This window comes from Ictidomys tridecemlineatus, chromosome X (assembly GCF_052094955.1).
Source record: "Ictidomys tridecemlineatus isolate mIctTri1 chromosome X, mIctTri1.hap1, whole genome shotgun sequence".
NCBI classification, from domain to species: Eukaryota; Metazoa; Chordata; class Mammalia; order Rodentia; family Sciuridae; genus Ictidomys; species Ictidomys tridecemlineatus.
In genome coordinates, this window is record NC_135493.1 from 116,318,193 (window position 1) to 116,606,550 (window position 288,358).

The 288,358-nt window shown below is 37.7% G+C and overlaps 5 protein-coding genes and 1 non-coding gene across 17 annotated transcripts; 5 read left to right on the forward strand and 1 right to left on the reverse strand.

Moving 5' to 3' along the window:
- The first annotated feature begins 3,111 nt into the window (after positions 1 to 3,111).
- On the forward strand, positions 3,112 to 108,375 carry Pir (pirin). 2 transcript variants are annotated; one of them, XM_005315992.5, is made up of 10 exons: positions 3,112 to 3,316; positions 4,979 to 5,106; positions 14,250 to 14,342; positions 36,116 to 36,199; positions 39,433 to 39,639; positions 63,528 to 63,612; positions 80,980 to 81,024; positions 89,068 to 89,150; positions 102,845 to 102,911; positions 108,059 to 108,375. In XM_005315992.5, exons 2-10 carry the CDS (start codon positions 5,011 to 5,013, stop codon positions 108,172 to 108,174), a joined length of 876 nt encoding a protein of 291 aa, XP_005316049.3. In that variant the 5' UTR covers positions 3,112 to 3,316; positions 4,979 to 5,010; the 3' UTR covers positions 108,175 to 108,375. The 2 variants fall into 2 exon arrangements, with proteins under 2 accessions (XP_005316049.3, XP_005316048.2); XM_005315991.5 differs by having other exon boundaries at positions 3,297 to 3,436.
- A 110-nt stretch (positions 108,376 to 108,485) lies between these two features.
- Vegfd (vascular endothelial growth factor D) lies at positions 108,486 to 141,494 on the forward strand. Its single transcript, XM_005315990.4, has 7 exons — positions 108,486 to 109,329; positions 125,113 to 125,323; positions 129,504 to 129,694; positions 132,679 to 132,827; positions 134,530 to 134,630; positions 139,852 to 140,047; positions 140,858 to 141,494. The coding sequence occupies exons 1-7, from the start codon at positions 109,240 to 109,242 to the stop codon at positions 140,982 to 140,984; spliced, it is 1,065 nt and encodes a 354-aa protein (XP_005316047.1). The 5' UTR covers positions 108,486 to 109,239; the 3' UTR covers positions 140,985 to 141,494.
- A 6,476-nt stretch (positions 141,495 to 147,970) lies between these two features.
- On the reverse strand, positions 147,971 to 148,075 carry LOC120891287 (U6 spliceosomal RNA). Its single transcript, XR_005735666.1, has one exon. It is a non-coding gene; the product is annotated as a U6 spliceosomal RNA (small nuclear RNA).
- An 8,291-nt stretch (positions 148,076 to 156,366) lies between these two features.
- Positions 156,367 to 172,422, forward strand: Piga (phosphatidylinositol glycan anchor biosynthesis class A). Of its 7 annotated transcripts, XR_013431918.1 has the most exons (8): positions 156,367 to 156,488; positions 160,093 to 160,866; positions 165,223 to 165,355; positions 166,303 to 166,435; positions 166,602 to 166,808; positions 167,738 to 167,871; positions 169,563 to 169,746; positions 170,095 to 170,232. XR_013431918.1 is itself a non-coding variant. In XM_021722831.3 (7 exons), exons 2-6 carry the CDS (start codon positions 160,149 to 160,151, stop codon positions 167,843 to 167,845), a joined length of 1,299 nt encoding a protein of 432 aa, XP_021578506.1. In that variant the 5' UTR covers positions 156,367 to 156,488; positions 160,093 to 160,148; the 3' UTR covers positions 167,846 to 167,871; positions 170,095 to 170,231. The 7 variants fall into 7 exon arrangements, 5 of the variants coding, with proteins under 5 accessions (XP_021578506.1, XP_040145319.1, XP_005316046.1 ...); XR_013431919.1 differs by lacking the exon at positions 167,738 to 167,871; XM_021722831.3 differs by lacking the exon at positions 169,563 to 169,746 and having other exon boundaries at positions 170,095 to 170,231.
- A 2,438-nt stretch (positions 172,423 to 174,860) lies between these two features.
- Positions 174,861 to 201,879, forward strand: Asb11 (ankyrin repeat and SOCS box containing 11). 3 transcript variants are annotated; one of them, XM_078035110.1, is made up of 8 exons: positions 180,579 to 180,655; positions 183,905 to 183,920; positions 185,155 to 185,234; positions 189,171 to 189,278; positions 192,103 to 192,253; positions 195,588 to 195,722; positions 197,002 to 197,193; positions 199,951 to 201,879. In XM_078035110.1, the coding sequence occupies exons 1-8, from the start codon at positions 180,599 to 180,601 to the stop codon at positions 200,073 to 200,075; spliced, it is 864 nt and encodes a 287-aa protein (XP_077891236.1). In that variant the 5' UTR covers positions 180,579 to 180,598; the 3' UTR covers positions 200,076 to 201,879. The 3 variants fall into 3 exon arrangements, with proteins under 3 accessions (XP_005316043.1, XP_077891235.1, XP_077891236.1); XM_005315986.5 differs by lacking the exons at positions 180,579 to 180,655; positions 183,905 to 183,920 and adding an exon at positions 174,861 to 175,057; XM_078035109.1 differs by lacking the exons at positions 180,579 to 180,655; positions 183,905 to 183,920 and adding an exon at positions 176,001 to 176,196.
- Positions 201,880 to 211,018: 9,139 nt separating this feature from the next.
- On the forward strand, positions 211,019 to 242,069 carry Asb9 (ankyrin repeat and SOCS box containing 9). Of its 3 annotated transcripts, none has more exons than XM_040289215.2 (7): positions 211,019 to 211,278; positions 220,654 to 220,733; positions 229,371 to 229,478; positions 231,247 to 231,397; positions 232,910 to 233,044; positions 234,774 to 235,033; positions 241,858 to 242,069. In XM_040289215.2, exons 1-6 carry the CDS (start codon positions 211,185 to 211,187, stop codon positions 234,995 to 234,997), a joined length of 792 nt encoding a protein of 263 aa, XP_040145149.1. In that variant the 5' UTR covers positions 211,019 to 211,184; the 3' UTR covers positions 234,998 to 235,033; positions 241,858 to 242,069. The 3 variants fall into 3 exon arrangements, with proteins under 3 accessions (XP_040145149.1, XP_040145148.1, XP_005316042.1); XM_040289214.2 differs by having other exon boundaries at positions 234,774 to 235,029; XM_005315985.5 differs by having other exon boundaries at positions 211,021 to 211,278; positions 234,774 to 234,965.
- The last annotated feature ends 46,289 nt before the right edge of the window (positions 242,070 to 288,358 follow it).

Consider the following 288,358-nt stretch of genomic DNA (forward strand, 5'->3'; position numbering starts at 1 on the left):
CCTTCAGATAGAGTGCATTAAGGCCAGTTCAAAGATATCACAGAACTTTCTATTGAAGGTTTTAAGCAATTTTGATTACCTACAATTTTTTAAAAAATGAGGTAACTTTTATTTTTCAAAGCTTTATTTTATTTACTTATTTTTATGTGGTGCTGAGGATCGAACCCAGGGCTTCCCATGTGCCAGGCAAGTGCTCTACCACTGAGCCACAACCCCAGCCTCATTTACCTATGATTTAAGAGAATGTGTTAGCTAGGCTGGAAGAGTGGGTGGTTGTTGGAGAAGATGGATTGTGGTAGTCAAAATGAGAAGGACTGGATGTGTTGAAAGATCTTAGGAATCAGAATCTCTAGGTTTTCAAAGTGAAAGAGTGAGAGGGGGGACCTGGCATTCCAGGAATCCAAGAATTGGTTGAAGTTGTGTTATGCTCAAATTCGGGACCCCCAAAAGACCACCAGAGACCAAGATCGATGTAAGCAGCAAAGAGGTGTTTATTGCAAGCTAGCTCAGTCCTCTGCGCGCACACACAGCAACTGGTGACACTGAGAGGCCCCGAGCCCAGGGTTTGCAGCAGTTTTATACACTCTTTGGAGAAGGCAGGGACCCCCACATACATCATAGCATCTCTTAGCAAATCATCACACACCTCGGGAAAATCAAATAACAACTCTAAAACATGATTAGCACATTCACTGGTGGGAACAAGTTGGGTAGGGGTGATTGGTCAGTACAAAAGGGGTATTCATTTGAACTGATTGGTTTGAGCCAAAAGGGGTGTACATGCTGAACTACATGGTTTCCCAACATGTTATCAACCACCATAAACTACTGGGAGGGTCATCTGGCATCCCAGGTGTTTCCCTGTCTCACGCTGATTGGTGGCTGCTAGGGGGCTGCTATGGATCCCCACCTAGCCTGACTGAGTCAGGGACACCTGGTGCAGCAGATCTCTCCTGTTATTTGTAGATAAACAACTTAGCAGGGTGGGAATGTGCCTAGGAGTGCTCTGTGGGTCTTTCCAAGGACAAAGGCCATGTCCCTTCCTTGGACAGGCTTTGCTCTGAGGTAGAGGCTGGTTTTTTTCAGTTGAGCTTTTGAGTAGGGAATGCAGAGCATTTATAAGGGCTACAAAGTGCAGTCAGACAGAGTGCTCATGCTTATATTTCACTTGAAGACTGTTATGGTTTGCATGTGAGGTGTTCCCAAAAATCTCAAGAAGGTTCAGAGGAGAAATGACTGGGTTGTTAGTCTTAACCTGATGGCGTGGCTTTGCAGTATATATTTTGTATCCGGGGAGCAGAGTCTTGTTCCTGCTTTCTTTCTTTCTTTTTTTTTTTAAGTGTTTTTTTAAAATACCTTTATTTTATTTACTTATTTTTATGTGGTGCTGAGGATCAAACCCAGAGCCTCACACATGCCAGGCGAGCACTCTACCACTGAGCCACAGCCCCAGCCCCTCTTTCTGCTTTCTGATCATCATGTGAGCTGCTTCCCTCCACCACACCCTTCTGCCATGATGTTCTTCACCTTGAGCCCCAAGGAATGGAGCCAGCCTTTTATGGAGTAAGATCTCTGAAACTGAGTGCCCTCAAATAAACTTTGCCTCTACTAATGTTCTGGTTGGGTCTTTTTAGTCACAGCAGTGAAAAAGCTGACTTAAAACAGAGACAGTTGCAAAAGTAATATAATGGTGATAAGAAACAATACATTATTCCATCATGCTTTTAATGGTCATATGTATTATCTCATTTAGACTTGCATCACACAAATAAGGTAGAGAAGGTGGTTTTGAGCTCCACTGATATGTAAAGAGCCCAGGGAAAAGTCTTTGTTCCTCTATTAACCTGTTCTTAAGAGCAGGAGCCTGCAAATAAGGCCTGCAGCCAAAATTATCTATTTTGTGCAGTCTGAGAACTAAGACTGTGTTTTTGGGGGGGGGGTGTGCGGGAGATTGAACTCAGTGGCACTCAACAACTGAGTCACATCCTCAACCCTTTCTTTGTATGTTATTTAGAGACAGGGTCTCACTGAGTTGCTTAGCCCAGATCGCTATTGCTGAGGCTGGCTTTGAACTCCCATCCTCCTGCCTCAGCCTCCCAAGCTGCTGGGATTACAGGCGTGTACTACTGTACCCAGGTAGCTAAGAATGATTTTTACATTTTAAGTGGTTGGAATAAAAATAAAAAGGAGAATAATATTTTGTGACGAGTGAAACTTATATGAACTCAAAATGAAATGAATCATCTGAATTCAAATTTCAGTATCTATGATGAAAGCTTTATTGAAATATAGGCACACCCATTCATTTAAGTATTATGTATGACTGCTTTCTTGCTATAAAGGCAAACTGGAGCACTCTCCAGGGAAATACTCTGTGTTCTGCAAAGTAAAAAAATATTTACTATCTGGTCCTTTACAGACACAGTTTGCGGGCCTTTTGTTGTTGTTGTTGTTGTTTTTGTTAAAGGAACCTTTCTTTTCTTTCTCAAAACCAGGCAAGAAGCCTTTTGGTGTTTAGAGTACAGGAAAGGCAGCCAGGCCTGTACCTCTGATTAATAGTCCTAGCAATTAACTAGATTGCCTGGCTAACTGTAGGCCACTCCTCATCTCCAGGGGAAACTCTGCAAAGCCTGTTCATTGTATTCCAACAACATGGAAGCTCTTAACCAATTGTCCCAGCTGGAACCCTCCTTCTCTTTAGGTAAGAAGAGAGATGTCTTTCTTGGTTCTTGGCTCCTCCCCTACCCCCAGTTCTAACTGGCAAACAGCAGGAAACTTACATAACAAGCAATTTTATGGTGCCTAGGACATGACAGGCTCTTTTAGTTCTCAGTATAACCCCATGAGGCTGGTACTATTATCATCAGCATCCTCATTTCACCGAAGAGGAATCTGAGGCACTGAGAAACTGAGCCACCTGCCTGAGATGACACTAAAGGATGCCTCCAGGTGGTGCAGGTAGCAGTCGAATCTGTGCAGCCAAGCTCTGCGGGTTGAGTGACAACTAGTCTGTGGTTAAAGACAGGTTTCCCGCGAAGGCAAATTGGGAGCCTTTGTTCTGATCAGAGCACCTGCTGGGCCCGCACACCCCTCCCGGGACCTGGCGCGCCCCCAAGCTGCCGGGGCGCGCATCTCTTCCATGCGGTGCCGGAGCGGCTGCAGAGACCAAAGGGCAACAGAACTGGCCCCAGGGAGGCGAAGGGCGGAGCAACAGGATCTGTGCCGAGGGTGAATAAAGGGAGTGGCGGTCAGGGCCCCCGCAGACCCAGAGACTCCCGCCTCCCAGAGGCTGCCTTGGGCGAAGCGCTGAGTCACGGTAAGGAGCCTGTGGCCTCAGAGCCAGCCCGCGGTGCGCTCGGTGCGGTTCCCTTGTCCCCCACCGCACGGAGGCTCCAGGGGCCGCCGCGCCTTGCTCCTTGGCCGCTGCGATCGCTGTGTGAGTGCCTGGGGCTCCCCCAGAGGTGGGCTGGGTGGAGCATGTTGCAGATCGGTTGGCAAGATACCACCTTCCCAACCCTCTTCAGACTCCTAAAATGACTAAAGATGCTGCAATCAATAGTACTGAGATTTTGTCACAGTGCTAGTTGGCTTTTCTTTCCTCAAAGCACTGAAGCCTGTTAAATACCTCATCAGTTGTTCACAGGCATAGAATTTAATTGTGGGAGTCTGGAAGGACCCAGAATAGTCTAGCTGAGGGTAAACAAAGTTTCTAGTTGCTCTCTTATAGATGTTGACAGGTCTGTACAGCTCTGAGTATTAAACTCCTTTCTCTGCCTTGCATTCTGTCGCCCAATAAATATTTACTAATTATCCACTGGGGGAGGAATCATTTTGGGATGGGCCTTGAGTCACTGAAAGGTATTGCTGGGTAGAGCCCCCCTGAGTAATAGCAGCTAACATTCTCCTGGCACTAACCACACCCCTTTGATATGGGCACTTATTACTCCCACATTATGGATGCGGAAAACTGAAGCACAGAGTCCCAAATCAAAGGTGAAGGTAGGATGCAAACCTGGGCTTTCTGGCTCCAGAATCTGCTTCTCGCTCAAGCATTTTTTTGAATTTCAGTAGGACACTTTGAAGGAATTAGTTCTATTTTACTTGAAGAAGAGATTTAGAGAACCGAAGGTACTATTTGCAAATACTTGAAGCGGAAGTGAAGTTAATTATATCTGTTCTGTGATAGTCCATTGGTTAGAATTTACACCCCTCAAAGAGGAAACACTCTTCAATAATAAATGCGGAGTGTAGGTCCTCCTGAGTATGGAGTGCACCCTCAAGGGCAGTTCATCCATGAGTTGCCTGAGCTTTAGAAAGCTCAAAAATTTCTTGCCTAGAAAGTTGGCCTTGCACTTTAGGGATAGTTGTATTTTTTAATTCAATGACCCTTGAAGATCCCTTTCATTGCTAAGATCTTCAGAATCATGGACCTCTTGGTTTTGTGTTTCCTATCTTGCCACACAAATCCTCCTCTATCTGACTCCCTACTTCATGGGTGGTACTAGGGACTGTGTGGGGAGGTCAAGAGAGTGCAGTGTCATAAGGCAGATGTAGTACAAGATAACTAGATTACATGAAATAATGAGCAGGGTACTGGGCACCTAGAAAGTACTATCATTATAGTTATTTTAACTCACCTAATCCACACCCTGTAGTCATTCAATAAATTGTAGCTGTTGCTGGGCGTGGTGGCACACGCCTCTAATCCCAGCAACTCAGTGAGGCCCTAAGCAATTTAGTGAGACCCTGTCTCAAAATAAAAAAATAAAAAGGGCTGGGGATATGGCGCAGTGGTAAGGCACCCCTGGGTTCAATCCCTGGCAATCAATCAATCAATCAATCAATCAGTCAATTTATAGCTGTTACCCTTTGGGCAAGTCCTAATTTTAATATCCTTTATGTTGTAGTTCTTGGATATTTTCTTCTGTATAACTTCTTTTTTGTTTTCCCTCCTATTGCCTTTTATCCTCTATGGCAGAGCATCAGAACACTCTCCTTTTGGATTTCTACATGGGGTCTTCCAAGAAGGTTACCATCTCAGTGCTCAGCCGGGAGCAGTCAGAAGGGGTTGGAGCACGGGTTCGCAGAAGCATCGGCAGACCCGAGGTATGTTGGTTGGGTGGCTGCTCCTGTTTTCTTTTCAGAAGGAACTAGTGGGATGTTGAGGATGATTTGGGAAGAGAGGGCCAAGATGGGCATGAGCTTCCCTGTGTGGTGCCATAGATACAAACTCTAAGCTTCATGATTGAGGCCACATGTAGACCATCCCTATCCTAAAGGGAATTTCTAGAATGTGAATACAGAAGTCCAGGGCAACAAGTATAGTTGAGCTTCAGGAAGTGTGTCTGCTTCTGTCTGCACATCCATGTCCTACCTTGGGCTGACCTGCTCTCTGATTTAGCATGTGCATCACTGAACATATAGCTCCTCAGTTTATATGCTCACAATTCAAAGTATTTGGGAGTAATTTTGGGTCTCAATTCTAAATTCCCAGGAGACAGAATTGATTAGCCTAGCATGGGTCAGGTGTCTATTCCTGGTCAATCCCAAAGTGTCAGGGATTTGGATTCACAGAGAGACTGACTGCTAAGACTCAACTCTGTAGACTTCTGGTGAGGGGCCCATAGATGGGGACTCAGTAAAGGTGAGATAGATATTTTCAACATTAGAGAATCTTTTCACTTGAATTATATTAGGAACTTGAGATTTAAAGGGGAATAAATTCTTAGTATCTATTATTTGTCAATTCCAAAAAATAAATAAGAGGTATCAAATAGTAGTCATCGCCCTGGGAACATACCAGATTCCAAAATTATTTTTGAATAAGAGGAAATGCATAAGAGAAATGGATTCCATTTTGAGAAGTAAGGCTGAGTTGTCAATCCTCTTAAACTCTATTCAGATTGTACCTTTTTTTTTGTTTTATTTATTTATTTTGGTACCGGGGATTGAACTCAGGGGCACTCAATCACTGAGCCACATCCCCAGCCATATTTTGTATTTTATTTAGTGACAGGGTCTCAGTGAATTGCTTAGAGCCTCACTGTTGCCAAGGCTGGCTGTGACGCGCGATCCTCTTGCCTCAGCCTCCCGATCCACTGGGATTATAGGCGTGTACCACTGTGCCTGGCCAGTACCTTGTTTTAAAAATATTTTTTAGTTGTCAATGGACCTTTATTTTATTTTTTTATATGCAGTGCTGAGAATGGAACCCAGTGCCTCACATTTGCTAGGCCAGTGCTCTACCACTGAGCTACAACCCCAGCCCCTCAGATACTATCTTGCTACTTTGTGGCTAAACCTAAGTTTTATGCCACTCATTACATAAGACTTACTGTCTGCACCTTTAAACAAAAAGTATCTTTGAAAATTGCTTACAGGGTTTTTAAAACCTGGCTTTCCTCAGTGAATGTGGCTCTGCATTGTTGGTAGATTGGATATTTTTTAAAAAGTAGTTATTTATTTTTTTGAATTGACAAATAAAAATTGCATATACTATCCCAGCACCTCAGGAGGCCGAGGCAGAAGGATCGTGAGTTCAAAGCCAGCCTCAGCAACTTAGTCAGGCCCTAAGCAAATTAACAAGGCCCTGTTTGTAAATAAAACATTAAAAAGGGCTGGACATGTGGCTCAGTGCTTAAGCACAATCCCTAGTACCAAAAAAAAAAAAAAAATTACATATACTTATGGTGTACAACATGATACTTTCATCTATGCTGTTTTAGTCAGCTTTTTCTCTGGTGTGACTAAAAGACTTGACCAGAACAACTTTAGAGGAGGAAAAGTTTATTTGAGGGCTCATTGTTTCAAAGGTAGCTAATACTTTAATGAGTCCAATCGTCCATAGATGGCTGGCTCCATTCCTCCGGGCCTGAGGTGAGGTCGGAACATCATGGTGGAAGAGTGTGGCAGAGGGAAGTAGCTCACATGATGATCAGAAAACAGAGAGAAACTTCACTTTCCAGATACAAAATATACACCTAAAGCCACGCCCCCAGTGCCCACCTTCTCCAGCCACACCCTGCCTGCCTTCAGTTACCACTGGTTTAATCCCATCAGGGGATTAATTCACTGATTGGTTAAGGCTCTCATAATCCAATTATTTCTCCTGTAAGCCTCCTTGCCTTGACTCACACATGAGCTTTTGGGAGACACCTCACATCTAAACCACAACATATGTGTACATTGTGAAATGGCTAAATGAAGCTAATTAACATATGTATTACTTCACATCATATTTTTTTTTCTTTTAGTGGTGAGAATGCCGAAAATCCGTGGTCTAAGCAACTTCCAAGGTTACAATACATTGTCATTAATTGTAGTCCCCATGTTGTGAATTGGATCTATTCAACTTGTTCCCTAATTGAAATTTTGTGACCTTTGACTAACATTTCTCCAGCATCCCCACCTCCACCCCTGGTAGCCACTGTTCTCTGATTCTACTTGTTTAGACCCACATATAAGTGAGATCCCACAGTATTTATCCTTGTGTGCTGTCTTTATTTCACTGAGCATGAACATTGCTGACTGGCCATTGAAGTAGGGGGTGAATTGTCAACCTAACTCTGCAGCAAACCTGCCAGGTTTCCCTGGCTGTTCCCTTGCTATTTCTCTTTACAGGGTTAACTTCTTGTTTACCCACAAATATCTCTCAAGGCCCAGCAAATATTGTTTGCTAAGGGTACATGCAGACTGGTTTATACTGAGCTAAATGCGTAGGGGCAGATGAAGGTGGTGTCATATTCTACTATGCTCCATCAACAACAGAACAATTGGAAAGATTTCTCAAACGCTACAGACACCTCTCAGTTAACTGTTATTGTATGTCAAGGGTAGCTAATACAAGGGTAGGTAAGACTCCAACCATCAAGAACACATTTGCTGAGGATTTTCTGAAAAAGAAATTTTGATCTGTTTGGTGGTCTGGTGAAACCTATAATTTCCTTTGCAAAACAATGTTTTTAGATATATAAAATAGCTGGGTGCTATGGTGCATACCCATAATGCCAACCACATGGAAGACTGAGGCAGGAGAATTGCAATTTCAAAGTCAGCCTCAGCAACTTAGGGTCTCGCTAAGTTGGTTAGGGCTTTACTGGCTCTAAATTTAAAAATATTAAAAAAAGAGCTGGGTGTGGTAGTGCACACTTATAATTCCTGCAGTTTTGGAGGCTGAGACAGGAGGATTGCAAGTTCAAAGCCAGCCTCAGCAAAAGCAAGGTGCTAAGCAACTCAGCGAGACTCTGTCTCTAAATAGGGCTGGGGATGTGGCTCAGTGGTTGAGTATCCCTGAGTTCAATCCCTGGTACCCACCCACCACCCCACAAAAAAACAAAACAAAACAAAAAAATTAAAAAGGGCTGGGGATGTGGTTCAGTGGTTAAGTACCCTGGATTCAATCCCTGGTACCAAAATAAATAAATAAATACGTAAAATAAACCACAGAGGATTATCAAGAAAAAATTTTATACTACAATATGGTTAAAATTTTCGAGAACCACTGGTGCAGTGCTATACACCTGTAGTGCCAGCACTCCTTGGGCCGAGACAGGAGCTTTGCAAGTTTGAAAGCAGCCTCGATAACTTAGTGAGACCCTTATCAACTGAGGGAGACTGGTTTTGGAGAATGCTGTTACACACAGCTGAACCTAATCCTAAATGATATAAAGCCAATAATACCTGAAGTGGCAGGGTACAATCAAGTCATTCTAGGTTAGCCTGAATCAAGACAAGATGGTAGGGCTGGGGTTGTGCCTCAGTGGTAGAGCACTTGCCTTAAATGTGAGGTACTGGGTTTGATTCTCAGCACCACATATAAATAAAAAATAAAGGTCCATCAACAACTAAAATGAATGAATAGATGAAATTTAAAAAAAGACAAGATGGCAGCAGAAAAGGGAGACCCTCCTCACTAAGTTATTCATGACCCTATTTTTGACCATTTAGGTTCTTGCTGTGTTTTTGTTTGTTTGTTTTTTGGTACTGGGGATTGAGCCCAGAGGCACTTAATGACTGAGCCACATCCCCAGTCCTTTTTTATTTAGAGAGAGGGTCTCACTGAGTTGCTTAGGGCCCTGCTAAGTTGTTGAGGCTGGCTTTGAACTCATGATCCTCCTGCCTCAGCCTCCAGAGCTGCAGAGATCACAGGCGTGTGCCGCTGTCCTGAATGTTGCCATGTTTTCTCAGCACTATGCACTACCATCTTGTCAGAAAGGTAGATCCCTAGTCTCATCAGCAGAGAATAAAGCCATTTGTCTAATGTCAAGGAAGTTACTTTTCAAATTCTCTGCACCAAGGTTTATATCTCTGAAGAAAATCTCATAAACATTGGACCTCAGTGCTATTTTTTTGTACAAGGGATTGAACTCGGGGAGCACTCAACCACTGAGCCACATCTCCAGATCTATTTTATATTTTATTTAGAGACAGGGTCTCACTGAGTTGTTTAGCACCTCACTGTTGCTGAGGCTGGCTTTGAACTCATGATCTTCCTGCCTCAGCCTCCTGAGCTGCTTTACAGGTGTGGGCCACTGCGCCTGGCTCATATGCATGTTTTTAGTATCCACAATGATTGACTCATGAGCAATCTTATTTTGTGTATATCCTCCTCCATTTCTCCCCTTAAAGCATTTTGAAGGGAACCCTAGCCATCTTTTCATTTATATATATTTCAGCCTGTGTCTATAAAAGAGAAAAATTGAAAATATATGTATGAATACAATCCCATTATCACATTTATAACTTAAAATAATTACTTAATATCATCAAATAGCCCTGCCAAATCTTGGTCTTCATGGATTTAGCCCCTGTAGCTGATGCTCACCATTATCAAGATACTGAGTTAAGGTAGAGGGTGTAAGAGTCACAGCTCAAGATAGTTCAAGGCTTTATCTAGATTTCCATCTGGGATATGTGCTTGTGGTCTCCTGAAATCTCAGGCCACAGTCTAGATGCTGAGTAAGCCTAGGAGGTTAAGTCTCTGAGCTGCTAGAGGGCCTCCCTTTTTTGCTGCCATCTTGTCTTGATGTAGGGTAACGTAGAATCACTTGATTGTACCCTGCTACCGCAGGTATTATTGGCTTTATATCATTTAGGATTAGGTTCAGCTATGTGTAACAGCATTCTCCAAAACTAGTGGATAACAGAAGTGTTTGTATTTCTCTTTTGTAAAGCCCCAAAATAGGCAGTCAGGGGGTTAAAGGCCTCACTGTTACTCATTGTATCTTAGGTCATAATTCTTGTTTATTCCTTATGGTCCAAGACAACTATTAGGGCTATGTTAGTCATCTTTGCATTGCAGTGATCAAAATACCTGACAAGACAACTTAGAGGAGGAAACATTTAGACTCATGGTTTCAGAGGTTCAGTTCATGGTTGGCCAACTCCATTGCTTTGGGCCTGAGATGAGGCAACATCATGGCGGAAGGGCATAGCGGAGGAGTGCTGCTCTGTTTCTGGCAGCCAAGAAACAGAGGAGAAGAATCCAGGAAGCAGAGAGAGGGGTAAGGGGCCATAGGGAAGATGAATCCTTCCAGGTATGTTTCCAGTGAGCCACCTCCTCCAGTCATGCCACACCTGCCTACAGTTACCACACAGTTAGTTCATTCAAACTAGGATGGATGCTTTAGGTTACAGTTCTCATAATCTAATCATTTTGCCTCTGAATATTCCTGCATTAACATAGGAGCTGGGGGGCGGGTGGGGGGGGGCATACCTTATATCCAAGCAACAACAAGGGCATCAACAACCATTTACACTCAGCCACACAAAGGAGGAAGAGGGGAAAGGAAAAAGAACACACCTCAGCTGTCCATCCCCCTTTTATAAGGAATTTTCCTAAAGGCTCCACTCTGTAATTTCTACATTGTGGCCAGTTTCAATCATATGACTACACCTAGCTACAGAAAACTAGGGAATCTAACACAAGTACTACTCAGGATTTTTGTGGGGTACCTTCCTTGTATATAGAAGTATTCTAAATTCAGTGAAGCATCATAACAAAAGCACAGCCCTAGCATCATAACAAAAGCACAGCATGTGTCCTATCCCCAGGGAACTGCCATTCCTAGTTGGTACTTCCAGTGCTTCCTGACTTAAACAAATACCAGGCTGCTGGAGTTTTATTATGGAAGTGCTGTGGGCCAAGGGGTGGTGACCACAGATTTTGATTGAGTTTCTCAGGAGATCAAAAGAAATAACTTGGAAGCTACAGCTTGAATTTGGCAGTTAAAGGATTTGGAAGTGTGTACAGGAAAGGAAAAATTTTAAAGAACATCAGTTTAATATGTAGAGAAAGAAAGATGTGATTGAGTTGGGGTCTTAGTTAAAACATGTTAGAAAATCAGTTTTTGGGGCTGGGGATGTGGCTCAAGCGGTAGCGCGCTCGCCTGGCATGTGTGCCGCCCGGGTTCGATCCTCATCACCACATACCAACAAAGATGTTGTGTCTGCCGAGAACTAAAAAAAAATAAATATTAAAAAAATTCTCTCTCTCTCTCTCCTTCCTCTCTCACTCTCCTTCCTCTCTCACTCTAAAAAAAAATTATCTCTCTCTCTCCTCTCACTTTCTCTTTAAAAAAAAATCAGTTTTCATATAAACTGATCTTATATACAGATAACACATATTTATTTAACACCTTGTGGAATCTATGCTCAATGTTTAGAAAATATTAGGAACTTTGATAAGGACTAATTTTTTCTTTTTAAAAATATCTTAAAAAAATAAAAATATCTTTATTTTGTTTATTTATTTATTTTTTGTTTATTTTTATGTGTTGCTAAGGATCGAACCCAGTGCCTCACATGTGCAAGGCAAGTGCTCTACCACTGAGCCACAACCCCAGCCCCAAGTACTAATTCTTGACCCTGCAAATAACACTTTAGTATAACAGTTTAACACAAGATACTCATACTTATTGGAGAAAGATAGTCTCTAACACTATCTTTCACCTTTTGGCCACTAAAACTGGTTGTTACAGAGCTGGGACCTTCTGGGAAATTGAGGCATGCAGAGACAATTCCCCCCCCCCCCCCCGCCTCCTTTCAAACCCCAGTTCTTGGGATCAAGTCAGAAAGATTTCCGACATGTCACTCAGAGTAACAGGCATGAATTGATTGAAGGTATAGAAAAAGGTAAAGGAGATACTCTCAAGGGAGAGAGAGGGTCCTATGAGAGATACAAGGGACAGTTTGCCTCTCCTGCACTCCAGTTTTATTGGGGATCCCAGAGAAGTTTCCAGAGACACCTACCCATGTTCACCTCTTGACTTTTGACTGACAGCAGGGTGACATCAGACAGGCATCAGACATCTACATCCCCACTGCCATGACCACTCTAGTTATATTGGGCCCTGCTGACTGGTTCTAATTGGATTCTTAACCATTCTTTTATGGTTAAGATTTTATGGTTAGGAGGAAGTATCCTTATCTCCCTGAGTTTCAGGATCTGGTCACCAAAGTCTCCTGGGTTCCTCCCATCAACTTTCTCTTGGGTCTGCATTTCTCCTGCAGTTAACAGGTAGTTTGCTGAGAAATGTGACATATCGGTCCAATCATGCCCTGCAGGGCTGCAGGTAAATCACTTCTTGAAAAAGAAAGCATGTGGGGTCAGCACAGTGGGCCCATCTTATAGAATTATTCTCTTGTGTTCCCACCATCCTCATCTGTCTGTCCCCTATCAAGGTCATCTCTCTGACTCGCTTCAACCAACCCCCTGACTTCTGTAATCTCTTCCTGGTCATGGCTTTCTTCCTGTGTGTGTTCCTACATTATGGATTGGTGACCAGTATGACAAATAGTTTTGATATGGTTGAAATTGTCCCCAAATTGATATGTTGAGACCCTAATCTCGAAGGTGATATTATTAGCAGGTGGAGGCCCTCGAGAGGTAGGTCTTGGGGCTGGGACACTCACAAATGGAATTAATACCATAGAGTCAGCTGGCCCCTTCTCCAGTATGTGAGGACACAGCTAGAAGTTGCCATCTATGAACCAGGGGGTGGATCCTCACCAGACTCTGAATTTGCTGGTGACTTAATCTTAAATCTTGGATTTCTTAGCCTCCAGAACAATAAGAAATATATAATAAAATATATATATATATAGTCATTTATAAGCCACTCAGTTTATGATATATTGTTACAGCACCTCAAAAAGAATAAGAAAATTGGCATCAAGAGTGGGGTCATTCTTCCATTGTTTTGGACAATATATCCTAGCTTCTGTTTAAAATGGCTCCTTATCAAGTGGTGATTTGGCCACATCCTTGGTTTTTCTCCCACACATTTCTTTACAATGAGAAAGCTTTATTCCAAGTAGGCTGAGGATTTTCCAAATCTTTTAAGCTCTGCTTCCCTTTTAATTAGCAATTCTATATTTATTTATTTATACTGAGAATTAGATCCAGGGGTGCTTAACCACAGAGCCACACCTCTAGCCCCCTTTTTTTTTATTTTGAGACAAGATTTTGGCAAGTTACTTAGGGCATCACTAAGTTGCTGATGCTGGCCTCAAATTTGCAATCCTCCTGCCTCAGCCTCCAGAGCTGCTGGGATTATAGGCCTGTGCCACCATGCCCAGTTTAATGATTAACTCCTACATGTACTTTAAGACTTCCTTTATTCTACCTCATTCTCACATGTGTAAAATTGTCTTTCCTTAGAGCATTTACAATCACATTGTAATACTTGGTTCTGTAGTCTGTTCCATTATGAATCTGTTTAGGACACAGATAATCTTATTTGTACTTCACTATTTATATCTCAAGTGATTATGAAATGTTTGTTCACTTTTAGTAAAACATCAACTCTCTAACACAATCAGAAAAAAAAATTCCCTATTGTTTCAGGAATAAGGAGTTCTAAGGAGTTCTTTAAAAAAAAAAAAAAATTGTTTTTGGTACCAGGGATCGAACTCAAGGGCACTCAACCACTGAGCCACATCCCCAGCCCTATTTTGTATTTTATTTAGAGACAGGGCCTCATTGAGTTGCTTAGCACCTTGCCATTGCTGAGGCTGGCCTTGAACTCTAGGTCCTCCTGTCTGAGGCTCCCGAGCCACTGAGATTATAGGTGCGTACCACTGTACAGGCAGAAATAAGGAATTCTTTCTGAAAGCAATTTTCATCACAAGAAGTTGCTTTCTGGCTATGTAGTTTTTGATGAGTTTTGCTAAATCTGTTCATGAATGCAGTCTCTGGTATCATGGCTGAAAAAGCACATCTAATCTGATGAATTATATTTTGATTTCAGTTAAAAAATCTGGATCCGTTTTTACTTTTTGATGAATTTAAAGGAGGTAGACCTGGTGGGTTTCCTGATCATCCACATCGAGGTTTTGAAACAGTAAGTATGACAATTTGCCTGTGAAAGTGTGTCTTTTAAAACTCACTTCTAATTGAAAATTCAATTTTGGAATAATGGATAATAGACTAAAATTCATTTTATAAGTTTCTGGCTATGCACTGTCTTACCATAGAACTGTAATATCAATTTTACATGAGGTGTACTCAAGTTTAAGTATTTACTATTAATATTCTTTGGATTTGTACCACTGGAGGCATTTCATTTGAGCAGTTAATAAGCAAAAATTGGCTTCTTAAAGTACTTTTATAATTAAAAAATTTATTGGAGATGAAAAAACTATTTAAGATATGATTAGTTTTATATATATATATATATATATATATATATATATATATATATATATATATATATATATATACACCACTTGAGCCACATCCCCAGCCCTGCTCTTTATTCTTAACAAACAATCCAGGGCTTGTTAAAGGTTTCATATATTCGCAAAGCCAATTAGTGGATAAGTAAATATTTACTGAAGGCTGGTGACATGCAAGTGTTGGAATAGGGTGATCTTTTGTATTTCCGTGTGTTTGTTGTGTGTTGGGGACTGTTGGTACAAGGCAGAAGGAGTGAGGCTAAAGAAGAATGGGGCATGATCCTTACTCATATCCATATGTGGTCTAGTTAAGGATATGAAAGCTGGCTAGAGAGTTAGCCACCATAGTGTAGAAGTTAAACGAACCCAGAAACTTCTAGAAACAGGATCAGGGTAGTTGGGATCTGTCTTCCTTTAGCAATTTGCCATCTAGTTCATCTCTGCTAATATATCGGGAGCACTGTGCTTTAGATAATAGCAATTTCGGGAGCCACGTGTCTCATGTTCTCTATATCTATGTTGGATTCCAACACTTTTCCCAGAACATGTCTCTGCATACCTCCCTCTAGTTTCCATCTTACTAATCCCTTAAAAAATTTTTCAAACGTCATAATGTCCATCAAGTTTTCCAGACAATCCCAAGAGGATGCACTTTCTCCTTTGATCTGCATAGCGTTATATTTTTTACTAGTCTCACATACATTATACATTAAGGGTGGTCTTGATCATTTTCTGTCTGTCTTGTGTTAGAGTTGGGACTTACCAAAACCTCCCCTCACCACATCCAAGAAAACTGTAAATTGCTTCAGTAACTACTGGCTAAAATTAATTAGATAATAAAGATGACTTTTGTTGAAGACAACAAGTATATTTAATAAAACGAATGGGGAAACATATTACTTTCATTTCCATTATGGAAAGTGCCTTCTAAGGGGACTGTTTTATATATTGGAAGGCATTCAACTTTAAAAACTCAACTGTCAAATATCCATGTTTGGTGCTTTCTTTTTAAAAATTTTCCTTAAATCTGTAAATTAGTAATCACAGGTGATGCTCATTATTTGTGGATTGCATATGCATGAATTCACCTACTTGGAAAATTCACTGGTAACCCCAAATCAATACTTGTGGGGCTTTTGTGGTAATTCATGGACATGTATGGAGTGGTGCAACATTGGGGTTGCCCAGTGTTCATGTTCCCACCTAAGGTTGAATAAGGTGATGCTCGGCTTTCTTGTTTCAGTTCTCATAATGTAAGCAAGTGTCCTTTTCATGGTCTTAGTGTCACATTTCTTATATTTTCATGCTTCTTCTTGGTAATTTCACTGTTAAAGTGGCTCCCAAGCATAGTTCCACAGTGCTGTCTAGAACCCCTACGCACAAGAATACAGTTAATGTAGGGCTGGGGTTGTAGCTCAGTGGTAGAGTGCTTGCCTCTTATGCGTGAGGCCCTGGGATTCCATCCTCAGCAACACATAAAAATAAACAAATAAAAATAAACATATTGTGTTCATTAACTAAAAATAAATAAAGAAAGAATACCGTTAATGTGTCTTTTCTCATGGAGAACAGTGTATCTTACATAAACTGTGTTCATGTATGAATTGTAGCACTGTTGGCTGAGAGTTCAATGTCAATTAATTGACAATATATATTACATAATGTGTCTTTACACAGAAACACATAAAACAGAGTCAGCTATTGACAGGTTGACAAAAGTACTATGGAGGCTTGAAGGAATCCAATCCTGTATTTCCTGTAGGAACGGTGGTTCAGCATTCACTAATCCAGTGATCATGGTAACTTTATAAAACATAACTGCCTTGAATCATGAGAAATGACTGTGTTGGTTTTCCCCACGAGGGTTGGTAAGCCAGGGACGCAACTGTCTATTCATATGGACTTTAAAAAGTCTACAATTTAAAGCCAAGTTCACCTGTAGTCTCTCATTACCTTTTCTTCGGAGGTTTATCTAACTTATACAGGCTTATACATTTTGAAAATGCTGGCTAATATAAAGAACAAAATTAGGATTTGCTGTTATGTTATCTTAGTGTACAAAAATATTGTTATTTTTGATCTATTTTTCTCCAGTACTTTTTTCTGTTATCTTGCTATATATGTTTTGCATTTTTTTTACCTAACATTATACTGTTAGCATTTTTCTAATATTCTTCAAAAACCTAATTTTTATTGGTCTCATTAAGTATCTGTCATGATGATTGTACCAATTGACATTATCATAGTGAAGTATGAAAGCAACTGCTTTCCTTCAACATCACCAACATAATGCATTTACTTGACTTTTTAAATCTTTGCCCTTTTTCTTTCTTTTTTTTTTTTTTTTGACTGGGAATTAAACTGAGGGACGGGTGCTTTATCATTGAGCCATATCTCCAGTCCTTTTATTAATTTTTTTTTTTTTTGAGACGGGTCTCACTAAGTTGCTTAAGGCCTTGCCGAGTTGCTGAGGCTGGACTGAAACTTGTGATGTTCCTGCCTCAGCCTCCTCAGTTGCAAGGATTACAGATGTGTGCCATGGATCCCAGCTAAATCTTTGCTATTTAGACAAGTGAAAAACAATGCCTCATCATAGTTTTAATTGACATTTCTTTTATTTGAGCAAGGTTGACTTTCTTTTCATTTTAAAACATTCATTTATCATAGAGATTTAGATCTCTGGCCTATATTTTTTCTGTTGTGCTGTATTATTAATAGTGTGTAAACCATAAGTATCTCCTTTTCAGGCTAAACTAAACTTTGGCAGGACTTGCCAAGGTTTATTTATTTATTTTTTTGGCAGGGGTGGTGGTGGGGTATACTGGGGATTGAACTCAGGGGCACTCAATCACTGAGCCACATCCCCAGCCCTATTTTGCATATTTATTTATTTATTTATTTAGTTAGTTTTCGGCGGACACAACATCTTTGTATGTGGTGCTGAGGATCGAACCTGGGCTGCACGCATGCCAGGCGACCACGCTACCACTTGAGTCACATCCCCAGCCCCTTGCATTTTATTTAGAGACAAGGTCTTTCTGAGTTGCTTTAGCGCCTCACCACTGCAAAGGTTGGCTTTAAACTTGTGATCCTCCTGCCTCAGCCTCCTGAGCTGCCTGGATTACAGGCATGCACTACCACACCCAGCTCAAGGTTTATCCTTATTGGTATTATTTTTATTATTTTACATAAGTTCCTTATATATTAAGGAAGCAAGATCCTCTTAGTGATAGGAGGTGAAATAGTGTTAAGAAAGATTAGATTGTTTTGCATGTCTCCAAACAAAGCATAGATACTAGTTAACTAATAGAAGAACTTTCTAAGATGAGTGTGGCGGTGCATGCTTATAATCCCAGTGACTCAGGAGGCTAAGGCAGAAGGATGGCAAGTTCAAAGTCAGTCTCAGCAACTTAGCAAGAGCCTGTCCCAAAATAAAAATAAAAAGGTCTGGGGATGTGGCTCAGTGGTTAAGTGCCCCTGCATTCAATTCCCAGGACCAAAAGATTTTAAAGAGGCCTGAGCAGTAAGGGGTGGAATAATTTTGCAGTTATCCAATTTTTAGTCTCTCCTGATATGATAATTTGTTTAGGGCAGCTATAAATGGTCACAAGCACAGGATGATCTAAAAAATAACGCCCTGCCCAAGTTTAGTTTAGTTCAAAAAAGAGGTACTTAGCTAGGCATGCTGGTGCATGCCTGTGATCCCAGTAGCTCAGGAGGATTGTGAGTTCAAAGCCAGCCTCAGCCATGGTGAGTTCCTAAGCAACTCAGTGAGACCCTGTCTCTAAATAAAACACAAAATAGGCTGGAGTTGTGGCTCAGTGGTCAAGTGCCCTTGAGTTCAATCCCCAGTACCCGCACGCCCCCGCCCCCCCCCCCAAAAAAAAAGGCGTACTCACAGCACACACCTACCCTGAGAAGAAACATATTTTGTGTCTTTCAAAACCACCCTTAGGGGCTGGGGATGTGGCTCAAGCAGTAGCGCGCTCGCCTGGCATGCGTGTGACCCGGGTTCGATCCTCAGCACCACATACCAACAAAGATGTTGTGTCTGCCAAGAACTAAACAAATAAAATAAATAAATATTAAAAAAAAAAAAAAAAAAAAAAACAAACCACCCTTAAATTATGGTCTTAAATCTTCCCAGGTTTTATCACTGAAAAGTCTCATGTCCCTGGGAACCCCTCAGGCCTGGATGAACTGAGATGGTTAGTGGTTACTCCTGCGTCATTTTAGGATGGTCTCATTCATTATGTTCTTAGTTAGGCTAAAAAGTATTTTAAAAAAAGTTTTTCACTACAAGCCTCAGCAAGTCCTTTGATTTTCTTCATGAGAACAAAACCACCCTGTTTCCAAGGGTGTGCCTATCAGAAAAGCCACACTCAGAATAACTGGTTGGTAGGCAGCAGCATTTGCAGGCAGTTCCTGAACAATATCCTAGAGAGGAAGGGAAAGGCCCTAGTGATTCACACCTAAAACTTATGACCAAATTCCAGCGTCCTATCTCCCACACAGCCTGTTTCTTCTAGCTTGCTATGTGCCATTTTCAAAAGCAAACCATATCATCCAGGCTGAATTAAGGCTGGAAAAAGAGAGAGAGAGAGAGAGAGAGAGAGAGAGAGAGAGAGAGAGAGAGAGAGAGAGAGAGCGCTTGATGGGAAGAAAAAAAGCTTCTGGAAAAATTGGGAAATGATACTTTCCTAATATCATAGAGACTATTGTTTCATGAGTATCTTATGTCATATTTATTTATTAAAAATTTGTTCTAATTAGTTATGCATGATAGTAGTTATGTCATATTTAACACTCAGATATTGCTAGCCCAAACTGGATTCAGCTACTGTGAATTTTCTTTTGTTATCATATTACCTACAAATGAATAATTTTCTTCCTCCTTTCTAATATCTATGACTCTTATTAGTAATGGTTCAAAGTTCTCAGAACCATAAGAAATTGTGATTGGAGGACTCAGGACTTGTCCTAAAGTTGTGGGTATAGTGAGGCATATGGATTTTAGAATATATGTTGGTTTTGGAAAGAAGCTAAGAGTTGATAGGAGGGACATCTCCACCCATAATGACATCCCTGGGCATCACCATACTAAGAATGTCAACCAAAACCTCTAAGTAAATGGCTGGATCTAAAATAGCTATGTAAAAATCAACCACTTTTCTACATAAAAGCAATAAACAGATGTAATTCAGGGAAAACATTCTCTTCCTAATGCAAATAAGAACCTCATATAATTCCAGAGAAAGAAGTTATTTCCCATTAACACAGTAATCCTACTTCTATGAATCTAATAATTTCCTGGAAAACAGCCCAGAGTAAGAACAAAGGCTTATTATACATGTTTACCCCAGTACATTTTTTTTAAAGAAAAGAACAAAGTTATTCAGAGTAATAGGGTGATAATTACATATGTGGAAATTATATGTGAGGAAATTATTATGTGTCTGGAAAATGAAATATTAAGCTGCATTATTTATAAAGATAATGTTGTAAACTGTTTAAATATTTATCAATCACAGACTGTTTACATTGAGATTTTTCAACCTCAGCAACTATTGACATTTTGGATGGATGATTCTTTGCTGTAGCAGGGGTGGAGGGGAGAAGTTCTGTGTGTTGTAGGATGTTTAATGGTGTCCCTGGCCTTTACCCACTAGATGCCAATAGCATCTACCCCCAATTACTGCAATAAAAATGTTCCCAAATCTTGTCAACTGTCTGCTGGGTGGGAGGAAGTAGGGTCAAAATCACCTGTGGTTGAGAACCAGTAGTTTAAATCTTAGTGTCTATGTAATAGCTCACTACCCAGTCCTTAAGAAGAATAACACAGTTTGGTAGGTATTAGTACAGAACAAACCCCATGATATTTGGAAAGTGACAGAAGCAAGGTATAGAAATTATAGCACAGCGAAGGATTTATATAAAAGCAAAAGGTATACCTTTACTGTTTAATGGTTTATTATCAGGATTATTGTTAGGAGGACGGATTATTTTAATGCATGGTTACTTCCATAGACTATATGGAATCAAAGAAAATAACATTACAAAACACATGTTACAGTACCAAAAGAAGTGGTGCTTAGAAAGAAAATGAAGAAATCATTACAGCTACAACAAATTCTTGGGCATACCTAGATTATCTCTGAATGGGTACTTAAGAAATTGGTGACATTGTTTCCAGGGAACATTTCTGGATGACAAGGGAGAAGGGGTGGGAAGTTTGTTAACTTTCACTCCTTTTTTTTTTTTTTTTTTTTTTTTTGATACTGGGGATTAAACCCAAGAGCTCTTAACCACTGAGCTACATCCCAGCTTTTTAGACAGGGTCTTGCTAAATGGCTTAGGGCCTCAGCTAAGTTTCTGTGGCTGGCTTTGAACTTGTGATTCTTCTGCCTCAGCCTCCTGAGTGGTATGCCACTGCACCTGGCAGAAGCTATCACTTCTAACAGAGGATCTGGGAGGTTTCAGGGGGAATGTGGACATTTATATTAAGACCTTCAGGAATAAGTAAGATTTGACTGGATAGTGCAAGTTAAGTGTGGAGGTCCTGGTTTAGAGGATATAATAGAAACAGTAAGTAGCCTCGTCACGCTTAAAAACTGAACAGCCCAGCATGGTGGCTCACATCTGTAATCCCAGCGGCTCAGGAGATTGAGGCAGGAGGATTGCAGTTTCAAAGCCAGCCTCCACAATTTAGCAAGGCCCTAAGCTACTCAGTGAAATCCTGTCTCAAAATAAAATGGCTGGGGAATGTGGCTCAGTGGTTAAGTGCCACTTGAGTTTACTCCCTGGTATAACCAAACCAAACCAAACCCTGTATGTACAAGGGCAGGATGGGGCTGGGGGATATGATGGCATCTAAAGCTATAGATTGGGTAGGAGAAGGTCTTTAAGGCCAAGCTTGATCTCTAGTTGGGAGTGAATGGCTGATATTATACATTCTGAAACTGTCAGGTTGAAATAATTTTGTTAAAATAGAGCCATGTCTAGCCTAAAAGTTCAGCTTTTTTGGAGAATATTATTTATTTCGGTGTTTCTCAACTGGATTATTTTGCCCACCCAGGTCATTTGGCAATTTATATAGTCATTTCTGGTTGTCACAACTGATATGACACTGCCATCTAGCGGATAGTGGCCAGAGATGCTGCTAAATATCCTATGGTGCACAGGGCAGGTCCCACAACAAAGAATTAAAACCTGGTTTATGTCAACAGGCATAAACCACGTAGAGGAAGGGAGAACTTTAACTGAAATATTTTTTGAAAATAATCCAAAAAAAGTCCAAATTTTCCCATCCATCTCACCCAAACTACATTATAATTACAAGCAGAAACCATCCATTCATCCGAGAATACTTTCCTAAAATTCTTAAGTAGAAAAGTTGGTGTGTGTGCTTGTGTGTAAAAAGACTCTAAACTAGTTATTAAAAGATTATTTTATGTTGGGCGTGGAGGTACACTCCTGTAATGTCTCAGAAAGCTGAGATAGGAAGATCGCGAGATCAAAGCCAGCCTCAGCAAAAGTGAGGCACTGAGCAACTCAGTGAGACCCTGTCTCTAAATAAAATGCAAAATAGGGCTAGGGATGGGTCTTAGTGGTTGAGTGCATCTAAGTTAAAGCCCTAATACCAAAAATAGTAATAATAAAATAAAATAAAATAAAAGGACTGGGGATGTGGGTCAGTGGTTAATTGCCCCTGGTACCAAAAAAAAAAAAAAAAGAAAAGAATTGTTGTCCCCTCGTTTTACAAATGAGACACTCCCCAAGCTGAAATAATTGAATAAATTGTGTTAAAGCAGAACTATCTTTAGCCTAAAGAAATGGTGATTTGTCAAGTTCACTTGCAGAGCAGGATTGGACAGGCCCATGTGATCCCAGGCCCACACTTGTCCACTCTTCCATACTACCACTCCCTTCCAGAACAAGGTTGCCTTTCTGTACATGTGATGTTCTTTCAATACACTCACTTGTTCCAATGAGTAAAAGGTTTTATTACTATTAGAAATGAGATTGCATGAGTAGCATAGACCACAGAACTATTAAACATTCCATACTTCTTCCAAACTTATTTACTATGGGACCTGATGTTTTCTGAGATTAGGGATCCAGATTTTCCTACCTGAGAGTGCAAAGTAATGCTGTTTATCTGAACTTCTAGTTTAATGAAAAAATGAATTGTTATACCTGGATATAGAAGGATTTTCTAAAGTCACAAGGAGACCCTTCATGATCTAATCACATAATAGTTAACAAATTCATACTTTTATTACAAACTAAAAATTCTTTTTCTTCTTCTGTACACTTCTGGCCCCATCTTACCCTGGGTTTTCCTCAATATATCAATCTTTTAAGGCCCATCTGGAAAGATGCTTTTCCTGTGAATGATTCCCCAATTCTTCCAGATTGTTTTTTACCAGAATTAATCCTTCTGTGTATCCACTGGAACTGCTCCTATTCCTCTTTATCTTTTCTTTTTAAAAATTTTTTTTAGTTGTAGATGGATACAATATCTTTATTTTTATTTATTTATTTTTATGTGGTGCTGAGGATCGAACCCAAGGCCTCACACATGTGAGGCAAGCGCTCTGCCACTGAGCTACAGTAACCCCAGCCCTCCTCTTTATCTTTTCTACACTTGTTTGTATATTTTAATAGCTTATCCCCTACTGGAATGGTAGCTCCCTAAGGGTAGAGAAGTAATGGTCACTGTGTTCCTTCTTGATGATTCCTAACTTCCTGTTTGTGATTTTTATTATATTTCCCCCTGTGCAGGCCAAAATGCAAAACAGAAAAATGATTAAGAAAATAGTAGGGATAAATTTATTTTATTTAAAATAATGCCAAGGGTGGTGATACACACCTGTAATCCCTGCTACTCAGGAGACTGAGGCAGAAGGATCACATGCTCAAGGCCAACCTGGACAAACATAGCCAGACCCTATCTCAAAATAAAAAATAAAGAGGGCTGGGGATGTGACTCATTGCTTAAATGCCCTTGGGTTTAATCCCTGATACCAAAAATAAATTATTTAAAATTTTGGAAAGATTCTTTTTAATGTAGATATTGCTATTATTTCTTTTTTGATTGTTTACATGGACTTTCTTTTATAAAATGATGGCCATATAGTCTTCATGTCTCTTCAAAATTATTGAGCTCATGAAAAGCAAGGAAAGAGTGAGAAAGTGCACAGGTGGAAGAAACTGAAGAGACACGATGACATGGATCCTGGAGCAGATAAAAGACATTAGTGGAAAAATTGGTGAAATCCATATATGTATATACTTTACTTAATAGTGACATATCTAATCAATGGGTACAAACTTACACTTAGGGGAAAAATTTCTGGTAAAAATTGCTTACAGCCTCCCTAAGTTACTGAGGCTGGATTTGAACCTGTGATCCTACTGCCTCAGCCTCCTGAGCCACTGGAATTACAGGTGTGTGCCACCACGCCGCCCAGCTATAATAACATTTTAAATTAAATATTAAAACCAAAGGGAAATTGACACAAGTCTCTCAAACCTGTACCTATGTAAGAGATCTACAAGCCCCAACCTGCCTAGGACTCTGTGCTGGAGTAGTTTTCGGGCACTTCATTCGCAGGTCTCCCTGGACGATTTTTGATCAGAGTTTGAGCTGATCAGAATAACTTCCCTCTAAACTACAACATAGCTGGTGCTTTGGTGATAAGATGGCAGCCTGCTATACTGACACTCAGTTCTTAAGCTCAGGTGCCATGCATGTGCTAGAAGGCATATTTACTTATCCTGGTTTGGTGAGGCGTGATTGTGGAAGTGAGCACACATCATTTGGGTCAGCAGAGGGCGCTCTTAAGCAACAGTCGTAGTAACTACCTACTTTCTCCACTGGGTGTGGACAGAAGACTGTTGCATGGGGGAGATTTTGTGTAAACGTAGAAGTTGGCAAATCATTCCTTTGAGGACCCTTAAATATAACGTGGAAGGTAAAACAATGCAGGTAAAGCACCTTTATTACATTTTATAGAATATAGGTGGTACCAGTTAGGAAGCTGGGCTACTGATTACATAGACAGGCAGCAGTAGTTTGTCCAAAGAGATTCCTCAACAGTTTGAACTTGTTCTGGATTCAAAGAGGAAGAGGCATCCTATCCCTGTGATTCTAGAAGTAGATGCTGCAATTCAGCTTGCCTGAATACTTAGGTTTGTGAATATGATTAATGTGCATGTCTAGAAATTTTAATCAGAATAAAAGGAAAATGAGTAGGTTTGTGAGACTTTTGAGAATGTGAACAACAGAAAAATATGAGGAAAATAGCCAGATTTCTCTCTCTCTCTCTCTCTCTCTCTCTCTCTCTCTCTCTCTCTTTGTAGTTAGATATTATCGAGTAGAACTCCTCAATATCCATACCAATGAAGGACTCTATATGAACACTTCAAATCAGGATACTTCGGCTCTGGGTCCCTTGGCTAAGCTCTTCTTTTCACTTAGGAATCATGAAACCTATTATCAGCTTTGCATACTGAGGCATTAGATCCTTTCTCTGAGCTGGCCAGTTCACCTGAAGCCACTGACATTGGTAATGTCCTGTTGTTACCTGTGTGAAACCCCTACAATCTGGCTGCTATTGCAACACCTGCCAGATCTGTCAGAGGAACCACTGTGTTTGCAACACTACGTTGCATGGCATCAGCATTTGTGAGGCAACTGGGGAGGGTGAAAATAGTTTTATTTTCAGAGACAGAAAATGTTGATTTAGGTCCTTGCTCTGCTCTTAGGAACCACACACAATTGTACTTGGCCACAATGTTTTCATCAGCAATGTGTAGATGATGATATGTACCCAGCGTCAGATGCTTTGTAAAGGCTGAAATTCTATGCAAAGGCAAGATGTCATTCGTTCATTCATTCATTCAGCGAATCTTCAGTGTCAGCTGTATGCTGGGTTTTGTTGAAGATGAGTTTAAAAAAAGTCCTTGCCCTCAGGGATTTTATGTTCTCTTAGGGAAGATGGATAATAAATGAATAACCAAATAATTTTATAATATAGTGTTATGTAGTAAAAAATCTGGAAGAAACAGATCGGGGTATGAGATAAAGATTAGATTGAAATGAAACTGTAAAATTAATATGTGATATTAATTATAATAATAATAAAGACTAGATTGATAAATTAGATGCAATGGGCTGGTCGAGGCAGGTTTACTTAGGCAGTGACATTGAGCCTGAATGAAGTGAGGAAGTGAACCATGAGAACGTTGGGGGAAATATATATCAGAAAGCATGAGGGTCTGAGGGAGGACCCACAAATGGGATCTCTGCCCAAGGAGGTGTAACAGATGGGCTAACTCTAGAACTTACTGAGCAGGTACTTTGCACACATGACCTCATAGCTTCCTTCCAAGGTCCTTTTTTTTTTTTTTTTTGGTACTGGGAATTGAACTCAGGGGCACTTGACCACAGAGCCACATCCCCAGCCCTATTTTGCATTTTATTTAGAGACAGGGTCTCATTGAGTTGCTTAGTGCCTCACCATTGCTGAGGCTGGCTTTGAACTTGCAATCCTCCTGCCTCAGCCTCCAGAGCTGCTGAGATTATAGGCATGCGCTAGCACACCCAGCCCAATGTTCATTTTTACATGCATAAATTGAGCCTCCAAGAAATTAAAGGACTTCACCCCACATCTCGCACCTGGTAAATAGCAAACCTGAGATTCCAACCAGGGCACCCAAACTTGACTGATTTCTGGAGACAGAGCCATGTCAACAATGGGAAGTGGAAGCAGGAGTCCCTGAAGCATCTGGGCCTCTTCAGGGTGTGACACAGAAATGTCATGAAGGGACCTAGTAGAATTTAAAGTAGTTGGGTTTGCCTGTGGGCTAAACACCTGAACTGTGTTGGTCATTTTCTTCCTTTTTAATTAAAACTACTTTTTGTTTCTTGTGAAGGTACATATGTGGGGTTTTGGATTAGATGAATCAATTTATTGGGATGATATTTTTAGGTTTTTGAGTGATTGCTCAAGTTGGCAAATCATTGTTAATCATTGTTAAATTATTTGTGTAAACTAGCTTGTGTTCTTCATTGTATGGATTCAGACATCATATTTCTATCCCTGACACTAGTTAGCAGAGTCTATTATGCAGGCTGCTCCTTGGTGGCATTTCTCATCAGCCATATATGACCTCAACTTGTGTTTTTGTTTTGTTTTACTCAGCTACAAAGAGTCGGGGGGAAAAGCTACCACTTAAGGGCAAATGTAAAAAAAGAAAAATATAATTTCCCCTATAATATAAACTTTTTACTTTAAAGAAAAAGTCTTGCATCTTATTGTAAAACAGAGCACCCACACTCTTCCTTCTAGGTTCCATTTGGAAAGAAACAACAAACTATATTTTCTTTTGGGTTGTAATTCTTCAGAATTAATTTATAGTTCCTTGAGGGACACCTTTCCTAAATTACATATGGCAAGTGACACTTTTCTGTCATCACTGTTATGGGTTTGTTTCTTTCTCCCTCCATACACAAACACAAAGAAATAAGAACTGACAAGGAAGCAAAAATATTTAGTAAAGATCCATGGAAAGGACTAGAAGGAGGAAAGGAGGAAGACAGACCAAGAAGCACATCAACTGCTTTAAGAAAACACCTGGTTCAGATTACAAACTTCTTACTTAATTAGACACACACAACCCTTGACTTTAAACATAACACTCAGAATTCGTCAGCCACCCACGGCAATTCTCCAGGTGTTTGTGATTATGTAATGCCCTCAAAAATCATCTGGATTGTGTCAACTCTCAGAAGTACTGCTTGACTTTTTGTAAAAAGAAATCCTCTACGGACATTAATTTATATGTAAGGTCTCAGGGTAACATTTATAGCACTTAGCCAAAAATAAAAGATTATAATAAAAGGTCAGGGTTTCCTTGGTTTCTGAGAGTTTTTTTTTTTTTTTTTTGCTTTAAGTAGTAAAAGGTAGGCATTATGTGTTCAGTAATTCTTCATTGACCAGACTTCTAATTCAGATTTTATAGTCTTTGGGGTGGGAGAAACGATGTTTACTTTATTAATAATCAGGGAGAAAGAGAAGGTCCACTTTGCAAACATGAAGGAAAAGGGAGATGAGTGTCTTTGCAGTCTTTGAGAACAGGGTTGAAGTTACTCTTTAAAATCAAATTTGAAAATTAAAAAAAAAAAAAACTCTCCTCTCTTGGTGTCCACTTAAATTTTCATCTTTAAATGAGTCACAACACAATTTATTTTTTTGAAGTTCCTTGGCATATTTTCTGATGATTAGCAAGTTGAAAGTCCTTAGGTTTGGATAACTGAAAATTTGGGGATGGAAAAGAATATGATTGGAAAGGGACTATTTGAGAACCCAAAGAGGAGCTTCAGTCCCAACACAATGGGAATGGCTTTTCTTATCCAATTATTTAAATTGAAAGTGTATATGTAGGGCTGGGGTTGTGTATGAAAGTGTATGTGTATATGTAGGGCTGGGGTTGTGTATGAAAGTGTATATGTAGGGCTGCGGTTGCCATTCTAGACTCACTTCTTAGAGTTTAGCTGATTGTTTGAAAATTGGAAGGTTTTTGCTCCTATTCTGACATGAATGTCCTCTATAAAAATCACAGGTCTTTTCTACCCTAGTAGCACATGTTAAAGTCTGAGCTATATGGCCTTACATGTAATAGGGAGTTATTCTTCTTATTCTTCATATTTATTCTTATGTCTCCTTGCTTTCCTGTTCATCTCTGGTTCACCTAAGCAGGGAACAGATATTTACCAGCATCTACATGCATAGAAAGAAGCAGACCACTTATTCTCATCCCGCTGATTAGAGGCAGCATCTTTATTTTTTTCTAAAATAAAAAGCTATTTCCATTAGAAAAGTAAATTAATCATTGCCAAAATTCAAACTATCAGAAAAATGGAAGATTTTCTTTCCATTTTTATTTATTTTCAATAATATATACCTGCAATTCCGTCACTGCTGTTCACATTTGGGTATGTGTCTATCTGAGCACCTTCATGTACACTAACTGGATAAAATTTTACTGATTGAACCCATTTAAAAACACTTGTATTTGACTCCTTTATAAATGGAGTTGCTGTTCTTTGACCTGTTTTTTTGATTAAATAATCATTGATTTTTTCTGTGTCAATAGAGATCTATACCACTTTTTATCAGTTGCATAGTATTCTCTTATATGGCTATATTATAATTAATTATAATTATATTATAATTAATCCATTACCTAGATTGTTTCTGTCTTTTTTTCTATTGTAATAAATATTGCAAAGGATAGATTTGTGCTGGCATTTTGTATTTCTTTTGTTTCATTAGATTCTAATCTTGAAAGTATATTATTTACATTTAATTCATCCACTGGAATATGGTTTTCTATTTGGTGGGGGTTTTCTCATATGATCACTCAGTAATTCCAATACTGATTATTGGAAAATACTTGTCTGACCCTCTGATTTAAGATTGCTGTTATCAAATATTAATTTCACATACAAATAACTCTTTTGTTCCTGTGTCAATGTTGTACTGTCACTGTTACCATAGTAAGTCTCTAGGTATGATGAGTTTTATAGTTAAAAACCTATAACCTCTAATTTCTGAAGCCATCTGCCTATCACCTGCTAGAGTAAAGGTTCTGCCTAGGCTGTTCTGAACACAGTGAACCTTAACAGCATTGTTTTGCACGATGAAACATGGAGAGTCCTCTGTTAGCCAGCCTGGATTTGTAGTATAGTAAGTGCTTTATAAATATTTGGTTCTAAGAACTGGTACCGAACACGGTTAGCTCAAGAAGAGGAGGGTTTACTCTCAGGCTACAAGATAAAACTTCAACAGCACCACAATACAGGTCTTTTATTGCCTTGGTTTGGGATATGAAGAGGCATAATGAATAATAAGCTGGTTCCCAGCCTGAGTTGTCAACCAGTTGAGAAGATTAAAAAAAAAAAAAAAAGAAAGAAAGAAACAAGGCAGACAAAAATGTACCTTCATTTCTGATAAGGCTGATATTGGAGAAGGTGGCTTACATCTGCAGGCAGGTCATGCTCCTGAAAACTAGGCAGACATACTCAGATCTCACTAACAGTGTTGGACCCCTGCAGATCACTTTTATGAGGGCTGGTCCCCTCACAGAGGCCAAGAGCCAAAGAGGACTCTTATTTTCTGGGCGTGGGGGTGTGGCACTGAGATCTAAGAGGAAGGGGAAAGAAAGCAGTTCAGGTCTGCAAGCTCAGTTTCTTCTTTCAAGTCTACCCGACTGTGAAGGGGAGGGTGAGGTACTACAAGAGGCAAAGTGTGGCCTGCGAGGTGGCGCACATGTGTCATTCCAGTGGCTTGGGAGGCTGAGGCAGGAAGATCCTGAGTTCAAAGCCAGCTTCAGAAAAAAACGAGGCCCTAAGCAACTCAGTGAGACCCTGTCTCTAAATAAAATACAAAATAGGGCTGGGGATGTGGCTCAGTGGTCGAGTGTCCCTGAGTTCAATCCCTGGTCCCCTCCCCCCTCAAAAAAGTGAGAAAACAAAAAGAAACAAAAATCAACTCACCTATTTGGAGAAGTTTTTTAAAAACCCACAAAAACCAAAACCAAAACAAAACAAAACAAATGAACAAACAAACAAAAACCAAGAAAGAGCTACACTGCCCAGGACTAGGAATAAAAATCAAAGTTAAGCCAGGCACGGTGGCACACGCCTGTGATCCCAGTGGCTCAGGAGGGCTGAGGCAGGAGGATCATGAGTTCAAAGCCAGCCTTAGCAAAAATTGAGCTGCTAAGCAACTCAGTGAGATCCTGTCTCTAAATAAAATACAAAATAGGGCTGGGGATGTGGCTCAGTGGTCCAGTGCCCCTGAGGTCAATCCCTGGTAGCCCTCTCCAAAAGAAAAGAGGCAAAGTGTATTAACATTAATGAAATTTCCTTCGTGTGGAAGGATGCATCAAAAAAGGGAGCACAGGTTCTCCCTAAGCCTTTGTGGAAGGTCCTGCCCTGGTTTAATCAGCTGTGACTGATGGAGCATTACTCACATGGAATGGGTGAGAATATGGCAGTGGGAGGCTAAAGTTATGGATCAATCCAGAATAGTGCTATTATTGGTTTTATTTCTAGGAACTTTCTCATCTCCCTGTTGCCATTCCCATTTGTTGGATGAGTCTTTTTTTTTTTTTCCTCACTTCTTAACTTTCACACATGCCTGGAATACACTTCCTGCCCATCACCACCACCATCTTTGTTTTTTTTTTCCTGGTATAATCCTATATCCTCACCTCCTCTGAGGAGCTTTACCTTGCACACAAGTGTGAGTAAAATACCCACCTGTCCTTATCAGCACCCTGTTCTAACTTGGCAGGATGCAAGTTCTCTGTTTTACTTCCTGCCTGATATTTGTCTTTCCCATGAGAATAGAAGCTTCATGAAGACAATTAACATATCTGTCTTATCTACTCTTTTTGTTTTTAATCTCCCAACATAATATATGGAACTTATAAAGGAATAGTGTAGATGAATTCATCTTCTTAATATTTTTAAATGATTATCATAGGTTTTATACCTTTGAATTGATGATCTTATGATTATTTCCCCCAACACAAATTTATAGGAAAAATGATTTTAAAAACCCATTGCCACTTATGACTTATAAAATAACTTTTTGAATTTTCATGTTAAATGGCTACTTAGGTCTACTTTTTATACTTTGTTATAAAGCAAAGACATACTACAAAAGCAATCTAGCCTGAATATATTTGAGAAGTTCTTATGTAGAGGAGAAAATAATTATGTTTGTGTAAAACAGAAGTATCTGATGTATATGTTAAGAACTTCATAACTAGTTTTTCTTCACTTTTTTTTAAAGAGAGAGAGAGAGAGAGAGAGAGAGAGAGAGAGAGAGAGAGAGAGATTTTTTTTAATATTTATTTTTTAGTTTTTGGCGGACACAACATCTTTGTTTGTATGTGGTGCTGAGGATCGAACCCAGGCCGCACGCATGCCAGGCGAGTGCGCTACCGCTTGAGCCACATCCCCAGCCCTTTACTTTTTTTTTTTTTAATTGATGGAACTTTATTTTATTCATTTATTTGTATGTGGTGCTGAGGATCAAACCCAGTGCCTTACACATGCTAAGCAAGCACTCTACCACTGAGCCACAACTCCAGCACCCCCCTCCTTTTTTTTTTTTTGAGTTATTTCAGATAAGAGGCCTAACAGTGTTGGCCTATTTTTTATTAGGTACTGGGGATTGAACCCAGTGGCACTTAATCACTAAGCCACATCCCCACCCCTTTTTATTTGTTTATTTATGTATGAGATAGGGTCTTGCTGTTATGGTTTAGTTTTTGTTTTGTTTTGGTTTTGTGGTGCTGGGGATTGAACCCAGGGCCTTCTGCATGCGAGGCAAGGACTCTACCAACTGAGCTATATCCCCAGCCCGCTGTTATGGTTTACATGTGAAGTGTCCCCCAAAAGTCCATGTGTGACACAATACAAGAGAGTTCAGAGGAGAAATGAATGATTGGGTTGTAAGAGCCTTTACCCAGTCAGTGAATTAATCCCTGATGGTATTAACTGAGTAATAACTGGAGGCAGGTAAGGTGCTGCTGGAGGAGGTGATTCACTGGGTCATGGCTATGGGGTATATATTTTGTGTTTGGAGAGTAGATACTTTCTCCCTTGCTTCCTGATCATCACCTAGAGCTGCTTCCATCTGCCGTGATGTCTACCTCACCTCAACATGATGTCCACCTCATGGAGCCTGCTGTCTATGGACTAAGACCTCTGAAACCATGAGCCCCTGAATAAACCTTTTCTCCTCTACATTTGTTCTGGTTGGGTCTTTCACAGCAGCAAAAAAAGCTGACTAAAACACTCACTGAGTTACTTAGGGCCTTGCTAAATTCCTGAGGCTGGATTTGAATTTGTGATCCATCCTTCTGCCTCAGCCTCCAGAGCCACTGAAATTACACGCATAGGCCACTATGCCCAGACATAACTAGTTTTTTTTTCCAATATATATATTTTTAGTTGTAGATGGACACAATATCTTTATTTTATTTATTTATTTTTATGTGATGCTGAGGATTGAACCCAGTGCCTCATGCCTGCAAGGCAAGCGCTCTACCGCTAAGCTACAACCCCAGCCCCATAACTAGTTTTTCTTACCTCTTCGGCATAGTTTTTTTTTTTTCCCCTTCTTCTTTAAATAATAGTTTCACTTGGTTTTTTTTAGTTGAGATTTAGGGAATTGGTAACAGTTGCAAGTTCAAGAAATTGGTAAGAAGCATAATTCATTCTTTTTAAATACTGACTTAAACTGCTATATTTGGTTGAAAATTAAGTCTGGATACATAACAATAGATGTTGGGATTTTAATCACAATTTGCTTTTTCTGGTTCATTCATTTAATGATGGTTGATAAAGTTTTGAAGTGAAATTTCTGGTATTAAAAAAGATAATGATATTAGGAAAACATTGGGATAACTAACGTATGAAAAAGTCATCCAATAATGTAAATGTTAGAAGTTGTTACCCTTAAGCCTGAGGTAAGGCGCCCTGAGTGGTTTGCAGATAAACAGCATTTTTTTCATGTTCTTTTCAGGACTATCTAGGCTGATTGGCAATTCCTGTAGGAGTAACAGATGAATTTCACAAATGTTTACAAATTGAGCAAAACGGTTGTGAAATCTAAATAGAATGTACAAAGAGATCCTTCTATCTTGACACACATGACATTTTAAGTCTTACATGCTAAATTGTGCATTTCAACAATATTACCACATCCCTTAGGTAATTAAAAATTCTAAGTATTTGGTTTCTCTTTAATTCTTGTTTTCTAGGGTAATCGTAATAGCCTTAAAAATGAGAATTTTAGAACTGCTTGATTTTTTTCTTATAAAAATTATTTTTTTCACATATTTATTGGCTCATTATAGATGTACATAATGGTGAGATGTTGTTATGTAATTTGTACATGCACATGATATAGCAGTATAATTTGGCCAATAACACTCCCCAGTACTTTCTCCCTTGATTTTTTTTTCCTTTTAGTAAAATAATGATAGGAGGGAGGCTCAACTTTCTTCTGCTTTTCAGAGTTTTCCACCCATACAAAATGCTCATCATTGTTGACTGTTGATTTTCAAATTCATTTTTCTAGATCATATTGTCAAATAGAAATTTCTGTAAAGATGGAAATATTTGCCAGGCATGGTGGTGCACGCTTGTAATCCCATCAGCTTGGGAGGCTGAGACAGGAGGATCATGAGTTCAAAGCCAGCCTCAGCAACAGTGAGGCCCTAAACAACTCAGTGAGACCCTGTCTCTAAACAAAATACAAAATAGGGCTAGGGATGTGGCTTAATGGTCTAGTGCCCCTGAGTTCAATCCCCGGTACCAAAAAAAAAAAAAAAAAAAAAAAAGAGAGATGGAAATATTCTGTAATATTCCCCCCATTCATTATGGTAGCCATTAGCCACTTGGGGCTATTGAGCACTTAAAATGTGGCTGGTGCATCTGAGGAGCTGAATTAAAATTTCATTTGATTTTAATTAATTTAAACTTCAGCAGCCCCACATAGCTAGTGCCTATTCTGTTGGATAGCACAGAATTTCCATTTTTAGATTCAATATGGACATAAATACAGAAAAGTGGACTTTATGTGAATTTATTTGACATATTTCATAAGAATTTATTGAGTACCTAGTAAATTTGTGTGCCTGGTGTGAGAAATGTATCCTTTGGACTCTCTGAATTGGCTTTTAGGGGAAGGTATGGAGATCTGAGATGCATCATCCCACAAACCTGTGAACAAGGCCTTAGTAGCTGGGACCTTACTGTTTCAACAGGAGTTGCCCTCTTTCACCCTGAGCTACAGGGCCATCATCTACCTGCTGAGGGAGTGAGCCCAGTAACTGGCTGTGAGCTCTGGCATGCCAGGGCTGTTGCATCTGAAATGCCGTCAAAGACTTTGCATGGGTGGATAGTGTGACCCTGTCATTGAGACTCCCTCAGCTTGCTTTACTTTCTTAATTATTCCCAACATTTTTTTTTTTGAGTACTAGAGATTGAACTCAGGAGCACTCAACCACTGAGCCACATCCCCAACCCTATTTTGTATTTTATTTAGAGACAGAGTCTTGCTGAGTTGCTTAGCACCTTGCCTTTGCTAAGGCTGGCTTTGAATTTGTGATCCTCCTGCCTCAGCCTCCCAAACCACTAGGATTACTGAGTGCACCACTGAGCCCAGAACTCTTGACATTTTCCTCAACAAATTTTTGGTGGAAAAATCAAACAACTCTTCCCTGACACTTGATACTTTTGTCTTCCCCCCTCCCAGTTTTATTGAGATACAGAAGACAAGTTAAAAAATGTACAATGTGATGTTTTGATATATGTATTCAATATGGAATGATTATCACCTTACATAGTTACTGTGTATGTGTGTATATGCTGAAGATCTACTACCTTATCAAATTTTACATATACAGTGCATTATTAAGACCTCTAATTACATGCTGTGCAGTGGGTGTCCAGAAATTTTTGATCTTATAACTGCAAGTTTATACCCTTTGACTACATTTCTGTATTTTTCCTGTATCCCTGGTAACCACCCATCTACTTTCTGTTTCTATAAATGAGATCATGCAATATTTGTCTTTCTGAGTCTAGCTTATTTCACTTAACATAATGTCCTCTGGCTTCATCTATACTGTTGGAAATGACAGGATATCCTACTTCTTTAAGACTTTGAATAATATTCTACTGTATCAGAATTTCTTTATCTACTCATCCATTTGCAGACATTTAGATTGTGTCCAGACCTTGGCTGAAGAGTGTTGCAGTGAACATGGGAGAGCAGATATCTCTTCAATAATTTTATTTACTTTTTGAATATATACCTAGAAATGAGATTGCTGGATCCTGTGATAGTTCTGTTTTTTAAATTTATTCAGGAATGCCTATACTGTTTTCCATTGTGGCTCTACCAATTTACATTCTAACTAGGAATATATAAGGGTTCTCTTTACGCCAGATTGGTTTCTCAGCAACCCCTTCTCAAAGCTTTACGAAATGGTTCAGGCAGTGATCATCTTCATCAACACTCATTATATTCTGGCCATTTAATAATAGCCATCCTGATAGGTGTGAAGTCATAGGGCATTATGGTTTTGATTTGCATTTCTCTGATAATTAGTGATGCTAAACATTTTCACTTATACCTGTTGGTCATTTTATGTCTTCTTCGAAAAAATATGTATTCAGTTTCTTTGTCCGTTTTCTCCCCCCATGGGAAAGCAACTTGAAATAGGAGAAAATAGTTTGCAAACCATGATAAGGAACTCATACAAGCCAATAGCAAGAAACCACATATAATTGAATTTTAAATTGGGCAGAGGATCTACTTTTTCTTCTGTTTGTTTTTTAAAGGTATCTTATCTTCTGGAAGGGGGAAGCATGGCTCATGAAGACTTCTGTGGACATGTTGGTAAAATGAACCCAGGAGATCTGCAGGTATAGCTAAGGGGAAGGGATTGCTGATGGTTGAATAGTCTTTGGGTGTGTCCTTGATCTTGCTCATTTCTAGTACATTCATGCTTTCTGTCCTCTCTCTCTACTATTTCTGACCTCTCCCTTTTTTGGGGGGGAAGGGGGCTACCAAAGATTGAACTCAGGGGCATTCAACCACTGAGCCACATCCCCAGCCTTATTTTATATTTTATTTAGAGACAGGGTCTTGCTGAGCTGCTTAGCTCCTCACTTTTGCTGAGACTGACTTTAAGTTCGAAATCCTCCTGCCTCAGCCTCCCAAGCTGCTGGTATTACAGGTGTATCCCACTGGGCCTGGCTTGATCTCTCCCTTTTTGTGGATCCTTCCACTTAGCCTGGAAACCTGCACAGGTGTATTTGACCCCCTCAGACACTTTCTGGTTCCCAACTATCTTTTTTTTTTTTTTCCACATTTTTCAAAAGAATAATCAAGAGCAACTATCTCAGCTTCTTTTTCCTCCATTTTCCCCCTTCTGCTTACTGAATCAGATTGGTTTCTCAGCAGCCCCTTCTCAAAGCTTCACGAAATGGTTCAGGCAGTGATCATTTGTGATGTTCCAATTGCCAAATTCAGTCCTCATCTTTCTAGATCTCTCTGCAGCATCAGAGATGATTTACTACTTATCTTCTAACTCAATTGCAGGATTAGGTGTTGTCATTTAAGACAGTAACCCAAACTCCTGCCCCATCCCAATCTTACCTGAGATATATGATAATTAAAAATCCCCAAGAAGTGCTTTTAGATCATCTTTGTCAGTTCTAGAAATCTGAACACTGTATCAGATACTCTCTGGGATCATTTATATATTTGTGGGATGATAAATGCACATATGTGAATTATGGTATTTCAAAGAATACAAAATTTAAAGACAGAAAAGCAAAAAGGACAAAAAGTCATGGTGAAAATCAATAGTAACTTCTCACTGGAGCAGAACATAAAATAGAGCCCGTCTGGAAAGGTAGACACAATGAGTGGGTGTGTCCAGATTATGGGAAGCGGGGACTGCTGGCAGTGACATCATCAGGCTGTTGGCCGACACTTCTATCATTATAACTTCACGTTTGGTTAGGATGGTGGTTGCATCGTATTTTTCAGTTTATTTAGCATTTTCACATGAAGGATCTCATTGAAGTAAGTACTATCTTTATTTCATTTTAAAAATGAGAGAATAAGGATTTCAAGATGTTAAAAAAATAAAAAGATGCCCATGGCTGCAGAGCTAGCAAATAGTGAGGAAAGAGAACCTTTTTCTCCCCTTGTAAATCCAATGGGTGGGCCATTTTAAGAAAAGTATTACTAACCTAGGTTATGTGAAAAGGTTAACAAAGCATTGAAACTATGGAGAGATGAACTGTTGATGGAGCAGGAAAATGCTTTAAATTGGGAGGATGTCTTTGAGGAACACCAATAGCTATTGTCAGACAAAAAAATTTTGGATCTCAGATTTAATCAGCCTTGTTAAATGGACGATAGAGAGAAATCTATTTAAACTTAATGAAGGAAAGAAATCTCTACCATATGACTGGTTTTCTTGGTCCTTGAACTAATAATGCTGATTCTTGCCTCAAAGCCTTTATCATATGCTACTGCTACCTTTTGGAGCCCTCTTTCTCTCCCCCTTCCCTTAGTCAATCCTTACTCTGCCTAAAAGTTTCACCTTCCAGTAAGCTATTTTGAACTGCACCACCACATCATATGCTCTCATAGAACCTTGGCACAGTGCTGAGTGCAATTGTGAAGTCAAGAGTGATTTTATGCAATGATTTATTTAAGGATTTTTTTCTTCCCTTAAGGGCTGGATGGAGGATGATATTGCCTCATAGCTTCTTGGCCCACCTCTGAGTTCAGGTGGTGACAGTTCTTAGGTGTGTACACAGCACAGCATCTCCAGTGCTGCTACTCTTCTGGAGGGCTTTCTCCAGCCCATATACCAGCAGCCTTGATGTGCGAAGAATATGGAGGGATGCAAATGGAAATCAAAATGTCCTAGATTGGGCTGGGGTTGTGGCTCTGTGGTAGAGAGCTTGCTTTGCGAGGCTCTAGGTTCGATTATCAGCACCGCATATAAATAAATAAAGGTCCATTGAAAACTAAAAAAGAAAAAAATTTTTAAAATGTCCTAGATTCCCTTCTCCTCCATGCAGTAATTCTAAAGTGTTTACTCCCCAGTGATATTGAGTCCCAGGTGTCCAGATACCCTGCTCACTAATACCCCTCTGTGGCTTTCTGCCCTGTCTATCACCTGCACTTGTGCTTTTGCATCACTTTCCAAATAAAGTATCTGAAGATAGGCCCTTGTTTCAGGTTCTTCTGTGGCATAACCCAAGCTAAGACAAGCAGGAAATGTACCCCTAAGGCTGGGCTCCATCCCTTTACTCCCAAGTTCCAAGGTTAGTTTCTGGAGCTGGCCCCTAATATGTTTTTTTTTTTTTTTTTTTTTTTTAGTTGTAGATGGACATAATACCTCTATTTTTTTTTATATGGTACTGAGGAATCAAATCCAGTGCCTCACACATGCTAGGCAAGCATTCCACTGCTAAACCACAATCCGAGCACATATTGGTCATGCAGTCACATATATACACACAGACCAAAAAAAAAAAACAAAAAAACAAGGTAACACCACATGTGTATTTAGACCCACACATATATCTTCCAGGTGCTGGGCATACTGGTTGCTGATGGCTTACTGCTCCAACCCTCCTTTCCCAAAGTTGGCCACGTTGCCCCAACTTGGGACATTCCTAAAGGTTTTTCTCTACTCCAGAGTTCCCTCTCAGATTGGTTCAGCCCTGTATTGTAACTGCATGGCTGGTTGGCTTCTCCCCCCGCCCAATACTGCTTTCTTCATTTAAGTTGTATCTCCCAAGAGCGCTCCCCAATATATTATCTGCCTGCAACTCTCCATCTTGGAGCTCAACCTAACACTCAGGGATATCCTGGAGAGGATTCTTCCATGTGCAGGAATTCCATTTCGGATGCTTCGATTTCAAATGAAGCAGCATGGCAAGCATTTGGAAAATTGGAAAGGGCTCTAGCAATTTTCATTGATGTTTGTTATTTCTCATATTGCCCAAGGACTGTGAGAGCAGCATCTGTCAGATACATCACTTAGAGATGATGTTGTAATTGTCCCACAGGCAGATGTGTTAGGGGCTGGGCTACCTTATCTTTCCTGTTGGTTTGATGTTTGCAGTGGATGACTGCCGGCCGGGGCATTCTGCATGCTGAGATGCCTTGCTCTGAGGAGCCAGCCCATGGTCTGCAACTGTGGGTTAATTTGAGAAGCTCAGAGAAGATGGTGGAGCCACAGTACCAGGAATTGAAAAGTGAAGAGATCCCCAAGCCCAGTAAGGATGGTGTGACAATTGCTGTCATTTCTGGAGAAGCCCTGGGAATAAAGGTAAGCCATATTGTTATTGTATGTCTGTGAAATATGAGGCATGAGATAACATAGGGCTGGCCCCATTGTTGGCTTTCACTAGGTTTATTATAGTTTGTGTCTCACGGGATGATCTTGCTTCAGAGGTATCAGAATTAAGTACAACCTAAGGGAACCCCAAATTTTTTTTGCTGTGTGCAAACTCATACAGTTAAGAACATTACAAGGGTACATATCCATGTAAGAAGTCAAAAAGCGATTTTCAAGGTATGTTTTAATATGTATGCAGATTTATCCTAATCCCTTTCACTTGTAGTATCTATTTAATGCTTTGAATTAAAGCGCATTGGCGCTACAAGATTGCTGCCCTTAAGAAACAAACAAGAGAACAAAGAACAGGACCCACTCTGCTCCATAAAGATTTATGTAGATTATTTATGACCAACTTAGTAAGTAAGGGAAGCACACTACTGCAGTATACAGAGGTGGTTTTGAAGAGTTAATTTGACCCTTTATTTAACCCATACACAACATGCCCTGTGTATAGCTGAGACATTATACTGTTTAGGTTTAGGGCCCCACCTTTTGTCACATCGAATCAATTGATGGTAAACATTATGAACATGTTTATGGGAGGAAAGAAGTGTGGCAAACATTGTGCTCTTACACACTGGAACCGCTTGCTGGGGAGGCTGATTCCTCACACCAGCCAATAGGAGGTAACGGTGAGCTGGGTAGCATGCAGACTCCTGGGCAAGTGATTTTAAGGAAAGTGCTCCTGGGAGTAGTAAAAGGAAGCAGGACAAAGTTGGGGGAGGAAGTCAAGCAAGGGTACCATCTCAGGCAAAGTCCTAAAGAGGGAGGCTTTAACCTGATCCTGATAGGGATGGTGGAAGATGGGTCTGATTCAGTGTTATCCTTACCCGCCCCAGGCAAGGAAGCTAGGCATTCATTCCCCCACATCCACTTGTCATTGGTTATGACCATTAACTTTGGGGCTAGAGGGGATCCCAGAAATGATCAAAAGTGATCTGAGGGGATCTGTGAAGGGTCTGGTACCTGGCCACGAGAACATGAAGATCTTGGGAACTACTTTGTCATTCTTCCAGCGGACCACCAGCACTTAAAACTATTTTAAATACTCAGTTATTAGTATTTTAATTTTAACTTTTTATGTGTACCAATGAGGATAATGCCTTGGCAGTGGCTGCTAACTTATCACTTAATAGGGTGTATTACATGGTTAACAGACTGGTTATGATTATAGGTTGGGATTTACCAGTTTTTCTTTCTTCTGTATTATAACCATTTTTAACCTATCCCATGTCTAGATGCATGTATTAGTTTGCTTTTTGTTTCCAGTGTACACAGAAGTAATTGAAGAAAAAAAAATTCCAAGTTCTCTCTGTTAAGCATAGATGACTTTTCTCCACCCGCTGGAAGGCTTATTGCTTACTTTGCCTCAGTTGGAAATGACCTTTCTTTGTGTTTCTCTTTTGCCCAGCATTGAACAGTGCCCTTTTCCGCTATTTGTGAAGACTTTCCTCTCTTTCAGTCTGCAGAGGAGAGTTAGCATCCTGTGAGGCCTTCCTGGAGTTAGGCCCAAGGACATCACTGGGCATAGTGTCAGGCAGAAAGGTCTAAGGGGGGCTTTATTAATGCAGTTGTGAAACTGTTCCCTCTGTCCCGTGTGATTTTTTCATTGTGTTTCTGGGACTCTAGGACTCTAGGGAAATAACTTTCAAGGAGTGGATGGTGGAAGGCAGGTAGCTCCCCCTCCCCTTCAGCCAAAGCACAAGACTGTCCGGTTGCGTGTATTGGAATTATCTGTAAGATTTCATTTAGAAAAAGATTTGAGCTGTCTGCAGCTAAAAAGAGAACTTGGACCAGTGATTTAACAGATAAGCAAAGCCAGCAATATCATGAATCCTTAGAGTTTACAAATGTTTTTCATTTATAGAAAACACAAGGCAATTTTAAGGTTGAAGCTGGTTCCAATTATAGGCAGGACATTTTAAAGCATTTTCAAGCAGGAGACCATGTGGTGTTACAATTGCAACCAGGAATTAGAGACCAGAGGTAATGTTTTAACTTTGTGTGTGTGTGTGTGTGTGTGTGTGTGTGTGTGTGTGTGTGTGTGTGTGGTGCTGGGGATTGAACCCAGGGCCTTGTGCATGGGAGGCAAGCACTCTACCAACTAAGCTATATCCCCAGTCCCATTTCTTAACTTATTCAAATAATGTTTTGGTAGCTGCTAGCCTCTATTGTTTCTTTTTTCTCAAGTAAAATCTCCAAAGTGAATTATATTCTCTTTGATTTGAGAGCATTTTAATGTTAAGAGCCTCTTTGAACCATGAGTAGCATTAATTTTTGATTTCTAGAAGCAGCACAGGTCACTACTTACCTGTGTGGACTCTAGAGATGGTGAGTTAGAATACCTACCATGAACCAGCTGTGCAGTCTTGAGCAAGCCACTTAATTTCTCTGTGTCTCACTTTTCTCATCCATAAAATAGGGTTTCTGTGAGGATTAAGTGACCTTTTATACAATAAGCTCTCAGAATAGTGCTGAACACATTTTAAGCACCACGTAAGTAGTAGGTGTTATTATTCTGGTAACCTTTGTTAACCCAGGCAGGAACTGGGCTGAAATTTATATTTGCCATCTATACTAACAGGATTTGCTGCAATTTGGGAAAGACAATTAACCTGCTTTGAAGAAAGGACACCAGTGTGAGTCACTGAGGGGTATTGGTCATTTCTCTGAGGGTCTGATAAGAGACATAATTTTGTACATTTGAAGCCTTAATGTCTGCTCACCAAGGAATAACTCCATGTTAAAAGGTCTAGATCTACTATAAAAACACACTGAATATTTTTTTGCACCAGGAAGATAATTTCAAGTTAAATTACAAGGTGAGACAGAGACTATACCTTACAAGAGAGTGCTGCATGTGTAGCATATAGAATCAATAATAACTACCCTTCCTGCAACTAAAATATCTTGAAAATAGATGACATAGACTTAATTATCATTGCAGTACTTCTCTGACTTTAATATTTATATGGATTGCCTGGAAATCTTGATAAAATGCAGATTCTGATATAGCAGGTCTGCAGTGGGGGCCTGAGATGCTATCTTTTTTTTTTTTTTGTACCAGGAATTGAACCCAGTGGTGCTTAACCACTGAAACACACCCCCAGCCCTTTTTATATTTTATTTAGAGACAGGGTCTCACTGAACTGCTTAGTGCCTTGCAGTTGCTAAGGCTGGCTTTGAACTCATGATCCTCCTGCCTCAACCTCCCGAGTCTCTGGGATATAGGCATGCACCACCATGCCTGGCTGTGATTCTGTATTTCTAACAGGCTCCTAGGTGGTGCTAATCCTGTGGGCTGCTAACTACCATTTGTATTATGTATAAGAGGCACAGCATCCAGGATAGGAGTTCACCCATCTTGAGGAAGTTTGACTAGGCTCCTATGGATGCTGTTAAATGGTCTGGTTCTGTGACTTTTGGCAAATCATATTTAATCTTTCTGGACTTCAAGTTCCTGCATCCACAGAAAAGGTGAGGAGCTTTTGTGTAAGATGCCATAACCTTAACTCACAACAAAACTGTCTTTTTGATATTTGCAAGGCAGGATGTATCTTTGTTTCTCAGATTGTATGTGTCTAAGCATTGATTTGGCTTTGGAAAGGCACAGCCAGTTTTGAGCAAGATTCTGCCAGGACAGCCCAGTCTAACGTGAAGGCTGAGAGGGGAGAAAAGATAAAAATAGGATAGTTTGAATAGTTTCTGTCACTTCTGGAAGGTCACAATCACATGTTTATTTCATGAGAATATGCAGTTCTCCAAACCCCATTCCATTCTTATCAGCCAGCCAATCAGCTATATTCCTTGCCAGCTCTCTGTGGAACACAATTCTTTTCCCAACAAATGCCTCTGACTTGCCTCCTGCTGCTCTAAATTCCATTAGTTATGTCAGAAGCAAGCCTCCAGGAGGCCTCAGCCCCACCCACCAGGGTCAGAGAAAGGCAATCTGGGAGCCAGATGGCTTGGGTTCAAGGCCAGCTCTGCCACTGACTTGCTTTGAAGAACTCATTTAAGCTTTCTGAGCCTCAGTTTTCTAATCTGTTAAATGGAGAGGACTATAGTGACTTAGTTCAAAGGGCTTTTGGGAGGATTATATTAATAAATACATGTAAAATAGTTAGAATAAATATTCTGTGTTTGGCACAGAGTAAATTCTGTGTAAGTGGGTGCTATTTTTACTTCCTTTCCAAAGTGCTAGGACATGTTTATGTGGTCTATAAAGAATCTTCTTTCTGTTGGCAGACTGTGTCTTCATGAATTGTATGTAACTAAATTTTTAAAAATTCAATGTTTAAAGGATTTTGCTAAACATCTCATGGAATTTTCTCCAATCCTTCTTTTTTTGGTACTGGGGATTGAACTCAGGGACATTCAACCACTGAGCCACATCCCCAGCCCTATTTTGTATTTTATTTAGAGACAGGGTCTCACTGAGTTGTTTAGGGCCTCACTGTTGCTGAGGCTGGCTCTGAACTTGAGATTCTCCTGCCTCAGCCTCCGGAGCTGCTGGGATTACAGGCGTGCACCACCTCATCTGGCACTCAGATCATTTTGAATTCTACCTATTTCTCTATTTCAGGGCATTTTCAATGAAGCCTCATCCATTTTCTGTCTACTTGAGCTTGTTTCTGTTCCCTTGGTGAAATCTGTCCTTTCCTTCCCAAGCTTGGGAGGACATTTTTGCAAAGTAGCATTAAAAAAAAATGATTACATCTTCAAAACAGGTAGCACAGGCACATGCCCCCCCACTTTTGCCTTTAAAGTACTCCAACAAGTTCATAGGTCTAGCTTGAAAACTACGACAGATATTTTCCTAATGGTAGAGGTTGAGTGAGACTGTGGGTTTGTGACAGAAGGCACTTGAGAGAATGGGCTCCAGCTGTCTCAGAGAGCAAGCAAACGGAAAACTATGCTAACTCAGAAAGGAACCCTCCCTTCCAGTGGCCTGGGCTTTTTGATACTTTATTTTATGTATAAATCAGAATACTTTGTGATTGAATAGCAGATCTGTGAGCATAGATCTGTAGATCTCTAATAAAACTTCCCTTTGGGGTCCAGGTGGGGGTACATGGATAAACTCTCTGTATGTCTTTCCATTTTTTAATTTTGAAAAAACAGAGATGAAAAATTGTGGTATATATGTGTATTAAGAATTGTAATGCAGGAAAAAAAACAAAGTACATGTATAAAGACATGAATTGGCATGAACATACTTTATATACAAAGATGAAAAATTGTGCTCTATATGTGTAATAAGAATTGTAATATGTCAAGAGCTTTGTAATGTTGTGAACAACCAATAAAAAAAAAAGAATTGTAATGCATTCTGCTGTTGTGTATTTAAAAAAATAAAATCAATTAAATAAAAAATGGGAATATTTATATATTTAAAACATCAAACAGAAAAGGAAAAAAATCCCAAATGGATAGCATGCCTTTATTTTATTTGTTTATTTTTATGTAGTGCTGAGGATTGAACCCAGTGTACTAGGCAAGTGCTCTGCCACTGAGCCACAAGAACCGGCCTAAAACCCTAATTCTTAAAATCAGAAACAAATGAAAAATCTACAGTTAGTGTAAAAATTTCAGCAATATAATCACACAGAGAAAACATTTATTTTCAGGGCTCTTAAACATAGTTCTCTGGCTGTACATTTTTGGTGGATTAGGTTCTAAATACTCAAAGAATGGCACAAAATTTTTAAACTTCACTGTGTGGTTTTATTGTTGGTGTTGGTATTATAATTTGGTAACAGTTTTATGTATGTTACGAGATAAAACAAATTAATAAATTTGTTAGTGTTTTTAGGAATCAAGGTTTTTCAGCCTAAGAAAACAGATACAATAGAATACAATAGACACTAGTATGGCTGTATGTATAATCATGGCTGTAAAACCAATGTGATACTGTAATCTGTACATGTGGAAAAATAAGAATTCATACCCCATTTGAATCAAATGCATGATATGTCAAGATCATTGTAATGTTTTGAGCAACTAATAAAAAAATCAAAAAGAAAAAAGAAAACAAATACAAAGCAGCACTGTGGTGCACACCTATAATCCCAGCAGCTCCGAAGTCTGAGGCAGGAGGATCTCAAGTTCAAAGCCAGCCTCAGCAACTTAACAAGGCCTTAAGCAACTCAACAAGACTCTGTTTCTAAATAAAATACAAAATAAAGAAGGGAAATTGGCTCAGTGTTTAAGTGCCCCCAAGTTTAATCCCCTGTACTACCAAAAAGAGAAAGAAAGAAAACCAACAAAAGAGTTAATAATGTAATAGTCAATGCTAAACATTAAGTCGACACATAAAAATGAATGTCCATTTATCTCTTTGAGGCAGTGTTTGTAGATCTAATATGATTCGATCACTTCGGGAATCCAAGATGCAATTTTATGTTTCTTTCTGATAATTTCATTTTCCATTGGCTTTTATTTGCAGTGATTTTTCTTAGGTCCATTTGAATTACATACTACAAGAAATGCTAAAAAATAAAGTTCCACCTAAACAATTCACAATCACCATAATGAATTCTGGCAGAATTTCCCTTTTGAGACTTTAAATAAGTATATTGTAATGACCAGATGGGGAGGACAAAGGAAAGGAACTATGAATGTGAGGCAGAGAGATTCCTAGTCTCCCTTCAGCTTAGAGGAAGGAGCGAAATAGCATTTGAGAGAAAGAATATTGCAAAGTACTATGGGAAAATGGAGTTGAGGGTTTCATCATTTTTATCTGCTTGCTGGTGCTCATCAAGTTCCAACCCAGCTGCCCAGCTCATCAGCATGTTGACTTCCCTCTAGATCCACACCAGTATCCTATGTTCATTCATAACTGATGACATTTTTGGACTGGCACTTCTCATTTTGTATACTTCTCCCATTTCTCTGGGATCTCTGTTCATTCAGTCATTAAGCACCCACTTAATGCACGTTGGAAACATGATATGAATAAGATACAACCACAGTCCTCAAAAAAGCTCATAGCTGAGGGTGGGGAGAGAAGCAAGCAAGCATCAGAACTATAATATGACATGGGAAACCCTAAAGTAAGAGTATGTAAAAATTCCATTATAGTCCAGAGGAGGGAGAATTCAATCTACTTGTATGGATGGAGGGAGGGAAAGAAAGAAAATAGAAAGGGCAGAGATTGTTTGATAATGGTTTATATGTTCCTGCATCCCTCTCTTTGAAGATTTTAAATAGCAGGGCTTGAGGTTCAGGTAGTCCTATCTCATCTCAAATTTCTTGGAACAGTTTATTGTATGGTTCCTATCCAAAACAGGCCAGGTGGCCCGAGCATATGATCAGCATCATTCCACAGACAAGGGCAAAACTTGGCTTTGATTCAACATTGAGAATGGGCACAATTAGGTTGTTAGTCTTGCTTAGTAAATAAGAGAATACCAAAGAAATGCACCCAGCAACTTCAAAGAACTTGTGCTGTGGTAGGCAGCCATAGTTGGCACTTCATTTGCAGTTAGGAATGTTCAAATAAACAATGGTCAAGATCTGCTCAAATCAGCTGTACAAAAGGTTGCTCTTGCCCAGGGCAGCCCACTCACCCCAGAAATACCATTCTTGGTGTGCACAAAGGGTGCCAGATGTTCTTATTCCTTCAAGATGTCCCTGTTGACCCAGTCACCTAGGAAGTACATTCCAATGGTGTCAACAAGCCCTCTTCTGCCAGTAAATGAAGAATGGATAGGTACATTTTTAATCCAGAAGTTACATTCTGTTCTATTTATACATCCTTGGCCTTAGTGATCAGGATTATAAATTTGCTGGGAAAATTACACCTTAGTGTAATTCATAATGAAAACTATAAAAAAACCAAGATGTCACCTTCAAAAAAAGGTGAGTGGACATTTTAGCATATTGTTGTAATCACTCTTTTGGCTGGCAAGGCTTGCCTTTTAGGATATAATAAGTCTTTCCTCAGGAGCACATCATATTTTTTCTAACCATAGCAAAAAATATAGGATAGTGTCAAAGAACTTTCTGTAGATGAACTTTCTGTAGATGACTCTAGAATATTGTATTAAAAAGTTGAGATTGATGTATTTTAAAAACTGGTATCAGCATATATATAAAGCTCTGTTGTTAATAATTATAAACATAAGACTTTATTTTGACCAAAGGAAAAATCCTTGGGAGCATGTAGCTTTTGAATTGTTTGACCAAACTTACACTGCATATGATAAGCAAATTTAGTGTCAGATATAATTCTGATTACTTGAAGCATTGAAAGTTTATGGTATATAAATTATACCTTAATAAATCTATTTTTATATTTCAGATGTTGCTGGACCTTTATTTTATTCATTTATTTATATGCAGTGCTGAGAATCGAACCCAGGGCCTCACACATGCTAAGCAAGTGCTCTACCACTGAGCCACAACTCCAGCCCCAATTAGTCTATTTTTTAAAAAGAATTCTACAGAACAGGTATAGGCACTCCAGGATAGCTAAATATTTCAAAGTTTCAACTCAAGTGGGCTCAAAATCATTGAAGTAACTACTCTGTTAAAAGAGAAGCATGGTGTGATCTGAAAATCACAGGGAATCCTTTTTATCATCCATTACAGATCCAGGGATTGTTTTTTATTTGCTTGGTTTAGTAAAAGGAGATGAGTAAACTGAAAGAACCTACCATTACTAGAAGGACTTCCATATCAGCCATGGGGAGATTGGAAGGATTTCCTGGAGCGCATCCTGGGAAGTTATGACATTAGTTCAGTTGAGTTCAGCACACATGTACTGAGGGCCAATAGTAGGCAAGACCTGTGAAGGTATGGGGAAAAATGTTGGAAAAATTCAAGGAGCTGGAAGGTCACAATTAAAAAGACAGACACATCAACTGGTAACATGAGTATATTATGGTGAGCCCCCAGAATAGTAATTGTGGTGGGTTAATGGGAAGATAGAGTAGAAGGATCAGCCCTATATGAAGATTAAAGAAATGCTCTAAGAAGGCCTTCAAAATAAATGTTTATTCTTTTTTTTAATTGATTTTATTTTTTAAATACATGACAGGGGGATGCATTACAATTCTTATTACACATATAGAGCACAATTTTTCATATCTTTGTATATAAAGTATGTTCACGCCAATTCATGTCTTCATATATGTACTTTGTTTTTTTTTGCATTAAAATTCTTACTATACATATATACAGCATGATTTTTCATATCTATGTATATAAAGTATGTTGACAGTCTCATGTTACTATCAGAGTCTTTTACTGTGGAGAATATAGTTGTTATATTTGGCTTAGAACATGAATACATCAATGTCCAACTTGGCCTTGCTAATTGAGAAATAATAATAATTTGACTCTTTTTCTGGAAATGTTAAAAACCTCCTTGTTCTCTTTGCTTTCATATAATCATTTTTAACAACATGGAAGGAAACCATCATATTCATAGTTCTTTCCTGGACCAACTATAAATACCAATTAGAGACATTTATTTATTCATTTGAATTTTTTAATTCTTTTTGGTTATACATGATAGTAGAATGTATTTTGATATATCATACATACATGGAAAATAACTTCCCATTCTTGTGGTTGGACATGATGTGGAGTTACACTGGTCATGTGTTCATATATGGACATAGGAAAGTTATGTCCAGTTCATTCTACTGTCTTTCTCATTCCCATCCCCCTTCCTTCCCTTCATTCCCTTTGACTTATCCAATGAACTTCTTTTCTCCCCTCCTTATTGTATTTTAGCATCCACGTATCAGAGAGAACATTTGGCCTTTGTTTTTTTGGGGTCTGGCTAATTTTAACACAATAGTCTCCATTTTCATCCATTTATTGGCAAATGCCATAATTTTATTCTTACTTATGGTTGAGTAATATTCTAGTTGGAGATATTTAAATGCTTCCTTTTAAAGGAAGTGATTTTGAAGTTCAAACCAAGGATCATCTTTCCTACCCCCTTCAAACACTTGCCTTGGGTTAGTTTTTGTTGTATCTCTAGGTTCTAAAAGTAATTCTGGCTTTGTCATCCCATCTTCTTCTGTTATTTGTTTGTTTGCTTGTTTGTTTGTTTTGGTGGTGCTGGGGATTGAACCCAGGGCCTTGCACATGCTAGGCAAGTACTCTATCAACTGAGCTATATCCCTAGCTCTTCTGTTATTCTGTAATTACAAATAAGTGGTCCACAAGAGAGGGAGAGCTGAACTATTAAAAGGAGTAAGAAAAACAACCCAGCAACTTTTCTACTCCAACTTGATTCCGTTAGCATTGATTTTTGTTCGTTTCTCCTTTTTCTCCACCAGTTTTCTTGTACACTGCCCGCCCTTCCCTCCCCTGCCACACACACACCAGTTACTGTTTCTGCCAGTTGAGTCCTGACCAGATTCTATTTCCAAGCAGCCTCCACTTTGGCTGTGGCAGCTCTCCTTGTCAGATGTCCATAGTCACCTACGTCTTTGTCTGCCTTGGGAGACTTTGAGTGTCTCTGACTAACTACTGAGACTTGGCTGAGATACTGATTTGAGGCCATCTGTTACTTATCAGTCCAACAGAAGTTTTGAGCAAGAGTTCCTGGTGACTGTCATGAAATGTTTTCTTAGGTTTTAACTGATACTCTGTCAGCCAGATGCACTGAAGCAGACCAGGACATTGTAGAGGGCCTAGAATTTGGTAAAAGTCAATTGTGGGGAATTGAGGTTGAGGAGACAACCAAAATTTGCTATTCCTTTCTACCCCTCTCAAATTCAGAATGGTCTAAGAGGTAGACTGAGAAGGTGGCCAGATAGGGAAGCAAGTATCATCTCTATTACCAATTGAATCTGGGTAAGAGCACATAACTTGTATCTGAGACCTTTTGGGTTTTCTAATACCGGCCCCCCCATGTCCAGGAAGAGCTATAGGGTCATAGGCATCTTCAGAGGCATGCTTATTATCTCGTGGCCAAAAAACAGAGAAAGAGACATTAAAAAGCCTGGAAGGATTGGGTCTGAACTGAGCTGAGCATGCTCAATTCCTTGAATTACCCTCACCAACCCCATCTTACCTCCTTCTTCCCTGGCTCTCTACCCCCAGGGATTACTGAGGAAGGCAGAGAGCATCTAGCAGTGTTTCCTCATCAGGACATTAGGGAGGGGTCTGGAGGCTCCCCCTAACATCCCCCTAGTGTTATGTTTTATTAATATATTAGATTTGACACTTTGTGGTGACTGTCCCCTCAGGGAGGGAGATGAGAAGTTTGTCAGTGTGGCCCTCCTCCCACCAAAATTAACTTCTGCTCTCTAGACTTGGTTGTACCCCAGAAGGATCTGAAATGAATACAGAGTATTTTCATTATATTTACAGCAAGGGACATTGTATTCTAGCCTGCACATTCACTTCCTATTCTATTTTTTTTTTTTTTGCTAAATTATTTGTAACCATGTTGAGTGGTATATGAGAAGCTCGAGTAGCAGCATAAAAATTACGTCAATAGTAAAATATCCCAAGCTTGAAGGCAAACTTCTCCTATCATCTAAGATGAAATAAAGTTCAGATCAAAAATTCCTTGTCTTTATAAATCAAGTCAAAAGAAATTAACTTAAAATTTATCTTCTAAATAAAGTACCAAAGCATCTTTACCCAATTTTAATCCTCCTTTGCTTGAGTAGAACAAGGATTTTCTAAGCAGCGTAGCAAGGGTTGCATCCCCGGGACTAGATATGTCTCCAATAATTCTGCCAAACTTGAATTCATTCCACCTCAATTCGCATTTATCTCACTTAAAAAAATAGTCCCAACAGGTAACAGAAGACACATTTATTACAATATCAGCCCTGATTCCATGAAATTTCGTTGCACAAGCAACATCCAAGCTCTAGAGGTTGGTTACTCTAGAAACTTGGTTACTGACAAGTGCTGGCAAGGTTGGGAAGAAATGGCAACATCATGATTGGCAGGCAGTTGTGATTATATTCTTTGTAGTGAGCAGGCTGGCGTTACTCAATAAAATTAACTGCATATAAGGCATGTCCTGCAAAATTCCTTCCTGGAAATTTGTTTCACCAAAACTTCACCAAGCAGACATATGACAGTAGTCATCCTAGTATCATAGGTGGTAGAAAGTGGTCAGCCATGATATACAGGTTCATCAGTTAGGGAATGGATAAGTAAAATATAGAGATTCTATGAGGTAGAATACTGTGTAGCTGCCAGAAGCAAAGCCTATGTTTACTTAGACTTATATTATTAGCTTTCAGAAAATAATATGGAATAAAATCAGAGCAAGGAAGCAATTTACCACATCTTGTGGCTTAATTCTTCATTGAAGTCTTGATGAGGAGGAAGTAATCCAGAGCCTCAGTGGGACAGTCAGGTTCAACCCAGGCCCTGGATCTGCTGTAGCAGGGAGGTGGAAGTAATTAAGGCTGTATCCAAACTTGGCAGTCAGCCAGGAGGGGCTAAGGCAGTGGATCTCAGCAATGGTAGCCGCAGTGGCACCCAGGCATCTCCATCTCAGGAGCTAGTGAGGCTAAGAGACTCTGAGGAGGCATATAAAAAGGGTCAATCAGATTCTTTCGAACAACTTAATAAAATAAGGAATGGAAACAGGTGAGATTAGCAACTTGCCCAGGGTTACATATGTAGTAAGTGACAAATCTGGGATTCTAACTAGATGGACTGACTCCAGAGTTTGCACTTCTAACCACAAGCTCACCCAGGTCCTTACACGTTAAGCACAACCTGGTATAAATCAGATTTTGTGTTAAGAGCAGGCTTCAGCTATGGCAACATTAGAGATAGAGTCTGAGAGACATATGTGAAGGGCTCAGAGGGAAATCTTGACCATCATCTATAATTTTGCTAAGGAGCTTACCACTTCCTACTTACCCAGGAATTCATGAACAAGCCCGCTCCTGAATTGGGAATAGATACTGACTCCTGTAGATCCCCAGCGGTTTAGCAGATTTGATCAGCTCTGCAGTTTCTCTGAGACGTTGTTGAATAACTGGAAACTTCCTCTCATTTTTGTATATACAAGAAGCCATATTTGATACTTTGCGAATCTATTTGAATACTTTATTTTAGACAGATTGGTGGAGTAAGTTTGAGGTTTTGGTGGTTAATCAAAGAAGAGTCAGGGTCATAAGAGGCAATAACACAAAATTAGTTTAGGCAGTGCTTGGACAAGGTTGCATGAGAGGGTCATGTCCCTCACAGCTGAAGAGTTTCCAGAAACAGTGGGAAGGAAAATAGGGCAAGAGATATCCTGAGGGAGAGGGGAAAGTCAGAGAGGGGAACTTATGTGTCATGGTAATGTTACTCAACAGCAAAGTGGGGTCTCTAACAGCAAGGTGAGGTGTCTTTGGACCAGAGAACTCCAAAGGATAGCAGCAGTTTGGGGTACTTTTTAGATGTAAAGTTTGTCTTATTTTTGGCTAGCAGAATTTGGGTGTAGTTTGGCTAGCAGATGTCAGGTAGAGATGTCAGGGTTAGAAATATGAAGGTTCTAGATGGTTAAAATTGTTTATTCAGAATATATTTAAAGCTATTTGAGAATTTGAATTTGGTATCGGTGGGCTTTGGGTTAATGGCCTTAGCCTGCTGTGGAGAAGTAAGCAATATGGGGGCCATTTTTACCCAATATACATGGAACCATCTCTGCTCCATGTATATAATAGTTGGTTAGGAAACTTTCCATTCGTTCAGCTTCTCCATTGCTGTAATGGGGTACTAGAACCTAAACAAAGTTCTTAGGAAGCAAGAGTCTAGAATTCTGATAGAGTGAGATGCATCTCCAAGCCAACCAATACCTCCTCTTCCATTTCATTTGGGCTCCTCCATTTGAATCAGAATGTCAGGCAGCAACAACACACTTGAGATAAATGACAAAGCTGCAGTCCAACCAGGCAAAAAGTTTTCCCCAGTGTCACATAGTTCATTTCAGAAGGGGACTAGACCTAAAGACAGGTTTCCTGAATTTTGCCCCATTTTATTGGCACATTGCCCTTTCCTTATCACACCATTCAGCCCTTCTGCTTAAATTTGCTGGCCATGTTTCTCTCCAGTTTGGAAATGCTTTATCTCATTTTTGTGGAAGGAAGCTTCAAAATGAACATCCTTTTCTCTTTCTACATCAAAAGGGGACCCTTAGACACATGTCTGTTCAAGCACAGATCCTGCCTGTTTCTGCAAATAGTCACTTAGGAGAAGTCTTGTACTATAGTAAATTCCCCCTTTATCATTAAATTAAAGGATCCTATCCATACAAAGGTATCAGTTCCCAGAGTTCTATGTAATTTTGTCTTTGCCCAAAAATTTTGTCATGTTACACCTTGATGCATTTTCTTGCAAGAACTCTTAAAAAATTCTTAGCAAACACCAAATGTGGCTAATAGAGATTTAAAATATTGCAAAGCCCTATGAAGAATATTCTAGCATCAGTTAATAGGTTTGCTGACTCAGACTTGGAACATATTACCTATGGATTGGAGCTAAGGGATAGGAAGGCTCCTTGCTAGCACATTTAGGGGCCATTTGTGATTTTATTGTACTGTTACCTTTATGGGGTTATAGGTAGATGGACCTTTTTGCTTTCTCTGGTTTTAATTTTCCAAAAAATTAGAACATCTGTATCTTTGGGCAAGGATGCTGACTCAAAGAGTGAAAAAATAAAATCACAGTCCAGTTTCATAATTAACATGTCTTTAGCTTAATTTCCTATCAGCATCTTTGTTCTCTTCCCCTTTAGTCACTCTCTTCTCTCTGCCCTTCCCATAAATAAAAGATGAGAGGAGAAGGATTGGAGTGTTATAAGGGCTGCTTGAGTAAATGATACTATGGAGACTAGACTGAGGATAATTTGGCGATGTTCAAAATTCTTGGTCAGCTGGACAGCTTGATGCTCAAGACTGTCCACAGTCCTTCACGGTTGATAGAGGTTCAAAATGTTTTCTGGTCCTCTTCTCTAACTCCCACCCTGCACAGAGGCTTGGCATTTTGCCCAAGAGTTCCTTGTCTTCTCTTTATGTAACACTTCATGTATATGTCAAAATACCATTACGGGTTTTAATTCTTCCCACAGTACCTTTGGCACTGAGGATGGAAACTAATCTCTCCCACTTCTTATCAGAATTGTTTAAAATAATCAAGAATTCAGAAATAAGAGTGCTTGGGATTGAGGACAGAAAACATCATTTTGTTGAAGAGCATTAGCTTATTCTAAACAAGAAGAGTTGGAAGTTTGCTTTAAATTAGGTGGTAAATCTACTTTATGTTTCCCTGAGCCTTAAAATCTTCAAGAAAAAGGGAAGGGATAGTTTTGCAGGCAGGGGCTGTGGGATCTGGTACTGAATTTCTTGAGTATGTATGGTGGTGGAGAGAATAGGTCTGTGCTGAAATATTTTGTTCCCAGGACAAAGCCCAACAGACCATGAGGGTGAAAAGTTGATAGAAAGAAAACTGAGGAGACTAGGAGGCCATGGGAGAGGTGCTAGATGTTAACACGAACTCCTCTTATAGTAGATATGCTTCTATTAATTGGTCATCTCCATTGAGGCTCTTTGTAACTGGCAGAAAATAACCTACCTGAAATAAACCCAAGTGTATGTGCAAACATAATAGTGATAAAGAAGATTATAGATTCTCAATCAATATCTTCCAAATGAGAGAATTCATAAATGAATGAAAAGTTAAATAGGTTAATGAGCAGATAGTTTTTTTATTGGTGCATATAAGTTATACAGAATAGTGGATTTCATTGTATCATTTTGTATATGTATGTAACAGATAGTTTATTAAGAGGGAAGTATAGCTGGGTGCAGTGGCCGGAGGCTGAGGCAGGAGGATCTCGAGTTCAAAGCCAGCCTCAGCAACAGCGAGGTGCTAAGCAACTCAGTGAGACCCTGTCTCTAACTAAAATACAAAATAGAACTGGAGGTGTGGCTCAGTGGTTGAGTGCCCCTGAGTTCAATTCCCAGTACCAAAAAATAACAGGGGGAAGTATAAGCAACATAATTAATATACGTGAGGTCTGTAGAACAGTGCTTGGTACATGTTAAGTCCTCAATATATTTAGCTATTGTTATTCTTATACTAAGAATACTATTTTTTAAATCAAGAGTAACAATATCATCTAAACTAATAGTTAATTTAAAGAGTAAGGAAATACCAATTTTGTGTTTTTTAAATTGAGATTAAAAATAAGCAGACCAACATTTTGACAACATGAGTACTTTTTTACAGGTAGTTGCCAAGTGACTTGACCAAAAACAATTAGGGAGAAAGTCACTTAGCATAAGAAATGATCAAAATAATAATTTGCTAAAAAAACAATTACTTCTAGATACACATTGTTGCAATATTGTTATTTGTACTATGGAGATGGTACCTGTAACATTTTTTTCAGGTTAAGTTACTTTTCTTTTTTTCCATTTTTAAAAGATTTTCAGATTTTTTCCTTTTCCTCTTTTTCCCCTTCTTTTCTGCAATTAGTTCTTCCCTTCTCTGTTTTTTGACAAGGAAAAACATCTAAATGCGCAATAATAGGGAATTTATTGGAATGTGTTAATCTTCTAACAATGGGGGGAAAAGAAACCCAAACCAACAGAAGGAATTGAAAACTGCCCTGTGGTATAGCAAAATTTCCAAGACTAGAAAAAGGAGTGGCTAGCTTTAGACATTTTCAATAAAATTCTGTTTAAACAGATGATTGTGTTGACCAATTTGCTTTGGGCTACATTGTCTAGACCTTTAGACTCATAATTTTTCCATAAAGGGAAAAATCAGAAATGCGGTCAGAGATTTACATGCAATAATGTTGGTCCCAAGTTAGCAATGACACACACACTCAAAACCCGTAAAACATAATGCCCATCATTAGAAGGATGGCTCAGCTGGAGGGTAAAGATCTAGGAACAGGTAGAAACACTGTTTCTTTCTTCATATTGGGGTTTGGAACTCCTTAGTATAATTACTTAATTTGTTTAGCAAATGCTCTTAGACTGAGAATTTGAGTGCATTTCTTGAAAAGTCACTAAATTATAGTTTGTGAAATAGATCCCCCAAAGAAATGTGAAAGCATTTATTACAGCTCTGACATGGGCATTAAGTTGTTTCCACTTGTTTCTAGGAAGGACAGCCTGGTGACAGAAGCAGTAGCACTCAGGAATAAATGGGCAGCAGTTATCTTGTGAAGGGAGCAGCGGCAGAATTCAAGATATTCCCTTTGCCACGCTCACATATAGCAATGTAGCATACTCTTTTTCTTGGGAAGATGTTTTAAAGCCACATGGCTTCCATATGGAAGCAATTTCATCTCCTAATTAAGATCACATTTGTGAATAAAAGCAGAGGAAGGAAGCCAGCTTGACAAGGGTATCATACTAAAAGCCCGGGTAACTGGGAAGTCTTTGAAGGACGTAAAATGAAGGTAGTTTGAGTTTGGAAGGAAATGATTTTATAGACCTAGTTTTGTCTTGGTTGTTTTGTGGTTGTTATTGGAATGGTGTCTGAGACTCATTAAGGGTTTGGTTCTGACATATTTATAGAGAAAGAGACACAAGGCTCTCCTGCATTTGGTAGCACCCCTGTTGCTGTAGGTTAGGAAAATTCACCCTTAACCTCTTATGAAGAGTTACATTACTTCTGTTCTAGAAGCTTTCTTGTATGTTATTTGAACCATGTGATTATAAGTCATTAGGCTCTTCAAATATAGACTAAACTCTTTAAAGGAAAGTTTCTTAAATACTTTCTTTTTAAAAAATATTTATTTTTTAGTTATAGGTGGACACAATATCTTTATTTTATTTTTATGTGGTGCTGAGGATCGAACCTAGTGCCTCACGCATGGTAGGCAAGCACTCTATCTGAGCCACAACCTCAGCCCTCCTAAATACTTTCAACCAAGAATTATGAAATGGGAAGAAAGAAGAAGGAAGAATAGTTTGGGATTTTAGTACCTGTGCAAGCATTATTAATCAGAACAAAAACAGAGAAAAGGAGAAAGTAAACAATTTCACTGATGGAATTTAAGTGCATTAGTTCTGTCCATGCTGAAACAGATTTGTAGAGGAATGTTCTATTTTAGTTTGCCATGGCCCAATTTGTTTCAATCCTATGGAAATAGATAATTGATAGCTAAGTTTCAACAAAAAATCAATGATTTATTTAAATTCCCATTCCACTTTGAGGGTGTATTAATAGTTTAATACTATACATAAAAATAAACAGAATACAGGAAAGAATGTACCAAATTTTGATATTTCTTTATGCTTGGAAATCAGCAGTGTATGTAATAGAAAAACTAAATCCAGGTTTTTCAAAGTGTATTGGAGGCTGTCATTTTTATCTTTGAGTTAAGTGAACATAATTTACAGTGCTATTTCAACAGAGTTATGATAGAAGATCAAAAATTTAAAAAATTGACCTGCTTTTCAAAAAATGTGTATATTTGTATATATGTGTGCATCTACTCACATACTCATGGGAACAGCTTTCAACTGAGTTTTATCTTATTATAAATTAAGTAGAATAATATACATTTAGTTTAGAGGGGTTGGGACAGTCATTTACTCAAGACATGTGATATTGAAATCCTCAGTGATCCAAATTTCAATACAAAAGAATACTAGAATCAGAATTCTATTTTAGGATATAGATGTAGTGAAAAATACCTCTAAAATCAATTTAAAAATTCCTTTTAGCCTTTTTCACACTCTGAGGCAATAGAATATATTTCTGGCTTTATAATATCTCTCATTGCTGGGTGTAGTGTGCAAGCCTATAATCCCAGTGACTCAGGAGGCTGGGGAAAGAGGATTGCAAATTCGAGACCAGACTCGGCAATTTAGCCAGGCCCTAAGCAACTTAGGGAGACCTTGTCTCAAAAATTGTAAGAAGGGCTGGGGATGTGGCTCAGTGGGAAAGTTCCCTAGTGCTAAACAACAACAAACAAACAAACAAAGTTCTTGATTTTCATTTAAAATTTTCAAATGGATGCATAAAATGAAAACAGGATGCTCTATGTGTGCATGGTTGGGTGTGTGTGTCTGCATTTATTTGTGTAGTCTTAGGTAGATTACTAGTTTTGAGATAATGTGGCTTTGTTTGAGAAGCTAAAGGCAGGAATAAAAGAAGAAAAATAGCCAGCCCAGGAGGGCAAGATTTATGGCTAAAGCTGAGGGCAAAACAGAGGGAGTTAACCAGTGGCCCCCCACTAGCTCCCCACTGTCCTAGTTGTCCTCCCTCACCCCAGCTCACTTCTCAGTAACTCCAGTCTGAGAAATTAAAAGAGAATTTTTACAAATTAAAGTATGAAGGAAAAACATTAATTTTCTGACCCAGAACTTCAAACCCAGAAGTAGACTTAAACATCAGCAAGTGTCCCTACAAAGTTTTCAGATGAATGAACTAAACTTTGTTAGTCAGCAGGGGAAGCAATATCAGAGACTGCTGATATCAGTTCAAGGTTATTTTTTTCCATATTCTGAGAGAATACTAGTAAATAATCAGCCAAGAACCTCTCTGTGATTAATCTCTTTGCTGTAGGCAAAGACATGCATCTGCCATTGGGGCAGAGATTGATAAAGATGCTTAAACCAAACAGGCATCCTTTGTTTGAAAGTTAATATTGCCCAAGTTGAAGAGTCATTTGATATTATGTAAAGTTTACCCTGGATCTTTTTAGAGGTAACTTTAGACGTCTTCACCAGGAAGAAAAAAAAAAAAAAAAACAACCACCAGTCTCTTTCCAGATGGTACCATGCACACCTAATCACCTAATGATCCTAGATCCTGTGTCCCTTGTGAGCTGCCCTTGTTTTATGTATGCTTCAAGCTCTTCAGATTGATTGTGAATCTTTGGCCCTGGGTTGCACTTGATGTCACAGATCTTTCTGGTTTCATTTATGTATGCACAGGGGAATTTGCCTTGCCAGTCTTTGAAGCTGTACCAGTGCAGTGTGACCTTGTAAGCCATGTAAAACCCCATTAGACCATTTTATTTATTTTATTTTTATTAGTTCATTTTAGTTAGAGATAGCATTTGGATTCATTTTAACATAATTACACAACCATGGAGTAGAATTTGCTACCAGACCATTTTAAAGCTCAAAGCCTTGATAGGTGACATAAGAAAGGAAAAAGGTCTACTGATAATCAACATTACTTATTTAATTTATAATTCTAATTTAATGTACAGACCATACTAAATTCACTTGTCCTGAAAGGTGGCATTTTGCTACATATAAAGATATTGATGAATATCCTAGATATACTGTCAAAAATATATTACTATACATGGGATTTTCCATTGTGAAACATCATTTGATAAATATTTATTGAATCTGGGTGCAGTGGTGCACATCTGTAATCCCAGGAGCTCAGGAGGCTGAGGAAGAAGGATCACTAGTTCAAAGCCAACCTCAGCAACTTAGTGAGTTCTATACAACTTAGTGGGACCCTATTTCAAAATAAAAAAAATAAATAAAAAAGGGGCTAAGGATGTGGCTCAGTGGTTAAGCACCCCTGGGTTCAATCCCTAGTACCAAATAAATAAAAAATAAATATTTGTTGAATATCTACTATGTGACAGATAAATTGCCCCTGAGAATTCAGTGATAAAGGCATGAATGTCCTTGTTCTCATGGAACTTATCTAATTATTCTCTGCAAAATTATGTCCTTATCAATGGTGGTAAATAATTCTGGGTTCTATATTCTCTTTTTGTGTATGTATAAATGCTTTTTTTTTTTTGTACCAGAGATTGAACCCAAGGGCACTGAACCACTGAGCACATCCACATCCCATTTGGTATTTTATTTAGAGACAGGGTCTCACTGAGTTGCTTAGAGACTCTCTAAATTGCTGAGGCTGGCTTTGAACTCCTGATCCTCCTGACTCAGCCTCTGGAGCCACTGGATTACAGGCATGCACCTCTGGGTCCAGCTATAAATATATATTTTTTTCTTTTTTGGGATTGAATTGAGGATTGAACCCAGGGGTGCTTAACTGATACCGCTAGTTAGAGTCCTGCTTCCTTACATGTTGAAGTTTGAACATTAGAGAAGCACGCCGAGGCAAGCATATGAAGCAGGGTTTATTTAGAAAGGGGTAACATAGACTTCTCCCTCGAGGGAGAAGAGGGCCATAGTTGGTATCCTGGTATCCCAAGAGGTGAGGTGTTCTGCCCTTTTTATATGTCCTAGGCTTCCTGTGTTCTCCTGCCCTCTTCCCCTTATCTCTCTCCTTCCTGTGCAGGTGACTAGGCCCAGGAATGCTCAGTGGGGTGGCCAAAAGGTGGGAAACAGGTGGGCTGAAGGGGGAAGGGCAGGATGGAGCAGCCCAGGACACATTAATTAACAACCTTATAGCTCCCTGTAGGGAGGGACAATTCCTGGGACAGGTTACCTTAGCAACAGGTTGGAGCAGGGGCAGGTTCTTGATAAGGGTGGGGTAGGACTCTGAAGTAATTAACATTTCAATCCCTCAGGGGACAGTCTCCAACTTCCCTGACTCACTCAAAATTGTCCTCCTTGACCCAACCTGACTCGATTTACTTATCTAGGCTGACTGCCTATCTAATTCTGGCTTCATAACCACTGAGCCACATCCCCAGCCCTTTTTTATATTTTATTTAGAGACAGGGTCTGGCTGAGTTGTTTACTGCCTGGCTGAGTTGCTTAATGCCTCCCTGAGTTGCTGAGGCTGGCTTTGAACTCACAATCCTCCTGTCTCAGCCTCCCAAGCTGCTGGGATTACAGGTGTGCCCCAACGTGCCTGGCTATAAATGCATTTAAAAATTTTTTTTTTTTGGTTGTAGTTGGACACAATATCTTTATTTATTTATTTATTTATTTTTATATGGTGCTGAGAATCAAACCCAGTGCCTCATGCATGAGAGGCAAGCATTCTACCACTGAGCTACAACCCCAGCCCTATAAATGCATTTTAAAGTAAGTTTTTTTTATTAAAATATAAACACAGAAAAGTACACACATCAAGTGTACATCTCAGAGAATTTTCTTCACCAAGTGACCGCACCAATGAAACTAGCAGCCAGATCAAAAAGCAGAATGTTTCCAGTGGCCCCCAAACCCCGTTTTTTAAACTCTATCCAGTTACTATCTTTCCTAAGGTAGATGCTTTTCTGACTTCTGACACCATAGGTTAATTCCATCTTGTTCTGAACCTTACAGGAATGAAATCACATGCTGCTTGCTTCATTTGCTCAATATTTTGCTTGTGAGATTGCTCTGATTTATTCCATGTAGTTAGGTTTATTATCCTCCCGGCTGTATAGTATTTCACCGTATAAGTGCATTACAATTCATTTATCCATTCTGCTGTTACAGACATATGAGATATTTTCAGTTTGTATCTATTATCCACAGTGCTGCTATTAAAATCCTTGTACATGTCTTTAGGTGAATATTTAAATTGGGTATACACCTGTGAGTTGGATTGTTCAAAGGTTATGCATATATTCATCCCAACTATATACCGCTAAGCAGTTTTCCAAAGTGTTTGTACCAAATTATACTGCATTAGCAGTGTATGAACATTCCAGTTACTCCACATCCTTGACAAGCTAACTCATTTTTGTGTGAATTTCTTTTTAATTTATTTTTAGTTTTAGGTGGACACAATATCTTTATTTTTTTAATGTGGTGCTGAGGATCGAACTCAGTGCCTTATGCATGCTAGGTGAGCACTCTATCACTGAGCCACAACCCCAGCCCCTAATTTTTGTATGACTTTTTAAGTTACAAAAAAAAAAAAGAAAAGAAAAGAAAGATAAACTAGAGCCACTAGGGCTTTGTGATAAGTAATGAGACATCATAAAGTTTATAGCAAAAGTGCTAATCCCCTTATATTTTGGTCTGCACCAATGATTCTGTATGGCATTATATTGAATCACAAACTCTACTTAACTGTTGATGGAATCAAAGACACCATTTACGATGAAAAATTCTCCAAAACTTTGCCTTTCTTATATTTGGAGTTGGTGCTTTTACAAGCCAGCAGTAGCAGACTAACTTTTTGGGCAAAAGAGCCAAATGAGAAAAAATAATATATATAAGCCACTTTTTCGAATTTCAAAGTGGAAATGGCTTTATGGAGTCCTGGGGAAGAACCATACATTTGGATGTGAGATAAATTACTATATCAAGTGGAAGATTAAAAATGAGAAATGTGGAGTAACTTTTTAGCCAGTAAAATATTAACACTGGGGATCAGGCATAGTGGCACACGCCTGTAATCCCAACACTTGAGAGGCTGAGGTGGGAGGATTACAAGTTTGAGGCCAGCCTCACCAACTTAATGAGGTCCTAAGCAACTTAGCAAGGCCCTCTCTCAAAATAAAAAATAAAAAGGGCTGGGGATGTGGCTTATGGCTCAGTGGTTAAGCATCCCTGGGTTCAATCTCCAGTATAAAAAAAGTTTTATATATATGCATGTGTGTGTGTGTGTGTGTGTGTGTGTGTGTGTGTGTGTGTGTGTAATATGAAAATACACACGTACATACACATTGGGCCATATTTGGGAAGTGGCTGTAGGGAGACATCTGTTATTCTTTTCAATTAGCTTGTAAAGCTAGGAGGGCTAACTTCTAGACCAAGACCCTTAAGAGGAGCTATATTAGCAGCCCACCCTGCCTTAATAGCACCTCCCTAGGAGGAACCATAAATGTAATAAATCTGAGCCTGGACCTATTACAGAAGGGCCTCTTATTCTGCTGGGGTGTGGCTCAGTGGTAGAGTACTTGTCTAGTATGTATGAGTCCCTGGGTTCCATACCCAGTGACCTTATTCTTAGAAAAATGCTGATGGTTTCCTTTCTCTTTTCAGTCCAAGGTTTACACTCGCACACCAACCTTATATTTGGACTTCAAATTGGACCAAGGAGCAAAGCATTCCCAACCTATTCCTGAAGGTATGATGGGTTCTGAGGTTTAGTAATCTTGTCAAGGAAAAAAGAAAGAAAGAAAGAAAGAAAGAAAGAAAACAAGGGTCTACTTTCTCTGGAATGCTGTTCTTTATAAACTTCAGCACAAAATCCTATGAAATTTATTGATGTTTAATGATGTTTAAATTAGCAAATGTTGGGACCTTTCAAGTTAAGAAAAGCAGGAAGAATTTATAGAATGTTGGGGCCTGACCTTCTGGGTCATACCTCTCAATTTACAAGTGTAGACACCAAGGCACATTTGAAACTTGGTCAAGGCCGTGTCAAGACTTAATGGATGAGGTAGGGCAAGTAAATTACCCATATTTCCTGACTTCTGGCCCCTATTAACTCACAATATTTCTGGAGGCAAATTCTGAACTTTGTTACTTAAGAACAAATGCATACTTGATTGCAACGCAGGTTTTGCTTGATATAGGTATGGCTACGGAAGGCTAACCTTTGAGATGACATTTAAATCCAAAGAATCATTAGAACACTCTCAAGTATTTAAGGTCAATTTTATTTTTAAAAATGGCTAAGGCTGGGAGTGTAGTTCCATGGCAGAGTACTTGCCTAGCACGTGCAAGGCCCTGAGTTCCATCCCCAAAACTGCAAAAACAAAGAAAAGCAAAAGGTTACACTCAAGGTCATTGTTCATCAGATTTAAATGCACACTATACATGAGTTTTATGATAGTAAGTGTAAGAGCTTATGTGCTTTAACTGTTGTGTATAATATTTTTTGCTTCTACTTTTTTAAAAAAATCTATTTATTTTTTTATTTATATATGACAGTGGAATGCATTAAAATTCTTATTATACATATAGAACACAATTTTTTAAAAGAGAGAGAATTTTTTAATATTTATTATTTTTAGTGGCCACAACATCTTTATTTTATTTGTATGTGGTGCTGAAGATCAAACCCAGCGCCCTGCTCATGTCAGGCGAGTGTGTTACCACTTGAGCCACATCCCCAGCCCCTAGAGCACAATTTTTCATATCTCTGGTTGTATACAAAGTATATTCACACCAATTCGTGTCTTCGTACCTGTACTTTGGATAATAATGACCATCACATCCCACCATCATTAATAATTCCATGCCCCCTCTCTTCCCCTCCAGCCCCTCTGCCCTATCTAGAGTTCATCTATTCCTCTCCTCCCATGTTCCCAACTTTTTTGTTGTTGTTGTTGCTGAGGATTGAACCCAGGGTCTTGTGTATTCGAGGCAAGCACTCTACCAACTGGGCTATATCCCCAGTCCTTGTTTTTACTTTTTTTTTTTTTTTTAAGAGAGGAGAGAGAAAAGAGAGAGAGAGTTTTTTAATATTTATTTTTTAGTTCTTGGCAGACACAACATCTTTGTTTGTATGTGGTGCTGAGGATCGAACCCGGGCCACACGCATGCCAGGCGAGCACGCTACTGCTTGAGCCACATCCCCAGCCCTTTTGTTTTTACTTTTGATATTCGCTTCCCTTCATCCTTTTTGTCCTTTATCCACCTGTAGCACTGCCCTTTCTCTCTGTATAGCCCAGATATATCCTGGAATGAAATCTTGCTATATTTATCACCACACTTATTTTCTACATTAACATATGTGTGCATGCAGATATACACATATATAGGATTATTTTGTCATTGCTTTACTAAAATGAAGTCACATTATACTTTTTTGCATCTTTTTTTTTTTTTTTTGACTGAACAATACCTTGTGGAAATCTTTCCTAATTTACTCATATGGATCCTTTTAGCAGTGATGTTCTACATTGTGGGCTTACGATGATGCATTTAGCTATTTCTTATCAGTGGGTATTCACTTTATTCCTAGCATCTGACTACTGCAAACTAGTCTGCAGTAAACACCCTTTTACATTTGTCTTCCCATATGGGGATTTATTTTAATGGGACAGGTTTCCAGGGATAGTCACAGGTTTGTACATGTTTAATTTTAAAAAACATTGTCAGATCACAGTAAAAAATGGCAGCTTTACTTTCTTTTTTTTGGGGGGGGGGGAGGCACCACGGATTGAACTCAGGGGCACTCACTCAACCACTGAGCCACATCCTCAACCTTATTTTGTATTTTATTTTGAGACAGGATCTTACTAAGTTGCTTAGTGCCTGGCTAACTTGCTGAGGCTGGCTTTGAACTTGTGATCCTCTTGCCTCAACCTCTCAAGCTGCTCGGATTACAGGTGTGCACCACCACACCTGGCCCAGCAGCTCTACTTTCTATCAGCAGTATTACAGTTTCTCAATGACCCCATCAGCAGAAGGTATATAGTTCATGTTCATTTTGGCTCTGCTCTTAGCTGTCACCCCTGTATTGCCTCATGAGAGAATGGGTGTATGCCCATTTGCAAGTCTGTGTTGGTATTTTCTTGTCATTATGAATTTTAAACCTAAGATTTGTTTACAAACACATTTTTAGAGGGATTGAAGCAAGAAAACTAAGACATTACTTCTAGTTAGTGAGTTCCATCTTTTTCAGTCTCTCTCCCTCTCTCTTATTTCTCATGTGTGCTCACTGTTTCTCTCTCTCTCTCTCTCTCTCTCTCTCTCTCTCTCATATGCACCCACACATCCATGCTTCCATTGAATTAGGTGACAAATTCAACGTTTGAGACTTTACTATCTAGTACTATCTAGTACTTTACTATCTAGTACTTGTCTAATTAATTCAAGTATTATAAAGTATTTATTTGCAAATTTGATGATCTCAGCTGCCTGAAGTCAGACACACTGGATATAACCTTATGCTGTACAAATTTTATTATGATGTCATTCAACTCAAGGTTACCCTTTGTCTTTTATTTATTTACTTATTTTTTTAGCACTTTTTCAGGTCAAATTCCACCACAAACTCCAAGGACTGTCTAATTTATTTTATTTGGATGCTTTGTTGCATCAAATATTCCTTGAACTGTGAAGAGCATTGGCTGGATCCTTGACATGTTTTGTTTATAATATTTTGATGATTTTTGTTACTCATGGTAAAGGGATTTGACATGGATATCTGGGTTATGTTTGGCTTTTGGCATACACTTTGGAGTCTGATTTAATGTCAACTTGGTTGTATCATTACCAGATTAACTGGATAGAAATAGAAGTACATACTGCTACCATCCCATCCCTGATACCAACAAAATGCCTATGTCCCAAGGGAAACCCTGTTAAGGGAGCCCAGAACCATTTTTCATGAATCAGGATAGGGTTTATCTGAATTCCTTCCCATAAATAGTATTAGAATTGATTTTTACCATTGCTTATTTCTTTTGGGCTAGGCACAGTTCTGTTGGGTTGTGCTAATCTCACAGAAACAGATGTTTTATACAGTGATGATTTGGAAGACAGTTGATATCAGAAATTGAGCTGGACTGTGCATCACTTACAAAGAATCTAATTTGTCGAGTCTCTGACAGTACCAGATTCCTTTCATATTGGCCACACGTTTTTCATATTAGTTCTTGGCTAAAATAAGAATAAGTATGGTTCTTTCATAGTGACTTTTACCATCTCTTGCAAGGCAATCTGATTTTTCTTGAATAAACTGATACACAGATAATATTATCAGTCATCATACATTATGAAGGACATAAATCTGTGTTTCTAGGAAAAGTATCAATCTTTTCCAAGAAATTTATGCCTTCTGGTCCTCATGTCCCCTTTGTCTTCTGACTGACTACATCAAAGTGTGGCCCTCAGTAGCCACTCTGTTTATTTTCTCCATCTTCCTTCATAACATCTCTGCTTCTGGGTACTTAAAAGCATGATATGGAATGTTAAAAATGGAGACATGTTGTAGTATGGAAAAAGTTGGATTTTGTGAATCTTTTGTTTCCCTTTTACCATATAACTTTTATTGTGGGTACCAGGAATTAAACCCAGGGTCACTTAACCACTGAGCCACATCCCCAGCCCCTTTTTATATTTTAGTTAGAGACAGGGTCTGGTTGAGTTGCTAAGGGCCTTGCTAAGTTGCTGAGGCTGGCTTTGAACTCTCAATTCTCCTGCCTTAGCCTCCTGAGCCACTGGGATTCCAGGCACCACCATGCCTGACCCACCTTATAACTTTTCTTTTGAATATTTGTAGGTAAATAAATAATTTATTTAGAGTACGTATAGTCAATTCCTTTGTGGTAGGCAGATTAATGCCCCCCACACACACCAGATATTTATATCCTAGTCCCCAGAACCTATGAATATGTTATGTGGCAAAAGGGACTCTGCAGATATGACTCAATGAAGATTCTGGAGATGGAGAGTGTTATATTTTGGATTACTGTCTCTCAAAGCCTATGTTCGTTGAAGGTTTGGTCCCTAGTCGGTAGCACTATCGGGAGGTAGTAGAAACTTTAGGAGCTTGGGTGTAATGGGAGCAAATTAGGTCACTGTGCATGTGTCCTAGAATGAGATATTGGGACCCTGGGTCCTCTTATCCTTCTCTTTTTTCACTTCCTGGTTGCCATGAGGTGAGCAGCCTTAAGGCTCTGCTGTGTACTCCTGCCATGATATTTTGCCTTGCCACAGGCCTGAAAGCAAAATGGTCAACTGAGCATGGACTGAAGTCATGAGCCAAAATCAATTTTCCTCTTTTAAAGTCAATTATCTCAGGTATTTTGTGGCAGTAATGGAAAGCTGACTAATACAGAGAGATTAAAGTGGATAAGTTTAGGTAGGTACAGTGTCATCATAAGAGTCCGTATACATGAAAAATGAAGACAGAGAAGTCATAGAGAAGCAGGGAGGACAATAGAAGCTGTGATGTGATTGTGATTTATTGAAGCAGCAATAGGAAACTAACGTAACCTCCTAAATATTGTCAATATATTTTTGATTCTGTGTTTACCTTTAAAGGGAGAGAGAAAGGAAAGGAGCCATATTTTAATTTTTTTTTTTTTTTTAGAGAGAGAGAGAGAGAGAGAGAGAGAGTGTGAGAGTGAGAGAGGATTTTAATATTTATTTTTTAGTTTTCGGCGGACACAACATCTTTGTTTGTATGTGGTGCTAAGGATTGAACCCGGGCTGCACGCATGCCAGACGAGTACGCTACCTCTTGAGCCACATCCCCAGCCCGCTATATTTTAATCTGATTTAAAAAGTAGATTTTAGGGCTGGGGATATAGCTCAATTGGTAGAGTGCTTGCCCTGCATGCACAAGGCCCTGGGTTCAATCCCCAGCAACACAAAAATAAATGAATAAATAAAGTAGATTTTAATGCTCTCCATCAATAACTACTTGGTAAGTCACATTAAGCTATATTTAAATAAATCTTATTGTATTAGTTAACTATATGCTATATAACAAAATCACCCCAAAACTTGGTGCCTTAAGGCAACATGTATTATATCACAGTGTCTCACAACTTGGCTGTGTTCTCTGGCCCAGAGACTATTACAAGGCTGCAATAAAGGTATCAGCCAAGACTGAAGTTATGAGCCTCACCTGGAAGGATGCACTTCCAAACTCATAAGTATGAGTTTGGAAGTGCATCCTTCCAGGTAATAATACTTATGTGATTGTTGGCAGCAGTCGGTTTCTAGAGGATGTTTGGCTAGAGTCTGTTCTCTGTTCCTTGCCACATGGCCTCTCCATAGGACAGCTGTTATGGTTTAGATTTTCAATGTCCCACTTTTACCTTTTTTCAGTGATGCTGGGGATTGAACCCAGGGCCTTGTGCATGTGAGGCAAGCACTCTACCAACTGGGCTATATCCCCAGCCCCTTGAATGCCCCTTTAAAAGCTCATGTGTTGAAAGCATGATCCCCAAAGTAGCAAGGTTCAGAGGTAGGACTTTTAGGCCATGATTGGATCATGAGGACTCTGACCTCATCAAATGGATTAATCCACTCATAGCTGTATGGACTACTAAGATGTAGGACCTCACTGGAGGAAGAAGGTCACTAGGGACATAATCTGGAAGAGTTTTATCTTCTCCCCAGCCCCGCCCCCCTCCCCATCTGCCATGAGCTGAGTGGCTTTCTTTCACCATGCTGTTTCTGCCTTGGAGCCAGCTAATCTCAAAAGTGACATCCTATCACTTTTGCTATATTCTATTGATTAGAAGCAAGTCACTAGGTGCAGTCCACACTCAGTGGGTGACACAGGGTAATATTAGGAGGCAGAAATCATGGTGTCATAGTCAACTGCAACATTTATGATCTTGGTTAAAAGTATAATGCATTTTCCCATAAGGTCAATGACTCAAAAATGAGTAGTGATTTTGTTTTGTTTTGTTTTGTTTTTGTTTTTTTTCTGTGCTGGTAACTGAACCTAGGGCTTCATGCATGCTAGGTAAGCATTCTACCACTAATCCATACCCCAACCCCCTTTTGATTTTTTAAAACATGATTTGAATGAGTCTGAAGAAATACATGGCAAGTTTTCCTCAGAGTTCCTGCCTAAATGTCTTTTCATAGTTATTCTTTACTGTTAAGGAAAATAACATGAATGATTCATGTGACTTTTTAGATTTTGGGGTATTTCCATAGAGACAGTGAAAGCTGATTTTATTCACCACTCCAAATACATGATTTAAGTCATGGATAGTTTTCTGCAAAGCTTTCTACTTAGAATATTCATCAGTTTCCCTCATACTTAAATATACGCATAATATTTATGGATGTAAATCAATAAGACTTCAGAGCAGTGATGAATGGGAATCAGAAGCTGAAATGTAAAATTATCCATCAAGAAGTTTTATATCATTTTTCTTTGGGTAGGTTGTTCATGCTTTTTCATATTGATTTCCAGGAGCTCTTTATATATGCATAATACTAATTATTATCAGTTATTTGTATTGAAAATATGTTCTCCCTTTTGCCTTTTCACTCTTCTATACTATTATATCTTCTATATTTTAATAAATAAGAAGTCTTTAAGTGTATGGATCTATTCCTTAATGATTAGTGCTTTCTATGGCTTTGGCATTCAATACCTAACTCAAGATTATGAAAGTGTTCACTAACAAAAGGCTTTGTTATTTTGCCTTTCATATAGATGTATTTACTCACCTGGAAATAATTTTCTTTTTAAAATTATTTTTAATTGACAGATAAAATTGTATGTATTTATCATACACAACTTGATTTTTGAAGTATATCTTTATTTATATATATTGTAGAATAACTAAATCTAGCTAATTAACATACATTATGTAGTTATCATTTTGTTAAGAACAGTTAACACTTTTCAAGAATACATTATTATTAAATATAATGAATGTAATGTGAAAGTATATCTTTTTTTTTTTTTTTGGTACCAAGGATTGAACTCAGGGGCAGTTGACCACTGAGCCACATCCCCAGCCCTATTTTTAGAGACAGGGTCTCACTGAGTTGTTTACCACTTCGCTTTTGCTGAGGCTGGATTTGAACTCATGATCCTCCTGCCTCAGCTTCCTGAGCCTCTGGGATTACAGGCATGTGCCACTGTGCCCAGCTGAAAGTAGATCTTTTAAACCTTTTAATACTAACTGAAATTTGTATGCTTTGGTGGAATTGGTTTTCATGTATGGTGAGATACAATTGCATTTTTTAAAATATAATTTTGATATAGAGGAGAAAGTGGCAAAAAACCAGAGATGAGTAATATCATGAACTAATCATCATAGCTAACATTTATTAAGTACCTCCTGTTTGCCAGAAACTGTTCTGAGAACTTTACCCATATTATCATCTGCAATCCTCACAATCCCATGAGATAAGGAATGGGATGGTTTCAGTTTTCAGATGAGGAAACTGAGGTACAAGGAGATTAAGTAATTTACTCAAGATCAATTAGCTAGTGAGTGTTAAGTATGAGATTCTAACCCACATGGTCTGACTTTTCACTATGATTCTTAACTGCCATCTTGTCCTGCACACACACACAAAAATATTATTGGATCTTTAGTGATTAGTACTCTATTAGTAGTGCCTTGGGCATATTGGTAAATAATCCCAAGATTTTTCACATAGGTTAAAAAATGAGTATTCTTGAAAATTTTTTTTAGAAATTTCAGTGAGTAAATAATTTTCACCAATTTAAAAATTCTATTGTTTTCCCAATATGTCATCTTTAGAAGCAAACAGTTTAAATGGATAATCAGTGTAAAATAAGAAACTATTCTAAGAATTTAAACATATTTCAAGTTTTATAGAGGTGTGTTTTTTCATATTTTGCACATACTATTTAAAAATCCTTTTCCCTTAAAAAATAGTCAACTATCTAAATATATCCTAAGATAATCTTAGGGGGTATTTATAACATTTCCACCTAATTTCCAGTTTCTATTGTTTTCTGAGCCTTTATTTAATCCTCAAAATTCTGTATATTTTAGAACTTAATATTCTATAAACTTTGCTTTAACCTTAATTTAAGTGCTTAAAATCATTTCTATTTTATAGCTTGTTATGTAATTTTGTGATTATGTCTACAAATTTGAATTATTTTCTAGGCAATTGGAAAACCAATAGGAAATACTGTATAGTTGAGGAGACAAATTCTTTTGAAATAAAACCAAGAAATAGTAGGAACATATATTACTTTAAATAAAAATTATATTAAATGTCTTCTTAGTTACGAAAAAAAAAATGTCAATGTTTCTATGTAGGGTTTAATCTTTAAAGAGCAATATATGCTCCCAGGGGATTCTAATATATTTTCTTCTTGCTATTTTATTGGCAAGAAAATAGTCTGCAGAGTTTATCCTGTAGTGGGCTAGGCTCCATTCAGGGCATGCAGAAGGTTGTCTTCTGAGAACACTGTGCAGAGCTTATATTGTTAACACGTTTTTCATTCAAAGTGTTAAATTTTATTTATTTCCCAGTTTTTCTATTAGCCTTTGAGCAATGAATATTCATTATTATAAATGTGAACCAAACTGTTACATTTTTTTTTCTAAAATAGAGGATCTTTACAGATGACTCTTGATGTTATATGCCCAAGGTTTAGAAGCAAAGCCTGTAAAATAATCAATGATTATTCTGTAATGCATGAAATATATCTATTTTCTTTCTTTTTGGTACTGAGGATTGAGCCAGGGACACTTTACCATTGACCACTGAGCTACATCTCCAGCCTTTTTTTTTTTTCTTTTTAATTTGAAACAGGGTCTTGCTGTTGGCTATGAACTTGAGATCCCCCTGCCTTAGCCTCCCAAGTTGTTGGCATTACAGGTGTATGTCACTGTGCCTGGCTCTACATGTACTATATTCTGAGTATATTTTATTCTGGAAAGCCAATTGTCTCAAGTGTAATGTTTTCTTTGGATGGAATTCCTGCAAATTCATGTAATAACCTCTTTCCTAGATTGCAGAGCCACAAGGTTGAGATCTCTGTGTGTCACCTTTCTTGCTATTTATGGATAGTTATAAGATGGGGGTTAAATGACTATTTCAGGCAGACTTGTCGATCTTATACTTGCTGTATGACCAGAAATCCTGACTTATGTCACCAATTCTAGACTGCAGTGTTCAATGGGACACAGACAGCATCTTAAATGCCATAGGGAGCTTGATGAGGACGTTTTGGAAAACAGTTCCAAAATGTAGAGCTCTTAATTCTGTTTTTGGGAAACAGGACCCTGCCAAACATTGCTCAGTGTCTTGTGCAATCTGCTGCTTGGCTTGGTGTTGACAGGGATGCAGTGGGGAACGTGTGGTCATCTCTGTAGCTGTGATCCTTCTCTGTCCTGGGTCATAGCCTCATCAGATGTGTATAACCTCCTTTTCTGCAAGAATTTGGAGCAAAGTAGAAAGTAAAGGAATGGGCAGGAAAGGGAAGTGACATTTTAAAAAGTACCTCTTAAGTGTCAGGCGTGGTATAGAGAACGAAGAAAGCATATAACACACGTCTGCATGTGAAAATTTATATATTTGTATAGAGATGCACCCAGGGCCATTTAATTATCATAATAGCCCTGTGTTGTACCTATTTTTTTTTCCCTTATTTTATAAACCAGGAGACAGGTTTGAAGAAGTTTAGAGTCTGGTCCTAGGTTTCCCCATGAATGTTGTGTGGATTTTTAAACCTGCACTTTCTGACTGTGATCATGTGTTCATTTTTGTTGTTTTCTAGTTACATGGTTGGTTGGTTTTCTCTTGCTCCACAAAGCTCCCTTTGTGGAACTGCTGCCCTGCTCTCCTTTCACCCCTCCCCAGGAAAGGTATGCTGGGTTAGAATTAAATATGGAGGCAAAATAATCAGAGGCTCCATGCTAATGGAGAAGAGGAGCAAGACCAAATTGAGAAGAATCTGCCAGCTTTAGATGTTTGGGCTTGTATTTACTGGGAGAACAGGAAGTCATTGAAGGTTTTGGGAGTTAGGGGTTGGTGTTTTCGGTTTTTTGATGGTTCTGGGGATTGAACCCAGGGGCCCTCTACATCCCCAGCCCTTTTCAAAAAAATTTTACTTTTTTAAAAATTAGTTTTTTTTTTTTTTTTGGTAGTAGGGATTAAATCCCGGGACATTTTACTACTGAGCTATATCTTCAACCCTTTTTGTTTTTTGAGACAGGGTCTCTCTAAGTTGCCCAGACTGGCTCTCAGCTTGTGATCCTCCTATCTGAGCCTCCTGAGTCACTGGGATTACAGGCCTGCACCATCACACCTGGCTGCACTTGAAGCATTTTAATTGGGGCTTCTAGAAAGTTCCAATTTGCTATGTGTAGAAAACAAATTGGGGCCAGTTAGGGGACATTTCTTTTACCTGTATAGTTTAGTCTTAAAAGAAAAGGAGTGGAGAATGTAGTTCAGTGGTACAGTGCTTGTATGAGGCCCCAAGTTCAATCTCCAGTACATGCATACACACACACACACACACACACACACACACACACACACACGCATGTACATATATACACACACATACACACAAAGTGAAATAAATATGTTCATTATTTCATACTTTGTATGCTTCCATATATTTTTTTAAAAAGGCAAAGTATTGAAAATAAATGAAAATTCTTCTCTAAGAGGGGAAGGGGATTAGCAAACAATCTGGTCTAATGATGAGGGATCAGCAAACAAACCTGAACTGAGGGACTTTCTACAAAATAACTGGTCTGTACTTTTAATGACACATTACAAACACACACACACACACACACACACACACACACACACACACACACAACAAACAAACAAACAAACAAAAAACCTGAAGGTCTATTTCAGATGGAAGAAGGTTAGATGTGATCACTAACCAGACCCTGTTACCCTGAGTGGATCCTTTCGTAGAAATTTGTTTTTCTTATCTCCATAAAAGATATTATTCTGAAAATTACAACAATTTGAATATGTAGATAATGGTAATGTATCAATGTTAATTGCATAATTTTTTATAAGAGCACTTTACTTGGGCTTGGGGTTGTATGTAGCTCAGTGGTAGAGTGCTTGTTTAGCACACGTGAGGCACTGGGTTCCATCCTCAGCATCACATAAAAAATAAATAAATAAATAAAATGAAGGTGTTTTTAAAAAGATCCAGGTGTGGTGGCGCATGCCTCTAATTCCAGCAGCTCCGGAGCCTGAGGCAGGAAGATTGTGAGTTCAAAGCCAGCCTCAGCAAAAGCAAGGTGGCTAAGCAATTCAGTGAGACCCTGTGTCTAAATAAAATACAAAATAGGGCTGGGGATGTGGCTCAGTGGTTGAGTGTCCCTGAGTTCAATCCCTGGGTACCCCCACTTCCCAAAAAAGAGGGGAAGGGGATTAACAAACAGTCTGGTCTAATGATGAGGGAAATGATGTAGGAAAATATCCTTATTTTTAGAGAATACATATTGAAAATTATTTCAGGGTAAGAGGCATCATGTATTATTTAGAAGTATTTTGGGAAAAATGACATCTATACCAAGAAAAATGATAAAGTATGATAACATGTTGGCTTTTGGGGATCTGGGTAAATGGTATACAGTAATTCTCTGTATTATTTTTGCAGCTTTTCTGTATGTATAAATAAAAATTTAAAAATAATTTGGTGAAATGAGGAGAGGACCAAACATCTCTGCCTCCTGTCCCAGGAAGTCAGGCATTAAGTCCATGGTGAGGTATTTGCCTGTGGAAACTTAATGCAAGGACTTCTGGGGCAGATTTTCAGGAACCACGGCTGTTTTGAGGTCTGGCAACCAGTGTGACCCAGAACTGGATTCTCTTCTTGGCTCCTTTACCCTCTCCTCTCCTCCCAAGAGCTGACTTCTATTATGGATTTGGTGTGTCACCAGACCATGTTTTTCTACTTTTTATCTAGATACATGTATCTGTAAATTCACTGGAATAATGAACTCTTAAAACTGAGAAGGGCCCTGCCCGGTTGGTGCATGCCTGTAATCCCAGTGGCTCCTATAATCCCAGTGGCTCGGGAGATGAGGCAGGAAGATGGCAAGTTCAAAGCCAGCCTCAGCAATTTAGCAAGACCCTGTCTCAAAATAAAAATAAAAAGAGTTGTAATGTGGCTCAGGGGTTAAGCACCCCTGGGTTCAAGCCCAGATTAAAAACAAAAAAAGACTGAGGAAGAGGGAAATGATCTAGAATAAGCCAAGGAATGTAATTAAAAAAAAAAAAAAAAAACTCTCACTAGGGATGTTTGCAAGAATTAGGAACCACCCTGGAAATGAGAACAGATGCTACAGAAAATGATTTACATAATTAAAAGAAACATTGTACATTTTTTATGTTTGGCTAAAGGAGGTCTGATTTATATGTGTTGCTGACTTAACTGTCCTAGGGGGCCAGAAAAATATGACCTCTATCCCAACTCATTTTATTTGTTATTGCCTAAGGGAAGGGAAGCGCTTCCCAGCTGCAGAGAGACGGTAGCTTGGCAACCATATTTGTAAAAGAAAGGAAAATGTAGGGGTGTGACCCTGACAACAAAATTGTGAGGTGGCATCAATTCCTGGTGCATGACATAAAAGTGGGAAGAGGGTACCTGAAAAAAAATCTCAGAGGACTACCCTTTGCTGATGCAATACTGCTCTTAGTAGAGAGTTAATTTTTTTTTTTTTTTTTTTTTTTGTGGTGCTGGGGATTGAACCCAGGGCCTTGTGTATGAAAGACAAGCACTCTACCAACTGAGCTAAATCCCCAGCTCATAGAGAGGTAATTCTAAGGAAACAAGGTTGTTTTTAAATATGTAGTGTGCATTCACATACTTGGGCATTTGTTTTCTTTTATGCTAGCCTTAAGAAAACAAACAGTGGAAATTAAACAAAGTTTAATAAAAACAAGTGCATGTGGTCACCCATGCCCAAAAGAAGATAAAAAGGAAATTGCCCACTCTTGCAATTCTGTTACTTCTAACATTGTGCATTCCAGCCAGCAACTTCATGAACTGTATTATAACTGGCAAAAGAAGACTCTATATCCTACTAGACTATTTTTATAAGGAGGAATAAAAATAGATAAATGCATTTAATAAATTGACTCAGCCATTCCTTGAAGCAAATGTTTGGTACTTCTGGGTTATGTGAAAAAATTTTATTTAAAGAAATCTGACCTCGGCAATTATGTTTGGACTAGCTTTCTGCTTAGAGGGTAAGAGGGAAACAAAGGAGGAATGAAATTAGAAAGAGTAAAATGATCCTACCTGGATCCCTACTGGCTAGATTTGGCCACTTGCTCTCATAAAATAAAGATGGAAAAAGGAAAAGTGAATTTTGTGCATTTTTCCAAAAAGAGATTTTTAAATTGTAGATGTTCACAATACCTTTATGTTGTTTATTTAGTTTTTTTATGTGGTACTGGGGATCGAACTCAGTGCCTTAAGCGTGATAGGCAAGCCCTTTACCACTGATCTACAACCCCAACCCCCAAATTTTGTACATTTTGATGAAACTGGGGAAAAGCAGCTAGATTGCTTCTCCTGGCTGCCCCACAGAAGCCTTTACCATTTATAAAAACAAAAGCCAGGTGATATACATATGTAGATTTGCTTGGCTAACAGAGGGGACAAAATGGGAACAAAAGGCAGGAAATATCCATATTCAGTTTAATTAGCTTGTACTACACAGGCTGGGGCAGGGATAGTCTCTATTCCCAGATTCTCTGTCAGGCCAGGAAGTTGAGGGAAGCCCCGAAAAACCAGCCTCTACCTCAGAGCAAAGCCTGTCCAAGGAAGGGGCATCACCTTTGTCCTTGGAAAGACCCACAGAGCACTCCTAGGCACATTCCCACCCTGCTAAATTGTTATTCTACAAATAACAGGAGAGATCTGCTGCACCAGGTGTCCCTGACTCAGTCAGGCTAGGTGGGGAACCATAGCAGCCCCCTAGCAGCCACCAATCAGCATGAGACAGGGAAATACCTGGGATGCCAGATGACCCTCCCAGTAGTTTATGGTGTTGGGAAACCAAGTAGTTCAGCAGGAACACTCCTCTTGGCTTAAACCAATCAGTTCAAATGAATCCCCCTCTTGTACTGACCAATCACCCAACTTGTTCCCGCCAGTGAATGTGCTAATCCTGTTTTAGAGTTGTTATTTGATTTTCCTGCAGTGTGTGATGATTTGCTAAGAGATGCTATGATGTATGTGGGGGTCCCTGCCTTCTCCAAAGAATGTATAAAACGGCTGCAAACCCTGGGCTCGGGGCCTCTCAGCGTCACCAGTTGCTGTGTGCGAGGAGGACTGAGCTAGCTCGCAATAAACACCTCTTTGCTGCTTACATCCATCTTGGTCGCTGGTGGTCTTTTGGGGGTCCCGAATTCCAGCATAACGGCCCCTTAGCTTCCACTTGAGTTTAGAGGGGAGCTCCCAAGTTCAGTCCTTTTCAAAATGAGTTTTTATTTGGTATTGAAACACACAGAACTTGCTCTTGCTGAAAGTGGTGATCTTTTCAAAGCTGACTTTGAATAACACCTATTGCCTAAGAATTTGACTCTGGAGCAGCAAGTGTTGTAGCCTAGTCTTTTCCTCTTAGAGCCAGAATCAGAGCCGCCAGGTAGCAGGTTGAGCAATTAACATCTTTGAGGTCCTGTCAAGTGTGGAAAGAGTTTTTTAATACCTTGAAACTTGAAGAGGGGATTGGTTATGTAGATTTTGACATGTCCTTACAGTGCAATGCTATACAGCCTTTCCTAAGGATGAATTATTGCTCTGTGTTTTGACAAGGAAAGGAATTCAAAACAGAATATTTTGGTCTAGTGCATACCTGTGATCCCAGCAGTTCAGGAGGCTGAGGCAGGAGGGATCTCAAGTTCAAAGTCAGCCTCAGCAATTTAGGGAGGCACTGAACAACTCAGTGAGAACCTGTTTCTAGATAAAATATTTTAAAAGGGCTGGGGATGTGGCTCAGTGATTAAGCATCCCTGGGTTTAATGCCTGGCACCCCTGCCCCCCACCCCTCAAAACAAATAACCCAGAACTTTTTGTTCTAATTTTTAAGTCATTATCAGACAGTGCATAAAAGGAAACAAACCTTTAAGTACAAATACCAAATTGCTAACAATATTTATGACAGTGTAGGCATGATGATGTAGAAAGATTTCCAGTTTAGATGGTCCATGACTTCATATTCTTAAAATAATGTATTACTTTTTTTATAATCTAAAAAAGTAAAGTCATTTGCATTTTGAAAAGAAAATCTCAAGAATTTCCAGTGGTGTTTTTTTTTTTTTTTTTTTTTTAAACAAAGCAAACAGAGAAGAAAGGGGTTTTGTTGTACAGTATAATGATAAATCAGGATTAATAGGAATGGGAAGCTCGGCATCCATTAGCAGGCAGATCGGAGTGCGCTACAAAGTCTAGCAAGGGCTTTCAGCATCTGCCTCGGACCTCTCTCCCCAGAGCTGTGCAACTTGAGCACCGCTGGCCGCTGGCGGGGCCTTGTTCATTATTTCTGCCAATTGTGTTTGGCCAACCTTCAGATTTTCTCAAGACTCCATTGTGTTCAATGTTATCAGTTCTGGCATTTCTTTTGGGCACTCTTGTGTGCTTGAACCCACCAACCATCACAACCATGTCCTTAGAGTGTATTTTATCCTCCTTACTCCTTCTGTGCCTGCTTTTGTCACTGTGTCCTTGACTCCTGGGCCCTTCCTTCCCACCATGAACTCTGCCCTATATTTCATTTCCAGATTGTCTTTTCTGCTGAAGGCACAAGGAATGACATTCTCACTTCTTTTTGAGTTTGCCATTTCTAAGTTCACATCTCTCCGAGCAAACACAGCATCTCTCTGAGCCATGGGTACAGTACATAAATATTCATGAAAATCAAGTGCTGGGGCCAAGAGTGCAAAAGTTAGGTTGTGGCTGGATCTGAGCTTTTGGCCCTTCAGGTCATGGTAGGAATCTGATAGATACTATGTATCCTTTTTCCAGAAAAATGCACACTTTTGAAAAATTGTATGGACAATTCCAGGGATTTCACAAGCCATCTGAAGCCCATTAGTCCCCCAGAGATTTTTGTATCCTTACATCCTTGCAACTGATGCATGTTATACTTTAGAATAGATAAGAAAAAATGAGTCCACTGAAAACTAGAATTCAACTAAGTAATAAAAAATAAACAGGACTGGGGTTGTGGCTCAGTGGTAGAGTGCTTGCCTAGCATGTGTGAGGCCCTGGGTTCAACCCTCAGCACCACATAAAAATAAATAAATAAAATGAAGATATTGTGCCCAACTACAACTAAAAACTAAAATATTAAAAAAAAATCTTTATAGCATTATTCACACTTCAGGCTACCTGGGGACATAGCAAACCGAAGATAAAAGACAAATTGGAGTCTTGCAGTTAATAGAACTAGAAGGAACAACTTGTTTGTTAATATGACTTTTGGCATATAGATATACAGCCATATGAATTGTGCATTTTCTACTTTGGGTGGCTCTGAAACATTGGGAGTGAAGTCATTTAGGTTTAGAAGCACGTATGTGTGCACACATGTGTATAAGAAAGTGCACATATGTGAGTATTTTAAGCAGCTCACAGAACTAGAATCTCAAATACAAAATTACATATAAGAGGATGTGAGGGGAAAACAAAACAAAACAAGGGAGAGAAATGAATTACAGTAGATGGGGTAGAGAGAGAAGATGGGAGGGGAGGGGAGGGGAGGGGGGATAGTAGAGGATAGGAAAGGCAGCAGAATACAACGGACACGAGTATGGCAATATGTAAATCAATGGAAGTGTAACCGATGTGATTCTGCAATCTGTATACGGGGTAAAAATGGGAGTTCATAACCCACTTGAATCAAATGTATGAAATATGATATGTCAAGAGCTTTGTAATGTTTTGAACAACCAATAAAAATAAATAAATAAAAAATAAAAAAAAAGAAAAGAAAGGATTTCATCTTCAGATTTTTCATTTGTCTTTCCTTTTGACGTTATGGACACTAACATTTTAATGTTGCTGGTCCTTTTCCAGGGTGGACAAGTTTCATTTATACCATATCTGGAGATGTGTATATTGGTAAGTTATAAGTATATCATTTTGGCTTCAACTACAACTTAATTTAAACTACTAAAGGGATAAATGGTAGATTGAAACTATTTTGTATAATCAAATACACCAGCCCTCTCTACATTCCCAGCATAGGTACAGTCACAGCAGGGTGCTCACAGTTCCAGAATGTTCAATGAGGGAGAATATGAATACCATTTGTGACATAGCCATTTTCTGTGGTCTCTGTGCAGACAAGAGGTCCAGGCATGATAATGTGTGTTATCATCTCACTAAGAAGAGGTTGGCAACCTCCATACTATAAGGAGATGCAGCTGTAATACACTCCCCTAGGAGCAGGAATCTATCTCCTCTGAGGTGAAAGAAGGTGAATTAGCAGTCTCAGGTGCCTCTGAAGTATCTCAAAGTGAGTTTTCTCCTATTCTAAGGGTTGTGAATTGTATAGCTTGTTGAGTCTTTTTAAAAGGGGACATTTGAGAACTAATTAACTCTCATTTTTTACCTGAGGAATGTGAAATCTAAAGGAAGTTATTTAACTTGCCAAGGATACATTGGTAGACCTGGGACCAGAACCAAGGCAGGAAATGGTTGTAGCAGATGCTGTCAGTGCAGAACCCATAGCCCTGGGGCTGTATATCCTCAGTACCTACTGATCAACTTCCAGTGGCCAGTATCTATGCCACTTTCTCTCAAACCCTGAAAGGCTGCTCTGCCCCAGACAGGCAGGTTGAAAGTGCTGGAGAATGAATACTCTGAAAGTTACCTGGGTCCTCAGGTAGAATAATCCAGAAGCCTTTGTGAGAGAACTTTTCCTAAAGTTTCCTGGTGGGAGTGTTCCCCATGACTCGCCCTTCATTGTCTGCCTAACCCTTCATTCCTGTCTAACCCTTCTGGACTGTTGTTCCCTGGAATCAAATAAACTTATTGCACCAGAATATTCATCTCTAGCTGTGCTTTTGGGAATATCCCAAAGAGAATCAAGTTCTCATTTTCTGCTTCTCATCCCTATGAACAATGATGGTTGGGGAGGATCCCAAGGTGCAGGCCAAGAATCCCCATTTCTGAGACCCTCTTGGGTCGGATCCTCTCCACTTGCCTCCTGCAGGTGCCCATATAATGAACTTCCAGGGGCCCTAACATGGCCACCTCTTTGGGCAATACACTGTAGCTCCAGGATAGCTGGCTCGCTAACATCATCTGCTCAGAGCTACAAGGCTACACCCAAAGCTAGTTTAAAGCATTCTTTTTTTTCTTGGTCCCAGGGATTGAACCCAGTAGTGCTTAACCCTAAGCCACATTCCCAGCCCTTTTTTATTTTTATTTTATTTTTTTAATTTTGAGACTCCATCTTGCTAAGTTGCTTAGGGCCTTGCTAAGTTGCTGAGGCTGGGAATGTGAACTCATGATCCTCCTGCCTCAGCCTTCCTTTGTTTGGTACTAGAGATTGAACTCAGAAGTACTCGACCTCTGAGCCACGTCCCCAGCCCTATTTTGTATTTTGTTTACAGACCAGGTCTCACTGAGTTGTTTAGCACCTTGCCTTTGCTGAGGCTGGCTTTGAACTTGGGATCTTTCTGCCTCAGCCTTCTGAGCTGCTGGGATTACAAGTGTGTGCCACCATGCTTGGCTAAGCCGTGCTTTATATTTTCCAAAAAGAGTGCTCAATTATCTACAAGTTTTCTTCTGGAAATAACAGTATTTTGAACTTATTCCTAATATGGTGTAGGTGGACTTGATTCCTCTTTCACTGAATAGCAGTTCAATTAAGGGTCACAAGCAAAATTCATTTATTTTAGCATTCAAGAAAGTATGAAAATAATCTAGTATTGTATATAAATCCCTGTGCACATACATTAAGCTATATAAACCACCTGGAAGAGATGAAATTCATTTATTTTTATAATCTTCTGAATATCCTGATAATTCCATAATACTTTGTAAAAATGTAAAAAAAATAAAATGGAAGTGGTATCCCTGATTTATGATTTCAAGACCAACAAAATAATCTGCATAAATGGAACGTAATAAAGAAAGCACATGAATTCTAAGGTGGATTCCAGAAATATTTATGTGGAATAAGAAAAAGCAGGAGAAAGCAAACTTTCTATAAAGGGCCAGACAACAAATATTTTCATCTCTGTGAGCCATAAAATAGTCTCATTTGTGACTACTCAGCCCTGCCAGGAGGCACAAAATCAGCCATAGGCAATAACACATACAAATATATACAATAAAATTTTATGTAAAATTTGTGTATTTTTCATATGTCATCAAATACAATTTTTAAATTTCTTCCAACCATTTAAAAAAGTAAAGACCTTTCCTAGCTTATTGGCTCTACAATTGATTTGAGTTTTAATGTCATTGTGAAGGATAAAGGGGAGAAAAATTAACAAGTAATCTTCAAAATCTATTTTAATCCATTGTTATAGTCTTGTTTCCTGAGAGACCTTTAGTTCCAGAAATTAATGCATGAAAAGCTCTGTACTTCTCAGGGTGAGAGTGCCACTTATTATTGTTTTTTTCTTATTTATTTCTTATTTTTAAAAAATTGTCTTATTTTATCCACTTATTTTCCTCGAGGTGAGGCAGGATTTTTCTGAGTCGTCTCTGATCACTGGCCTGATTACCATTTGTGACCATGGGCCACAAGTGCAAATCATCTGGCAAGAAATAGGGTTGTGTGGCCAGGTGCAGTGGTGCACACCTGTAATCCCAGTGGTTTGGAAGCCTGACACAGGAGGATCATGAGTTCAAAGCCAGTCTCAGCAAAATCGAGGCCCTAAGCAAATCAATGAGACTCTGTCTCTAAATAAAATACAAAATAGGGCTGGGGGTGCTGGGGTTGTAGCTCAGTGGCAGAGCACTTGCCTTGCACATGTGAGGTACTAGGTTTGATCCTCAGCACCACATAAAAATAAATAAACAAAATAAAGATATTGTGTCCATGTATAACTAAAAAAAAATATATTGAAAAAAATAGGGCTGAGGATGTGGTTCAGCGGTCAAGTGCCCCTGAGTTCAATCTTGGTACCCAACCCCCACTGCCCCCCATCCCTCTGCAAAAAAAAAAAAAAAGAAATAGGGTGTGGTTTGTAGTCTTGGAGTGAAGTTGCATCTATCCAGAGTAAGCGGGACCATGGACAGAATCCAGCTCACAAAACTACCTCTTAGGACTCTGCTTGAATTAATGAGAAACCCCATTTGAATTTTATCTCATTTGAATTTTATGAGGACCTCATTTGAATTTTACCTCCTTCCCTTCTTTTTACCCAATCTCTAATAGGGGTGTTAAGAAAAAGAGTCAAGAACAAATCACCAAGAAAAGAAACAGCAAAACAGAAAGAGCTATTGAATGTGTTCTGACTTATAAAATTTATATAGAATCTAGAAAATGCTTTTCGATTTTACTGCCTTGATTTTATCTTGCTTATAAAACTAGATTGGCACCAGCCAACTACAGATGGCAGGAACTGATAAGCAAGTAATTGTTCTTTTTGAAATGTTAAAAAGCACCTCGATTCTGTTGAAGTAGGTGTGATAAATATGGGCATGGGGAAGTACTGGGGAATGAATTCTACCAAATTATGCTGTGTCCATGTACAAATATACCACAATGATTCCCCATTTTATTTACATGTGTGTACATATATATATATATATATATATATATATATATATATATAATGAAATAATTAAAATAATAATAGAAGGGCAATCAGTAGGCTAGAGCAGGTAGATCAAAAGGACAGAGGTGGGAGGGAAAGAAGGTACTGAGGAAGGAGATTGAACAAATTATGTTATGTGAATATACAGCTTTGATATAATGAATCCCATTATGATGTATAATTATACCAATAAAAAATAAATGTAAAAATAATTAGTGTATTAAGCTGCAGTAAAATAGGCTGCAATTTGGGTTGGGAAAATAATCTGGGGAGACTTCACAAAGTAGAAATTTAAGAAGGCTCTTAAAAGTGTTCATTGATCCCAGGGACTCAAGAGGCTGAGGCAGGAGGATCACAAGTTCAAACAGTCTCATCAACTTAGTGAAGCCCTAAGCAACTCTCCAAGATCCTGTTTCTCAAAATAAAATATAAAAAGGCCTGGGGGTGTGGCTCATTGGTAAAGCACCCCTGAGTTCAATCCCCAGTAACAACAGCAACAACAACAAAAAAGTATTGATACAGAACTACTTAAAAATAGACATTGGTACATTTAGTTTGACTGTAAACAGATGCAGTTTTGAATGATGGGAAAGAGTGGACTCTACTTGTCAAGGTGAGTCACACATTTTAAAGTTCAAGGTAAGTACGGTGAGATCATTTAACTGTCTTCTAATAACACCCTGAAGAAAAGGTGTTAACAGAGGTAATATAAGATGAATAAAATTAGCACTTTCTTACTATATTCAAGATTCATTTGAAAGTATCCATGGTATGCTTTTCAAGGCTTTTTGTAAATTTTGATACACTCGCTTTCTTTAACATTGGAAAAGCTTTCTAAGTCAACTGTTGCCTTTGACGACAGTCTCTTATTGAGGCAAAAAGTCCTTTGACCATCACCTCAGCTGGATTCTGTGCAGAATGTGATAAAAAGAAAAAAATCAAAAGAATATAAAAACTGTATGGTCAGAAAACTAATAGATCCCAGAGGTACTACTACTGAACCCCTTCCCTGCAGCTATGATGAAAATTACACATTAATGCAGAAATCAAAAGGGTGAAAGAGTTTGTGTGTCATGTCCTTGAAGCTTGCTCTGGTTTTATCAGTTTGAATGCCAGTGCCCTAAAAGGACCAATATCTAAAAACATTTATCTGTGGTACTGAAATGACAGCTAACTGGCTTACAAAGGCAGAATGGTCCCACTTAAACTTAGTTGGTATTCAACCTTTGGTTCCTAATTCTGAGTGGTATTAAGAATCTTGACATGGTCCTTGGATATTACAATAAAAGTGGGCAAGCACACATATATACCAGAAGTGCTCTTAATTGACCTCCACTTACTCAATTAACTGGATTGACCGGTGCTCTTGCATTCCATAGTGAATACTGTGAGGGATGTACGCACAGCCAGGATGATCAGGTCTTTCCACCAGCTGAGCTGTACTGGACTTCAAGGCAGTTGTGTTTGTTCTCCATTTGTTTGTGCCGGTTGCACCACTAATTGCAACTATGTAATTTAATTAGTATGTAAATCAAAGAAATAAATGTGAAAAGAGAGATGGTATTCTAGAAAGACTAAGTCAGGTGCTTTGTAAAAGTAATTTGCTGAAGAAAATGCCTTCAAATCAATATAAATGAGACAGATGGCAAAGATTAGGGAAAACTGGAATAATCCAAAAGGATTTAGGTGATGCCACATGGGTATGTCTTACAAAGAAAGACAAAGCTTCAATCCAGTCAGTAGACCCATTTTAGCTGTATTCATAAAAATTAAAAAACGAATGCACATTTACACTTCAATTTAAAATGAAATGTTTAAGGAAGTTTCTGTTTTTTGATTAACAGTCTTGATTGTATCAGATAAAGGATCTTTAACTATATACATAAAATTAGTGGTGTCAAAATATGATGGAAGTACTAGAATTTGTGGGACACAGAGTAAGTGGGACAGCAGTTCTCATAAAGAGAAGAAAAAGAAAAGGACCAGATGGCATATACAGAAGGGATGTACAGCAATTAATGGCACTTTTTTTAATAAAAGAATTTTTTAGGGGCTGGGGTTGTGGCTCAGTGGTAGAGTGCTTGCCTAGCATGTGTGAGGTCCTGGGTTCGATTCTTAGCACCACATATAAATAAAATAAAGGTCTATTGACAACTAAAAAAAATTTAAAAAATAATTTTTTAGTTGTAGATGGACACAACACCTTTATTTTATTTATTTACTTATATGCAGTGCTGAGAATCAAATCCAGTACCTCACACATGCTAGGCAAGTGCTCTACCACTGAGCTACAATCCCAGCACCAGCACTGAGTTTAAAATAGATTTTCAAGTATTTTTGCTCTTTTATGATGGTTTAGGTAAAAAATTTGCAATTAAATCATCTTCGGCTAAATTTTCCTTAACTATCCTATTAGATTGAACATTCTTTGGCACCGATTCCCAATGGAAACTATTTATTATCTGATTTGGCCCTATTTATAATTGAAAGTAATCAGAAACAATAAGATATATTTCCTTTGAGACCAATTTTAGGTTCAGGAGATAACTGGATTGGGAAAAATATCATAGAAATGACCTAGAAATGAAGATGAAATCAGTCTTTGCCTTCTATGACCCCTTGTTTTAAGCATTTCATGTAACAATGCAGAAGCTAGAGGTACATTTAGAATTATTACAGTGGAAACCTGACTCCATTGTCTATAAGAAAGGTCTACCTTAGGGCGAAACATTTTGAATGGCCTCTCCAGCATCGACACTTTCATACATCAGCAGGGAGCACGGGCAGAAGTCGCACCCCATGTAAAGTTAGGATTAGAGCCCTTCAGACAGCTCAATTCTTGGTTTCTAAATTAAGATTTCCTCACAAATCAGTGAGCACTGCAGTAGAGCAAGCCACCCTGATAAGGGGTGCAGAGAAATACCAACTCGGTATTTCGAGTGCTGTCTCTTGTCAGCTCACTCCATTAACGCATAGCAAAGGAGTTTCTAAACTATTTTGGACTATGTATCATGAAACATGCTATATGACAAACTTACGGGCCAGAAAGGAACCACACGGGCAATGGGGGCTATATATGAATAAGTTGAAAATAAAGACATGGTTCATTGCTTCCAGGGGGTCTCCATAAAACACACCTAATAAAATGCTGCTCCACATCACAGTTAAAAATATCATCCAAATTTAAATGAGGTTCTTCTTTAATTCCCAGACTTTTCTTTTATTGCCAAATCTAAAGCCAGCCTCCATTTCTGTCATTCTAGAAGCATGTTTGAGCAATGGTGGGAGGTCCACAGTTTCCCCAGAAATGTTCCTGCATTACCTTCCCACTATCTGTCCTCTTGTCTAGAATTCCCCTTTTCCTGACTTTGCTTCTTGCAGGTTTATCCTATTTCTGCAGAGCTCTGTTCAAGTGTTATCTCCTCCACAACGAATTTCTGGGGTCCCTAGACCTGAATGAGCCCCGCAGCCCCTGTTTTCACAATCAACTTTTTTGTTACCTTGAAAAGTCAATTTTATTTATTCTTTCAATACAGTCAGTACAGAAGGAATGAAAACTTATCTATCCTGAAGATACAGCACTTAGAATAGGGTCCTGTTCGTAGTTCAATAGCTATTATTCAATAGCTATCTAATTTTTTTATTTTTCAGTCAAATTATTCTCCGATTATTTTGTGTATGTATTTTGTTTGCTCCAATGAGATTTTTGTTTTTTCTATCAGAGATTGAACCCAGGGGCACTTTACCACTGAGCTACATGCCCAGCCCTTTTTATTTATTTTTGAGACAGGGTCTCACTGAGTTACTTAGGGCCTCACTAAGTTGCTAAGACTGGCATTGAATTTGCAATTCTCCTGCCTCAGCCTCCAGAGTCACTAGGATTACATGCGTGTGCCACCGCACTCAATCCTAATGAGATTTTTAATTATTTGTAAGCAAGAAGTCTGCTTTGCACATTTTGTATTTTCCCATGATACTAGGCAATTGTAGATACTCAGTAAACATTGCATTGAAATGAATTAATGATGGAATTTGATAATTTTCCTAGGTATGATTACTTTTTCTGGGGTTTATAATTTTCCCAAGGAAACACTTTTAGGAACATATAATGCCAAGGACTTTGCTTATCCATTGAACTATAAATGGAAACACAATGCAGGACTCACTTCCCTGTTCTCATCTATATTGAAAAGTGACCAGTTTCAGACTTTGGTAGTGTCAAATCTACCTGATCAAGAGGTTTGAGGAGATCCCTAAGTCTGTTATTTTGGAAATTAAAACTAATATGGTACTAAATGGTTGCCCAAATGTGCAATCATGGGATAAATGTACTATAATAAGTCTTAAAGTTAGTGGGTCATCTTTTTTTTTTTTTATTTTGTAGGGCCTGATGATGCTCAACAGAAAATAGAACCTCATCACACAGCAGTGCTTGGAGAAGGTGACAGGGTCCAGGTGGAGAATAAGGTACGTATTAGAAATCTTTACTTTTCTTAACTTGTACTTCCTGCTAGTTTCTAGGAAAATACTTCAATCTATTTATTTATTTACTTACTTACTTATCTATCTATTTATTTATTTTTATGTGGTGCTGAGGATCGAATCCAGGGGCCTTGCACGTGCTAGGCAAGCACTCTACTGCTGAGCCACGACTCCAGCCCTCCTTCAATCTCTAGTATAGCCGGAAATTTTTCTTTCTTCCTGGGAGAGTAAATTATGCCACAAATTTATCAATCCCTTTCATTAATTTATGCTATTTTTTATCCATTTATTTTAAAGTTTCAGGTATGTTGATTCCTTATCTTCAGGAATCATATGAACCCCCCTCTTGTTTGAACCTGGAGGCATCTTTGTTGTCTTTAATTTTTGTCCTTTGTAAAACTGGTTTATTTTGCTTTTAGCCTAAGTAAAAATGATTTGGCCCTCTAGAAGTGTAAATATTGACCTGCACGCATACTCACATAGAGCCATTTGAAAATAATCCCCATTTGGAACTGAGGGGGCCATGGGATGTGTTTCATCTCCTTTTTTGATGATTCTCTGTTTTATCAGTAAAGGTTAATATTTTAAAAGTCCCGAGAGGTATTTTGTCCAGGTTGCCAAGCTTCTTATGTCTATTTCATTCCATTGAGTGGCTCGCTCACCTTCTTGTGAGTCTGTTAATGCAATGGGATGGCTTTGGGTCACTCTAATAGAAAAGATTAAAGAGACAATTGTGCAAAAGCTTCTGAAAAGATGAGTTTTGAAAAGTAGAAATGAGAACTATTTCAGTGTGCCAGTGACTGATAGAGAGGTAGTGTGACTCATTTCTGACCCCACTCATTTCTGACCCCCGACCCTTGTTGTACAGAGTGTAATGGATTTTAGGAATTATCATATCTTAGCCCACCTTCCTGGAAGTCACTTTCTGCTGCTTTCCTCATTTGCAGCACCTCCATGAACTGTAAAGTAAATAGGAGAAAAATCTCATGAGCACCAGAAAGAATGCATATCTCAGAAACAATGCCCTGTAATGTTAGGTCGAACCATATGAAATTGCCATTTTTGACCTACAAAAATGTACTCTCACATATTTCACTCCAATTCAGAAAAGAGGCATGAAAACTATACATGGGCCAGAATCTACTGATGTCAGATTAGCTTGCAATATTATTTAACTTAGCAACCTCATTTCTTTGCAGATAATAAGGATTTAGAAGGTAAAATGGAACACCAGGAAGAAATGATGAGGGGAGTCAGAGCCCAGGGGACAACTGGGATAGAAAGGAATTAGCTAAAAATCATCAATGCATGGGAAAGCAGCACTCCTGGTTCAAAGAACTATTCTGCCATTGTTCTGTGTATAAGCTACAACCTGCACCATCCAAACCTTAGAAAGATTTCTATCTAAAAAATGTTTTTTAAAAATTAGCATTTAAAGAGTGTATGTTCTATCCACAGGAGAGTAGAAATTTCCCCTTAGATAACATCAGGAAAGGGATTGTAAAGATTTGAATCTTGGCTTTGCCACTCGTTTGTTATGACACTTTAGTGGGCTGGGGTTGTGGCTTAGCAGTGCACCTAGCACGTATGAGGCATTGGGTTCAATCCTCAGCACCACATATAAATAAACAAAAAATAAAGGTATGTATCATGACAACTTACAATTTAAAAAATTTTAAAAATTGAAATAAGGGGCTGGGGTTGTGACTCAGTGGTAGAGTGCTTGTCTAGCATGTGCGAGGCCATGGGTTCGAGCCTCAGCACCACATAAAAAATTAATTAATTAATTAAAAGATATAAAAAATTGAAATAACTGAGGCCAACTGCAGAGATTGTTAAGAATATTTGGAATGATCTAAGAGTCTATTTATATCTAGCACAGGGGTCAGTAAATGATGTGTACTAGGCCAAATCCAAATATGTCTTCATAAATAAAGTTTTATTGTATCACAGTCACATCTAATCTTTTCTATATAGTCTATGGATTCTGTCACACCGTAAAGGTAGAATTGAGTTGCTGTGTTCCCACAAAACCTAAAATTATCTGGCCTTTACAGAGAAAGCTTGCCAATCCTTGGTATAATATATTGGAGGTGCCCAAAAATGGTAGCTAGAGAGTTTTCTGATCCAAATACCTCATTTAACAGATACTTATATCACATACATGTTATATCATAAGGATCTATACATACCCTACCTAGGCTTGAAGGCAATTTCTACAGCTAAAAAAAGTCCCTAAGGGACCCTGACTCAGTCAGACTATAAGCCAGGTTTATCTTCAAACTTCATCTCAGCATCATGCCCTTGGTTAACAGTGATGGGGAAAGTTTCCTCTAGAGGGGCCAATCTCTAGGACAGGAAAGGAGGGCAAGACAAGAACAATGTATAAAACCATGCCTTCTCTCTATCAGGTTCCTTTCCTCCATCTCAGCCTTTATTTGCCCAATCTCAGTCTGTAGGGACCCTTCTTGGCCATTATTCTGCAGTCTGCTGTAGCAGAAGGAATTGCAGGGGGCTTGGTTTATGATAGATTTAAGAATCTTCTGGCTACACCCTTTGACTTCCTAGAGAAAGCCCAAACCACAATGGTTTCAAAACAAACTTAGATTTTTCAGAGTTCTTAGAGATTAGAATCGACCTCAGGCTACCCAGGACATTTCATCCTGGACTAGTACCAGTCACCCTGGAATGGCCTGTTTCAAGGGCTAAGGCTCCCTTTGCTGCTTGGGCCTCCCAGTTGTTGCTCTGAACTTTCTCCTGAGTGATGTTTGTCCTGATGGCTCTATGATAAGGAGCACATAAGTTTGATATGAAAAACTCCATCTCACCTTTAGACCCTGTTTATACTAGTTTTCTATTTATTATTAACAGTCTCACCTGTAGTATACTGAGGTAGACAATCAGTTCCTCATTGACTATCTTCAGAACCATTCTTGGAGGTAACCAGTCTCTCAAACTGGCACCATTTGTGCAGAATTCACTAAAATAAAGAGATGAATATTTGATTAAATACAACATTTGACCCAGGCTCAGTGGTGCACACCTGTAATCCCAGTGGCTTGAGAGGCTAATGCAGGAGGATTTCGAGTTCAAAGCCAACCTCGGCAAAAGCGAGGCCCTAAGCAACTCAGTGAGACCCTGTCTCTAAATACAAAATAGAGCTAGGGATGTTACTCAGTAGTTGAGGGCCCTGAGTTCAATCTCTGGTACCAAATATATATATAATATTTGATTAAAATAACCTTGGAGGGGCTGGGGCTCAGTGGTAAAGCACCTGCCTCGCATATGTGAGGCACTGGGTTCAATCCTCAGCACCACATAAAAATAAATAAAGATTCTGTGCATTCATCTACAACTAAATAAATATTTTAAAAAATAACTATGGAAAGAGAAACAAAATACCCCATTTTTGCTTATTTATGTGTAAAAATTTCATGATGAAAGAAACCACTAATTTTTAAAAACTGATAGCAGTTAATTGTTTTATCTTTCCATTGGCCTAAAAAGTATAAACAATGAATTCTAGTAAGAACAAGTGTATGCAATTAAGCTATGCTAAAGTTCAGTTCCTTTCTGGTCATTTTTAATGTAATATGTGACTATGAAAAATGCTACTATAGCAAAAGCATGCCCTTTGATTAATTCTCAAAGTCCTGCTGTTATCTCAAACTTTGTATTTATAATCAATCACACAAACCAAGAAAGGCATAGTTTAGAAGTTATTAACACATTAAATGAATCATAGGACTCTCATCTGGACTTTAATCATCTGTTGTTAGTATCAGTGGAACTCAAGACATATCTTGGCAATAATACTTATGGAATAACAAGCAATTTTTAAAAGTAAGTTTCTTTTTATCCTTTTAGTACTGGGGATTGAACCCAGGGGCCTTAACCACTGAGCCACATCCCCAGCCCTTTGTATATTTTTATTTTGAGACAGGCTCTTGCTAGGATGCTTATGGCCTTGCTAAATTGCTGAGGCTAGCCTCAAACTTGCCATCCTCCTGCATCAGCCTCCTGAGTTACTGGGATTACAGGCATGTGCCACTGTACCCAGCTATTAAAAGCAAGTTTTAAAATGGCAGCCATTATGAAGTCAAACAACAATAAGTGCTGGTGAGGATGTGGGGAAAAAGGTACACTCATACATTGCTGGTGGGACTGCAAATTGGTGCAGCCAATATGGAAAGCAATATGGAGATTCCTTGGAAAGCTGGAATGGAACCACCATTTGACTCAGCTATTCCTGTTGTTGGTCTATACCCAAAGGACCTAAAAACAGCATACTACAGGGACACAGCCACATCAATGTTTATAGCAAGCACAATTCACAATAGCTAGACTGTGGAGCCAACCTAGATGCCCTTAAATGGATGAATGGATAAAAAAAATGAGGAATTTATACACAATGGAATATTACTCAGCACTAAAAAATAACAAGATCATGGCATTTGCAGGGAAATGGATGGCATTAGAACAGATTTTGCTAAGTGAAGTTAGCCAATCCCAAAAAAACAAATGCCGAATGTCTTCTCTGATATAAGGGGCGGCGGGGTGACTCAAAATGGGGTAGGGAGGAATAAGCGTGGGAAGAAGATTAGATAGGGAAGATGGGTGGGAGGGAAAGGGAGGGAGAAGGGGAATTGCATGAATGGTGGCAGGAGACCCTCATTGTTATTCAAAATACATGTATGAAGATGTGAGGGAAAAAAAAGAATAGTGTTACCTTAGATTAGGTAGAGAGAAGTGATGGGAGGGAAGGGGAGGAGATGGGAGGATAGGAAGGATAGTAGAATGAAATAGACATTATTATTAGTGTGTGTATATATGTGACTGCATGATCAATGTGATTCTGCAACCTGTACACTCAGAAAAATGAGAAATTATATTCCATCTGATTCAAATGTATGATACGTCAAGGTCAATGTACTGTCATGTGTAACTAATTAAAACAAATAAAAAAAATTTTAAAAAGTAAGTTTTAAAGTAAGGTGCAAAGGACCTAACTCTGAGCCAGAAACTCTGAAAATGTACACTAAAGTAAAAGACATGACCTCAGCCCCCAAAGATCATGAATTTTAGTTGTGGTTATTCTATGTGTAGTAAGTGGGCCTCTGTTATCTTTGTATTTTCATTAAACCCCACAAAGACGTTTACTTAGAGCCACGCCAGGACTCATGGCTTAAACAGGTCTTTCATTTTCTTTGCTTTTGCATGATTTTCATCATCTTCCACCATTTGCAAGGTCACTGTAGATGAGCAGTTTCAAGATAATGGTAACTGGGATTTCAAATCACATCAGTGCTCTGCTGAATATCCAAAACAATAACCAGAGTTTACCAAAGAAGACTAGTTAAGGCAAGCCAAAATGATATATATTTTTTGAAAAGACACAAAATGGATCTAGTTTAGATTACAGGAGAGGAAGCCACCACTCAGAGGTTAAATTTGTGGAAAAGTCATTGAAAGAAATGTGGACCATCCTGTGGATTTCTGTAGTGATTAGATAAACCCAATCAATTCCCAGGAGTTTAATAGTTTTGCATTTTCACACAAAATGCACATGTCTTTGTATCCTCCTGCCCAAATAATAATTGGAAAGTCATTTTTTGGAGCAATATCAAAAGAACAAACTTATTATTTTCAAGACTTTATCATTCCAAAGTTTAGGACATGCTTACCACTCAAGAAAAATCTCTTTTGAATTAAGAAATGAGAAGCACATACACCATATAGGAGATCAGCCTTTCTTCTCTTAACCCCTAATCCTTTCTCCTCTGCTTCCTGACCCTGGAACTCAAGTATATCTCCTTGCCCCTACTAAAAAACACCCCCAAACACTATTAAATGACTTCCTCTTTCAGATCAACTTATAAATAAGGTCTGTTGCTTCACACTGAAATTTCATCTCTCCAAAATCATCAAAGAATGAATCTTTAGTGATAAGTGACAATTAAATTAAAAATTAATTAAAATTAAAATTATTATTGAGTTTTTATGATCTAAAACTAATGTAGTCACATTGAAAAAAAAAAAAAAGAAATCATTTCAGATAGAAACCTTTCCCTGCTTCTTTCCATGCTAGAAGCATTCCCCAAAACATGGTAAATGTTCTTTGTGTGCCCAGGGAAAGTAGCATTATGACAGGAAACACTGGCTATGGTGGGTAGACTAGGCCAATTTTTTGGAAGAAGGCTAAAATTGTAAAGATTGTTTGAGCCTTGAGTGTATTGAACCCAACTACAGATCTAAGAAATCGGTAGTATTAAGAAAAGCAAGTATTTTGAACTGGAAGGAGATAAGAGAAAGGGCCAAACAATCCAGTTTTGTGCTTCATTTTAGATAATAAAATCTTGAGGTCATATGCATTTCAAAAAAAGAAAAAGGAACCTTCCTCTTTCCTGTGGACTTATATGATGCATAATTTAACTTATTCATAACCTTGGGTTATCAGTATATATTGTGCAACTATGAAGTCTTCAGGGCTTGCTTGCTTGTATATTAAGTGGGTCTAGACAAAATTTTAAGCTCATGTGCCTCTTTTTCATAGGTTTCTTTTTCTTTTTCATTTTCGTCATTAGTGCTTTCCTGTCTTGCTTTGCATCTTTTATAAATCTAATAACCATGAAGTCTAAAAGTTAGAATTGTGTATCAAGCAAGAATAAGTAGGGATTGAGTGAGGATCTATGCTAAAACTGAAGAAATAATTTTAGTTAGTGGGCTTTAGGCCAGCTATTTTTAAACATTTAAATTAGCAGAAGCTGTTTTAGGTTTACTCTTTGATTTTCAGCTGGTTCGAATTTACACATTTTGAAAGCTAGCTGGATTATGGATTGAAAAGATAACGATGCATAAATATGCACCTTGGGAATGATTGAACAAATTTTCTTTAACTTAATTTTATTTTTATGTGATGCTGAGGATCGAACCCAGTGCCTCACACGTTCGAGGCAAGCACTCACCACTGAGCCATGATCCCAGTCCTGAACAAATATTTTTTAACGTGAAAAAGTGATTAAATAATCAACTAAGTGGATTATTAAATGATACCTGCCCTGGGGTTGAAGAAACCATCTACTTTACTTTCCCATTTAATTTTTTTGAAGTTGAAAGACCAGGAGAAGAAACAAATTTCAGTCCTATGAAATATAGCAGTTTTGATTAAATACATGGAAAAATAAAGAGTTAATTATTAATGTTTGTTTCATCCAGTAATAAATCTGGGACTGGAAACATTATGATGATTTCTAAAACTTTATGTCAATAGAAGTACATAAATATATGATATAGTTTAAAATAATGGTATGATATTTAGGTAAATGCTGAATTATTAGGAAATTGGTGAAGTTTTAGAAATTTTCAAGGTTTTGTTTAAAAGGACATAATCAGGGCTGGGTTGTGGCTCAGCAGTAGTGTGCTCACCTAGTATGTGTGAGGCCCTGGGTTCAATCCTCAGCACCACATAAAAATAAATAAAATGAAGGTATTGTGTCCAACTACAACTAAAAACTAAATATTAAAAAAGTACGTAATCATTTTGCTTTTTATTTTTTTCTAAATTAGATAAACCCAAGAGACGATTAAAAAAATACATAATGTTCAATTACCTATTAGTAACAAACCACCCTGCAATGTTTTGCCTTAAAACAATAATGATTTATACTTTTTCACAATCATTGAGAATCAGCTGTTTTCTGTAGTGTCATTCATGTGACTCGAAGGCTAGTGGTTGGCTCAGCTGGGGCTATTGTTTGGGGGGTGCCTCAGTTCTGCTTTATGTGGCCTTCCTGCTTGGCTAGCTTGGGATTCTTCACAAGATGGCAGTCACAAGAGAGCTCCCTGGAGAAAGATTCACAGGTGGGACAAACTATGGAAATCAAACTGTAAAAGCAGAAGTTGAGAAATCAGAGAAGTCACTAATCCAATTAATCTAGAATACTAAAGCACATCCAGTTACTGAAATGAGGCCACAGAAGGGAAACTGATGGAGAATCTACTGAAAGATTCTGTAGTTCTGCAGCCAAAAGTCTGAAAAATGGTTCTGGGGTTGCTTTTGGTCAGCAGGGTTAGCAGTCAGGAAGAAGGATGGGTAATAGTGTGGAGAAAAGTGAGAACAAGCTGGAATCTACTAGCAGTAGTCTCTCTTAGCATACTAACTAACTTTGTGAGGGCACAAAGCAGCACCACATATGTCTAAGTATATATGTAATTCATTTCCAACAGAACTACAGTTCTTCTTAATTTCAAATCAAAGCACCATTTGGAATAAGTAAATTTGTTGAAGAGTTCATATAGGATATAAGTATGATTTTGGAGAGAAAGGACTCTGACAGTTAACGTGTTAATTACTTAAAATATTTAATTAATTTTATAAAATGACATGGTCATATGATTTTTTTTTGTCTGAATGCATTGCATTATAAAATAACTCCTTAAACTCAAACTTTTTAAAAAACATAATTTTTTCTTATACATTCTATGTTTCTTTGGGGTATTTCTATGGGGTACTGGGCTCTACCACCAAACTCTACCTTTAGAGCCCCTCTTTTTAACTTTTAAAATTAGCACTCAGCACATTATTAGAGCAATTTTTTTTTTTATTGTTGGTCGTTCAAAACATTACACAGTTCTTAATACATCATCTTTCACAGTTTGATTCAAGTGGGTTATGAACTCCCAACTTTACCCCGTATACAGATTGCTGTTTCACATCAGTTACACTTCCATTGATTGACATATTGCCTTTCTAGTGTCTGATGTATTCTGCTGTCTGTCCTATTCTCTACTATCCCCCCTCCCCTCCCCTCCCCTCCCCTCCCCTTTTCTCATCCCTGTTTAATGTAAATCTTCTTCTCAAGCTCTTCGTCCTTACCCTGTCCTTGTTTACTCCCCTTATATCAAAGGGGTCATTTGGTATTTGTTTTTTAACGATTGACTAGCTTCACTTAGCATAATCTGCTCTAATGCCATCCATTTCCCTCCAAATTCTATGATTTTGTCGTTCCTTAATGCAGAGTAATACTCCATTGTGTATAAATGCCACATTTTTTTTTATCCATTCATCTATTGAAGGGCATCTAGGCTGATTCCATAATCTTGCTATAGTGAATTGTGCTGCTATGAACATCGTTGCAGCAGTGTCTCTGTAACATGCTCTTATTAGGTCTTTAGGGAATAGACCGAGAAGGGGAATAGCTGGGTCAAATGGTGGTTCCATTCCCAGCTTTCCAAGAAATCTCCATACTGCTTTCCAAATTGGCTGTACCAATTTGCAGTCCCACCAGCAATGAACAAGAGTGCCCTTTTCCCCGCATCCTCTCCAGCACTTATTGTTGTTTGACTTCCTAATGGCTGCCAATCTTACTGGAGTGAGGTGGTATCTTAGGGTAGTTTTGATTTGCATTTCTCTAACTGCTAGCGATGGTGAGCATTTTTTCATGTATTTATTGATTGATTGTATGTCCTCCTCTGAGAACTGTCTGTTCAGGTCCTTGGCCCATTTATTGATTGGGTTATTTGTTATCTTATTGTCTAATTTTTTGAGTTCTTTGTATATTCTGGTTATTAGGGCTCTATCTGAAGTGTGTGGATTAAAGATTTGTTCCCAGGATGTAGGCTCCCTGTTTATCCCTCTTATTGTTTCTTTTGCTGAGAAAAAACTTTTTAGTTTGAGTAAGTCCCATTTGTTGATTCTAGTTGTTAACTCTTGCGCTATGGGTGTCCTATTGAGGAATTTGGGGCCCGATCCCACAGTATGTAGATCATAACCAACTTTTTCTTCTATCAGATGCCGTGTCTCTGATTTTATATCAAGCTCCTTAATCCATTTTGATTTAACTTTTGTGCATGGCGAGAGATAGGGGTTCAGATTCATTTTGATGCAAATGGATTTCCAGTTTTCCCAGCACCATTTGTTGAAGATGCTATCCTTCCTCCATTGCATGCTTTTAGCCCCTTTATCAAATATAAGATAGTTGTAGTTTTGTGGATTGGTTTCTGTGTCCTCTATTCTGTACCATTGGTCCACCCGCCTATTTTGGTACCAGTACCATGCTGTTTTTGTTACTATTGCTCTGTAGTATAGTTTGAAGTCTGGTATCGCTATACTGCCTGATTCACACTTCCTGCTTAGCATTGTTTTTGCTATTCTGGGTCTTTTATTATTCCATATGAATTTCATGATTCTTTTATCTATTTCTACAAGAAATTCCATTGGGATTTTGATTGGCATTGCATTGAACTTATAGAGAACTTTTGGTAATATCGCCATTTTGATGATGTTAGTTCTACCTATCCATGAGCAGGGTATATTTTTCCATCTTCTAAGGCCTTCTTCTATATCTTTCTTCAGGGTTCTATAATTTTCATTATATAAATCTTTCACCTCTTTTGTTAGGTTGATTCCCAAGTATTTTATTTTTTGGGGGGATATTGTGAATGGAGTAGTTGTCCTCATTTCCGTTTCAGAGGATTTGTCACTGATATACAGGAATGCCTTTGATTTATGCGTGTTGATCTTGTATCCTGCCACTTTGCTGAATTCATTTATTAGCTCTAATAGCTTCTTTGTAGACCCTTTTGGGTCTGCTAGGTATAGGATCATATCATCTGCAAATAGTGATAATTTAAGTTCTTCTTTTCCTATTTTTATGCCTTTAATTTCTTTCGTCTGTCTAATTGCTCTGGCCAGTGTTTCGATGACTATGTTGAACAGAAGTGGTGAGAGAGGGCATCCCTGTCTTGTACCAAATCTTAGAGGGAATGCCTTCAATTTTTCTCCATTCAGAATGATGCTGGCCTGTGGCTTATCGTAGATTGCTTTTACAATGTTGAGGTATGTTCCAGTTATCCCTAATTTTTCTAGAGTTTTGAACATAAAGGGATGCTGTACTTTGTCGAATGCTTTTTCTGCATCTATCGAGATGATCATATGGTTCTTATTTTTAAGTCTATTGATGTGGTGAATAACATTTATTGATTTCCGTATATTGAACCAGCCTTGCATCCCAGGGATGAATCCTACTTGATCATGATGTATAATTTTTTTGATATGTATTTGAATCCGATTCGCCAGAATTTTATTGAGGATTTTTGCGTCAAGGTTCATTAGAGATATTGGTCTGTAGTTTTCTTTCTTTGAAGTGTCTTTGTCTGGTTTCGGAATCAGGGTGATGTTGGCCTCGTAGAATGAATTTGGAAGTTCTCCCTCTTTTTCTATTTCCTGAAATAGCTTGAAAAGTATTGGTGTTAGTTCCTCTTTAAAGGTTTTGTAAAACTCTGCTGTATACCCATCCGGTCCTGGGCTTTTCTTAGTTGGTAATCTTTTGATGGTTTCTTCTATTTCCTCTATTGTTATTGGTCTGTTTAGGTTGCTATATCCTCCTGACTCAATCTGGGCAGGTCATAAGACTTAAGGAATTTATCTATGCCTTCACTATCTTCTATTTTATTGGAGTATAAGGATTCAAAATAATTTCTGATTATCTTCTGTATTTCTGAAGTGTCTGTTGTGATATTACCTTTTTCATCCCGTATGTTAGTAATTTGAGTTCTCTCTCTTCTTCTCTTTGTTAGCATGGCTAAGGGTCTGTCAATTTTATTTATTTTTTCAAAGAACCAACTTTTAGTCTTGTCAATTTTTTCAATTGTTTCTTTTGTTTCAATTTCATTTATTTCAGCTCTGATTTTAATTATTTCTTGCCTTCTACTTCTTTTGCTGTTGTTTTGCTCTTCTTTTTCTAGGATTTTGAGATGAAGTATGAGATCATTTATTTGTTGGTTTTTTCTTTTTTTGAGGAATGAACTCCAAGCAATGAATTTTCCTCTTAGAACTGCTTTCAATGTGTCCCATAGATTCCGATATGTTGTGTCTGTGTTTTCATTTAACTCTAGGAATTTTTTAATTTCCTCCTTGATGTCTTCTAAAACCCATTGATCATTCAGCAACCTATTGTTCATTCTCCAAGTGATGCTTGATTTTTCCTTCATTCTTTTATCATTGATTTTCAGTTTTATTCCATTATGATCAGATAAGATGCATGGTATTATCTCTACCCCTTTATATTGTCTAAGAGTTGCCCTGTGACATAATATATGGTCTATTTTTGAGAAGGTTCCATGTGCTGCTGAGAAAAAGAGCAATTTTTTAAAAAGAGAAAAACAAAATGAAATTCACCTTAATTTTCATTATTCAGAAAGAACCAATGCTGAAATTTTGGTATGTCTGTTCCTTACTCTTTCAATATATGGTATTTTTATTTTCCTAAAAGTGAAAAATACCATTCATACATCATTTTGTGGTATTTTTAAAAACTTACAATACATTATGAACATGTACAGTCTTAAGTATTTGTTGAAAGAAATATTTTTAATGGCCATATAATATTTCATCTTAAAAAAGTATAATCATTTAACCAATCCCTCATTACTGGAGAACTGTTTCTAATTTTTTCTGTAATCAATAGTTCTACAATGGGGATACTGGCATTATTAGATTAGAGGACATCAGCAATATTGGAGGTTTTGAATCATATTTTCAAATTGTTCTCTGGAAAGACTACTGCACCAATTTCAAAATATCCCAAAAGATATATCAAAGTGTGTCTTTCCCTGCATCTATACTAGCCCTTGATATTATAATTAATATTTTTCCACTTTCAGGGGGAAAAATCAAATCCTCAATTCTCTCTCTCTTTTTTTTTTTTTTGGTATTGGGTATTGAACTCAGGGGCACTCAACCACTGAGCCACATCCCCAGCCCTATTTTGTTTTAGTTTTTATTTTTTAACTACCTGACAGCAGTGGAAAGCATTACAATTCTTATTATAAACATAGGGCACAATTTTTCTTATCTCTGAATATAAAGTATGTTCATGACAATTTATGCTTTTATACATTATTTATGCTTTTTTTTGCATTACAATTCTTAATACATATATATCACAATTTTTGTAACTCTGTTTGTATATACAGTATGTTGACACCCAATTTAAGTCTTCATACATGTACCTTGTTGTTTTTTATTTAGAGACAGGGTACCATGGAGTTCTTAGTACCTCACTGTTGCTGAGGTTGACTTTGAACTCGAAATCCTCCTATCTCAGCCTCCCAAGCTGCTGGGATTACAGGCCTGTGCCACCGTACCCAGCAAATCCTCAATTCTAATCAAAAACTAAAAAAAAAAATAGGACCCTTTTGGAAAGAAACTTGCCTGAGCAGATGTTCCTTGGATACTCTGTTTTTATAAGGTTCCATTTGGTGCAACATATCTAGGGCATATTTTCCATTAATAGTAATAAATGTCAAAAGTAAATAAAATCTAATTTTATTTGGACTTATGTAAGTAATCTTTTCTTTTAAAAATTATATTGTTAGTTAGTGAACTCTATAACAAGCCAAGTCACTCACATAGTTTGCCATGAAGATGTTTCCAGTTAAAGATTTTAAACTTGAGAATATTGATATTTTGGTGTCCTGAATTTATTTTTTAGTTCTAGTTACTACTAAATATCGTAAAGAATAAATGTTTCCATAATGAGTATTACCCAGAAAATATTTTTGGAATTTGTACTCAGAAGTATGAACATCTTTCATTTAGTTAGCATGTCAACTATAAATCGTTCCTAATTTGACATTCAAAACCAAGCATGTTTATATGTTTTCCTTGTTAACTTTAGGATCCTGAGAGAAGCCATTTTGTCTTAATTGCTGGGGAGCCGTTAAGAGAACCAGTTGTTCAACATGGTAAGCCCCAAATGATGCTGATTTTCCTGGTCTATTTTCTTTTTCTTTGAGAGTAGTGCACATGTATAGATTTACTGTGGAGACTGGCTAGATGTTCGTCCTCACTCTCCATCAATGAACCTAAAGATTTTATTTCATTTCTTCCCCATCAGAGGAAAATATATATCTGGTGTTTATTCCTACATTAACTTCTGCTTTTTTTGGAAAAAAAATGTAAGTACTTAGATGTCACACATTAATCTTAGAGCTATGGGAAGAATCAAATAGTGCTTTTGTATTGTATCATAGGGGGATTTCAACTTGAAAAAAAGGTTCTGCAGTATATTGGGGACTTGAATATCATTTTTATCTTTACCAAAAAAAAAATAGTGGTTTTAATACTGTCTTAGTTTATTTTCTGTTGCTATAAGAGAATATATGAGGTGAGATAATTTATGAAGAAAAGAGTTTTATTTTGACTCACAGTTCTAGAGGTTGCCAAGTTCAAGAGTATGGCAGCAGTATGGTCTTCATACTGTTTCAACTCATGGAAGAAAGCAGAAACGTAAATATGTTTGTGCATGCTGAAGAGGCAAAACCACAAGGGGAGTCCTTGCTTTGAAACAACTGACTCGTAATTTATCCAGCTGCAGAAGAATGAGAACTCTCTCACTAGAGAAAAGCATTAGCCCCTCTTAATGACTTCATCAACTCTTAAAGGCACCACTTCCCAATACTGCCACAATGGCAATAAAAAATTTCTTTCAACACGAGTTGAGGGGACAAACCACATTCAAACCATAGCAGATACTTTCCTTATAGTTTATTGTATTTTTAGTGAAAATATGGACCTCTTAGGAATAATATTTCTTTGAAAGTTTCTATAATAGTCAAGTCATTCTTCTTTACTTACAAAAATGAATAAGGTAACTATGATATTGTAGAAGTAGTACTATTACTTGGAGGCAGAAAATCTTGACATTAAGTACCCAGTCACTTCAATTCTTTGAATCTTGATTTTCTCATATCATTGGCGTTTGATTAAATGAGAAACATCTAAAGGCACCTAGAACCCAACTTAATATTTAGATGCATACCTACAAAACAAATGTTTGCTTTACTAATTATTAAATTCAACATGCATTAAAATCCATCATTGTGTTACCTTGCCTTACATGAATTCCCAGATATACACAGTGATTGCAGATAAACCCCAGCTGATCATAAGTTTAAAGAACATGGATTGTCCTACAAATATTCTTTTTTGGCTCTATTAATAAATTCAGCAGGCATATTAAATAATAACCCCTATAGTTCATGACATCCATTTTGCATATTAACTTTTCCACTCCAAAAGTTAGTAGTATCTTGACCTAACAGCATTGAAATTGTTCTTCTAGAAGAAGGCTGCATACAAACTGAGTAGGGCCATAATCTCTATTTGTAGAGACTAGAATTTAGGTAGGAAAAAGGTGTGTGGGATTGAAATCTTTTAAGTTAGGCAATTTCCTCTGCAATTGTAATGAAAAACAGGGGTCCAACCAAATTAGGTGACAGAACTGTGCATGGTGGCACCCACCTGTAATCCCAGAGGCTCAGGAGGCTGAGGCAGGAGGATTCCAAGTTTGAGACCAGCTTCAGCAATTTAGCAAGACCTTGTCTCAAAAAAAAAAAAAAAAGTGGGGGTAGGGGGATGGGGATATGGCTCAGTGTTTAAGCACCCCTGGGTTCAGTCCCTGGTACAGAAAAGACTTAGGTAACAGACTAAAGGGGACTGCTCAAAACCACTGTACACTTATATATGTGAATCCTCTTCCAATGGCTTGAAACACAGGGACACTAGGTATGCCTACAAATACAAACTCAGATCAACCTAACAAAATAGTATGTCTCTTAAAATATCAATTACTAAGAAACAAAGCATTTTGTTTGCCTATTTTGTTTATTTAGCTTCTAAAGCTCAGAATTTAAGTTTTCCTTTTACCTAAGAATGTTTAAAGGCAGCCACAACTGTCTCTCGACTATGTGAGAACTAGTACTGTTTTCATGAATTAGTTAATAAATACCCTGCTCCTCTTATCACCAATATGTTTTCTTGATTCTGTTTTCTTCTCGAGTCTCTGAGGAGAGAAGCTTCCCGAACATGGCTTTGCAGGGCTCTAAGCTTCTAGTGTTTCCCTGTGTATAAGAGCTCATTTCTCCAAGTGTGGTCCAGGGATAGCAGGATTAGCATCAGTTGGGAGATAATCAGAAATACAGAATCCTAGTCCTCACCCCAGATCTCCTGAATCAAAATAGGAATTTTAGTAAGATTTCCAGGTGTTTGATTTATGTGAGCATTATAAATTGAGAGACATGGCAGAATACCCGACAAAGTGTCAAAATTGAATCCCAGAAGCATACTACAGAAAAATAGCTTGTACATGATAGCGGTGCTCCACAAGAACAAACTATAGGAAAATTATGATGTGCAGGAAATCGGTCCTTGGCCTGATCTCATTTTCCAGTTTCCATGTCCCTGTCTTCTGTGTCCTTTAAAAAGTTGGCTTCTCCAAGGTCCTCTTTTGGACTTATTTATTTTGGTACTGGGAATTGAACTGAGGGGCACTCAACCACTGAGCCTCATCCCCAGCCCTATTTTGAATTTTATTTTGAGACAGAGTCTCACTGAGTTGCTTAGCACCTCACCATTGCTGAGGCTGGCTTTGAACTCATGATCCTCCTGCTTCAGCCTCCTGAGCTGCTGGGGATTACAGGCATGCGACACTGCACCTGGCCTCTTTTGGATTTATTATTTATTCAGCATATAAGGTCTTTCTCATTCTTTTCTGCCTGATGCAGTTCAAACCTTCACTTCCAGATGGAATTTCTGTCATGAGCCCCAGATCCATAGTCCTGACAATGTGCCAAAGACCTCTCTGTTGGGAAACCATTTTACTGTCTCTATTACCTCTTGTCAAAATACACAGAGCCAAACTCCTTGTCTACCAACAGCCTCCTGCGTCCTATATGTCAGTTACCCTTAGCTCCACCATTGACTGATTCAGCTTCCCAGGCCAGACAGCTTCTCTACCCCGATGCCAAAATTGCCTTTAGAAGCTACACATCAGATCATGTTATTTCCTATTTACCCTTTCTGATCACCTACATAATTATGTCCAAACTTCTTCCTGTAGATGGCCTCCAAAGCCCAAAAGTGTCTGGCCTCTTCCTGCATCTCAGATCCCCATTCATTTTTGCCCTTCAGTTCCTCCTTGCAGCACTATGACTCTATCCTGAACTCTCCCAGTATTATGATAGTTCTGACAGTGCCATTCTTCTCTGTTTAACTGAACTTTACTCTCTCTGAATCCTTTCTTGGCTCCCCCCTCCTCCTCTTTCTGTATGGATTCTGTAGATTTTACATACTTTTATTATTCCATGTATCACACTGTTTTGTAATTTGATTTTTTACTTTGTTTTTATTTCTGTGATAAATTTGAGGTCATTCATCTTTCACCTCTGTGTCTCTAGCTTCTAGCAAAATGTCTGTCATTTAATGGGTATTCAATAAATACTTAATAGATAGAACAAATGAATGAATGTAGATGGCTCTTACTGAATTTTCTCTTCCTATTGGATTCTATTTCCCACAATCTCCCCAAAGATAATCAACATCAGTCAGGTATATTATCCTGTGTCTTCATTTTCAAGTTTTAAATTACAGTGATCACCAAATCCCTGTTGATATGCTAACAATGGTTAAGAAATTTGAATGTGTTATTTCCTTTGAAGTAATGAAGTTATATATAAATCAGGGTCTCCCAGAGAAAGACCCTTAGTGGAGAGAATTCCAGAAAAGGAATGCCAGGAGCTGTTGAGGGCCACAGCCGAGTCGGGATGACGCATGGCATTTTTTGCCAGAAGTAGTGGTTGAGAGGTGACGCTAGCGAGCCATTAAGATGATGACTTTTGAGTTCTGGAGGAGTTCCCGTTGAGTTCCGCTTGAGCTCTCGCAGGGATTCCAGGAGAGTTCCCATTGGTTGGGGAAGTGCCGGAGGAGGGATATTTCCGGTTGCTGGTTCCTGGAGGAGTGGCGTGGCGTTTGGGAGAGTTCCCCGGGGAGCATATGTGGAGTGTGCTGGTGGAGTTCAGAAATAAAGTTTGTTCCTGCTTCAGTGGCTCATGATTTGTGCCCAGCCAGACTGCAGCAAGGAGCCTCTGCAGGCTAGTAGAAGAAACATATAGGAAGGGCAAGTCTGTTAATTGCTTTCAAGACACTGCCTTTACCAAATGAGAGTGGGCCTTGAGATACTCCAGTGCCCCATTACTCCTACAATGTGTCAAGAAGAAAAGGGACAAGACAAACACTTTTCCTTCTGATAAATTAGGGGAGAACTTGTATACTTTTAGCAAAACCTGAGTTCAGATCCAGGAATTCAAGAAAGAGATTACCAAACTGTCATCCATGACCCAAATTTGTCCACAATGTGTTTTTGTAAATGAAGTTTTGTTGGAACACAGTCATAGGTAGTCACTTTCATATTGTCTGTGGCTGCCTTTTTATGCTTCAGTGAGAGTTGGGTAGTTGAGATGGACATCTGTGGACCCACAGAATCTAAAATAATATGCTCTCTGGCACGTCACAGAAAAATAATCTGCTGACCCTTAGGGAATCCAAAAAATGATGCTTTCTTGACATGGAAATTTTGTAATCTCCTGTTTATTGCCAATGAGATGCTGCTAATTTTCAAAAAATGCTTTAAAAACCTTCATATTCATACATAGCCTAATATACTGCTTAGACACCTAAACTATGATCAGATTTGCCAGTTTGTCATATCAGATTGGTGCCATTCTTGATGTCACTCAATGCTATAAAAATAAAAACTACAAAGTATGGTTGTAAAGCATATATAGAGAACCAAATCTAAGAATGTTTTGAATAAAGAAATTGTCCTTACTGGTGAGGTACCTTCAGTGACTGGGTGAGATGCAATTGCAATTGTTCATTTAAAGTTTGATCTTTATAGTAATCTGAGATCATATACAATCCTAGGTAGGAAACCTGTAACATAGACTTTTGCTGTTCGGAAACACTTAGATTTTATCTCAAATTAGAAACTACACAAATACATAGATAAAAATATTGCCACCCATAACTTTCTGAATGTCTCTTTCTGTCCTAGGTCCATTTGTGATGAACACAAATGAAGAAATTTCTGAGGCCATTCTTGATTTCAGAAATGCAAAAAATGGGTTCGAAAGGGCTAAAACCTGGAAATCAAAGATCGGAAACCAGTGAAGAGCACAGAATAGGTCTCGATGCTTCCTAGAATTTTGCCATTTCTGGTGTCCAGCCATTTGAGGCATTCAGTTTCCAAAACTGACTTAGCCAGTGCTTCTAAAGAATTCCACATTAAAGTGATAACATGGTTTTTGTGGCAATGTATGTAGGATATTTCCAGGCACATGCAAATAAACCTAATTGCTACATCTTTAAAAATCAGTGTTCTTCATTTTGACCTAAGTTATTAAGCTTCTGTTACAAAATTCCTTTTGGGTTTGTTTTGCCTTTTTGCGGGTATGTATCAGTGTTTTGTTATTTTTGTACACATGTGGGGTTTTTGAAGCCTGTTTGATTGGTTTCTGTGTTACTGTCAGCAGGCACAAACATCTGAGGTCCCTTCCTAAGCAATCCTACTGCAATACAACCATCAAGACTATGTGCTGAGGTGTCATGTTACAGGTTATCTGCTTTAAAATAACAGCAGCCCTGAGCATCGGAGTCAGTTTTTAAAACTGCCCTGCTATTGGTAGGAACGGGACAGGATTACAGCCAAGACTTCCCTGCATTTTCTGCCAAAATCTGTGTCAGATTTAAGACACATGCTTCTGCAAGCTTCCATGAAGGTTGTGAAAAAAAGTTTTAATCCAGAGTTGGGTTCCAGCTTTCTGTAGCTGCAAGCCTTGGAGGCTGCTCCACCTCCCTACAAAGCAACTAGGTTCTACTAGGGCTTAGGGTGGAGAGATTTTTAATTTTTTTTTTTTAATTTGCTGGACATGAAATGAATGTAGAATGCTTTCTAACTTCAGGTTGGAGATATGACCACCTCCTGATTATTTTTGGAGCATGAGAACATTTTAAAACTTTTTTGTAAATCCCCCCACCCACTAGGATTGTGAAAAAAAAAAAAGGACCTTGCCTAATTGAAGTCATTTCATTGGATTTTGATCACAACTGATCGCTTTTCCATGTGAGGTTCTGGGGGTTTGAACTTTCCTTCTGGAGAATGCCTTTTGAAACCATTTTTTCTTTAGCTGCCTGATGTCAACTGCGTAGTAATCAGTGGATATTAAAATATTCAAAATGTACAGAGAGTGGGCAGTGGTGAATATTTTCATAATGTCTTATGTGCAACTGGTGCAGGGCTTCGGTAATGAACATGGACCAGTGAAGGTAGGTGAGCTCAATTTTTAATGGTATGAAGATTTATACAGATTTATAATGTGATGAAGATTTTTACTGATTTATATAGAAGACTTTCTTTGCCCTCATTAGTTTTGAACAATATAAAAATGCAGAGCACTCTTTATAGTGGACAGGATATATCCTGTGTTTATTAGTAATCATTCTGTTTCTTGGGCTTAATAAGCTTCTTGCCATGAGTATTTGAAAAATGCTGAAGTTCTTGTTTGTTTTTTTGTTTGTTTGTTTTGGGCTGGCTTTTTTTTTTCTTTTGAGTTGTAATTGAACTTGAGTAGTCTGAAATCTTTTCAGATGGAGAAGTTTCTCCCAATTGTATATTCAAATGGCACAGTGATTGTCTTTCAAGCACCAATTTGTTCTTATGACACACATAGATTTGTGGGCCATTTATTTTGTGAGTAGCAAAAGTTAGTCTATTTCTTCTGTAAATTGAAAATTATGAGACTCTCTATGGGCGTTTTCTATCTTCTTTTACAAATTATCAATTGCCACCATCCAGAAAAAAATGTTTTCTCAAAGGTTGTTTTTGTTTTTCCGTTTTAGAAATGTGTACAGAATTCAATAGTAATCACGTCTTGGGTTCCATGAGAAAGTATCAAGTAGAGTCCAACAAATTGCAAAAAATAAAAACAAAATAATCAGGGTGTTACTGATTGCTGGGACAATGTTTTACTCAATTTTATGTATTTCATAGATTATATATATTTAAAGATTTGTATTCTGAAAATGATTCAGATATAATTGTTTTGACTGAAGAGTGTTAAACCATTGTTGATGATGACAATTAAATGTGGGCTTGAGTTTATATAGCTTTTATTTCACAACCTACATTTTCAACAGGGATGATATCGCCCCCAACAGGCGAAAAATGGTTCATAGAAGGGTGTGTGAAAATTTTGAATATAAAGCACAAATATACGTATAGTACATAAACAGATTTCTAGTACATCTGTATTAAAATTTCAATGGGAAAATGTCTAAAAAGGCTCCTGGTTGACATCAGTAAATAGGGTACCCTGGGGGTTGATAATAAAGCAAAAGGTCAAGCAACACCAGAGTGGGAGTCAACTTGTCTAGCAGCTTTGTAACTTTTCAGATTTGAAATGCACATGGGAGAAATCCCAGTCCCGAGCTCTATTTTACTGCCATCAGCCTTGTTGGATCTCAGCACCAGATTGTAGGTGAAAGGGAATCCGGTTTATTTTGTTGTTGTTATTTTAAGTTGGATTGGTTTTATTGGTACCAGAAATTGAACCCAGAGGTGCTTATTCACTGAGCCATACAACCCCAGCACCGCCCCCCCCCTTTTAAATTTAGTGACAGGGTCTTGCTAAATTGCTTGGGCCTTACTTCCCGAGTCACTGGGATTACAGGCATGTGCTCGCTATATTTTCAAATGTTTCCAGTTTATTTTTAACACATCAGTTAATTTGGTGGTACAAGAAAGAAGACTGAATTGTTAGAAATAAGTAGTATTTTTAGGTCATTCAGTTCTTTTAAAGAACATAAACACTAGAATTTTCTACATGTCCTGGGAACAATGAAATTTTAAATATTTTGAATTTACTGTTAACATATAAATGTGTATAATGGGGCAGTAGATGAAAATTGCTAAGCTTGCATGTGACAGAAAACATGTTCTTACACATGGCAAATTCAGCACACTTGCTTACTATGCAGCATTTTTCTCTTACGTATCAGAATTTCCTTTAAAAACTGAAGCTATATATACTGAGCTTATATCTACCCAACCCCTACATAAATAAAATTGTTTTTGATATGAAGGAAAGAGTTACCTATAATTAAACAGAAGTTTTGAAATAGATGTGCCCAAGTAATAGGGGATAATGTTGTATATCATATTGGTTTACAGTTTTCTTCCTCCCTCCAACTTTTTCTTAAGAAAGAATCTAAAAACTGTTTCTTAACATTAATGTTCTTCTGGGCTGAGGTTATGGCTCAGTGGTACAGAGCTTGCCTCACATGTTTGAGACACTGCGTTCAATCCTCAGTACCACATAAAATAAATAAAAGTATTGTATTCATCTACAACTAAAAAATATTTTTAAAAAACCATTAATGTTTTCCTGGTTTAAATTAAAATTTAATATGGAAGCACATTCAGGATGGTAATGGTTTATGAAACTGGCATTCAAATATTATTTTTTGCTTTTAGAGATAAAAATGTTTCATTTATTATAAGAAACTTTCATAGCACATTCTTCTTTCCATCCTCCCTTTATCTTCAAATTTATCCCTAGGTTGTCCCCCATTCCTTAGCCTGGTCCCAACTTTCTAGCTTTGGATATTGTTTCAGTTTAGACTGGCATTGCTGCCCTACAGTTCTTTTTTTTTTTTTTTTAATCTGGTGGGGATTAAACCCAGGGGCACTCAACCACTGAGCCATATTCCCAGCCCTTTTTAATATTTTATTTAGAGACAGGGTCTTGCTGAGTTGCTTAGGGCCTCACTAAGTTACTGAGTCTGGCTTTGAACTCACGATCCTCCTGCCTCAGCCTCCTAAACCACTGGGATTACAGGCATGTGCCACCATGCCAGGCACCTGCCCTACAGTTCTTTTTTTTTTTTTTTTTTTTTGGGGGGGAAGGGTGCTGGGGATTGAACTCAGGAACACTCAACTACTGAGGCACATCCCCAGCCCTATTTTTTTGTATCTTTTTTTTTTTTTTTTTTTGATACCAGGGATTGAACTCAGGAACACTCACCCACTGAGCCACATCCCCAGCCCTATTTTGTATTTTATTTAGAGACAGGGTCTCACTGAGTTGCTAAGCACCTTACCATTTCTGGGATTGGCTTTGAACTTGTAATCCTCCTGTCTCAGCCTCCTGGCCACCAGGATTACAGTCATGTACCATATCATGCCCGGCCCTGCCCTACAGTTCTGTTAGTATGTGAGCAACTTTTTTATAGCAACCATGTAAACAGCTACTAGTACCCTGGACACTTGTGTATAATGCCACTTGAAAGTAAGGCATGCTAATTTCATTAGTCTTGCCACTTGTACTCTGAAGGATAGCTGTTTGGGTTCAGTAATGCATGGAACATGTGAACTGAGGCAAATCTGTTTGAAAATCTCAACTTGAATCCATTGCATGTATAATTTAGCTATTACATTTCTTAGTCCAAGAAAAACACATTTTCTTCTAAAAATAAGAAAAGCCTCTTGTTTGTTGTCTAACATAATCATATTACAGCCTAAATGTGGGATTTATTTCTGTTTCTATTTTCCCAAGGTTTTTAAAAGACAGTTGGAACAATCATATACAGTTGCTCTGCATGTGCACTTCACAGTTCCAGGGAGCTGCATCTGCATAGACTCACATCTATAATGTGACAGCTCAAAGTACAATATTGTAGATGCTCTGGACATATAGTAAAAAGTACCAGCAATCTCACTGTCCTGCCATTCACATTGGTGTTCTGACTAGCACTATTTCCAGATGATCTAATAAACAATTCTCATTACCAGGAATGTGGGGTTTTCCTTAAGACACTAGGGGAAGCTACCTGTAAATCTTTTTGATATCATCAATGAAGATGAATCATTGTAACAACAAAGTCATGGTAGGCTTTCAGAACCCTTTTCTGACAAATTTGTGTATCTTTTCTCCATACTACTTTATTTTTTTGGTGGGGGGATACTGGGGATGGAACCCAGGTGTCCTTAACCACTGAGCCACATCCCCCGCCCTTTTTATATTTTATCCGCAGACAGGATCTCGCTAAGTTGCTTAGGGCCTTGCTAAATTGCTGAGACTAGATTTGAACTTGTGATCCTCCTGCCTCAGCCTCTCAAGCTGTTGGGTCTACTACTTTTTTTTTTTTTAAATCTACTGGAAGAAGAATATTGCTGGATGATGGAGGCATTCAAATTCTTTGTAACTCTGGAATAAGTCCAAGACCCACAGGAATATGGGAGACCTCGAACTTTTATGAGATGCTATGGGGTTCACAGACTTCTTAACTTCATGACACTTGCTTTCTGAAATTGTGTCAAGTGAATTGAATAAAAAGGACAGAGGTGCACCTTCCTTATTTAATTCCAGGAAGCAGATCTATTCCTATTCCCCACCCTGCTTACACTTATGAAGTTATATATAGGCATGCCCACTGACTTTTGCTGGAAAAACAGCCCCATTGTGCTCTTCTTAACTTTTCTTTCAGACATAGTCCTTGGCACAAGACATCTGAAATATTTTTCATTAATTTCTTCACTTATGATCTTGTAATTAAATCTTCTGTCCAAATGTTCTGTGCACGGATGTGTTTTAACCTAATTAGTCACTCATAACTAACTGGTGGTTGAAGCTTTTATATCACTGTAGCATATTATTGGTACCCTACCCAGGATACAATAGAACTCCTTGTATCATACATCTTGAATGATACATTTATAACTTTTATATCCTGATTGAGACCTGTAGATAAATTTTTACTATAAACCCCTTACAAAGAAATTTTCTGGAATGAGGATATGATTTCCTGAAGAACTCAAGGTAAACAGGACTGGAGCCCCTGGACACATTTATTATCATAATTGGATAAAGGAGCTAGAGAAATAGGGGTAGAAATGACAGTAAAATTGTTTCTGAGCATATTTCTAAGTCTGATTTTTTCTTACTACATGAGATGAGCAGAAGGTGGGAATGATATGAAATGGGGGATAAGACTGAGATCAGATAAGACAGGTAAGATGAAACATTTGTTCTTAAGTTTCTTTTATGGAGGTGAGTCCACTTTTCTTTTTGTCTTGATGGAAGGGGACAATATGCAAATCTCTAACATGTCAGGGATGATAATTGCCATCAACAGACTCAAGTAAGAGGTGGGGACACAGAATGCTGGGGAGCAGGGAGAATTCTCTGATTCAGTTTCATTTTCATAGGAAAGAGGAAGAGGTCACTATCAGTGCAATAACCATGGTAGGAGCAGGGAATTGACTTGATGGGAGATTGGGTGTTAGTCAGGGGAACAGTGTGGTTGGAGAAAGGTGAGCAGAGGCAAGAAGTGCAGATATTGAGGTTGTAGAAATAGTGTGGGAAGATCATGCAGGGTGTGACTGTTTCAATAAAACTTTATGGACACTTAAATTTGAATTTTATGTAATTTCCATGCATCATGAAATATTCTTTTAATTTGTTTCAAGCATTTAAAAATGAAAAAAAAAACCATTCTAAGCTAATAGGCTATACAAAAACAGGCTTCAGGTTGAAGTCAACTCATGGATCATAGATTGCCAGCAGTTCTCTATATATTTGCACTGTTCTATTTTCTTCATGGTATACAACTGTACATGACTGAAACTAGGCTTGTGGGATTTTGAGATATCCGGGATGTGAACTACTATATTAAATAGTCTCTAACATCTACTCTCATCATAATTTGTATGATTTCGTGAATTGATTTTAAATTCTAAAGCATTTTTCCTCCTAAGGCAGTATACTTACTCTCTGCTATTTTCCCATGGAGATAGGTTAGAGTTTGGGTGTCTGTATCAAAGAGTCTTCCAGGTCCTTCCAGCCACAAGCTATCCTATAAGGTGTTTGTTTCTAGTAGCCAAAGTTATGGAAGGAAATCACCTTAGCCCATTAATCCAGCCTGGTGGTTACAGAAAGAGAGATGGGCAAAGCAGCTCTGGCCACATAGCAGGTCTGGACAAAATTTAAATACCTTGATACTTTCCTTCATCCCTGAGAACCTTAAAAGGGCTACCTCTGTAGCCCTATGTAAATGTTAGGTGGATAGTGACAACATAGTAAATTATGGCAAAATACTCTGGTCAGATACTTTATCAATCAAGCTAGGCCAGGATATGCTATGATAACAAAATCCCTCAAAATTTTGGTGGCTTATAAATAACAATGGTTAATTTGTTGCTCATACCATATCACTATTTTGATTCATTTAGTGTCAACTCCATATTGGGAAGCAGCTAGCTGAGTATCCACATCTAGAATATTATAAACCACCATGACAGAGGGAAAGAGCACAGTTAAATTCTCTGACCTAGAAATGATATACATCATTCCTGGTCACTCGACTGGCCCACCTAGCCACAAGGGACCAGGAAATGCAGTCCCACTTTGTACTCTGAAGGTAGAAAGGTAAAAATATTTGGTGAACATATTAATGATGATCACACAGAACTTGAGTCTTTTTAAATGCTTCCAGAAATTTATCTTTATCTCTAGAGTGTTGAAAGCATCCCCAAGCTTATAGAAATGATGAAGAATGAATTGTATTGAGACAGCTTGGGAAGGGCAGGATGAGACAGTAGAAAGTCAAAATTCACTGATTTCCATCATACCTCCTTGCATGGAAGACCCTTGGCTTTGCTTAAAAAATCTGGTTTCCATGCTTGGAACAACTTCACTGGAGATGGGAAAGTTTGCTGAAAGAAGGCAGGTTTATTTCTGTTGCTCAGCAGGCTCCTCCCTGGGAAAAGAAAAGCTGTACATTCAGTTCAGCAAACGTGTGGAATGTCTCCCATGTGCCAGGCACATGAGTGAAAATGGTAGTTTTATAAAATAAAGATGTCTTAAATGTTTGCATGTCTTACTAATAGCCATCTTGGCCTGTGGGGAGGATATTTTTAATGCCTGAAACTTTAAGTAATAATATACATTTTATAGCAAAAATTTTTTTGGTCATTTGCTGAGTATTACTAAATACTAAGTATTCTTTTCCTGAAATCTGGATTTGGCTAAAATTGTTTGTGGAGAGAGGAAATGGCACAGCAAATGTCCCTATGAGAAATATTTTGCTGTTACTGTTCCTTTGTGGATAGAGTTAAAAAAAAGGTGTAATTTTGATTGAATGGGTACCCTAAATTTAAGATTCTACACACACACACACACACACACAGAGAGAGAACAGAGTGGAATGAAAAAAAAATAAAAGTAGCCTTTGCAAAGGTGTATTTAGTTCAGAACTATATTGTCACAGTAAGATTGGGGATCATTGAGCATCATTGTGCAAAGGATGCCGATAATGAAGAGAAGGTGATCAGTGGATGTTGATGTTGAACACTGGGTCTTTAGGAATAAATGTGAAAGGAGACATTCTGGGTTGACTGACCATGCCTAGATGGGCTGCCTTAGAAAGAACAATTGAGTTTTGCATGAAGATCCTCCTCCCATCCAATGGATTATGCTACATCTTGACTAAAATAGAGCTGTAGCAGTTAACTATTGCCATAATTGTGCCGTGTGACAAATCAGTCCGAATTTCAGTGGCTTAAAACATCAGTAATTTATTCTGTTTCTCTATGGGTCAGCTGGGAGTCAGAGGATCAAGGCTCAAGCCACAGGTAATGTGTGGGTCTGCCCCACATGGCTCTTGTTTTCTTTCAGTCACTGGGCTAGCAGGAGCATGTCCCTGTGATGATGGCAAATGTCAAGGAGAACTATGAGATCATATGTAAGCTTTGAGCTTGTATCATGTCTTATAATGAATGTCCCATTGGTCAAAGTAGGTGACATAACCCAACATCAATAGAGCTAGAAAATGTGTTCCTTCCACAGAGGGTAGAAGGAGGGGATGAAATTGTTTTTAATAATATCCTAATCACCATGAAAGCTTTCACTTTTTTCTTAGACATTGGGCCCTTGATCATTGAGATCAGTGATACAGGGACTATAACATATCCCAGCATCTATACTCTTGGGGTTATTCAGAGCATACTTTTAAAAGATCTAGAGCTATCTTGCCACTCAAGCCTATTCCACACTCATCTACTCCCTCATTTCTTAAACAGAGCTATGTCAAATGGAACAGAGTCATTTGAGTAGAGTACAGATTTAAAATATATAAAAGGGATATTAACATGTCCTCAAATGGTAAATGATTTGGATGGAGAGAAAACTACCAATGATCTTCATCAAATTGGAGGACATGGAGGTCCCAGGCATCTTAGTCCCCTAGCATTCCCCTAAAATATCCAGAGAAGTATGCACAAGCACAAATTCACACAAACACAAACACACACACACAGTTCCTATATTTGTAGATCCTTTACTTAGTATAAGTAAACAATCTGTATTCTCACATATGCTTTTAAATATGAAACTGCATAAATAAAGGAGCCATCAGTAGCATGAAGCCTCTGAAATAAACCCCTATCCACCCCCAGATGACCAGGTTTCTGGATTTCAAAGATGCAGGACCAAGCCCTTGGCAGGTTGCATGTGATCAGCCACAGCAGCCATAGCCACTGCAATAGTTATTAGCAAGTGCACATTTTCCTCCCTACCCCCAGTTGGTATGCCCCATACCATCAAGCACCACCTATTCTAGGTAAAGCCAGACCCTAATAACAAAACACAAAGTTTAAAAGTGAGGGTTTTATTTTTTGCTTCATATATTGAAAAACTTACTTCTTTCTTGGTGTGAAGTTCTATGAATCTTAACACATGTACCGATTTGTGTAACAACAAGTATAAGCAATAGTTTATTCTTTTTTATTGCTGAGTAGTAGTCCATGAGTTGCTTAACCATTCATACATGAGTTGTTTCCAGGTTTTTTGTTTTTGTTTTGTTTTGGCTACTACAGATAAAGCAACTATAAACATTTGTGTATATTTCTTTTTGTGTGTATGTAAACATAGGCTTCATTTATCAAAGGTAAGTTCCCAGGAGTAGGGTGCTAGTGATATGTTGAGCATATGCTTATTTTTATAAGAAACTGCCAACACATTTTCCAAACTGTTATACCATTCAAAGCTAGTTTTCAACAATTCGAATCTATGCTCTCTCCTCTCAAATAATCTATCCAGACATAAGAGTGGATTATATAATATTATGTAAAGCTTCCTTGCGGTGGATATGGGTTTCTTTGAGAGCTATGAGAGGCAAAGTCAACTTACACTTGCAGGTCGAGCAAGACCTGGACAGGTTCCTTGACAGGTGGAAGAGGGAGAACATCTGTGGAGGACAGCTTGGGGCACAGCGGGACAGTGCAACTTGGACCCAAAACCAGGAAAAATGTGGTGGTTTTGGCTAAACCTTAGCCATCAAGATAGAGATGAAATGCAAAATGCTCTTCTGGTGAAACCCAAAAGTTGCTAAGAGGTGGAAGGAACACGGAACTATTTGTATTGCAATATGATCCACTTCCCCAAACCCGCTGCAAAGGGAAATTGCTGATCACAGTAACAAGACAACTGTGCCCCAGGCAGATCTTCTAAATTCTTAAGCAAATTTAGGGAAAGTCGTGTGCAATGTGTTTTCTCCATAACTCACGCCAAAGCTCCTGGATATTCCAAATATACAAATTCTACTCACCAAACCCCCTTATCGTCAAACTTCCGGAAGACATTGCCAACACAATTTCACAAAGAAAATAGCATCTGCAGTTTTTAAAGGCTTGGAAACAGTCTAATACCCATTGCTCAAGAGTTCCAATGACAAATTAAGCAAAGCTGATCTCCTTTTCCATGTCTGGAACAGGAGGTTCTTAATCAAGTGAACCTGAGTGGCCCAGGAAAAGCTTTTTGCAGCCCCTCAAGAAAAGAAGCCACGGTCCTCTCTTACCAGTTTTTGCAGATGGCCTGACAGCTCAGAGCTGGGATGGGCACTCAGCTGCATAACCCCAAGCCCAGCTCCTTCCACTTGGCATTTTATTTATATATATATTTCCATATCAATAGACCTTTATCTATTTATATGTGGTGCTGAGAATTGAACCCACTGCCTCACACATGCCAGGCAAGCACGCTACCACTGAGTCACAACTCCAACCCTAACTTCCCATTCTTGTGGTTGTACATGTTGTGGAGATTCACTGAAGTGTATTCACATATCAACATAGGAAAGTTTTGTCTGATTTATTCCGCTGTCTTTCCTATTTCCATCCCCCTTGTTTGCCTTTATTCCCCTTTGTCTAATATAATGAACTTCAATTTTTCCCTCCCTCTCCTTATTGTGTGTTAGCATCTGCATATCATAAAGAACATTTGGCCTTTGGTTTTTTTGGGATTGGCTTATTTCACTTAGCATGACAGTTTACAGTTCCATCCATTTACTGGCAAATGTCATAATGTCATTCTTCCTTTAGACTGGGTTAATATTCCATTGTGTGTGTGTGGGTGTGTGTGTATATATATATCTCATAGTTTCTTTATCCATTCATCTACTGAAGGGCATCTAGGTTGGTTCCATTTTAGCTATTGTGAATTGAGCAGCTATAAACATTGATGTGGCTGCATCAGTATGCTGTTTTTAAGCCCTTCGGGTATAAACTGAGGAGTGGGATAGCTGGGTGGTTCCATTAGGACTGCCTTTTAAGGGAAGTATAATTCATATATTTTTAGTTTAATTCCAACAGTATATATTATTTAATTAAAGCATGTATTACTTAATTAACATTTAATCAAAGCAGTATATATTATTTTAAATTTTATTTAAGAAATTAGCTCTTTGGGATTTGGGGGAATTCGAGGGGCAGTTTAGTCTGTCGTTTAGTCTGTCATTATGTTGTTTAGTTGGGAAAACAATATCATTGGTCTTTAACCTTGAAAAAGTCATATAGGCTGGGAACTGACCAGTCAGCTAACTTCAGTGAGGAAAAGGCTTTAAAATACAGTTCAGTGAGATACTTATACAAATATTTTGAACCTAAGGTATAACTCAAGGGATTTAAAGAAACTAAAACTATTTTGAAGCATGCATCAGTCATTTAATCCCCTCTGAAGATCAGTGGACTTGTATAGACAGAGCTCAGGCCCTAACCCAGGTCTTTGAACTCAAAATCGGAATGCTCCATGCCCCAAATCAGTGGTTTGCATTAAAATTGATTGGGAATGAGCGTTTTATTTTGAAATGATTTGAGATTTTCAGAAAAGTTGTAAAGATAGCATAAAGAGTTCCTGTAATGCTCTTCACCTAGCTTCCTCTGAGGATAACACAGGAAGTTTATAAAAATCCTGATGGCAAGGCTGAGATCCAGGCCTATAAAATGAGAATCTCTGAGGAGGAGATGCAAGCATCAGTATTTCTTTGAAGTTTCTTCCCAGGTAGAAGACAAGGTCGGGAACCTCTGCTCCAAATCCTTCCAAAAGTGTAGTCAGCCAACCACAGAGAATTTCCATTGCTATGGAGCTTGTTAGGAATGAACACTCTAGTCTCTAAGTGTAGGTCTACTCTATGAGTAGTATGTTGCTAAAGTTTTGTTACAAAAACTTTAAGCCTCACAAATTAGATACTGGCTTCTGGTAGCCAAAAAATATCACAGAATGATTTGTTATTTAGAAATGAAATTGCTAACAGTCTTACATGAATTTAAAAAAAAGAAAGAAAAAGCTACTGCTGTAATAGAAAACAGATCTGGTAACCCTGTTTCACTTCCTTCCTCTTGCTGACTACTTTTTTAGTTATTTTAGTTTTGATTAGCATTCCCCCTAGAAAATAGGAAGAAATTTAGTGCAACTTATTTGACAAAAGTTTAGTAAAACCATTAAAAACAATGGTTTAAGTATGTATTTTGGGATTATGTCCACTCTTTTGAATTTTTATTTTTGTCTTGCCAAAGCAGATAGCATAAAGTTAGTTATACAAAAATCAACCAGTGCAGAAAGTCAACTAGAAACAATAGGCAGCAATTCTTTTTAAATTTTTTTTGTTCTTTTTAGTTATACATGACAGTAGAGTGTATTCTTCATATTATACATACATGGAGTATAACTTCCCATTCCTGCAGTTGGACATTATGTGGAGTTACACTGGTCGTGTATTCACATATGAACATAGGAAAGTTATGTCCAATTCATGCTACTGTCTTTCCTGTTCCCACACCGCCCCCACCCCACCTGTCCAAGCCATTAAAACCCAGCACACACCTATTGTAAGTCAGCATCTGCTTTCAGCCTTTGGTTTTGGGGGATTGGCTTATTTTACTTAGCATAATAGTCTCCAATTCTATCCATTTAGATAGTCATTCTTGACCTTGGTAAATGTCTGCCCCAGTGAATTCATTGTCAGATGTCTACTTACATTGAATTTAGTACTTCTGTTTATAAAATAAGTGTCTGTAATTCCTAAGTTATTTCAAACTAGGTTTTAAATTATGAGGCAAAGGATATCTAAATGATCTACTACTTGAGTATACACTGGATTTTTTTATGAGACAAGTCATATGAGCCATTCATTGATTTTAATTCAATCCAGAGAATTCATATTTTCTCCTGAGTTCTCATGGTTGGATAGCTTAAAAATATTTCTGAAATTGAACTGAAATCTATAAGAACTATGAAGGCATATGTGAGCCTGTATTTATAGATGGTATTGGATAAAATTTCATCACAATAAATAAAAATCCTTTCAATATAGTATATTTTAATAACATTAAAAAACTATTTGGTTGCTTTCATCATCTTCATATGGAAGCAGTATTGTCATAAAATTTTGTTTTGGAGATTAAATTGGATAGGAAGTGGCTATACCATCCAACAAGAAGAGGAAGTGGGTAATAAAGAAATAGAGACTATTGACAAATGGAACTTAATGTAGAGTCACTGAATTTCAGAATTTCCAGGGATACTAGCAATTATTCAGTTTCATTCCTAGAGTTCCTAGATGAAGAAACTATGGCAAGCCACTTAAATTCAATGCCAGTGCCCACAAACCTCATCTGTACTTCTCAAGCTTCTCCATCACCTCACTCCCAGAAAATTGTCTTGATTCACACTTCACAGAGAAGTGGGAAGCCACAGGCATGAGCTTGTAAAGCTTCCCAGGCAGACTTGAAATCTACAAAGCTATGTTGTTCCCTATAGTTTACCTAGGTCTCATAGAGTCATCTTCTTGTTTATTCATACTGTAACGACTTATCTCTGGAACCCAGGTCAGACCAGATTCTCTCATTCCCTGTTGTATCTCTGATGCATAAGCTTTTAATTTCTTCCTTTAGCTCTTTCCCTCAGCTTATAAACACATCCAGGATTCTCCTACCTTGATTAAACACACACATATCTACTGGACTAACGGATCTAAATGATGAGGAAAGAATGATGAGAAAGAAAAAAAAAGAATTTCTCAACAAAGCACATCAAGATACTTATTACTGAGAAAGGCAGCAATAAAATTAATCACTGGGATATAAATCATATCCATGAAGCTAAAATATAAAATAATTTGAAGACATACCTAAAATAAGTATATTTTTGACCCTCAAAGAGGTAAAGGAATAACATCCATAAAACAAGAATGACAAATTAAGAACATATGAAAATGAAACAAAAAGTACATAGGAAGAAGAATGAAGTAGAAATACTTGAAATTATGAATATGGTTATTGAAAGCAATGATTTAACAAAATAAAATCTTGACTACACAATTGAACAATTGGTGATTAGGAAGATGAACCAATTAAATGTGTTTTACTCAAAACATTAAAGATAGATGAAGGGGGAAAATAGGTAAATATGAAAGCACATTTAAATGACGCATAAATAGATTTAAAGGCTTCAACATATCTGGTAAGTATTTTAAAAAAAAAAAGAGTAGAGGGGCTGGGGTTGTGGCTCAGCAGCAGAGCACTCACCACGTGAGAAGCTCTGGGTTCTATCCTCAGCACCACGTAAAAATAAATAAATAAAATAAAAGTATTGTGTCTAACTACAACTAAAAAAAAATATTTAAAAAAAGAGTAAAGACAGCATTATAGGTGGAATAGTGGGAAAGATAATGGATGAGATATTAAAGAATTGAGGAGAAAAAGACAGGTGGCCTCAGATTGAAACTGTCATGAAGGTCTCTGTCCTAACTTTTCAGCTTTGTCATTGTAGCATGGAAGCAGCCATAGATGATATGAAGGTAAATGGACATGGCTGTGTTTTCTGTGCCAACAAAATTTTATTTATAAAAACAGCAGGCCACAGGCTGAATTAGGCCAGAAGTTCATACTTTGATCTAAAAAATAACCATTTTTACATTTTCATGTATATGTCTTCAGATCTTCATATATATATCATGTACATTTGTATACATGTCTTCATATACATATGACTTGAACCACACTTGCTCTTCTGAGTGCCCACCTTTTTTTTTAACCATATCTGTTATCATATCTAAAAGAAAAAAATCGTATATCCCAAGGGGCTGGGGTTGTGGTTCAGTGGTAGAGCACTTGCCTAGCATGCGTGAGGCACTGGGTTCGATCCCTGGCACCATGTAAAAATAAACAAATAAAGGTATTGTGTCCATCTACAACTAAAAGCATATTTTTTTTAAAAAAATAACTTGCTAAAAAAATCCTATTCCCCAAATACTGAAGAACAATATAAATTTTATCTACTGTTTTCAAGGGTCAATGGAGGAGTGTGTCCATTCACACTACTCAGGTAAAGCTTCTAAAAGTCCCATTTGCTTGTCTCTGGTTCAGCCCACCCCTTTCCTCCCCATCCAGCAGGCAGTAGACATTCATCTCTCCCTTTTACCTTCTTCTCTCAGCATCTACACCACTTTTCATCTCTTATTGAACCCCAGCTCTAAAAATGCCTTCAGTTCACACATCCCAATCACTCAGTAAAACAAGAACCCAGAAACTCCAGGGTCAGCAAGGGAAAATCCCAAGCCCTAGCCATAGGCAAATCACCTTATTATTTCTGCAGCACATTCAAGGAGGGTATAAACTCATTCGGTCCCAAATTACCTCTGCATCATTGGTTTTGATGATCACGTAGTATTTCATTGTGTGCATGCATTTATCAACATTTTATATAAAAGCCATCAATTTTGAAAAAGATATTACATTCTGAAAACCTTTTATTGACTGAGTCTTTTTCTCACAAACCCATCTAATATAATTATGTTGTTTCAGTCAATATAGTTCATGTGACTGAGAAAGCAATTTTTCAATGTAAATCCTAGAAATGCATTTTATAAGAAAAAGTCACGTTTTTGAAATAAGAAACAAGTTTTCAAAGAAAAAGAAAAGGTCAGAGAGGTTTTGAAGTCAGGTTATCAGAGTCTCAAAATTTTCTTTTCTTCTCTGATTGTAGGCAGGATTCTCCAGAACTTTATGGATCAGTGTCTAACAAATAAAGATGAAAACAATTGTCATTAGCTAGTGTCACAAAGTTAGTATGATAAAAATATGTATTATTTTTCTGTGGCCATTGTAACAAGTTACCATAAATTTGGTGGCTTAAAACAGGAAAAATCTCAAATCAAGGTGTCAAACTCTTGTAGACAGAATCCTTCCTTCCGTACCTCTTTCAGTTCCTCATGACTCTGTGTAATCCTTGTGTGGTGGCTATATCACTTCAATCTCTGCCTCTATCTTCACATGACCTTCGCTGTGTCTATATCTTCTCCTCTTCTGTCTCCTACAAGGACACTAGACATTGGATTTAGGGTCCTTGTGGACAATCTCATCTAAGATCCTTATTAAGTTCATTATATCTGTATAGATCCTTTCCCCAAATAAGGTCATGTTCACAGGTTGCATAGGCTAGGATGTGGACATATCATTTTGAAGCCCACCATTCAATCTGCTACTATATTCTTTTTAAGAGTTCTGAGAAATCAGGAGAAATAAGTACATCCTCTTCAATCATGAATAAGTGAAATGTGAATCAAAAGTACTAGATGTCATTTCTCCTAGGCATTGATGTATATTTGAATAATCTCTCTAATTTCTTTACAGTTCTATTTATGTTTTTAAGTATTAGCAATGAAATTTGTCAAGACAGATTTAGTGACTTGCTCTTCAACCCCTATTTCCCTTTTAAGCGGTCATCTCGGTCAATGTTAGAACAATCTGAACAGCAGATTAGGGCCGCTTCCAGTTTGGAGGAGCTACTTCGAATAACACATTCTGAGGACTGGAAGCTATGGCGGTGCAGGCTGAAGCTGAAAAGTTTTACCAGTATGGATGCTCGCTCAGCATCCCATCGATCCACCAGGTTCGCGGCAACTTTCTATGACATTGAAACACTCAAAGGTAGGTGTGTGGGTATAGACTCAAATTCTTTTTTTTTTTTTTTTTTTATCAGATAGTGACAAATGTACCAATTTCTTCCAAAAGTTTGAATAGGACAGACAGATGTTCAAGGGAAAATAAAAGGGTATCTTTAATTGTTTTGGGAGGGGTACTGGGGATTGAACTCGGGGACACTCAACCATTGAGCCACATCCCCAGCCCTATTTTGTATTTTATTTAGAGACAGGGTCTCACTGAGTTGCTTAGGGTCTCGCTAAGTTGCTGAGGCTGGTTTTGAACTCACGATCCTCCTGCTTCAGCCTCCTGAGCCGCTAGGATTACAGGCATGCACCACCGCACATGGTGGTGTCTTTCATTTTACAACTTCGGTATTAATGGAGGATCCTGATATTTAATTTCTTACTTACAGGGAAACATACACAATATGATTTTGAGATCTAAAACCAACACAAAAACATTTCAAAACATAGAGTTAAATTCAACTCAGGGATGTGAGGGCAAAAGAATCCCTCAGAAGACTTTTTTTTTTTTTTTTTTTTGGTACTGGATTGAATTCTTGGGCACTGAATCACTGAGCCACATCTCCAGCCCCCCTCCGCCCTTTTTTTTTTTTTTTGTATTTTTATTTAGAGACAGGGTCTAACTGTTGCTTAGAGCTTCTCCATTGCTGAGGCTGGTTTTTTACTTGTGATCCTCCTGCCTCAGCCTCCCAAGCTGCTGGGATTACCGGTGTGTGTCACCATGCCAGGCAAGACTTCTTAATAGAAGAAAATCACTGAGTTTACTTTAAAATTAAAACTACCTGGATATTCAACAACAAGGAACATTCTACTGCCATACATGCATAAATATAAACCAATGTATAACTTTTTATATCGTCAACATTCTGTGATTTTTAGTAAAATTGAAAAGTAGATGTCAGAAGCTGAGCTATAATAATGGGTGCTGGTATTGTTGAGAATAATGAAGGCAGAAAAGTCTCAACACAAAATAATCAAAACTTCAGGGTAGAAAATAAAAAAGGCAGCCCTTTGTATCTGCATGTTCCATACCCGTAGATTCAATCAACCGTGGACAGAAAATGTTTGGGAAAAAAATTTGAACCTGTACTGAATATATGAGACTTCTTGTTATCATTCCCTAAATGATGCAGTATAAGAGGTACTTGCATCATATTAGGTATTATAAGAAATCTAGAGATGATTTAGAAGATATGGGAGGATTACATGTAAATACTACCCATTTTATGTAAGGGACTTGGGTACCTGAAGATTTTGGTATCTGTGGAGGACCTGGAACCAATCTTCTGAGGGAGATGAATATAATTTGAAACAAGGGGAATGATGGTTCACCAGTAAGACGTGGATATTCTTTATAAGAAAACCATTGCATGTATATATTGCACTATAGCAAATGAAATGCATGTCCAATAAAGTTGTATGGCCTCTGAGTAGGCATTTAACTTTTTGATGACATGTCAAAACAACACAAGAAGCTACTTCAGCATTGTTCATCTAGCATTATAGATATGAATAATGTGATTGCCTAGTAAATGATTATATCTATTGCATGGCCTTAACCAGATTACCTGTCTGAAGGCTTGCGGTGCATCTAGACATACTGTTAGAATACAAACATTACCATCAAACCAAAACGAAGTGACTTTAAAAAATCAGACACATTGTCATTTTTTTCTACAGAGGAAATCATAAAAATTAATGAAATTTGTAAATTCCAAGATTTTTCCCTAATCACCTGAGAAATTGTCTAAAGTACTTATAAGTTAGAAGCAGTAAGTAATTTAATCAGTGTGTTAAACCAATTATCATTTGTAATCAACTCTTTTTTATGGATTTCAGGGTAATTCCCTGGCAGTAGTAAAGGCTGGGAGAGTTACCAAAGCCTTACTCAGTAGCATCAGTCATAACTCATACAATTTTGATGCAGATCTTACCTCTCCAACTTTCAAAATTTAGTTGTTTAAGGAGAAAAAGTGAATGGGAAGCCACATTTCAGTAGAATTTCAAACAAAAAAATTTTCATGAACTGATTACTTAGGTTTTTTTCAAAGATTTATGACTAATAGTAGTGAATTAAATAATACCTATATTAAAACTTAATTGAATACTTATCTTTCCTGTTTATAACATTCAGCCTCTTTATATAAATAATCACAATCAGGAGATTTAAAAAGATTTCTCAGAATAGAAGATTTTTATTATGAAAAAAAAGTTGAGGTAAATTGTGTAGTATAAGCAGTGCCCCCCCATCAAATATGTTGTATTTTGCATTTTCAGTAATTGAAGAAGCAAAAATTGGGATTAAGGAGTAGATATGGAAAAAGGACATAGAAAGGATAGTTTAAAGGAATAATTTAGACTAGGGTCAGATTTCAAACAGTAATTTCATGTCTGTATACTTCAAGCACAGGCCCTCTCTAACCCTTCTAGTAGAAATATGTTTACATGTATGAGAATTCAGAAAGATCTGGGGAAAGACCAATACAGAGTTTTAAAGATATGATAAAATTGGAGACATGTTTGTCTATTACTACTTAACACATAATCCCAAAACTTAGCTGCTTAAACATTTTTTTTAAAAAATGTATTGGTGCATTATAATTATACATAGTAGTGGGATTTGTTGTTATATTTTCAGACACATCCACATGCAAACACACACACACACACACACACACACACACACACACTTTGGTCAATTTCATTACCTAGTATTCTATTCTCCTGGTCCCCTTCCTCTGCTCTGCTCTCTCCCTTTTATTTTCATGAGGCCTCCATTTTTTCCTGTTTTCTCTCTAGCTTCCATATATAAGCGAAAAAATATGACCCTTGACTTCCTGAGTAAACAAACATTTTAATGTCACAGTTTTTGTGCATCCAAAATACAGACATGGACTAGATGGGTTTCTCTGCTTCAGAGTCTCTCTGGAGGCTGTAATCAAGATGTCAGCTTGGACTACAGGCATTTCAGGTTCAACTGGGGCAGGATGTGCTTCCAAGATCATTCAGCAGTTATTTGCAGGACTCAATTCTTCACAGGCTCTTGGACTGAGGGTCCCAGTTACTTTACTGGCTGTTGGCCACAGGCCTTCCTTAGTTTCTTGCCACATGGCTCTTTCCAACATAGCAGCTTGCTTCACAAAAACCTGGAAGCAGAGAAAGATTGAAGAAGAGTGCCAGCAAGAGATACAGACTGCATTCTTTTAAAACTTAATCATGGATGTGACATCTCATCACTCTTACTGTATTTTCTTTATAAGAAGTGAGTCACTAGGTCCTGTCTACACACAAGAGAGGGGATTACACGAGGCCTGGCCACAATAGAGGTGGGCATCACTGAGGGTCAGTTTTTTTGTTTTGTTTTTGTTTTGGGTACCAGGAATTGAACTCAGGGCTCTCAGCCACTGAGCCACACCCCTAGCCATATGTATGTTTGTGTGTGTATATATATATCCTCCTGTCCCAGCCTCCCAAGTCACTGGGATTATAGGCATGGACCACCACACCTGGCTTGGGGGTCAGTTTTGCTTTTTTTAGGGAGGGTACAAGGGATTGAACTCAGGGGCACTAGACCACTAAGCCACATCCCCAACCCTATTTTTTGTTTTATTTAGAGACAGGGTCTCACTGAGTTACTTAGCACCTTATTTTTTCTGAGGCTGGCTTTGAACTCGAGATCCTCCTGCCTCAGCCTTCTGAGCCACTGGGATTACTGGGAGTTAGTTACTGAAGCAACCAACAGAAACATAGTTCTCAATGTTGCCAAAACCTATCCACAGCTGGCTTCAAGTATAAGAAATGCTATCCAACTGTATCCTGTATATCATTTGATAAATAACATTAACATGTTATTTTTTACATGCTTCCATTTACTTATTAACCAGATTCCCCGGATGGGTTCGATGGAATTATGTACGGGACACGGTGTACGTCCCCAAAGGGAAATAAAATATTCTATGAAATGTATAGTATAAATGGGAAAGAACACAGATTAGGGGTTTAATATTTTTTCATAATCTTTGCTTAAAAAACTGACAAAAAATTCCCATGTAGGACAATAAGCAGAAAAGCTACGAAAATGCCTAAGCTCAGCATCCTGGCACGTGTTGGCATGTCAGGGTCATTTCATCTGCTGGCCCCAATGAGCTTTCTCTCTACAGTTATCGATGAGGAGTGGCAAAGAACCCAGTGCAGCCCTAGAGAGACATGCGTGGAGGTTGCCAATGAGCTGGGGAAGAGTACCAACACGTTCTTCAAGCCCCCTTGCGTGAATGTGTTCCGATGTGGTGGCTGCTGCAATGAAGAGAGCCTCATCTGTATGAACACGAGCACCTCTTACGTTTCCAAACAGGTATGGGGACGTTAGCAAGTGAGCCCTCTCCAATGCCCTGATGATGGTCTCATTGGTAGCCATTGATGATCTTGTGGCCAAGTATAATGCTTAATAATCTCATTTAATCCTCCAAACAAATTAAAGGGTATTTTATCCCCCCCCTTTTTTTTTTGATACTGGGGGCATGTAACCCAGGGACATTTTACCACAGAGCTACATCCCTAGGCCTTTTAAAAGATTTTTTATTTCGAGACAGGGTCTCAAATTGCAGAGGCTGATCTCGAACTTGCAATCATTTTGTCTCAGCCTCCCAAGTTGCTGGGATCACAGGTGTGCATCACAATATCTGGATTCTTATCCTGTTTTATAGATGAAAAAACCAAAGCTCAGAGAGATAAATTACTTATTCAAAGTTACACAGCTGATGAATGTCAGAGATGGAATTCATATATATATATATTTGGTACCAGGGATGGAACCCAGGGGTGTTTAACCACTGAACCATGTCCCCAGCCCTTTTTTTTATACCTTTATTTATATTTATTTATTTTTATGTGGTGCTGAGAATCGAACCCAATGCCTCACACGTGCTAGGCAAGTACTCTGCCACTAAGCTACAACCCCAGTCCTCCAGCCCTTTTTAATATTTTATTTAGAGACTGGTTCTCACTGAGTCACTTAAATGCTCCACTGTTTCTGAGGCTGGCTTTGATCATGATCCTCCTTCCTCAGCCTTCCAAACTGCTGGAATTATAGGCGTATACCACCACGCCTGGCTTCATATTCAGATTTATGGGATTCCATAGCCTGAACTCATTTCTTGTGCTATAATGTCAAGAACCAGAAAATCATCTGGAAGGTACTTGAACAGGATGTTAAAAGCAGAAGCTGCATCATCTTGTGTTAGTTCTGTGTTGCTCAAATGGAGTGACTGACAAGAGTTTAATGAAGGGCATAGACAGGGTTGAAGGAAGACAGAAGAAATGGTAAAGCACCTGGGACCAGCAAAGAGAGAATGTCCAGTACAAAAGAACCTGAAAATCAATTTCTGCAGTCTCCACGAAAGAAATATCCCCCCATCTCCTTTGTATAAGATCCCCTTTGTCCAGCAGATATGGATACTTTCTGTGGCTACCACATTGTTGTAAAATGGAGTAAATGTTGCCTTTGAGAACCGTAGTAACAAATTTAGGAAAACATTACTCAAAAGCTGTAAATAAAACTACATTCCTTCTGTCCTGTGTTGTAAATTCCTCACATGTTAATATATTTATTTGTCTCATTTGCCAATATAATCTCTTTTTTTATGATCTTGCAAAGAAGTAGTACAATAAAATTCTACAGGCATCAAATATATTCATGTTAGGCAATTATCTTATTTGTTCTGTAAATAGGCTAACTTATCATAATTTTGTTCCTTCTACCCTCTAAAATAGGATTGAAACTGGAGAGTTTCTTTTTCAAAATACTTTTACAGAATCTTGGAACTTGTGAAAATCTGATCTCTGCCATTTGACAATTAAAAAAAAATGACATAAAGCATGGCTGAGCATCAGCTTTTAGTAAAACAAAGCTTGCATAATGAAAGAGGGCTTAGTTCATGATTATGTTATTCCTCAGAGCATAGCTGAAAATTGTGCAAGAAGATGAAGCTTATGCAAAGTAAACACTCTGAAAACACTCTTGCTTAGTCTCATGCAAGTTTCATTACATGTTAGAGGTCAGAATAAACACAACCTTAATGGATTGTTTCCACTTAATAGATGATGGAGCACTTTATTTTGACTGTTGTACTCAACAAATGATTAAAGAATGTCCTTAAGTGTAAGTGTACAGCAGGTTTTCTTTCCAAACATGCATGTGTGAACATTTAATAGTTTGAAAGAACTACCTCTCACCCCAAAGTTATGGATTATGTGAACAACCTATTAGAAACACAGTGAATAAATGAATACTGTATACAGTAAGAACAACATGGGACGGTGATTGAATGGATGTGCATTAAAATCAAGTTCATTCACCCATCATAGAACTACTCTGGAAAGTTATATAATCTCTTTGGCTATCTGTTCCTTCATCTTAGGATAAGGATAATAAAACCCTACCCCATAATGATTTTAATAAGGGGTAAATAAATTAATATATAAGTACTATAATAGAGCCTGGCATACAGACACAGAAAGAATGATTTACATGTGAGCTATAAGAATTTGGGGGCATTATGATCTTATGTGAGCCATTAATTCACACTGCTATATAACAAACACCCTGAAACTCAATGACTTTGAACATAATGAGTTATTCTCATTTGTATATCTGAGGTCCATTTGGTTTAGGGTGGTCTCTGCTGGGCTTAACTCTGAGCTGCATTGTAAGCCTAGATGTACTTCTTGTGTCTCTCATCTCTTGGACCAGCAAGCCTGCCAGATCTTATTCTTCTTATGCCAAAAGTATAAGCATGAGAAAACAAGCCCCACCAAGCATGCACAGTTCCAGTGTGCACTTGTGTCATGTCTGCTAACATTCCATTGGCCAAAGCAAGTGACGTGGCCAAGTCCAAAGTCAAGAGACAAGAAACTATTTCTTCATCAGAGATAGTATATGAGGGGATAGGTAGTTTGAATAATGATCTAATCCACCAAGATCTTAAATAATCTTCATATTTCAATCTCATTTAATTCTTACAATTTATATTCAAATTTAAAGCAAGTATAGGAAATAATGGTACCATTTCATGAGGGTACAGTGACACCAAAATGTTAAGAGATTTGAAAAAAAAAATGAAGACATTTCATAAAGTTGGATTAGTATCTGATCTCCTGACTCCCAGCCCAGTATCGTACCAGCCCTTATCAATCTTAGTTCCACTCTTAATGTACAACTTTGATGAAGTCACCACTACAAATGACAAAGGCAAAAATGCAGATTATGTATAAATTTAAATAAAAATAATCTATAAAATACAATAATCTACACATTATGATTATCTTTTTCTGCTTTAGCTCTTTGAGATATCGGTACCTTTGACATCAGTGCCTGAATTAGTGCCTGTTAAAGTTGCCAATCATACAGGTTGCAAGTGCTTGCCAACGGCCCCCCGCCACCCATATTCAATTATCAGAAGATCCATCCAGATCCCAGAAGAAGATCGGTAAGACTTTCTTGTACTTATTTATGCTTCTTTGTGCTTTTGCCAAAGCTGTGTATGGAGAATACTTCATTAATTACAGAATTATCATTTTTTTTCTCAAAAGTTTTTTTTAATCTTTCAACTTAAAACTAAAATCTATTGATAGTAACAATTTGGCAAATGTATTTTTTATTAGGTGTTAGATGTGGTAGAACCAATGTGGCTGGTGGTTACGAACTCAACATGGCTACTTGTAGACACCTTGGTTCTTGTCAGTTCTCTGTTCCTATGTGTAAAGTCTAATGCAGTTATAAAACTACTACAGCCTCAAATTTGGCATGTGTCCCAGCATTCCAAAACAAGCATGAAATAAAATTCATTTCACGCTATTTGTATGTTCAAGTCCTGAAATGAAAAAGAAAAAATGGAAAGGATTTCTGGAGTCACTGGGAGGTGGCAAAACTTTCAGCATATGAGTTTTCCAATTTTCTAATGTTTGCCTCAAAGATTACCAAACGGAAAATTTTTCTTTTACGTTAAAACAATTTAAAGATAATTGACTTAGACACTGGTGAATGAAACAAGTTTTCAATATACATGCAAAAGAGTTAATCTGACTTTGAATTTATTGAGAATAACCTTGTGACTCTTTATAAAACAAATTATGACACTGAAATGTTCTGAAACCAAAGGTAAGGATTATTGATTTTGGAGGAAAAAAAGGATTCAATATAGAGCATTGAAGGGAAAATTGCAAAAACATTGAATGAAAGATGAAATAAGTGAGATACATTCTGCAGAAGTGAAACAGTGGACATATCGTGTGAGTAGAATGGATGAATGAGTGAGCTGGGGCTTATATGCTAGTTTATGCTGAGCCATGGGCCCCCTTCTGCCTTTCAAGCAGAAGACAAAGCTCATGGAAAAGGAACATTCATTCTCAAGCTGTTTCTGCTGCCCTGGCCAATGTTCTTCTCTCTATTTTAAAGAAAGTAATCTTAGAAGCTATGTGAGAACAATATTTGCTTTTGGTAAATAAACTGTTGACAGCTATAATTTGCATAGTTTTAACAACCATCTTTTATAAGAGTTTAATAACGTTTCTAAATTACAGCTTGGTTTCTAAAGGTTTCCCAACTGAATATTTATAATTGTAGAATTACTATGTTATAAGACATAGTTCATACATATGAATTAAGCTCTTTAAAATTTTCTTCTCACATAATTATTTTGGGTGGTGAAAACATTTGAAATTTACTCTTAGCAATTTTGAAATATACAGTACATTATTCACTGTAGTCACCATGCTATGTAATACAGTAGGTCTCAAACACTCCTGTATAACAGATTAAAAATAAAACAACAGATTTTTTAAAATATTTATTTATTTCTTTTGCTAAACTGGGGATGGAATCTGGGACACTTTACCACTGAGCTGTATTCTCAGCCCCTTTTTATTTTTATTTTGAAATAGGGTCTTGCTAAGTTGCTGAGAGTCTCGCTAAGTTGCTAAGAGTCTCTCTAAGTTGCTGAGGCTGGCCTCCAACTTGGGATCTTTATGCCTCAGTTTCTAGAGTAGCTGGGATTACAGGCGTGCACCACCACATCTCGCTTAAAATTTTAAAACCCTTAACTGTCCATGACTCAGAAATTTATTTCATGTTCCAAAATTATGATTACCCTTGAAAACTTTTAAATCTGGTTTATTGTTTTCTTTTCCTAGCTGTCCCCAGTCCAAGAAGCTCTGTCCTATGGATATGCAATGGGATAACAACAAATGTAAATGTGTTTTACAGGAAGAGAATCCACTTGCTGGAACAGAAGGTAATGATAGCAATAGTGACATAATAATAGTAATTATAAAAATAAAAACAATAGCAATGAACTTTATTGAGTACTCACTATGACTCAGCAATGTCATAATCTTATATATCTTCAAGTTTATTATTATTTCTCTTTTAAAAAATTTTTTTAGTTGTAGATGAACACAATACTTTTATTTTATTTATTTGTTTTTACGTGGTGCTGAGGATTGGACCCAGTGCTAGGCAAGAGCCACAACCCCAGTCCCATATAATTTCTTTTTTGCAATTCAAAATGGGCACACCAAGATGTCTTATATTTTCCTCAAGGTCACATAGCCAAGAATGATAGAAGAGGTCAGATTCCGGAGCCCTCTGTGTTGTGATCATGTAATGAGTGAGTCCACCAATTCATCATTCTGCTTTTTAATCTCAAAGAAAAGCCAAAAGTGATTACACTAACCCAAGGCACTGGATTCAAAATTTTAATGACAACTACTTCAGAACTAAACACTAGTCAACCACAGTTAACTAATTCATTTGTATGAAAGTCTCACAGGAACATAAAGTAATCTTGGGCTTGGTTTCCTTCAACTGCATCATGCAAAAACATGCCAAATAATTTTAAAAAATGGGGAATAAGGGAAAACGTTTTTGGAACTAGAGCAAAATAAAAGCAAAACATGGATATGGTGCTGAGACGAACTGAGAACAAAGTGAGATAGGCTATTGTCATTGCTCATATTCTGTAATGCTGATTTTTGATGGTGAACATATGACTGAAAATAAATGCTTTCAAAATTTATTTCCCAGAGATCTTGACATGGTTCCACTGGGGGGTGGGGGATCACAAGGAATCATACAATTTAAATCTTGCTTGTTTTAAACTATGATCTAGAAGCAAGAATATTAAGGAGTGAATGCTAAGACTTTAAGAAGAAGCTGTAAATAGCAACTTAATTTCTATTGTCCTATCTCTTGGCTCCCTTCTAAATGTTTTCATGAAAGCTCAACCTAGGGTGTGAGGTAAACTTAGGGTTCATGTACTTTAAACGCCTGTGCAGATCTGGAATGTTCTTGACACCCTTCCCACCAACTGTTCAGCCATCCTCTGCCAGAATATGCATCAGTTATGGGGAAACTCAGCACCCACCAAGAAAGCACTAAGGAATGCCCACATTCCTATTGCTATATTGAATTTGAATCTTTCTCTGTCTCCAGTACAATGGAATGCGATGAAAGTCACATGTGACTTTAGTTTTACGTTGCTCATATTAAAGAGGTAGAAAGAAACAGGTGCCACTCATTTTAATATATATTAGTTAATCCAATATATTCAAAACAGTACTATTCTAACATGCAGCCAATAGAAAACATATTAACAAGACACCCTACATTCCTTGTGCTAAGCCTTTGAAATCCCATATGTGTGCTACACTTTCAGCACCTCTCAATTCAGACCCTTCATTTCATGCTCAACAGCCACATATGGCCCAGAGCTATCTTGTGAATAGCCCAGCTCTACGGCATCAACTCATTTGTTCAGCTTTTACCCTATAAAACCATGTCAAACCAATCTGATTCTTTCTCTGTGCGACTCATTTTATAATAGCGTTAGAAAGTTATTGTGGGAAGCAATATATATACACAGCTCAGAGGCTGTTCTAGTCGCCGTATTCCCAACTCTGCCTCCCAGACAGTTTTACAGGCAGGTGGTTTTTATGCAGGTACAATGAATGCCTTAAAGGGAGAAGATATATGGATGGCAATGCAGTTGCTAAGAGATGTCAACCGATCCTACAGGGAGTTGAAGCTGGAACCTCTTTGCCAGGGATGTCTTAAATAGGCAGGTGAAGGAACGGGCCTGATGGACTGGTCATGGTTATGGTCTGCCACAGTAGGGGACTTAACCTTAGTGAAGCAGCTTCTTTTTTTCTGGAGGTCATTCCTGGAGAAGGACTCATTGGGTACACAAGCGTTGAGGGTGGAAAGAGTAGTGGGGAAGGAGAGAACTGGTCTGAGCAGGGGGGATGTAGGCATTTGGGGCTGGAGGTGAGAGAACATAGCACACACATCAAGGGTGCTGAAGATATGCAGTATGAAGTGGGAGTATTGGCCAGATGTGAGAGAGAAAGCTTGGGAGGCTTACAAGGGTGGTGTGAAAGGACCTTGTGAATGTCTGCTGGGAGAGCTTGGGTGGGATGCTAAGGTCACAGGAAAACCACCAAATGGTCCAAGCAGGGGAGTCACAGCACCCGCTAGAATTTTAACAAAATCAAATCAGCAACAGCGAGAAGAGGATGAGTTGACTTGAGCAGGAAAGAAAGGAAGGGACCTTTGAGAAGTTATAGCAATGATGGAAGTGAAGATACAGGTGGATGAGATCACAATCACTTCTAGTTTTCATGTCTCACAACTCTCTTATGCAGGCTAAGTTCATGTTTATATATATAAATTGGTCCCAGGGATTGAACTCAGGGGCACTTGATCACTGAGCCACATCCCCAGCTCTATTTTGGATTTTATTTAGAGACAGGGTCTCACTGGATTGCTTAGCGCCTCTCTTTTGCTGAGGCTGATTTTGAACTCCCGATTCTCCTATTTCAACCTTCCGAGCTGTTGGGATAACAGGTGTGCGCCACTGCCCCCAGCACCAAACATCTTTTTCACATAAGTGGCTGTTAAGTCTATTTGTATTTTCTGCAATGACTCTTCTTCCCGCCAGACAAGTGTAATTGAGTTAGTGAATCCAAGCGCAATTTAATTTTATATTGTTAGATTCAGGTCATTGTTCTAAACTTAAAAGAAAAACAAGGTATCGATTCTGTATTGTAAAATATACAATGTGTCCCTTCCTTTCTCAAAAAGCCACAATTTCAATTTTGAAAAGTTCCATCAGTTTGTTGCAAAAAAGAAGAAGAAGAAGAAGAAGAAGAAGAAGAAGAAGAAGAAGAAGAAGAAGAAGAAGAAGAAGAAGAAGAAGAAGAAGAAGAAGAAGATAAATGGTACAAGGCTGAGGAGAGAACACATTGGTGACCCAGCATCAAGCTCTCTAGGAATGGAAATCAATATACAATACTTCAGGGTATCTTCCTCAACTAGTTGCTGTTCCACCCTGTTCACCTGCAGCTGGCTTCTGTTCCTTTTGACTTGCCTCTAAGGATGTAAAGACTATTTATTTATTTATTTATATTTTGTTTTAGTTGTAGTTGGACACAATACTTTTATTTCACTTTTTTAATGTGGTGCTGAAAATCGCACCCAACGCCCCGCAAGTGCTAGGCGAGCGCCCCACCACTGAGCCACAACCCCAGTCCCATGTAAAGACTATTTACGTCACATAATTTGCTAAAGTTCAACCAACACCTTATGGGAGTGTGTGTGTGTGTGTGTGTGTGTGTGTGTGTGTGTGTGTGTTTCCCTAAGCCACCCTGACCAAGAATGGAGTTGGTCCTGGATCAAGTGTTCTGAGTGTATATCTGCTGCCACCTAGTGATCAATGCAAATCTTTTCCGCACTTCACTGTTATCAGTCAAGTATATCTTACCCCAAAGTGACATCTGCCTCATTGGCCTATGGCTTATACAATGCACCATTTTCCTCTTCACAAAATTCTGAATGGAGTTATCCCAGACACTCACTTTACATAATTTCTAAAACACCATCAATTAGAAGTAAAAATCATAACACTGATTGATATGAGGTTGTTATTTTGGTATGTCATTAATGATCAAATATCTAGTTTTATCAATATCTTGAAATGCTACATAGGTTCTTTAGGACCTTTTTGTTACACCAAATAAATCCAACAGATGTGTTATTGAGTGCCTGTTATTTTTTGTTGTTGTTGTTGTTATTTGTTTGGACCAAAACCATGAGACCTGATCCCTAATCTCCATAATATTTTACTTAATGGGAGAAACAGAAATAAACAGACTAATGTAATTAGTGTAAGGAAGGACTGGGGACAGAATGGAAATATGCACAGGGTCAGGGCACTTAGCTAAACTTGCAGATGTTGGGAAAGATATCAGGGAATTAGCAGAGTAAGAACAATGACAAACGCCTGAGAGACTCTGGCATATCAGAGAAATAAGAACTGGAATTTTATATGGATGGAGCACAGGGTATATGTCAAATGATAAGTCTGGAGAGTTTTATATTCCTGGTGGGAAAATTGGCTTCTATTGAGACAGGAGAACTTTTAAGGCATTGAAAGCAGAGGAATGATGTGGCTAGATTTGGGTTTGACAGCCATCTACACAAGAAAAAAAGGCACTGACTGAATTATGAAAGTGGCAGTGGTGATGAAAACAATGAGCAAGTTCTGGAAAATGGGACATGGTGGTCAAACTCAGTATAGCCGGTGAGTCCAGAATGATGTTGCCATTTTTGAAACAAGGTGACCTGGGAAAGAAGCAGATTTAGGAAAGAATTATGGATTTTCCTCCCAAACCTTCAAGAATGCCAATGTGACAAGGTTACATTCTTCTAAAGTTTCTGTCTCTTTCATTTTTTTTGCAATGAATTTCAATTTGCTGATTAGACTTGGAAATGAAGTAGCGATCTCCAGTGGTTTTGTACGTCTTTTGGAAGTATCTGTCAGCTAAGAGTGTCAGAGACTTTTCAAAGCCTTCTTTTGGCTGAGTGTGTCTTCTAGCAAACATCTGTGAAATCAAAGTTCATGGTCACTGGTATATCTTTTATACCAAGGTAGTTATCTGTGCTGAGGAAATACATCATTGTTGCCATGCTTGGTTTGAAAGTTCTGATGTATATTTCTTAAATTTTGTTTTTGTTTTAGTTGTAGATGGATACAATACCTTCATTGTATTTATTTATTTTTATGTGGTGCTGAGGATCAAACCCAATGCCTCACACATGCTAGGCAAGCGCTCTGCTACTGAGCTACAGCCCCCGGCTTTATCACTAATTCTTGATTGTGGAAGCTTACATTTTCAACAAGTCACCAATCTAAAAATCCTTAAATATATATTAAAAATATTAAGTTTATGATGTGTATTTTTTTAAAATAATAAACCTAAGAAAGACAAGAATTCTGTGTTTGTCCTATGAAATCAGAGACGAATTTCCTTCACCTTGTGAAAAAAATTAAAGACAAAAATGTATAGGAAAGGGGATTGGGTGAATCCAAGTTATGGATGATGTAGAATCTGTGACAAAGTTTGGTGATCACGTTATGCAGGCCATAGCTATCTAAGGAAGACTTTGTTTCTGTTTAGATCAATCTCATCTCCAGGAACCGGCTCTCTGTGCACCACACATGAAATTTGATGAAGATCGTTGCGAGTGTGTCTGTAAAACACCGTGTCCCAGAAATCTCATCCAGCACCCAGAAAACTGCAGTTGCTTTGAATGCAAAGAAAGCCTGGAGAGCTGCTGCCAGAAGCACAAGATATTTCACCCAGATACCTGCAGGTCAATGGCTTTTTTTGTTTTTGTTTTTGTTTTTGCTTTAATCTGGCTTAGCAACATTTAATGCAAATGCCATTTTTTATTTGATGGGATTCCATATTAAGCTAATTTTTTTCTCAATGCCCAAGTTCCTTTTTGATAGTAGGACAGAGGTTTGGCAACTAAGGATTAAGTGAAAATACACAGAGGGATGATAGATTGTGAAATTAGGAAAATCCTGCTTGCTATCAAGAGTTGATAGTTTTTTTTGGGGGGGGGCGGGTACTGGGGGATTGAACTCAGGGGCACTGAGCCACATCCCCAGCCATATTCTGTATTTTATTTAGAGATAGGGTCTCACTGAGTTGCTTAGAGCCTCGACATTGCTGAGGCTGGCTTTGAACTTGTAGTCCTCCTGCCTCAGCCTCCTGAGCTGCTGGGATTACAGGCATGTGCCACCGCACCCTGCTAGGTTGATAATTCTTAAGCAAAAACTAAATGGACAGGTTTTAAACAATCATTGGGGGAAGGGAAGTTTGACCTCTTTTTCACTATATATATCCAAATGTATTTGTTTTTTTTTTCTTCGATTACGTGGATGTCGCTGGATTTACGTAAGCAAGAAATTTATTGATGAATAGAACAGTTAGAGGTTATCTGCTGGGCCTTAGTAAATTTCGAATATATGTGAGAAACCATTCAGGATTTTATATTGACATTTTAAATACACGTCTAAAAATTTTCCTTTGAAAATTTAATTAAATCAGAACAGAGTTATTCCTTTGAACTCCATCCTTGATTCTAAATTCTCATCTATACTTTCTTTGGCTACAGCTGTGAGGACTGGTGCCCTTTTCACACCAGAACATGTGCAAGTGGAAAACCAGCATGTGCAAAACATTGTCGCTTTCCAAAGGAGAAAAGAGCTGCCCAGGGACTCCACAGCCGAGAGAATCCTTGATTCAACTTTGCTCTAGTTCCCCATCCCTGTCATTTTAAAAATCATGCTGCTTTGCCAAATTGCTGTCACTGTCATTCCCCTATTTTACATAGTGCCACAGTGAATCCAGACCAGCCTTCCATTGACACCAGCTGAGAATTTCCTGGTTCATTTACAGATGGCTTCTAGCTGCACATATCTCTGCACATCCAAGAATGGAGAAGAGGGCTCCTAAGGAACCCATGTTTTGGTGCATGAGAAAGGTTTGCTTGTCATGGAATGACAGGTACCATGTGATTGATTACTCGGAGCAGATGAGGAAAAATGCAGCGGCTGAGTCCTTTGCTAAGTGCAACTCTTGTGAATTATTCTGATTCTTTCTTATGCTGATTCTTTCATTTGTATGATCAGCACTGAATTTCTAATTCCTGACCAGCTTGTAGTTTTTGAGTTTAGTGAACTACTTACTGTCTGATGTTTCATATTTAAGGGTATTTAAAGGAAATAAACACCATTATTCAAGCCATAGAATTTTGTGTTTTGTTTTGCTTGGTTTGGTTTGATACCTGGATTGAACCCAGGGACACCTAACAACTGAGCCACATCCCCAGACCTTTTTATTTTATTTTTTTATTTTGAAACAGGGTGTTGCTAAGTTGCTTAGGGCCTTGCTAAGTTGCTGAGGCTGGCTTCAATCTTACAATCCTCCTGCTTCAGCCTCCTGTGTTGCTGGGATTACAGGCATGTTCCACCATGCCTGACTAAAATTTTGTAGTTTTAAATATGCTTCCAGTCAATATTTCATGCTAAAAATGTTTTACAAAACAAAAGAAATTCAGAAGTGGGAGGGATAGGGAGAGACATGAATATAGCAAATCTCCACCTTAGTTTTGGGAAACCAAGAAATAACTCTCAGAGGTTTATGATTCTAAATAAAGTTAAACAAGTGTGGCTCAAGGAAAGCTGGGAATCTCCCTGTGCTTTGAGATTAAATTGAAGTTGGACTTGACACGATAGAGGGGAGCCGATCAATGCCCTTGATAATTTTAAGAATTTGCGCTCCTTCTAAGACTCTGGTTCCAAGTTTCTGTACTTAGCCTCTCAGTCTCGTTCACATCTCAACTCTTGTTAACTTAAAAACTGATCCCCCCATAGCATCTTGCATAGATAGATACATACACGCAATCTTATAACATTTACATAGTGTGTAAATTCTTGTGTTTATATTTATCTCCCCACTACACTGCAATCCTATTATGTTTGGAAACTGTCCAGATTAAATTTGCGCAATGCAAATTTCTCATGCCAGACCACCCTGGAGCAGGACAGTCCCAAAGAGAAAGACAATGATAAGCAGTGGCATTGCTGGATCCTGGCCTAAATCCCTGCTTTCCTTGGTCAAGGTTCTTGAACCGTCCTGAATTCTCCCTTTGTTCCTTGAAGTTCTCTGGGGGCTGTAGCTTTAGACACAGGCCCTCTGATACCTCCTGTCTGTAATCCTCAGTCTCTGCCCTAAACACATGAGCTGATCTGCATCTAGCCATGGGTCTGTTACCGTCCCAGGCCTACTACACAGTGTGCCAATCACTGGACCAAGTAGTTTTGCAACAGAGAGTTTATTCACAGGGGCCACATGTGGATGTGGGAGACTCAAATCTCAAATCTGCCTCCCTGGGGATAGTGTTCAATGTTTCCTTCAGTTTCTACCATTTCCTTCCTCTCTACGATATTTGGTTAAGTTCCCATGAGAGCTGGGGGAGGAGATAACCCAGGGAACACTATGCAGAAGAGTCACTCTTGTCCTTGATTGATTAAAAAAAAAAAAAAGGCAGAATCTCTGACAAGGAGAAAAAAAACTTAAGTTTGTTTGTTTGTTTTGGTACTGGAGATTGAACTCAGGGGTGCTTAACCACTGAGCCACATCCCCAGCCCTTTTTATTTTTCTTTAAAGATAGGGTTTTGCTTGGTTGTTTACAGCCTGAGTTGCTGAGGCTGACTTTGAACTTGCTATTCTCTCACTTTAGCCTCGCAAGTCACAAAGATTACAAGCCTGCACCACTTTGCCTAGCAAGACCTAAGTTAACTACAGACTCTGCCACTTAATTCCATTGTGAAACTGAACAACCTCATGGAGCCTCAGTTTCCTCATCTGTTAAATGTAGATGACAATATCACCTTCCTACATCTCAGAGTTCATCATTTCACTTCAGTTACCATTACTGAAAAAGTATGTTGAACACTACAACATACATTGCAAGTTAAGGGATTATCCCAAAGAAAAGAAGCAGAACCATCGGCAAAATCCCAGGAGTATGAGACCACTAACAAGTTTTGGCTTATACTGAATCCCTGGATCAGTGCTAAAACCAACTAAAACCATGTTTTAGCTTTAAGTGGCTCCAGTTTTCTAATTGCCACTTATTATTTTTAATCTACATTTTTGGTGCATTATAATTGTACATAGTATTGGGATTCATTATGTCATATTTGTATGTGCATATAACATAATCTGATCCATCTCATTCCAAGTACCTCCCCTTTCCTTCCCCTCCTCCCTCCCCTGATCCACTCACTCTGCTCTACTGATCTCCCTTCTATTATCATTATTATTATTTTAGTTGATGCGATATATATATATATTTATTTATAACACATAAATACACATATATGTATTCAGGATTCATTGTAGCATTATGTTCTTCAGTTCCATCCATTTATCAGCAAATGACATAATTTCATTTTTTATGGCTGAATAAAACTCCACTATGTATATATACTACATTTTCTTTATCCATTTGTTTGTGGAGGGCACCTAGGCTGTTTTTATAATTTGCCTATTGTAAATTGTGCTGCTATAAACATTGGTGTGCATACAGGCTGATTTTATCTTTTTGAATAAATATCAAGGAGTGGGAAAACTGGGTCATATGATAGTTCCAAATATGGTATTTTTTCTTTTTTTTTTTTAAGTTGTAGATGGATACAATACCTATATTTTATTTATTTTTATGTGGTGCCAGGATTGAACCCAGTGCCTCATGCATGGTAGGCAAGTACTCTACCACTGAGCCACAACCCTGGTCCCATATGTGGTCTTTTGAGGAATCTCCATACTGCTTTCCAAAGTGGTTGTAACAATTTGCAATTCTAACAACAATGTGTAAGTGTACCTTTCCCCCCAAATCCTTGCCAGCAACTATTGTTATTTGTATTCTTTAAAAAAATCTTTTTTTAAAAAATTTCTAGTTGTAGATGGACAATGCTTTTATTTTTCTTTATGTGGTGCTGAGGCTTGAACCCAGTGCCTCACACATGCTAGGCAAGTGCTCTACCACTGAGCCACAACCCCAGCCCACTATTTGTATTCTTGATGATTGCCATTCTGACTGGGGTGAGATGAAATACCAGTGTAATTATGATCTGCATTTTCCTGATTTCTAATGATGTTGAACATATTTTTTTATATATTTGATGGCCTTTTGTATCTCTTCTTTTGAAGAATGTCTGTTGAGATTTTTTGCCCACTTATTTATTAGGTTGTAATTTTTTGGTGTTAAGTTTTTTTTAGTTTTTTATGTATTCTGGATATTATTACCCTATTGAAAGACCAGCTGGTAGAGATTTTCTTTCATTCTCTAAGCTCTCTATTCATGTTTTTAATTGTTTCCTATGCTGTGCAGAAGCTTTTTAAATTTGATGCTCAGAATTGATTTGGCTATTCTGGGTCTTTAATTCTTCCATATGAATTTTAGGACTGTTTTTATAGTTCTGTGAAGAATGTCATTTGGTGTTTTGATAGGGATTGCGTTAAATTTTCAGCTTGCTTCTGGAAATATAGCCATTTTGATAATATTACTTCTATCTATCCAAGAACATGGCCACTCCATTTTCTAGGTTATACTTCAATTTCTTTCTTCAGCATTCTATGATTATCATTGTAGAGGTCTTTCATCTCTTTTATTAGATTTATTCCCAGATATTTTTTGAGGCTATTTTGAATGTAATTGCTTTCCTAATTTCTTTTCAGCAGACTCATTATTGAATTATCAGAAAGCTATTGATTTTTGTATGTTGATCTTTTATCCTGATACTTTGATGAAGTTATTTATCAGCTCTACAAGACTTTGGTAGAAATTTTTGGTTCTACATATAAAATCATCTCATCAGCAAACAGATAGTTTGACTACTTCTTTTCCTATTTGTATCCCTTTTATTTCCTTCTCTTGCCTGTTTGCTGTGGCTAGAGTTTTGAGACCTGTATTGAATAGAAGTGGTGAGAGTGGACATCCTTGTCTTGTTCCTGATTCTAGAAGAAATGCTTTCAGTTTGTCTTCATTCAGTATGATGTTGGCTTTGGGTTTGTTGTATATAGCCTTTATGATGTTGGGTAAGTTCTTCCTATCCCTAGTTTCTTCAGCATTTTTAACATGAACAGGTGTTGGATTTTACCAATGGCTTTTTCTGCATGTATTAGGATGATCATGCAATTTTTCTCATTAATTCTATTTATGCGATGAATTACATCTATTGATTTGGGTATGTCAATCCAACCTTGCATCTCTTGGATAAGACCAACTTGATCATGGTGCATAATCTTCTTAATGTGCTTTTGGAGGTGGGTTGCTAATTTTTTTTTGTATATTTTAAAAATTAGAGACAGGGCCTCACTGAGTTGCTTAGGACCTCACTAAGTAGCTGAGGCTGGCTTTGAACTCACCATCCTCCTGCCTCAGCCACCTGAGCAACTGGGATTATAGGCATGTGCCGAAGTGCTTGGTGGATTGCTAATATTTTATTAAAGATTTTTATGTCTGTATTCATCATGGGTATTGGTCCATAGTTTTATTTTCCTTGATGAGTCTGTTTTAGTCAACTTTTTCACTGTTGTGACCAAAAGACCTGACAAGAACAATTAGAGGAGTTTATTTGGGGGGCTCACAGTTTCAGAGGTCTCAGACCATAGATGGCTGAATCTATTGCTCTGAGCCCTAGGTGAGGCAGCACATCATGACAGAAGGGTGTGGTGGAGGAAAGTGGACAAAATTTATATCCCAAAGGCAAGGCCTTAATGACCCACCTATTACAACCACACCCTACCTGCCTGCACTTACCACCCGGTGATTCCCTATGAAGGGATTAATGCACTGATAAAAAGTTCTTATAACTCAATAATTTTGCCTTTAAACTTTCTTGCACTTTCACATGAGCTTTTGGCAGGGGGTACATCATGTCCAAGCCACAACAGAGTATCTAGTTTTGATCTCAGGTTGATACTGGCTTCATAGAATAAATTTGGGAGTATTCCCTCCTTTTCTATTTCGTGAAATAATTTGAGGTGGTTTGGCATTAGCTCTTTAAAGTTCTGGTAGAACTCAAGTGAGATGATTATATGATTCTTGTTTTTAAGACTATTAATATGATAAATTATGTCTATTGATTTCCATATGTTGAACCAATCCTGCATCTCTGGGATGAACCCCACTTGATCGAGGTGCACTACAGAATTTTATTGAGAATTTTTGCATCTATGTCCATCAGGGATATTGGTCGGAAGTCTTCTTTCCTTGATGGGTCTTTGTCTGGTTTTGGTCTCAGGGTGATCTTAGCCTCATAGAATGAGTTAGGAAGGGTTCCCTCCTTTTCTATTTCATGGAATACTTTAAGGAGTATTGGTGTTAATTTTTCTTTGAAAGTCTTGTGGAACTTGGCCAAGAATTCATCTGGTCCTAGGCTTGTCTTGGTTTGTAGGCTTTTGATGGCGTTTTCTATTTCATTACTTAAAATTGATATGTTTAAATCATGTTTGACCTCCTCATTCAGTTTGGGTAGGTTATATATCTCTACAAATTTGCAATGTCTTTGATATTTTCTATTTTATCAGAGTATAAATGTTCAAAATAGTTTTTGGTTATCTTCTGTATTTCAGACATGTCTGTTGTGATATTTCCTTCTTCATCTTGTATTTTAATAATATGAATTTTGTTTCTTTTTCTCTTCATTAGCATAGCCAGGGGTTTATCTATATTATTTATTTTTTCAAAGAACCAACTTTTTGTTTTTTCAATTTTTTTCTTTGATTTCATTGATTTCAGCTCTGATTTTAATTATTTCTTGTCTTCTACCTGCTTTTAATATTGATTTGTTCTTTTTCTAAGGCTTTGATATGTAATGTTAGGTCATTTATTTACTGACTTTTTATTCTTTTAATCAAAGTGCACAAATGCATTATACTGTTATATATAACTAATTAAAACAAATAAAAAAATTAAAAAGAACTCAACTGAGAATTCATCTGATCTTTTGCTTTTCTTATTTGAAAGCCTTTTATTATTATTTCAATTTTATTGCTTGATGTTGATCTGTTTAGGTTTCCTATATCTTTTTGGTCCAATTTGGATAGGTCAGATGTGTCTAGAAATTTATTGCTGTCTTCTAGAATTTCCAAATTATTGGAATATAAGTTTTCAAAATAGTCCCTAATAAACCTGTGGATTTCAGGAATGTCTTTAAGGGTACTTCCTCTTTTATCTCTAATTTTGTTGTTGATTTAGGTTTTCTTTCTCTTTCGTATGGTTAGTTTGACTAAGGATTTATCAATTTTGTTTATCTTTTCAAAGAACCAACTCTTTGTTACATTAATCCTTTATTTTTTATTCTCATTTCCATTAATTTCAGCTATGATCTTAATTGTTTCCTATCTTCCACTGGTTTTGCAATTTTTTCCTGCTTTTCTAGGGCACTTAATGCTATGAACTTTCTTCTTCAAACTGCCTTTATAGTATCCCAGATGTTTGTATATTATATCATTATTCTTATTTGATTCTAGGAATTTTAAAATTTCTCCTTGCATTTCTTCTATGATCCAGTCCTCATTCAAAATAATATTGTTCAATCTCCATGTGTTTATGTGGTTTCTATAATTTTTCTTGTTGTTGATTTTTTCATTTCATTCCATTATGTTCTGATAAAATGCAAGGGATTACACTGATTCTTTTGTATTTGTTTAAAAAATTATGGAATGCTTCACAAATTTGCCTGCCATCCTAGCATAGGGGCCATGCTAATTTTCTCTGTATCATTTCAATTTTAGTATATGTGCTGCCAAATCGAACAGTTAATTGCCATTTAGATGCAGATACTGTAGGGAGCCTTGTCTAGGCTAAACTATATACCATCTGGCTTGGCACTGTTAGTATTCTCCCCTTTCTTCTTCCCCAATTCCCCCAAATCATAGTGATCTGCTCTTGGATCCCTGAGGCTGGATCAGGGTAGGGCTGGTCCTTGAGGTGGGAAGTAGGACAACTGGCTTATTGCTTATTAGAGTCCACTAGGCATTGTAAAGGAACATTTGTCATACTAATAGCCCTGGAATGTGAGCTGAAAATTTTCAACTTGTTGCAAAATAAAAATATGAGAGAAGTCCTAAGAACTTAAAGCAAACAGTAAATGCCAGTGATGCATGATGCCCCTGATTATTTAAGCCACTAGACCAGAGACTATATTAATAAGATAGCACAGATCATAAATCTGTGACCAAAATAGTATGTGGAAGCCCTTTTGGAGGTGAAAACAGATTGGGCAGCAAATGGTCAGAGTTGGATGAAGATTAAAATACTATCTGAGACATTTGATAAGACATGACACAAAAAAATACACTTTAGCTGGGCACGGGGGTGTATGCCTGTAATTCCAGCAGCTTGGGAGCCTAAGGCAGGAGGATCACAAGTTCAAAGCCAGCCTCAGCAAAAAAAAAAAAAAAAAAAAAAAAAAAAAAGGTGCTAAGTAACTCAGTGAGACTCTGTCTCTAAATAAAATACAAAATTGGGCTTGGGATGTGGTTCTGTGGTTGAGTGTCCCTGAGTTCAATCCCTGTTGCCCCCCTCCCCCACAAATTGTGAATTTCATGGATTTGCTAATTTGGTCAACAAGAGCTAATTTACTCTTAATCTTAAGTGTGATAACAATGCTTTGCTTATAGTAGGTGCCTAATAAATAATTACTTAATGAATAATTAATGATTGAATTGATTTTATGACCAGTAAGTAAAAATCCCTCTAAAACGAAAGTCAAGAGTAATTTTATACAATTCATATTATTTAAACTCAGCTAGATCATGGAATATCTGAATTATTCAGATGTTGTAACTCTAGATAGGAATTTAAGGAAAGATGTATTCTCCTTAAAAAATGTTAAGAAATGACAACTATCTAAAAATATTCTGTTATTTGACCCTGTGATAGCTCAGTTTAAAAAAAGTCTGCCTTTTGTTATCTTACCACTGATATTGTTTGAAAGCAATCCCACTGGCCAATTTTGGCCCACTCCCTGTTTTTGTAAATCGTGTATTATTGGAACACAGTCAGGCTCATTTGTTGATATATTGTCTATGACCACTTTTGCTCTGCAACATCAGAGTTGAACAGTTTATGACAGAGATCATATATCCTGCACTGCCTAAAATATTCACTTGGTCCTTTATTGTAAAAGCTAGCCAATTTCTTGGTGAAAAATATTCCTTAATTTATCAAGTGTTACCAATTACTATGAAATAGACTTGTTTTTTGAGCCTTTACTGTAAAGGACTCTGTTGAATAGGTTGTTGGAATTAGCTGGCCTCACCTTTTTTTTTTTCATTGTGTACATATGCAACCCAATGAAGCTAAGAAGTAACCATGATTTAAATTTCAGTTCTCAGAAATAGTTGAGAACAGTTTCTTTTTTTTTTCTTGCAGCACCTTGTGAATACTAGGCAAATATTCTGCCATTGAACAATGACCCCAACCCAATTCTCAGCAATTCAAATAAAGTCATGTTACATTTATGGAAGGAGTCTACTTATTTTTATGGTATATCTCAATGGCATGGACTCTGAATAGTCCATAAAAATAGTCTGCATAAAAGCATTCATCGACTTTTGCTATCTTTCAATGCCCTGAGTAAAACTCCCCAAGAGGAAAGGGATTTTATAAGAGCATAAACCTACAAAGACCTGGTGAATAGGAAGGTTGAAAGAAACAACATTCTGAAAGCTGAAAAGTAGGTGGATGAGTTGTAAATGGTTTGGTAGATCTGAAAATACAAATAGGAATTTAAGTCAATAATAGGGAAAACTGAGTTCCCCAAAAGCTCAGAAATTGGTGTTCCTTGTACTTGTATAAATGGGAGGAATGCTAAAATGAGGTTCAATCTGAAATCTGATTAAGAAACAGTTTGATCCCAGATCCCCTCCCACACACATACCCTGTCGTAGGGTGAATGCCACTCCTGAGCTCAGGGAAATGATAGGTTATTAATTCTCTGACTAGGGTGAAATAGAGTGCACCTGGACTAGAGGATACCTGGCATCCACAAGGACATGATACTAAACTGAGAACAGGTAAATTAAGTAAACAGATGCATACTAAATGTTAAGAACCTCAGCCCTTAGCCCTCTATGTGTGACCACAATGCTGGCAGTCAGGCCTTTACTCAAAATGGTTTTCTGTAAAGGGAATATGACCAGCCCAAGAGGAGAGACCCCCAAAGTGACTGAAATCAATCTGAAGGGGGGATTCTCAGTGAAACAGTCCAATGAGTCAACAGGCCCCATCACTCTAGGGCTCAGAATTCTGATCAACTCTTTTGTCCCTTACTTTTATTTTAAGTTTTTTTTAAAAATATATATATATTTAGTTGTAGCTGGACTACAATGCTATTTACTTATTTATTTATTTATTTACATAGTTCTGAGAATCGAACCCAGTGCCTCACACATGCTAGGTGAGTGCTCTACCACTGAGCTACAGCCCTAGCTCTGATCCATACTTTTAAATATGAATGGGTAACCATGAATTTCCAGACATCTGGTAAAACCCTAATATGAAAGAGAGTAAAACAAACAGAAGAAGGCAATTTGGAAGGAACAGACTCAACAGGGAGAAGAAAATGTCAAATCATTAATATCCAGGAGGTGGGGGCAAGAGGGGAACACCAATGAGCACAAGGGAAGGGGCTATTAGAAAAGACAATGCCAGGGCCAGGGTCAGTGATAGAGCACTTGCATAGTATGGCTGAGGCCCTGGGTTCAATCCCCAGTCTGTCTGTCTATCTGTCTGTCTGTCTCTCTCTCTTACACACACACACACACACACACACACACACACACACACACACACACGTACGCGCGCGCAACAATGCTGGAGAACACAATAGAGCTCTAGGAAACCAAAACAATTATAAGATAAATTAAGAATCTAATGGGGTGGGTGCTGTAGCTCAGTGGTAGAGCGTTTGCCTGGCACGTGGGAGGGCCTGGGTTCAATCCTCAGCACCACATAAAAATAAATAATTAGGTTAAAAAAAAGAATCTAATGCGGGGTGAGGGTTGAGGGGGAAATAAGAGTTGAAGAAATTTCTCAGGAAGTAGAATAAAAAGAAAATAAATAAGAACTAAAAGTGAAATACAAAGGGGTCTAATATCAGAATAATGAATGTTCCAGCAAACCAGAGAGACAATGGAAGAATATGTAATCAATAATTTCGAAAGTCAAGGAAATTTCTCAGAGCTGAAGCACATGGCTTGGCAAATAAAGAGGCTTTGAGTGCTTAGACTAAGTAATAAAAATATACCTATACCAAGGTATGAAATCTCAGGCCACAAGAGACTGAGAGACAACTGTATAAGCTTCTAGAGTAAAAATTATGAGAATTTCATAAAAAGAGTCAGAAATCATGATGACATTATATTTCTCAACGGCTACACTGAAAGCTAGAAGACCAGAGCAAGGCTGTTAAAATTCTGAAGGAAACTAATATCAGGGGCTAGAGTTGTGGCTCAGTGGTAGAGTGCTTGCCTAGCATGTGTGAGGCATTGTGTTCGATTCTCAGCACCGCGTATAAACAAATAAAATAAAGGTCCATTGACAACTAAAAAATAAAAAGAAAATAATATCAGTCCTAGTACTCGGCACCCAGACTATGAATAAAATCAAAGGGATGAAAATGTACTTTACAACATACAAGATTTTAGAAAATCTCTCTAGTCTTTTATCATTCTTTCTCAGAAAGCCATTGGAGGGAGGATGGTCTTCACAATAGGGGAGTAAAACAAAGAAGAAAGCATTGTTTAAGCCGATCCGTGGCTCCTGTGATTTTCAGGGCCTCTATTTTTGTCATTGCACTAAAATCGATCTCGTCCTCCATCCCTTTTGTCTAGAACTATGCTTCATAAACATTGATATGAACATTAATAAGTCAGAATCTTGTAAAAGTGCAGATTCTTATTCAGTGTGTCTGGAATAGGGCCTGGGAATCTGCATTTTAAGGTCTCTCAGATGCTAGCGCCACTGATATGCAGACTGGACTTTGAATTACAAGGGGCTAATTACTCAGGACTAATGAAATAGCCTAAATGGTCTCTTTTCCAGCAGTGCCACTCTTACACTCTCTTCTCCTCCAGCTACTAGAATAAATTTCCAGAGACAAGGCTTTGATTGTGATTTGAGATGTTTCATCTCTATGTTGTACACTGAAGCAAAGTGACTTCCTTAGTGCTATTTGCATCATACTAATTTTTATTTTTTTCATTGCACTAAAACCGTGTCTAACCTAAACTTTATCATTGAAATGAGTTTTTAAAATATTAATATTTCTTTATATTCAAGATTGATAATTGATCCCTTAATATCCATTGGCATTTGTTTCATTTCTGCATGCTTTTGCTTCCAAATTCTCATTCAATTTTTTTTCCATATATTTCTATTATTTTTTCTATTATTTGAATTGTATCTGGAATGAGTTAAATCTCTATCATTACATCTCTGTGTTTTTCTTAGTATACCTCTTTTAATGTTTGGCATTTTGGTTTACAAACTAATCTTGGGCTCTCTCTCTCTCTCTCTCTCTCTCTCTCTCTCTCTCTCTCTATCTATCTATCTATCTCTCTCTCTGTGTGTGTGTGTGTGTGTGTGTGTGTGTTTGCTTATCATCTCCCAGACTAGCAGTGATAGTACTATATTGCAAATCACATTGCTTAGTTCAGTTCTCTAACAGGTAATATCCCCAGAAAGGTAGCAACTATTGCAAAAAATTATTTCAATCTTGATTCACAAGTAGGGGAGATGGTTAGGTAAGGAAAGCTGGTTATCTATTGCTGTAAAACTGCCATAAAACTGAATGTTACTGGGCACACTGGTACACACCTATAATCCCAGTGCCTGGGGAGGCTGAGACAGGAGGATCGCAAGTTCAAAATCAGCCTCAGCAATGGTGAGGCGCTAAGCATCTCAGTGGGACCCTGTCTCTAATAAAATACAAAATAGGGTTTGGGATGTGGCTCTCAAAATCATTGCTCATTTGGTGCAGAAAAAAAAATAACTGAGTGCCTTGAGACAACAATGATTTATTAATTTATATAATTCTGTGGGTTGATCCATATAGCATAGGCTGAAGTCACTCCATTGGTTACATTAAGCTGGGAACTCACTGCTGGAATGGTCGAGATGACCTCTCATTCTTCAAGGTGACTCTTTCCATGTGGCTTTCCATCACTGAAGATCTTGCCTCAGCTTTTTCACAACATAGCCATTGGCTTTCAAGAGAAAAGTTTCCAACAGGACATAAACCAGTTCATGAACACCTATTAAGCCTCTGTGGTATCTCATTTATTGATGTCTCATTGCCAAGCAAATCATATGGCCAAACCTCAAGAGTCAATGTGGGAGGGGATTACACAAGGGTGCCCATATTGGCAAGTGGCTTATTGAATGTCACTAATACAACAGTCTCTCACCAGGCTGGTTCATGTCTCTAGCCACATGTGGAGTCCTATTAGTCTCTACTATTCTATAGGAGCTAACCCTTGGTTTATGTCTTCCTGTTGCCATATACACAGAGTCTGGGACCTATCTGACTTTGGTCCTGATCACCCTTTTGCATTTTGGTTCTTTTTCTGATACAAGGAAAAATTTATCCTCTTTTTAAAAAATCACAGCTGAAACTTGTGCTTTCCTCATTTATTTTGTATTTCTTCTCATTTTTCTGTTTGAACCAGAATGAGTGATGAGTCTTGGAATATTAATTGAAAAATGTCATATTGTCTGGAAGTCTGGATCAACAACAAGTCCATTTTCCTTGGTAAGATCCTCTATCAGTTTGCTCTAACTTTCACTGAATATGTCACTCTTTTCTTATCCACATCCCTTTCCCATCTCTTTCCTGTGTAATTTTACAACAGTGTTCACTGAACAGTCAGTACCTGTCTTTGTCTCTTGTTCATTTTGTTCTTGAAATGGTCTTGCTCTCAAGAGTTGCACAGACACCCTCTATTTACTCTTCTAGCTAAATTTTCACAGACAGAAATACTCTCTCTCTCTGAAATCCCTGTATTTTCCTTGTATTTTTCTTATGGCACTTGTGAGTTCCTATTGCAAAAAATTATTTCAATCTTGATTCACAAGTAGGGGAGATGGTTAGGTAAGGAAAGCTGGTTATCTATTGCTGTAAAACTGCCATAAAACTGAGTGTCACTGGGCACACTGTGACACTTTAACTCCATCTTGATTCCTTGGGAGTTATGTTCATGCCAGATACTCTCTGCATTGTGCTTTGCACATATATAGCAATTTCTCAATACATGTTTGTTGCCTTCCCTCTCCAAAATTATCTAAGGCATCTAATTTACACATGAATGGGAATATGACATCCACATTTATTTTACATCTTTTCCATTTTAGGTCATTTAATTCTGTAGCTGGTACTGATTGCCTTTATGTTTTATTAAGTATAATCAGAATACAGTGCATGTAAGTAATTTGGTCTAATTTTGGTGGTTTCTAAGAAAATTCTCTAAAGGCGTACTTTGAGTTCATACATTAGGCTGAACACTGTAGTTAGAATCATCTCTAGATTTATATTTTAACCCTCCTACTGCAACTTTCTTTTGACTTTTAGAAAATAGTTTTAAATGGGTATTGTTGCTTAATATTTAACTGACTATAAGTGGTGTCATGTGTCCATATGAGATTGTAAATTCTTGAGAAGTGGAATCACTATTTATTTACCTTTATTTTGTTTTGTTTTGTTTAATCAAGAATTGAATCCAGGGGCGCTTAACCATTGAGCCACATCTCCAAGCTCCCCCCCCCCTTTTCTTTTAAATTTTGAGACAGGATCTTACTAAGTTGCTTAAAGCCTAGCTAAATGCTAAGGCTGTCTTTGAAATTGCCATCCTCCTGCCTTAGCCTTCTGAGCTGCTGGGATTACAGGCATGTGCCACCATATTTTCCTTTTAATGCTCAGTGCCTAGGACAGGCTAGAACATGTCAGTGTTCAATGCCAAAGTACTAACAAAATACAAAAGTGGGGCTGGAGTTGTAGCTCAGTGGTACAGAGCTTGCCTAGCATGTGTGAGGCACTGGGTTCCATTCTCAGCACCACATAAAAATAAATAAATTAATTAAATAAAATAAAGGTATTGTGTCCATCTACAACTAATATATATATATATTTGTTATATATATTTGTTATATATATATATTTGTTATATATATATTTGTTATATATATATATATTTGTTATATATATATATTTGTTATATATATATATTTGTTATATATATATATATATGTATATATATGAGAGTATTTAATTATCTCTGGAGGCTTGGGGAGACCATCAGAAAAAAGGTGAAATCTTAAGGGGTGAATAGGCTTATTCCAGGTTTAGAAGGGAAGCCATCGTGGTGGTAATGATGGTACTCAAAAAGGAATTTGTTCTTGTTTGAAAGTACAGGCATGGCAGGGCTGGGGAACTCCAAGTGCCAACTGTGAAGGGTGGGTGACCCTCAGATTACTCCTACTGATTCTATTAGTCCTTTGGCTAAGCACCAGCATAACCAGTTGAACCTGTTTGAGTGGGAGTCCTCAGATGCCGTTCCCGCTACTGTGAACAGTTGTCTGATAAAATGTAAGTTAAGCAGTTGAATCAGAACTTTATTAAATAAACACTGTTATTTTTTTAGTGAAGCCTCCTGTATTTGGGACAAACTTGTATGAAAAATTATCTCAAATTCAAAGTTGGCATTTTTATTTGTTTTGATCTGCTCTTTTTGTGTCTTTTTATTAGTTGCATCTGGTAATTCTGCCAGTAAGGTTCTGCTGTGGCGCCAATGATTACAAACAAAATGCCACCATGACCCTGGCTTTCGTAGCCTTCTCTCCGGAGACTCTCCAATCGGAAGCGAGCAAGGAGAAAACAGGCTTCCTGAAAAGAGACGCTGTAACTAGGCAACCAGGATAGGCACTCACCCAATCTTCTGCAGCATCTAGAAGACGTGCGCACGCGCTAGCCGACGCGACCTCTCGCGCTGAAGGGTGGGGACGACTGAACGTCGCTCTTTCACGTGACTTCGGTGCCTCCTTGTGATTGGATGCCTCGGGGGCGCGGCTCTCGGGCGCGGACGCTCCGGATTGGTGTTTCGGAGCAGTGGGGCGGAACCCCGGCTACAGCCGCGGGAGGTCCGGACACCGGCGGCCACGGGACTCGCCGGTAAGTGCGCATCTGCCCCTCTCCCCTCCCGCACTCTGGGCCACTTCTGGTCGGCGCTGTGCTGTACCTGCTGGGGTGGGGCAGGCTATGTAAGGGATGAAGCTGGTCGGGCTTCAGGCCCGGAAGTCGGGTCTAAGGGTCTCCGGAGTCGAGTGGGGTTGAGGAAGCGTTGAAGGCTGGAGCCGGTTCGTTGGCTAAGGCTGGTGGGGCGAGGGACTGGGGACGGCGGGAGTCTGGGCCTTAGACCCCTGCACATACTCTGGCCATTTTCCTCCTCCCTTTGGGCCTAATCAGACTGTGCCTGACCCCGCCAGGTCGCGGACTGAGCGGGGGCACTCCCTCCTTGGCCCTAGCACTCCCTAGCCACCTCTCGGAGTGGAGCCAGGCTATCTGTGAAGTACCTTCCCCTTGATCCCCAACCGCCTCCAGGTCTCTCCGAGGCTCCCCATGAGCCTCCACTACTAATGACTGCTTGGGGCTTGTTGGCTATGTCGAGAATTTTAAGGTCTTCTTGAGTTTTCCAGTTTAAGTGGCTGGGTGGAGACTTTGGAGAAATTGCTCAACTTGTGTTTGTACAACTTCTCATCTGTAATTTGAGAGAGAAATAAGTCGTATCTCTAAGCCTCTCTTCAGCTTTAAATTCGAAGATTCTCAGATTCTGTTGTATATTGAATGTTGATGTCCTGATGGTGGGCAGAATCCTCAGAACATTTCAGATCAATGACAAAATTTTAAATAATTTCATTTGGCTCATTACGCACTGTTCATTATCATTCATCTTTTGAAACTGAATAGAACTGGAAGTTCAGGTTTAAGTGACAAATCACAGTAACACAATATTAGTTAAACCACTTCAAAGTGTTAACTTGAGGAATCTCAATATTTGATAATGTTGAATCTTTAGAAATTCAGTTCAGCAGACACTGCTGGAGTATTTCTGAGAGCATATTTAAAATGTAGATAAGGGCTGGGGCTGTAGCTCAGTGGTAGAGCGCTTGCCTCACATGTGGAAGGCATTGGGTTCAATCCTCAGCACCACATAAAAATAAAACATCACATAAAAATAAAATAAAGGTATTGTGTCCATCTACAACTAAAAAAATTTTAAAAAATGTAGATGAGTTTATTGGAGAGAATTGATGTTAAGACTTTGCACACATAGTTAATTTGTATTTTCTGAGTTTGCAGGTGAAATCTGCAACTCAGATTAAGGATGGCTTCCCATTGTATAGTTGAGGTTTCTGGAGCCCTGGGCATCTTCATTTGTAAGCTAAGGAAGATTTTTAACTACATCTCTAAGATTCTTTAGCTATAAAAGTCTAAGAATCTGGGGCTTGGGATATTGGCTCAGTTGGTAGAGTGCTTGCCTTGCATACACAAGGCCCTGGGTTCATTCCCCAGCACCACAAAATAAATAAATAAATAAAATCTCTCTTTCTGTTTGATGTGGAACATTCATTAAAAAAAAAAAGTCTAAGAGTCTGTAGTAATATTGAATGAGCATTTCACATTGATATGGCTTTAGGGGATCCCTGAGATATACATTTCTCACTTTAGATATAGGAACTGACTGGAGATGGAGACTGTCTCTACTTTGGCCTTATTTTCAGACTCCACATTGAAAGGAGAGCACTCAGGGAAGAAGGGCCTACATAAAGAAAGTTTAAGAAAAAAATGAAGGGAGCAGTTTGATTATCACCATCCTTGAATAAGGAAGGAGAAAATATGGATTTTCCACAGCATGAACTCCAGGTGACATTTGAAAAGGTGCTATCTAGTTCCAGATATATTTTAACATAAACCACAGAGCCAATACCAGCAGAAATTTATGAGCTGAATTGAATCAGTGGCTAAGCTCTAGAGCAGGAATCAGCAAACTTTCTGTAAAGAGCCAGATGGTAAATATTTTAGGCTCTGTGGGTCATATGGTCTCTGTGGCAGATAGTCTGCTGTTGTAGCACAAAAGTAGCCATTCACATAAATGAATGAGTGAGTCTGTGTTCCCATTAAACTTTTTACTTACAAAACCAGGCAGTAGACCAGAATAATTAGATTTGAATTCTGGGCTGTTTTAATCATCCTTTCTCCCTAAAACTTAGTGGTGTAAAACAGCAACCATTTTGCAGTTTTTCATGATTCTGTAGTCTACTAGGTATGGCTAATGGTATTTCTGGTCTTGCCAGTGGCCACCAGGGAGGCTGTATTTAACTAGCAGTTTGGTGAGAGAATGGGTCCAGATAACATGAGCATGGCTGGGCCTCTGGCTCTCTCCATGTAGTCTGAGAGCTGGTCCCTCTTCATATTGTCTCCCCCATGTCTCTGTAGCGCAATAGCTAAACTTCTTATATGGTAGTTTAGGGTAGTAAGAGTGCATAACTGGAAGCCACAGGGCCTTTTTCAAGCTGAGGTCAAAAATTCGCATACCACTTCTCTTGTGTCCTGTGAATTAAACCTGATCCAAATGCAAGGTGTAGGTGGGATCACCAGTGAAGCACATTATGCTGCCTCTAAGGAGCTGAGTGATCTTGGACAGATTCCTTAACCTCCCTTAAGCTTTAGATTTTCCATTTATAAAATAGAGTTGATACCTTATAGGGTTTTGGTGAAGCTACAAATAAGATGCAGAAAACTCTTAGCACATAGTTCCTATTGTATAGTGGCCATTTAATAAGTAGAAGCTGGTAAAGTGATAACAGTAGAGGAAAATATGCACATGTGTATATATATGTATGTATGTGATGTGTGTGTATGTGATTATTGAAAACAACTGGTTTGATGGTGTTGCAAACCATTATGTACTGTGGTGTAACAAACTCATTTAGAATCATGAATAGCAATGACTTTTTAAAAATTATTTTATTTATTCTTTTTAGATATACATGACAGTAGAGTGTACTTTGACATATGTACATGGAGTATAATTCTAATTAGGATCCCATTCTTATGGTTGTATAAAGATGTGGAGTTAACACTGGTTGTGTATTTATATATAAGGATAGGAAAGTTATGTATAATTCATTCTACTGTCTTTCCTATTAGCATCCCCCTCCCTTCCCTTCATTCCTCTTTGTCTAATCCATGAACTTTTAATCTTCCCCTCCCTATCCTCTCTGTTTCTGGGTTAGCATCCACGTATCAGAGAACATTTGGCCTTTGTTCTTTGGGATTGATTTATTTCGCTTAGCACAATATTCTCCAGCTCCATCCATTTACTAGCAAATGCCATAATTTCATTCTTCAAGGCTGAGTAATATTCCCTTGTGTATATATAACACATTTTCTTTATCTATTCATCTGTTGTAGGGCACCTAGGTTGGTTCCATAGCTTGGCTATTGTGAATTGAGTGAGTAGCAATGACTTTTAGAGCAAAATAAAGACACTAGCAGAATCAAGATGTTGCAGAATGTAGTTTTCTTGTATGGCACCTAGTAAAAGTTAAGCGAGTAAATGTTGTCAAGTGAGTAAATTCATTATATGCTTTGTTTTTATGTCTAGGGGAAAAGCTAACAAATTTACGTTAACATTAAAACTACTTTCTAACAGGATTTGGAATATGGAATGTGTTGTGTCTCTAAGCTGAGATTCTGTTTTGCTCTTTTTCAGGTAACAGGATACATAACTGGGTTGCTCTTAAGAACTGATGCCTAAATCACCTCAGCATGGCCTGTAGTGGAGGAGGTGGGCATGGCCAGCCTTCCTCAGCTATACTCTCCCCGGTTACCCCTGGAAGTCTTTCCACTTCTAGAACCCGTGCCCATAGCATATGCATGGTGTCTGACTTTTTCTACCCAAACATGGGAGGCGTGGAGAGCCATATTTACCAGCTCTCTCAGTGCCTGATTGAAAGAGGGCACAAGGTCATAATTGTCACCCATGCTTACGGAAATCGAAAAGGCATCCGTTACCTCACTAATGGCCTCAAAGTCTATTACTTGCCTCTGAAAGTCATGTACAACCAATCTACAGCCACGACCCTCTTTCACAGTCTGCCATTGCTCAGGTACATATTTGTTCGGGAGAGAGTCACCATAATCCATTCCCATAGTTCTTTTTCTGCCATGGCCCATGATGCTCTCTTCCACGCCAAGACAATGGGGCTCCAGACAGTCTTCACGGACCATTCCCTTTTTGGATTTGCTGATGTCAGCTCGGTGCTTACAAACAAGCTTCTAACTGTATCTCTTTGTGACACAAACCACATCATTTGTGTCTCTTATACTAGTAAGGAAAATACTGTACTAAGAGCAGCACTGAATCCTGAAATAGTGTCCGTCATTCCTAATGCAGTAGATCCTACTGACTTCACTCCAGACCCATTTAGGAGGCATGATAGTGTAATAACTATTGTTGTTGTCAGCAGACTTGTTTACAGAAAAGGTAATGAAATGATAGCTATATTTGCATTGCAGTCTTTTTTCCTTATAGAAAGCTGTTGAATACATGTGTGTGTATATATATATGATGATTGTTTGGTTTTTCATTTTGTTTAATGGTTTTATAATTACTTCTGCATTAACCAGAGTAAAGAAAGCTCTGAAGTTGGTTTACATATCCAAGGAGAGAAATTTTTAGAATGGTAATGAATGCTGCCCCCAGCCTTTGATGTTTTAATGGTTGATGAAAGATAAAAACAATAACCTGATGCTGTGTCATCACTAAGATCTTTTACAAAATTAAAATAGCCCTGCACATGTGGTAAGAAGTAAAGGATTCAACCCACCACATGGCCATTTCTTTCTGATTGTAAAGGTAATATATTTTCATTGCAGATGTTTTAAAAGCTAAGAAAAGCACAAAGATGAAAACTAAAATCAGGGGTATTGGTGTTATTCAGAGATGACCCTAATGGACATTTTGATTTATAATTAACTGTCCTTTTTATGCCTATGTCCATATGCTCAATATGAATGGGCCTGTTTGGCACACTACTGTTTTATAACTTGCTTATTTGATCTAATCATATATGAGACATTGATAATATTGGCAGGTAAGTGGTGAAGAAGAGAGGATTCGATGGCCCAAGGTTAGAGCCTGGTTCTATCCTATTGTATGATTAAGGGCAAGTTATTTAACATCTCTAAGTTTGTTTTTTCATTTGTTTAAGCAACGGTGGGAACTTTGTGAAAGTTCACTAATGGTTCCTATAAGTCCTTAGCCCAGGTTGTACTTGATAAATGTCCAGGAATATCAAGGTTTTTTTTTTTTTTTTTTTTTTTTTTTTTTAGTGCAGCACTCATAGACGCCACTAAAGCATTTGTGGAAACTCATTTACCAAAATCTGAAATAGTCTGATTATTAAAAACATAGAGCCAGGTGCAATGGTGCACATCTGTAGTCCCAGCAGCTCCAGAGGCTAAGGCAGGAGGATCTCAGGTTCAAAGCCAGCCTCAGTTCAAAGCCAACTCAGCAACTCCCTAGTAACTTAGTGAGACCCTGTCTCAAAATAATAGGGCTGGGGATGTGGCTCAGTGGTTAAGCACCTCTGGGTTTGAACCCTGGTACCAAAAATAAAAATAAATAAAAACAGAGAGAGTTACGAATGCTATTTATGAACCTAATAATCACTTATTTACTTTCTTGAAATATTTGAACTTAATTCAAAATATTAACCACACTGATTAGTGAGTAGTTTGATGTAGAGCTGCTGGCTTCAGGTACTAGTACACTGATTTCAGTGGCTTCATCTTGCACAGTCACCTTCACAAAGCACAATCTACCATTGCTACTTTGGGCTTCTTTTAAGTGGGGTGAAAACCTAAAGGTGCATGAAGTGATGTTCTCCTGGACTTTTAAAATTTGCTTTCAGTTTTACACAGTGGTTTAAACATTTGTTTCTCATCTGACAAGAACTTAGTTCTATGACTTTTCTTTATTGGATTTTTCAACCATTCAGCTTAGTTTTCATAGAAACTTATATTGTCATTTTATGTGATGCTTAATTAAATTAACCAGTATAGTGACAAGTACAACTGGCATTACACAGATTTGTGAACAGATGCAGCAGGTTTTGGGTAAGCAAGAAACTTAGCAGTGTACCAGTGTACTAGGGAGTGGCCCAAAACCTAGATATAGTCCCTGGTTGGTATAGTTCACTTTTGGAATGGGAAGCTTAAGTCCACTTAAGGGAGACTGGTAAAAGAAACTTAAACTAAACCATATTTTTCTGGGGCCAAGGCAACAGTATGCTTCTATTCTTTATCTGAGAAGATATGAATGCGGCTGGGGGTGTAGCTCAGTGTAGCTCAAATAGAGCACTTTGCCTAGCATGTGCAAGGCTCTGGGTTCAATCCCCAGCACCAGAAAAATTAAAAATTAAGAAGAAGATATGAATGGACTTGTATTTTATTCTGAATCTCTTGGGATATTGGTGACGTGTTTGCTGTAACTTAGAAAATATGCTTAATTTATTTTCTAATCAAATAGTATACTTTTGTGAGGTAGCTGAGTATGAGGCATATGTGATTAAGGGTCAGCAAAATTAACTACTCATCCAAAGGTTAAACCTATCACCTTTACTTCACTATTGTGATGTTTTGACCAGCTGAGCTAACCACCAACAGAGTGAAGGTACAGCTTCTCCTGTTTAATACTCAACAAATATTTATCGAAGTCTTTCCATATGCCAGGCACCCTGCAAATAGTGGCATTCTGAGAAGGAATGGCCACATTTGTAATCCAAAACTGAGTAGTCATATTAATGGTCCATTCCTTATTAACAAATTAATTTCTTCAGGAGATGTCTATTGTACCAGCTATCAAAAGCATAATGGAGTGGATTAAGTAAGAGAGGCTAAGTTCAAATTTTCTTTGCCCAGATTTCCTGGTTGACTTCTGAGCCCTGTTTTGCTCTCTGGCAAGGTTTCCCCATGCTCTGTGTGTGTGCAGGCACACCCCATTTCCTCCTATAGTGGTAATGACAACCTACCATTTGTATTCTGCAGTTCATAAAGCCTGTGCATGGTACAGTACCTCACTTGACCCTCCCAACAACTGTAGGGTAGATGTTATCTGCATGTAACAGACAAAGAAACTGAGTCTCAGAGAGGGTAAGTAACTCACCCAGGTTACACAGTAAGTAACAGACATGATAAATGTGAGTCCAGCTCTTCTCGAGTTAAGGCCTCTTGTTCCCTTACTCCCAGCCTGGTCACCATTATCCTAGGATAGATCAGAAAATGCTTTAAAATATTGTTAGACTGAGCTTTGAAAGAAGTTTGAATTGAGAATTTTTCTTGTCTTTTTGAGTATAGCAATTGAAAGTCTCTTTGTCCGTTCCTTTGTGTTAGACTCTTCTTAGAGGCACCAGAAATGATTTTTTTTTATAGTGAGGAAATAAACCCTTTATTCTGATAACTATTATAGAGCACTGATAGTATTAACCAGTCTCATTTTTTGTAAAGTGATTGTCAGGATGAAATGACAATGCATTTAAAGTACATTGCCTGACATAGGAAGCATTCGGTAAATGTTAAAAATTATCAGCAGTTATGATTATTGCTCTATTTTTATTTGAAGAGTAAACTCTTGTATTTGAAAGGGGGGAAAGAGAGAAAAGAAAGGAAATGAAGGAATCATAGAAGACTAAATGTTATTTAGCCACCTTTTGCTTTATCTAGAAATTCAGTTGATGGATTTGATAATGGACTTGAAACAAAGATAGCTAAGATTTTTAATGAGAACCCTTTATTAATTCAGAAAAAATACATGGGAATTTATTTTTGATATACGCCATCCTCTTTTGAAAATACCAGCAGAGTTTCTTTAATGAATCCTACTTTGCATTACTTAATGAAAATGACCTTATATGTGTCATTTCTCCCAGCATCTGTTTATAATTGATCTGCCTGTTTGTGGGTAGATGAACATAAGAAATGAATTCATGGATGTAAATAACCAAATAGTAGCAACATTGCTATGGCTTTCAATAGCCCCTTACTTTTTCAGACTATAGGTCATGATTTACTTTATTACTTTATATTACATGAGGTTGTGGTTACAGATTATCAGAAAATATTTTTTTAAAAGGAATCAAGATGCATTTTTTTGTTCTGTGGGCTGTAAAGATCTAACAGTTGAGGTCCAACTACCCTCATTTACTCCCATTCTGGGAAAGTGGGCTATAGCTGGTTCGGGTGGACTTTTTAAAATTCTGCTAACACTGTAGGGTTCATTACAAAATCCTTTGTACAAACTGTTTTGAGCAAAGTGCAGGGAGTAATTAGACTTTGTTGCTTAGTCCTTTCCTGTGGCAGGAAGTGGAATTATAGACTGATAGAATTTTATAGCTGAAAGAGACCTTGGTCTTTAGGTACATAGTTCCCTTCAATTAATAGATCAGGAGACTGCCATGATCAAAGGGCTCGCTGGTTAAAAACAACAACAACAAAAATACAGCAGAGGCAAGACCTAGATCTCCTGTTAGTCATTCTGCTGTGGAGAAAGCTAACTCAAATCTTAACCACCTTAAATACCACTTAACGTGGATAAGTAAATAACTTATAGTATGTTGAAACAGGATTAATTGTCCATATTTTGGGTGTGTGGAAGGTAACAATGGATGTCAGGGTCTTTGTCTTCAAGAATTGCAACTCTTGAGGACTCCTGGGAATTTATGAAGCATTCTACTCTTGGGAGATTTGGTATCTCCAAGTGAGTGGATTCTCGGTAGTTCTGATGATTTTTAAAGTTTAAATATTAATATATCTAACATTCATCTTTATTTTATATTTTCAGGAACCGATTTGCTTAGTGGCATAATACCTGAACTCTGTCAGAAATATCCAGATTTAAATTTCATAATTGGAGGAGAGGGACCAAAGAGAATCATTTTGGAAGAAGTACGAGAAAGATACCAGCTACATGACAGGTACTGATGGCTTCCATAGTGTTGTGAGTGAGAAGATATCAGCTATCCATTTTGGTTTTGACTAGATGTCTGTTTTAGATGTGCTGCTTCTCCTGCGTGTAATTGATATAAAAATGTAGTATAAGTCCTGTTTTTAAAAGAATTTACATAAAGTGAGAAAATGAGAATTCAGTTTTATTTTTTCTATTAGTCCAATATTATGTGACTTTGGGGGACAGTTGTTGGAGGCACTGTGGAAGGCACACACCCACACACAAAAATAACCACTTTGGAAATATTTGTAGATTTCTGAGCCATATTTTGTTGTGATTTAAATAACATGGCACTGGCTAGGCATGTAGCTCCTTGGTAGAGCACTTGCCTAGCATGCACAAGGCCCTGGGTTCAGTCCCCAGCAGTGGAAAAAAATAACATGGCCCAAATCATGTAAATTGCTCTGCACACATAGGTTCAGACAGGTATTTTCTTCAGTAACTTTGATAACACACAATATGTGTATGTATGAAACATTTTTTTGGGGGGGGGGTGTGCAGGGAATTGAACCCAGGGCCTTGTGCATGCAAGGCAAGCACCCTACCAACTGAGCTATATCCCCAGCCCCTGAAACAGCAATTTTGAGAAGGCCATTTTCCTGTTAGAAATGAGGAAATATTCAATCACCAAAGTGTATTAATATTTTTATTAAATGCAAGTTAGTTTTGGAGAAGATGAAATTTGGTATACATAACAAAAGTTAGAAATATGTAGTTATATGAGTTGTAACTCAACGGCTTTATAAGGCTTTCTTTTAGATCATTGTTTGATGATATTGGTTTTTAGAGGTGGTAAACATTACAATAAAAGAATCTAAGTGTAATATAAATAGCTAACTTAGCTTAGAAATTAAATTTCTTTTGTGGCATGATTTTTCACTCCCTTCTTTCTTCCCCTCTCATTTAAAAAATCAGGGTGCGTCTTTTGGGAGCATTAGAACACAAGGATGTTAGAAATGTCTTAGTTCAAGGACATATTTTTCTTAATACGTCCCTTACTGAAGCATTCTGCATGGCGATCGTGGAAGCAGCAAGTTGTGGTTTACAGGTAAAAAGCTTTCAGGGCTTGTATTGTTGGGATTTCTGTGTTCATATTTTGGAAAGGAAAAAAAAAACACACTGAGACACATGCTGTAATAATTTTTTAAGTTGATTTTGTTGATTTCCCCAAGGTCTGATTATATGGACCATGTATTCCTTTTTTTCTTTTCAAGGTTGTAAGTACCAGGGTTGGTGGAATTCCTGAGGTGCTTCCAGAAGATCTTATTATTTTGTGTGAGCCTTCAGTAAAATCTTTGTGCAAAGGGTTGGAGAAAGCTATTTTACAACAGAAGTCGGGGGCATTGCCAGCTCCAGAAAATATCCATAACATAGTAAAGACTTTCTACACCTGGAGGAATGTTGCAGAAAGAACTGAAAAAGTATGTCACATGCTGAGAAAAGATTTTGTCTGAACTCTTGATGTTTCACACACATATTTGCTTTCTTTTACATACAAGTTTGCCATTGATATTGTTGGTTAAGTTTATGAACTCTCTTCCTTATAGAAAGAAAGGAATTATGCATTACTTTTGATACACATGCTGGCTAAGTTTTCGTTAAAACATTGCATTTGACTTCTGATTTTGTTGATTTTCCTGAGGAAAATTAGAACAACCTCATAACTTGTTAATATTTAAAAATATTAAAAATTTAAATATTTAAAAGTATTAAACATATTTTTAGTTATAGATAGACACAGTACCTTTATTTATGTATTTATTTATTTTTTGAATGCAGTGCTGAGTATTGAACCCAGTGCCTCACATGTTCTAGGCAAGTGCTCTACTAATGAGCTACAACCTCAGCCCATAACTTGTTTTTTTTTTTTAAAGAGAGAGTGAGAGAGGAGGGAGAGAGAGAGAGAGAGATAATTTTTAATATTTATTTTTTAGTTCTCGGCAGACACAACATCTTTGTTTGTATGTGGTGCTGAGGATTGAACCCCGGGCCGCACGCATGCCAGGCGAGCGCGCTACCGCTTGAGCCACATCCCCAGCCCCCATAACTTGTTAATATTTGATTCAAGCTGCTTCCTAAACTTTTTTTGGTCCTTTTGCTAACTAGTATGATTTTCTGCAGGAAAATGATTTTTGCATCTTTGAACTGTTTGAGAACATAATAAGTTAGAATTCAAAATATACTTAAAAAGTTGGAAAAATGATCTCAATAAAAGACAGCTATAGGGAATTTCAAAAGGACAGGTACAGGAAATAGATTGACACCCTTAGGTAGGAGAGTGTGCTTGTGAGAAATGCTTCCTGATTTTGGTCTAGAGACTTCATTTATTCTATACAGTTTTATCCTTTAGGTCTTTCTCCTGACTACTTCTTCCTCATGCCTTTTATCACCATGTAACAAGCTGAGTGGAAACAACTCATTCATTGTGGAAACAACAATTCATTTTCTTAGTATATAGAAATCCTGGACCAGAAAGACAGCCAGGTAGAGTATGGAAAAGGTTTTAGTGTAGAGTAGTGCTTTATATTTTCAAGGTATGCAATGGAGCAGACAGTTTTTAGCCTGAAGTAGTAGCAAGGTGTAGCAGAGAAGAGAATATATTGTCTTTTACTGTAAGGCTTTTTTACTTAGTTTCAGTGATCAGATTCAGTATATAAAATGAGCCCATATTTGAGAACAAATTCAAAAACATCTTTATCTCTAAAAATGGTCATATGTAATAAAATTTTCAGTTGAAACATAAGATATTTTTCAATAAATGTTTTTGACTGAAGTCTGTGAGGCACTCTGACCTTTTAGAAGTCTTGCAGAATCTCAACCCATGTGAAATAGCTACCTCTTCCTTTGAAAGCTGGAATCTAGCACTGATTATCTGTGACTGTGCATGTCAGAGTTACCTGGGTAACCTCTTCAGACTCTGTCTCCCTGCCCCCTTAGCTCCCCAACCACTTCCTAAATTCTAATGTGATTCTGGGGGAGCAGAGATGGAATTTTGTGTACAGTTAGCAAGGATATGTGGCTAGAGAGGTTTTTGGCTTTTTTTTTTTTTTTTTTTTTTTTTTGGTGATACCACTCTTTTGTCCATCCTGATTGAGAACCATAGCTCTTTTAAGTTGTGACTTGACCTTCTTGATGGACATCATATAAAGAATTCTGAGCTATTATAGGTAAAGAATTATGGTGACAGTTTGTTAGCATACATTAAAAGAGCTAGTTAGGACTTTTCTTGTAACCACATATTTTCTATTAGTTACATTTAAAGTAATAATAAAGCATCTGTATATTTTTTCTATTTTATACTCTGGTAGTTTATTGTATACATTTAGAAAAAAGTAAATCCTTATCTATATCAGATTGTCACATTCTCGTCACAGTAGTAAATTGTTATTTTATCACCTAAGATAATAAATTAACTGACATGAAAAAAAAAACAGGTCAATTGTAGTTGGGCTTTTAATTCTAGACATTTTGATTCTTTTCTTTCTTTCGAGATTGAACCCAGGGGAGGGGCACTTAACCGCTGCTACATTCCCAGTCCTTTTTTATATTTTATTTAGAGACAGGGTCTCACTGAGTTGCTTAGGGCCTTGCTGAGTTGCTGAGGCTGACTTTGAACTTACAATCCTCCTGCCTCATCCTCCAGAGCTGCTGGGGTTACAGCTTGAGCTGCCATGCTTGGCAACATTTTGATTCTTTTAAACTCCTTTTAACTGTGTTGTTCAGAAAGTTGATCACAAAATTAAATTGGGCTTCAGCCTTCACATAATTTTCAGCCTCATCCTGATTAAAATGTTTATATTTAAAATGTCCTCAGGATAGAAGAACTAGATGAAAGTGTCCTATACTTTTCAAAGGCCATTGACCTGTAGATCTTGTACTTCATGTTGTAACTTTTCTTGAATTTAAAAGAAGATGGTTTACAGGTCTGTGAAACGAAGCACAAGTAATGCTTAAAGGCAATTAAAAAAATGGTCATGCTGGCCCATTTGATGTGTTCTAAACAAGTATGTTTAAAGATCTTTGGGTTTTGCTATTTTAGAGCAAAACGTGCTCAGCAATGTTTTAAAAAGCAAGCCACCTACTTACCAATTCTCAGCAGCAAACTCAGTTTGCTAAAGTGTGAACTATGCTGCCTACTAAAATTTACCCCCTATTTTCCCCTGTTTTACTTGCAGTCTATGGAATGTTTCTGGGTAGCATGGATGGCCTTGTGGCAGTAGAAAGAAGAGCCTGTGTATCCCCAGAAGCCCACTATATTGTGGCACTCTGATTATGTCTGATGTCTGCCAGATGCCAGTGAGAGCTTTCTTTGACCAGTCAAGGCATTGACAAGACCAGTCCTGCTTGAGCACTGCTAAAGTCAGTGTTGAATTAAATATCCTTTGCATTGGTGATCCCAAAGAACTGTTCAGAAATTGTAGGTCTTTGGTATTCTAGTACTTAGCTGAAGTTGATGGTGATCTCCTAGGGGAGAGGAATTAATTGTAGCTTATTCTTTGTGTCACACATATCTAGCTAGCCCAGTCTTTTGCCCAGACTGGGCAATGTACCCAATGAGAGTTGTATCAAAGGGCATTAAGGACATCCTTACTATAACAACAACAATAAACAAGAGCAAATTCTGTTTATGTTTCTGAATCTTTCCTGGTCAGTGTGAATTGTCCTTTGATGGGTCCACCAGCTCATTCTCAGTCTTCTCTCCTTCAGGTGTACGAACGGGTGTCGGGGGAAGCCGTGCTGCCGATGGACAAGCGACTGGACAGGCTCATCTCTCACTGTGGCCCAGTAACAGGCTATATTTTTGCTTTTTTAGCTGTGCTCGACTATCTCCTCCTTGTTTTCCTGAGGTGGATGACTCCAGATTCTATCATTGATGTTGCAATGGATGCCACGGGGCCAAGCGGTGCCTGGACTCATCAAAATCCTGACACTACACAAAGGGTTGAGAATGATGAGGTTTTAGACACACCCAGATAGAATAGAAAACCCAGGTTGTAAAGTTTTAAACATTTGTAATAATTCTATTAAGGTGATTGAAAATAACCTTGCTTTGTTTGTTTTTGATTGTTAATTTTAGCAAGTTATGCTACCTCTATATCATTCGATATTTTCTTTTGAGGAAAGAAAAACTTATGCAATTCCTGAGTGTAGAAACTCCTTGCACTTCCTTAAAATATAGAAGAGAACGTTTAAGCCACTCAGGTATGAAATTTTTCAGATTACTGAAATCCTTCTAGCAGAGATGTTTTAACATTATATTTTGAGAGTTTGGGTGCTGAAGGGCCAAACGTTTCTGGGCATTTTTTGGCCAGTTTTTAACGTTAAAGCATTAATTAGACACTCACCAGATGTTTACAAGTTTTCTTTAGGGAAGTACAACAATTACATGTTCATATACATTTATTAGATATTTAAGTCATGCTCTTAAAACATTTATTGGGTCCATTCGGTAAGCATTACATCTAATCAGTGGGTTTCTTAAGTAAGATAGACTGTCAGTTACCAGCATGTTTTGAGTACCTGCTCTTGTATAGAATGTTGAACTAGCTTCTTCCTGCTGTTCAGGACCCTGGTTGCATTTGCTCTTTGCTCATCTTTCAGATGGCTTCTTTTGTTATAGTCATACTTGACATGAGATGGTAAAATGTCTAACATGCCAGAACTGCTCATATTAGTTAATGCCAGGAAAAGTCACCGGCATACTCTAAGTATTTCTTTGATCGGTTATGTGTGTTCTCCTCAGTAGAGCCTTCATCTTCAGTTATGTTTATGAAGCTTTTGATTTTTAATTTCTAGGGACCGATATCACTGTTGATAGTGCAGAGAAGCCCTCCACATTTTCAGTGCATAATTTAGTCTTCTGTAAATGGCCTTTGTGTTTTCTGAGCAGAATGTATGAGGTGTGCCATCTCACAACCAGCTGCTACCCTGTCCTTTTGATATAAGTCGTTTCCTTCACTGTGGCCTAGCTGATGTCTGATAAGTATTGTCAATGTGCAAAAAGGCTTTACTTAAGAATGTTTTATTTATAGCAAACCAACTCTGAAAATCTTAGGACACAGTCTTTTTGTGAGTGGATGTTGTTAACTATAATTGTTGTTGCCCAGAGCCATGGGTTTTTAAACCCCAAATTATCCACATGGTGTGTATTATTAATTCTTTGAACTCTTTAGAATAAGCTTTTGTGAAAAAAGGACTGTGAATCAAAACAATGAGGCACTTGTGGGTGCACTAGATAGATTCTGTCAGTATTGTGATTCTGTACAGGATTTTTAAAATGACAACATTCACAAAACTTCTTACTTTTTAAGAGTATCTTAATATGCCTATTATCTGGTTGCCACTGGTATAAAAGAAATATATTTGTGTTTTGTTTGTACTAAAACACAAATGCAAGAGTGCAATTTTTAAAATCTAGAAGCTAGGGATTCTTTTGTTGGAGAAAAATGGACTGATCTAAACTATTCAGCCCTACTAGGATTTTTATGCATTGAAACTGACATAAATATGAAATAAACAGTGCAATATTCATGGTAAAGTGAGAAATGGTTAACATTTGGTTTTATTTATTCTACTCAGCAATTTTAAAAGGTACACTACTATTTTTTCCTTTTGCTTCTTAATTTATTTTTCAAATTTGTCATTGAATTCTTCAGTTGTTATTTATTTAAAGTCAAAATAGCATTTAAAATTGTTTTTGCATGTAAGATGTGTACTTTACAAGTGAGAAATTATTTTCCTTTTTTTGGTTTTCAAACAAATGAAAGTAAGTTTATTTGTCTTACATAAATCTTAATTTTCAGACTTCCTGGATACCTTAGTTGTAACTGTCAGTGTTGCACTGGTCAGTATGTGGAAACACATTGTTCTACCCCATTACTTAATGTTTATTTAAAAGTGAAATTACATTGATGAGGAATTTATTAAAAATATATTGTATTTCTTTTGATATTACAGATGGTTGCACATGTAAAATTGATTTGTTAAAACATGCTACATGCCCAAAAATAAAGATGAGAATGACATTTTTGACAATTTTCTGAGTTTGTCTTGTTTTATGACCAGGATATTAGTTACTGGTGGAATAGGGTCCTCCCGCCCCACCCTCCCTTTTGTTTTTCAGTGTAAATGTGTTGCTTGGTTTGTTAGTAAAACAGGAAATGTCCTTCAGATGATGACTCATTCTTTTATTTCTACAAATACTCTTTCTTACTCATGGAAGAGCAAGTTCCATTGCACCATTGTTTCCTGACCCAAATAAGCCCTTGTTTTGCACTGCACTAGAGTTCTCACATAGGATAAATGAATGCATCTATACACTATTGTTTATGTGAACTACATAATTATACTTTATATCTTGCCAGATATTGTAAGAGGAATTTGGATTTGGAATTTGTTTATAAAAGCCCAGCTTTTCCCACCCCCTTTGTTAGAACCACTGTAAAGTAGTCACCTACATTAAATCAGATTTTAGTTCTGATTTATCTTACACCAGAACTTATTTTTGGCAATGTCATGTATTATAGGTTTGTATTTACTTTTGTAAAGTGTTTTTAAAGACCTTTTTTTATCTATCCTTGTATGCCCAGAAGGATGTGTCCAGATGTTAAATTGTGTGATTCTGTGATTGGGTTTTTTATATGAAATTATGAAAATTAATTCCAGTTTTGTACAAAATTTGATTTGTTTTCTGCAGTACTTTGGGGAGTTGAGTTTATTTTATCCTTGATCATTTATATTAGGCTGAGGCTCAGTGGATCTCAACTGAGAGATGGGGGATTATTTTGTTCCCAAGGGGATGTCTGGCAAAGTCAAAACATTTCTAGTTGCATCTGGATGGGGTGTGACATTAGCATCAAGTTGAGCAGAGATCAGGTGCTGCTAAGCATTGTATAATGCTTTGGACAGCCCCCCACAACAGAATCAGTAGTGCTGAGGCTGAGAAAACTGAGAAACTGTTGACTATTTCATCTGTAAAAGATGCTATGAATTAACTATTAAATAGCATTTACCTTTCATTTCTGTCCCAAATATATTGCTCAAATGTAATAAACACAGTCTTTCAGAAATAGTATAGCCATCTATTTGAACCAACTTTTTTGATATGTAAAAAATAGGACTGCCATGTTTTATGTGAAAATTAAAACCCAAACAAGATGAATAATGTTATGATATACATGACTAGTCTGACATGAGTGAACAGTGTCCTCCATAGAGTACAATTGGAGAAGGAGATACATGAAAAGAGCTAAGGCATTGTATTTATGTATTTTCCTACATTGGTGTTCTACTGGATAACCTAAGATTGATAAAGAAAACATGTTAATATCCATTCCTTGAGAGTGGAAACAGCTCAAAATCTCAAAATAACAGTGAACTGGATGAGCTGTATCATGTGGCTCAATGTATGCCCATGTGTTGGCCTTGACGGTGCTGTGAAATAGTTCTTATAGTCATTTTAATTTGCCTGAGTGCTAGGAGAAACTCCCAAAGTTTTGCATAAAGCACTTATTAAATAAGATTTATTTGGTTTGTTTTAATAATTTGCTTTAGTGATAGGTTTTAGAAATTTAGAAAATCGAATATAGTCAAGAATGAAAGAAGAGATAGTTATGAGGAAAATTAAAATTAAATCAAATTCACTTGTATTGGCCAGTTGATAAGAGAATATTATCCAGTTAGGGAAGCCATTGATTTGTGGAATCTTTGGTTACTTCACCTAGAACCTAGAGCATCTCTTTTATGCAGTTCATTTTGGTTCTTCCAAGATCAAGGATAACCCATATTTTCCAGAAAGATGCTCCACCTTTACTGATGCTTGAAATGGAGGTGAATGATTGGGAAAGAACCTTACCGTAGGAACTTGTCATGGGCAAAACTGCAGCAGTGATGAGTCTAGCACTTCCAGTCACTTTCAAGTTTTTGCTTGGAGAGTCATCCAACTTGATAGACCTTTCATTAAATACTGACTTGGAGTAAATAGTCTTTTTTAGCTGGTCTTATTTTAGATGTGAGCTTTAATCCTCCACAAACTTTAGAATAATGAAATGTTCCAAGGAGTAGTATTTCCTACTAAGAACATAGGTTATATTTGCACTTTTTTGTATGAACATCAAATAACTTGCTTTGTCCCTATGGGGTCGGACAAGTGTCTTTTATCTTTCCAACCCTGCTTTCCAATATAATACAGCAAAAGTAGGAATTTAAGAGTAAAAAATGTTTCGGACTGAATCCCACTTGTTAGATGGTACTGAGTAATAATTTAGAACTCTTAGGAGTTTCTGGTTGGAAGGAAATTTCTTTATTTAACGTTGCCATGGATGTCCGTATCTGTAGTTGCCAAATCAGAATTAGATTAGAACCTACAAACTGAGTTCTCTGTAACAGGAGCACAGAGTGCTAGAAGGTTTAAAATAGATGTCATATGATACCAATTATAACTCAGTGAAATTTTGCAGTCCTGGGAACCTATACAGAGCATAAGCCAAAATGGAAGATGGACCTGTTTTCTATGGCTTTAAAAACATTTTTATTACAATGTTTGCTACCTTTTTTTTCTTCAAACTTTTAATTAAAGTTTTTTTGGCTCTCCTAACCCATTTCTATATCGTCAAAGGAAATAGAAAAGAAGCGGCTAGGATAGCAGAAGAGATCTATGGTGGAATTTCAGGTAAAAAAATATGAATTTATTCCCAATACTTAAAAAATACCCTCCTAGATAATTCATGTGAATAGTATTCTAGAAGGCAGATTTTCTTTGTACTTCAGTTTTGAGTGGGTAGTTTAAAAAAATTACCTGTCATTTAAATTAGCAAATGATGTTGGCTGCACCAATATGTGAAGAATTTTCAGCTTAATTTTTGCAAGTTAGTAGAGCAATTAGCAATTATCATTTAAGAAGAAAACAGGATAGTGACTTTTATGAGTAATTTTGAGAAACCTCATTTCTACTGGACAAAAGAATTGCTCAGATAGCATTATTTTCTTTAATAACTGTTGTTTGTTTGCAGTGCTGGGAATCAAACCCAGGGCCTCATGTATGCCAGGCAAATGCTCTACCACTAAGCCACATCCCCAGCTGTATTTCTTTACCATTTTTAATCAACCTTTAAAATAAATAACATTCAGATAAGACTAAATTGCCTCAGGAAATAAAATGAGCAATTTGATTTAAAGCAGCAAAGGTGGCATGCTATATATATTTTTGTGCTGATCATTTGCAAATGGAATTGATTAACCACTTGTGTCAGAAAACTCTTCACAAAATCCATTTATGAGTGGCACCATGCAGAGCACCACAAGGAAAGGTTGTTATAATGTGGAGTACTAAGATTTGGATAAAACGTCTTAAAGTCTCCTGCTTTGTAGAGATTAGACTACATTTCTTTTAAGAAACAATCGTAGTGAGATGCTACAAAAGTAAATGAATCAAGTGTCTCTGTCACTACTGGGATTGCCACTTAATAGAGTATTTATTCATAAACAAGAGTTCAGAGTCTCCCTCTGTATTTTTAGTGTTTGCAGGGGTTCCAGGATTACATCATTCTTTATCTAGTATCCATTTCAATTTGCACCCATGATTCTCTTTCAAAATAGACTTATGTGATTCCAATACACTAGACAACTTGGAAAACACTAGACATCAGCAGTCTTATCCAAAGAAATAGGACCTCCAAAGATAAAGCATCAGAATGCTTCAACTAACTGGGGAAAATGAGAAGAATTTTGAAGTTTCAGAAAGTGTCAGAAGCCCTGGACTGTGGAAAGAGATTTCTTTTGGGGATTACATTTGTCACACATTTCAGGGAGGTACGTTATTTTGGTGAAAAAAATTAATGCTTATCTTTAGTTTCAAGTTAAGCATGATCTGGAAAGCTAATTTCTAATTTAACCTGTAAATTTGGGCAGGGACTATCTTAAATTTTCAGTAATAATTTTGATGTTCTCAGAGTTTAAATGAAGGTAAAGTCCAATAAAGTCAATATTGCCACAGGGTGTAAAAATGTTTTCTCCAATTGCTCCTATGCATTATTCCTATCTTTATGGCCCTTAACGAGGAGCAACGTCTCTTAAAGGGTTTTATAGCAGTCAAAACCCATATAAACATTATTTCAATTGGCCTGGAGTCAGAATTCAAATCTCTGAAATAGATTTGATGACTCTATGGCTCAAATAGCTTTACCTGTTCAAACTTCTGGGATAATATTCACTTAAGTTGCAAGTAACATAATATTATAAGGTTAAAAACATTTTCAATTATTGTTAACAAGAGGCAGAAGTGTGAATAGTGCATGTTAACTTCTCAGTTTAATTTCCTTCCTGTGTGTGTGTGTGTGTGTGTGTGTGTGTGTGTGTGTGTGGTGTTTGTCAGTCTGTCTCCTCACATACCCCCACCCACATATATATCATAACATATCTGGATTTGGCAAATAAGTATTTCTATAAAAATGTGGTAGTGAGATGCCAGGACCATATTTTTACATAATTCTAAAATTGCTTTTTCTTTTGACATTGTGAGCAGGTATATTAAAAATCAAGAACAAAATTTTGTGGCAGTGTTAAACTCAATCCAGATGTCATCTTTAAACTCTTCATTGGTTGGAAAATATATTCTGTGGAAATATATGACATTTAATCATTAAGTTAGCTGACTTACAGAAGTCTCAGCTCAAAGTTAAATTTCCTGATTCTGCTTTGTATTCTTTAAAATTTTTTTTTTAGTTGTAGACAGACACAATATTTTTATTTTTGTTTATTTTTTTTATGTGGTGCTGAGGATCAAACCCAGGGCCTCATGCATGTGAGGCAAGTGCTGTACCACTGAACTACAACCCCAGCCCCTGTTTTTTATTCTTGTAAACTATTGTCAGCAATGTCAAAAACAAGAGCAGGGGGCTAGAGTTGTAGCTCAGTGATAAAGTGCTCACCTCGCATGTGTGAAGCACTGGGTTTGATCCTCAGCACCACATAAAAATAAATAAATAAAGATATTGTATCCATCGACAACTAAAAAATATTAAGAAAAAAAACAAGGTCAGAGTTAAATCTTTTCTTTGGTAGCTACACCTAACATCCCTTATTAAATATCATTCTTAGCTGTAAAATCTTTTAGAAATTAATTTTTTAGAATAATTATTTGATACATCTTTGTGGTTGAAAGTATTTGTGTATAACTCATTAAAGTCGAGTTGGCTGTTACTACTTTTGATCTTTCAAGCATCTTTGTGTATTTTGTCAAATATAATACATTTGTGTATATAAGTTTGAAACGTTGTCTTTGGCCCTTAGCTTATGTGTACAACACAGGTAGATCACTGAATGATCGGATCCCCCGTATGGACCACAGATAGTTCTACATGTACTACCTGTCTCCAGAGAGACGTGTGATTTTTCAGCCTTTACTAAACTATAGTACCCTGTGATTTTTTTTTCAGAATCCAGGAGCTTTTGGATGTTCAAAAATAACAATGTGTGCAAACATAAATAATCGCACTAACTGAAAATACAAATAGAAATAATTAATTGCTTAAACTGAGTCCTAGCCATGTTTTGCTAGCAAAGGAGTTTTGCACTGAATCTGGAGGAAAGCTTGATTTTCAGAATTTGAGGGATAAGAGGAAATAGAATTATAGTACCCTTTAAAACAAACAGAGAAGCTAGTTTAAGGTAAATAAAAAGGATTAGTTTCTATTTCCAAGTGTTATGCTCAAAATCACTTGTCCTTGTTCTAAATTCAAGGGACTGAGCTTGACTTGACAACTATCCATCTGCCTGACTCAATAACCTCTTTTTTCCCGTCCTTTCCTTTCCGATAAGATTTTCTTACATTTGTTCCAGTTTTGCCCAAACCCCTACCTAGCCTTCTACTCTTCTTTGGTTCTTGTTGGTTGTTTCACCAAGCCTTGACCTTACTATCCTCTGTGTGGTTACATTATCTCAGATGCCTGCTGACTTCTTCCAAATCAGGACAACTAGTTCCTGGCAGAGGTTTTGTCTCCCCACCTGTCACCTTTAGCTCAATCTCCTGCTCCTAGTGAGTTCAAAGTAGCCTTCTTTTTAACAGAGTTCATTGTGTCTAACACAGCTCATTGGTTAAGTTTAATCTTCTGACCATAGAAAATATTTATTTTAACTCCTTTTATTATATTTTAGATATCTCAAATTTTATTATATTTTCTCAATTACCTTTGTTTTCCTTACAATATCATTAATTCTCCTAGGCTCTTGCCTTTATTTTGATTCAGAATTGAATTTCCTTGTGATTTTCTTCTCTTTGATAAATGCCATAGGAGATGTTGTTTCATATGATTTCAGAACTTGAATAAAGAGAATAAAGATTGTTACACGTACCCTTGGGATTATAATCAGTTACGTGGTCTTTTGGAATAACAAGCCAGTAATTTCAAATCCTTGTTAAAATTAGCCAGGGTAAAAATTGTAAAATAAAATATAAAAAAGAATCGGTTTTTATCTTGAATACTTGGAACTTAAACAACTGTATTACTTCTGAACCAATTTCATTATTGAAATATATGGTTTTAAAAGTAGTTACAAATGAGATTGTTATTCAAAGAATTTGAGAACAAGAGATATAAATGATATTCTGAGAAAAATTCAAAGGAGGAAATAAAAAAGTACTTGAACATTTTTTGTACACCTCATCAGTAGCAAGCAAATATATCTGTAGAGTAAACTATTTCATAATGTTTGCAGCCCTATGACCCAGGCAGTCTGCCAAATAACTAAAAATAGTTTGCCTTAGAAGAGAATGACTGAGTACTACTTAAGCATTCATTTACTTGGAGAGTTTAGTTGCATATTTCCTGAAAGGAATGGAAAAATTCCTAACCTTCCAAATGACTTTTATCCTTAATTTCTCACAATTAACTCCAATTCATAAAACAAGAAAGATAAGATCGAGAGACTATCTTGGCAACAAAAAATAGAAAAACAGGACACTTTCACCATGGTACTGGAAAGGTGAATTTCTTGAGAATGATTGTTTCCAGTTGGGGACAAAAATGATTTCTACTTTTAGGCTGATACAATTGGTTTATTTCACATTGTTTATAGAGAGAAGGTAGATGTCAAAGCATTTCAAGACTGGTAAATTTACCATGAGAATAGTCAGAATTTAGAGATCCATAGTTCTTAAAAACAGAATAAAGTATTTTCTGAAGTCTCCAAAAACTTGGCTTTCAGTGCTACTTCTTTTTTTAAAAAAATATTTATTTTTTAGCTGTAGTTGGACACAATACCTTTACTTTATTTATTTTTATGTGGTGCTGAGGAACAAACCCAGGGCTTTGCACGTGCTGGGTGAGCACTCTACCACTGAGCTACAGCCCCAGTCCTCAGTGCTACTTCTGACACTAACCATGAGACCTCTTTTCATGTGGAGCAAAGTGATGAATGTGTAATTTGGAGTATTCTTACTCATAAAATAAGGCTCTCCCCTCCTCTTGAGGAAGCTGCTGGTGCTCTAGGAGAAACAGAAATTTAGATAAGGGTGCCTAAGAAGAAGGGATCTTGTATTTCACTCTCCCGTTGGAAGCCTAGGGAAGAGTTGGAAAGCAGAAGTGTGGTGAGGGAGATTCTCAGGACAACCCCGCTTCCCTCTTTCTTGGGGCAGTGAAAGATGTGGCCACAGGCTTGCCACTGAGACTTCAGCAGTACAGTGTAAAAGTTGGGGGACATCAGAAGATGCTGCCTTTATGAGAAACACTATGAGAGGTGGTCAAACAACAGGAAAGAAAGATGCTTAGGAGTGAGCCCAAGTGTTAAGGCAAGCCACAGACCCAAAGTGAACTCTGTAGTTGAGGCTCAGAGAGCAGGACTGGCTTCCACTTTTAGTTAACTGGGAAGGCATTGTCTGTGTCCTTTTTGCTTCTCCCCACCCCCAAAGCACCAGAGAAGTTGGCACCTAGAAGGAGGAAGTAGGAGGCATATGAAGAACACACTGTCCTTCAGTAGACCAGCTAGCTGTTCAGCAGACCAGAGAAAGCCATATCCTGCCCTGGGAGTGGGAAGAGGGTAGGAGCTGTGGAAGGCATTAGCAATAACATTTTAAATGGTAGCAGAGCCATTTTAAAATCCTTTTTATGGAAATATGATGTAAATACAGAGAATTGCACAAATCCTTAGCAAACAGTGGGATGAATTTTCACAAAGTGAACACAGTCAGGAACCAGTGAGACCATGTTTTGTCAGCATGGCTCCAACCATGCCCAATTCCTGTCAGACTTCACCCCTCCTTGGGTTGCTTTTGGCTCTTTTTTTTTTTTTTAATTTTTTATTTTTTTTATTGGTTGTTCACAACATTACAAAGCTCTTGACATATCATATTTCATACATTAGATTGAAGTGGGTTATGAACTCCCAATTTTACCCCAAATGCAGATTGCAGAATCACGTCGGTTATACATCCACAATTTTACATAATGCCCAATTAGTAATTGTTGTATTCTGCTACCTTTCCTATCCCCTACTATCCCCCCTCCCCTCCCCTCCCCTCCCTTCTTCTCTCTCTACCCCATCTACTTTAATTCATTACTCTCCTTGTTTATTTTCCCATTCCCCTCACAACCTCTTATATGTAATTTTGTATATCAATGAGGATCTCCCTTCATTTCCATGCAATTTCCCTATTCTCTCCCTTTCCCTCCCATCTCATGACTCTGTTAAATGTTAGTCTTTTCTTCCTGCTCTTCCTCCTTGCTCTGTTCTTAGTTGCTCTCATTATAACAAAGAAGACATTTGGTATTTGTTTTTTAGGGATTGACTAGCTTCACTAAGCATAATCTGCTCTAGTGCCATCCATTTCCCTGCAAATTCTATGATTTTGTCATTTTTTATTGCTGCATAGTACTCCATTGTGTATAGATGCCACATTTTTTTTAATCCATTCATCTATTGAAGGGCATCTGGGTTGGTTCCACAGTCTAGCTATTGTGAATTGTGCTGCTATGAACATCGATATGGCAGCATCCCTGTAGCATGCTCTTTTAAGGTCTTCAGGGAATAGTCCGAGAAGGGCAATAGCAGGGTCAAGTGGTGGTTCCATTCCCAGCTTTCCCAGGAATCTCCAAACTGCTTTCCAAATTGGCCGTACCAATTTGCAGTCCCACCAGCAATGTACAAGAGTACCCTTTTCTCCACATCCTCGCCAGCACTTGTTGTTGTTTGACTTCATAGTGGCTGCCAATCTTACTGGAGTGAGATGGTATCTTAGGGTGGTTTTGATTTGCATTTCTCTGACTGCTAGAGATGGTGAGCATTTTTTCATGTATTTGTTGATTGTTTGTATGTCCTCCTCTGAGAAGTGTCTGTTCAGGTCCTTGGCCCATTTGTTGATTGGGTATTTGTTTTCTTATTGTTTAATTTTTTGAGTTCTTTGTATACTCTGGATATTAGGGCTCTATCTGAAGTGTGAGGAGTAAAAATTTGTTCCCAGGATGTAGGCTCCCTATTTACCTCTCTTATTGTTTCTCTTGCTGAGAAAAAACTTTTTAGTTTAAGTAAGTCCCATTTGTTGATTCTTGTTATTAACTCTTGTGCTATGGGTGTCCTATTAAGGAATTTGGAGCCCGACCCCACAATATGTAGATCGGAGCCAACTTTTTCTTCTATCAGACGCAGAGTCTCTGATTTGATATCTTAACACCCAAGGTGAGTTTGTCCTCCTCTCCTTCACTCAAACAGACTTACTCAGCACATGCTCTTTTGTGTCTTGTTTCTTTCACTCAACATTAGGCTTCTGAGGTTTCTCCATCTTTGTATATAGATCGGGTCTTATGGGACTAATGAGTCACAGAAAGTTACAGGAAAATCTGAAATATGACGAGAATGTGAAATAGGACGATCATCACAGCCTGCATGAAGAAAAACTTTAGAAATTATAAAGCTGTTTCATGTTGATATATCTGAAATTAACTCTTTTAATGGCAAGTTGCTACTTCAATCTTATTTTTATGTTTGAATAGAATACTTATACAGGTTAGTATCCCTTACCAGAAATGCTTACAACCAGAGTGCTTTGGATTTTATTTTTTTCCCAGATTTTAGGTATATTTGCATCTATGTCTATATCTATAATATCTTGGGTATGGAACACCAGTGTAAACCCCAAATTCATTTGTGTTTCATATACATTTGATACACATAGCCTAAAAGTAACTTCATTCAGTAGTTTATTTTGGGTATTAAGCACTTTCATGATGTGCAATTTTTCATTTATGGCATCATGTCAGGACTCAAAAAATGTTTTGGATTTTGGAGCATTTTGGATTTCAATATTCAGATTAGAGGTGCTCAACCTGTGGTTCCTTCAAGTGACTATGATTGACTAAGAAAATATTAGAACAACAGAATTAAAAAAACTCTGCATTTTTGGTTTTGCCTCTTGTATTAGGTGCTGAGTTTCCAACTGTGGGCAAAGACTGTCCTCCCCATCCAGTGCTGGTGCTCACCTCCAAGAGCAATTAGAAGAGGGGCAATGTGTGAAGTACAATTAATATTGAATGACATGGAGATGCATTAGAGGAAAACCAAGGCAGACTAATTCAGGGTTATATGCACACATTATCTCATTATCTTCAGCTTATGAAAATAAATGTCAAAAGAGATTTAAAAATATTCCACTCATCAACTTTTAAAAATTTGTCCTTTTTAGATATACATGACTGTAGAGTGTATTTTGACATATTATACATGCATGAAGTATAATCTCCCATTCTTGTGGCTGAACATGATGTGGAGTTTCATTGATTGTATATTCAAACAAATATAGGAAAGTTACATCCGATTCATTCCACTGTTTTTACTATTCCCATTCCCGCTGGGGATATAGCTCAGTTGGTAGAGTGCTTTCCTCACTATTCCCATTCCCCTGTCCCTATCCTTTCTTCTCCTTTGTCCAATTCAATGAGCTTCTATTCTTCCCCTCCCTAACCTCCCTTATTATGTGTTTGGTTTTTTGGAGATTGGCTTAGTTCACTTAGCATAATAGTCTCCAGTTCCATCCATTTACCAGCAAATGCCATAATTTCGTTCTTCTTTATGGTCGTCCATTTATCAACTCTTAACCAGCTCAGGAACACGTGAAGATGACACAATCACAATTATGTTCATGTTACAAATTTTTATCTGTTTTCTTTATTATAAAAGCATTACACATTCATATTAGAAGTATGAGCTCACAAATGATTTCATCTATCTACTCATCTTTATCTTTTTTTTTTTACTTTTTATTTTGGAATTAATTTTAACTTACAGAAAAATTACAAGAGCAGTACAAAGAATTTTCACTTGTCTTTGCACAGAGACTCTATTCAGATTTACCCACCTGTTCCAATAATATCCTTTATAATAAAAGGATCTCATTCAAGGTTAAGTGTTGCTTTTAGATGTAGTGTCTTGTCAGGCTTCTGGAATCTAGAACAGTTCCTCAGTCCCTCATTGAACTGGTTATAGGCCAATTATTTTGTTGAATGCCCCCTCAGTTTGGGTTACTGCACAGTGTCCTCATGACCAGAGTCATTTTGGGAAGGAATATCATGGAAGCAATAGTCTATAATTTACACTGTGTTCCCTCTGATGACATATGATGTGGTTCACTGCATTCCATTAAATGACACACAGTGCCAATTTGTTCTATCACTGCTTATGTCAGCTTTGATCACCTGGGCAAGGTAGTCTATGCTTTTGTTCCACTGTATATAATTACCCCATTCTCTATATAATTAGTATTTTTTGTATAGGGAAATAATTTGAGGCTGCTTCTATCATTTCTTCCACATTTAAAAATCAGTATTCTAAGCAAGCACTTTCTCTTCTCTGTCTGTATATATTACTTTTATCAATGAGAACTTATAGTTTCCTATTTTATTTCATAGTTTATAATCTCTCATTGTCATTGTTTATTTTGATGTTCAAATTGTCCCATATTTAGCCAGTAGAGGCCCCTCCAAGTTAGTTTCTGTGTCTTTTTAACATTTCCCATCATTTTTTGAGCACTTCCTTCCTTTCTGACAAGCTGATTGAGGTCCAGCCTATATTTTTTTTTTTCTAGCGCAGGCCTGGGATCAACCATTTCTCCAAGGAACGCTGGGTTTAGGGTTTCTCAATGTACAATGCTAAAAAAGTATGGTTTTCCCCATTTTTTTGTAATCCAAAGAGAGAAGGTACATTGGGTTTCAATGTGTGTGTGTGTGGGGGGAGGCTTAATGAAATGTGTATAACTTTGATTCTCACCCATCAGAGAAATTTACCCTTTCCTTGAGGTCTTGTTATTTCAAATTCACACACTTCCATTTTTTTGGTGGGATTTTGTTTTTGCCAAGTTTGCAGAGAAAACCTGAGTTCTTACCATCATTGAGATTACCTAGAAGAGACCCTTTTTGTTAAGAGAGGCCCTTTTTGTCAAATCCAAATCATTTTACATCCTATTGAGTATATGAAGAACATAATCATAATTTGAAAAATGTCCAGATTTTGCAAAGCAGAGTAGGTTTTCTTCCTGAACAAAGGATTGTCCTTTGGCACTTTTAATAAAGGATTCCTTCTCAGGTGCTCATTTAAACTGGGAGAGATCAACTGTACCCCCTCAGCACATACCAGACAAAAACAGACTTGGTGCCCTCAGTAGCTTGTCATTCTGAAAGCAACTGACAAGAAAGCTTGATGAATGATACCTGCTTTCCTCCTAGCATGAAAAAGCTGAAGAAAGAAGTCTCTAGACTTTGACTCTGAGCTTGATTTGTGTTTCAGATTGCTGGGCTGATCGATCCCCACTTCATGAAGCTGCAGCTCAGGGGCGCTTACTGGCCCTTAAAACGTTAATTGCACAAGTAAGTAAACTGAAAACATGATCCTTTATGCTGTGCCATATTGAGCATCATTCTTTAGCTTTGACTGGAGCAGAGGTCTTATTTGCCTCATTTATTTAGGTCCCAGGCATATATATGCTCTTTCTCCTCATCGTTTGTTCCTCTTGTTTTTTCTTTCCTGAGGAGCTGCCTCATTTTTGGCCCGGGTACCTCCTTTCCCTTCTGGGCCTTTCTTTACCTCATAGGAAGTTTCTCTATGATGATCAATGAAAGATACCTTCAAATTTATGTTGAACTAACTCACCTCATTGTCTCCTAGTGTACTTTAGAGACAGCAGTCCTGAAGTCTCACTTGTCAGCTATTGCTGTAACAAATTACCTCAAAACATAGTCACTAGAAACAACAAACAGATATTTATAGTTTCTGTGGGCTGGGAAGCAGTTTCCAGGCCACAAGATGTCAGCCAAGGCTGTAGACATCTCATGGTTTAACTCGGGGCACAATCTGCTTTCAAACTCACTCATGTGGTTGTTGGCAAACTTCAATTCCTTGCCACATGGGTCTCTCCGAAGGCTTGTGCCATGGGGTGGCAGTTGACTTTCCTCAGAGACAGCACCCAAGAAGGAAGTTGCAGTTTTTTTTTTTTTAGGATTTTAAAATCATATATATATATTACACATGACAGTACATTGACCTTGACATATCATACATTTCAATCAGATGGGATATAATTTCTCATTTTTCTGAGTGTACAGGTTGCAGAATTACATTGGTCATGCAGTTTTTTTTAATAACCTAATTTCCAAAGTGAAATCCCATCTCTTCTGCCATATTCTACTCATTAGATATAACTCAACAAGTTCATCCCACACTCAAAGGGAAGGCATTATACAAGCGACTCAATATTAGGAATTAGGAATCACTGGACACCATCTGAGGAGGCTGCTTGCCCCAGTGATACGCTTTTAAGAGCAAGCATTAAAATAGGTTGACAAATGGATAAATCTTACTTTTTAGTGAAGACTTATGACTACATCCCAAGCATGTTGAACAATGAGTAGCAGCCTAGTAAATATTTGTGACTATTTTTAATTTAAACAGCCAGAGGAACTGCTCTTTGTGTGTGTGTGTGTATGTATATGAGTGTGTATGCGTGCTCCCCTCTCCCCATTTTTGCTTCCTCCTTTCTGAGTTCTGTTACCTCATAGTAAAGTAAGCAGAGGCACAAGGAAAACAGTATTGTCAGCAATGATGGGCATTGTACTTGAATTTGTGACTTGCTTATTTTTTAAGCACTTTTAATTTCATCTGATTTGATTATTTTGTTATATACGTAATATATTCACATAGTTTGATAATAATGAAAAAAGTCTCATATCCACCTTCCTTTCAGACCCCCACCTTTATACTTTTACTAGTATTTTAATAAACTTCAGTTTGGAATAATTTTCAAGAAGAGTTGCAAAGGCAATACAGAGAATTACCAGGCATCCTTCACCCAGCTTGCCCTGATGTTGACATCTTATATATAGCCTTAGTACATTTGTCAGGAATAAGAAATTAGCATTGGTACAATAACCATTAACCAAACTGCAGACTATTGGGATTTCATGAGCCTTTCCCCTGTTGTGCTTTTCCTGTTACAGGATCCAACCCAGGATCCCATATTACATTTAACACTTATTATTTTGAACCCTAACTCCTAAGCATGTTAGCTTCAACAGTGTGGTTAAATGTATAGGGGCATTTCATAAAAATTTCAACTTTTTCTGGCTACATCCCTATTTCTTTACCTTTCATACTGTAAAAAAATATATTCTGCTTTTTAAAACTTTATTCCACATTTAGATAATGTGGTAAATGTGAGTAAATCATTAAACCACTCCGAGTAAATGTGAGTAAAATATTAAGCCAAGGTTCAGGAATTCTGGGGTTATTATACTGGCTGTCACCAAGTCTTACCTATAATTTGAACTTCTTGCCTCCTGCATCAAGTCTTACATATAATTTGAACTTCCTTCTTCTTTATTTTATCACACACAATTAAGATGATTCACTTTAGATATCTTTTAGGCCTATCCATTACATTTCTCCAATTCCAGGGATTTTGAGATTTTGTATTGCAGCAATTATTTTTCCCTAGCACAATGCTGCCACCTCATGGACTAGACTGTTTTAAAATCTTAATTTCTTAAAAAGAAATCAAAATGAATCCCACTATTCTGTATAATTACAATGTGACAATAAAAAATTTAAAAACAGGGGCTGGGATTGTGGCTCAGCAGTAGAGCACTTGCCTAGCACGGGTGGGACCTGGGTACGGTCCTCAGGACCACATAAAAATAAAGGCATTGTGTTGTGTCCATCTACACCTAAAAAAATAAATATTTTTTTAAAAAATTTAAAAACAAATCATACATGGAGAAACAAAAAGGAAAAGATTAATTTATTAGATACTGAATTTGAAATATGTAGCACAGCTCTAGAGTAATGATATATTCAGGACATGAAAATGGACAGAATCCAGGAGACATAGAAAGCCCTTATGATGAAAGGACAGGCAATAAAAACCTGGCCACAGCAGGTTGCACCTGACACTACAGAGATGTGGCAGGATGCAGTGAGTACTAGATTGGAGTTTGCCATTCTGGGATTGTAACACAAGGCTTTGGAAGCTTTCAATAGGTCATTACAAAGCATGGACTGAAAATCAGGAATTGGCAGGAAGGACAGATCAGGGACCTAATTCCTTTTGCAGATAGAAAGTGTCAATCATAGAGGAAATGGTAACAGCCAAGTTGTTAAAATCAGGGTGTGAAGGCAGAGTTGTCCAGCAGCTAGGCTGACCTTGTCACCTGTCACTTGGACTCTAGTATAAGCAAGGTGGTACACGGCAGTATGAGAAGGGGGAATAGGCTAGGAAATGGTGGTGACAATCATACCTAGGTAAGTAGATGAGGGTTAGGAGAATCCCTCTGGCCCTAGATCCTGGGACTTAGGAGTCTTCTCCATGTAGTGGGGTTATGGCCAAAGCAGTACTTCTACCACACAGCAAGTGACTCTTAGAAGCACTCATACGGAACTTTCTACTTTTAAGCCCAGAGTCATTCTTCTGTTTCAGACCTAGTTTAAGCTCCCAACCTCCTCTGTGTTCCATCACCTACTCATCTTACCCTATAGCAATGTCTCTGTGGCTCTCCTTGTTTCTGCCTCACATCTCTGCCTCTGCCATCAGCCATCCATGTTACTGCTTCCACTATGCTTTTCCTAAAACAGCTAATCTATTAGCTCTAGATTATTCAAAGCCCAATAAACTTATAGATGCCTCATTCCCTAGAAGATCTGCACTCCCTGTTTGCAAATCAAGGCCTTTCATGATATTGCTTCAGTTCACTGGCTTCCTGCATCTCTCCCCATCTTCTACTTCCCCTTTCTGTATGCTCTTTCTGATCCAGAAATAACCAACTGTCCAACTGTGGCCCTGCCATACTTCCTGCATTTGTGTATTCTGTTCCCTCTTAATGGCATACCCTGTCTTCCCAGTTTTAAAGTTTTTATGCTTCAAGCCTTAGTTAAATACTACCTTATTTGTGAAGTATTTTTTCTTATTTCCCAAGCCAGACTCAAGGAAACTCTGTGCTCCCAAGTGAAATGTGGTGCTTCCAATCTCAGTCTTTTAGGTTTCATTTCTGCCTGCCCAGTAGGCTCTGGAGGAGACAGACCAGTAGCATACATTTTGAAGACCCTGATCCAGAATACTGCATAAACATTTATTGAATAAATGAAATTGAAACTCCCATGCTGTGCTGAGACTTCACCTGGTCATGGTCTTGATTCCTCTCTATGCAGTGCTGCTATTACAACCAAAGACTGAAAACATCAAGAACCTGTAGAACAACATTGCTTTCACTGCTATGACTAATGGAACATTTAATTATCTTCTCTTCAAATTATAGGGTGTCAATGTGAACCTTGTGACAATTAATCGGGTCTCTTCTCTCCATGAGGCATGCCTTGGAGGACATGTGGCTTGTGCTAAAGCCTTATTGGAAAATGGTGCACATGTGAGTACCACCCCTGCCCACATGGATCTGTCTTCGTAGGTACATCTTGTAACACCTAAAGAGACAGCATCTTCCAGACTGCTGAGAGGGACTGGGTGGAGACAGGTCTTATCCCACGCATGTTCATGTCTCATCATTCATGTTACTCTATTTTCTCAGCCTAACCATGTGCGAATATCCAGATGCAGTAATTCACAGGAATTTTTCAAAATTATGATGTTGACTTGTTTTTTTTGTGGTGCTGGGGATAGAACCCTGGGCCTCATGCATGCTAGGTAACTGTTCTATCACTGAGCTACTTCCCTGTGATGCTGACTTTAAAAAAAATTCTTTGTTATCAAACACGATAAAGAACAAATTTTAACAGAATAATAAAACACTCTTAATTCAATATTCTACCCCAGCCACTATTTTACTGAGCAAAATTATAAAATTGAGTTTTTAATAAATAATACATTAAAACAGATTAAGGTTTATCTTATTTTAACTTATATCTTAATTTCTTCAAATAATAGCAGAGGTGCTATGTATAAAACAGCTCTCAGAATAGGCTTATGAAAATCAAAACTTCTGCAAATCTCAATGACATCCAGAAAATGCTTTATTGCTAATTTCATTGTTTAATCTAGTCTCATGTTCTTTGTTTTATGAGTTGTAATATCTTTTTCCTTTTTTGGGGTGCTAGGGATTGAACCCAGGGCCTTGTGCATGTGAGGCAAGCACTCTACCAACTGAGCTATATACCCAGCCAAAGTTGTAAGATCTTTAAGTATTTAATGATGATTTTTTTCAGATTGCATATGGAAGTTAGGTTTCTACATTTAGAACTGAATATAAAAGTCTTCTGGGCACAAATTGATTTTTACAGTGTCATCATGGTGCTGCATTTCCATTAGATAGTGCTTCTCTAAGTTGTCACTTAACTCATGGGTAATGATGAGGACAAGGCTCTGGGAGGGTGATTTCATTTCAAGCTAAATGACTGGACTCACAAGCAGATCACTGGTGGGAAATGTTGAATATTTCTCTCTGGTCAGAGAAGAGATGTTGTGGGGGACAAAGCAAAGGATAAGACAATGGACTCTTGTCTTTGGCAATTTTATAAGGTAAAAGCCAATAAATGCCGTATTATACCACTTGACATTAAATCAGAATGAGTGAAAGTTTGGTCAAGCAGTAGAAAGTTCACCACAAGCTGCTGATGCTCGGATTCCTCAAACTCAGCACATCTGAAACTGTGTATATCATGTTCTTCCTGCTGGAATCTGCTCCTCATCTTGGGCTCCCAGTTTCAGATACTAGGCGAAACATTCTTCTGGTCTCCCATGCCTGGGAGTCATCTTGTTCCTGCCATTTTCTTATTTATTTAATCACAAAATATTTCTATTTTCCTTTGTATTTCTCAAGTCTATGTTCTTCTTTGTTCCACTCCCATAGAGATCTAAAACACTTGTTGTATCTAAATTGTCTCTTTTTATGTTTGTCTTCCCTAATAGAACTCAACCTACTTAAAGAGAGGCAATTGTCTTACTTATCTTTGTTTATAAAATATTGGCCCCTAGTAGATACTCAGTAAATGTTTGCTGATATGAACCAGGAGAGAAACTTACAGGAAATCAAAGAGTTTCCTGACAGAGGATAAGGATGGTGCTTATTAAAAAACAAATCAAACCAGTTTCATGAATTTTTTTTTAGTAAGAAATCCCTAGCATATGATTTTTATACAATTTTCTCCATCTTTGTCTGTTTGTGCCATTTTAATGGGGTTATACCAGAGCCCTGGAGACAAGTCATTTTTGTTTCTAAATAAGATAATTTAGAATCCTGATTTTTCCAAGCATCTATCTTTACTTATTGAGGTCAAGCACTTTGACGTCAAACTACCATTGTGATATGACATTTGAATCATATCAGAGCCTCCCTTCCTGAATACCTGGGTCCCATGGTGTTCTTTTCTATCTATTGTTGATACTCAATGATACTTCCCAGTCCTGCAGGTTCTCATGTGTTTCCCATATCACTAGAAGTTAACAAGGATGATTAGAGATAATTGAAGGCTATTGTCTATGTGCCTTTAGCTTGGTCATTATCTCTCAGGAGTCAAAGCTGGCATGTGCGATTTCTGTAGATTATAATAGAACAGAGAGAAAATATGTGACAAGAAGGATGGCAGAACTGTTGGAAGTTGTGAAGGAGTTTTTTCTGCAAGCACAGGATTTGGAAGCTTCACCCATTTTTGTCCCATTATCCCAGATATAAATACTTAAATTGAGCAACAAATATACCACTTATTATAACTTTGAAATAATTATTGTTTTTTCAAAGATCTATTATCTTAGAAAAAAATCATAGGTAAATGATCAGAGCATTTGAAATATATATGTATCATATTTATGATTATATATAAATGATACATAAGTTCTAGGTTATGATTTCCTACCTATTTTAATGTACTTATATCAATTTCATTGAAATATTCACAGAATTGAGAACTTGGAACTTAATGGTTAAGTTAGTTGGTATCTCTATTTCTTTGGGTTTCTGCCATGGTTGTTCACAATTGAAAAGGGAGATGAGCTTCATATTAATTGGAAATGGGAATAATAGTCGTTGCAAATGTTCATTCAGTGCCAGGCAATATTCTGTTTAACATATAGTAATTTAATGGACCGTCCTATAACCTTGTGTAGTTTCATGTAAAGGGAGTTCCCTCACTCATTCATTAACTTGGGGAGTTTCCCTAGGCACATACACAGGAATACATACTTAGAGAGAGTGAGAACAAACTACCAAATCCTCTGGGTCTCTCCTTGCCCACTGTTAGGTCAATGGAGTGACAGTTCATGGAGCCACGCCCCTCTTCAATGCGTGCTGCAGTGGCAGTGCTGCGTGTGTCAATGTGCTGTTGGAGTTCGGAGCCAAGGCCCAGCCTGAGATGCACCTGGCTTCACCTATCCATGAGGCAGTGAAGAGAGGTAAACGAGCCACCACAATGCACACAAAACAGTGGTGTGCTCACTCCAATCTGTATGAATCAATAGACTACTGTTGGCCATATGAGAGTCACCCAGATCTTTTCACCAACAGAATGTGTGTGGCTTAGAAATCCTACAATTTGTCTAAATCTTTCAGAAATGCCACTGTGGCAAGAAAAGGCTCTTCTCAATACATTGGAATGTTTTTGTATTTCAGATGTCCCTCTTCCTAAGCCTCTTTGCTGGTGTTTTGGGAGCAGCTAGTGCAGCCAAGACAGAAGTTGTAACTTCATGATTTATACTGAGCTTATGCCTCTGCCCTTTAGTAGAAAAGAACAGCTCATCTTCCAAAACCCATAAAATATCAACCACTAACATAAAATAAATTATGAAAATGCCTGAAAGCCAAGGATGATACTATCTCTAATGGATTAGTAAATGTAACTGTCCTTAAGAAATACACTTCAGATGAGCTGATGACTTCAAGGCCATAGTCACGGAAAAAAAAGAAAAAGAAAAGCATTTTAACTTGAAAAATCAGGGCATTGGAAATTTTGAAGTTGACTCTAGACTCCTGCATTGTCCATTACTTTTGAAATGAGAAAAAAAAGAGTGATTTTAAGGAATTTTCTAACTATATGCATAGACTAGTCATGAACAATAAAAGATGTAATTAAAAAGATAAGGTCGTTTGTCAAAGCTCATACCCAAAATGCAACATTTTGGTGATGTCTAGCAATACAGATACTTCTCTTATATTAAAATCAGAAATACAATGGAGAAGTTAGAACAATCTAGAATAGGTCTTTGCTGGTGTACTTGAAGATGAAAGTCTTTACTTCAAAAGGCAAAAGTGAAAGATTTGCCCCCAGGTTAATAAACATGTCATTTGGTATTTTTCCCCAGTGGATTACTTTAAATGAAACAAAAGACCCAAATCTCAATATATCTATGTCTTTTATGTATAAAACATTCTTAATAAATATTTATTTATTAATTAATAATGTGAGCCATTTCCCAAGCATCCTTTAAATTGCAGAATAATGAATTATTTTGAAAATGAAAGTCTTTAAAAATTTTAATAATGATTTGAAGTAAAAAAGGTTACTTGCATGTACATTCAAATGTTTAAAAATAGACAAATATTGGGAATAATTCAAATTTTTCTTTCTTTCTTTTTCTTTTTTTTGTACTTCAGATTGAACCAGGGGTGCTTTACCACTAAGCTACACCCTAGACCTTTTTATTTTTGTTTTTGTTTTTTTGAGACAGGTTCTCACTGAGTTGCTGAGGGTCTCACTAAGTTGCTAAGACTGGCCTTGAACTTGTAACCTCCTGCTTCAGCTTCCTGAGTCCTGGGATTACAGGCGTGTGCCACTGTGCCTAGCTCAAATTTCTTAAGTAATTCTGTAGTGCTTGCCTGATTATGTATAGGGTGTTTTGTATCTGTGTGCCTACAAGTTTATATCTCTACATATTTTTTCTGTTTCATAAAAGCTCGTTAAGGAACAATATGCATAGAATGGAAGAAGGCTTAGCAAATTCATTGTTTTAGATATTGTTATATGAATTTTTAGTCATTAAGTTTTATTTGTTCATTTTTTAAAACTTCCTGAGACTATTAAATTTACCTCAAACTAGGCTAATTTTTCTGTTCTGCCAAAAAAGGCAAGAATTATTTAAAAAATGCCTTGTATTTGTTAGGCAATTTTAGGCACTGATTAGATTTTTTTTTTCCAGAAACTGTTTAGCTTTAAACATCTATGGGCAGGCTGGGTCATAGTCTGAGTCAGTATCTTGATATATTGATACTATAGTCCAGGTTTAAGATTTATTTATGTGACCAAATACTTTGAATACACAAATCCTGATTGGTACATTGTAATGCATACTTATGATTAATTCAGAATTTGTGATAAATCATGCAAGTATAGGATGAAAATCATGTTATCTATAAAGAAAAGGTTGGTTAAATTAGTGATGATAAGATTGTTTAAGGATACATTTAAGTCTTCAAGGAGAACTGAATTTTTATAAGCTCCCATCAATACCTCAGAAGTATTCCCTCCTGAGCCGATCATTCATATACTGCAAATTAATCTTGTCTGTCTCTTCATTGGGCAAACTCTCCAAGGAGAATGCTTACTTTCATAATCTTGCTAGTCATTTATTTTCAAAGTGTATTTAAATATATTATATACATGAGACTTTTTATTCATCTTCATAGGTATCTTCTAGGCTAACCTAAGTAAGCTTGCAGGCCACACCCCCAGTCTCACCACTGTCTTCAGGGTAATAGCAGAGTGTCTTCATTTACCCCTCTGGGTCTTGTAGCCTCCATTGTAAAATGGTGTCTTCATTCTAGAAAGTGATTTCAACTGTGTTCCTCAGAGGCTTAGTTTGCTTGGAGTTTTCTCAGGAATTACACAGAGGAGTTTGAGTGGAAGAAGCATGGGTATCAACTATTCCATGCCAAAAGAACTAAAATCAGCACACTATAGTGATACAACCACCTCAATGTGTACAGCAGTACGATTCACAATAGACAAATTATGGAATCAACCCAGATGCATGTCAATAGATGAATGGATCAAGAAAATGTGGTATATATACACAATGGAGTTTTGCTTAGACATAAAGAATAAAACTATGACATTTGCTGGCACATGGATAGAAATGGAGAACGTCATGTTAAGTGGAATAAGCCAGACTCAGAAAAGCAAGAGTCAAATATTTTCTCTCATCTGTGGAAGCTAGAGCAGAACAAAGGAAAGAAGGTGGTCAGGGAGGAGATCAGATATCATGAAGATACAGGGAAGACCAATGGAGTAGAAGAAGGAAAACAAGAGGGAGGAAGGATGGGAAAGGGGAAGATGAGTGGATTGAATTTAACACAATCATGTTATATATTTATATATAAAGTTATCAAAGGAAATTTCACCCTATGTATGTGTAGAAGAAAGGAAGTTTAGTAGAGTAGAAGAGGGAAAATAGGGGGAGGAAGAAGGGGAGGAAAGGGGGGAGGGGAAATGGGGATTGAAATAAAATTTCTTGCATGTATGATTCTGTCAAAATTAACCCCAATACTATGCATCATTATAATGTTTTAAATTTTAAATATCCTTTAAAAAAAGAAGCATGGGCATGCTGTTCTTCTTTGTCGTTTTTGTTTGGGGAATTTATATCTATGATTTCCAAAACCAAACAAAAACATTTTTCTACTATGAAGAGAGACCTGGGTTATTTCTAAAGCTCATTCCAGATAATGAATGTATAATTCTGGGAATATTCAATGTGTTCCTAATATGAATGGGAATATCTTATGCTCCACCAGGTCACAGGGAGTGCATGGAGATTCTGCTGGCAAATAATGTTAACATTGACCAAGAGGTGCCTCAGCTTGGAACTCCCCTGTATGTAGCCTGCACCTACCAGAGGGTAGACTGTGTGAAGAAGCTTCTAGAATTAGGTAATTACCAGAAATCTTTTTATGAAAAGAACCTGCTAAATTTGTGGGGTTTTTCAATGGCTTCAAAGATGAAGTTCTTATTAGGATAGAAAAAAATTCTAATAGCATTTGATGCTTGAATGCTAAAAACAGAACTTCTCCAGAGAAATGGGTGTCTATATTTATCAGTTCTGCTCCCTTTGATATTGGCTTCAATTATCTGCTATGGCTCTTCCTGGTGGTCTCAAGATGGCTACTGCAACATCTGGGTTTTTTGCCTTTTTCATCCATACACAGCAAGAAGGGGTATTGGCTCTTTTATTTTTCCTTCCTTTTTTTTTTGTGGTGTTGGGACTTGAACCCAGGGTCTTGTGTATGCAAGGCAAGCACTCTACCAACTAAGTTATATCCCCAGCCCAGTATTGGCTCTTTTTGATTCACATACTTATCTCTGAACCAATAAAGGTGGCCAAAGGAATACAATATGCTAGTTGGTTTAGGCCTAGATTTTAGATTAATCTGTAGTTATTAGGCTTCTCTAGAAACACGTAAACTGGAAATCACAAGAAGGTGGTAACCTAGAGGGAAATCTAGCTGTGGTTACCAGGAAGATGCTGTACAGTAAAAACAACAGATATTTGCTACAGACTATTTTACCTCTATCCTGAAAAGTTATTTAGTCATTTTTAAATCTAAAAGACATATACAGAAACTGAGATTTTAGGGAAAAGTAAAATATCTTAGAAGTATCATTTGGTTAAAGATTCAATGTGCTTAGCCTTTGACATAAAGGCAGAGATTGTAGTCAGAACCTTTAGTTGAGAATTTCTATCTCTAAGATGTTCTTTGGTCATTTTTTATTCATAGATTTACTATTCTTTATGGAGTTCAGAAAAATTTTTGAGCCCTAAATAATATAAAAAAATGAAATAAATAAATAAGAGAACTAAATACAATATAAAAATAAGGAAATTCAGCTTTATACTTGGTCAAAATATAAAATAACTATGTACTAGTTATTTACTATGTAAAATAACTATGTATATAAAGCATTTTGTGTGGGAAAGGAAGTAAACTATTTAAAATGATTAAAATTATCCAGATTCACTTTTTTAATCCCACTATTTTGAATGGTCTTAGTGGGCATTGTGGAGGTTCTAGGCTGAAGTTACATATTTTCAAGGATTTGTCAAATATGTCATGGCATTTGAGAAGACTTCATATACAGTGACTACAGATTAGGCTGATTGTGTTTTACATTCATACCTAATGTTGAATTGTGGACATTTCCTTTGTTAAGGAGCCAGTGTTGACCATGGCCAATGGCTGGACACCCCTCTCCATGCTGCAGCAAGGCAGTCCAGCGTAGAGATCATCCACCTGCTGACCGACTATGGGGCTAATCTGAAGCTCAGAAATGCACAGGGAAAAAGTGCTCTTGATCTGGCAATTCCCAAAAGTAGTGTAGAGCAGGCACTCCTACTCCGAGAAGGTAAGGAAGGGCTGGGTGTCCACTTCTTTTCCTTAAGCCCACTTGCTATCTCTCCTTCCTGCCACATCCTTGCAATATTTCCTTTTCCCAATTGGGGATGATATTGCAGAAGGCATCAAGTTCCGGCATCACTACATGTCTTCTGGGATTTTATATGCTGCATTCATTCACTTAATAACAAAATAACATTGACATGCAATCAGATCATTGCTTTTTATTTTCCATAAAAAGAAAATAATCAGACAACCTTGTTGGCATCCTGAAAAGGTTGAATATCCAGGGATATCCTATCATATGCACATGATTAAGCAAACCAAAAGTCCACTTTGTAATATTGGGAGACAATGCATAGGCAAATTAGAAATACAGCCACATTCCTCATAACAACCGTCAATGTTGAGCTGCATATTCAACCCATTGTCTCATGAGGTTATATCATATAGTGACATCATAGCCATTTTGGTTTGTATAAGTACATTCTATGATGTTTGCACAATGTTGAAAGTGCTTAATGATTCATTTCTCAGAACTTATCCCATTGTTAGGTGACACGTGACCATACTTAAGTTTGGGGCAGTAGAAGGGACAGAATGTGTATTTCAGAAGCCTAACTAAATGGTGAGATTGTTTGCCTTTTCTCCAGATTGAGGAGTATGTGGTTCTATGTGCCTCATCTCCTCACTCCTATTTCCATCATGAACGTTAAGAGCAACTATCAGTACCGGGGAAGGAATAGTAACCTTCTAAAATGCTTGGTGTCTCAAATTCAAAAGAGAACCCTATTATGTCTGTGTAGTAAGAAGACATTTTGTGAGCCTTCATTGATCATATGTATGCTGGGGAGAATATTAAAGATAAATTGGGCCAGCACTGAGATGAATTTGAAACATAGATTAATCTCACTGAATTCTTTAAACTTAAAAGCAGTGAAAACCTTATAGTAGCTGGTGCTGTGCCAGCTGCAAATGGGAAAATTAAAGCATGGAGAGATTGGCTTGCAGAGAGTGACATAGCTACTAAGAAGTAGGACTAGGATTCTAATCCAGCTGTCTGACCCCAGAACATTCTCTCTTAATGCTGTAAGGCCCCAATCCTGAAGCTTCTAGAACAATTTCCGGTGTGTGTGGGTCTCATATCACTTGCTGGTTCCATTTTGTGAACTCACTCCCATGTCTAATATCTTCCAAGTAGAATGCTTTTTTAAATCATTTTAGGAAGTCTCTCTACACCAGTGCCTCTTAAACTTTCATGCATATATAGATGATGACCTAGGGATCTCATTTAAAAAGCAGATTCTGATTCTGGAGGTCTAGGATTAAACTCTGCATACCTAATAACTTTCCAGTTGATTCTGCTGCTGCTGGTGTAAGGACCACACTTTGAGCACTATTGGTCTAGATTATTTCCAGTGGTCTATGTCATTAGTGATTGTTGTTTTACTTGAATCTTCACCAGAATAATTATGATATTCCTTACCAGGTACTTTGCAATGATTGGTTGAGTATATAGTTTATAGCAGTTGTCACATTTCTGGTTTTCTTCCATCAAAAATGTTTCCAGGTCTAGGATTTACATTCTTATAAGCAAGTTCCTCTGTGTGCTATCTTTATAAATATAGGCACCTGCTCTAAAGGAGGAACATCAGCTATGCCAAGTTCACTCATGTCTGAACTTCTCCAGGCAAACAGGACAATTTGTCCATGTTACTGTTTTTCAGAAGAGCTCAGTTATTTTGTTAATTCTAAAAGTTTGATCCTAGATGTAAGGGGTGACAGGTAGAGATGTTTTTGATTCCCGAGATTTTAACTGAAGATATTCATCTTCCAGGTACCTCTCTATCCATGGATGTTCCTTGTCAATGTCATTCTAAGTGTTACCTGGATATTTGCATATGCAGTCTACCTTTTTTTTCCTTTGTGGTACTGGAGGTTGAACCCAAGACCTCACATATGCTAGGCAAGCACTTCACTATTAAGCTATACTCTCAGCCCTTCAATCCACCATTTATCATGAGGGAAAGTTTGTACAGGTCAGTAGTTAGATATACTTGAAGAGATCTTTACTGGTAGGTTAGGAAATAATGGGATAATATGAATGCCCCTGTAGAACTAGAATTGCAACTCAGAGCTCATTCATCCTATTCATCTATATTTTGAACTCTCATCAACTTATTTTCCTTAAGGATTCAAAGCTACTGAAAGTCATGGACACGAGCACTCTGAGACCCCATGAAAGTGAGGTTCAGGGAATTATGGGGTCTAAGTGCTTTAAGTTCTTTCTGCACATCCTTATTGAGCTGAAATCTTTGCAAGAATGGAGGGTCCCTCTGGGTGTGAGATAGGACCCAGCCAATACCACCTCATGGCCAACTAGTGTCAGGAGGTCCAGGAAGACATTAAGATGGGCCCCTGGCCCATCTCTTAATACTACCTCTGTGGCCACACAGGTCAAAATTCCTGTTGACACCCTTTCTGCAGTTGTTCTGGTCTGCAGCTCTGTCTTGGGGTCTTGCATGCTATAGTCATTTGCATTTTCTCCTTGTTCAGTATATCACTGTTCATTAGCACAGGGCACATAAATGAGGTGCATTCTCTTTATACCCCCTCACTTCTTTCCTAACTGCCTCTGGATAGCCTCATTCTTTGATGTTGGTAATACAATTGGAAGATCAACTTAAAGAAAAGCATCTCTTCTAGAGGGGCAAATAAGGATTCCCTGCCACCATGAGATTCACACCATTTTTATTCCCTCTCTCAGGCCCACCTACTCTTTCCCAGCTCTGCCGCCTGTGTGTCCGGAAATGCTTGGGTCGAGCATGTCATCAAGCCATCCACAAGCTACATCTGCCGGAGCCACTGGAAAGATTCCTCCTGTACCAGTAGCCCCAATTGTCCATGGGAAGATACTTGGAAATAAGTAGGTTGTTGTCTGCTGTACCCAGGGTACTTATTATAGACGCCCAACAGCTAGGTCATTAGTATCTTCCAATGAGCTCAGCCAATTAGAGGAAATCCTTTATAAACAGGAACCTTAAAGATTTTAGCTCTTGCTGTTAATAAACTTAAAACTGTGAAGTAGAATGAAAATAATAGAGTATTTTCTGATAATACAGGATTTCCCAGTGCAAATGGGTCAACATTTTGAATATGGTACAGACCCACATAAATCCACAGCCCATTCATTATAATGTTAAATTATAATGAATTTAACATTCATTATAATCCTATAATGAATAGGATTATAATGAATGTTAAAAATTCCAGAATGTGCTCTTGATTTAATTCTTCTCTCCTACCCCTTTCTTCCCTCCATCCCCCTCTTTTTTTCTTTACCCCCTCTTTCTTCTCTTTTCCTTGAATAAATCAATGCTGTAAGTTTAGTTTCTCTGCCTTTTTAAAAGACACATAAAAAAATGAAATAATTTGAAAACATCACAGTTACTTGGGACTTCCAATTCTTGAGGTCCTGGTTGATAAGAGAGATTTTGGAAGAGATTAGCTCATATAGAGTTTAGGCTCCTTTGCTCATTATTTTTGATGTTAAATGCTCTTTTTTGAAGGAATCTTAAGACAATTCTAGGATTGCACAGCAATAGTTGCCCCCCAACAACCTGAACCCATAAGCACTTTGTGATGCATTTAGGTACCCCAACATTGGCTTATTTTCAAACTCAAGATTCTCAGTTTTTTTTGAAATGCCTACATGTTGATTCCAGCCACCAAGTTAGGCTGTGGATAGGAGCCCAAAGTAAGCATAAAGATAAAAGCTGTCTCCTCCTTCTTTTCTCTCTTCTTTTTCTTCCCATCTCCCTCCTTTTCTGCTCCTCCTCCTCCTATCAGTTCCTCATTTCCCTTTTTGTGAATTTAGAACATGGGAACTCAATAGATTTTCCATTATTATAAATTATTGTCATGGTTCAGTGACTATAGTAATATTAGCTTCTAAATGAAAATTCTCTCTCAGATCATCCTAAGATTCATTTTCAACATTTTTGCCCCCTAGTTTTTCTAGTCCTTTTGTTTTCAACAAGGAACAGTTTTGTCCCTCACCCAGGGACATCTGTGGCAATGTGTGGAGACCTTTTCATTTGCAACAACTGAGGGGATGAGCTACTCATCTCTATTGGGTAGAGGTCAGGGATGCAGCTAGAAACCCTACGATGTACAGGACAGTCCACAAAAAAGAATTATTAGGTTCAAAATATCAACAGTGCTGAGGATGAGAAATTGCTGAAGACCTATGCTATTTGGTTCAGTAGCTATCCACCACCTATGGCTGTTGGAATTGTGACTAGGTGAACTAAGATTTGTTGTACATATGAAATACATATCACGTTTTGAAGATTCAGTACAAAAAAAGAACATGAAATATCTTATAAATAATTTTTGATGATGGTCACATATATTTTTGGTTTTTGTTTTGGTTCATTGATGAATTCTTTTAAAAATTTTTTTATTTTTAAAACTTTATTCTAATCAGTTATACATGACAGTGGAATGCTCTTTGATTCATTGTACACAAATGGAGCACAATTTTTCACTTCTCTGGTTGTACACGAAATGGGGTCACACCTATTCATTCAATCATACATGTTATTCCACCATTTTTCCTTCCCACAATGGTCACATATTGAAATGATAATATTTTGGATGTATTAGGTTAAATAAAGTATATTATTGAAATTAATTTCACTTGCTTCTTACTTTTTAATGTAAAATATAATACATATAATAACAATTTAGATTACATATGTGGCTCATATGTTTCTGTTAGAACTGCTCGGGACCTCTGATTATTATAACTTTGTGATATCTAATAATCCTAATTAGTTAACTATCTGGGAAAAAAGATTAAGTTCTTATGTTATATTTCAAAACCAAATCTTGAATTTTTGTGAATGTTAAAAAGTTTAAATATATAGTAAAAATACTATAAGAAAATGTACATGAATGTACATGAAAGGGAAGGTATTTTTAAGCATAATAACAAAGGCAGAATATTGATAAATTAGAATATATTAAAAGTTATGTTGCAAAAAAATGCCAGATAGAAAATGAAAGGACAAGCACAAATGGAGAAAAGTGTATGTGATATTTATGGTAGATTAAAAGTTAATTGCTGGGCTTGATGGTGCATGACTGTAATCCCAGGGGCTCAGAAGGCTGAAGCAGGAGGATCCAAGTTCAAAGCCAGTCTCAGCAATTTATTGAGGCCCTAAGCAACTTGGTGAGACCCTGTGTCCAAATAAAAAATAAAAAGGGCTGGGGATGTGGTTCAGTGGTTAAGTGCCCCTAGGTTCAATCCTTCATACCCCCTCCCTCCAGAAAAGCTAATATTTGGAGTATAACAAAAGAGACCTTCACTCCCTGCCCTTAGCTTCCTTCCCTTTCCAAGTTGAGACTGGGAAGCAAGTGTTTGGAATCTTTTTTGGTAAACAGAGGTGCTAAAACTTATTTTCAATAGTTTGAATTACTTCTTGCAAAATACTGAAATCATTCCGACTTACAGTACAGTCTGAAACATATGGTACTCTACACATTTTTTAGAAGGAAAAGGAAAAAGTTTAGATTATTATCTGGCTCTACATGTTGTAGTATATGTATTGCATTACATGGTGGCAAAAAATATGTAAACTTGCTTGTTTTATGTGGTATGGCGTCTTTCCTTCTGTGATAGATTAACAAGATAAACAAATTCCTGAAGAATTTTTACAAATCTTGGGGAAGACAATTTTCACAAATGTTGGGGGAAGTTATAGGATATTCCAAAATCTATGAAAAGAAGTACAATTCAAATCTGTTGCAAATGATGAAGGGCAGCATGATCTCCCTGATATCTACATTTCAACATATCAGTGGTTCACTTATAAATTAATAAGAATAGTACAGTTTCACTAATAGAAATATTATCAATGGGAAATGATTTAAAATTTATCAAAGGTGACACAAATGAATAGCCATAAGATGGAAAACTGATGAAGAGAAAGGATGAATTTGAAACAAGACAAGGAGCCATTTGAGCCATTGCTAGCCATGGAAAGATCAAAGAGGAAAGGGTGAGTTTCTTCCTATCATAGAACGTTCAGGAACTGGGGACTTCCCTCTTCAAGATGTTCTGACAAGTGCATTTTTTGGTCATCTGGGATCTTGCTGAATGCCTGACCTGTGTGTCAAACCCTGGGATGCTCTAGGATATTCAAACTGCTTGTGACTCTGAGGGATTTGAGGTTTTGTTGTTCTATTGCTTTCTGAAACTTCAGATCATGGATATTGCAAGTTATTTGTACAGATGTCCCAACTCTGCTATATGTCTGTCTGTGTGTGTATCCAAATCCTGAACTAGGTCTTGAGAGACCTCTCATCAGAATCTATCTGGTAATCCAGGTCCCTATATCTTGAGTGGTGCTGATACCTTATGATTTATGAATGAAAGTACTGTATTGAACACAAGATAATCTTTAAATTTCCTTCAAATCCTACATTCTATTAACCTATATTTAGACCATCAGACTGGTCATCTGACTTTTATGGGATATTTTGCCGGTAGTTTGAGATTCTTAAACAATTAATAGAGACAGGTTAGTGCATTTTTCCATACTCCGTAATATGTTTTACTCCCCAAACAGTGTGTGTGTGTGTATGTATGTGTGTGTGTGTGTGTGTATATATATATATATATATATATATATATTTACATTTTCAGTCATACATGAAGTACACTAAGATTCATATTCAAAGTACTCCAGGGTAAATTCTCAATTTGTTCAACACATTTTACCCAGCATCTATTATGTGCTATATGTTGTAGAAGAGTGTGAAAGACAAGATGGTTATCCTTGAAACACTTATGCATTAGGGAGACAACAAGGAATAAACAATATGTAAATATACAACATCAGGTCACAATGTGTATAATATCTATTAGTCAATTTTTACTCTTAAGACTTTAGTGACTTTTTTTCAGTGCATTTTTAGTACAGTAGTCCCCTCTTGTCTGCAGGTAAAATATTCTAAGTCCTCCAGTCGATATTCAAACCATGGATAGCACCACATACAATATATACTGTCTTTTCCTATACACATGCAGGTTATACATATGTATGATAAAATTTAATTTATAAATTAGGTACAATAGGAGATCAACAGTAATGATAGTAAAATAGAACAATTATAACAATATATTATAATAAAATTATGTAAATGTAGACCTTCTCTTTCTCAAAGAATCCTATTGTACTAAACTCACCCCTTCCTGGTGGTGATGTGAGATGATACAATGCCTGGGTGATGAGATGAAGTGAGGGGGCTGATGTAGGAGGCATTGTGACATGGTGTTAAGCTACTGTGTAAGGGTTACCTGAGCACAGCCCTTGATACTGCCACAGTTGATCTGAGACTCAGAATGACTACAAAAGTGATTGACAGGGATGAAATGGCGGAGTGTTGGGTATAGTTTGGATACACTGGACAATCTGATGATTCATGATGTGGGCAGGACAAAGCAGGATGGAACAAGGCTTCATCAGGCTACTCCAAATGGTAATTTAAAATTTATGAATTATTTATTTCTGGAATTTTTCACTTAATATTTTTAGACTATGATTGGTTCAGGGTAACTGAAACTATGGAGAGTGAAATTATGGATAAGGGGACTACTGTACACCATGTGACTTTTATTTCTTTGCTTGATTTAATGTTGGTATCTTATCAAATGATGTGATAGTACTTTTCTTACAAACCTTAGTATAATGATATTTAAAGTCTCAGACCCTTTGATACCATCCTTTTAAATTGTTGTATCATATTTCTTAACATTTTTCAACTTGTTAGATACCTAGATTATTTCTAATTTCTTTCTTTTATAGATAACAGTGTCATAACTTTTATTTTAAAAGAAGTCTTTAAAAATGATTGAAGGATTTCTTAGGAGATTTCTAGAAGTGGGATTTATATACTGAAAAACTATTTCAAATATTTATTTTATTGGTTCTTTTTAGTTATATGACAGTAGAATCCATTTTAATGTAATTATGCTAGCATGGAATTTATCTTATTCTAATTCAGATCCCAGTACCTCTCCTCCCCCTTTCATTTCCTCACTCCCTGCTTCCTTCTCTCTATTGATCTTTCTGCCATTTACCCATAGTTTCTTTTTTAAATTAATTTCTTGAGGATGTACATGATGGTGAGATTCACTGTGGTATCTTCATATATGTACCTAGGAAAGTTATGTCAGATTCATTTCACTGTCTTTCCTTTTCTCATTCCCCTTCCCTTCCCTTTATTCTCCTTTGTCTAGTTTAATAAAATTTAAAATATGTATACAATAAATAATTTTAGGGGGAAAATCCTTCCATAACCAAGTAGATATCCAATATTATTTATCTATAAACTTTCCCCTCTCTCTATATGTAGATAGACATGCACCCTCCATATGTATGTATGTATATATATCTCCAGTATGTCTGTCTATATACCATCTGTCTCTATCACTTTTCAATCTACTGTCTGTCTTGACTCATTATTTTAAAGAAATAAGCTTGATTGTATCACCTGAAAATTTTAACCTCGATGCTTTCAAAATCCCTTAAATCATTTAAATGTTTGGGCATGTCATTCAGCATTACTAATTTTTTGTTCATTTTATTAAAGAATTATTTCTCCAAAAGTAATTTTCCTCCTTAATATTTCTAACACTGCCATGTCAAATAAACATGAAATTTGTGGATGACTCTTTTTTCAGTAACAATGTTGATTGCTCAGAAGATTTGTGCACTAAACACAAAGAGAATAGCTGACGCTTCAGAGACATGGCCCAGAGCTGCCATAGTGAGGGATGAATCGCTGAGCAACTACAGTTTATCAGGGGAGGAGGGTGTCTGCACTGGCAGACCTCACATTTTCTCCCATCACAAATTCTGCCAAGGCCTGCTCTTACATGGGTGTTTTCCATTTGCATATGGGAATATATCATCTCTTTCTCTTAGCAGAATCTGTACCAGAATAAATACATGGGGTGCACTGGGAATTACAGTTTCCTATCTTAACATGTATAAAACTTATATCTGGTTTTAATTTCCACTTACTAATTTTTCTTCCCTTATCATTGTTACATCTTGAAAAGCTTTCAGTTTACAGAAAAATTGCAATAGCACAATGAATACCTTTGCATCCATCATTTAGTCACGTTTGCTTCTCTCTTGATGTATTCATGTATGCATTCACACACACATATACATATATATATATGTATATACAAGTGCATATGCATCTATTTTTTTGGGGGGGATACTGAAGATGGAAATCAGGGGCACTCGACCACTGAGCCACATCCCCAGCCCTATTTTGAATTTTATTTTGAGACAGAGTCTCGCTGAGTTGCTTAGCACCTCACTGTTGCTGAGGTTGGCTTTGAACTCATGATCCTCCTGCCTCAGTCTTCCAAGCCGCTGGGATTACAAGAGTGCACCATTGTGCCTGGCTACATGCATCTATTTATATGTACATATATATTGTGAACCTGTATATAATCAATACATATGCATATGTGTTTAAGTGAACTATTTGTAAGTTTCAGGCATCATGATTCTTCACCAGGACTAGGATCAAGAAGAAGTGAATGAGGCCAAACATTTTAGCAGGCAAGGTAAATATTTTCTTTTCCTTTTTTCTTTTAATCGCTTTTATTTTTTAATTACAAGACAGTGGAATGCATCACAATTCTTATTACACATATAGAACATATTTTTTTCATATCTTTGTTTGTATATAAAGTAGGTTCAAACCATTTTGAGTCTTCATACATGTACTTTGGATAATGATGTCCATCACATTCCACGATCCTTGCTAATCCCCTGCCTCCTCCCTTTCCCTCCCACCTCTCTGCCCTATCTAGAGTTCATCTATTCCTCCCATGCTCCCTCTCCTTACCCCACTATGAATCAGTCACCTTATATCAGAGAAAACATTTATTTCTAATGTTTTTTTTGGGGGGGGATTGGCTAACTTTACTTAGCATTATCTTCTCCAACTGCATCCATTTACCTGAAAATGCCATGATTTTATTCTCTTTTATTGCTGAATAATATTCCATTGTGTGTATGTGCCACATTTTTAATTTATTCATCTATTGAAGGGCATTCAAGGTAAGTATTTTCTTAAGGCAAAAAGCATACAATAACCAAGATATCGAAATTTTTAATACAGACAGAGTGTTGTTTGTTTTATGACCCTGCATTGTTGTGCAATGGGAAGTTTCCCATGTTTCTGGGATATGTGGCCTTTGAGTTCATTAGGAATGACAATGGCATGCAAACAGATTGAGTACTCCATGTTTTGTATCTACTCATGTGTTAAAAAATTTTTTTTGTAGTCGTAGCTGGACAGAATGCCTTTATTTTATTTGTTTATTTTTATGTGGTGCTAAGGATTGAACCCAGTGCCTCACACATGCTAGGCAAGTGCTCTGCTGTGAACTACAGCCCCAGCCCTACTCATTTGTTTCAACTACAGAACTTGCATTGACTTTTTCTATCTGGTGCAGAATGTGTGAACAGGGATCCATTTCCCCTTGGCCTCATAATCCATTATGGCTCTCTGCACCAAGTATTTTATTGTTCATCTTCTAAGAGCATGTTCAGAGATTCTTCCACAGAACCACTGTGTGGTGATTATCTAGTGCCCCACAGCTATCCAACATCCATCTGTCTGTACACTTCCACAACTGTGTCATTCATGTCCTTTCTGTCTCTTGCCACCATCAGGATCTGGTCAAGGGTCAGATCAAGCATCATCCATTGATTTGAGTTCTCAAATCTCCTTATTATCCTGTAATCTATAAAGCTTTCCCCTCCCCACTTTTTAAAAATATATTTTATTTAATTGTAGATGGACACAATACGTTTATTTATTTATTTATATGTGTTGCTGAGAATCGAACCCAGCACCTCACACATGCCAGGCAAGTGCGCTACCACTGAGCCACAACCCCAACCCCTCTACCCCACTTTTGACTTTCCCACTGTTGGCATTTTTGTAGAGCCCAGTCCCATCATTATGTAGACTCTCTCCTTTTTAATTTCCCTGTTTGTTTCCTCAAGAACATCACATTATTACAGATTTTTTTTTCTTTTTTAAAAAAACACTTCTTTGTTTGAATTTCACTGTACTGTTCCTGGGAGTGAAAGCAGCATCAGATACTGAGCATGCACAGGCAGTTTTGCAAGAACAGTGGAAATAAATAGGAGTTTTGCCTGAGAAGCAGAGAGTTCCAAGTTATCAGAGAAGATGTGTAAGTTTTGAAGGGTTTGTCCTAGAAAAATTGCCAGCTGGATCAACTTGAACTCATTGGAAGTGACTTTCAAGGTTCCCCAAGGCTGTGGGAGGGAGGAAGTTGTAATCTGTGAGTGACGTGTACCTTGGATAGCTAAGTGAGGGTGGGAAAGAGGTACTGGCTCATGTGAACACTGCTCCTGTTAAGGAATGATTGTGGCCTTACTGTCTTCTGCAGTCTCTCATTCTTTTCCCTTTCCCAACCTGCATGAATTTCACTGAACATTCAGACCCACACTGACAAGCATAAGGGCCAACTAGAAATTAGTAAGATTGCCATTCTCTTATGGTTTGTGGTAAACCACCTTATAATCACAGCTTATATATTTTATCCTATATTAATGCTTAAAAATGCATGGACTCCTCTTGTAACTATGTTTAAATGGTTAAAAAAAGTGTTTCCATCCTCCTATTCACTATGGTGATCAACATTATAAATGTAATGAAAACTTTAAAAGCTGGTGAATTCCCTCCCAGGTACTAGGGCAACAACCTGGAAATTTTCTCTATTGTCATTTTGGAACTTAAATTTGAATATGGGAAAACTTATCTCCTTGGAATTTAATTAAAGGTAAATAAAGAAGCTGAACTGTGAAGATTTTATTAGGAAAAAATGGTGATAGTATCCAGCTTCCTCTCTATGCTCCTCTGTTTAACTTCTCAACTGGTCTATGCTGGGAGTAATATTCTCACTCTTTGCCAAATACAAGTTTAAGTTTATAGTTCTTCAATCTTTCCAGATAGAGTACTGAGGAATTTGTATGTTTATGGCCTTCTCACTTAATTCTGCAAATAGAAATGGAGGGCAATTTGGCAGTGTTTATCCCAATTTTATGTGAGCAGCTTTTTAAAAAACAATTAAAATTGGTATTGAGCTAATTATAGATTCACAGGCAGTTCTAAGAAATAATATAGAGGAGCTCTCCTTGTACACTTAGATCACTTTGCCCCAATGGTAACTTTTTGCAAAATTACAGTACAATGTCAGAATCAGTAATAAGCATTCATATAATCTACTGATCTTTTTCAGAATTCCCCAGTTTTACTTGTGCTCATTCCTCTGTGTGTGTGTGTGTGTGTGTGTACATGTGCCTATAGTTCTATATAATTTTCCCCATGTGTATGAGCACACCTTTGACTTAGTATTTTCACTCTTGGGAATCTCTCCGATTGCATGTGTGCACAAAGAGATGTGTACAAAAATATGAACTGCAGTTATTTTTGTAGGAGTAAAAGAAATGGTAACATTCTGCTTGCTTTGCTAGGAGAATAAATAAATATTTTTGGCACAATATGGAATGCAGTAGTGAATAAAGAAAGGAACATAGCTATATAAACTGAAATGTAAATATTTACCAGACAAAATAAGTGTGAAAAGCATAAAACAGTATAATAATATAATTTTAAGTGCAAATGTGAAGGGATAGATCTGCGTGTGTAGATGCATAGGATATATATCTATACATGCACAGAAGTGCATGGAGGATGTGCTTCAAACTATTCATGATGTTTACCAAATGTTTCAACTGGACTCCTCTTGTGTGTGTGTGTGTGTGTGTGTGTGTGTGTGTATGTGTGTGTATCCATATATCTAAAACAGTAAGTCTTCATTTTTGGAATTAAAACAAGTCTACAATCATTTCACAGAAGAGGATGTTTGATAGTAACTCAAAGCTTTCCCCAACTGGGATGAAAAATCCTCTTCCACATGGAAGAGAGGAAGATAGGAATCTAGGAGTGGCCATCAGCCTGAACCATCACCCAAGGGTGTGGTAGAAAATGGAAATTGAAAAGTCACATACACAGAAAGTTCATGTATTTTTTTAGGTAAATTGATAAAATCTTAACAAAATAATATTTTTATAATTAACCATTGAAAGATGGAGGGTCTCTTCCACACCTCATGCCACCCAGGAATCCATTATTCCAATGGAAAATTTTCATTGTTTATCTAGAAGTTAAAATGTGTGGAGGAAGGGTGAAATAGGACATTTAATGAAGTTCTTGCAGCTGAAAGGAAGAAAACAGAAGCTCTTTCCAAATCCTGCATTTTTGTAACATATAGACACATTTTTCCATAAGACACTCCCAGCAAAATTGAAACCACATGTGCAGATGGCCAGGGCGTGCTGTGCATATTACCGTGCAAGCAATTCACAGGGCTGCTGCAAAACTAGCTTTCTCAGCTCTTGGGTGCTGGAGCTTGTCTCAACACCAAGAAGCCCCTAAGTAGCAAACAGATCTCAGCACAGTGAGCAACTTTGCAGGAAGGGAGCTGTTTCCTTCACTCCCTCACCCTACTCCCTTCATTCTCCAAAAGTTACAAACTGAGTTTCCTTCCTGATAAAGTCCAAGGCTTCTTCAGTGATTGGTCTCAGTTTTGGAAAGGACGTGACATCAGCAGTTTTTGCAGACTTAGGGTTGGGGGGCTGTTGTAGGCTTTGGCCAGACTCCAGCCAGCTAGGTGGTATGGTGTGTGTGTGTGCACTCGTGCATTTCTCTCTGACCACAGGTAGTACTCACATTACCCTGCTTGTACTGTTCTCTGTTGCAGACAGTCTGACCAACCAGCCACAGAACTGGAATTTCCCAGGAGCACGAGGAGCCTGGAATTTGGACTTTCCTGAGCAACTGAAGTGGAACGTGGACCAGGAGAGCCCCATGGCTGGTGAACAAGGGGGCAAGAATGGCAGTAAGCCCTTGGGGCCAGGAGGCTATCCTGATACTAGGCTACTTTCAAACCCATTGATGGGAGGTGAGTCTTAGGGGCTGTGAAATCAGTGTGCTGGGGAGGGTGGTTAACTTGCTTAAGAGAGAAGAGGGCTGGGTGATTTCAGTGGGTATGTTTGACATGTGTCCAGGGTGCAGTTGCTGGACAGATGTCCACAGTTTGCTGGTATAGGTCCTTTACATGGTTGTTCAAAAATGTATACACTTCTACTTGCAATGTCCTATTGATGATACAAATTTAATTATCATAGATTATTCTCCAGTAAAAACTATAGCTCCAAACAATCATTCTTTGTGGATCATATGCATTACTCATTGGATTAGAGGATTAAAAGTAATTTATAAATCAAGAAAAAACTGAATGCTAAAATAATTATTGTATTAAAAGGTCTTAGGTGGGCTTTGGCATGTAGTTCAGCTATAGTAGAGTTTGTGCTTTGCATGCATGAGGCCCTCAGTTCAATCCCCTGTACTGCAAAAGCAACAAACAAACAAACAACAACAACAACAACAACAAACCACAACAACAGTAAAAACGTCTTAGATAGTTGGCATATAAGGCTGAGTTTATAAATGATGTTCAAACACTAAGCACTGATTGATTCGCTTTAAAAGGAGAGGTATTTTACAGGCATGAGCTTCATCTGTCAGAAGAAGTTTTCACCTCTGTATAGAACCCCACACATACAGGCACTGTCACTCTGTTGTGAGCATTTAGCAGGTGCTCTCTTGTTGAAAGGATTCTGAAAAATGGGTCTAGGCATTTGAGGATAGATTATAACATTCAATTTTGCAATTACATTCCTGACACTGGTAGGCTGCTCACAATATTTTTCAATCAGGGGACAAACAACAGGGACTCTGAAGTCAGCAAAGAGTTATTAATCTCCTACTTCACTGGAACAAATAAAATACAAAATGCATTCCCTCTGACTGAGCAGAGAAATCTGCTCACTCATTCATTTATTCATCTGATTTTACTCACAAAACAAGTGGAATACTCAATGGTGAGTAGTCTTTTCATCCACAAAGGCAAAACTGAATTAGCCAGTGGATACATTGAGCACAGATCTGAAGTGTTAGGGAAGCAGTGTGGCACCCAAAATCACCATTTTAAAAAGAATTTGTTAAATATATGTTTTAAGCAGCAAACTAATAACTATGGGAAAGAATCAGTAATTTGGTTGACTTGTACACAGTTATTTTACAGCTAAGTAATATGTTTATTTTCATTTCCACGTGGGAAAGAGGAACTAGTCACTTTTCACTGTTCAAAGTTTCTAAAGGTCCTAATCCAATGCTGGTTGTAGCAGGAGGAGTGGGTGGAAGTGGGCAAGTGTTATACTCAAAGGTGTGTTGCTTAGAAAGTGAACATGTTGTGAGAGCTAGAATGCAGAATGTTTTAGGGAGTCTAGTGAAGACAAATTTGGAGAGATGGAACCATATAATGAGGCTTTGAAAGCTAGGTGGAGGAATTTAACATTCATGAGCCAGGGAGTTGACAGGTGTTGATAGTTCTGGAGTAGAGACCTAGCAGTAATCAAGGATGTAAGTAAACGAATTGAGTAGCCATAGTTAGGATAGACTGTGGTGGCATCACAGGAGATGCTGCACTAATGCACTGGTTCTCAAACTTGTGTACCTCAACTTCAACTGGATAGGTTGCTAAAATGCAGGTGGTGAGGCTTCTGATGAATTGGTAGGTCTGTGGTGAGGCCTGGGAACCCTCATTCATAGCAAGTTCCCAGGTAATGCTGATGGGGGTGATCAGAGAACCACTACAGTAATATAAACATAGAAATTTACATTTGGATCAAACCTTGGAAATAACAGAGAAAGGGTGACAATTTCAAAGGAAAGAATTATCAGGCAATGCTGCTTGATTAAATATAAGGGCTCAAAGAAAGAAGTCAGCTCCAAATGGTAAAGTTGTCAAACCTAAATTAGTGTCAGATAGGAGAGCCTGATAAAAGGCAAGTTGGGAAGGAAAGTTGACTTTGGAATGAGTGAGGAAGGGAGGATGTTAACTATAAAGAAGTATGAAATTATGGCATTTTCTGGTAAATGGATGGAGCTGGAGACTACCATGCTAAGTGAAATAAGTCAGTCCTAAAAAAAGCAAAGGTTGAATGTTCTTTCTGATGCTGACGTAATGCAGGGAGGAGGGAAGAATAGAAGTCCATTGGATTAGACAAAGGGGAATGAAGGGAAGGGTGGGGGTTGGGAATAGGAAAGACAGTAGAATGAATGGGACATAAATTTTCTATGCTCAAATATGAATATACGACCAGTGTAACTCCACATCATATTCAGTCACAAGAATGGGAGGTTATTCTCCATATATGTCAAGATACATGTACTGCCATGTATAACTAAAAAGAACAAATAAAAAAGAAAAAAGTACTAGTAACTATGCCTTTTAGACAGCATGATGATACAAAAATGAGACTGGGAAAAGTACAGGTTGGGAGTCAGACCTCAGAATGTTTTTGCGCAGGGGCTGTGGTTCAAAGTCAGTGAAAGAACAAATTTTCTGATGGCCAAGAGCTGAGAGCCAAGGATTAAGCCCTGGGACAGACCTCTGGTCAAGGATGTGGGACCAGTGAGTTGGACAAGGAAGCAGGAAGAGACTCTGGATGTTGTAATTCCGCATGGACTAAGGGAAGAAAAGTTTTCAGAGAACTGCAAAATACAAGGATAGATTCCTGGACACCTTTGCTTTTTCATCTCCTCCTCTGAATCAGACTGACATACTCCTCCTCACACCTTCTGCACCCAGCTGGGAACTGTTGCCATGAAACCCTCTTAGTCTTTTTCCCAATTCCTACTTAAAGTGGAGTCATTCTCTGCTTTGCACCAGTCTTGCACTTGGGGTAAAACCTCAGTTATAGCTGGTTGCATTTGTTTATGCTTCTCAAGTTTTGACCTTGGTGAAATGTGGAATGTGGAACACTCAGAGTGCTGTTTCCAAATTGCCATCCCGAGAAATTCAGTTCTGCTGAAGCATGTCCCCTGGCACAAGGACAAGTCAGAGGGAAAATAGGGCCTAGGGATGGTTCATCTTGGGGAATTTTGCTGCTCCCATCTTCACCTACAGGTTCTTTTCTCTGCCTCCTTCTCCAGAAGGAGGGAGGAAAGGCTGTGAGGATGGGCAGCCAACTCTTTATAGAAAGATTTCTTTAAAGATCGATTCTCCTGTCCCAAGAGCAGGGAAAGAATATCTCTTTCCTGAAAGTACCTTGTTATGAGTTGAATTGTGTTCCCAGAAAGATACATTGAAATACTAACCCTCCATAACACAGAATGGGACCTCATTTGGAAATAGGGTCATTTGTTTAAATGAAGTTATACTGGAGTATGTGGGCCTTTAATTCCACATTACTGCTATTTTTGCAAGAATGGAGAAGACACTTAAAGGGAGAATGCTGTGTAGTTACAGGGGCAGAAGTTGGAGTGAAGCATCTACAAGCCAAGGAATGTCAGGGATGAGTGTTGATTGACTGAAGCTGGAGGAGGCAAGGAAGGATATCCTCCTTGAGCCTTTGGAGATAGCATGGTCTTGCTGACACTTTGATTTCAAACTTCTAATCTCTGGAACTGTGAGATAATAAGGTTTTATTGTCTTAGGTCCACTTAGTTTGTGGCACTTTTTAATGGCAACCCTAAGAAACTAATTCATATCTAGTCCATAGACGCTTTGGAAAATACATTGGAGGATAAACTAACCACCACAACTCAACCAAATACATGACCACTCTTCCCATTTTTAGTATTTGACCTTTGGATTTTTGCCTGCAGGCTTATACCTGTAAGAGGAATTTCTTTTTTTTTCACTCTATTGAGCCACCCTGTAGAGTTTTCACATTTAAACAGAAAACAGATAGGAACGGGCATTGAATGGGAAAAAAAATTCATTCTCTTTTGGTGAATTCTTAGATATTGGTGGACCTCATCAGGGTAAAGTTTTCTGAGGGAAATCTGTCCGTTAAACAGAATAGGTGATAATGTAAGATTCCTATGGAGAATGGAGAGAGAGCAAATGAGTGAGTGAGCAACGGTGGATGATGGAATTGGAAAAAGAATTGCAGTGGGCAGGTGCAATTTGCCCAAGAGTTGTCTTAGTGGGTCTTTCTCTTTGCCTCTTTTTGACTTTGAGACTCCCATTTCTCTTTTGCATTTATCCTGGAATCAAATTAAGGTCCACTGCGATTGCAAACATAATACCCAGATCCTCTCCGATGTTGAATCATGCCACCGAATCCATCATTATCATGTTCCAAAAACCAGAGGCAAATGTGCCTATCCCCTCAGGACAACCCAAAAGAGAGGTCTTTTCTCCTATTGACCTTGCAAAATGTTTCCCAAGATGGATAGATTAATGCCACTGCCCAGCCTTCACTAGTGCTTTCAGCTTCGTTAATAGCTCTTTCAGAATGTACCAATTAGTGCATTTAAAATCTCTGCTGAAATAATGGAAGTTTTAGAAATCATTCCAGAAAGTGCAATAAAAATGAAATAGCCTTCCTAATGTGCAGTAGGTTTGATAGAGACATGAGTTTCTTAAAAATGGTAAGTTTATTGGCACCAATTAGAGGACTTGTGGAGTGGTTTTGTTATGAGAGCTCCCTGCCCCATTTTACCTATGAGATATGCTACTGGATCTGGGGTGCTGCCAGTGACCTCATTTTTCATCTATTTTTTTGGCAGAAAAACCAATAGATCATGGCTGAATAAATGCTGAGAATCCTTAGTATGTGTCAAGAGCTTGTATAATGTGTTACATGTAGATAATGACCCTTGAGTTTCAAAGACTTTGGTGGACTCAGTGGAAAAGAGTATTATAATCTTCAATCTCCCCTTTATCCATGATGCTCCTACTGTGAACATCATCCACATTTTGGCAGGAAAACTAGGTCCCCTTTTCTGCATAGTTGGTTGTTTCTAGCTGTCAGTTAGCAGGAAGGCAGGTGAGGCTACTTCTGGTGTTAACCGGACACATGATGAGCCTACAGCTCATTGCGTGCTTGAAGGATAGGCCCTGGAAAACTCTGGAGGAGCACCAGGTCCTACCAGGTTGTATTAGTCAGCTTTTTCACTGCTGTGACTAAAAGACCTGACCAGAACAACTGTAAAGGAGGAAACGTTTATTTAGGGGCTCATGGTTTCAGAAGCCTTAGTTCATAGACAGCTGGATCCATTCCTTGGGGCTTGAAGTGAGGCTGAACATCGTGGTGGAAGAGTGTGGGGAAGGGAAAAAACTCACAGATGATCAGAAAGGAGAGAGAGAGAGAGAGAGAGAGAGAGAGAGAGAGAGAGAGAGAGAGAGAGAGAGAGACACTCCACTCTCCAAATACAAAATATATACCGATAGCCATGCCCACAGGACTCACCTTCTCTAGCCACATCCTATCTGCTTTCAGTTACCACTCAGTTAATCCCATCAAGGGGATTGATTCACTGATTGGGTTTAGGCTTTCATATCCCAATCATTTCTCTTCTAAATCTTGCATCGTCTCACACATGATCTTTTGGGGGACACCTTACATCTAAACCATAACACAGGCAGACCCTCATTTTAATTTCACAAGGTGCAAGTCTCTGCTAATCTCTTCACTGTTTTCCAGAGCGAAAGAGCAAGTGGACTAATCTGTGTTGCAAATTATGGTGTTTGCTAAACTGTATATGTGTGTTTGTGTGTGCTCATGCATGTATGTGCATGCACACACAATCTGTGTGCTCTGAATGTTAGAAAAATATTAATGTATCCATTGTCACTATTCCAGGTTTTTACACAATCATTCAATTTGTTCTGAGACCTGCTGAGGGCAAAGATCTTGTATAAATATGAGATGGATTGATGCTTCACAAGAACCCATGCTTTTCTTTTTGGGCAGTAGTATAGGATAGTGTGACAGGCTTAACAAACCCTAGATCAACTTTTTAAGTTAGGAGGGGAAGCATTGTCCCATACATTACTGATGGGAATATAAAGTGGAATATAATATCAAAAGGCTAAACATTGTATCATCATTATCATATAGCAGTTCCACTCTTAGGTATAGACACAGGAGAACTGAAACATACATCCACCAAAAAAGTGTACATGAATGTTTTTAGCAGCATTATTAATAATAGACCCAAAGTGTGAACAACACAAAATTACATCAACTGATGAATAAATAAATAAATAATATGTGGTCCATCCATACAATGAATATTTGAGCAAAAAAGGGATGAAGACTAATGTATGCTATAATGTGGGTGAACCTTGAAATGTTAGACTACATGAAAGAAGCCAGTCATAAAGGAACACATATTGTGTGGTTCTGTTTACATGCAATGTTCAGAATAGGCAAATCCACAAGGACAGAAAATAGATCAATGGTTGCCAGGGTTTGGGGAAGTGCAAATGTGGAATGAATGTTAATAGGCATGGGATTTCATTTTGGAGTGATGAAAATGTTCTAGAATTGATTGTGGTATCGGTTGCACAACTCTGTGAATGTAATGAAAAGCAGTGAATTGTACACTTGAAATGGGAAAATTGTATAGGATGTGAATTATAGCTCAATGAAGCTGTTAGCTAGCTAGCTAGCTCTATATGGACATTGGTATTGTCAGCCCCTTACTATGTGTGCCAGGACAATCCTCTGTACTTCTCAGAAAGATGCAGACTGTCTGCTCTGCAGATACTATCTTCTCTCTGTGTGCAAAACATCAGGTAGCTTTTGCTTTTCTCTCAGAGAAGTACATAATTCTATTTTCCCTAAATAGGAAAAATAATGGTTCAATCATGAACGAGTAGAAAGTAAACCTCATTTTTATCTACACTTAATAATATAATTGTAATATTTTTATGACATCTGAACAGTTACAATTTAGGACCCCAAATAATTGCTTAGACGGTTTAGACTGTCAGCTCTAATAATCTTAGAGCTTTAAGAAGTTTGAGGAGTGTGGCAGCTCTATTTCTTAGCCGCTGAGCACTTGGAAGAAAAACTGGACTAATCATCACATGTAGTGATCCATTAGGATGCACTTGCAAATCTGCTTAAAACTGATTTTCAAAACCTTCCTTAATTTTTGTTTTTTTTTCTTTCTGGCTCAAGATTTTGTATAAATGATATTTTGCATTATCAGGACCAATGGAGTGCACTTAGTTGTCTTTTTAATTCTAATTGGGAGCTAAATATTTTCATATCTGTAGACTGGAATTTAGATTCCAAGTCCTAGAAACAGCAGTATTGTTGCTGAATTAGGAATCTAAAAGAATGCTGTGAGACACTGAATGAGCATGAGGATTTGGAGGTGGGAAAAGACATCCACTTAAGGTACTTTGCCCTAAGATCTTAATGACCTCACAAGGAAAGCATTGGATGGGCATGTGTAGGTGGCCTTATTCCACTTCCTTCCTCTTATGTACTCGATACTTAATGAATCCATCTGGAACGATGGTAATTTGCTCACTGGGACAGATTTTCCGGGGCACTGATGGCTCCAGGTGGCAGGCAGGCCATAACCACCACGTGTTAAATGCAAAGTGTTCTTGCCTTCTCCTTCATGGCCTTTCAGTTTGCAAGGCATTAGTCACCACTCTGGTTCTCCAGGTTTCCTCAGCTTTTAGGAAGCTATGAGTTCTCAAGCAAGGCAGAGCTGGTATCAGACCATCCACCTTGTTTGTATGTTACATGTTTACCAAAGCAGGCAGAGCTGGCGCTTACACAAGCTCAGGCAAGTCTCTTCACACTCACTTCCTGCATCTGTTTGTTCTAGAAATCAGATGCAGCTTGAGATGAGAAAAAAAATCAGGTCTGTGCCTCATTAAGTGCATCCACACTTAATTATAAGGCGAGATGAAAGCATTTAAAGTGTTAGGGTAGGGATAACAGGCTTTTTTTTTTCCTATGTGGCTATTTGTTCCTCCTATATTAGACTATAAATTTGCTATTTTAAATAGCAATGATTATGGGATATAATTGAGATTCTCTGTTTAGTGTTAGGGAAAGATAATAATTGTGGATAATATGTACTGAGTCATGGCTGTATATATTGCTGTCCTTAATTTACTAAAAAGGAAACTGAAGATCAGAACCTGTCATGGGTCCCACTTTCAGAAGAGGTCAAGTGGGTCTGGATTCAGAGCTTTCTTTTAACCACACTGGCACACTGCTTTTGGAGGGTAAATAATATCCTTGTTTCAAGGTCTGATTTGTGCTTAATATTAGGACAGGAGGTAATCCATAAATAGATAAGGTTCTGTTTAGATTTGATTCCAAACCTAATGGTGTATGTAATTACATGATTACTACTATTAGTATATGGCACTGTTTGCTGAGATGCCAAAGTTTGCACTTCATGCAGGAAACTAGACTGGCAAACACAGCTTAACACACTAATGCTGGTAATTAGTGAAGCTCTCACTTAACTAAATGGGCCATTTGCCTTTGAGACAGTGTGAAATGGAAGTACTGTCATCTATCATCCCAGTCTGCCTCTTTTAAAAAATTTGTTAAATATCAAGGAGTGGGATGGTTGGATCATATGGTGGTAGATCAGGGGGAGAGAGAAGATGAGGGAAAGTGAAGGTACTGGGGAATGAGATTGATCAAATAAGGTTTTTTGCATGTTTCAATAGGGCATATTAGGTATTAGGTACAATTATAATGCATCAATCAATCAATCAATCAATAATGGCTTTGAAAAATTGTTGAATTAAAACTAATTTTATTTTAACTGATATGTAAAAATAAGAGTTGTAGATATTTATGGAGGAACCATGTGAAGGTTTGATATCTACATTGTGCAATGTTTAAATTAGGTTATATGTCTATCTCCTTAGACATCATTTCTTTATGGTGAAAACTTTCAAAATCATTTATTCTAGCTTTTGAAATATACTGTACACAATTGTTATCCACAATTATCCTCCTATGCAGTAGCATAGCAGAACTTCTTGTTCCTACCTACCTGTAACTTTATACATGTTGATCAACTTCTCCTTATCCTTCCCTCCCCACTTTTCCCTGGCCTCTGGTAGCCACTACTCTACTCTAAACTTCTATGGGATCAGTTTTTAGGTCCCACATGAGTGCTCATGAGGTACTTGTCTTTCTGGTATTTCCATGCCTGGCTTATTTTCACCTAACATAATCATCTCCCAATCTGCCTCTTTTGGTCCCAGTTTGGGTGCTGACCATATAGTTCTTTAGTTAACCAGACATTTCAGATGTGTGCAAGAAACATCAATAGAGAAATGCTGAATACTTGTTGGAGATTTTTCTTGAGTGACTCCTATGCCTCCAAATTCAGGACCTGTTAGGCTCTAAATTGCTGAGTAACAAGGAGCCTCCCAGTCTAAGTGCGTTAGTAGGATGTGACCTGTTCCTCCCTTTTCATACAGATGTTGTGTCTGATTGGTCTCCTATGCATGAAGCTGCAATCCATGGACGTGTGCTGTCTCTGAGGAACCTCATCAGCCAGGTAGCTCTTTAAAAAAATGGTGAATAGTAAGCACATCCTATTGCTATGTCAAACTTAGAAGAAAGAAACTGTAGACTGATATTAAGATATGAATTTCCTATCGCGCAACATGAGGTGAATCTTGTTCTTTTTTTTTCATTTTTCTTGGTTATTTTATCATTTCCTTCTTTGTTGGCTGGCATGATACCAGAGTTTAGTACAATGCTAAGCACACAGTAGGTACTGTGCTAAATATCTATTAAATGAGTAACTGGTAAGTTAGCACATTTAAGGTGCCTTCACTTTGTTCAATAATCTGTGTTCTTAAAAACTGTCATGTAAAACAGGGATTCTCAATGTGGCAAATTTATCCTTCTGGGGACATTTGAAAATGTCTGGAGCTATTGTTGGTTGTCACACTGGGATGGTGGTGATAATAGCATCTAGGGGGTAGAAACCAAGGATGCTGCTAACCATTGTACAGTGCACAAGACAGCCCTTCCCCTCAAAAATTATCCATCCCAGAATGTCAGTAATGCTAAGGTTGAAAATGCTTAATGTATAGTAAATGTTTGAAAATGTTTTTTAAAATATGTAGTCTTGTAGCCAAGGGGAGGGAGGAAAGGGGAGGGGACATGGGGGTAGGAAAGATGGTGGAATGAGATGAACATCATTACCCTAAGTGCATGTATGACGGCACATGTAGTGTGACTATATTGTGTACAACCAGAGGAATGAAAAGTTGTGCTACATTTGTATACGATGCATTGAAAAGCTTTCTGATGTCATGTATAACTGATTAGAACTAATAAAAAATAAGTTAAATAAAGATACATTGAAAAATCATAGTGCACAAAAATATCAGTGATTTCTATTGGTGACAGTACTATAAATTGTTTTTACTATTGTGATTTGTTATCTACATTCATTTATTGAAGGACATGTAGAATTTCAGATAGAGGTTAGTGAAAATAAAAGTTCTTTTTTTAAAAAAATGCAATTTCATGGACCTAAATAGATTAAGAAATCCTCCTATAAGAAAAATAGTTTCTAAAAAAAATTTTTATACTATCCTAAGCCACTATCTTAAGCTGTCTTTCATAGCAGCAGCCTATTATAAGTAGAAATATAGATTATAACATAACTCTAGCAAAAATGTTAGTCTGCTTCTCAGATAAAATGAAATATTAACTCTATTTTGATAGGATGAAAAATGATAATTTCAGCTTTTATATATTACTTGTTAAATTGGACAGACATTTATTTATATTCAGTTATTTATGTGTTTACTGAACATCAGCCAGAAGAATGTTTTTATCTAAGCTCTAGCACATGATTTGAGTGAGTTATCATCCTGGAGTCTCAATTTTGTCTTCACAAAGTAAACATTCTGATAACTACCTGCATCAGTGCACCTCAAAACTCAGCAACCACCCCAAAACTCAGTGGCATAATGTGGTAGTCATGATTTCTTGCTAATGAGTGTTTGGATCAGCAGGTCCCTTACAGACTACTGGTTACCTGAGGGATTATCTTTTTTGGCAAAAGGCTGGAGCAGAGCAGGGCAAGCCCAACCTTGCAAGAATAGTGTACTTCCAATCTTTGCTCATGGCAATGTGCTAATATCCCATTGTTTAAAACATCACATGACCTATCTCCAAAGTCAAGGATTTAGAAAGTACATGTTTTGTTAATATGAGGTCATGAGAAGGTTGTGAATGTGTTGTACCGTCATAGGTAAGTAATGTCCTGAGAACCAAAATTCAGTCTATTATGCTAACTTATATCTAACTTAAATGGGCTTGACAAAATTTACTGAGGTGATATATGTAAATTATTTATTTCAGTTTCAGCCATCACAAATATTACCTATTTTCTTATTACAATCTACATGGCATTTTAGATATTCAAAGAATACTGAAAAGCATTTTTGGCAAACTAAAAAGATATTTTAGTAAGAGGAATAAGATAAGGCATTCAAATGAGTATAAAACAAAGAAAAAATTATAAAAAATTCTCATTAGGTCGAAGAAAGGAAAAGCCAAATCTGTAGTTAGTCATTCTGTATCATAGCTTACCATTGAAATGATTCAGAATGATTTTTTTTAAAAGAATAAAAAGAATAAAAATGCTAGTCTAGGCCAGGCCTCATGCATTGGTATTTTCTTTTAAAAGCTTCTCTGGAACAACTGGGTTAAGGGGTAAGAAAAGTTTATTTTAATAGTTGTAAGAGGGGGAGAAGCATTTGACACAAAAGGTGTATAGCATGAGAAAAAGAACAAAAAATATCAATAAGTTGGATTTCATTAAAATTTACAACTTCATGAAAGGGCCGTATTTAAAAAAGCAAGGAAGTGGGCTGGGGTTGTGGCATGGTGGTAGAGCACTCGCCTAGCATGTGTGGGGGCCCTGGGTTTGATCCTCAGCACCACCTACAGGTAAATAAATAAAGGTATTGTGTCCAACTACAACTAAAAAAATATTTTTTAAAAGTGTATATTGTTATTAAAAAAGAAAAAGCAAGGAGGTGCTGGGTGTAGTGGCATACATCTGTAATTCCAAGTGACTCAGGAGGCTGATGTGGGAGGATCACAAGTTCAAAGTCAGCCTCAACAATTTAGTGAGGCCCTAAGCAACTAAGCGAGACCCTGCCTCAAAATGAAAAATAAAAGGACTAGGGGTGTGGCTCAGTGGTAAAGCACCTCTGGATTCAATCCCCAGAACACTCCCTACCCCATCAAATACGAGGAGACAAGGCATAGACTAAGAGTAAATATCTACAAATCTTTTTTTTTCTTTTGTGGAGCGGGGGATCAAAACCACTAAAAATATTTTCAATCCTTTGAAATTCCTAATATAATTCACACTCAATATTAGATTTCATTGTCTAAAATCAATACAAACAAAAATAAAGGCAGGAATCCCAACAGAGAAAATAAAAAAGAGACTTGAGCTGGCAATTCATAATAGGGAATATCCAAATATTCAATAAATGTCAAACTGTGCTTATTATTTTTTAATGTTTTTTAAATTGTTGATGGACATTTATTTATTTATCTATTTATATGTGGTGCTGAGAATTGAACCCAATGCCTCACATATGCCAGGCAAGTGCACTACCACTGAGCCATACCCCCAGCCCCCGTGCTTATTATTAGATTTTGAGTAATATAAATTAAAAACTTGAGTTACTATTACTCTTTGTCCTTACTAGAAGGGTTAACTTTGGAGAGACTGATCATACCAAGTGTTGTTAAGGATATGGAACAACTAGAACTCTTTTTCTTTACCAGTGGGAGTATAAATTTGTACAAACCACTTTGGGAGATTAGTACATAATATCTATTAAAGCTAAACATATTCCTGACTCAGCAATTCCATTTCTAGGTATGTACATAGTAGATATGATATGTGTATATATAAAAAGACAGGTACAGGTATATTCATACAGCCTTATTCATGATGGCAAGTTAAAAAAGTTGAAAACAACCCAAATGATTTTTTAAAAAAATAAATAACAGCAGAATGCATTACAATTCTTATTACACATATACAGCACAATTTTTCATATCTCTGGTTGTATATAAAGTATGTTGACACCAATCTGTGTCTTCATAATGTACTTTGGATGATGATGCCTATCACATTCCACCATCCTTGCTAATCCCCTGCCCCCTCCCTTTCTCTCCCTCCCCTCCGCCCTATCTAAAATCAATAAAAAAGAAAGATATTTCACATATAGAAATGTTTGTTCAGCTGCTAACCATTTTCTAAAAGTAACAATTGATTTTTTTTTCATACTCATGAATTTTCTCTCTGGAACATGGGAATGAATGAATAGCATTTGTTTCTAAATTCTCTCAGATTTTCAAAAGCAGTACCAAGAATTTTTGTCTCATTACTTAGGAAGGATGCATTTGGTATAATTTGTTTGCTCAGAAGAAATTATTTTATATGAGAAAATGCAATGTTGCTATGGCAATACATCAGAAGAAATTACAAATAAAAAGCAATATGATATTTAAAAAAAGAAAACAACCCAAATGTCCATCAAATGTAAAATAATAATTATGGCATATGATTTTGTTAACTTTCTATGACTGTGACAAAATACCTGAAAAAATGAATTTATAAGTAGGAGATGTTTGTTTTGCCTCATAGTTTCTGATGTTTCAGTGCACAGTCACTTGACTCTGTTGCTTTGGGTCTATGGCAGCAAAGTACATCATGGAAGAAGCCGGTGGTGGAGGAAACTGCTTATTTTGAGGTGACCAGGAAGCAGAAAAAGAGAGAGGAAGGGACAAGGGTTCCATTATTCCCTCTAAGGGCAAGCCCCTTGTGACTTAGTTTCTTTCCACTAGGCCTGACCTCTTAAAGGCTCTACCACTTTCCAATACTGCCATAGACTGGGGATCAATCCTTTAAAACATGGGCCTTTGGAGGATATTCCAGATCTGAGCTATAGTAGTTATTGAGTGAAATTGTATATAGCAGTGAAAATGAATGAATGAGTGAATCCAACCAACATGTTGAAATAAAAATAGCCAAGCACACTCAAAAAATTCATATTTTATAGATCAATTAATATAATGTTCAAGCCCACAGAAAACTCATTTATGGTCTAAGAAGTTAGTTTCATGAATATCTTTGGGGATGAGAGGTAGGTAGTAATTTGAATGAGGCATATGCAGCCTTCTGGTAATGCTTGTTTTCTTTACCTGTTTGGTGGTTATATAGGTATGTTTTCTTTATGATGATTCACTGAGATTTACACCTAGGATCTGTGAACATTTTTATATGTATTGCATGCCAATAAAAATTATTTAAAAAACAACAATGGCGATTTGTTAGGTCAGCAGAAAGCAATCAAGCTACCACTTGACCATATCAGTGACCTTTTTGTCTCAAGACTGAACATTAGAATCCCCTTGGGCTGTGGGGGCCCTTAGAAATGCTGATGACTGAATTCATCCTCTTTTGATTCTATTGCAATTGCTCTGGAATGGAGCCTGGATATCACAACGTTCCTAAAGCTTCTCAGGTGATTCTTTTTTCAGTAATGTCTCACCACAAGCAAATGATGAGGACTGGCTTTTCAGAAACTAGAATAAAACTCCTGATCCTGCCCCCTGTGATTCTTAAAGGGCTAAGTCACTATCAGGGTGGAAACAAGGAAAGATAACTGGCAATGTGATACAGTACATCTTTAGGATATGGCAGCTGATTGAAGGCTAAGTGACAAAGAAGAACAAATTTCAGATAATAAATGCCTGGAAGTTACTAAGTACCATTTTTTCATACATCATTTTAAGTCTTCATAATCATCTTTTAAGACAAGTACACTTCCCATTTTACAGAAAAATAATTGAGGATCAGGGAGATAAGTAACTAGCCTAAGGTCACACCACTTTCTTGGTGATGGTGCTAATATTTGAACTTGGGAATTGAGAATCATTCTGCCGTCCTCCCTCCTAAAGCCTCAGTTCTAGGTTATTAAACAAGATGATGGAGCAGGCAAGAGAATCATGGTTGGCAAAATGGAGCTTTCATTCAGGTTGGCAAAGGCTGAGTTTGTTGCTAGCTGGGTCTCAAGATAGTTATGTCTTAGCACGGAAATAGAAAATGTACCATGGGTGGAGATTTAGATTTGATGGTAAATTTGTGTGTACGTGTGTGGGGGGTGTTGTGGGAGAAAGGGGTAAAGGGAGAAAGTCAGTACTGAGAGAAAAGAAAAAGGTTAGAGTGTAGCAGGAAATGAGGGTCAGGACACTGGGATCTGGAAGCAACATTTTATTAGTGGCGCCATGGCCCAGAGGGATGACTCCCAAAGTCTGAGCCCCAAGCATGGCCAGGCTTTTGCTTTTATACATAAGCACGTTTTGGGTACATCAAGGCAACAGAGTTGGTGCACTTCTATTGGAGGGTGCAGTCTACATTCCTTATATGGGTACAAGCTTGTCAATAGCCTAGGTACTCTTAGGTCATACGGCTTAGGGACTCTTGACTGCACTAAGCCTAAAGGGGGATTGATCTGTCCCCACAACATTGTTCATGCTTCTGCTACAGTGGTTATCTGTTATGGGTACCTGTTAGCTACTGCCAGCCCTATGGTTAAATGTCAGTATGCAGAGCTGCTGTGTGTCAGTGTGCAAAACCACAGCCTGTTAGCTCTTAAACTACTAATGTTTCCATTCTGTTCTACCACAAGAAGGAAAGGTCGGAGTCGGTCAAAGAGAGAAAAAAGGTCATCAGAAGTTGAAAATCAGATAGAGCTGGATTTTAAAAGTCAGAGGAGAGGTTTCATGAGGTCAACATGAATATGTAGCAAATTCAGAGGTGAAAGGAGGAGAAGGACAGATATTACATATGGGTTTGATAAAGAAGAAGTCACTGGCCAGGTGCGGAGATGGGGGGTGCAAACCTATAATCCCAGCAGCCTGGGAGGCTGAGGCAGGAGGATCATGAGTTCAAAGCCAGCCTCAGCAACTTAGGCCCTAAGCAACTTAGCAAGACCACACAGAGTCTCAAACTATAAACTTTATTTCCTCTGTGCCCTGACATTATACAGATCTAAGAACCCACCCAAAAGATCTTCTGATCATAGGCTGAGATTAGGTGACATTTGATAATCATTCAAGAGCTCATAGGTCAGAGGTGTGCAAGCCAGCCAGGTGGAAGCTCATTTTATGCTTTCCCTCATTATTCTTAGTTGTATATTTGTTATTATTAATAAGCACTAACTAGGAAAATCCTGTGTCAGATTGTGCAGACTTGGCTGGGTGGGATTAGAAGGAATCTTCTTTCAAATTCTACATGTTAGTTGAAGGTGGCAACTGCATGGTTCTGGAGGTAATGTGGCTCTCATGGTCACTCCTTGCTTGCTTTGCCTTGCTGACCCATTGTGTACCTTTTCTTATGGGCCACTCTTCTTGTGATTGTCCTTTACCTGAGTGTTGTACCTGGACCTGTCTTCCAACCATTTGTATCTGATACCCTCACATAATTTTTGCCTCATGTGGACATTATACCCTCTTTTGTTGCATTGATGAAACTACTTTTTAAAAATCTGTAAAAAATTTCCCTGCCTAACTGGGCAGTTAAGTCAAGTATGAATAGTAAAGTAAGAAATGATGTATTCTTTTCTTTTATCAAGACCAGAGTTGGCAATTTTCCCATAAAGAACCAGATAGTAATATTTTAGACTTTGCAAACTAATTTCTGTTTTAACTACCTTGTTCTGCTGTTGTAGTGCAAAAGCTGTCACAAACAATATGACAATGAGTGGACAGGGCTGTATTCTGGTAAAACTTTAACACTGAAATAATTTGGATGTATCACAAAATATTATTTTGATTTCTTTTCAGCCATTTAAAATATAAAAATCATTCTTAGTTACTGCCCTATACAAAAAAATAGACTGTGGACTATTTTGACTCATGAATTGTTGTTTTGCTTATCCCTTTGTTAAAACTAAGACAGAGCTAGGAAGGCCAAGAACAAAAGTAAATGTCATCAGGGAACAGAATTTTGGTTTCTTTTGAGAAGAAAAATTGGATAAAAGTGGTATTTTTATCACATACATTATTGAATCTGGTGTATTACCAAATATAGTAGTTATATTTTCAAGAAAGATTTTATTAGTTAATAGGAACATTTTACTTTCCTAAAGCAATAAAGCACATTTATGCTTCCTAAAAGGCACATGTAGTATATTCTGTGTTCCCTTGAAGTTTCCTTATAATTGTCCTACAAGAAAGAGACACCGGTTAACTTGTTAGAATTTCATAATTGCTTGTTAAACCTAGCAATTTAGGATATGCTAACTTGAAGACTTTTAATTTGAGAAGTAGAACAAGCAAACTAACTTAAACACATATGTGCAATTTAAGAAATAGTAATGGTAATGAGAATTTTGCCATATGATTGCCCCCCCCAGGTCAAGAAATGGAAAAAAAATAGCACATTGCTGGCTCCCCCAAAGGACCACCTACCCCATTGCTCCCCTTGCACTTTCTCTCTTCCACAGAAGTAACCATATCTTGACTTCCTTGCTTTGTTAAGGTTTTATTTCCCATGTGTGTATTCTGAAACAATATATGTTAGGTGAGCCTTATTTTGAATTTTATGTTAATGCAGTCATTCAGTATATCTCATATTGGTTCTTTTCTTCTTTTGCTCAACATTATTTTCATAGGCATCATCCTTGCAGTTGTTTGCAGTTATAATTTGTTCAGTACAATATTGCATTGAATGATTGTATGCAAGTTTATTAATCCACTTTACTATTGATGGCCATTTCGTTGTTTGTAGTTTTGAGCTACCATGCTGTTGTGAACTTTCTTGTATATTTATCTAGGTATATATTTCTATAGTGGACATAACTTAGAGTGAAATTGCTGGTTTGTAGACATGTATCTCATCAACTGGAACAGATACTGCCAAACCGTTTCCCTTAATGATTGTATCATATTATACTTGCAGGGCAGTTTCTTCTTCTTTCTTTTTTTTTTTAACATCATTATCAACACCTTAATGTGGTGTGTGACAATAAAAAACTTTGAGAAGAATTGTCATATAAGTACTGGAATCATGGCTGAAAACCAACCCCAGGGCATTGTTGTTTTGCACTTCTTACTCTTCTCATTTCTGCTGTGCCAGGGGTGGCCTGTGAACCTCACCACAGCAGATCGTGTGTCTCCACTCCATGAAGCCTGTCTTGGAGGTCATCTGCCTTGTGCAAGTATTTTAATAAAGCATGGAGCTGAGGTAAGTGCAGGTCAAATAATATCTTAGAGACAAATATTATCTAAGAATGAAAAATGACAGTTTCTACCCCTTCTGAATAATTTCTAGCACTTTTGATGAGCCTGATTTGAAATATGAAGAGTGGTGTTTTGAAGAGTTATTATGTCCATCAAACTTGTTCATTATAGTGAAAGGTGAAATACTGAATTGTTTGCTGCAAAGTCATGCTTAGAGTTTCTAGCATTTTCTTATCACCCACTGCTAATAAATAGCTGCTGTATTTCTGCTTTCATTACCGTGGGTGGAGGGTAGTAAAGTATTGTAGAAAGCATAAAATGTTTGGTTGGGATGTCTGGGGAGATGGAAAAATGTCTGTGTGGTCTCTCATACTTCAGTAAGCAGCCTCAGCTTCTCCACATGGTAGCAGGGATTGCAAGAATAGCAAAGAAGAGCAGGCTCTTTCTACATAATATTGGTTACTGTCTTATTGGCCAAAGTGATTCACATGAGTAAGCGTAGATTCAAAGATTGGAAAAATAGTCTCCATCTTGTGATGGGAGGAGTTGCAAAGGGATATGCATAGTGGGATAGAGAGAATCTGGGGTTGTTCTTACAAACCACCACTAAGATGGTTGTTGGGAGCACAAAGAAGTGTTTCTCTAATGTATTTCTTTTGGGAAGAGAGGGAGTCAAAAGAGGCTTCCTACAGAAAATGATATCTAAGTTGACACAGTACCTGTTGGAATTAGCTGAATAATGGGTTAGGGGAAATGATAGGCTTTCCCATCTACTGGGAACAGCAAATACAAAGGTTTGGAAGTGAAAGTGAACAAATTTTTGACTCATTCCTAATGGTGGGAGAGTAAAACACAAGCTACCTTATTGTTTTGAAATTATAGAGAGCCAGAGGTGAGTGCATCATCTGATTTATATCTGGGTTAGGGAAACTTATACAAAACTTGGAAACAGGACCAGGGCTGACGTGAAGCAAGAGAGGCATCTATGGTGCAAACTTCATAGAAGCTCTTACTCTAGGGTCTTGGGCAACACTAAGAGTGAACATTTTAAAATTTGTACTCTGCATTTTTGTACCTCATTAAGATCCTGGCTTTGCTTGTAAATACAATGTGAGAATAAATTCATTGCTTTCACAATGTCATTTTTTAACAGAATCATCAAATGATTATTTAGTGACATAGAAGAGTGTGTCTGCATTTGGCTTTGCTTTTACTTTTTGATTATAGCCCAAACATTAATCTGTAAATTTCTGTCTTTTTTCTAACATTATAAAAGATCACCACAAAGATTATATTTTTATGGTTTTTAGAGCATTAGCTAGTTTTGTATTTATTAGCAAATATGTTTCAGCAGTCTATTGACTGACTATATAAATTCTTTGAACCAGCCTTACTTACCATCTTACTGGTTCCCTTGTCAATGAATGAGTTGAATAAAACCCTTGGTCTGCGTTAACTCTATATTTATATGAAAATCATGTTTTTACATGATTAAAAATTACTTTCTAACAATTTTAGAAGACTACTATGGTCGCTATGAGGAAATTGGATTAGTCCAGGATGAAAGTTTAAAATAAGATTAGTTTGGAAACTGAAAATCACTCTAACAAAGTTCATGTTCTTGGGAAGGGCATGGAGGAGAAAGAACCTTCAGTAACATTCTTTCTGTTTTGCATTTGACATCTCATTCAGTTTTTCATAATAACCTTCTAGAATTTGTTTTCCTCCCCATTTTATAGCTGTGTGTAGCCTAGAGCTTTTTGTCCCCTTAGGTGAATGGCATGACTACAGACTGGCATACTCCCTTATTTAATGCTTGTATCAGTGGCAGCCAGGACTGTGTGAATTTGCTTCTGCAGCATGGAGCCAGCCCCCATCCTGAGAGTGATCTTGCATCACCCATCCACGAGGCTGCTAAGAGAGGTAAATCTGTTGAGAATTTTAGGTTTTCCACCAAGTTTTTCAAGAAACATCTTACTGTTGAAAGAGGGAAGAAAAGGTATATTTTTTAAGCAGTAATTCTCAAAGTGGGGTCCTGATACTAGAAGCATCAGCAGAAGGGGGCCTGCAAATGTAGCCTCGGCCCCATTGAATCAGTAACTCTGTGGGTGGGGCCTAACCATCTGTGTTTGTTTTAACATGCCCTCCAACTGATGATGAAGTACAGTAAGTTTCAGAATCTCTCTTTTAGAGCATTTGGAATGTTCACCATTATATTTCTGGAACAGGACTTGGTACCTAGTAGACTATCCATCAATATTTGTGGAACATATTGTTGAGCCTGTGACCTTATAGAAATCAAGCAGTTTTATGAAACAAATTATATTCTTCTATTTTAGGACCTCAAGAAATAGTATCTCAGGGCCACCAAAATTTGCCAAGTGAAACAAATTTTCAATTTTGAGAACTATAAGATGTATATACATTTAGGGGAGTAATATTTTTCATAAAGCCACGGGTTCACTGATATTCTTAACTCTGAGACAAAAAATAAAATTACAAATTTTTCTTTTCTCTGATGTTTAGTTTCATCATTATCATCAAAATTATACTTTGCCTGTGGGCTTTCTGTTTCCCCAGTGGCTTTCACAGAATAGCTTCCCAACCCATATGATTATTACCTACCAAAACATTGATATTTATTTATTTATTGTACAGGGGATTGAACCAAGGGCACTTAATCACCGAGTCACATCCCTAACCCTTTTTATTCTTTTATTTTGAGACAGGATCTCGCTAAGTTGCTGAGGCTGGCTTTGAACTCGTGATCCTATTGCCTCAGCCTCCAGAGCTGCTGGGATTACAGACATGTGCCACCATGCCTGGTGACATTTATTTATTAAGGGACACACTAATTTATCACATTCAGTGGATACATGTAGCTAAAATGGTATAACTTGAGAAACATAAAGGATCAATGTTTAAACAATGGCATTCTGAACAACGGAAGAGTGATTCAGCTTTCACTATACCTAGTTTACCAGACTGGACCCTCTCTTGTGGGATTTGCCAGATTCTTCTAAGCCTGGCCTATGCCCACTCTGGCCTGTTTTTCCCAGGCCTAGCCTTGCTGAGGTTGTAAGTTTCCTTCCTTGTCTTGTGACCCACATCATGCTATTTCTTCTTGAGATCCACTTTAATTCCTGTTCCTCCCTAGCTCTCCCCAACTCAGACCAGTTACAAAACCACAAACAATTGAAACATGTGGATGATTGCTGGTTGTTTACCATGGCTGGGAAGCTCAAGCGCAGTTCCCCTTAACAGTTACAGATCACAACTTGTGTTTAAAATCATTCCTTATTCTATATGAAGAAAACCACTTTTGATCCCTGGATATGTTGCTGACAAATTTAAACATGCAAAAATGGGGACAGTGTTGTTTCCTTAGCCAAGGGAACATGTGCTGTAACTGTTTACTCCTGCTTTGGACTGTAGGCCATGCGGAGTGCATTGAGACCCTTGCAGCTCATGGGGGCGACATTGACCGTAACATCAGCCACCTGGGCACGCCCCTCTATTTGGCTTGTGAAAACCAGCAGATAGCCTGTGTCAAGAAGCTTCTGGAGTCAGGTAGGACAAAAAACAAACCAAAAGAAGGAAAGAAAATGAAAAGTAAATCAAATGTATTTTAAAAATCTTTCTGTTGTAGCAAAGAGTGCAGGCAGTGGAGTTGGGCCAGATCAGAGTTTGTACTGAGTGTGTTTCTATGGGGAGTTATTTTATTTTGTTAGAACTTTAGTTGTTTGACTTGTAATCAGGATGATGATGATGATGATGATAATGATGATGATGATACCTCCTCCCAGGGGTGGTCTTCCATGATCACTAGTTTCTCTTTCCTCTGCCCAGTCTATGATTAGGCCCTGCATAAACTGCAGTGCTGTGGGATTTGGGCCGAGTCTTCCAATTTGGGACCATCTTCACCAGTTCTCTTTATTTTGAAATTGAACTAGCCCAATTTTTAGCCTGATGTAAACACTTTCATTGAAAACTACTCATTTTCCTTTTCATCTCCCTGCTATTATCTAGCCCCCTTCTCACCATTTTATCACATTTTAATTCTATTCATTTTTTTAAGACTCCAGGAGTCTTAGAAATGAATGTTCTTATAGGTATATTTTGGCCTTCCATTCATTTGGCGGCCATTTTTATGAATTAGGAGATTCATTCATTCTGTCTTTCCTCTTTCTCTCTCTCTCTCCCATCACCCTAGATAGATTTTTTTGTCCTCATTTTTTTTTGGTGCAGTATGGTTGCACACAATGGTGGGATTTATTGTTACATGCACACCATACAACAATGTAATTTGGCCAGTATCACTCCCCTGAACTTTCCCTTCTTCCACCCCTTGGTCCCTTTCTTTTCCTCTACTGATCTTCTCTTGATTTTCATGAGATTCACCCCCTTCCTTTTTTCCTTTTAAGCTTCCACATATGAGAGAAAATATACAACCTGTGACTTTCTGGGTTTGGCTTATTTTACTTAACAAAATGGTTCATCTATTTTCCTGCAAATGCTATAATTTATTTTTTCTTTATCACCTTAAATAGATTTTAAGCTACTATCCAGAAAAGGGCCATATTTGTCATTCATTCCTCAATTAAGTTCACATTTGTTGAGGGGATATAGATTCTCATTTTGCTGCAGGGACAGCATCTCAGGCAAAGCCATGTGTCCCCACATGTCACAATAAGAGCCAAGATCTGGACCAGGTGGGGATTTGTCAAGACTATCAGTGTGGAATTAGGTGGAGATGGTCTTACAAATACACCTTACTCATTAAGAAGAGACGTGGCCACCTTCCTTCTGATCTTGCAATTGGTTCTCCCAAACTAGGTGATGCCTTTATGAGTTGATTGCTTTTTATAGTCCAAATCACACAGTTTGAAGTCCCAAGTTTAAAAACCTGTGGTGATTGTTCAGTGTATGCAATTGGCTGCTTGGTATAATTAGGACTTCAGTATCTGTCCTCCTTCTGAGCCTATACTGGCCAGTACTTAGACTATTTAAATAATGACTGTGCAGCTTTCATGCCACCATGATTTTTCTTGTATCTATCATGCTGACATATCATGCTCAGTGGCATAGTTTTCACTTAATATGGTAGCTAGCTCATGCTGTACATTCAGGCACATTGTCAAATGGTTTTCTCATGATATTAAATAGAATCAAATGATCAAATTGCCATGCTCACCATGGATCAGCTTTCTTAGAGAATTTTGAGGCCCTGTGCTTTGAGAAATGGGATGGTTGGACTCTGCTCCTTGGCTGACCCTCTTTTGTTCTTATGACTATTTAGGAGCAGGTGTGAACAAAGGCAAAGGTCTGGATTCCCCTCTCCACGTAGTGGCCAGGATATGCAGTGAGGAGTTGGCGTGCCTGCTCATGGACTTTGGAGCAGACACCAGGGCCAAGAATGCTGAAGGCAAACGTCCAGTGGAGCTGGTGCCTCCAGAGAGCCCTCTGACCCAGCTCTTCTTAGAGAGAGAAGGTGCTTCTCCTTTGCCTGAATTTAAGCTCTAATCCATAAAGACTCCTTCCAGCCTTAGTAAGAGGCAGGTACTTACTAAGTTCTGACTAACAATCCTATACAAGTTTACCATCTGTCATCACCAAATGTGGGGAAGTTATGACTAGTTAGTATTTAATAGGGTGTGATATTGGTTATGTTGTGAATGGCCCTCCTATTGTCTGCATGTCAGAGACATGCTGTTTGGGATGTTCTAATATTCATATATGTAGTCCAGTTTTCAAAGAATTAATTTGTTATTTAATAATTTAAAGATTAAAGTTATCTAAAACATACTTTAGAATGATACAGAAGAATCCTTTTTGGTGTTCCATGATGCTCCAGGATGTCTCATTGTACCACAGAGAGGACAGACTATTGGACATTTGAATTGTGGAATTAAAATGTAGCTAATAGAGAGTTTGGGGTTTCTTTTTAATAATTCACACCAATTCATAGACATTTACTATTATAAGTGAACCAACAATAAGTTCATACTCCTTCATAAATAAGAACTGACACTCAACCCAAAGAGCTAAACATTGTGGTTGAGTGGTGTGTATAGGTGGAGGGTTACTTTCTTGGGGTGTGGATCTAGGATGGGAAACAAAGATCTCTCAGGTTGGGGAGATACCTCACTGTAGTCTTCATTATTCTAGAGGCAATTCAGCAGCCAGCTCAGCACCTACTCTATTGCCAGAGGGTTGACTATGTCAAGTTTTAGGGGTTGTGAGTTTTGAAGCAGACTTGCCCACTACAAGGATTTTTATGTCATGTAATCTGTTTTTTTTTCTCCCCACATACTAAAAATTTGGGACAGTTCTGAATAGAACTATATAAAGTAGGCCAAGGAATTCTTCCTCCTTCTTCATGGCCACAGGGTACTTGCCATGCCAAGCTCCCATCTTGGCATATGCCTGTACTCCTTGTTGGTGCTGGAAGGGCTAGGGAAGACTGACCCAGGCAGAAGGAACAATCAAACAGACATTTTTATGTTAAACAGTAAGAAAGATAATTACTGAGCAATTCTACCTGCATTATGGTGATTTCTTATTTTCAAAAAATGCTATGCATATATACAGGGCCAGTTTCTCTTCTAGTGCCCCAAGGCCCACAGAAATATCTTAATTTCTTTTAAAATCAGAAGGAAAAACGAATAAAACTCAATCTGGATTATATTCATCCTTATACCAACATAGTTGTAAAATACAACTTTTAATACATTTTTATTGGGAAAGGGGTCCACAAATGCAAAAGTACCTAAGGGCTCCTTAAAGTCATAATATAGGATATATATATGTGTGTGTGTGTGTGTGTGTGTGTGTGTGTATCTCCTATATTATGACTTTAATATATATATATATATATACATCCTTCTCTGTCATATAATCTATTAATATTTTTTTGTAAAAAAGAAGTGGATCAAATACATGACAGTGGAATGCATTACAAAGAATTGTAATGCATGTAATAAGAATATTACATATATAGAGCACAATTTTTCATATCTCTGGCTGTATATAAAGTATGTTCACACCAATTCATGTCTTCATACATGTACTTTGGATAATGATGTCCATCATATTCCACCATCATTGCTAACCCCCTGCCCCCTTCTTTCCCCTCCTATCCCTCTGTCCTATCTAGAGTTCATCTATTCCTCCCATGCTCCCCCTCCCTACCCCATTATGAGTCAGTCACCTTATATCAGAGAAAACATTCACCATTTGTTTTTTGGGATTGGCTAACTTCATTTAGCATTATCTTCTCCAAATGCCATCCATTTACCTGCAAATGCCATTTATTTTCTTTTATTGCTGAGTAATATTCCATTGTGTATATATATCACAGTGTCTTTATTCATTCATCTATTGAAGGTCATCTAGGTTGGTTCCACAATTTAGCTATTGTGAATTGTGCTGCTAAAAACATTGATGTAGCTGTGTCCCTGTAGTATGCTGTTTTTAAGTCCCTTGGGTATAGACCGAGGAGAGGGATAGCTGGGTCAAATGGTGGTTTTATTTCAAGTTTTCCAAGGAATCTCCATACTGCTTTTCATATTGATTGCACCAATTTGCAGTCCCACCAGCAATGTATGAGTATGCCTTTTCCCCCACATCCTCACCAACACTTATTGTTGTTTGTCTTCGTAATAGCTGCCATTCTGACTGGAGTGAGATGGTATCTTAGAGTAGTTTTGATTTGCATTTCTCTAATTGCTAGAGATGATGAACATTTTTTCATATATTTGTTGATTGATTTGAATATCCTCTTCTGAGAAGTGTCTGTTTATGTACTTGGCCCATTTATTGATTGGGTTATTTGTGTGTGTGTGTGTGTGTGTGTGTGTGTGTGTGTGTGCATGTGCGCGCGCTTAGCTTTTTGAGTTCTTTATATACCCTAGAGATTAGTGCTCTATCTGATGTGTGAGGGGTAAAATTTGCTCCCAAGATGTAGACTCTCTATTCACCTCACAGATTGTTTCTTTTGCTGAGAAGAAACTTTTTAGTTTGAGTCCATCCCATTTATTGATTCTTGGTTTTAATTCTTGTGCTATAGGAGTCTCTTTTTAACCTTTATTTTGTTTTTATTTATTTTTATGTGTTGCTGAGGACCGAACTCAGCACCTCGCACAGGCAAGTGCTCTACCACTGAGCCATAATCCCAGCCAGATATAGGAGTCTTATTAAGGAAGTTGGGGCCTAAGCCTACATGATGCAGATTTGGGCCTACTTTTTCTTCTATTAGACGGAGAGTCTCTGGTTTAATTTCCTAGGTCCTTGATCCACTTTGAGTTGAGTTTTGTGCATGGTGAGAGATAGGGGTTTAATTTCATTTTGTTGCATATGGATTTCCAGTTTTCCCAGCACCATTTGTTGAAGAGGCTATCTTCCCTCCAATGCATGTTTTTGGTACCTTTGTCTAATATAAGATAACTATAATTTTGTGGGTTAGTCTCTGTGTCCTCTATTCTATACCATTGGTCTACCAGTCTATTTTGATGCCAATATCATGCTGTTTATGTCACTATTGCTCTGTAGTATAGTTTATCTCTTAAGATTTTCAAATAGCCTTTTCTGGCTCTTTCTTTCTACTTTGTTTCCCAAAACCATTCCTAGAGATTTCGGTTCCTTTAACTCTTTTGCTTCACAGTTCACATGTGAAGCAAAAGTATAGCCAAGGATATAGCTGATTTAAAAAATATAAATTGAGGGGTCTGCGGCCCATAGCTCAAGCCTAGCATGCACAAGGCCCTGAGTTTCATCCCCAACACCATAAATAAATAGGTAAAGTATAATTTGCCCCTGGAGAGAATGATGTGTTTTGCCTCCGTGCACCACTTTTGGGATTCTGGTGAGGTCACCTCCCATCAGGCTGAAAACTCACCTGAAATGGTGCCAGACAAGTGAAGAAAGTTGGACATGCAAATTGAATGCTGCAATTTCTGTCTGGATGTCCCTGTTGATTCAGTCCACCTGTTTCTCTGTGCTCAGGGAAGTGGCTTAATTAAATTACTGTCTTCTTTCAATGGTGTAGTGACAGGAGAACATCAGGTGAAATGCAGCCATGTTCTGAATTGGGCTTTGCATGGTTGTTAGAAAAGGCAGGATTTCCCCTTCTTTAGAGGGAAAGGGAAAGTATTTCAAGAATACCACTATTCTTGATAAGCAGCTAAACCAGTGTTTGTTGAACCCAATGAGAACTAAACATGACTCTCTCAGTCCAGCATGACAGGAACCCCTTCACCCCAAATGGGAGAAAAAAGGCAAGACCCAAAGTAATATGCCAATTCATAAATACAGTTAATTGATTTTATTATTGAGCAAAGTAGGTGCCAACAAGTGGCTCCAAAACTGTAGTGAATTTTCAGCTCTGTTTATATGGAATTAGAACTACAGTTGTAATCATGCTACATGCGGTAAAAAGTGAGTAGCTATTCTTTTTTTTTTTAAATTAGAGCTTCATAGTTATACATAATAGTTGGGTTCATCCTCACAAAATTCATACATGCATGGAAATTGATTTCAGTTCACAGTCCCTGCTTTTCCCTCCTGTCCCCCCCATTCTCCTTCCTCTATTCTACTAGACTTCCTTTCACCAACAATATACAAGTGTTCCTTTCTCCCCACAACCTTACCAGCATCTGTTGTTTGTATTCTTGATCACTGCCATTCTGACAGGAGTGAGATGAAATCTTAGTGTAGTTTTGATTTGCATTTCTCTGATTTCCAGAGATGTTGAACATTTTTTCAAATATTTATTGGCCGTTTGTGTTTTTCTCTTTTGAGTAGTTTCTGTTTAGATCTTTTAGTTAACAGCTATTTTGTTGTCATCAGTAGTTATATTGACCTTACTCGGATGTCATGCTTTCCATAATTCTCTATTGGGCTTGTTCTGAGGTCTTGTTCTTCATAATGCTTTTATCATTATTTCCTACAGTTGTCCCTGACAGTGTATCTAGCACACTTGATGAATCACATCCTTTGATCATCCTTAGTGAGATTAGATTAAGTAATATTTCTTTGCCATCAGTTAAGTCTATTCTTTGGGTACACTGGACATAATCTGAAAGTTGCCCTGAATCCCAACAAAGCCATTCTGAAAGTGCTGTTAGGGCCCTTTTAAAATCTTGAGTTCATTTAAAAAATTATGTTTCTCTATTTCTACCTCTCCTCATTCTATATTACCTGAGAGATGTGTAACTCAGTTTACCCTGTAGCTTGTAGCAATATGGGAAAATAGAGACCACAGTTTCCTTTCAATTGTATCTTCAATCCTAGCTGCACAATAAAATGAGTCAGGGCCCATGCCTTTAAAAAATACAGATGCACAAGCCCCAGTCAACAATTATCGAAGCACCATTTCTGGGATGGGGCCCAGCATCATGTAGTTTAAAGATCCCCATCTCCACCAGCAATACATGAGTGTTTTAGTCAGCTTTTTTTTTTTAATATAGCTATGACTAAAAGACCTGACAAGAACAATTGTAGGGGAGGAAAAATTTATTTGGGGCTCATAGTTTCAGAAGTCTCAATCCATAAGAGCTGGCTCCATTCCTCGGGACTAGAGGTGGGCAGAACATCATGGCAGAAGAGTGTGGTGGAGGGAAGTGGCTCACATGATGATGGGAAAGCAGAGAGAGACTCCACTTGCTGGTTACAAAATATTTACTAGAAGGCACACCTCCGGTGCCCCACTTCCTCCAGACACACCCTACCCACTTTGAGTTACTGCTTTATTAATCCCTATCAGGGGACTATTCACTGATTAGGTTAAGGCTCTTATAATCCAACCATTTCACCTATGAATATTCTTGCATTGTCTCACACATGAGCTTTGGAGGGACATCACAAATCCAAATCATAAAAGTGGGTGATGCAGTTTCCCTGCATCCTCACCAGAATTTAGTGTTGCAACTATTTATTATTTTAGCTACTCTAATTTATATGTAGTTGATATCTTATTGCAGTTTTACTTTCCATTTCCCCTGAAGCTAAATGATGTCAAACATCTTTTCATGTGCTTACTTGTTATCCATATGTACTACCTTTTAAAGTGACTCTTCATATTATTTGCCTGTTTCCTAATGGAAAGATTTTTTATGCATTTATTTGTTTACTTACAAAATTTTTTAACAGTTCATAATTTGTCTTTTTACCCTTTTCACAGAGAAATGTTGATGGTATTTAGATTAACTAACTTTCCCTTTTATGGATCATGTTTCAGTACTAATTCTATGAACTCTGCCTAAATCTAAATCTCAAAGATTTTCTCCTATGTTCTTTCGTAAATGTTTTATAATTTTATGTTTTCCATTCATGTCTATGCATTTTGAGTTGATTTTTATATGAGGCATGACCTTTAAATAAAAATTCTTGGTGTTGAAAAAAAAATAGATCCCCATCCCCAGACACTTCCAAAGTGCAGCCTGGACTGTGGGGTACTGTTTTATGGATTTTTTGAGGGTATATAGTTTTCCTTTTCTTAAAATAACACAAAGAGAATTTCCATTACAAATTGATGCAGGGAGTTAGGATGGAGTGAAAAATCATTCCCCATCCTTTTACTCTGTAACAGGGGTTTTCAACCTTGGCATTATTGACATTTTGGGTCAGTTGGGAGCTGTCCTGTATACTGCAGGATATTTAGTAGCATCCCTGACTCTCTACCAATTAGATACCAATGGCACTTTATCCAAGCTGTGATAATAAAACATGGCTTCAGACATTGCCCAGTGTCCCCTAGGGAGCAAGTACTTCTTCCCTTCTCCCCACCTGTTCTCTGTTGAAAGCCACCATCCTAAAATGTAAACTCTTGAATGTTCCCCAGGCAAGGTTTATGCTAGTTCACTTTTTACCTATGAGTTGAAGCTTTGGGATAGCTCTGAATACAGAATATGAAAGCAAATGTGACTTAATAAGATAGCATACACTTGTGATTCACTGATCGCTCATTTTATTTGAATATCTTATAAATTGCTAAGATTATAAAAAAGACATGCTTGCTTCTAGAAATATCACCTTATTTTAAAAGTAAAAGACAACAATGCCATTAAACATGATTTTTATTTTCATTATTAGAATTTTCGTGTAGCTGTGTAATTCCCAAATTAGTTTTCTTAAGCTTTTGTTAGTAAGGCTAAGTTTTAGATTTCTTGCACTGTGTTCTAAATTAAAACCCAATGAGCTTATTTCAGTTGGATACCACAAAAGAGACAATATGGCTTAAAAATGCCTTTCACAAAAATAGTCTTAAACTGTACCATATTATTTACTTACAACAATATTGTATTTTATATGCTTAAAATAGGAAAGGAAAAGCAGTCTTAGATCAATGAAACCAGTGTGTGACTTGTCTCGTGATCTTTCCCCAGGGCCCCCTTCTTTGATGCAGTTATGCCGCCTGAGAATCCGGAAGTGCTTTGGCATCCAGCAGCATCATAAGATAACTGGACTCCTTCTCCCGGAGGAGCTGAAACGATTCCTTCTACACCTTTAATTGAGTCAAAGGAACAGATTCAAAAACAACAGATAAACATTGAATATTGTAGCCACTGGAATTTAAAATAAAGTTAGGTTTATAGTGCTTGGCTAGTTTTTTTTTATTCTTAATAGAAACACATTAGGTACTTTATATTTTTGGTTGGAAGGCACTAAGATGTCCCCTGCCCCTGACTTGAAAGAATGTCTGAAATAATGGCTACTCTTTTGAACATCTACTACATGACAAGTGCTAAGGAAGGAACATTTTATACATCATTCAATTTAGTCTTTACAGAAAACCTACCAGGTGGGCAGTATATACTACCTTTCCAAGGTAATGCACCTAAACTCAGGGAGATCAAGTAGAGAGGAGCCAGAATAAAATATAGGCTTTGTGATGTGAACCTGGGGAATTTTGACCAAGGCAGAATTTTCCAGTATTACTGTCCTGGCTCCATCTCTGTGATATGGGAATATAAAACATTTCTTTGTTTACTTTTTTAAAACTTTTCCTGTTATTATGAAAAAATTACTACACCCTAGTAGAGTATAGGGGCAAATTCTTTTTCTCAACCAAAATGTCATATACAAGTTGAACATGTCCTAGACTTGTCCTGTCCAATATAGTAGCCACTAACCCAGTAGTTCTCAGCTGTGGTGATTTTTGCTCCCCATCCAGAGGGTATTTGGTAGTCTGGAGACACTTGTGGTTGTCCCTACTGAGAGATTAAGCTATGGTCATAGAGCACGTGCGGAGGCCAGAGATGCTGCTAACATCCTACAATACATAGGACAGCCCTTCATATACCAAAGAATTATCCAGTTCAAAATGTAACTAATGCCCAGGTTGAGAAACCCTGCACTACCTATTTGTGACTAATCAAAAAATTCAAATTAGTTAAAATTAGGTAAAATAAAAAAGCCTGTTTCTGAATGTTAGTAGCAATATTTTAATATCCACAACTTAGCTAGAGACTACTATATTAAACTGAACAGATAGACACAGATCAGTGAAGAAATCTCGACTGGACAGTGCTCTTTAGATACTCAATGAATGGATTTTAACTACTTTACAGTTTCAGATTTATGGGAAACCTGTTATGTAGTTTAGCACTGATGGTTATAGTTTCAATTCTGTCTAAGAGATGAATTTAGGGTTCTATTACATCAATAGAAAGAAAGAAAATATCATAACTACTTAAGGAAAATATGTATCTGTAATAAGATGACATATGGTCTAGATGATCTTTAAAGATATTTCCAATACATTTTTTTCTGTGATTCTAAATTTAATTTGCTATGTGGAAAAAAAAACAACAACACAACCCCCCACCCCCAAAAGAACCTCCAGAATATTATCCTAAAATGCTCAACTTGTTCTCCCAGCAAGTGGCGCTGTTGTCACATGATAACAAGTGAAAGGGTTGCTTCTCATAAATGATCCATCATAAAATGGTTTACAACAGAGGCTCTGGAAATTTCCATTCAGGAATGAAAACTTTGTGGTGATAGATTCCACTAAAACCAGTTTGCTTCTTTTCTAAAGTACCCAGTAATTCAAATGTGACTACAGAACCTCACTTCCTCCTGTTTGTTTTTTTCTTAAATTGACCATGTATACATTTAATGCTCAGAATTCTGACAGCTAATGAACATCAGTATCCTGCCACTTGATAATCAATTTCATTTCATTAATTTGTTAGAGTTCATTTACTTAGGAACTTTCTAGTGAGTACCTGTGTCTCTGCCACACACTATTCTAGGCACACCAGGGTGACAACAATGAAGATATTTCACTTCCTAAATCTTGCCCTGTAGCCAAAAAATCTTTTTCCAAGGGATAAGTTGTAGGCATTTTGCTATAGCTTTCTTTTTGAAAACATCAGTTTAAAAAATAGCCTGTTTTTTCATATAGAGTACATCAGACAGACCTTGGCTTATATTAATCTTCCCTCAGTTAAATCCACTGAGTTTAATCCACAATTGTAACAGAATTACTAGAACAGCACTTTCTTCTTAAATATTCCAGGCAATTAACCAATTTGCCAATCCATATAATAGATGGTCATCCTCACAAATGGGGAAAATACCATCACCACCTCTCTCATTGCTATTTAGGGAAATTTCTAGTCACCTTACTTAGCAATGCTCAGAAAGAAGATTCTATTTAAATAGCATCCTTTTATGAGTCTAGATGTGGTTATATTTGTAAGTAACATACACCTTTGAATGCTTTGTCATCCTAGTATGGCAAAACCTCAAATTGTATAATCAAAGCTGGTTAAGTGACATTTAATAGACCCTACCTTCATGAATGATGGATGTAAACTTAGCTTGATGAAACCATCTTTTAAAAATGGTAACCATTCTCTCTGTTTTTTAACTTTCAAACTTATGTATTTTGTAGACTAATCTCATATTGTCATTATATTACATTTTGCTTGGTTTTATTCAGTAGAAACACTGGCTAGACAGTGCACATTGCTAGCACAATACATGCTATGATAAAAGAAGAAAATGAGAGGAAGGGAACAGGGAAGGATAAGTATTTTTTATTCTGGGTTTGTAAAGGGCTGATTGACATGGTCTGATACTCCATGTACCAGGCTAGAATGATCAGTCATTAGCCAGACACTAGGAGCTCCTGAACAAGGGATCAAGATGTGCTTAGGCTCTCTATTCTGGGGCACAGGGTTGGGCCTTTATAATATGATAAAAGCCCAGCATTAGGGCTTCAGTGTAAGACCAGGTCAACATCAAAAGCAACTAAATAACAGCTCCCATTTTAGAGGGCTTGCTAAAAGCTAGGCATTATGCATTAGTGAATTATAAGCATCCTCACAACTCCTAGCCCCATTTCACAGATGAGGGTGAAGAGGGGTTAAGGGACTTGAAAAAAGGCACACAATTAGTAGATGGTAAAGCCAGAGTTTAATGCGGAAGTCAGAGCCCTTAACCATTACATACTCTGCCTTCCATTTTTTTTTCATTCAGTCCCAAAGCTCTGGCCTCTGGGTCCTAAAAGCCCCCTGCCTGATTTCCTAGTAGTTCTTGAAAAGTTGAGCCAGATATAAGTCTTTAGGTCAAGGGTCTCATTGTGACACTGGGAGGCTGTGCCAAGTTTAGGCCTAGACACCACACAGACCTTTCCCTAATCATTTGAGCCAGACTGAGACCAAACTTGCTGTTTCTAAGGATGAGTCAGCCTTGTGCTGCCAGTGATGTTGGTGGGCACAGAATGAACCTTCCCATGAGCTCAACTTGATATGGCAAATGAACTTTTTCTTTCCTGAACTGAGAATATTTTGGACCAACTTTGTCAGTAATGCTGGTAAAATCTTTCCCTGTAATGTGGTAGGGCAGAGGAGAAGCTGCCTGGACTTAGGACAACACAGAATGCTCAGGTACTTGTGTATGTTTCTGTTTTTGTCTCTTTCTTGATCTTTCTTTCCTGCCATACTAGTTTTCTATTGCCGAGTAACAAATTATCACACATTTAGTGACTTAACATAAATTAATCATATCATAGTGTCTATAGGTCAGAATTTTAGGCACAGGGTGCTGGATTCTCTGTTCAGAGTCTCACAGCACTGACATCAAGGTGTGGTCAGAGCAAAGGTTTTTTATCCGGGGCACATAGATCTTTTTCCAAACTCACTTGTTGTAGGCAGAAATCAGTTCCTTGTGGTTGTTGGACTTAGGCCTCAGTCTTATTGCTAGCTGTTAGCTAGGGGCTGCTCTCAACATCCAGAGACTACCCAATTCCTCGCTATGTGACTGCCCCCATCAGAAGTTTTAGCGTGAATGTTGACTTTCTTCCAGGCCAGGTGGAATGCATCTTCTTGACTTCCTATTCCATGACCATATGGAAAAAACTCTGTACCTCTGTACATCATGCCTGATTAGATCAGGCCTAGTGGATAATATTCTGACATTAACCTCAAGTGATTTGGGACCTTCATTACATCTACAAAATTTATTCATAGGAGAACCTAGATTAGTGTTTGAATTACTGGCAGAAGAAGTATGTACCTCAGAGCCATAGAATCTTGGGAGCATCTTAGAACTCTTCCTACCATACTTATTAATGGCTCATAGTCATCAATTTTTATGTTTATTTGTCTCAAGTTTAATATATAATAACATAGTAATGATTGTTTTTGTTATTTCATCAAACATATATACTGCTTAATCTATGACTGTATGTCAGCATGGCTGTAAGAATTTTACAAACACCAACCCCTATAATATTCATGATACTCTATGATAGGTACTGTTATATCTATTTTACATGTAAAAATCTGAGGCACAGAGAAGTCAAGTTCATACGACTTCTGTCAAGAGACAACATGTTTCCTTTAATCACATCATTATGAATTCATCAGATTTGGTGCTAAAAAATGAAGGCGCACATGGGGACAGGAAATTAGACTTCTCAGGTTTGACTCCATTCCTTTTGGGGACTCCTTAGCAGTTTAAGGCCATTGGCATTCCTGCCTAGGGGGTGATGTGGTAGTAGAGTGCTGTTCTCTCTCTCATGTTGTCCTTCATGAATTTTCTGTACACCTTGGTAGGTCAGTTCCAACTAGGAAGATATTTTATTAGAGGATTCTCTATAGTTTCTGGAAACCAGAAGGGAAGCTGAGTAACATGTTTACAAAATGCACCTAAGTTTGCCACAGGTCCCCTCCCGGCCTAGATATTGACCATCTTCCTCGGGACAGAAGACATCAGTCCCTTGCCTTTCCTGACATCTCTTCAGTGCTCATCTCCACACCTGACAGAGTGAAGTTCAGAGAAGGACAGAGCTTCCTTTCTGCTCAAAGCCCAGCTTCCACACCCTGGTTTTCTTTCAGATTCCCTGGTGATGTCACTATTAAGTGTGGAATGGACTTACTCTATGATCAAAGAGGCCAGTTCTATCAGATGGTCCCCCAAACAACTTCAAATGCCAGGGGCACATAACTTTGGAGGCAGGATAAGGGGCCTTCTGTTAGATGCAATCTGGAGACTTGTTCTGGTGAGCGAAAAACAGGCACACTGAGGGCTTCCTTTGTCTTCTCCCATCTTTCCCTTCAAGATATTTGGGCTGGCACTAAAGAAGGCAATCTCACATTTGGCTGCTGCCTTCACCTTATCTTGAGAAACATGGCAAAAATCCTTGTCACAGTCCTGTCAGTACAGAGAAGAGTTCAACCACTGTGCTATAGTCTCCTCAATGTGATAGAGGACAAGAACATTCTACTGCCTAATACACCCTCCAAGACCTTTAGACTCCTTCAAGTGTATAAATTCTCACTGATTTGACAAGATTGATTTTCTACCCTTTACTTTGCAAAATCCATTGTGAGACCGAAGCAAGTAAAATTGATTTCCGCTCACTTTCTTCCCCACCCAAGGCCTCTTTGCTCACTCTTGGTGATATGAGATTTTCTAACTTTCTATGCCCTTTTTGAAAAGCTTGGGGTGTTTTTTTTTTCTTCCCTTTTTTTTAGTACATAAAATCAGATGTTTCCACAGGCTTGTGCAGGAATTTTAATATGATATCCTAGGTGTTTGAACTTCTTAAGTTCAAGAAGATACCTCTGTTGTATCATAGTTGGAAGCCTAAGTATTTGCATTGCAAATATTTGGCTATGACCAAGAATGCCGTGGATGGTATCACCCTGCTTTTCATTGAATTCACATTTTGTACATTTCATTTAAATAAGAATGCACCAGAAAGCCACCTGCAAAAATTTATTCCTCTGAGTTACATTGTATACAATCAGATGTATTGGGTCTATATCTTACTTTTCAATGTAGGATATAAAGAATGCCTTAATTCTTTTAGTTCTCTGAAATGAATTTACTTGGTCCTGAACCATCATCACCCTGGCTGGAGATCCAACTTCAGTCAAAATACAGACCCTGTTGAAGGGTAAAGTGGAGATTTCAAGGGTCTTGTGTTGCCCAGGACAAGCAAGAAAAGATCTCTGGTTACAGATCTCTGGAGGCAGAAATCTCTGAGGCAGACATGCAACCTAATGCTCAGGTTGACAATAAGACTTGGCCTTTCTAGAGAGATCCTGCAACCATTCTCTCTCAATCCTATGCCACCTCTCCAAGGTGTTGTGTGGGAAGGAGACATGAGTACTTGCTTCTGGGACCCACCTCCAAACCCCAGTTCCCTTTCAGTCTCCCCATGTTAGGGCTCGCTCCCTTTCAGCTCTGGAAAAATCTAGCACAATCCCCTCAGTGATTCACAGAGATGCAAACAAGAAACTGGGTACTCCACTCAGAAAATGCCTGTCTTTAGAGAAACACAGCCTGCAACTATGCAGCACAAATGTTTCTGAGTCCAGGGAAGAACAAACTTCGATAGTTTCTATTTCTAAGCTAAACAGAAACAGTGAGTATGAGGAGGTGACTTTGGGGGGTTAAAGAAATGGAAAAAATGTAAACTAGTTTTTTCCAAGGGAGGAAAAATTAACTTTTCTCGAAACGTGGGTTAGGACTGTTACATATGTTCAACACCCACATGAGATCTGTGGTCATGGTTGGGTTTTTCCTCCAGTCACACTCAAGAGCAGCTGTGGCATAGATGAAGAACTGGGGAAGTGAGATAATGGAATTAAGGGGAGTGCACAAGGGTTTGATTGCTATCTAAACTGGGCAAGTAGGATGGGTGAATGGGGAGGGCAAGGCTGGTGGACAGTGAAAAAGTAGTAGGACCAATAGATTGGAAGTCCCAGTGGCCTCAGAGAGCCAAGGAAATATTGGTATCTGGAACACTAGAGTAAGATAATTAGAGAAGGAGGATTGATGGTTAGTGAGAACATTGAAGGCAAGATTTTGGAAGTAGTTTGGTTATTGTCGATGACAGCCTATAGGGAAAAGTGAGCGAATTGACTAGAGGAAAAGGTCATTGGAGGTGAAGACTTCAAGGGACAGAGAAACTAGGATGCAAGGTGAATTTTCTTCTCCACGAGTAGAAAAATTGCCAAGAACAATGACAAGTATAAAAGAAATGGAGCTGGGTGTGGCAGTGCCTGCACCAGGGGCTTGGGAGGCTGAGACAGGAGGATCACTGTTCAAAGTCAGCCACAGCAATAGTGAGGCACTAAGTGACTCGGTGAGACTCTGTCTCTAAATAAAGTACAAAACATGGCCACAGCTCAGTGGTCGAGTACCCTTGAGTTCAATCCCTGCTACCCTCCTCCCCCACAAAAAAGAGGAAAATGGAGAGCTAGGTATAAAAATCAGACATTTCTTTATGATCATAACAAAATGGGGTAATGGATTGTAGTCTCTGATGGTATATGTTTAAAAGAAGTTAGGTGTTTGAGGAAGGAGGAAGAGAAATGATCAAAAAACAGGTTGGCAAACTATGGTTAGCAGACCAAATCTACCTTGCCTTTTGTTTTGTAAGTAAAATTTTACCAGAACAACAGCTACAGTCATCATGTACATCTTGTCTATGGCTGTTTTGGCACTACAGCAGAGTTAAGTAATTGGAACAGAGATAACACAGCCTGAAAAAACTAGGTTATTTATTATTGGGTCCTTCACAGAAAAAAGATTTCTGATCTCTGCTCCTAAGTTAGCAATGAAGAACAGAAATATTAACCTCATAGTGAGAAGTAAACACAATTAATATTACGATGATTTTTCTTGCCACACAAATGTCAGATCCTTTGTACCTTTCAGTCTGGGTCTGCTCCAGGTTACCAGATCAACCATTTTCACTAAATTGAGTTTTTTTCCCCACAGCGAATCAACTTTTTAGATGACAGAATGGCTGACTGCTTACCTTTGCACATGGATTGATATTTTTTTCCTTTTAAGTCCAAGCCAGCTTAGGTAATCAATTTACAGAGGTAAATTTCAGAATGTGCAAATCCCGATCATTATTCATTAAAAAAAATTAACTTCAGGCTATGGCACTCTTTGGCTTGTTAGAGTACTGAGAAAAAAATGCTAGTGGATTTGTCTTCCACCTCCATTTTCCTGATCTACGTTATTTTGTTCCCTATTGTTAGTCTTGAGAATAGGAAACTGTCCTACATAGATTTGCCCACTATCTAATGAGACTGGCATGGACAGAATTCCCAGGGTAGTGAATCTGTAGGACTGCCAGTGGTAACTCACATTCCTTCTCTGGAAGATTTAAATCAAGTGATAAAGTCACTCAAGAGAATGGGCAAGTGAGTTAAGTTAATGGTAGGACCATAGAGTAAGTATTCATGTATGGGTATCATTAAACTTCCTGAAACTATCTTCTTCTTTTTTTTTAAAGAGAGAGTGAGAGAGGAGAAAGAGAGAGAGAGAGAATTTTTAATATTTATTTTTCAGTTCTCGGCGGACACAACATCTTTGTTGGTATGTGGTGCTGAGGATCGAACCCGGGTCGCACGCATGCCAGGTGAGCGCGCTACCGCTTGAGCCACATCTCCAGCCCCATGAAACTATCTTCTTTTTTCCTGCTTCTCCTGGAACTTGGAATCTATACAGATCCTTGTTTCATGAAATCTTTATCCTTTATTTAAACTAGCTGGAGTAGATTCTATTCCTTATAACCAAATGATAACTAAAGGATTATGAATGCCATGTTCTTGGTCATAAGTGAATCCATTGGCTTCTCTCCCCCAGGATTTCACATAGGATGTGTTCCCAAGGTCAGTAGTCTTTTATTCCCTTTGTCATAAAAAAGAAAAGAAAATGGAGGGAACAGCACAAATGCAAGTCAATCTTTACTCTTTGGAGACCACTGATGGCATAAACCCAACTGAAACAGTCAATAGGTAAATAGTCTGTAACAGATATACTTGTCTAGCTAGACCAATGTTTGAATAGTAAGGGTTACTAGAGTCAATAGTCATCCAAGGAATGTCTAGGGATTCCTTGAAGTTAAGAGTGAGAGTTTGAGGCATAAATGGTTTTCTTGGAAGATTTTATTAACTAGAAATATCACGTTGGCCATTTTCATCTCTGCATTTTCCAGAATGGACATTAACTGTGGTGTTTGTAGAAGTGTATTTCGAGTATGACTGTCTCTTGGAACTAACTAATGATGATGGAATTAAAAAAAAATTCCTGCACAGCCCATAGATGACAACAGTTAGTGAAGGAAACAATCCCTGTTGTGCCCTTTGGTTCATTAATAAGTTCTTTTGATGCCATCACTTCCTTTGTTGGTTTGTTTTAATGAAAATGCACTCTGATGTTTGGGGATTTAGCAGAAGAAAGGAAGAACCAAACATATACCAGTGCCAGCTATAGAGAAGATGCTACAGCAGGTATTTGGAAAGATGGACCAGCAAGATTCCTGATGTCTCAGATTCTAAGGCTTTAAATGTATTCTCTTTGCCTTGCCTGGCCAATGGTGACTCCTTTCCCCCTGATTAATGAATAAGCAGTTTTATGTCTTTAGTTCAATAATCTGTGGATTGAAGGCAGATGTTCTACAATGGATCCCCACCAGTGGTGGTGATGCCAAATTGGTTGTTAAATGAAGCTGGAAGATCATTTTCCTTGGGCTGTGAATTTCTGTGTCTCGTATGATTTCCATTCTGGGTCAGTACTAAAGACAGCTACTTTAGGAGAGAGGAAACTTTAGTCTGACATGAAACTTCTAGCTGTATTATGTTGGAAGAAGTTATCAAAACAAATCACTTTTTCTGTAAGCTTTCATATTCTTAGGCTTGTCGTAGTGGGCAGAGGTCTCTCTTTAAGTAGAGAGTCATAGAATAATGAGTTTCTCTGAACTAGTTTTTTAGTCACAAAAAGAATGACTCAGAAATTAATGAGGAGGCTTGTATCCCCCCCAAATGTGGAATAACAAGGCAATATTTGACATATAGCTGCTCTCAATATAGAAGACCCACTTTAACAAAAACTAAAAAAAAATAATACTCAACCAGACTACATAATAACAACACAGTGACATTTTAGTTTTGTCTACTTTGGCCCAGACAATAACCTTTGATGCTGGTAAAATATCTAACATCCAAAATTCCAAAAAATATAAAGATTTGATTTGTAGTGTTTCACAATTTCTGTGGTATAAATATGCCCACAAAGGCCAATTTCAAGCTTACCAATATGATGTCATTGAATGAAGAATTTGTGAAAAATTTGCACAGTCAGATTTTAGAAGATAATATCTGCTGGCTCCAGATATGACTGTCCTCTAGGGATGGTTAGGCCATACACAATGATATTGGCTCCTGTCAACTGTTTTAGAAGAATATAATGTGGTGGGATGCAAGGGAGATATTTTGATGATGTTGCCTTCAACTGTGCCTCACCTTTATGGCTTAAACACAAGCTGAGGATGAGGCTGTTTAATTTAATGAGTATTTAGTCACTCTAGCTGAATTGTGTGCAACCTCCTATTATTTCACTTTTTTATTGTGGCAGTACAGAATTGTGGAAAGAACTTTGTATTGGTGTGGGGGTGTGGCATATTGGGGGAAAGATCTTGTTTCTACTTCAAGGTCTTCCAGTCATTAGCTATTTCATTCTTGGGCAAATCATATGCCACCAGACCATTCTCTCTTCTTCCCAACAACTTATGAATAACAGTCAGGTGCCAGCTTCTTCCTAACCAACTCAAAAGCAAACCTATAATGTTATATATTTTACTATTCAACTTTTCTACTTTCCTCCTGGAAGTTTAAACAATAGCACAAAGAATGGAAGACAGGAACAAGATGTCAGCAAAATCACGAAGCCTTGAGCAAATTGCATAGTCTCCTCTGAAAGGATTTCACTGCCTTGACAGTTAAAAACGTTTTTTCCCTATAATTCAAAAGAAATGAATATAATTTGCTCATTGAAATTACCAATCATTTTTGAATTCACTAATCCTTTATAATATAGTTCAGAGCAGATGTTCTCAAACTGTAAAATTACACACAGAAATTCAAAAAATACTGATTCTCCAGACCTTATCTCCGACCTAATGATTTAGAATCCCAGTCATGGTGGGAAATGGAGAGGAAGAGCATACATGTTTAATATTTTTGCAGTGCTACTAATTGAACCCAGAGCCTCACACATGCTAGGCAAGCAATCTACCACTGAGTTACCCTGGACCTTAGACTCTTAAAAACCTCCTCAGATGATTCTGAGACACAATCATCATTTGGAAATCATGCTCTAGAGCAAGGAAGGGCTTTGTTATTGTTCAACTGGGCAGCACTCAAAGTTAATCTGTATTTTCTAGATCAGCAAATGGAGGCATTTACAAATTAATGTTTCCAATGATGAGAAGCCAAACCTCTGAGTCAGTGGTCCATCAAAGCAGCTCATCATCAAACTTTTAGATCCCCAAATTTCCCTGCTAATGTCCCTGATTGAAAAACCCTGTGGTCTCTGCCAACTGCAGCCATTTTTTCTCCTATCCCTCAAGCAAAGTCCCTGAAAGACAAAACCTTTTGAAAGTATTAGGGAAACTCAGAGAGATGCTACACCTGGCTGATTCTGATTGCCTTTGGATGCTGAAATAGCTGTCAGAAAGAGAATTTCTTAGCCACTTGCAGTCCTTCATGGACATCAGTTTTTTGGTCTTTGAGTCAATGTAGATTATGTGCATCAATTCCTATTGCAGCCGGCTGTCAGTTAACATCTCTGTCCCTTATGATAACTGACTTGAGTATAATCAGCAGGTGAACACACTCTTTATCATTGTCCATCTTTCTAAGGTTCTGTGTATTGATTTTTAGCCTCAGAGCTGAGCCAAAACAGCCTTGAACTTTTAAGTGATTTTTCTGCTCTGCATCTTTCTTCAATTCATTCATTTATTCATTGAATATTTGTAGAAAGTCTGCTGTGGTCCAGACAATGTAGATACTGCAGTAAAATAAAATAAACCAGAAATCCAACTCTCATTGAATCTGTCAATGGGAGGATGACAAAAAGTAGCAAAGTAATAACAAATATGTAATATAATGAATAAAATAAGTAAAATACATAGTATGCCAAATAATGATAAGCACAATGAAGAAAAGTAAACTGGAGATAATGAGGAGGAAGATTTTGGGTTAGGAATTTTGCCCTAATAATGGTGGCAGTGAGGAAGGACCTGATTGCTAGAGACTCACTGGACCCTAAACAATAGTGCTTAAACTTCTGGAGTTTATTACAGAAAAATTATATGGTTGAGAAAGAGCCTTAAGAAAAGGATCCCCAAATTTCCCTGCTAATGTCCCTGACTGAAAAACCCTGTGGTGCCTGCCAACTGCAGCCATGTTTTTCTCCCACCCCTCATCACTGCCAAAGACTATCTTAAGTGAGAATCTGGAGAGCTCAAGAGGAGGGATGTACTATCTTCCTTCTGTATGGGCCACAGCAGAACACAGTCTTGCTTTTCAACCAGGAACCATACATGTGTACATTGTACCAGAGAACTCAAAACGGAGTTTTGGTTAGAGTTTTTAGAAAATATTTTGCTGGTTATTTGATCCATATTCCTCCTACATAACCAGTCTTAACAGTTGAGACCTCTGAGAGTCTCACTCTGACCAGGTTCAGATCATCAATCTTACTGTTATCAATAAACAATGTTGACAAGTTGATACAAACCTCCCCCAAACTCCTTGTACTCATGGTTACACAGCAGCATTGTTAATCAATAGGCTTCATACCTTGGTCAGGGGTCAGTGCCATATAGCTACATTTCTTATTTCAACAGAACAACTTAGGCCAGTTTCAAGCACGCTGCAATTAACTCTCAGAGCACAGATTGCAATTCTAAGTAACAATTCTAAATTCTAAATTACAATTCTAAACAGCAGGTCAAAATCTCAAGGCGGTTACAGACTTAGCTATGAAGAAATCTTTGGGCAGGTTTTTTCCTCCCAGTGATGGAGATCAGCCAGTGCAAAGACCCTTAGGCTTGATCATATTCAGAGAAAAACAAGGGAGTTTCTGAATGCAAGACTGAATGAATGATGGGGAAACTTAGAAGATGATCTCAAAGATCTGGCAGATGCTGGGTGGAAATCTGAATTCCATGGTCTTCAAATGTTTTACAACTCTGCCTTGAGTTCCCTTTGTGTTGCATTGGAATATATTAGTCACAGAATAGAGATTCTTTAACCTGGAAGAAGACTATTGACAGAATATGAATCCCATAAATGTAAATTTTAAAGCATCTTATTTTTAATCACCTCTAGCTGAAATCGAGCATTTCTTTCCACTAGGAATGCAGGCAACCACAATAGTCTTAGCTTTACTTATAACTTTGCCATTCATATTACAGAGATTTTATATCAGATTGCAGTTGTAAATATTCTGAAATATCTTTTATGCTCATCACTTCTTTGAAGTTACTGTAGTTATTAACCTGCTGCAACAGTATACGTGATCATGGTCTTTCTGTCTCCAGATCAAATGATGAAGCTGAATGTTTTCATAACCGGTGTTTCATGCAGAAAACTCTGGAACATTTGATGTTGCAAAGAGATTAGTTTGGTCTTCCAAAATGAGCTTTGGAATTTTAATTCCATTTGCCACAATGTTTCTGTAGGGATTGGCTTTTTAACAGGGGTAGCAATTTAAACAAACAACAAAAAATTGATATTGACTGGATATTTAACATGATATGCCTCCAATCTTATCAAAGATCACTCCACAGTTGATCGTGCTCTTTGAAATTAAGCAACAACAGCCATCACTTAAAAATGTCTTTTAAAAATTCTGTAACTTGCATAAATTTATCATATTATTTGTGGTTATTTATGTGATAACAAAGAAGCACTTATATTACTATACTATGAATGTATTCGTTTACTGTATTTTTTGGAGATTGATTGAGGTATACTTCATATATAACTCATAGAACTTTACCAGTTTCCAAAAGAAAAAAAATGATCTCAGCAAGAACATTTCCTATTAGTCATTCCAAACAGATATGCAAGATCTCCAGGATAGCAGCTGGGGTCTCAAGAAATTGAATTTTCCAGTGCCAGGTAAGGTTGATGAGGTATTAGCTCCTGAATGGAATACATCATATAAGATTTGACAAGCTTGAATTAATACCTAATGTTTCGAAAGGGGTGGGAAATGATTAGAGAGCAATTAGAGAGGGTTCCCAAAGAGGCCACAGAAGACGTGAAAGCAGATAAATATGAAAATGCATCCCATTAGCAGGTCATGAGTGGACTGGAATGGGCTTGTTATTGCTGAGGATAAAATGAAAGCTTAAGAAGATGTGTGAACACAGCAGGGGACCAGCATCAATGCTGATTTTCTTTCTCTCAGGTAACCAGACATTTGTTTATAGTGCTCAGCTATTCTGAAATGTTTTTGGCTGAAGGATCTATATAAATTTTAAAAGGAGGGGCTGCTCAACAATGCCCCCCCTACACTGACAAATAAGAACCCCTCATTCTGTTTCAGTAATTGATTTAGGCTCTAACCACATATGACAATGGGCTAAATTTGTTTTTTTTTTTTATTGGTTGTTCACAACATTACAAAGCTCTTGACATATCATATTTCATACATTAGATTGAAGTGGGTTATGAACTCCCAATTTTACCCCAAATGCAGATTGCAGAATCACGTCGGTTACACATCCACAATTTTACATAATGCCCAATTAGTAATTGTTGTATTCTGCTACCTTTCCTATCCTCTACTATCCCCCCTCCCCTCCCCTCCCATCTTCTCTCTCTACCCCATCTACTGTAATTCATTACTCTTCTTGTTTATTTTCCCATTCCCCTCACAACCTCTTATATGTAATTTTGTATAGCAATGAGGGTCTCCCTTCATTTCCATGCAATTTCGACAATGGGCTAAATTTGATGCTGACAACCAACATTTAGCCAAACAGTTCTTTCTCCACCTTCCACAATGCAGTGGAATCTTTTGGGGTCCTTTTGGGCTCACTGACTTCTTGGACCTGTAGTGGTCCTCAATGGAAGGCTATTAAACTCTTCTCCAGGGAACATTTGAGAATAACTGGCTATATTTTTGATTGTCACAACTTGATGGGTCTCTGGGCACCTACTGTGCAGGGGCCAGGATGCTGCTAAATACAATAGCACAGGGCATCCCCCAAAGCAAAGAAGCATCTAACCTGAATATAAGTAATGCCAAGGATAAGTAACCCTGGTGTGGAGGATGGTGCATATCACTGCCTGGTAATGGCTTGTAGAGATGAATGAGGGCCTTGAATGAGGAGCAGCAAAGGCCAGGTACAGGAGGGAGGAAAAGGTATACATTCAGTCTCTTCTGATGAATTTTGCAAACACAATTCTGCTCTAGATGTCATAGAAACTATTTATTTCTTTCCCACTTTCAATTTTCCTATGGATTAAAAGAGTCAGCCAAGAACAGAGAAGGCTATAGCAAGGCTCTGTCTGATACTACTAAGGAAATCACCCACCTTTGGACATCATCATTTGTTCACTCAGTCTTATATTAAAATATCAATATGTTATCAACTAATATTGGCTTAGTATATATCAGTCATAATGCATTGTGCTTACTGATATATGTCTTCTTCCTTCTAATTAATATTTTTTTAAAGAGAGAGAGAGAATTTTAATATTTATTTTTTTAGTTCTTGGCGGACACATCTTTGTTTGTATGTGGTGCTGAGGATCGAACCCGGGCTGCACGCATGCCAGGCGAGCACACTACCGCTTGAGCCACATCCCCAGCCCCACTTCTAATTAATATTATTTTGAGCTCTTATTCAAATACAGAACTTGAGTGAAACTATTATCTGTATAGTGGAGTGCTGGATGATTAAAGGGTTTCCAACAATACTCCAACCTCAACCTAAAGTCAGGGCTAGAGGTGCTGTGATTTACCTATGGAAAGGAAAGGCCAAAGAAAGACCATGAAAATGAATGACAGGGAAATAAGGAAGCAAATTTTCATAGAGTTGTGGGAGATGGTAATGGTATACAAGCTAGACAAATAGCAGATTGAGAAGTAGGGCAAACCATAATGAGTGGCTGTTCTTAATCACCTCTGGTGGCATTTTTTTTCCCACTACAGAATCCATGGCTCATTTATCTAACCATCTTGTGCTCTACTGGCTGATAACTGTTCCTGTTCTGATATTTGTTAATGAAAGCCCAAGATATTTCCTAGCAAAGTAATTGGAGTTTCTGGGAAACAAGAAGTCCTCAAGGCACAAAGGAATGACTTCTAATGTCATGTTTTTATAGGTTGGAAGAACAGATGTTAGGGCTCAGATGAGCATTTAGAAGATCCCTTCAACTACTGCCAAGGATGTTCCTTCCTCTGTTCACTTAAGCAATATGACTTATTCTTGCAGCACACACTTTATAATCCTTAAAGTGTCAAGTTCCTAATCCAGCCCAAGATAAATGCCACCTTTATATTAACACTCTCAAACATAAAAATTAAGACATGATCATTTAATTTGTCTATACAAATAATCAAATAGAAACTCAGCTTAATTGGGTTTGAAATTTGATCATGGTGAGTTGAAAACAAATGGTAGTTGAAGAAGTGGAGATGACAATTCTTTCGAGAAGAAACCAATGATGACTTTCAGAGTAAGGGAAACTCTTGGCTGATCCTTTAAGGAAGATGTCTCTGGTAACTGCATTATTACCTGCTGAAGCTTACCTCTGATTTCAACTGCAGCTGAGATGGACAGTTCCTTGCAAATTTAGGCTCAATTTGAATTTACAAGGCCCCACCTCAAGTACAACTTTCTGCATTTTGTTTCAAGATGTCTTCTGCTACCTTGGAAGCATGAACTAGAACTTTGGATGAACCCAGAACAGAAATATGAGGGAAGAAACTCCAAGAACTACCCTCACAATATGGGGGGAGCTAATAATGTATCTATGTCTATATATTTCAATATCTCATCTTTACAGTGGCCGTTTTTCTGCCTCTCTGGTGGAATGGAGCCCCCATTTATTACATCAGCTACTTTGGGAATGCACCCTGAGATTGGCTTTTCCTTCTTTCCTGTCCCCCTCTTTCTGTTCACTCATTTATGACTCAATGCTACTGCCAAATGCTTTTGCTTGGAATTTGTCATTACCAGCACTGAGTGAACCCTTGATTTTGCAATCTTGACATGTTAGAGTTTTACTGAGCATATTCACATATTGTACCAAACATCTTTTGTGGATTCTGGGTACCATTCCAGCCTTTTTACAGAGGCTGAAAGAGTGGACATTATATCTCCCAGATCCCTTGTCATCAGGGTTCTAGTTTCATTTGGTTAATGAGTGAACAATTTGGAATGTTAATATCTTTTAATGGTAGTTGAAGATAGATGACAGAGGCTATAGATGTACCCCCAAATTGTTCAGTTTAACACTGCAGGCATCTGAGTCCATTGGTGACAATTCATGTGACTCCTGTAGTTTTTAGAATCAATTTCCCTGACTTTCTTTTGTACAACACTTCCAGGGGTTGTGTAAACCTCCAATTTCCCTATGGAAAATCCCTTCCTGTTCAACACACCTAGAATGGTTTCTGTTTTTTTTTTTTTGTTTGTGTGTGTGGCTAAGCCCTGATTGATACACATATATTATCTAAATTTATTGAGATAAAATGTTTTAAACTTGAATTTGACTTACAGATAGTAATGGTTAATAGGTGAGGGGAAGATAACATGATCCAGCTTAGGTAACAAAGCAAAAGTATTTTGAGAGATGAAGCCAATACATTATATAGGATGTCAAGGTGAAAATTATTTCAAGAGGAGGGAATCTTTGATGATGAATATTCTCTTCTCATCCAAGAGATGTCAGCCTGAATGAATCTGATGGATATTAAACAGCACAGTTTTAAAAGTAGATGTATTAGAGCCCTCAGTATGTCCTTGAAGGTGAATAAAGGAGGAAAGATGAGCAAACCATGGAAACATCATTAATATGCATAGAGTGACTGTGTTATCTGACTTCTCATGGGTGTTGATACTGGAAATTGTGTACTGTGTGGTAACTGTGAAATAAAATGTAAAATTTACTGCAAAATTATTAAAAATTCTGGGTTCCACAGGAGTTCCTAAATCTATTATATCATGTTTCTTTGACAGGCCAGAAAGATAGCAATATAAAACATAGTATTTGTTAAGCTCTTTGTATCTGCAGGAGGAAAACATGAAAGCTTTCTTTCTCCTGTTGGAGTAAGCTACTATCCTAGTCCTACAAGTCCAAAGGCCTGAGTCATAAAAAGAATGAATGCTTAAGTTATTGTGTTTCCAATGTAGCCAATTGTTTGACTTCCTCTCTATAAAGTACTTTTTGCACTACTACCCCAGAGATTTGGGGCAGAATCCTTTTGTAAAGGATTGTAATCTATGATCTGTGGTTTTGGTAGAATATTTAGGGTAAAGTTAGAAAACTAATCCCACTAAAATGCATGTGTATGTCAGGGTTCTTCAGAGCACTGAAAACAGTATGATGGATGGATGGATTGATGAACGGATAGATAGAAAGATAGATGGATGATAGATAAATAGATAGGTAAATTTGTTATAAGAAATTGGCTTATATAATTGTGGAGGTTGACAAGTCCACAAATCTGCAGTGAGCAAACTAGAGACCCAACAAAGCTAATAGTGTAGTGCTAGTCTAGAGGTTCAAGACCAAGGAAATGCCAGTTCTTCAGTTGGAGTCTGAAGGCAGGAAAAAAAAAAAAACAATGTCCCAGCTTAAAGGCAGCTAGACAGGAGGTATCCCACCTTACTCAGCATCCCCCATTTTTTTCTATTCAGACCTTCCACTGATTGGATGAGGTCCACCCATATTAGGAGGGTAATCCATTTTACTCAGTCTACCCATCCAAATGCTAATCTCATCTAGAAACACCCTCACAGACACATCCAGAATAATGTTTGGCTAAGTGTCTGGGTACACCATGGCCCAGTCGGGTTGACATATAAAATAAAATATCACAGCATGAAAATGCTGTGAAAGGGAACTTATGCTTTCTAAGAACACCGGGAGCAGATGCATATATTCACTTGACAAGCATTTCCAAGCCCCAAGTCAGGAGAAATTACTTTTTAACTTGATGGATAAAAAAATTGATCCTATTTTCAAGGATCACCTAGTTCAATAAGAGAAACAGACATTATTTGGGAAACTGCACATTGCAACACAATAGAGTTATATACAGGATGCTGAAGGCACACAGACAAAGTGCCTGAAAGGAGCTGGAGCTGGGTTCTTGGAAGAGGTGACATATGATCTGTGTCATAAAGGGACAACAAAACAGCACAAACAAGAAATTACAAGTAGCAACAAAATAAGGCATTTAGCACCAATGAAATAATAGCTCTATGCACCAATATCTGGCATTCAGTAAATGTTAACCCTGGTCTGCCTTTACCTTTTCCCTTACTGTTGCTATACTTTCTTTGCAGAGATCATGAGGTTTGCAAATGTTATACAATATTTGGTTAACAGAGAAGCACTACCATGTAATTCACTACTCTTAAAGAAGTCATTTTTGCCTTGTAGAAACTGTACCTTAACAGATGTTTCTGAGAGAATTTATTCATCATATCAAGCATTGCCTTGCAATGTGGGATGCTTTTCAAAAGCCCCTTTTGGGTGAACAGATTGTGTTGCTGCTGAGGGAATTCACAGGAATGAGGCAATCACTGTAATTCAAACAATTTCTCCTCATTTAAGAGCACCAACTGTTTATATTAGTACTGACATGATCCATTTATGAAGCATCTTAGCACAGTTGTCTCTGAAAATTTTGGCTGTCAAATGGTCGTCAGAACTGAGTTGGCTCTAATTGCAAGCAAGAGCCCTTTGATCTCTTTATCAAAACCCTTACTGAATAGCCACCATGTTTGGGTTCAATTGAAGGACTTGTGTGTGATACCACTACATGAGAAAAGTGTGGCCTCTTTTTTATTCACTGAGCAGCATTATCAGAATGCAGACCACAATATGCTGGCACTAGGGATATGGGGATAAATGAGATACCCCACAACCAAGCAGTTCTCGGACTAATAAAAGAGAGAGATACATAAATGAATTATCACATCAGAAATTGCTCATTTAAGCAACATATATAGAAATGGTGATGTGCAGAGGAACGAATCCTTTTTATTGTAGAAATTCACTATGTAGAGAGAAGAAGAAAAGAAATTTTAGATATTGGGGACTGCATTGGCCTAGGAAAATGTAGTAGGAATCACATTATTTCATTGAGAAAAAAGAAAATGGCTGGGTATAGTTGCAATATATTGGAGAAGGGTAGGAGATGATGTTGAGAAGGCAGCCAAGGACTAAGTTATACTTTGGAATTGTGACATGTGCAGAACACACACACACACACACACACACACACACACACACACTCTAATTTTTGACAAATATAATTGAGACATCCCTTCTTGACTTCTGATAACTCTGTATTCACCTGAATGTTATCCTATCAGAGCTGGTCATCCAGGATTTATCTTATAGCAACATGGTTCATTATACAGATGGAAGGGAACAGTGAGCAACTTTACAGGTCATCTAAACCTCTGCTTAATGACCAGTTAAGGAAGTCATGCTTCTCCAGATGAGAAGAGGCAGGAGTAGTCAGTACTAAAACCTGGCCTCAGAGCCCTTCCTCCTCAAAACCTCACCCTGTGATGGTACTCCGGGGGAATTAGCAACAGTTCCAAGTGTCCCTACTATGAGAGAGTTCCACACAGAGTGATCTATCTGTTATTTCATAAAAGTATTTTTAATGTAGAATAAGATTATTAATACTTGGTTAATATTAACCAGTTTTAGTAGTTCTTAGAGCGAAGAGAGTCAAATTTTCTACTAGTTTTTAGTGTTTTTTTCCTAAAAAAGGAGGGAGAAATAAATGGAGAGAGTTGGAAGAAAAGAAGAAAGGAAGGAAGAACATGAAGGAAAATGAAGAGAATTGATAATGATAGCAAATTTTATTTATTTTTTGTCATGCTTTAGGTCTACTATGAGTTAAATCTAAGAAGTGATCACTCATTTATATTTCAAAAACACTTATTAGGTTTCTTCTCTGTATAACACACTGTTTTGGCTATAAAAAGACAAACAGAATTGTAGTTACTGCTTCAAGGGACTCCTAGCCGAATAGGTATGTTTGGAAGTCATACAATGAATTCTCACAATGCTTAAAGACTGGTGGATGGGAAAAAAAACCAATGTATATGTTTTGTTTTAAACTTGCTATCAAAATAAAAGCAGTTACTGTTTATTAAATGCTTACCACATGAAACACTGAATGAATTAATCCATTTAATCCAAATCAAAAATCAAGGATATTACTGATCTCATTATACAGATGAAGATTAATGGTAGAGCTGAAATGTGAACTAATGGTAGCCCTAGAGCCAAAGTATGTAACTATAATATAATACTACCTTTGCACCTTTCTGCATCTGTCTCTTCTATCCATCTATCTCACCATCTGTTCATCCATCCATCTAAGCCACCCATTGATTCAGACATCTACCCATGTAACCCTTAATAATTTTATTCCAATAGAAGAATTAAACAGGTTCACAAAAGAATAAGCAAATAGCCATATAATATTTAAACTCTATGATAGAAAATTAGTGTTTTGATTGAATTTGAAATATGGGAATACTTTTGAAAGTATAGGATAAAGTGCAGAATAAGAAGGGGACATTGCCAGCAAAGAATGGCAAGGACCAATACATGTGTGGAATGAAGACATTACTATGAATAACTCTGATGCTGGTGATGATAAAGATTGTGATGAAGAAGACAAAACTTCAGCATATACATTTTCTGATTTGATTATTACAACCATCCTGTGAATTAAAGTGAAAGTGCTATATAAACAGTAGAGCTCTTCACAAATGTAAGGTATAACTACAGAGGCAGGTGCAAAGACACTCCTTTGCTCAGGTATCTTTAAGACCAAAGGCTATTAGGTCTTGAACCAGAGATTGACCAAGAAATGAAGTATCTAGCAATGCTGATTTGTGTGTGACTGGGGATTTAATTATATTTGGCTGTTTCTGCATTTCTGGCAAAAGTGTATCTGTGGAGCATGGTTTGTTAATCTGTACAGCTGGGGTTTAAATAATGCCCATTTATTCCCTGTTTCTTGCCAAAATGGAGCGGTAGCATCTTTCTGAGTCCAGTAAAAATATAAACAGACTTCTCCCAGAAGAGTCCAGTTTGCAATATCACCAGGCAACAGCACCCTAGTACCCTTCTCTTTGTTTCCAACTGTCCACCTCATGATTAAGTGTTATGAGGGGCAAGCCACTACCCTTTACTTTTGAGTCCCAAAACTGCACTTCTGGGCTAATTCTTTTATAGTCTAGGCGTGAAGGGATTGAGATAATGAATTTGGACTCTTCTGAGTTACAATATCTGCTCATTTTTCACAACCTAAAAGTTTTGAGCTTTAGATTTACTACAGAATCTCAATCAGTATAACAGACTCCTGATTGTACACTCTTTTGGTGACCATGTCTCACTCAAATGCTATTTTATATCAATAAAATTCTGTCTGTCAGAGCTGGGGTTGTGGCTCAGTGGCAGAGCACTTGCCTCATGTGGGTGAGGCACTGGGTTTGATCCTCAGCACCACATAAAAAATAAGTAAAATAAAGGTATTGTATCATCTCTAACTAAAAATAAAAAATTAAAAAAAATTGTGTCTGATAAGATGGACTATGGTGAGATTTTTAGCTGATAATTAAAAAAACCAAACATTTGGAGGGTATCTGAGATTTTTTTATCCTAAGCATCAAAATAAGGCTGTAGCTCACCTCTGTGGTCCAGCAGGGTCCCTCTGCAGAAGGTAGGATAGAAGGAGAATGGCTTATTTTTTCCCATTCTGAGGCAATGATCATGCCAACATTGGCATTGCAACCCATTTTAGTGAAGTTCTTAAGTCTGTGGTTAGATCCTTCCAATTTGTAGGCTTATGGCCACTCTCATCTGGTACTGAAGAAAGATTTTTTGAATGTTTTATATGAGGTACATATTGACAAATTCTCTTTAAAACCTCTGCTTTCCAAAGCAAAGAGATATAGCATAATCACATAAGAAAAAGAATTGTAGTCTTCCAAAAGCAAGGAAGACACAGTGTGATTTTGTTATCTGGCAACTCTGTATCTATTACTTTCACAGTTTAAGTGGTTATGGAATTGGCTTATCAATTAAAAATAAAAGTAAACTAAAAACTCTGCTCTCTGGGAACATGGATATATTACTTCCCAGCATTCTTTGAGGTTCATTGTGGCCGTGTGACACAGTGTGACCAATAGGATGTAAACAAAAGTGGGAAAGGCCAAATCCAGTCCTGGATCATGAAAACTTCCACTGGAGTCCCCAATCTTTTCCCTCTTTTGGCAAGCTGGAATGGAGGGCACCCTTGAAGGACACTTAGGGATCTACATTATGAAGATAGGGCAGCCCCAAGATGAAATGTGTCCTGGTTCTGAGTCATGACTTTGAGAAAAGCTGCATAAGAGGTTATGTTGCACTGAAGTGCTGTAAGAGCAAGAAATAAACCATTACTTTGTTAAGCCACAAAAATTTGCAGGTTTATCTGTTAAAGCAATTTGTGTTAGCTTGTCTAATAGATGGTATGAGGGACTGGGTGGTATATAGGAGTTGATGCTTGGAGGGTATTCTGCTATAGGAGAAGGGTAGACAGAGCAGAAGAAAATTCTATGGCTAGGGATTTCTATGTGAATAGTTGACACACTAGCTTGTGTGTCACAATACTGACAGAAAATGTCACAAATTTAAGCCTTTGAGCTCCATCCATGAGAGGATTCCACACACTAGGGATGAGAAAGGACCCTGAAATATGTGTTTTAATCATTAGCCTACATGATTGTGATGCAGGTGGACCAGGAAAGCCATTTTGAGAAGTGGAGAGAACATGCTTTCACATAATGCTCAGGACATATTTATCAAATGAATAATTAAATAAAGAATGAGCAGGAGAAGCAAAAGGAAAAATGAGATTACAAGAGAGGAAACATGAAAAAAGAAGTAAACAGCAGAGGAAAGCCTAGGCCTGAGGCACATTAGAAGGTGGGGACATTTTGTCACAGGTGGCCATGGCTGATGATGGTAGACGAGGCATATGGAGTGTGCTCCTGAGCTTGCCAGCCCTAATTTCCCAGGGGAAGCCCTCTGTATTGAAGAGCCTGACTTTCATCAGGCCTCTATGTACATCATGCTGTCACTGTTCTCTTACAAGCTGCTCCTCTGCTAGAGGCATTTTCATAGCTAATGGCATTGACTTTTTGGAAGATTCTGGGGGAAACAGAAAGCAGGGAACACTAGCTTTTGCTCATTTGCTGGACAAAATCTAATTTGGGCCAAAGAAATGAGATTTTTCTGGCCCTAAGGCCTCCTTATTTTGCTTTTCTGATGCCCCAAAAGTAATCCCCCCTTTGCTTTGCTGAGATAAATATCATTGTATAAATAAAGACACTGTAAGAAAATCTACCCGGGGTCCATATGGTGTTAATGACCCACCAGGGTCAGGCAGAAAGCAGAGTCGAAGTTAATCTAACATTGGGAGCTAAGGGGTCAAGATGGAATGCATCTTGAGGAGTGCAAGTAGGTGTCACTCAAATACTAAAAGTGATAGGGACAAAGAGGGCTCGAGGATGGAGAACATGAACTGGGCATGGCAGATGGACTAACAACTCCAGCAGACTACTTGACTGTTGCTGTGGCCAAATAGCTGGTTCAGTGTACATGCCTCCCCAGTCAGGCCATCTTAAAGGTCTCATATGTCCTCTGCTAGTGTCCTAATAATTTTTTAAAAACAAATGAAATGCTTTTACATCTAAATTTCCAATAGATGTCAATGGTTGATTAGTGATATTGTATCTTCAAGAGTTTCAGGTTTGCCAGTGTACTTGGGTGAGCATTCCTCCAAGAACATCAATTAGAATTGATTTTTGCTTGTAAAACATTTTAATGGAAATGTTGTCATTATAGTATCATATCAAGTCTTTATAACAAGAACAAGAATGTATGAAGCCCCATAATGTGTGACTCATACTGTGTAAAGTACTTTATATATGTTGTCTTATTCAATTCTAATGACAACCCTGTGAGCCCAAGACCTTGACTCAGCCATGGAAGCAGTCTTTGAGAAGTGAGAAATGTTCAAGTTCTCAAATTTAGTAAGTAGTAGAACTAGCATTCGAACCTAAGCCTTGTTCCAGTGACAACATTAAAAAATTTCAGCTAACTTTTATAGAGGGGTTATACAAAACTCTGCACACATCATATCCTTTATCTTTTTGACAGACTTCTGGAGTATACATTTTGATCCATGTTTTTAGTTAAAGGATATAAAGGGTAGAGAAATTAAGTGACTTGCCCAAGATCATACAACTCTTAAGTAAGATGGAGTTGTGATAGATATATTTATCCTAAAGTTTTCTGGCTGAGCTTCTAACTGCTATTCTCTGTTATGTACATCAAGCTGCAATTTGGAGCTCCCAAATGCTGGTATCCAGTCCCCACTGTCAACCTGTTATATGAACCATTGAGAGAAAGCATCCTTTATTATTTAAAACTCCATTTCTAAGTTGTTGGTACTGCTAGAGTTGTGAAGCTCCAGGGAACTTCTATTAGGGGACTAGGAGATTAATTTTGGTAGAAATCCTAGCAGAAGAGAACTGAAATGGTGGCTGCTTCAAAGATTTAAAATAAATTGCTATGTGTATATGTTATTTCCTTCTCATAACCCACTTGGGGATTGAATAAAGGAAAGCTATCGAATGCTTGCCTCGACCCTAGTGCTGTCCCAAGAGTGATAAAAAGCCCTGTCTGAACTGGAGCCAGGTATTTGCCTGAAAATGTAACTCATGAGCATATAGAAATATATATGCATCTGGCATCAAATAAGGAAAAAGTTTAATCTGTCTTTTGAATGGATTAACAGTTGGCTTCAAGAAAGCACTTCTGACTTTTGGCTGCATAGATCAGGAGAAGAGGCTGTACTACATAATGAGGATGAGAACCAAGGGGGAATTAATTGTGTATCTGCAATTAGCACAAAATAACCATAAAATTATTTCCAGGAAGAGCCAGGGTTCTTCATGTCAAACTGGGATTGAAAAGAATTACCCACACAGGATCTTGTCTAACAGTGTCCAGAAAGTATTTGCTTTCAAAAGCAGCATGGCATAAAACTGGGCTGCCCAACATAGTGGTTACTAGCCATACGTATCTATGGAACAGTTGAAATGTGGCCAGTCCAAACTGAGATGTGCTATAAGGTAAAAGATACACTGGATTTCAAAAACTTAGGAAGAAAAGTCAAATATTGCCTTGATAATTTTTGTATACTAATTACATGTCAAATATTTTGGATGTACTATTTTAAATAATAGCTGTTATTAGAATTAATTTCATCTGTTTACTTTGTTTTTTCAAATGCAACTACTAGAAAATTTGAAATTACATCGTGGCCCACATTATCTTTTTATTGGAAAGCATATCATGTTTTTTTTTTGTGTGTGTGTGTTTGTGTTTGTGTATGATCTCTAACCTGGTTTCCTTAGCTCTTGTGAAGGTATTTTTGTGCATAGATAGTTGTTCAAATTGATGTTTCTGAAAGGGTACAATTATTGGAGAGTCTTATTTTACCATTTCACTCTACCCTTCTCCTGAGCATGGGCTTTGTGGTCTAACAGTGTTTGATTGATTGAACGTATCTCTGTCACTCGTTCACTTTGTAGTGCTGGCAGGCAGAAAACTTTCTGAGCTCCAGTTTCCACTTATGGAAAATGGGTGAATGAATACCTGTTATTTAGGGTTATTATGATTACAAAAGAGTGAGATATTGAAAGTATCAGGCAAAGAGGCCTGCACTGGAAAAATATTAATTTAATTATTCACTTCCCTCTTGTGGGATTTATTTATTTGTTGAGAGCCACAGCCGAAGGGGCCCTAGCAAACTTTCAGACTGCCAGCTGATGATTGGCTCACAGCGGCCCCAGCAACTTCTAGCTGATTGGCTCCTCTGCGGTGATGCTCATTGGGCTGTTTCCCTGCCCTTTCAGACCACGGAGCTGCTCATTGGGGGACTTTTTTGGCTCCGCCCACATGACCCAGCCAATCGGCCTCAAGAGCAGGAGGATTGTGGGAGGTGGAGAGGCTTGTGGTGGTGAGAGAGGCTTGTGGGAAGCCGGTGGTGGCAGTTGGGCTCTGAGGGTTTTTCCTGAGGAGCTGTTTTGTTTGGCGTGTGTGGTTCTAAAAATAAAGTTAGTTTCTTTTGACAAGTGGCTCCTGAATTGTGCCCAGCCAGACTGCGGCATTTATTTATTTTAATTTGTTATATATGAGACCAGAATACATTACATATATTATACAATTCATATTATACATATAGAGCACAATTTTTCATATCTCTGGTTGTAGAGTCACACCACTTGTGACTTCATACATGTACTTAGGGTAATGATGTCCATCTCATTCCGCTGTCTTTCCTACCCCCATGCTCCCTCCCTTCCCCTCCCTCCCCTTTGCCTGATCTAGAGTTCATCTAATATTCCCATGACCCCCCCCCTCCAACCACATTATGAATTAGCATCCTTAAATCAGAGAAAATATTCTGCACTACAGAGCAATAGTAACAAAATTGCATGGTATTGGTACCAAAATAGACTGGTAGACCAATGGTACAGATAGCAGACACAGAGACTAACTCACATAATTACAGTTATCTTATATTAGACAAAGTCACCAAAAATGTACATTGGAGAAGAGATAGCCTCTTCAACAAATGGTGCTGGGAAAACTGGAAATCCATATGCAACAAAATGAAATTAAATCCTTATCTCTCACCATGCACAAACTCAACTCAAAATGGATCAAGGACCTAGGAATTAAACCAGAGACATTGTGCCTATTAGAAGAAAAAGTAGGCCCCAAATTTCCATCATATTGGATTAGGACCCAACTTCCTTAATAAGACCCCTATAGCACAAGAATTAAAATCAAGAATCAATAAATGGGATTGATTCAAACTAAAAAGCTTCTTCACAGCAAAAGAAACAATCAGTGAGGTGAATAGAGAGTATGCATCTTGGGAGCAAATTTTTAACACACACACATCAGATAGAGCAGTAATCTCTAGGGTATATAAAGAACTCAAAAATCTTAACACCAAAAAAATAGCACAATCAATAAATGGGCCAAGGAACTGAACAGATGCTTCTCAGAAGAAGGTATATAATCAATCAACAAATATATGAAAAAATGTTCAACATCTCTAGCAATTAGAGAAATACAAATCAAAACTACTGTAAGATTTTATCTCACATCAGTCAGAATGGCAGTTATTAAGAATACAAACAACAATAAGTGTTGGTGTGGATGTGGGGAAAAAGTCACACTCATACATTGCTGGTGGGACTGAAAAATGGTGCAGCCAATATGGAAAGCAGTATAGAGATTCCTTGGAAAACCGGGAATGGAATCACTTTTGATCTAGCTATTCCACTTCTCAGTGTATACCCAAAGGACTTAAAAACAGCATACTACAAGGACACAGCCACATCAATATTTATAGCAGCACAATTCACAATAGCTAAACTGTGGAACCAACCTAGATGCCCTTCAATAGATGAATGGGATAAAGAAAATGTGGCATATATACACAATGGAATATTACTCAGCAATAAAAGAGAATAAAATCGTAGCATTTGCAGGTAAATGGATAGAGTTGGAGAATATAATGCTAAGTTAAGTTAGCCAATCCCCAAAACCCAAATGCTGAATGTTTTCTCTGATATAAGGGGGCTTATTCATAGTGGGATTGAGAGGGAGAGCATGGGAGGATTACATGAACTCTAGATAAGGGCAAAGGGGTGGGAGGGCAAGGAAGGGGCATGGGGGTAGGAAAGACAGTGGAATGAAATGGACCTCATTACCCTAAGTACATGTATGAATACACGAATGGTGTGAATGTACTTTATATACAACCAGAGATATGAAAATTAATATGAATTGTAATACATTCTGCTGTCGTATATAACAAATTAGAATAAAAAGAACAAAAAACTTGAAAGAAATAACTGTGAAATAAAAAGTAGACATTAGTGATTTTTCTATAAAATGTAGTTGATGAATACAACACAAATTTCATTATTTAAAAATTTTTTTAGTTGTCAATAGACCTTTAATTAACTAATTAATTAATTAATATAAGTGGTGCTGAGAATTGAACCCAGTGCCTCACACATGCTAGGCAAGTGCTCTACCACTGAGTTACAGCCCAAGCCCACAATTTTCATTATTTAAAAAATGTTTCATTCTATCCTTTGACAAGTCTGATATCATAAAAAATAAAGAAGATGTAAATAGATAAGTGTAGGAATTTTTAAAAAAGACATGATATGAGAGAAAAAAGGAATTTACATGATGAGAGGATTTACCAACTGTGTATTAATAAAATTTTAAGTTTACATGAAATTAAAGAGCTTTTAGACTATATGAATTTACAAAATTGACTCAAGAAGTTGTATCAAAATGAAATAGAATAATAATCACAAATTAAATAGAAGTGATATTTAAAGGTTTACATTTGAAAATGTTCAGTACTGAAGTGCCAATTTAAAGTACTTTCTCTCAAACCTTTCAGTGCAGATTGCTTCCATACTTTGTGAACTGTATTTTTATATAGCCTATCATATATGAGGCTATTATTATACTGATATAAAAGTAAAAAGATCACAGATACCGACATTCACACACACACACACACACACACACACACACACACGCGCGCGCACGGACCATTTGACCAACTTCACCTATAAGTTCATATATAGATGTCCTAAGTAAATTTAGCACTTAAATTCTAGTAGTAAATCAGTATTCCATAATGATTAAGTAAGGTTGATCCAAGGAATTCAAGGATTATTTAGAATTTGGGCATTTATAAATGTTACTTATTATTGTTGTCTTTTTTGGAGTTATTTTTTATTTGTTCTAATCAGTTATACATGACAGTAGAATGCGTTTTGACACATCCTACATATATGGAGTAGAACTTCTCATTTTTCTGGTTCTACATGATATAGAATCATACCAGTCGTGTATTTTTGACTTTTTGATACTAGTCATTCTTACTGGAGTGAGGTGATATCTCATTGTGGTTTTGATTTGCATTTTCCTGATCATTAGTGAGGTTGAGCACTTTTTCATATACTTGTTGGCCATTTTCTCGTCTTCTTTTGAGAAATATCTATTCAGATCATTTGTTCATTTTAAAATGGATTATTATGTTTTTTCAGTTCCTTATTACAACAACAGCAGATTAAAGGAATCAATCTGAGTAATCATCTTATGCATGCTGAAAAATCACTTGATAATTAAAGACTGATTTTTCCTGTGCCTATTAGAAAAATGTTTAAATTATTTTTAATCAAATCCAGGAAGAATGCAAAATGTCCTGCCAAAGTAGAAAGATTGGAAAAAGACACAAAGAATAATTACTGGAAAGAAGAGAGAAATATGTCTATGTCTGAAGATAATACTCATGATCTCTTTTTAAAATCCAAAAGATTTCTCTGAAAAATGATGAATACTATGAAGAACAATCATATCATTAACATGACATAAAACAAAAATATAAATATTAATGACCTTCTTATACTAGCAATACCTTAGTTGAAAATAAAATAATATAAAGATTATATGTATAATACAAACAACAATAATAAATATATTTAAAAATAAACCAGCACTAAATATAACACAATTTGTAAGTCTTATATGAAGAAAACTGAAAAAGAAAATTCTACTGAAGGATATTAAATAATATCTGAAAAATGCAGTTATGTCATGTTTCTAGATGATAAAACTCACTGTTATAAGAATGCAAGCTTTTGCCAAATTCATTTATAAGCTTAGTGCTTTCCAATTCAAAATTCCAACAAGAAGTTTTAAAAGGAAGTTGGCAATCCAATTCTGTCCTTCACATAGATTGGAAAATGTATAGAAAAAGGACCAAGAGAATTTTAATAAAGGTGTATTGAAGATAAATTGCCATATCAGAAACAAAATATTTGATAAATTCTCTATAAAGCCACAGTACTTCAAATAATATCTATAGTACTTAAAACTAACATAATAGGTCAGAAAAGGGAATTGGGAAACTGATGAATGTTTACTTGTAATTAGTAGATGACTGAATTTAATAAACAAAGATGGACTAGTCAGGAAGGTAAACTGACATAATTTGCTATGTACATGGAAGAAACCAATATTTTAGATTCCTAATTTACACAATTTATTTTTTATGTATTTATTTACTAAATAATAGATTTCAGTTATATTCAAAAGGCATGTGTAAAGTCAAAATTATGAAAGTATTAGAGAAGATTTAGGAGAACATAAATGACCTAATCTCCAAATTTTACCATTATATAAGGGAAAAAAGAGAAATCATAATGCAATATGTATCATGTATTGTTTCAAAGCAGAGCAAAACATGAAACATGGGCAAAGAATCAGAAGGGTCCTTGCCAGTGTGCCTTGAGAGGTTAATTCTAGAAATCACTGAAAATTCTAACAGGCAAAATGGACAAAATTATGACAATTCCTTAAATGTATTATTATTTATCCTTGAAGTAAGAATCAAGAGACTATATAAGACACAGAACAGTTTTCAAGATTGTTATGATTTGCATCTAGAAATGCCCCCCCCAAAGCTCATGTGTTGAAAACATCATCTCCAATGCAAGAATATTTAGAGGTGAAACAGTTAGATTATGAGACCTGTAATATCATCAGACGATTAATCCATTGATGGATTATACATTATTAATTAGTTATTAATACTTTTGGTAGATTAGTAATTTGGAAGGGCTACTGGGTGGCAACTGCAGGTAGGTGAGGCATAACTAGAAGTAGGAGGTCACAGGGAGTGTGCACTTGGGTTGTATCTTGTCCTTTGCTTCTTGCACAAGTGCTCTCTCTCTCTCTCTCTCTCTCTCTCTCTCTCTCTCTCTCTCTCTCTCTCTCTCTCTCTCTGCTTCCCATCTGCCATGAAATGAACAGCTTGCTTTTGCCCCATCCTTTTATCATGACATTCTGCCTCGTCTCAGGTCCAGAGCAATGGAGTTGGCTTACCATGGACTGAAATCTCTGAAACTGTGAGCCTAAAATAAACTTTTCCTCATTTAGTTATTCCTGTCAGGTATTTTGGTCACAGGCATGAGAAGCTGATTAACACAAGGACATTTTGTTAGTTAAATCAAAAAGGTAAGTAACCAAGCAATATGTATATGTATGTATGTAGATGGAATTATATTTATAATGTAAAACCCTAGAAAAAGTAATGAAATATAGATGAAGGATTGGAAAGATACATAACAATTTATAGAGAAGCATAACCTTTAGGATGAGATTGGGGGAGGGGCATGGGCAAAGACTTGAGTATTTTACTATTGGTTGAACTGTTCAGTGATGTCCTATGAAACTTTCTGTGATGAGGGAAATATTCTGTATCTGTTTTTCAGTTCAAGAGCCACAAGTGATATATGACTATCAAACAGTTGAAATGTGGTCAGTGTGGCTGAGGAAATGAAACTTCAATTTTACTTAATTTTTAATTACAATGGCCACATATATCTAGTGGCTACTCTGTGCAGCTTTATATACCTTTGTATTATTTCCAAAGTCTTATTTTTAAAAATAGAAATGCTGTCTTCTATTGTAGTTTAGATTATGTTGTGAAAACTATTGTGAAAGATCTCTATTACTTAATGAATGCTTATTTCCCTTTCACATTACACATGTTCATTTTGAGCTTGCTGGGGGCCTGTGTTCCATGTCTCATCATCCTACATTATCAGGAGTCTTGCTGGCTACCATGGTGCTACAAATGATACAAAAAGGAGTCCAGCAGTGGAAATTTGAAGGCTTTCTCCTGGAAGCAATTAATATACATCACCTTTGGCATTTCATTGACTAAAGAGAAGCTCATGGCCACCCTGAGTTCAACAGGGTGAGGAAATACAAACAGATCATGTGCCCAGAGAAAGGTGAATTTGCAAACTGCTCTAATGTCTACCACCTTTGTATAACTGTCTTTTAAATTAGGAATAGAAGAAAAAAGTCCAAGCCAAGACAACATTGGAGTTCAGATCTCTGCAATAATATTTATAAAATCACAATCAATATTCATAAATCCCTTATCCATCCCCTTCCTCATTTGACTGAAAAATAGTCATCTTCTTTATGAAAATGCAGAATTTAAACTATGCTGAAAAAAGTAGGTTACTGTTTCTAGGGCTATTTTAGTTGAATATCTGAGAAAATGTTTCAATAGGGTTTAACATTTTTTAAATCTGGTATACAGGTTGTTATTGAATACATATCTATTTTTTCCAAATAATAATTTATATCAGGAAAATATGACAATTACTGATAATTCTATTATTAATGATATTCTACAAGGCTAAGCATGTCTTCTAGTAATATGATAGTGTACAATTTTAGAATTTGGATAATTGATCAAAACTGCTAGAAGCTGCATGTCTATAATTCCAGCAACTCATTAGGCTGAGGCAGGAGGATTGCAAGTTCAAACTAAGCCTCAGCAATTTAGTGAGAACCTGTCTCAAAATAAGAACAATAAAAAGGGCTGGGGAATGTGCCTCAGTGGATAACCACCTATGGGTACAATCCCTGGTACCAAAAAAAAAAATACAGTTTATTTTCACTCTTCAGTAACTTCAAACTTCAAATGAAATCAGTGTTATATAATAAAGTACAAATTTCTCATTGGAAAAAATGTGAGGGTAAATGAATCAGGGATTTGGGCCACACTAACTCTGAAGAATGGGTATCTTGGTCCCTGTAAGAACTGATTTTGCTGGGACTGGGGTTGTGCCTCACTGGTAGAGTGCTCACCTAGCATGAACGAGGCACCAGGTTTGATCCTCAGCACCACATAAATGTAAAATAAAGATATTGTGTCTACCTAAAAATTAAGAATAAATATTTTTTAAAAAGAACTGGTTTTGCTTACTCTGTACAAGTTTGTGTCTGAAAAGGAGCTACTATGGTGGGGGATGGATTTTTTCATACAGATTCTTATCTTGTTGGATGTTGTTTTAGTCAGCTCCTTTTGTTATTCTGACCAAAAGACTCGACAAGAACAATTTAGAGGAGGAAAAGTTTATTTTGGTTCATGGTTTCAAAGATCTCAGTTCATGGTCAGCCAACTCCATACCTCTGGCCAGAGGTGAGGCAGAGAATCATAAAACAAGAACATGGCAGAGGAAAGCAGCTCAGGACATGACATCAGGAAGCAGAGAGAGAGCTTCTCTCACCAGGGTCAAAATATAAACTCCAAAATCATGCCTCCAGTGACCTACTTCCTCCAGCCACACCTGCTGATTAGGTCGCAACTCCCATAATCTAATCATTTCACATCTGAAAATTCTTGCATAGTCTCACATAAGCTTTTGGAGGACACCTCATATCTAAACCATAACAGAAGTCTAGGCACTAATGGGAGAATAAATTTTATCACTATGAATATATTACCAACAATTCAATCCAGAATTTATAGAAGAGGGACATCATGCTTTATCAGTGACTACTAGTCTAGTAGCTAGGACATTTTCTAGTCAGTGTAAATACTAAATTCAGTTGGTGATATCATTTAAAGATCCTAAATTCAGTGTGTTTTCAACCAGGTCCATGTCAGCGCTTTTAACTCTTTGAATAGGAATGAGTACTAAAAGGAGTGAATTCAAGCCCACAGACTAAACACTCCCAGGAACGCATCTCAAACAAAATTAGGTTTATTAAACTTGTTACCACAAAGGGATATGTTTAGCCCAGAAGAACTGTGGATCTGGAAGGGCCACCTTAGAGTGCATAAACTTGAGCTAAATCTTCTCAGGAAGATTTAAAAAATTACAACTTCTGGCTGGGACAGTTTGGTGATTGGGTACATTAATAATGTTTATCAAGCAGGCAGAAGGATTAAAGCAAGCTTGAGTGGTCAAGAAGTAGCAGTTACTCATGCTGATCAGAAGAGAGTTATTGAAGCATTTTTTTTTTTGTGGTTGTGGATTGGCCTTGTTCCAAACATGTCACAAGGTGGCTTTGTCTGAATGTAGTCCATATTTTGTAAGTTTTACTTACAGTCAGATTAGAATATCCGGGTTGGCTCCATTTGGCATGTTTTTCACTTTCTCAGGCACATGGCTGCCTTCTTGTTCACAAGAGCTTAGGACTTGCCCCTATTAGATTGGCTTTCCATAGAATTTTAAGAATAAGCTGTAGAGGTTTCTAAAGGAAATAATCTTAACATATTACTAGGATGCTGTGGTGTTGTGATGGGGCTTTAGGTGGAGGACATACTTAGACAAGGAACTTGAAAGATAAACCATTCAACTTTATAAATAAATTGATTATGTACAAATAAGCACTCTTTCATGCCTAGACATTACCTGTATACATGGAAGATCAATGTGGTTTCTTGACTCCTATTCCCCCTTCTTATATCTATACTATTGCCTTGGCCTTATTATAATCTCACCTTTTGATTTAGGACTTGACCATGTGAATTGTTTTGGCCAATAGAATTTTTTAGCAGACTGATGCAAAGAAGAAAAGATTTCTTTGAGAAAATGAGTAAAAGCCAAGGTCTGAAAGATGAGAAGGATTACCTAAGCAAATCAAGGGAGCAGGTGTGTGTAGGATAAGCTTTCCTGGAAAAAGAAAGAGTATGTAAAGAGTTCCAGAACAGAAGAGCACAGAATTCAATGGAGAGGAAGTGCATTAAGACTGGTGAGAAAGGCAGGGATTAGAAGATAACATTACAGGCTGTACAGCAGATTTAGGAATTTATCCTAACAGTAATGGAAAGCTATGGAGGAGGTTTAACCTTGGAGTAACATCATCTAATTCACTCTTTTGAAAGATTGCTTTGGTTATAGAGTTGTTTTTATAATTAGGAATAGAATTTGGTACAAATGAGTCCTAGCATTTATCCATTTTGTCAGGATGCCACACAATACGAATTGGCTTTCTCATTTGTTCCATTAAAATCAATGACTTTGTTTAGGCAAAGTGGCTCCTGGATATCATCCCAGAGAGGGGTTGAAGGGTTCTTCATAATGTTCTAAATTTACTAAATGAAAATAAGAGAGTATCTGAGAGGATTGATTTTGGGGTGAGCCAAGAGTCCTTGGTGGCACTAGGCCAAGCAAAGAACAGCCATTAGTCTTAAGCTGAAAAAGCTGTAACTATCAGGAACTGATAGGGGCGCCATTTTCTTCCAAGGGCAACTCATTGTGGAAATGAGGTTGGGAAGAGTGAATCACATTTTTCTCTATGATAACTGAAAAGACATAACCCTTTCCAGCATAGCCTATATCAGATTATTCAGATTTGGATCTCACCTGAAGGTGCAATTTTTGCTATGTCATATGTCAGAACATATTCTCTAATTTAGAAACTTAAGAAGGCTGATATGATATATCCTTTCATATGAACATAAAATCAAGCCAAAAGTGAGATCAGATGACACTGAGTCTTAGAAACTTGAAATTCTGAGAACAGGAAATTAAATTACAGGAAAAAATTGGCTTACTTTATTAGGTTGGCTTGTTTGTTTTTTAAAATGAAGAATTTTTAAAACTGTCAAAAATGGCTGTGGGTGGCTGATTTTTCTGGCTACATAAGCTTTGGGCCTGGTTTATCTTTATAACCTGATAGTATCCATACTTTTATTTACAGAATGAATGAAATATGAGGGAACTTTAGGTTCACTGAAGTTGTCTGCAGGCTAAAATGTTATGTAATTGTTAGAAGAGCATGTTTCAGGACATTGGATTGTGCAAGCATAAATTGTATTAAATGTTGACAGAGGTTTTAAGGGTCTCTTGAGTCTAGACCTGTTGACATTTTAGGCTGGGTAATTCTTTGTTGCATGAGGGGAGCTGTTGTGTGGGAGGCACAGCTGCCCTGTGCATTATTAGATGTTTAGTAGAATCTCTGGCCTCTACCCACTAGATGCCAGTAATGCCCTCCCCTATAGCAGTGACAATTAAAAATGCCTCTAGATATCACAAATGTCCTCAGGGTGCCAGATCATCCCAGATTGAAAGCAACTGAATTACATACTGTTTAAACAATGTGAAATGACTATTGAACAGATTTTAATGTTTTTTACTTTTTTGATTATGCCAGATTACAAGATAGGCTATTTATAAATAGATTCAGAGCTACACACCAGTACAAGAGGAAGAATTCTAAATGTTATCCTGCATCATGATTGAAGTTGTGCGTGAATACTAGGGTGAAATGTCAGAGGTGTTTCTTGAGCTTTAGAAAATCTTTCACTGGTCCTTGATAAAAGTGAAAGAATTTTTAAAAAATATGTGTGTGTGTGTGTGTGTGTGTGTGAGAGAGAGAGAGAGAGAGAGAGAAGGAGGGAGGGCAGGCATAAAGCTTGAAAAATTCTGAATTCAATATAGTTTATGCATCTTAGGTGCATGACAGAGTATGAAGACATAAATATTTTATTGAATGAAATATTCATTAATTCCAAGTTTGTTTTTTTAAACTTACCTTTTGATATTAGAGCTGAGATTGAGAAATTCTGTGGATTACAAGGATAAAGGGCTTTTGACTAAGGTCACATGTGATTTTATTTAAGAACATATTGGAAGGGTCAAATAAAACTGGTAACCACAAACAAAGTGATAAAGGAAATTGAGAGGGTGGATTTAGAAATGGTTTCCTCTCAAAGAATTACTGGGATATGAAATGAGGAACTAGGAAAATAGGATCCCTAGAAAAATGATTGAATTCACCAAATATCAAGTATTTTGAAATAGGAAGGAATGACTCATAGCTTATCTTTGTAGAATTTGCCTATCCCTAAAATACTGATGGAGAGAGTATTCCAAGGAAATTATGAGATAAGTTTGAATGTTGCTAAACATTAGATAAATAGAGTTAAAGATGAAAATGGAGAATACAAATAATACACTCATTAAACAATAATAAAATGCCCATATGGAAATAATACTCAGAGCTAAAAGGCAAGCATAACAGTTAAGGATGTGAGCTCTAGAAACAGACTTCCTAGAATAGAATTCCAGTTCCCCCACTTATTGTGTAGCTTGAGCATGTTACTTCCTTCTGTGTTCCCCAAATATCCATCTTTATAAAATGAGAAGAATGATAGCTATATCATTCTTCACCTACCTTATGGAGTTATTCTGTGGATTAAATAAGTTAGAACATGTCAAGAAGTTAAAACTGTCTTACTTTTTAGCAAATATATTTTTTTAAATTTTTTTATTAATGCATTATAGTTATACATAATATTGGTGTTCATTGTGACATAATGATGCATGCATGGAGTAAAATTTAATTCTTCATAATAAATGTTGGCTATTCAAGGTTCAGGAGAACTGTGACTTCCCCATAGTTACAGGTCTAGTTAGATATAAAGTTAAGACTTTCTGTTCACATCAGATTCTTTTATGGTAAGCTGTTGTCTTCCCTATATTGTTTCTATATACATGTGTGAGAAGGGGATGAGGGGGGTAATATGTAGACATAGAGACAATATTAGTGAAACAGCAATTGTTGATTATTTCATATTACTTTTATAGCACTATCATACTTGAGCCTCAAACCAAAGACTTTATGATATCAAGTAAAAAGAAATTTCCATGTTATAGTTGCAGGAACAAAGAGTTGTTAGAAATTTTAGGCAATTTGCTCAAGATTTCAGAGCCTACAAATAATAGAATTGGAATTAAAAAACAGGGCTTCTGACTACCCTTCTGTGCCTCTTTCCTTGCATCCACTCTCTATCTCTAGCTTAAGTTGAATGTAGGGGGAATGACTGTGGAAGGAAACTGGAGTGCAGGGAAGTACAGTGGAGGGAGGCCTGATGTTCATCAGGCAAGGACCATCAGGGAGAGATAGTTGGAAGAGACACCAACAATTTCTCTGCAGAGCACTCTTGAATCCATTTATTTAATCCCAGCCCTTCTCCCATGTCCTCCATCATCTCTCATCTGGTCTCTTACCTTCTGACTGGTCAATCCATGCTCTACTTGCTGCCATAATGATTATTCTAAGGAATGAAGCTGGTCATATCATTCCCATCCCACCTCTACCTCATTCCTTCCCTGACCTTCCATCCTCTTTGGATCAAGCCAACCTCACCCAAGGGTAATTAAAGTCTTCCAATGTTGGCTTGTGTTCTCTTATCAACACCCACTTCTCTCCACTACCTCTGTGCTTCCTTCATGCCGATATGTATTTCAATCTTCTGTATTGCATCATAATCTCTTTTCTTCCTGCTATCTATATGCAACCCTCTTATAGCATTAGACACATTATATTTGAACTGTCTTTGGACTTTGAAAAATGGGATGTTTCATCAGGCAATGAAACTTGGGAAGAAACCTTGATACAATCAGTCATTATTAATATTTAACATATATTAACATTATTGCTCTGAGTAGATGCTGTAAATTGGCCTTGCAAGAGTTATCATTTCTGTCAGAGAATATGTTTAAATTCTAATCCTGGAGTTAGCATTTTCCAAAAGGCTCTTCTACCCCTTGTGAATTAGAAAAACCAAACAGCTTTCCACAGAGATGTCTGCTTTCCCCCCACTCCCTCACCCCTCCCCAACTTGAGTGTCCCCCTGATCTTCAGAGAAGGTTCATTTCATACAACTGAGTTGCAATCTGGGCTCCTGTCTTCCATCAGGCCTGTGCATGCAGCTAAACTAAGTCTAGAATCTTTGTCTTCCCATGGCCTTTCTTCCCTCATTTCTCAGGAGTGGAAATCTGGAGCAGGTGGAACTTCTGGTTTAATTAAACCAAAGCCTGCAACTCCAGCCCAGCTCTCTTCTTCCATCACTTGATTCCTTCTAAGCTTGCTCAAGTTTGCTCACAATGTCTTCCACTGCTCCTCTAACTGAGGCTCTGCCTCCCCTAGTCTCCAGGGGTAGTTTGTATCTTTGAGATCTATAGGAATGGCAAAAGGGTTCATGAGTGGTATGTGTAAGTGATTACATTGGCCATAGTTTATCTGGACACATCTTACAAGCATAAAATATTAAATCAACTTGACCAAGAAAAACCAATTTATCTGAGAGTTTTGATCTAGGTCCTTTGTTTCCCCTCAACTATTGAGGAAAAAAAAAGAAAAAAAGAGTGTTAACTACATGTGTCCTGCATCTTTAGAACAATTTGATAATATAAAACAAGGGGAAATTTTGTACTTTTTAAAAGGAAAAACTGAAAATTATAGAAAAATCCTGTAATTATATGGAAATTGTTGTTCAAATCATAATTATTTTCTCATCTAATTTTCAGGTTCATGGTACAATTGGAAAGAACCTATTTTAGTCTATTACACATCATATATGATTATGATTTCTTTGTAATATAAATGAGAGTAGATTAAAATGGGAAAGAAAGTTTCACTTCAGTTGTATACATGGCATATTGAGACAATGTTCACCTATAAATAACCTAGAAAATAAAACAAGTATTATTTCCATGCATACTATAACTAGAAATAAACAGATTTATGTTCTCCAATACAAAATGATCTAGAATACAAACTTCAGTTTTGTTTATCATTGTTCTTGCTTTTATGCTTTTTTGAACAGCTTATCTCAAGTGGCCAACATTTGAAGTCTTATGTTTACTTTCCTAAGTTACCTACATAATTCTAATTTCCAGGAGATATAGAATCTTTCCCATCTGTGCATCTACTTTCATCTCTGACAGAACTTTCAGTTAGTATAAAAGGAGACAAAGAAGTCTGATTTAGAGTATAAAGCTTATTAAGAGTGATTCTACCCCACAGGGGAAATTTTCAATATCTAGATATTTTTGTTTTCAGAACTGAGAGGTCTGCTACTAAATCCAGGTAGGAGCCAGGGATGCTGCTAAACATCCTACAATACACAGGTCAGCAAACAAACAGATTTCCCTCTCAGTCTCTGGAAGAAGTATAGCCTTGCCAACACCTTGATTTTAACCCATTTTGGACTTTTGATCTCTGGAACTGTAATTTTAAGTGACTGGATTTTTTTACAGTCACATTAGAAAAAATAATACAAATAAGATTAGGCAATTTGCAGAACAAGAACTATAAATGCCTTGTAACTTTATGAAAAGGAACTCAAACTGAAACTTTAAAATGAGATGCCATTTTCAACCAATTAAAATGATAATCACAAAATCACTTGACAATGTTGGAAAGATGTGGGGTGCAATTTCCACTCCTTACTCTTACATTTTGTATGGCAGTTTGACAATATTTGTTGTTAAAATTTGACATGGCCTGGAATCCAACAATTTCACTTTGAGGGATAAATCCTTGAGAAAAATCTAGCATAGGAGATACCAGAGATCTCTAGAACAATGAACACTGTAGCATAATTTATAATTGCAAAACAACTGGGGAGCACCCTAATTTTTGGCCAATAGAGGAATTTATAAATACATTGTGCTCTCTGTGTAAATTGGTTAGTATGAATAAATGTAACCTCGTGTTTCAACAAGGGCAGCTCTTCAGCAATTTGTAGCAAGGTATAAATAGCAAAATAGCATTCACACAGTTATATATATATAAATCACCATTATATGTGGTCTATGGATGTCTATCTTTATAGTAAATCACAAAAACATGGACAGGGAAGATGCACAGCTCTCTGTACCAGCATTTGACTCTGGAAAGGATGGCAGATAGGAAGGACTAAAAAATGAGTTTTGACTTCATCTGTAAGGTTGAACTTACTATATATGTAAAAACCAAAAATAAAATTAATATCAAACACCAAATTTTGCTCATTCTTACAGATTGGTACACTGATGTTTCATATTTTTCCTTCTATTTTTGCCTCAAATTATTTTTTTAAATTTATTTTTTAGTCGTAGTTGGACACAATACCTTTATTTCAGTTACTTATTTTTATGTGGTGCTGGGGATTGAACCCAGGGTCTCGCACATGCGGGGTGAGCACTCTACCACTGAGCCACAACCCCAGCCCCACCTCAAATTCTTTCTGAATCAGGAAATATCCTGATGCATTACTACAGATTTAGTATCTTCAGTTATTAAATAGGTTCAGGATTGTACAAGCATGAGAGATATTAACTAGGCATTACTCAAATTTTTATCATGGTTTCAGTCAAGAAAGTGACTTGTGTTATCTCAGTTGATCAAAGAATCCCATTAATTAGGTAACACAGATCTTCTGAGAAATTATATTTTCCAGATGAAAAAACAGAGACCCAGAAAGGATAAAGTAACTTGTCCAAGGTTGGTAAGCATAAGAGACGGAGCTTGAATGCATGTCTTCTGAGTCTAAATACCATGTCTTTTATTCTGTACCAATGATCTCCTGGAATGAATAATAGCTGGTTTAATAGCTGTTGCTGTGTATGAGTATGAGAAAGTCCCTAGATGTTTTAGTTGACTCAAATGCCATAAAAGTCTGTCCTATGAATCAGCCATTTAAACAAGCAAGAAAACAAGTAAACAAGAAAATAATTCTTATCCAGGAGAAATATTTAGTGTAGTGTTATGTAGGGACTTGTCCCAATATTTAAATGCTATTAGGTAATATCCTGGGAAAGGAGTTTCAAGATAGATATTGATAAATGAGAAACAGGTGAGGATTACTAAAATAATAAAGGGTGGAGATTATGTTAAATGTGGATCATTAAAGGACTCTGTCATGATTCACTGGGAGATGAGAAACCTTAGGGGAAGCAATAGCTATCTTTAACTTTTTAAAGAATTTCCAAGTGGAAAAGGAATGAAAGAATTAGAAATGGGGCCAACATAAGGAAGTAATGCAGTGATGCCATTTCTCAGCTAAGAATAAAGAACTTCTCAAATATAGAGCTGTCCCCACAAAAAAATGGAATGAGCTGTCTCAGAGGAGTCCAAGCAGAAACTGATGAATGGTTTTCAGCAATGCTTAAAAGGAAATGCTTAGTTTGGAAAGGCGCTGAACGAGATGAGAGAAATGGAATCATTCTATGCCTATCATTCTTCCTAACACTGGTGTAAAAGGAGAAACAGGAAGCTACTCAAACACTTCTGGAGGCCCCTCCTGCACATTTTCTGCCTTTGTTGGCCAAATCTACTCTTGTGGGGTCCCTCAGGCTAAGTTCAGGCACAAGACTGAAAATATGACAGGAGAATGCAGCAGAGCAGACAGGTGTCATCTGTCTTCAGAACTTCAGAGCTTGGTAGGAATATACAAAGACAAGTTGGCCACCGTGACTGAGACCAGGTAGCCAACTGGAAAACTGGTCACAGGATCTAACATGTAGTTTTTCTAGTTGCTGTACCATGAGTCAGTGCACTGCTTAAGATAAGATCTAGGATTGGTAAATGCAAAGGAGGAATAAGATGAAGCAATATGAATTCCTGAGGTCTTATTTTGCTGTTCCCACCCTTGTATTCATGTACCATTATTTCACCATGCTTTTCTGAAGGTCCTCTTGCTCTTGCTGACAGTGACATACTCATTTGTATCAGAATCTGCATTTTAATAAGATAATTGTTATTTGTATACACATTGAAGTTGGAAATGTACTGTCTCAAGGATTTCAGGGTTGTACTTATGAATTACTTCAATTATACCACAACTGACCAATAAGTAGTTATTATTAATCAGAATGCTTCTAAAGTTATCATAAAATCTAGTCATGCACCTGAACAGAGTCAATACTGGATAATGGCAGTAAAGGTAAAAGATGGAGGGGCTGGGGTTGTGACTCAGTGGTAATACACTTGCCTGGCATTGTGTGAGGCACTGGGTTTGATTCTCAGCACAGCATATAAATAAAATAAAATAAAATAAAATAAAAGTCCATTGACAACTAAAAAAGTTTTTTAAAAAGGTAAAGATGGAGATGTTGCTGGACACCAATGTGAAGAGAAATATCATGAATCCTGAAAGCTTAAGAAGAAAGTAATTTTCCCTTTTTGAGAATTTCAGAGGGAGAGAGAGAGAGGCAGGGTGGGGGTAAACATAGAGAAATATCTTTGGGACCACAAAAGTGATGAAGTGATAGGTACTACCACTTCTAGCATTGATGGCTGTGATACATCAGAGACTGACTGCTAAGTTCAATTGTACTTCTTGGGATTACTTCTGTTTTTTGCAGACAGTTTCCTTGATGTCCTAAAAAGTTTAATAATGAACTAAAATAGCATGGCATGGTGGGTATTGTGCTTAATTCTCTTGAGTCCATCCTACCCCCAGAGACTTTGTCTCCAAAACAATTATAGAAATTCCATTCTTCTTTCAAGTAATTAGTTCAGGGCTGGACAACCCTAAGCCAGTTTGGACTAAAGAGAGAAACTTGCCAAGGATATCTGGGAAGGAAGGTTTCTCAGCCTTAGGAGAGACCCACAAGAAGCTTTCCTCTCACTTGATAGGAATAAATGAGGGTGGATGGGTGTAGATTGCCAACAACAGTTGTCCTACAACTATAAGGTGAGCATGCCTTAGGATAAAGTCAACCCTATAGGCTTTATCATAAGTTGCTCTTTCTTTCTTTCTTTCTTTCTTTCTTTCTTTCTTTCTTTCTTTCTTTCTTTCTTTCTTTCTTTCTTTCTTCTTCTTCTTCTTTTTTTTTGGCAACTTTCAAGTCTTCAGAGGAGAGGAACAGAAAGAACACATATCTTCAGTGACACTGTTGAATCCCTGAAGCTGCTCTACTTTTGGAATTTCTGGTGCATAAACTATTACATTATATTTCTGCCAAAGTTACCTTTGATGTAAGGTTCATTGCTGCCCACAGCCATGAATATCCAGAGTGATAGAAGTCATTGGTAAGAATCCTCTCCTTTTAGCAACCATAGCAAAACTGTGAAATTAGCATGGTGTCACAATCGTCATTTCTAAAGTGATCCTATTTAAAATCACAGACACTTATCCCAGGTGAAAGAATACAATTTTTACCAACTATAATGAGATTCAACAATTACAGGAGAGTAATTTTGAAAACAGATGTCATGATACTCCCAGCTTATGCAAAGCTTATTTTAGTACTTTCATTGGCAATTCTTCACAAGGTGCTCAGGGTTGCTGTGGCTGTAATTCATAAGACTGATTGCATCACAAAGGACAGTAACATGCTAAATTCATTTCAACTTTCAGATTGTATTTATCATAGAATTTATGTGAAAGCACTCATTGTTTTGACTTAAAAAGGTTAAAACAAAACTCAATTTTACATTCTATTTTCTCTATTGTTAGCCATTCACAGCGCCCTATTTCCTAACTTGTCTGGAATGTATGTCTTAGAGAAGAAGGTGATTTTATTGCTGGTAACTGATTTGATTTGTTAGAGATGGAAAAAAGTTCGGGGCCATTACTACTAAAAATAGCCAGTGCCATCACATTTTTGAAGTTAATGCATAATCCACTTGTCAAATATTAATGTCCATGATTCCCAGTGTAATAATGTTCATGATTCTCTTCCTGTGGTTGGCATTTCTTTTCTCTTCTAGTTAAAATCTTACCTATCCCTTGATTTTTAAGACTTATCAAGTATGAATCATTCTTTAAGCCTTCTTCATCTGAGTCATGCCATACACCGGAGGATAAGCTGGTACTATATTGAGAAAGTTGAGTCCTTAAGCTCTAGCAGATCAGCACCGAGTAACAGGAAATGTTTAGATGGTCAATACTGCATAACTCTAATTCAAATCTACCTTGACTTCTGAGCCTTAGTATTCTTACCTGTAAAATGGGGACATTTTATAGTAATTCAAAAGTGTATTAAGAAGATGAAATGAGGTAAATCAGATAGAACTTAAATCTAGCACCCAGCACATGGAGAATATTCAATAAAAATTGTTAAAATTATAATTTACACATTAAGATTTCAGTAGGCTGACATATCTACAAATCTGTATCTTAGCATATACTTTTTTGTTGAAGAATTCTACTTTACTTTTATTTATATATTACTTCAGTTTTGCTTATTAAAATGAAAATGTGGATTGTATTTCCTTGGTCGAATTTAGGTTCTGGATTTTATATTTAATAATTGAAATGTCCTCTTCAAATGATTTGATATCTTCACAGTAAAAAATAGGAAATTTTATTGATGTGAACATCTTACATATACATATGCAAATGCGTATAATGTCAAGATTCATGAGTAGTAACCAACCACTAAATTTCTTTTGAGATTTTGAGTAGCAGTAAGAGTCCGTTCAACAAATATCAAGAATTTATCCTACAAAAAGCATAGTGTGATGCCTTGAAAATTGTGGGAAGGAGAGACAAAATATAGCACATTTTGGCAAGATAAATATTTCCTGGTTATATAAGCAAAGTAATTTTATTAAATGCAGAAGCTATTGTCTTGCATGATAAATG

Bases quoted from the DNA above. Each gene is read 5' to 3' on its own strand.
- Asb11 (XM_005315986.5), top strand. From the start codon at position 174,877: ATGGAAGATGGACCTGTTTTCTATGGCTTTAAAAACATTTTTATTACA. The intron at 175,058-185,154 runs GTAAAAAAATAT...TTTGTGTTTCAG, and splicing joins GATCTATGGTGGAATTTCAG to ATTGCTGGGCTGATCGATCC. The intron at 192,254-195,587 runs GTAAACGAGCCA...ATGCTCCACCAG, and splicing joins CCATGAGGCAGTGAAGAGAG to GTCACAGGGAGTGCATGGAG.
- Piga (XM_005315989.4), top strand. From the start codon at position 160,149: ATGGCCTGTAGTGGAGGAGGTGGGCATGGCCAGCCTTCCTCAGCTATA. The intron at 160,867-165,222 runs GTAATGAAATGA...TTATATTTTCAG, and splicing joins CAGACTTGTTTACAGAAAAG to GAACCGATTTGCTTAGTGGC. The intron at 166,436-166,601 runs GTAAAAAGCTTT...TTTCTTTTCAAG, and splicing joins CAGCAAGTTGTGGTTTACAG to GTTGTAAGTACCAGGGTTGG.
- Vegfd (XM_005315990.4), top strand. From the start codon at position 109,240: ATGTACAGAGAGTGGGCAGTGGTGAATATTTTCATAATGTCTTATGTG. The intron at 132,828-134,529 runs GTAAGACTTTCT...TTCTTTTCCTAG, and splicing joins CAGATCCCAGAAGAAGATCG to CTGTCCCCAGTCCAAGAAGC. The intron at 140,048-140,857 runs GTCAATGGCTTT...CTTTGGCTACAG, and splicing joins TTTCACCCAGATACCTGCAG to CTGTGAGGACTGGTGCCCTT.
- Pir (XM_005315992.5), top strand. From the start codon at position 5,011: ATGGGGTCTTCCAAGAAGGTTACCATCTCAGTGCTCAGCCGGGAGCAG. The intron at 36,200-39,432 runs GTATAGCTAAGG...TGATGTTTGCAG, and splicing joins TGAACCCAGGAGATCTGCAG to TGGATGACTGCCGGCCGGGG. The intron at 63,613-80,979 runs GTATGATGGGTT...GTCCTTTTCCAG, and splicing joins TTCCCAACCTATTCCTGAAG to GGTGGACAAGTTTCATTTAT.
- Asb9 (XM_005315985.5), top strand. From the start codon at position 211,185: ATGGCTGGTGAACAAGGGGGCAAGAATGGCAGTAAGCCCTTGGGGCCA. The intron at 211,279-220,653 runs GTGAGTCTTAGG...CTTTTCATACAG, and splicing joins TTCAAACCCATTGATGGGAG to ATGTTGTGTCTGATTGGTCT. The intron at 220,734-229,370 runs GTAGCTCTTTAA...CTGCTGTGCCAG, and splicing joins TGAGGAACCTCATCAGCCAG to GGGTGGCCTGTGAACCTCAC.